General features: G+C 36.8%; 7 protein-coding genes and 1 long non-coding RNA gene across 28 annotated transcripts; 2 read left to right on the forward strand and 6 right to left on the reverse strand.

The window, feature by feature from the left end:
- Nucleotides 1-2,069: 2,069 nt before the first annotated feature.
- On the reverse strand, nt 2,070-52,123 carry LOC106166918 (NEDD4 family-interacting protein 1). 2 transcript variants are annotated; one of them, XM_087007487.1, is made up of 8 exons: nt 51,967-52,123; nt 51,110-51,230; nt 50,671-50,795; nt 50,292-50,361; nt 49,784-49,908; nt 42,027-42,099; nt 41,507-41,611; nt 2,070-2,462 (listed from the first exon to the last, which is right to left on the reverse strand). In XM_087007487.1, exons 1-7 carry the CDS (start codon nt 51,991-51,993, stop codon nt 41,508-41,510), a joined length of 645 nt encoding a protein of 214 aa, XP_086863613.1. In that variant the 5' UTR covers nt 51,994-52,123; the 3' UTR covers nt 2,070-2,462; nt 41,507. The 2 variants fall into 2 exon arrangements, with proteins under 2 accessions (XP_086863613.1, XP_086863612.1); XM_087007486.1 differs by lacking the exon at nt 2,070-2,462 and adding an exon at nt 34,466-35,560.
- An 81-nt stretch (nt 52,124-52,204) lies between these two features.
- LOC106166919 (nucleoside diphosphate-linked moiety X motif 6) lies at nt 52,205-61,389 on the forward strand. 2 transcript variants are annotated; one of them, XM_013545580.2, is made up of 7 exons: nt 52,205-52,340; nt 52,862-53,125; nt 53,313-53,519; nt 54,259-54,317; nt 54,955-55,006; nt 59,516-59,563; nt 60,064-61,389. In XM_013545580.2, the coding sequence occupies exons 2-7, from the start codon at nt 52,885-52,887 to the stop codon at nt 60,393-60,395; spliced, it is 939 nt and encodes a 312-aa protein (XP_013401034.2). In that variant the 5' UTR covers nt 52,205-52,340; nt 52,862-52,884; the 3' UTR covers nt 60,396-61,389. The 2 variants fall into 2 exon arrangements, with proteins under 2 accessions (XP_013401034.2, XP_013401035.2); XM_013545581.2 differs by having other exon boundaries at nt 52,267-52,402.
- LOC106175377 (uncharacterized) lies at nt 55,153-60,253 on the reverse strand. Of its 6 annotated transcripts, XM_087007485.1 has the most exons (3): nt 58,292-58,399; nt 57,071-57,112; nt 55,153-56,826 (listed from the first exon to the last, which is right to left on the reverse strand). In XM_087007485.1, exon 3 carries the CDS (start codon nt 56,800-56,802, stop codon nt 56,161-56,163), a length of 642 nt encoding a protein of 213 aa, XP_086863611.1. In that variant the 5' UTR covers nt 56,803-56,826; nt 57,071-57,112; nt 58,292-58,399; the 3' UTR covers nt 55,153-56,160. The 6 variants fall into 6 exon arrangements, with proteins under 6 accessions (XP_086863611.1, XP_086863610.1, XP_013412789.2 ...); XM_087007484.1 differs by lacking the exons at nt 57,071-57,112; nt 58,292-58,399 and adding an exon at nt 60,083-60,253; XM_013557335.3 differs by lacking the exons at nt 57,071-57,112; nt 58,292-58,399 and adding an exon at nt 58,550-58,932.
- Nucleotides 61,390-65,473: 4,084 nt separating the features above from the next.
- On the reverse strand, nt 65,474-82,991 carry LOC106175371 (uncharacterized). The gene is made up of 2 exons (XR_001239671.2): nt 82,560-82,991; nt 65,474-81,798 (listed from the first exon to the last, which is right to left on the reverse strand). It is a non-coding gene; the product is annotated as an uncharacterized LOC106175371 (long non-coding RNA).
- Nucleotides 82,992-88,776: 5,785 nt separating this feature from the next.
- LOC106175379 (uncharacterized) lies at nt 88,777-111,504 on the reverse strand. Its single transcript, XM_013557341.2, has 3 exons — nt 109,793-111,504; nt 95,945-96,093; nt 88,777-91,305 (listed from the first exon to the last, which is right to left on the reverse strand). The coding sequence occupies exons 1-3, from the start codon at nt 110,172-110,174 to the stop codon at nt 90,514-90,516; spliced, it is 1,323 nt and encodes a 440-aa protein (XP_013412795.2). The 5' UTR covers nt 110,175-111,504; the 3' UTR covers nt 88,777-90,513.
- A 487-nt stretch (nt 111,505-111,991) lies between these two features.
- On the forward strand, nt 111,992-181,748 carry LOC106175372 (calcium uptake protein 3, mitochondrial). 13 transcript variants are annotated; one of them, XM_087009688.1, is made up of 14 exons: nt 111,992-112,248; nt 119,929-119,967; nt 132,403-132,547; nt 150,368-150,478; nt 159,030-159,077; nt 161,562-161,644; nt 163,531-163,698; nt 165,846-165,914; nt 168,329-168,349; nt 172,374-172,486; nt 172,655-172,832; nt 174,881-174,989; nt 179,573-179,730; nt 180,123-181,748. In XM_087009688.1, exons 1-14 carry the CDS (start codon nt 112,024-112,026, stop codon nt 180,192-180,194), a joined length of 1,539 nt encoding a protein of 512 aa, XP_086865814.1. In that variant the 5' UTR covers nt 111,992-112,023; the 3' UTR covers nt 180,195-181,748. The 13 variants fall into 13 exon arrangements, with proteins under 13 accessions (XP_086865814.1, XP_086865813.1, XP_086865816.1 ...); XM_087009687.1 differs by lacking the exon at nt 168,329-168,349 and adding an exon at nt 169,130-169,183; XM_087009690.1 differs by lacking the exon at nt 168,329-168,349.
- Nucleotides 181,749-181,753: 5 nt separating this feature from the next.
- LOC106175366 (COMM domain-containing protein 6) lies at nt 181,754-187,400 on the reverse strand. 2 transcript variants are annotated; one of them, XM_013557309.3, is made up of 9 exons: nt 186,045-187,400; nt 185,374-185,432; nt 185,081-185,146; nt 184,847-184,923; nt 184,499-184,610; nt 184,080-184,133; nt 183,831-183,857; nt 182,882-183,034; nt 181,754-182,444 (listed from the first exon to the last, which is right to left on the reverse strand). In XM_013557309.3, exons 1-9 carry the CDS (start codon nt 186,211-186,213, stop codon nt 182,394-182,396), a joined length of 768 nt encoding a protein of 255 aa, XP_013412763.2. In that variant the 5' UTR covers nt 186,214-187,400; the 3' UTR covers nt 181,754-182,393. The 2 variants fall into 2 exon arrangements, with proteins under 2 accessions (XP_013412763.2, XP_013412764.2); XM_013557310.3 differs by lacking the exon at nt 183,831-183,857 and having other exon boundaries at nt 186,045-187,161.
- Nucleotides 187,401-187,565: 165 nt separating this feature from the next.
- LOC106175367 (serum amyloid A-3 protein) lies at nt 187,566-189,970 on the reverse strand. Its single transcript, XM_013557311.2, has 3 exons — nt 189,814-189,970; nt 188,587-188,888; nt 187,566-188,221 (listed from the first exon to the last, which is right to left on the reverse strand). Exons 2-3 carry the CDS (start codon nt 188,712-188,714, stop codon nt 188,056-188,058), a joined length of 294 nt encoding a protein of 97 aa, XP_013412765.2. The 5' UTR covers nt 188,715-188,888; nt 189,814-189,970; the 3' UTR covers nt 187,566-188,055.
- Between the last annotated feature and the right edge of the window lie 82,280 nt (nt 189,971-272,250).

Genomic DNA, 272,250 nt, shown 5'->3' on the forward strand with positions numbered 1-272,250 from the left:
AGCAATGTCATACAAAGTGCATGTGAAGTTATAAAGTAACATTGATTAATTACATAGTTCTAAATATAGAGCTCAAAGCTTGCAAGGTCCTTGACTGTTTTAAGTCACAATGAGTGCTTGCAAAACTCTTAGGTCACAATCAGTGCTTGTGAAGTTTTTAAATGAATCCAAATGCTGGTTAAGTCTGTAAGACTTATAAAGTCTAAAATGATATTACAGCAGCATTAAAAATAATATTCTGTATGCCCATCAATTTATTGGGATGCATATGCACAAATACACCCATGTCCACAAGCGCACACATACACACATATGCACAGCAGATCCATGCTGGCACCAATAAACAAAATGCACAATCACAGGACATTTGTTTTCCATAAACTATTGACCAAAGGTGACATATCTATAGATTGCATAATTTAATGACCATTTTTACAGGGGAATGGTCATGCTCATGGCCAGTTAATTTACAATCATGAATGGTCACCTCTGCTTAAAGACCAGTGGGTGTGGTGCCTAATGACCTCTAAGGTGTGCAGAATACATTAACAGACTGCCATTGCTTCTCATTATAATTTTTATGAATGAAAAGAGGGCAGTGTTTTGATGGAGGGGGGGGGGGGGGAGGGAGGGTTTTATGTAAGCTAAGCTGATAAAGGGCATTTTAGTTTTGTTTGCCACAGAGGTTATTTTTTCTAAAAAAAACTTCGTCAACCTGTTGCATGCTGCTTCAAAACGGACAATTATAACCATTTTTACACCTATCTTCATCAATCACGCAAGTATTTTCTAGAAACAAATTATATACTGGTATGATATGCACTGTGCGGTTAGAAAACATTAATACTGGTAGCTCAAGAGAATAACTACTGAATTGTGTAGAGAGTGCCAGTGCACCATACAAATCTTGGCAAGCATGAAATGACGCGAGGCAAGAGGGTGGATGATAAGTGAATGTTTTGAACCTTCGTTACTTTTTTCTCTTTCATTACAATAACATTTATCAAAAGCCACAAGATTCTTAAAATAGAGACTGCATCTGACTGGGTACTAAATATCAATACTCCCTATTTAGATTCAGACAAAGAAGGGAGATTTTATATAATCCATGACGCTGCTGATCACTCCCCCCATAAAAACCATGTATGTTTTTTTCAAATATATAAGTGAATGTTTCCTGAGCCTTGAAGCATTACATCTGAAATGCATTTCTCCAAAAACTGCAATGAAAATTGGGTAAAAGTTTAAATGTGCCTAAAAACTAACACATTACCCAGATTAGACATACAATATGTCAGCGATATGTTATCCTCAGTTACTTTGTTTTCATTTATTCAACTAGAGGATCAGAGAGGTGATACTGCCTCTGGGTATTGTACCACCACTGGAGTAAGGGCATTTGTATGGAAAAGCAAAAAAAGGGACACCACCTTCAGTGTTGTGCTTGACAAGCTCTATAAAATGCAGTAAACAAAAGTTCTCAATAATTTTGTTGAAAATTACCATTTAAAACAAAATCATAGGTAAAAATAGTTTTATTCCAAATTTGTGAAGTGTAGTTCATGGCGAAAAGTAGGTCAAAGGTCAATGTAGTTTCTGAAAATTGGCAAAAATAAATTTTTCTTGCAAAAAATTCTCATTTTTAGAAAAATTTTGCCTGTTTGACCTTGAAATAAAGGTCAAATCCAAGGGCATATTTTAAATCTCCACATGATTTTCGGTAAGCCATCTGTAGAAATTTTCCCATAATTCCTTCAGTTTGGGAGATATTTAGCAATTAATTTTGCAAATTTTGGACAGGGGTGCATTGCAACAAGTGCCACGCCTAGACCCCAGCACTGACAAAGCCCAAAATTTACGTGGATCAAGTTGAGATTATATGTGATGTAAATCCAAGAGATGAAAAGAGAGCAGTAACCAAAAGATATATATGTGCATTCAGTAGAATTATTTTGCTAAAAGTCAATGTAAAGATACTTGCCATTCTGAAGACATTTCCAAATTAATTTCACATTTTTTTAGTTATTTAACAAATATTAAGCATAAAAACAAGAATGAAAAAGCTCATGTGAAGAATAACAAAAATTCTGTATTTATTATAACAAAAGAAGGTCTGTGATAAATAAAAACTAGAAATTTATGCAATAATTGCCACTGGTAAAAATCAACACAAAATATAAAATGTCAACTTTCTTAACAGCCTCATGCCCATATTCTTTATATTTATCACCATATTCATTATAATTAATAACAAGCATCAAGTGAAAGACATCAGTGAAGACATGAACTTATGTATGTTACCATGCTTTATGTACTATCAGAGGTGCTTTGAATTTTTTTTTTAATGTGAGAAATGTTTTGTCATTCAGTTCATGATGCATCTTCAGCCATTCAGGTTGGGCCCCCATTGTTTTTCTTTTCTTTTCTTCTTTTATTTTCTGAAGTCCACATCAACCATATGCCTAAAAAGTAACGAAACAAAACTTTTTCATTGATTTTACCTTTCCAATAACTTAGCTTATGGATTTGCATTACTGGGATCTTATCTGGAAAAAATGGACTACTTTAAATGCTTTCATGGACAACTTGTCTTTGGCACCATTTATGCAGTAACATGTACCAAAACACTAATATGATGTTTAGGTCACAACATCCTGAAAAAGTCATTGAAAAAATGTTCACTTATGATGATGATTCCATACTGATAACATTCTTTGTCATACCAAATAACACTCAGGAGGCTAGCCGCTATGCCAGTCATTTTAAAATCTTTTTTCTTTCACTATCTTGCATGCATTAGCATGGTTATCGTGGACCTTGTCTGCTCCTGCAAAGTAAATCTTGACTGACATAGCATCAAATAATAAAACATGAAATGTCATGTTAAGTTTTTTTTTTCATTTTATCAGAAGCTGAGTTTTTAGGCATCTAATGTTAACAAAGGGCTTATTCCCATTGCAACTATCAGTCTACATAGATCGATCAAACTCCATTGGGACTCTCGCTGAATGCCATCACTCAGATAATCATAACAGATTAAAATGCCTCCTCTTGTTTCCAAGGTACTCATTTAATCACCAGGTATTCTGTATTCTACTGAAAGCCAGGAGGAAGCATGTTAATCTGTTAGACTAAGGACATTCAGTCCCCTCGGAGTTGGATCGATCTATATAGAGTGAAAGTGTCAATGGGAATGAGACCTAAAACACTTGACCATGGCCATGTCTGTTTAGTAAAAGTGTGTATGCTTCACTGACAAAATGGGGAAAATTAAGTAAATGAATACAGAATAATGAAAAAGAAGCGCAGCATTACAATGACTAAAATTTATTTTAATAAATATTGAAATAGTTAAAGGAATTTGCAGTGTTACCTCACTACTGTAATAAAATATGAATTTAAGGCAAAAAGCACCTAATTAGTTTGTGATATGTTATATAGTATTTTTTATAGCTTTTATTGAAAATATCACACTGAAGTTGAGGAGTTAGGGGACTCACACATGACAAAAGTAATAATCAGCATAAAAAATATATAGACATACACAACTACAACAGAGAGAGCCTGACAGTCTGACACTTAAGAAGAGGAAGAAAAAATAAATTTAAATTGTATCTCTCAAAGTCAGTTCCTCTGATCATTATCATTCACCAAATTTAATCTAAAATCATATAATGTCAGAGATATGTCACATCAGAGTAAAACCAAACTCCAATCCACAAGAGAGAAACAATTGCATGCTGCCACTGCTTTAACTCCGTGGCATCAATCCTGAAAAGAATGCTGCTGTCATCCAAAAAGCCAAGCTTAATACAACTCTGTTTTTGATTCAATGAGTAAGGTCAGGGCTAGGAGGCGTAAACAGTATATATGGAGAGATTTAATAACCAGCAACACAGAAACATGACAGAACTGGTTTCCCTCGCTAATGTACTTATAAGGAGGATGTCCATACTTCTTTCTTTGACACTTAAGTTCAAGCTGATAGTAAACTTTGACATGCAATCTATGCATAAACTGATATAAGCAAACTTACTGATTTATCAGGATAAAAAGGGAATGCAGTTGTATCTCATATTGTGTAAATTAAAAGTAATGTCAGAACAAGAGGAAAATGTAAAGGTTATTTAAGACAGTGCATTTCCACAATAACTAAATTCATATTAAAACAAAAAGATGAAAAAAAAGAAAAATCTACAATATATTGTCAAAAGTCCCCCATAGATCAGTTGTGTTGAATATAATCGATATGAAGGTAATTGTTTTAAACAAATTACTTCAATGCAACATATTGTACCTTTGAAACTATTCCTTGATGCCCATTGCCATAATTTAATTTTTACTGTTTCCAAATACAATTTCCGTTTTGAATTTTAGGTGGTGTCAACCAAAATCTGTAGCCAACTCTTCCCATCAAACACCACTATGTGCCATCTTGAATTTATTTCAATGTTTCTTTTTTTAACAAATGCAGTTTTAACTTTTTAAACACATATTGAAGTTATATAATGCTAATCAATAGCAAAACTTTGCTGCGCTTGATACAAAACAACTGCCTATTTTGCCTTTGTGAAATGTAGGAAGCAGTCATCTACCTCCCCCTCCAACAATGGGAAAATTAGCAGTGGATCTATATTCTGTACACCTCATTCTTATGCATAGGCACAATTTCTACAGTAACTGAGGACCTATAGCAATTTGACTTCACTGGATTGAATTTCCCCCATTAACTGACCACCCTAGCAGATAAATGCACAGGGCATATAGGTACATGCATAAATCTAAAACTTCCACAGAGACCACACAGTCAACTAGTTTGATGTTCATGTTTACAATTCAATGAAAACATCTAAATTCTAGTCTAGTTCTGAGAGAGAGAGAGAGAGAGAGAATGAGAGAGAGAGAGAGAGAGAGAGAGAGAGGTGTGTGTGGGGGGGGGGGAGGGGGGGGACTGAGTGCACTTCACTATCAAGTGTAATTTCCATGCATTGATGTATTATTAACAAGACAGACACTGAGAACAGTTCCTTGCATCAAATTTCCATTGCAATATATCATGACTGAAAAACATAGTGGCATCTATTTTGATCTCTGCACTGCTTCTTGTTTTTTAAGTCATGAGTGTTTTGAAAAATGAAAAAAACATGAAAATTAGAGCAGAGATGATTCGAGGTCTATGTCACTGTCTTTTATAAAATATCCTTGCTATATTTCCATATTTCTTTGCACAAAAATAAATTATTTTAAATAAAATGAAAGTTCCATTTAAGATAGCTATAAAACTTTGACATTTGAAATATTTCAATAATATATATTATGGGTAAATAATTTTTTTTCTGCACAACCTTTTATTAAATTCTATTTTAAAGGCTTTTATGAATAATCTTCAACAGTCAATAACATCCAATTTTACATTTTAATTTCTTCTGTCCCAGTGAAAACTAAAAGTTATGGCTTTAGTTAAAAAAAAACATAGGTGGGATTGAAAATACGCCTAGGATAGGCTCTCTTTTTATTTCTTTCCAATGATATAAAATCTTTGAAATAAAAGCAATGAGAACCACAAAATGTACGGCTACCTTTCCAGGTTACCTTATACAATAATTAACAATATAACCCCAAATAGTTCAAACACAAATGTCTCTGCACTAAGAGTATATTGGGAAAAAAAGTCCTGTTCGATCTTCCCACCATTTTTCCAAATACCCCCATGTGTCCTTCCTCACTGCTCATTATCGAGGACTGTGATCCATCACTCTGTGTTTTCACTGCATACTGGAAACACTAGACATCATTTGTATACAATTTCATTACGTGAAAAAAGTACATGTGTTTTGCATGAAGACAGATCATTTCCTGCACTCCAAAACACAAAAGTAAACTTCCCATTTTTCACAGCCAAAACATTGCATGGTCACATGACCTTTTTTTCATCCCTTCTTGATAATGATAAGTCGAGCCCATACGTGAGGTTAAAACGTTATTAGTTGTTTCTTTAGAAGTGCATTAGAGTGCCATCCACCTCTTGTACGAGGGCCAATGTGTAAAAAAATACATTTGTTTTATATCTAATTACATTAATCTTAAATTAACTTTTTCGAACCTCTTTTAAACAAAAATGTCTGCTGCAGTTCAAAAGATGTGATTTTTTTAAAAGAAGTTATATGCAATTAAATAACCTTTACAAAATGAGTTGTTTTTTAATACTTAATACTTAAATACTTAAAGTTTTGTATGGTAAAAATGATGCAAATATTTTCCTTAATACCAAAATTTTAAAGTATGTTAATAAATGCTTCACATACAATTTATTCTTAAATATATAATTGTAGATTACTATAAGAAATCCCAGGTAATTTGGGAGAGGACGAAATTGCATACTATCCCTATAAGATCTGCATGACTTTCTTTTACGGATGAATACTGTCCTTCTTTATTTCTGATGTCATGACACAAAGTGACACAATTTTCATAGTTTTAAAGGTAAACACTTAGTGCCATACACACACTTAGACTATTGCAGCCATATCAGATTTACCTACTTCTTCACTTTTTCTCACAGTGTTGCAGGATCTTAGAATGATTTTGGTGATTAAGGCCCCCAAACGTCAAATTATTCCTTTCTGCAGCATATGTGTTGGAAGCTGGTCTGCTTTATGTGCTAATCTTGCACATGTGAGATGGGAAGGCTGAAACAACATACATGTACAGTATGCAGAACTCCTGAAAGAGGGAGGGGAGAGAGAGGGAAGAGCGCAGAGAGAAAGGGAGAGAGAGATAAAGACAAAAGGTGCAGGCCCGTAGCCAGCAATTTCAAAAGGGGGGTTCTTTTTCTGAAAAAGTGGACCTTTTCCCATAAAAACTTCATGTACCTAGATCAAATTTTACCCAGAGTGGACCTTTTTCCAGCAAAAGGGGCGGTTCTTTCGAACCCCCCGAACCCCCCCTGGCTACGGGCCTGAGGTGGATAATGCTTATGTTTCACAAGTTAGAATGAAGAGAGAGAGAGAGAGAGGGGAAATAAGGGAGAAAAAGAGGGCAGAGAGAGAGGGAAAGAAGGAGAGAGAGAAAGAGGACAGAAAGAGGGTGCAGAGAGAGAGAGAGAGAGAGAGAATAGGGTAGACAGAGAGAGAGAGAGAGAGAGAGAGAGAGAGAGAGATTTAAGGTGGTGTAAGGAAAATTCTAAACAAATGTTTTTGAGTGACTGCTCAAAAATGCAGCAACAGGTGCTGGATTAAATGCATTTATAGGGCTTAAGAACAGTTTCACAAGTAATCATATGCATTTTCTATCATTTAATCAGTGAAAAACAGGCCTAAATGCATAATTAAAATTTGCCTCCAAAATATCAACTCATGTCACAGAGACATACAGAAATGATCTTATACTGTATTTTGTCATACTGTTCTTTTTTGACAACTGCAATAGTGTCTCTAACCTATATTCTCGACACACTGCACCAATTCTTTTTGAAGGGACGGAAATGTCATAGTAAATCCAACCTGATGCCTATCTTCTGCAATCAGGACTTATCTGTCAGTTTCGTATATTTCTTTCTGCTGACAAAGACATAATTACTTCACTTTTCCTGAGTTTTATGGCAGCCCGTTTCCCCTTAGAATATCGACTGTGCACAGGTCACGCATTACCATATCCAGATTTCATGGCACATGTATTAAACAAAACCTCCACAAAACATGGATGAGTATATTAAGTGGGTGTATTGTAAGTCAATATTTACAGCTTTACATAAAAGTAAAATTCTGAGAAAAATCAATAAAAATACAAATAAATACATTATATATCTATTTGATTTCAATTTCTTAAAATATATTTTTATTTATTAAGGCAATTTCTTTTAGCATGGAATCAAGTCCACGACACAATACTGTACAAATGTTAGCATATGTCACCCCTAGTCCAAGGGCCCACCCTCTGTGTACTTCAAATTTCTAGATGACACAGCTGATCATGTGACATCCGCTATAATTATGTCTGTGGTACACCACTCACCGGAACAGTGTGGTTATAAATTATCATAACTGATCTTTTTATTCATGTTCTCCTTACAAACCTAAAACACAAATCTAAAATGGCCTAGGTGATGTAAGTAGTGCTAAATTTAGCTCATTATCAACCTAAAAACAAATCTAAAGTGAACTAAGTGATGTAAATAGTGTCAAATTTAGATGGCCTTGTTATGGGTCTTCCAAAGGCGGTTGCCTTGAAAAATTAATAAAAGGGAAAAATGAACAATCTAAACAATTTCACAATATTAGCCTTGGATGATAAAAAAAAAAAAAAAAGAAAAAAAGAAAAAAAAGGCCAACATATTTTTACAATATTGGCCAAGGGTAAATATCAGCCTGGATGTAATACTGTTATTTAAGGCTGTAAGATATCCTCTGTACAATTCTGATACAATACTTTTAATTTAACCTGAATACGTATAATAAAGTAATAAACTGGGATCTGTTTTAAAAATGAATTTTTAACTCAGTAAGTATAAACTCTTAGACTAAAGTTTTAGTCTACTTTGACCGGGCCAAGATAAATCATTAGTAGTATAATTAAATGAAATATGGTGCTACGTAAAATGCAAAGGTAATGCTTCAGGCCAACACTTTTTTCATTTATGTTGGCCATGCAATGAACAAATCGGGCAGAGTTTTTGGATCGAAACGTTTGATCAATTTTCAGTTTTAAGATAACTTATGTGACAATAACATGACTCCAAATGATAACATGAAATCAGACAAAATTTTTAATTGAAAAGTTTGATCAATTTTCAGTTTTAAGATAACATGTGTAACAATAACATATGACTCCAAGAGCACTGTGAGCACATATTTAGACAATTTTCTCTGTCTGAGCCAAAATGTGAAAACAAAATGTGAAAACAAAATGTGAAAACTTGCTCTTGTTAATTTGCAGAGTAATGATGTAAGTTTGGTTTGGTGCATGTCACCATAATAGAATTCAAGGAAAAACACCTCAGTCACATCCTGTGTGATTAAATTCATAATCTTAATAATGTGGGTAGTGATAATCAAAGCATCCTTTTTAAAACTGGAAACAGGTGCATCTAATAATGCTATTGTACTTGTTGCTAATATTTTCCATTGAAGTCAATTGTACTCCTAACAGTGGCAATAAGGTGACAAATACGTGGGCAGTAGTTGTTGAGGAAAGCAGTCTTTTACGCAGTTAACGTGAAAAAATATATCATATTGAAATTTTGCTGTAAAGTGTTGAGGACGTCATTTTAAACAAATTGGTCTTTCAGTGCATGGTAAATAAAAGTGAAAAATTCTACAATATTGGATTCTCATTTCAGACATCTATACAATAAACTTATTTGCCACAAATGTACAATTAAACTAAAACATACTAAGTTGTTTGGTACAGTGATGGAATATAAATAGCTTCACTCAGTCAACCTTTCATTATTTCTTTCTTTTATTCTTTTTATTTATTTACTTATAATTTTTTTTTTTTGGGGGGGGTGGGGGGTGAAACTTCTGAAGCTGGTAGGAGGAGGGAACAAGTATCTTGCACTCCTCACCCCCCAGTTCTGCCACTGTAAACAGTGGTGACAGTCTCACATCATAACTACACACCACGGTGACACAGATACCATGTCAATCTCATCCTCTCTAAACTGACTTGCTAGGCAAAGTTTTTGAACAAAAAGTTTAATCAATTTTCAGGTTTAAGTTAACTTGTGTGACAATAACATGACTCCAAGAGCACTGCGAGTACATATTTGGACAATTTTCTCTGTCTGAGTCAAAATGTGAAAACTTGCTCTAGTTCATTCGCAGAGTAATGATGTAAGTTTGGTTTGGTGGATGCACCATAACCTTCTCTTCTATAGAATTCAAGGAAAAACACCTCAGACATATCCTTTCTTCATGATTAAATCCATAATCATAATATTGTGGGTAGTGATAATCAAAGCATCCTTTTTAAAACTGGAAACAGACGCATCTAATAACGCCATTGTACTTGCTGCTAATATTTTCAATTAAAGTCAATTGTACTCCTAACAGTGGCAGTAAGGTGACAAATACGTGGGCAGTAGTCATTGAGGAAAGCAGTCTTTGATGCAGTTAACGTGAAAAAATAAATCATATTGAAATTTTGCTGTCATGTGTTGAGGACATGATTTTAAACAAATTGGTCTTTTAGTACATGGTAAATAAAAATGAAAAATTCTACAATATTGGATCCTCATTTCAGACATCTAAACAATAAACTTATTTGCCACATATGTACAATTGAACTAAAGAAATATATATATATATATATATATGTAATTGGGGCCTAAAGGTTTTGCTGGGGTGGGTGATTGGCAGAGTGGTGGGGGAAGGGAGAGAGGAAGAAGGACAGAAAAAAATATATTTGCTTTGCTTCACTTGGGATCACTGTGCATTTTAACCTAAAACATACTAAGTTGTTTGGCACAGTCATGGAATAACAATAGCTTCACTCAGTCAACCTTTCATTCCTTCTCTCTTTTATTTTTTTAATTCATTTACTTATATTTTTTTTTTTGGGGGGGTGGGGGAGGGGACAAAACTTCTGAAGCTGGTAGGAGGGAGGAACAAGTGTCCATGCACTCCTCACCCCCACCCCCAAGATGATGATCTGCCACTGTAAACAGTGCTGACAGTCTCTCATCATAACTGTCTCACACACCATGATGACACAGATACTATGTCAACCTCATCCTCTCTAAACTGATTTGCAAGGCAAAGTTTTTGAACAAAAAGTTTGATCAATTTTCAGTTTTAATTTAACTTGTGTGACAATAACATGACTCCAAGAGCACTGTGAGCACTTGTTTTGACAATTTTCTCTGTTTGAGCCAAAATGTGAAAACTTGCTCTTCTTCATTCACAGAGTAATGATGTAAGTTTGGTTTGGTGCATGTCACCATAACCTTCTCTTCTATAGAATTCAAGGAAAAACACCTCAGTCACATCCTGTGTGATTAAATCCATAATCATAATAATGTGGGTAGTGATAATCAAAGCATCCTTTTTATAACTGGAAACAGACGCATCTAATAACGCCATTGTACTTGCTGCTAATATTTTCAATTAAAGTCAATTGTACTCCTAACAGTGGCAGTAAGGTGACAAATACGTGGGCAGTAGTTGTTGAGGAAAGCAGTCTTTTACGCAGTTAACGTGAAAGAAATAAATCATATTGAAATTTTGCTGTCATGTGTTGTGGATATGATTTTAAACAAATTGGTCTTTCAGTACATGGTAAATAAAAATAAAAAATTCTACAATATTGGATACTCATTTCAGACTTCTATACAATAAACTTATTTGCCACATATGTACAATTAAGCTAAAGAAATATATATATGTAATTGGGGCCTAAAGGTTTTGCTGGGTGGTTGGTTGGTGGGTGGTTGGCAGAGGGGGGGAGGGGGGGAGGGAGAGAGGAAGAAGGACAGAAAAAAATATTTGCTTTGCTTCACTTGGGATCACTGTGCATTTTAACCTAAAACATACTAAGTTGTTTGGCACAGTGATGGAATAATAATAGCTTCACTCAGTCAACCTTTCATTATTTCTTTCTTTTATTCTTTTTATCTATTTACTTCTATCTCACACACCTAAAAAAAAAAAAAAAAAGCATATTGAAAATGTGTTTCCATGTGTTGAGGATGTGATTTTTTTTTTAAATTCGTCTTTGGGTGCATGGTTATTGAAAAATTATACAATGCTGGATCCTCATTTGGGAACCCTATACATAAAAATGTATATGATACATATGTTCAACAATTAAAAAATATATGGAAGTGGGAAGAGCACACAAATCAAAAATTTCTGCCTGACTTCATTGTGGTTATTGCATATTTAAAATAGATTAAATTTGTATGGCACATTTATGAAAAACTAATAGCTTCATTCAGTAAACCTTCCTTTTTTTTTGGGGGGGGGGGGGGGGAGTGGTGGTGGTGAGGGGGAGGTGAAAGTTCTGAACCTGGGAGGAGGGGGGAACAAGTGTCCATGCACTCTTCACCCCTCCCCACCCCCAGATCTGCCATTGTAAACCAAGACAGTGCTGACTTAACTGTCTCAAACACCACAGTGACACAGATACCGTGTCAACCTCATCCTCTCTTAACTGATTTGCAAGGCAAAGTTAACAGCTTAATGATAGCCACTTGAATCCAAAAAATATTGATGTTAATTTGTAAACAATGGACTGTTTCCTGTTCTTAGGAAGTCTGTGGAATGAATCTCAAACAGTGTTCTTTATTTCTCTCAAAATGCTATGCTGCAGATTAGAGGCTTAATGGCATATTAAAAGTACACAAGGCATGGAAATCACAAAACAAATACACTTAAAAATGACATTATAGGATAAGAGATAAAATAAAAAAAATTGAAATGACAATTTCCATGTCGATTTATTAACATAGAGCCTATTCATATATTTTTATCGATTGATTGTATGGAAAAAATTACCAAAATAATTTTAAATAAAGCCAAAAATTTAAAATCAAATACACTGTGCTTTATGTATTAGGCCACAGCTCAACTTGGTTGTGAACATTGGGCCCAAGTACTGATGCACTGACACTGACAAGTAGACTGACACATATGTTTTTGCTTATATCGCTCCATGATATTCTTAAAACCTTCAACCTCTGATGAACTGATTCAGTAAAACTTTGGAGATCATCTTTCTGATGATCTATACTAAATCAGCCTTATCATCAGCATCATCTGAACATCTCCTAACATACTGTAATATTAATCAGTGAGCAGGACGGGATTCCACTTAGCATAACACTATCAGATATAGTCCTTAATATTATGTAAGGTGTGAAGAATCCTTACAGCATCAGTGAATCTATCTTCTTTGATGTTACTAATGAGGAAGGTTAAGCCTATTTAGGTTATGTATTCTTCCAATAGCAACCAGAAAGAAGCTGTTACATGTATTAGTATTTGGCTTCTCTGATATATCAAACAGAAAGAGGATTTCTGTCTATCATTTTATCCATCACTTTCTTTTAGGAACACCTTAGATCCACCATGTATCATAGGGTCCAAGTCATCACACATAAGTAAAATTTATTGATTGTGTCTAAAGTATCTAACAAGATTGAGGTACAGTCTATCTTATCATGGCTTCTTTTAATCATCAAACAGCTAAAGTGATTTTAATTCTATTATGAACATATTTACTGATGGTTATCTTCAAAGTGAACAGGAATTACTATTAAATCTTTAATTGTGGTACCATGTTTGGTCAACACCAAAAAACCTGCTCAATTCGTATAAACTTATTTACTGATGCTATCCTCTTCAGATACCAGTAACAGGATTAATTTAAACACAAAACACTTCAAAGGGATATATATGATTAAATCTGTGATAATTTTTAACACAGTGCATTAGAGTTCTTTGAGGATTCAGAGTTGAGTTTCATTTTATTACTTCATAATCTGATGCTATCAGAAAATATAATGTTCCCCTGTTTAATGTATGTGATAATTGTATGCAATACATAAATAATAAATAAAATCCAATGCAATTTACAAACTAATTTAAACAATATTTTCTTTACCTTACATATATATATATATATATATATATATATATATATATATATATATATATATATATATATATATATATATATATATATATATATATATATATATACACACACACACACACACACACACACACACACACACACACACACACACACACATACATACACACTGAGTAAATATTGTTAATAAAAAATTTGTTATACCATGTATAATAAGTCCAGGATTTTACTAAGAAACAAATACTGGAAAGGTAAAAATTATAGGTAAAGAACTGAGATTTTTAGAAAAATAACTATATTTTCAATAATCATACTTTATCGCTCCTTATTAATGACAAAAAACTTAACAAACCAATAACAACAAAACTGACAGACTATAAATACAGTATCCCCATACTGCGAGACATCAAGACTCATTCCTTATATAGAAACCTGAAGGTTTCGTCTGAAAAGGTCAGCTAAAGCCACCCACCACAACCACTGAAATATTCATGTACACCAATGGGGCTGAACAGGCCCTTTGATCTGTAATTCAATTAAATAGTCTCATTAGGCTGATTTACAATGAATAAGAAGATGCTATTTGATCTGTAGCCACAGCTGTGATATTTGGGGGGGGGGGGGGGGCGCACTGGACTTAAAACTCTGACAATTTTGTTTTTGCATGGAGCATTCACGTTGCATCTCTATTTTTTGTCATTAAGGTAAAAAAATGTATGGTACCCTACAAACATTCTGTTCCTATATTTTATTTCTATGCAACTGAGCTGCATCAAGGGACAAAGATATAGCTGAGGATGTCATATTGTTATGTACTACTATCTAAAATGTAGATATACCAAATATACTAAAATTAAAATCTTTTTTAGATACAAATGCTGATCCAAAAATCAAATAAATTACATTTTAACATGAGTTTACACATTTTCTAAATTCAGACAAAATAATTTCGAAACTTCAAAGATGCCAATTATTTCTTTCACTTCAGGGTGCTGCAGTTAGCTGCGTGATCAAAACACTCCATTATTTTAAACCCTTTGAGCTTCACTTGGGGTGTACCTATATTTTGACAGGGTAGGACCCAAACATGAAGTCCCAGTGCTTGTGTAATGCTATCCTAGATGTCATTAATGGAAATGTAGCACAATTTCAATTCAGTATTTATTACAATATTTTAGTAGGGCTGTGAATATTGAACATCCCACTGACCTTGCTTGCGAAATGTGAAATATCACATTTGTTACTTCACAAATCATTCTGTTGTGGGTATGTTGGAAGAACTTTCAATCACATCAAATATTAAGTTTATACATACACATGACACTATATTTCATTTTTATTGATCATCACAGACTAATTTATTTTATTCTCTTTTTAAAGCAGGTGTCTGCTGAGAAAAAAAAGCCTGGCAGAATCAATACCTGCCTGAGAATGGCCATCAGCTAAACTTGACTTAAACAGCCTCACTCTTATTCTCTATTCCATAATTATTTTCATGCTTAATAAATGTCAATTTTTATGGTTCTAAACGGTAAAGGTAATGATGCTGCCTAGGGATTAAATGCATCAAATTGTAAGAAAAACACTGAATTACACCAAAGCATTGTCATCCAAGCAGTAATAACTGTCTGCAAGATTTGGGCATAGAGCAAAGAGGAGCGCACACTCATCTATCAATGACAGCCTAAGACAATGCTTAAACAACTTTGAAATTTGCTTCAGTCCCAAATCCATGCCAAGTTTCTATGTTGAAAATAACAATTAGTTTGTCGTTCATCTTTATGTGTTTCTATTGATAGATACTGGTGCCAGAAATTTTGTCAACTGTCAAAATACCTGCCTTCCCCACAGGTCAAGGTGGTGTAGGTCAACTTAAAAAAAGTATCCATTGGTCATTTATGAAATGAAAACTTTAAAGTATACATAATGTTATTAAATATCATAATAAAAAAGATTCGCCAAAGATATTGTAAAGGTGTGTAATTGTGTTAGTGTGCAGTGTGATGTTTTCTCATTGTTATAAACATCTAGACAAACTGTGATCATCTTTTGTTGTTATTTTCCATTTGTCACCCTCTTTGCTTCATAAACTCGCTCCACTTTTGACAATGGACGTCTCTAACTAGAGCTTTTCATAAAAACTGACTAAAGATGTCATTTCAGGGATTCTTTTTATTCCTAAACAATTAAACAAAAACATAAGATGTTTTTATAGATCTACTAATATTATAAGAAACTACCTGAATAGAATGCTGCTGTTACAAACAATTCATCTAGGCAGTCAGCCTACTTGGTTCCTATGATTTGTAAGATTTCAAATTTCATAAACTAATTAAAAAACTAAGTATTGTCAGTCAGTTTCAAATTTATTTATTCAAAGGCTAATTAATGATGGAAATGTCAATGAGGACATATGCCACATTCAGTCCGAACTATTAAAACAAAACTCCGCACTGTGTCAATTCAGTGAGGTTTTCAAACAAAACTCAGCACTATGTTACCAGGGTCAATGTGGTCAAGCTGTACCCTAACAGTGGACTGGTCAGTGACAGCAGGAAATGGACATAAGTGCAAGGTGTCTTCTGTTTTCCATGATTTGGCAGCAGGCTTCAGTCAACAACTGTCAGTGTTGTGCATGTCTTCTGATATAATTATTGGTGACGGGTGGGGACATCTTGACAACTGACATCTGCTGGCTGCTGTTTGATTCTCACAGAAACTGATAAAGATGTACATGTACATTTTGTTTTATTCCTTTAAAAGCAGTTGTCTGCAGTCTTTAGAGTGTGTGACCCCCAAAAGAAAAATGATGAAAAGCAGATATATGAGTACATTCAAAGGAGAAAGATACAGTTGTGTGTATGACAACTAATGCTTGAAGATTGATAGAAAGTGAATACTAATGGTTCCAAGAAAAATAGTTCAACAAAAACCAAATTGTGCACAAGAAAAAAAATGCATGTCAACGATCATACAGAATATAATTGTGATGCATCTCTTTATAAATTTTATTAGGAAGCAAAATGCACTGTTAAAACTGACCTTGATGTGTCATTTTGCCTAGAGAAAGTAGGATAACATTCAAAACAAGTGAAAGGGTAAGTCTCTAATTCTATTATTCAATGACCATTTCTTTCATCTCTCCCTCTCTCTATCTCTTAATTTTTTTAATTGCCAGGCCAGTTTCAGTGAGACTGCAGATTTTCAGAAGTGAACAGGACAGGGAGATGAGAATGTCTACTGGGCAGTATGTCAACTGACCAGTCTGGCAACATAGGCATTTGGTCAACATTACTACCTTGGGCAGTGACCAGTTAACAAGACAAAGATGAATTACCCCATCTGTTCATACACATGTTCAAACAAACAGAATGTCACCTCTAATTGTGAAGACTAGAACAATATCCAGTACTTGAGCTTGTACCATTACTAAGACTGTCACCCCTCTTGTCCCACCTTGACATATCCTTTCTGTGTACATGTATGGGGTGATTAAATACAGTTTATTGCACTGGGAAATGAATTTATGCCTACGCCAGGCATTTATGCCCAGTTTGGTAAATGATGGGTGGTTAAATCAGAGACCTGTTGCTGTAAAATCCATCCTGTCAAACAAATTTGTTTCACCATTCCACTTGTTTTCAACTCGGACTTTATGAATGAATTGCTATTATTGTGACCCATCATGTTGTGGATGACAATGATTTGGCAATCACTTATTTTATGAAAAAAAAATATAAAGTATACTTTCCAATATAATGTTGTTGTAGTAAAACTGAAGCACCTACATTTTTTAAAAATAAAATGCATTTATGAACAAGTTTGATTTTTGTTAAAGATAATGTTTTTGAGACAAACTGAATGTTGCTAAGAAGTTTGATATTTGAAAAATGTGAGAAAACACCATGATATATAGAGTTATCAAAAGACGTATCTGTCATCCTTGATACAAATATCATGGATGGAAAATAGATAATCAATAACTTGCTGTATTTTCAGGTGTAAATATGTAAATAACTTGAGAAACATCAGACATATTTACATCTAGCATTTTTGAGTACTATGAATTTTGGCAACTCCACACGGCTCATAATCTAACCACACACAAACCAGATCATCACCTAATCGCCCGATTGGAGTTTGCTTTTTGATTCAGCTAACAATATGTGAAACAAGTTCAAAAAGGTCTGGAAATGACATTCTGACAGAGCCTACACTGTATACCCAAGGATTTCACGCAATCTTGCTTTTGCTTGGCACATCAAATCTTTCCATCTTTCCTATATATTCAAACTGAAGTTTACTTTGGGTCAACCTTGGTCCTTGGTTCATCACAGCTATAGAAATAAATGCAGGGAATCGTAAGTACAAAGAAAGGCAATTTTGATGTGTGACTGGTACAAGAAAAAAGTTAAGAAACAACAAACAGAGATCAATTTCATACCTGCTGAGCTATTTCATTGTACAATTTTAAGAACCAATTCTGTCAAAACATGAAATCATTGATATTTTTGATTACCCTTTTCAGTATGTTTGACTGTTCATCAGTGAGCATCAGAACCACGCCTGTTAATGTAAAGTTTATCATCAAAAGATTATTCTACCAGTATTTCCATTTATCCAGTCTTAAAAAATGCATGGTAAGTTTAAAAGAATAAGGAAAAAATCTGTCCCGTTTCCTTCAATTTCTGTTTTTCACTCAATTTTCTTGCTACGTGGGTGTTTATTAATAAATCTGGCACATTTCAGAAGTGAGAGCCTTGGTTGGCTGTGTGGGTTATTCCCCACCTCTCCCAAGGATTAAGTGGAAAAACACTTACACAAGAGAGATAAAGGTGTAAATTTTGCAGACCAGTTTCCTTCAAGTATTGGGGTATCATTTCCAGGACAATTCTACTGCCAGAGAATGATTAACATTATTTAGTGCATATTAATACCTACTGATTGTGTGGGCCTTAGCTTTCATATTAGGTAATTAAGTAATTAAGAATTCAGGCAACTACAAAATATTTTGAATGAATAGATACAAAAGTTCTGATTCTGTGGCATTTGGGAGACCAAATTTGAGAGAAGAAAGCAATTTTATGGATAACTTTTTAATTAAAGTGGTTATTTATACAAGTTAAGGTTCATGTAATATAGATAATCATAATTTAGAAAATATTTCTACCAGTTTCAGAATTACCTTTACACACCAAGACAAAATGGGTTAAGAAAGATGCTGTATTTTTATTTATTTGTGAGTGAATGGAATAAATGTATGTCCTGCATGGCCAAGACTTACAGAAATATATAGAACCTAAAAATTACAAACATTTCTAATCCTTCCTCCCAAAATCTTCAAAAATTAAAGCAATACACCATGCCTATCAGAACCTGGTTTTCCAGCTGTTTACAATAGTCCAGGTAACCCTCCATTTTACTGGTATTTCATTTTTAATAGATGGCATGTGTGAAACAGAAAAGTCCTTGTGGTCAGTAGTGTTTTCTTACTGAGATTCAATAGCCCAGGGTCAGTTGACAAGTGCCAAGCAAATTACCAGACAGGAAAAGCACTGCCAGTCATTCACCATCATATGTCAAAAACACTTGGGTACTTTTCTAGAATCGTGTTACCACATACTCTCAGACAGATTTGGCAATTCTGATTAAGAAATAGCCTCTGGTAATTTTTACAGAATCAGTTATTACTTACTTCAAAAAAGCTTTTTTTTTTTTGTTCGTTATATCAATTTTTCTTTATTATATATTCCCATCAGGAACAATAAAAAACCTAATTGATATAAGCATACAAGGAACTCTGCTAAAGATTTTTACACAATAGCTTGTTGTTCTTTCTTTTCACTTGTAATAAATGAATTATTTTTAAGAAAATGCCACTTACAGTGAGTAACTTCATGTTGTATATAAGATCACTGTCCTTACTGATATTGAGTTTTTTGTGAATTGGTTTATTCATAGCTTAAAAAATTCAACGAAAAAAATATATACATGTACTACATTACACGAAAAGAGAAAAAAAGATGGGGTTAAAAAACTAATAATATTTTATTATTATCAGCAAATCAGAGCAGATTGGGTGAGAAGTGAAAGAGAAAATGAGAAGGTAAACATGTCTGCCACAATATCAGTATCAGCAGCAGACGTCTGCATCAGTAACTCAGAGTCCATGTCCTCTGCATATCCTGCAGCTGCACTGGCAGGAGGGCAGCCATTACACGTCGCTTATCAAGATGTCAAACTGATCATATCTGATAGAAATGACAAATGTGTTATTGGTCAACTGGATGCCAGGTTGATTTAATAGACTGGAAATGGTTCTTATTGGAAAAGGCTTTTAACCAGTGGGGCTTTTTATTCAGCAAATTTGTTCATTTTGCTAGTTTTTGGACAAAAAGGTAAATGGAGGGTGAATATATGCTATTACTCAAAATGGATAAAACACTGACCAATATTTTTGGTGTTTCAGCAATTTGTGTTTGACTGTTGCATTCCTGATCATTTGAGCTGAATGATTTTATAATGTTATTATTGTTTAATACTATCCTTAAGTATTGTTTTAATTATGATTTCAAATCCATATTTTAGCTCCTTTTTATAATTGCTTTATCATGGCCTGGACACCTAGCTGATATCTACAGTCACCAGTAGACTTTTCCACTGATCTGTGACATTAACTAATAAGGTGCAATCAGACAGGAACACACCTAAACTGATTTTGGTCTAAAACATGTCACAAGTTTACCACATGATTTTACTACTTTAATTCCCTTAAGCAATGAGGGATAGATACCCAAATGACAACCAAATACACCTCTAGCTTTTTTGTAATCTATAAAATAATTTTGTTTTAAAGTGCATTCTTAACTGATTATATATATATATATATATATATACCCATAATCTTCCTCTCTTTTCCTGGAGGAAAACTGAAAAAAAATGTGAACACTTATTTACCTTGGACACATACACTTTTTTATAACATTTTCCAATTTTGGAACATTCCAAAAAATTAACTTGGAAGGAGCCTTAGTAAAACACAACATGCACATTATGTGTTATGGTTACAACATAAACACATGGAACATTTTAACTGTGAACCACTTCCTGCAAACAATTTGATTACGAAACCCACAGTCATAACCAATTAGTTGAAAGTTGTAGGCCTAAGGCTGCCAAACTTTCCATGTCAATTCTTTTATTTTGACCCAAATTGATGTGTACCCTGTATCTCAAAACTTTTGGAAAATTAAATCAAGAGTCTGAAGGTTTAGTTGAGAGAAGGACCAGATGGTTGTAGTCAAGTTACTCCATTATTTTTTAGCCCTCGGTTATCAATGCAAAAAACAGGTCAATTTAAGACAATTATTATATTTGAATGTCCCTAATGAATTCATTTGATTGTCCATCATACCAAAACTGGTTTTATTTAGGACAAGTCTGAATGCAGCCAAACAGGTTCTTGCAAATGCTCTGAACAGTCCTGAAACTCAGGGGTGACCATATATTTTTAGGAGTGTAATGAAACTTCCGACACTGTCTTCAACTTCTTTTGGGATTTCACAGGGATAAATTGGGTACCACCTGCTGACATCAGCCCTTAAGACTGCAGGACTACCAGTGTAGGGGCAAACCTTCAAAGCCATTGCCACTTTCTTGCTGTAAATGTAAAATGATTCTTCCTGCAGCAAGGATACATAGTTCAACAGCCACTTTTCTGAAGTCATAAATGTTGGGGAGAAATCTCCTGCTTTTGTGTTTTGCAAGACAGTTTATATTTTAAGAAAAGGTAGAGACTTTTTTATATTTTGATAAGTTTGAAGTTTTTCTTAACATGATATTTCACTCAATGCTTTTTTTCATCTAGGTTGATTTGAATAGAACATATTTTTTCATTATGTAAGTTATTGTTTAACGAATGACATTGAAGTGAGGGTATAAAGGGAATAATTATTTATAATAATTCATAATAATAATTTTGAAACTCACTTTACCTATACTTAAAAGTAGGAAAAAAGTTACAGTTTTCAACTTGTCAATTCAAAATTATTTTTCCATATGACCTTTAAAAAAATGTTTTAGAGTTTGTCTATTAATGCAATTTAAGTACAAATTTTTTTTCAGTTGCAAATGGTTTGAAATTAACTACAATGAATGTGCAGGATTGCTTCAGCTTTAGAGCATTTACCTAAATATATACTTTTTTTGCATGAATTAAATGTTCATATTGCCTCAAAACTTTTTCTTGTATCCCATTAAGATGTGTTCATGTTCCCACAAACACATTTTCTTTATATTTTACATTTTCTATTTCAGTCCAGAATTTTGAGCCATAAGTAAATTTCTAAACCAAGGATATTTTTTGTTTGTATTTTTTTTTCTTTTTGAACAAGCTTGTCTTATATATTTACAAACCTAATGTCTGTTTATTACTGGCGGGTGATTGCAGGTGTAAATCAAAACAATCTCACCTGGTGAATTCCTATTGATATCAGTCGTTATCAAAATTAAATATTTCTATTAAAGCCAAGGCCAACAATACATATTGCAATGCAGCCAGTTTTATCAAAGTGTTGTTTGCATTGTTTTCTTTGTGACTACTTGGGCTGTACCAAGACTTCCCCTTGCACCAGCAGCACTGTTTGTTATAAAATTCACAGAAGAATGTTGCCTTTATAACTAAGTAGGTGATTAAATCAGAAATGGAAGAATACACAAATACGTGGTAAATGGAAAATGATTTGTTACTTATTAAACAAGTTAATGAAAAAGCAACTAAGATGAAAATATTTAACAAAACTGATGAAGCAGGTGATACCAAAGGCATGCATATCCCAGACATAAAAAGTATGAGTTTCATAATCCATATTGAGGGTGCAACTAGACTTTACTGTTTGAAGATTGAATACACAATTGTCACTTCCTCATCACTGGCATCTTGTTTATGGACATTTGTGGAGTTTATATATGATGGGGCTTCTTACCTAATCCAGACAAGAATGACCAAGACACCTAACAACAACAGGAACCATTTTTCACTTGGTGCCTGATAAGTCCACACTTACTGTACTTTGTTGGTATTGCAAATTCTTTACATATATGTATATTTCATACACTTTAGGTTATGTTTTCTCTATGTACATATGTTATTCTGTTTTAACAAAAAAAAAAAAAAACATTTAAATACAATTTTAATAATTAGTATGTTGGTAAGCATGCATTATTTCCCTTCAAAAAGTCTTAAAGTTATCCTTTTTCAAAATATTTTTTTATAGAAATAATAAAAGTACATTTTATTAGAAAGGGTTAATATATTTGTATGTTACTTGTCCAGGCAACTAGAGCATTGCTTGGTAAGAAGAAGTCTGGCATGTTCAGATATTCTCTATGTCTGCCAATGGAAATTTTAAAAAAAAGTTTCTACTGTTCAACTGAATACTCAAATTTTGAACTTGCCAATGATTGAGTCTTTGTCCAACTACATGTAAAACTGTTTATTGCTGTTTATGTCTCCCTACAGTATAGTATCATTTCATTGTCTTCTTTTTCAAATTAATTCAGACACATGGCTCAAATACATGTACATGTCTCATGAGGGTACACTGAGAGGATGGAGAGGAGGTTGCATTATAAGTATTAATATTGATCATGACTTCTGTTCATTTAACTGATTTCCTCCCCCCCCCCCCCCCCAACTCCAACCCCTCTGAATCTATTCCTGCTATTCACCTATCTACAGATCCATTTGTTCATGTCTTATACAACATGACAATTCTTTCCAGGCTGACCATTTGCTGTAGCTCTTGACATTTAATTTCTAGACTCCGTTACAAGTGCTTTCAGCAGATGACCCACTAAGACCAACGTATCACTCACGAAACTTTTATTTTGTTGCCAGGGTCTTGAGTCTCCATAACTGAATGTGCTGTCACCTCACCTAAGTTCTGCAGGTGTTCAATTAAAATCAAATTTAGTCGACAATCAGTTCTATAGACTAAGATATGTGGCAGTAATTGAACTTAAAATTCCTCCAGTGCAGCGTTCATAAAATCATTATCATTTTCCTTTATTTGCAAAAGAGGTGCAGATCGACAAACCCCCATCCTAGTGTACACCTTGCCGCATTTAGCAGATAAAAATAATGATACCCCTCGTAGATAAAACCTTCATAATGTTTTGGAGACTTTCATGTCATCAACTAGGACCATGTAATGACAAAAAGAACCACTGGTAAGATTCCATCTCATTTTCTTACCTTCAGCGTTTATTGAACTCCACAATTTTGTTCTGTACACCTGCATAATCATAAAGATAAAGTCTGGCTTCCAGTTACAACAGATTTTTCATTGTTGTTTAGAGTAATGTCTATGAGCAAAATTCTCCTGTAAATTCCATTTATCAATAAACTAGTCCAGCGATTATCAGAAACCACACATTTTTATCATCCGAACACATACTAGTTTGCTACGTGACAAACTTGCACTAAAAACACTAGCCTCAAAGTAGCATATTTTTACTAATGCTAGAAATATTTACTCAGGCTGAAGGAAATAGAAATATTTGATTACATCTGGCTAATTAATCACTGGTTAAGTGAAAAATCAGTTATTTGTCCAAAACGGAAAAATGCCGTCCAGTGAGTGCAAAAATGCCCTCCTCAGATCCTAGCTTTACTAACATTATTTTAAAAACAATTTGTAATTATCAAATCAATATTAATTTAATCAGCAAACTCCTGTTACTGCAAACAAGGCACTTTTGTATGAGCCTCCACATGTTTTGTTTGCCAACTCGAAGAAATGAGATGTCTAAACTAAAAAGCGCTACATTTGCTGTGTATCAACTCAGTGACAACTTTTGGACCCCATAGCGAGCCGTGTCAACACTGTAGTGTGTGCCTAGCTCATGCATACATGCTTGCCACGAGTGCACGTAGCCATGTTACAGTGGTCAGTTAATGCTGCACGACATGGGCTTAAACAAGTCTCGATACTTGAGGTGCTAACCCGGCCTGTGATAAGACAACATACTGTGGGATTAGAGAGAGGGGATGAGGCAAACATGGAGATTTTTCTCCTGGTTGTTTTAATTTTGTTTCAATGGTTGCATTATAAGAGGCAAAGTAAGAAATGTCACCACCTGTCAATCTTTCTCCACAAAAGAAAAAACTGAAAATTGCTAAAATTACATGTAGTTTCATTTTACACAACATGTCAATTGGCAAATAGGGCTCAGTTGGCCTAAACTGCAATTAGTAATTAAAACTGTACATTATCAACTGTTGTGAACTATTCTTTAATAAATAATTCTGACCTTTTATAATTTTGCTATAATAAAATTCCACCGTTGGAGTGATTCCAAAGACACCTGCATAAACTGCTTCTAGGATTAAGAGATTATCTTTGTGGATTATCATCAGGGATTATCTTGTGGTTTTTGATAGGTCTTTTAGATAAGGATTTCATTTAAATCAAATTTATTTTCCCGAATGTAAGTACCTACATACATAGCCATTGGGGTGTTGACAAAATTTTTAATTCAAAATACAGAGCCCTAATTCTGGTTAAAAAAAGGAAACTGTTACTTCATTACATGGCCTCCATGAAATAAAAGCAAAATGCAGAAGTGTTGCCAAAACAAAGGTTGCAATAATGCTAACAAAAAGCTGAAAATGTGCTTATCTTTATTTCAATGACTGAGACAAGAAAACAAATAAGCAACAGTGCAAGCCAGCAAAATACTGGCAATATCCCTTCATATTAGCAAAATAAACCACTCCAAACCCATTCAACCAGATGTCTAAAAGATAAGTAAATGTCTTTTTAATTCTTTTCCGTCCCATTTCAAGACCCCTTTGGCATTTCCATGGACAATGAAACCCATCCTATTTCCACTTACTAGATTGTTTCACAGTAAAAAAACCCCTAAAAATAAATAAATAAAATGAAATAAAAATGTGTGTGTGTGTCTGTATGTTCATACTGCATACGTGTTTGCATACATAACCAATGTAATTGAATGACATATAACATAGAAGAAGCTTTAGTCTGAAAATCAAGGTTGAGAGTTCAGTGTACCGTACAGATGGAAGTAAGTTACAAGGACATATTATATGCGAAAGACTGCTTAGTTATAGGTTAATATTCTTACCTAAATTTATGAGTGGATATGTACCTTTACTGTTACAAGGGTAGATAGAAAAAATAAATGTCAGGAAAGGGTAGTGATGAAGAAAAACCCAGCACCACACCTCCTTTAGAAAAAATAGAAATGCCTCATTGTCTAACACAATTAGACAGGAAGAGCAATCTGTATAGCTGACAAAAAGTTTATTCTGACCATTGTAACTGGAGAAACAGGTGGAAAGTGGAAACCTCAGTAAGAACAGAAGAGATTTGTTTGATGTGGTTCCCACATTACATCACCTGTCTGTGCCTCAATTGATTCATAATCTTGTGGTCCCTTCTGAGTCTAGACTAGACAGGCCAGATACTGGGACATTTTGTAGGAAGGGACTAATTATAAGATATCTCACTTATATAGTGACCAACAAGTGACACGTTGGTACTGGTTGATAGGAAGAACAGACAAGTTTTAGCTTAAAGTTAAGGATTCACTCACTTACTCTACTAATAACCTTACCACATTTGCCAAAGTGCAGTCTAGTTTGTAAAGAAGTGATGATTATATTGCAAAGTTTTGAGTTACAGAGATGGTTTATGGGAGATGGTAACTATGCATACTGTATAAGAATACCACCCCTCCGCCCAACACACACACACACACACACACACACACGCACACACGCATGAACACAAACTCACCACCTACAAAAAAAAAAAAAAAAAAGCTTTAGTGGACCGAAGAACTTCTTAATCATCATGGGCTGGAGGAGGGGGGGGGGAGGTCCATGGATGGGGTAAATTTTCTGCTAGGGTTGCTTTGATGAATAAAAGTGGTGATGAAACAACTCACTACTAGCACATGTGGATAACAACATAAATGAGGATTTGAGGTGTTGATTATTTATTGTCATCCATGAAGGAAATTGTGAAGTGGTACACACCTTTAATTTAGAAAGAAATGTGTCCATAAAACTGTTCTGAGAGAAAGTGAGATCAGCACATAGTTAACTTAAGGTGGATAGCAATTTAAAGTTATTTTATGGTTTATTAATAACTTTACTATTATCAGAAAACCACTTTAAGTCAACATATCATGCGGGCACATGGTATTCTGAAATCGTATGCTCTGTTGTACTGTGTCAGTGCGCAAGAAATTCAAACTTGTGGGAAAATATTCCATTTGTGCTTTATCTCTGTGACATGGTGTTCTGGGTGTGATATGAATCTCAATGTAGCAAGAATAGATGGGCAAACGTTTGATATTTTCTTGACGCAAACGGAGGCTAAATGTGAATCCCATGACCATGTAGCTGCCTCGCATGGTGTAAGAAAACATCCCATGTGCTAGCAGTTACACCACGTGGTGAGCATCTTTATAGAAAACAGTCATAAAATGATTAGGACCACTTTTTTAGACCTGGCAGGCGGTGCATAAGTACTACCCTGAGTTTCATGGTTGTTCATTCTCTATTTTCTGAGATGCCTAAATTAGATTGAATGAACTAGTTTACTGGTCAAAAGGTTTGTAGGCTTTGAGTTTCCAAAAGCACAGTAACAGTAACGCTACTGCATCTTCCTTGAAAGAAAAAAGTCATCTTATTTGTGACAAAATTCAACAAAATTCAACACTTAAGACTAGTTTGGTAAAGGAACAATTGGTGATACTTAAACAATATACTGTTTGGACATTCTCTCTGAAGGGATTCCAGATAATTCCTCTGTTGCAGATAGAATGTTCTAATAATGTACAATTTGATTTTAAGCAAAAGTAACATCTTAAAATTGTAGGAAGATTAATTGTGTGGAGCCAGTGTTTTGATCTGAATCCTTATGTAGGAAGAGGTGATGTTAATTTTGTATTTGAATTTCTGTTTTGACTGCCAGGTTTGAAACTCTTGAAAAAGTCTTTATTATGGACTCCTGCAGCAGGACTTTGAAAGGTTGTGTCTGCATATTATAATCAAATTATGTGAATAACATGCATTTTTTTTTGTTTTGTTTTGGGGCATTTCAAAATAATATCAGAAATATAATGATTGAGGCCCTCTTAATGCGCCTTGTAGCTATCGAAAAATGATTCCATTAAACATTAGCCTCCAAACTCAAAATCAGGCACCAAAAGCAGTCTCACATTTTTCCATGCATTGTACAAGGGTTTATAGAAACTTGAAAGCAGAGAAAGCTTAGGTCACTGTGAAATTCAGGGTAAAAAGTACAAACAAAAACCTAGAACAGCTTTGAAAATACACTAGAGAATTGCAGAGCTGGACTAAATCTGGCAGCACTTTTTCTTTACAATATTTTTCTACAAGACACAATGGTAAAAATATTGTTTGTGCTCAGATATCATGACAATTTGGCAGGCAAAAGAACCCAACAGAATTATGGATATCCAGAATAATATGTAATTAAAAATGTGTGTTTAACATAGTGATATCAAAATGGCCTATGCCATTTCAAAAAGTATTTTGTGGCAAACAGGGAATATTGATAAAATCATGGTCCACTGAATGTGGGCTGAAGATGCATGTACTTGTTGATGCTCTGCTGCTACTTGACTATCCCATAGTAAATAAGAACAAAAATGAAATAAAATTGAAATTTATTTGCAGACATAATAAATTTGCTTCAAAATACAACAGATTCAACAGGTACATATAAGACTACAAACGCCATCAAATTACAAATATTACAAATCACAAGTTTTCCAAGTCAATTTGTGGATACAATTCAATTAAGCATGATCAATAATACAAATAAGCATTAAATACCAAGCACCTTTCACTTCAACGTGCCACACTAGTCGTGATCTTTCATTTCAAGTTTGTTCTTCCAGTTGTTGGGCTTGGCATATTATATGTACATGTTTCAACTCTCTTATTCATCTAAGTAGTTTAAATTCAAACACATTTCTAACACCTGTATACCCAAACCTGCTCTGAAATGAGAACTAACTTTCTCCACAGTCACATTACAGACGGGGAAATGGGAAAGTCTCGATTGCAAGGCACCCTGCAATCTCTCCCTGCCATAAAAATATCAATTTCTAAATTTGATTCTATATAAATTGACTTATCAAAGTATACATGTTTTTGTATCCTCCTTGCTGTGCATGTACTCTAAGGTTTCATGTTTCCCATGCCCCTAGCCCAGTGTGTTACAAAACTGGAAATAACCCCTGCTTAATCTTGAATAAAAAAAACAACATCAGGCCTACACTTTGCAGTGCAACTTAACTTTTCTTATTCGGTTCTTAAAGGAAAAATTTCTAATGCCATTTTACAGAGAGTGACAGAGAAAGGGGGAAGGTTATACCACACTATGACAGTTAAAACACATGCCATTTGCATACATGCAAATTGCAATGGGCTTCAAGCAATGAATTATATCTATATGTTAAAAACTACTTGTATTCTTTAAGCTAAAAATGTTGATCAAAGTATATTTGCTGTCTTAGAGCACAGAAAGCCAATTTTAGTCCTCATTTTCTATTTTCTCCTTTTTTCATGAAAAGTGGGCCCAGATAGTAATCATTAAGTTCATCACAGCATTTTACCTGAATATCCTGTTTACGCAGCCCAGCCTGATTAATCAACCACCTTACTTTATTTTGCGTTCAATTTTTTTTTCGCTAGTAGATGTCAATCATTCCTGTAATGCTTACACCTGACACTAGGGCGCAGAACCAAGATATTGGTTTCTTGGCAAAGTATAAATAACTACCCCTTCATAAATCAAAAACTACACTTTTCAATGCTCCACCGAAATAACTATTTTTTAAATAACAAAGAGAATGACAGAAGTACTCAAAATCAATTAACTCAATTATTATTGATGCTTTCTTTCCAATTCACCAGAACCAAATTATTAATTAGTGAGCATTAGAACATCCACCATCTACTAAAAAGTCTGCCCCTATCGCAAGGTAAATATCACAATCAGAGCACTAACCTTAATGAAAGTTGGTAGCACTAACCTGTGTGATATCTATATTTGAAGTGCCCTCAGTCACTCACCTGAATTTCCTCTTGTCTGATAATATCATCAAGAAAATGTTGAGAAAACAGACAAAGATAACTCTGAAAAGGGCAGCCTGTTCAACTTCAGTGTATCCCATAATATTATTTCAAGTGTCAGCCGACATCCTGACAAGGCTGACGATTCCACATACCTTCACATATTTGAGGTACAAATTAAGTACTTGGGTGAAAGTTGACAAAACTGAAAATCCTGAAAATGTAGCTTGAAATTTCTCATCGCATTTAGACTATATGAAAAAAAAAAAATGATTAAAATGAAGACTGAAAAATTCTGAAATCGGGCATAATCCTGAAAACTTTCACCCATGTATTAGAAACTGATTACTGATTTTTCTGTTGTTTCTCTTTCATAAAATAACATTGAGAGTTTCCATGCAATCAACCTTTTCAAATTATGGAAATATCAAATTTATGCACCTTTTATTCAGTTGAGGGATAAGACGTATCTTTATTTTTGTTCTGACTCGATAAATTGATGTCTACAAAACTAAGACAAAAAACATTTGAAACTAATTCAAAATAATAAAAATCTTTAAAATGTCATAAACAATAAACCAGGTCAACTGAAACAGAAAAGAAACAGAAATAAAATAGAAAGATCAGATTACGAAGACATAAAATCCAGTGCTATGTTATTACATATGGACATGAAACCCAAGGCCATGCCAAAGATTTGCTGTAGACACTGGCTTTATTACTATTTCCTAAATTAACTTTCTTCAACAACATTTCCTGTTTACTCTGCAGATATTGACGGCACTCTGATAAGAAGGTAGATAACCAGGCTATCAAAGCGTGGGAGGACACCTGGAGCATTCAGCCTCAGTTAACCTTTCAGGAACAAATACTTAAAAGTAGAATAAGGCGCCTTTTTAAAATACTCATCTTGTCTCAGAAAATAATGGAATCGTCTTTGATCTAAGCAAGATTGTCCTCTGTAATTTTGATTTAAATTTCTTTTGTTATTTATGTATATTTTACAGACTAAAATTACAGGGGAAAAGGAGAAAAAAATAACAACAGGAAAAGTAAAAAAAATGTTAGGGACAGCCTGTCAGTTCAGACAAAGATAGAGAGTTACCACAGGTTATGCTGTGCAAAGTGCAAAGAAAAGCATGAAAACACCCTCTATTATGACATGAAAATAACTTAATTCAAAAGGGGGTCCTTTTGAACAACACCCCCCCCCCCTTGGGACATGTTACAGGGTTTTAGCAAAACCTCTGCCTATATCAGGCCTCAAATGATAATTGTGATCTCAAGCCAAGGGTTTGTACTGGCAAATGCCAAATTAAGACTAAACGTCTATTTTATTTATCAGACCTGTCTGTGGAAAGTCTGCAATTCATGGTCCTTCTGGTTATTTTATTTATTTGCTTCAATTCAGTTTCTCATTATATTTTTTTCTCTGACCATAGCTTCTATGAACAGGTACGTAATCTGAAATAAGACCACATCGTTGCACTAACATCTTTCCCAGCATCTGAGCTTTTGGCAAAGGAATTTTAGTGCATCTTATATCATAATTAGGAGTATCAATGATATTTTTTCATCTTTTTCCATTATTATGTCCTGCAATGCCATTTGTAACATCTGGTATCTCCATAGATAGTCCGGGGCAGTGTATGTCAGAGGCCACCTTTGTCTGGTGTAGAAATAGCTTCATCAGCCATGTACAAGACAAGAAAGTATTTTCATCAGGAAAAAGCCGTCAAGAGAGACCTTTCTTTACTGATAAGACTGTTACTTTTTTACCACATCCATATTCTTTTGGCATTCAGTTGTAAAGGTCTGTTGTCTTTGTATTTGCATGCACTGGGCATACATAGTCATCATCCACTGACAAATATTCAGATGTGCACACAAATTAACATCTTTTAATCATATAATTTGTGTGTGTGTGTGTGTGTGTGTTTCACAGAAATAATAAAACTTCTTTCATATTAAAGGTTATTCGAAAAACAAAATTTTCTTTAGTTTAAAGTAAATGCAGTTTCCCTTAATAGTTAACCAAAAGTATGTAAACTGGCAGATGCTTTGGTCTCCTAAATTTTACTTGAATGACATATCTGAGAAAGTGGACACCTTATTAACAAAATTCAAGGTCATTTCTACAGCGATTTTCTGTCATTTCAGTGATTTATGCCATTTAAGTTATCGAATGAAATATGAGACAGGTCTATTTGATGTTGAAGGAAAATAAAAACACTGGAAAAAACGGAAGTTCTAACTTGACTTTTGTGCTTGGGTAGTAGTGTGGGAAAAATACACACTGCTACAGCATGCAGCTGACATCCAGTTAAAAAATTTACTCTCATGTTACACAAAATTTTGATTGACGCTTTTGTAAGCTCCCTCTCCGATTTCAGGCTAACACCACATTTTTCAAAGACAAGTATCACACTTAGCTAAGTATAAAGTGTGAACCACCTAGACCACTTCATTGGTTAAAAACAAAGCCAATCAAAAGCAGCAGTTTCCAATAATTCTCTACCAAACACTCTCCTCAGTGCCAGGATGCAATCTTGAGATCTCCATTTGGATTGGCTCTTAAAGTCGGGGTAAGAGACCCAGCCTCACCCCAAATTACACCTTACAGCCGTTCTTTCCTACCTGCCAAGACTGGCCTGTCAACTTAAATCTGTGTTGTAGTTAAGTTTCATTGAGTTGACATTCCCTCCCACGAACATAGTGAAAGGGTTTTTACTTGATCCTTTTTTATCCTCTGTCCAACCTCCCCTAGGTGTGGGATTCATGTAGGTCAACAATACAGAGTAATACCAGCAATATATCTCCAAATCAATTTGCCGAAGACAAGACAATATTTCAAAATTAGAATGACATGTTACGGATCATGACAAGAATTTAATGCTTATTAAAAATATTGTAGATTATCAAATTATGAATTGGGCTTCTGTACTAATTTGTCTTTTTGTGCTGTTTTGATTGTAATGTAGAAACAAATTAATTGTAATTCCTTGAATATAAAACACAATACGAAAAGTATGTCATTCTCTTTTACATCTCGAATATTTCACGCATTGTATGAATGAATGTTTTTAAAATACAAAATACAGCTTCTCCTCCACGGCATTTCTCTTCTTGTATTATGTGTAGCATTGAAGCAAATAAGAAAAAAAACCCAAAATGTTCATTCACAATTTCATGTATTCAACTTTGAACTATAATGAGGTTATTTGTTATAATCTGACAAATTTAACAAGTCTATAGATAAGATTTTCAGACTTCACCAACTTCCTGGGTTATTAAAGCCAAAATTAATTGTAGGGGGACTTCTGGTCTGACCTATGATTTCAAGCAAAAGTCCTTTACCCCTTGAGCTTTCCCAACAGAAGTCGGCTTATCCATGAGCAAGTATCAATCAAATAAGATTAGATCTAAGACTTATTTCAGATGTCCCCCAAGGTGTAAGAAATCCCTTCCCTACACAGTATCAAATCTGCTTGACAAAATTCCCAATCAATTTTCAATTAAAACTGTTTGAGATGCCCATACTGGTGCACCAAATCCTCTCAGATGCCAAATTACAAAATCTGCTTTGATGCAGTATAACCCTAACTTCCGTTCCCGTCTGTGACATATGGACTCCCCTGTATATTGGCTGAGTCTACTCTTATATCAATAAAGGGGTCCACAGATCCTGTCACTTGAAGGCAACAATTAGCCAGCCTAGAACTCTTCTCTTCATGTTAAGTTGCACAAAACTATTGTTTTTCATCAAATCAAAGCTTTGTTCCTTTCCGCCTAATACAATATTAATACAATCATAATGTTTAAGAAGCAATTTGCACATGAAGTGATCTGTGGTTAAAATTTGTGTATTTGTTCAATGATAAGTCTGTGTGGCTTATAAGTAACATTAGCTTATAGATTTCAAATGAAATTGGGTTTTAGTGTTTGTCATTGACTAGGCTTTGAATGGCCCACTTCACCAACCAATCATACTCTGTGACATGGTACAAGTTAACGGTTGGAAATTTTCAAAAGTGTAAGCTGCTTCTTTATTAATACTTTCACCCACTCACCCCCATTCTAAACCTAGGATTGAAGATTGGGTCCTAGCCTAAACTAAAAACTTTCAAAAGGGTATTTAACAGATTTTGTATCAGTGTATGGAAACTTTCCTCCAAATATTATTGTTAAGCAGAACAAGTTAGGTCACAATATATTTAGTTTTACATCAACTTAACAACTAACCATCAAAGAGGCAATTTGTCATTGACATATTCCGTATTACACAAACGTATTCTTTTTATTTGAAACACACAGAAGAGGTTACAGATGGCGAAGAAGACTGGTTTCATACATATACAAAGCACTGGAAATTCTGATGCATTAGATTTTTGAAATGGGCTTAAAAATTCTTTGAGTATTAATTTCTCATGTAATATCTGGAGCAAATTTGGGGCATGTTTCCACACACACAAATGAACGTGACAAGTGTAATATGAAGTAGGAACGAAGTAGATCTCAAACTAATGTGCTAATCATTTTTATCACTTATAAATGAATAAATAAATAAAGTTGGAATTCTGCCATAATTTTGAAAAAAAAATCATGTCTGAGAGAGTCTATACAAGTTATACCAACTTTTCTAAAAATAAAAATAACAAAAAGCAACTAAAACAGCCTTCTTTCCATGGGTCAGTTGATAAATTACAGAATAACAAAAAATCAACAAGATCACATGTTCTATAGTATTTATTGATACAACAAAGCACTTCCCCTGGGTTTACAATTTGCCACTACAGGCTATATAGTCTTGTACAGTTCACGTATTGAATAGCACGACACAGTAAACTTAGGATTATATCTCCTTATAATACCTTTGCCAGATTTGATCTCCTACATTTTACTCTTGTCATGAAGAGCACAATAAGACCACCTGTTCCATCAAACTGCCTTCTGCAAAACAGGCAGATTTAAACCTCATTCTTTTCCATTTTCAGCTCCCTTATCAAAAGCAATATTTGTGACCAGATAACATCTTGTTTTTAGTGCTATTAAACATATTCTACCAGTAATATATCAAAACTGTTGCTGCTACTAACAACATATGTTATTTGGCAAGATTATATTATTTTTCATATTATTTAAATTATTCTTTTACCAACGTTCCACTGCCACCATCCCCCCCCCCCAAAAAAAAATAAAAATAAAAATAAAAAAAAAGAATGATATGTTATAGACCAATTTAGTGTCTGAATAAAATTCAAAATTGAAATGAAATAATAAGCTTATACTATGACAAAAGCCTACTATAAATTGTTGTTGCAATATAATACCATCATTAATTCAATAATTCAATTTATTTTCTAAAAACAATGTATTATCCAGAATATTTCAATGCAGAACCAATGACTAGAATTTTAACATAAACATTGCACTATCTCCATCTATGAAGTTTACAATTTAGTGATTGATTTTTCCTATCTGTATTTGTACGTGTTTATTTGGGATATAGCCTTCAGCAAAAGTTATACTAGTACCATTATAAAATATGAAAGAAGTTCACACAGACCCAGCACCAGGTTATTCACCACATAAATGCTCTGTACAGACAATGCAATATATTACTACATGCACTAGAGTACACGAGAAAAAAAATCTGTAATAACTGAAATTTTTAATATATTATCATAATTCTGGTAGCAACATTATCCATTTTATATTGTGATTACGTACATTAAAGAACCGTTGAGAAATATCTCCAATATGTTTTTGAAATAAGTCCTTTTTAATATTTCCACATTGCACCCATTCAGCTTAATCTTCAGAGCTCTGTAAAAGATCAATGGAAGAAATTTAGTCAAGTAAATACACATTAACATTTATTTGAACATCCACACCTCGCAAATATTGAATTATGAATGAATGGCTTCCTGTTGTCCATGCATCAAAACCATTCAATTTACATAGTAGCATTAAAACAGATGTGTATTTCATAAAATAATCATTACCAATTTATTTTTCATTAATATTTATCAATTTTAATATCTAGACAGATGAGGAGAGGCAGTGGTTGAGGTTAATCCTTTCCCTATTACAAGCCTCCAGCTAAACGTTACAAAACAAATACTGCTCCACACGACTACACTTACACCAATAAAAGCAACAGTTTTAAGCATTTTACATTCATTGCATGATATATGATATGCACTCTTTGCTCAGACCGCAAACCACAAACTTGATACAGCCTTGTTAAAAGCTGAAAAAGAAGTGTTGTTAGAACCAACTCCATTCAATGAATTATACAGACATCAAAAGTATGCAAGAATACAACACCTTCAGCACACATTACAAAGGTTCAAACAGAACAATAAAATAAAATGCAAGACAGACATTCACCGTAAGTATACCTCACCTAACAGACATTTTAAATGTGCAACAACTGTCAATCACCATCCCAAACTTCAAAATAGCATAATCGAACTATATGAATAATAAATGAAATAAATAATCAGAGAAAAACACGATTTCATTCAGGCTATGAAGTGATTCTTCTGAGATCAAATAATAACCAAGGTCATGATTGAGTGACTTGGTTCACCAGATCTGTATTACATAGGAAATGTGATTTTTTTTAAACAATTCCTTTAGTTCTTCTCTACCAGAGACCAATGCTATATATCAAGCCACTGCAAACTAACACAGAAATGATGGGTCCATCATCTTTATGCCAATGTAATTTCATATCAGTCAAATGCATTCTTTTATCTACTACCATATACTGTTGTATGAATGTCTTTTGCATACAGCACACTGTAGGCTGACAATTTCATCTAGACTGCTCAACTTGCTGATATTTATGAAAAAAGAAAAAAACATGCCATTCTTTAAATCTTGTACTTCTGCTCATAATTTGAATAAATAAAATATTGATCTATCTATTCTATAGTAAAGAGACCTTGCAAATGGAACATTAGGGCTGAATACATCACTATCAAAACTCAAGGACTGCTTAGATAATGTACACATAAATTTCATAGAATCACGTCTCACCCAGTCATGTCACAAGGTGAAAGCTGCGTTCATTAACAAGGAAACGGAAGTTGTTAAAGTTATTGAAAGACGTACCACAATTTTTCGCACTGAATTTACCACTGGCGCACCTTGCAATTGCATTCATCAATTATTCATAACCTGTGAAATATCAGAAACCACGTTCTAGTAAATGGACCAAACATCCTGGACTTTTTCTGAGATAATTTGTAAGGATAACTTTTTAATATATAAAACTGACTGAATAAGAATTCAAAAAGTTTGCATGTCAAATGAAGTACATATGCCTCTTAAAATGACATTTTCATACACTGCAAACATAACCTTATTTTCAATAATTGGCAAAAAGTAAGAAGCAGTCAATATCAACAGAATCTTGATATGAGGTGTTTTATTAATGATAACTAGCATTTTTTGTTTTATTTGTTTTTTTTTCGTTTTCTTTAAGGTAATGGTTCTTAAAAACAGATAAGACTCGCAGACTGACTGATTCTTAAAAGAAGACATAAACAAATAGATATTACCAGTGCCAAAGTGCATCTGCACTTTACAAGGGAAAAAAAACCCTCCAAAGCTATTTATATACAGATATAAGATAGAAGTGTTCTGGGCTTATCATTGCATTTTTTCTACATAGTAACTTGGTTGCCATTGTTAAAATCTCTCTCTCTCTCTCTCTCTCACACACACACACGCACACACTTGTGCACAAACACAAACTCTCACAAACTGCCCATAACAACACAATCTTAGTACGCAACAGATTATAAATATATTATGTTCACATTTACAGAATGTTGATTGTCACGACTCACAAGGATGAGAAATGGTGAAACATATCATCTACAAAATCATACAACCATTCACTTCACAACTTTCACTTTGCATTTCTTAGGTAAAGTAGCCAGCATCTATATTTGATAACTTTCGTAGAAAACAGTGAATCATGACAGTAAAAGCATGGTACATTAAATAAATGCTAATGAAGCTGTTCTATCTGGTAAGCTGAGCATACATCAAACCTGACAGGACTGCCAGATACATGTTGATAAAATCATACAGATAGATTTATCAGTGAAATATTTTAAGTTGGTTACCCAATTTCCTACCATGCTACCTGGATTGTATGTTATCAGGCCTTGATTAGGAGTTAATTAGGCACAGCACTCATATACCCGGAGAGAGAGAGAGAGAGAGAGAGAGAGAGAGAGAGAGAGAGAGAGGGGGTGAAGGAAGAAGGACAAGTGAGAACAAAAAGAGAAAGTGCGAGTTTGGGGTGGAGGATGAGAGCAATGGGAGAAAGGGGAAGGGGAAAGGAGGAAGAGAGGAGACAAAAAGAGAAAAGGGGAACAGTATGGAAGGGGATTACTTGTACATTGAATTTTCATGCCAAATGCAAGCCCATTTCAGAAGATGATACTATTTAACAACAATCATAAGCTAACAATCACTTACTAAAACTGGCTGCTATGCCACATTAAATTGAAATATTCAGGGATGTGTCCATTAGGCCTTGAGGTGGGGGATTATTAAAAATATCTCTTTGGGATAAAACAGTAATAATCATAATAATAAAAAAAGGAAGTACAAAAACCAAAAAAAAACATTATTAAGTATGAAATTTTGAAAAAATTTTTTTTAATTCACCCAAGGAAAAAATACATGGAAAAAAAAAACACAAATGACCCAAGACTGAAAATATATCAATTTCATTATTCAATCCTGCAACACACATTCTCCCCAAGACCTCTAACCACAACCATCCTCAGCGATTCCAAACATAATACAGTCCTATTTATTTTATCCTGTAACCCAACTAATCAACTTTGTTCGACCTAAACCATAGATTCCGCGCTCTACCGTTTCCCACACCTGGACCCATCCTAGCCCTGCCAATCTTTTCAAAGATAGCGCAGAGCTTTCTGCTCGAGTAAGCAATGTGGAGGCTGTCAGCTATGCGCAGCCCGAGCTATCGTCAGGGGTCAGAGGACGTCTTACACAGACAGGAAGTATGGTCGGGTTGGGGGCAGTCCCTATTGTGTTTGAGCTGTCAGACTCTCAGCTGACTGGACACGCACATCGGTGCACAGTAATAATACCATTGAGGGAACGGTTCATGAGATTTGATGAGATTTTGTGTTTGTTACAAACAAATGTCAGTGATAGAGCTCAGGTTCAGTATGTGCTGATCACAAGCAATATGCTGCAAAAACAGCACTTTCGTACTTGGAATCACTTTTATAACTTTGTGATGAAGTTGAATCAAATTCTACTTTTCCTGCATCTAATTACGATGCAGAAATAATATAAAAGCTTTTATTCCCCATTTCTTACTTTGTACACTAAAACATCTTTACTACTTAAACATTTGAATCCTGACTTTTCACAGCCATTTTCCCTTACACAAAATAGTGCATCAAAGTTTTACCCATTCAATGCAACATCAGAGACTTCCTACTACCTGTATACGTCTTACACTGTCACACAGAGTCCAGGGATAGTATTTCACAGTCTAACAATGTCATGAAATGACCCCTTGATAGATCTGAGGGCTTTTACAACTACCCAGTGAAGCATGCAACTGAAAACAAACCTCTCTAATCCCCCATCCTCTTACTTCCTGCGTGTGACCCTATGGCTCGGGAGTTTTTCCTTTGGGAAAGGTGCAGTTGTTTACCTGTTTGGCTAGAGATTGGCCATGCAAAATAAACAAAACTGAACACACCTGAGCACCATAATTGCTGGTTTGTGAATGAGAGGCCTCTGTTTAATATGACAGGTCAATGGAATGATGGGGAATGTTCAATTTGTTCCCATGTGTTATGTCAGACTTTCTTCCACTTCTTTGCTGTATCATCGGGATTGCCATCCATGAAATGTGTAGATTTTCTGTTAAACATGTTACAATTAAACAAACAACTTTTAATAAATCGTGGCTGATTAGATATCTGTCTGACAAAAACATGAAAATTCACTGATATGTGAGGAAATAGCAATCAAATGCATGATTATGTACAAGTATTTGGTTAGTGTCAATCATGTTGGAGTTTTATAATAATCTCTGTCATGGCAATTACTCATAAATTAGAAACATTTTACTTATTCTGATATATTTTCCCCCAATATTTTGAAATTAATTTCCTCACAAAAACTTTCCTTTTGACATTTAGCTAATTTATCTTAGGCTTTACTAAAAGAACACTGCTTTTAGAAATATGACTTTTTAAATATTTGGGAGGAATAAGGGTCCTAAATTTGGAACATTTTGTCAAAGACAAAGGGTTGTGAAACCAAAGTAAAACAGAGTTCACCTAACACTAGCTGAACACACAGAGTAAGAAATTGTAGATGACAGAAATGTGAAATACTTCACACCACTCAATGAAAAATCTTCTCATTTTTCTTTTAGTCACAACTTCTAACATAAATCTCAAAATGACAAGAGGCATTCAAAGCATAAGAAGTGTTCAGTGAGAGGCATTTCTGGAATACAAAGTACTTGCATACAGAAATACATGAGAAGCATTCTAATCTAATGGAAGACTGGAAATCCAGCTGAAGGTTAAACCCAATAACCACTGCACTTTGATAAAATGATATCAAGCACAAATTAGCCTAGTTACAGACACACTATGTGGCGACTGATTCATATCACAGAAATATTTTGACAGCTTGAGAACTCATATGAGTTGGAATGAGGAAGGAGCCAATGAGCCATTACCATATTTCAGTCACCATGCCATGGCAAGCGCAACCATGATGGTTTCAGTGGCGTTTGGCACAATCATCTGACACAACCGCATCTCATCTAACACATTTACCAGCACATTTATCTGTTTTCAAATTGCACCAAGGATACAGAAAGATTAACAGTGGAAAAAGGTTTTAACTACTCTATTTATAAGGCCATGACAAAAAAATGTAGCAGTTTTATTATTTCATTTTTATACAAAGAGAAAATGTTATATTCTATGCATCAAAAAGCTGGTACATCCAAACACATGTATCAAGCAATGTGTGACCACAAACACATTCTGCAAAAGCTGTTATTTCATTGTTACAAGCATGCATTATATATCCTATATGGCATTGCTGGTATTGACAGCAGAACAGACATAGGGAAACTTCTGGAGATACCAAAGGTCTGGAAGACCTGCACTACAAGTAGAAATCTACAGGTTTGTCAATTCTGTGATGGTCTGAACTAAGTACTTCCAGTAGTCTATGTTAACATGTAATTTATTATTATTATTATTATTATTATTATTATTATTATTATTATTATTATTATTATTATGTATTTTCACATAGACCTTGCCAGTCCAGTCAAATTTTAAGTGATTGTGACCTGTCAGGCAGGTAGTTTCCCCATGAATGCAACAGAAATGGGCATTTGTTAATATATGTGACCACAACCTAACTTATGACAGACGTTTCTGCTTGGTACATGTCAGCATATATAACATATGTCAATTGCTTGATGATATGTTACACTTTGATCCATGATAATAAAAGTGAATAACAAGTTATTTGGCTAAACAGAAAATGTATAAATAAAAAATAAACTTGAGATAAATGTTAGAGTGATTCTAAGGCTGTGCAACATGAATAACCACAGACATAAAAATACTTACTTCAGCTGGGGAAAAAAGTAAATAAGAAAATACCTGTAACTATTTAACACAGCATTTATAAACATTATGCAACTGATAGGGCAATGCTTACCTCACATGTAAAACATGAACTTGCTGCGAGACTGAGATGACAGTCTCTGCCACTTGTATTTCACACTCACATATCTCACACAGCCATGGAAAAATATCAGGAATCCTAAAATAAATCACAATTTGATGTTAGAATTGAGGATACCTTCACAAATTATGATAAAAAGTGTTGCCCCTCTTCATCAAACAGGCTAATACAGTCAGCAATGTTAACACTGGCCCCACGCTAAATGCCAATATAGAATTGAAGGCCAAGCTGTAAAATATTTGAAATTTCTTCAGTTTCTGGACACCTTTTCTACTTTTAAGTCTATTTAGACCAGTAAAGATTTTAGCAGAGATTGTTAGTCATCTTGTGCTTGAGATACTTAAACACAATTTTCAGGAGGGCACCAAAAATAATCGATGCAAAACCTCTCTGTGCCTCCCCCAAAAAAAGGGCACGCAAAACAAGAAAACATTAAACATTTTATAAATGATATTGACAATAAGATTTTTTTTTGTAGAAGTAAATTACTCACCTAAAAACATAAGCAACCACCAGAGCCAAGAGTCAGCATCTGCATATCCAGAACCACTGATCCAGTGACTATGCTACAAAGGAACATTCACCCATGTTAGAGTTATTATCAAACATATCTGAATAAAACTTAAGGACATTAAAAAAAAATACATATTGTAACGATTTTACATAGCCTTAAAATTCATGGTAAAATTGCCGCAGTAAGCTTTAGCCTTTTGTTTACATTCTTGTGTGTGTTGAACTTTGAACCTTAAGTTGGAATGGCTTGTAAGTGGTATCAGTTTACGAAAGAGGGGATTGTGGTGTCCAGTAGAGGGGTTGGCGGTCAACCATTCAAGGCCGTCCACTTTTACTCTGGCTGCCAGTCAAAGTAGCAGTGAACCATTCAAGGCCGTCCACTTTTGAAATGTATAAATACAGCTGCTCTTCGCAGTGTCGTTCAGTTAGAGTTCAGTTAGAGTTACTGTAGAGTATAGTGGCAGTACTCAGTGAGAGTATAGTGTCAGACTTAGTTTCACAACTTAGTTTGAGTCAGTTTCACAATATAGTTCCAGTTAGTTTATTGTAGCTGAGTTGCAGTTGTTTAAATTAGAAGTACAGCAGTACAGCAAGAATAGAGACAGTGTTTAGTAAAAGATACAGAAACATGTACATTTGTGTTGAGAGTTATTCGTAGAAATAAAGTTTACAAAACAGAGACCTTGTTTTGTTGGTGGCAGCGAAGTAAGAGAACCGTACACTGGTGGCAGAAAAGCGAAGACCTTTACACTGGTGGCAAGCGCTGGGATACAGACTTTAACACGCCAAGAGAAAAGCTCAAGAAATCAAGAAATTCAAAATGCCTCCTAAAAAGGACAACAGATCTGACCAGGAGGAAGTGAGAAACCTGGAGGAACAGATTGAAGAAGCCTGCAGAGCTCTTGAAGCTGAAAAAGAAAATTCTACTCACAGAATTCAAGTTGCTGTAGAAGAAGCAGAGGCAGAGAAAGAAAGATTAATTAGAAAAGCAAAAGAAAATGCTGACATCTTAGAGGCACGTGCTGAGGCTGCAGAACAGAGAGTCAGAGCCCTAGAGCGACAGAAAGAGACAGAAATAGAACACAGAGCCCAGAATGAACGCATATCAGAAACAATAACCCCTACACTTACCCCATTTCACAGAATTAACGGCCGTAGTAACTTTGAAATACCTTTGCCCAGACAGACTCTCTTTAGTGGAAAAGAATCCTGGGAGGGTTTCATTGAGCCATTCAAAGCACTAAGCCAGACTTGTGAATGGAGTGAGTCTGAGAAACTGTTTAGATTATGTAACAGTCTGCGTGGTGAGGCTGCTGATTTCGCCTTTGTGCAGTTGTCAGCAGAAGTGGTAAATTCCTACCCTCTGCTACAGAGGGCGTTGCAAAACCGATTTCAAGAAAAGCGCACTACAAGCTCCTATCTGTCAGAGCTAGAAAATAGAAAGCTTAGTTCAAGAGAGAAACTGCCAGAGTACATATCCGATATTAGAAAGTTAGTGTTAAAAGGTTACCCGACGGCTGACTGCACCACACGTGAGGCCATTGCATTGCGCCACTTCATAAAAGGGTTGCCAGACCATCAAGCCGCCGTGGCAGTGGGCATGAAAACGCCCAAAAATCTAGACGAAGCAAGGGAGGCCCTTGAAATGTATAACAGTCTAAGAGAAGAGGCAGTGAAAAGACCAAGTGTTAGGGCAGCAAATCCTGAGGCTGTTGTAACAGAAAGTCAGCTACACCAGCTTGAAAAGAAGTTTGACCAGAAGTTAGATGAAATTAAAGACTTGATAATGAAAGAGAAAGAAAAAGACAAGAAAAGTCCTCCACCACCCAAGTCAGAAAATTGGAAAAACAACGTAGAGTGTTTCAAGTGCCATAGATATGGGCATCTGGCAAGAGAATGCAAGGCACCTGTGAAAGAGGCTCAGCATGTAAACAACCAGGGAAACTGAGAAGGGGCATTCCAGCCGGCCAGAATGAACCCCTAAAAACACCTGTTGACCGTGACATTGAAACCGTCAGTTGTAGAAATGCTAGTGTTTCTTGGCCAGTGAAGATTCAGGGCCAAGAAGTGAACTTTATTGTAGACACTGGTGCGTCAAAAACAATTATATCTACCCACAGTTATGAACAAATTCCCCATGATTTTAGACCTGAACTGAAAAAGACTCATAGAAAATTGCAGTTGCAGGTTGCAGACAGTAGAAACATTGAAATTGAAGGCCATGTAGAAATAAAATTTCAGTCTGGTGAAGAAGTGTTTATTTGGGACATGCTTGTAGCAAAAATAAAGGATGATGGTTTGTTAGGAATGGACTTCCTGTGCCATCATGATTTTTCACTGGGTGTGAACGGACTGAAACTTAATGGGAAGAGAGTGCCCTGTTTGGTTGAGAGGGAACCAAAGCATGCCTTTAGAGTGACAGTGACTAATGACGTTATTATTCCTGCAAACAGTGAGTTGGTCATAGAAGGGACAGTTGATTCTAGCAAAATAAAATCAGGATTTGGACTGGTAGAGGCAATTCCAGAGAAGTCGAGTGATTTTCTGATCGGACATGTGCTAGTTGATCCTTTCACAAGAGACAATAAAATACCTGTGAGACTCCTTAACCCTTCTAATGAAGACATTTCACTTTTGAAAGACACCTGCGTTGCTCATTTACATGAAGTAGACCATGTGATTGGTGATAAACTTGAAGATAGCCTTTCTGTGCCCACCTTACGAGCAGACTTAACCCCTGGTAAACAAAAGTCAGACTTAACCCTTCATAGCCCAGAATTGCCTGAGTACCTGGCTGACCTCTATAAACAGTCAGGTGAGAATTTGACTGACTTTGAAAGATGTGAATTAAAGAAACTCCTGCAGAAGCACAGTGATGTTTTTGCCAAGTCTTCCAGTGACATGGGTCACACATCTGTCGTAAAGCATAAGATTGTCACTGGTGATGCAAGACCCATAAAACAGCAGCCCAGAAGACCCCCTAGAGCGTTTGCTGGGGAAGAAGAGAAAATAATTCAGGAACAGCTCCAAAATGGTGTTATTAGAGAGTCCACCTCACCTTGGTCATCTCCACTAGTTTATGTCAAGAAAAAGGATGGAACAACAAGACCCTGTGTTGACTATAGACGCTTAAATGATGTAACAGTGAAAGATGCTTACCCTCTTCCTCGAATAAATGACTGTTTAGACTCTCTTGGTGGCTCAATTTTCTTTTCAATAGCTGATTGCCAGAGCGGGTATTATCAAATCGAGGTAGCAGAAGAAGATAAGCCAAAGACTGCATTTGTGACCAGAAATGGTTTATATGAATATAATGTTATGCCTTTTGGTCTTTCTAATTCTCCTTCAACCTTCGAACGGTGTATGGAACTGATTTTACGTGGTTTGCAGTGGCAGACAGTGTTGATTTACCTTGATGACATCATCGTGTTTGGTAAATCGTTTGAAGAACACTATAAGAGACTTGACGAGGTTTTTAATCGTCTTGGGAAAGCAGGACTAAAACTGAAACCAAGCAAATGCAGGTTGTTCCAGACTGAAGTTCAGTTTTTGGGACATGTAGTGACACAAGATGGCGTTAAACCAGATCCTGAGAAGGTAGAGTGTATAAAGAAATGGCCAGTTCCCAGGAATCTGACTGACGTACGTAGTTTTCTAGGACTGTGCTCATATTATCGTAGATTTATAAAAGGATTTTCAACAAGAGCTGCTCCAATTAATCACCTGCTCCAGGCCGGCCAGGCGTTTACTTGGATGGACTCTTGTCAGACAGCATTTGAGGACCTCAAAAGTGCCCTTACAGGTAATGAGGTAATGGCGTATCCGAGAGACAAAGGGCTGTATATTCTCGACACTGATGCTTCAGCCACGGGCATTGGTGCCGTTTTATCTCAGTTACAGTGGTGTGAGAAGACCCAGAAAGAAATAGAGAAACCAGTCGCGTATGCAAGTAAGTCATTGACGAAAACTCAACGCCGTTACTGCGTGACTAGAAAAGAACTGCTTGCCGTTGTTACCTTTGTTCAACAATTCAGACACCATTTATTGGGTAGACAGTTTTTGGTACGAAGCGATCACAGTGCCCTCCGATGGGTTATGTCCTTTAAGGAGCCCAATGATCAGATGGCCAGATGGCTGGAAGTGCTATCACAGTATGATTTTAAAATAGAACACCGAGCAGGGGCCAGGCACGGTAACGCAGATGCAATATCGAGATTTCCATGCGACCCAGATGAGTGTCCATGCTATGATGGAGAGTCCATTTTAAGCAATTTGCCATGCGAGGGTTGCGTACAGTGTAAGAAGAAACATGAACAATGGTCCAGATATCTGGAAGAAGAAGTCGTCCCTTTAGTAACCAGACGAGTGACAGAAAACCGAAAGAAAGAACTAAAATCAGACAACGGAGTCTGTGGCAGTGGTCAAGCATTGGGAAACCGAGGAAAATGTCCAGTAAAACGTGTGTATACAGCAGCTTGTTCAGTTTTATTGACAGGCCTTTACATCCTACTGACATTGTTCTTTGCAATCCTGAGCTGGGTGACCATGAAATTCAGGTGTATCTTTAAGGAAGTTAGAGCACTTTCTCTTCGAAGGATGAGAGTTTCCAAGAAAAAGGAAGTGCTGCCTAGAGAAAACTTGACATTCAAGGATCAAGATTTTTCTCATGGTGATGAAGATACAGATCTCAGTGAATCTGAGAGTGACAGAGATAGACTTCCAGCCGAGTGGCTGGGCAGTTACACTGTGAATGAATTGTTTAATTTGCAGCGTGAAGACCCCGAGTTGAAGACTGTGCTGTACTGGAAGGAACAGTCATCACAGAGACCAGAAAGAGATAAAGTGGCCGCAGAAAGTCCTGCAGTGCGACAGTTATGGTTGCTTTGGGACCAACTCGTGCTGCAGGAGGGCATTTTATATAAAAGATGGGAAACTTTAGATAAGACAGGTTCCTTTTTACAGATATTGGTTCCGAGAGAGATGAGGAACGAGGTGATGAATGGCGTGCATGACAAAGTCACGTCAGGTCACCTTGGCGTCAAGAAAACAGTGAGCAAGTTGAAAAGACACTTCTACTGGTACAAGATGAAAGAAAGTGTAAGAGATTACATAAGAAGATGTGCTATTTGTGGTGGGAGAAAAAGGCCACGGTCAAGACCCAAGGCTCCTTTGCTAAGATATGCTGTAGGCGCTCCCATGGACAGAGTGGCAACAGACATCTTAGGACCTTTTCCAGTCAGTGAAAGAGGCAATAAATATATTCTTTTAGCAATGGACCAGTTTTCCAAATGGGTGGAGTGCTCTGCCATCCCTGACATATCAGCTAAAACTGTAGCACACAAGCTAGTGACAGAGTTTTTCTCTAGATTTGGCCTACCCCTTGATCTCCATTCAGACCAAGGTAGCAACTATGAGTCACAGTTATTCAAACAAGTATGTCAACTATTAGAAATAAATAAAACCCGAACATCCAGCTATCATCCCTCAGGAAATGGAATGGTGGAGAGATTCAATATTGTGTTATGTGACATGATATCAGCTTACGTGTCAGAAGACCAACGGGATTGGGACATTCATTTGCCTTTATTGACTGCAGCATACAGGTGCTGTAAACATGAAAGCACTGGTTATTCCCCTAATTTGCTTATGTTGGGCAGAGAAGTTCACACAGCTACAGAACTGATCTTTGGAAAACCACCAGAAGACCGATCTGTGACGTCTCCTTCAGAGTATGTCAAAATGTTGCAAGAGAAAATGACTAGAATTCATGAAATAGTGAGATTGCATTTGAAAAAGGACTTTCAAAGGCAGAAAAGAGACCATGACACCCGTATTTCGCAAAATAACTATAAAGTTGGTGACTTGGTGTACTTACTAGATAGCACTAGAACAGTGGGACTGAGCCCAAAGCTGAAACGTGATAAATGGCAAGGACCTTTTGTTGTTGTCAAAAAGCACAGTGATTTGTTGTTTGCAGTGAAAGGCAAGCCTAAGTGTAAAATGAAGATCGTGCACCATGACCGTCTTAAGCCATTTTTAAGTGACCAAGTTCCAGATTGGGTGTCCAGTTTGCAGAAATGTTTACATAAAGGTAATTATGTAGAAGGCAGTCCACTGAAACGTGAAGGAAGTGCCATCAAACACAGAATGAAGCAGAGTGGCCAATCTAAACAAGTGCAAGTACCCAAGAACCAACCTGACAGTAATTTGAGAAATGAGGGAAGACCGCAAAGGAAAAGAAGACCTCCCAAGAGATTTGCTGATTGACTGTGACAATGACCTTTTAAAGTGACCATTATTATTAATCAGACAATGAACTTTAAAGTGAACATTATTAATAATCAGACAGTGAACTTTGAAGAGAACACTATTATGAATCAGACTATGAACTTAAAATGATTATCATTGTTGAACTTTAGAGTAATTTTATTAATCAAAGTGACACTGAACTATTGAATGAACTTTATGAACTGACTGAATTTTTAACTGCTTAAATGTTTCAGAATATTTTTAGTTTTAACTGATTTAGTAGTTGGGCAGATCCCCGGTGGGATCAGACCTAGGGGGGGAGAGTGTAACGATTTTACATAGCCTTAAAATTCATGGTAAAATTGCCGCAGTAAGCTTTAGCCTTTTGTTTACATTCTTGTGTGTGTTGAACTTTGAACCTTAAGTTGGAATGGCTTGTAAGTGGTATCAGTTTACGAAAGAGGGGATTGTGGTGTCCAGTAGAGGGGTTGGCGGTCAACCATTCAAGGCCGTCCACTTTTACTCTGGCTGCCAGTCAAAGTAGCAGTGAACCATTCAAGGCCGTCCACTTTTGAAATGTATAAATACAGCTGCTCTTCGCAGTGTCGTTCAGTTAGAGTTCAGTTAGAGTTACTGTAGAGTATAGTGGCAGTACTCAGTGAGAGTATAGTGTCAGACTTAGTTTCACAACTTAGTTTGAGTCAGTTTCACAATATAGTTCCAGTTAGTTTATTGTAGCTGAGTTGCAGTTGTTTAAATTAGAAGTACAGCAGTACAGCAAGAATAGAGACAGTGTTTAGTAAAAGATACAGAAACATGTACATTTGTGTTGAGAGTTATTCGTAGAAATAAAGTTTACAAAACAGAGACCTTGTTTTGTTGGTGGCAGCGAAGTAAGAGAACCGTACACTGGTGGCAGAAAAGCGAAGACCTTTACAATATCACTTGGCTAAACTTCATTAAAGATTAAAAAGGAAAATTATTGGAAAAATATACTGTTGAAATTACTCTCACATCCAATGCACATGACTGGAACCTACAAGGAAAAGGGCAGAGGGGTAAGCCATATAACACATGGTGCCATGACATAAAGGCAGATACCAAGAAACTAGGCAGCTTGGAGACAGCTTGAGATGATATTGGACATATGAAGGGAACTTGAAGGTCACCCATGCCCCACAAGAGGTAATAAGCATATTGGATCCAAAGATGTCAACTATACTCACAAGCCATTTGATCAATGTTGTTTCAGATACCCCTCAAAACAGAACCGATTTGACAGATAGTCTTCTGACTGAAGTCGGACAACGGACGGGGAAGGGGAATATTCAAAGTCATACAGCTTAGTTTCCATTCAGTTATTTACTAGTCAACCAAACTGTTTGTCTAGTAGTCACACTCATATCCATAACAGCTTTAAGTGTCAAAGCCAAACTCCATTTGATTTTTTGCTTAATAGTGTAATATCATTTGAGCACTATTTCTTACCTGGACAATGGCCACCCACTTGACCATAGAGAGTCCAAAGCCAGCAAAGGCTCCAAATCTACCAGCTATAGTGGTGGATGCACACATGGCAAACAACAGGCCAAACCAGTTGAACAGGAATGCAACTGAAGCAATACAAGATATAACTGACTAGACAGACAAAATACTGACATTTGCCAAATATTAATTTGTCAATATGAAAGTTATAATTTGAGTTTACTATCATTTTGATAACTTACAGTCATGGTTTGTTCATATTATGATTCCTTATAATCTAAAATGTGTCCTGATTTTGGATTCAAGAAGAGGGAAACAAGTTTATTCCCACGATACAATATTCTCATTTTTAAGCTTATTACGAAGCTTATTTTCATATATCTCAATCACAGAAAAATCGGTGTTCACTTATCTGTTAATGAATTAATTTATGCATTCTTACTCTTTCTAGCCCCAAGTATCTACTATAAGATTCTTTCACTTATATTGTACTTTGTTAGAGGCAACCTACTTAAAAATGTGCACATGAATATCCCATCTGTCCCAAGGGTCAGTTCATCAAACTGTTCACTTGAAACTTGCTGCAAACAGATGATAAAATATTATAAATATTCAAACATTCTTCACTTGGTTAAACCATCTTTTGAAAAGTCAGTCTAATATGATAATGTTACAGCTATAACTACATCTCCTTAACAGGAAACTAGATCAGACACATTCACATTTTAATTCAAATATCATTAGAAGAAACAGTAATTCAATCAATAGGTAAGTATCAATATGCAGTATCAATCCTCTTTAAATATTTTAAAGTGTTGTGGTACAAATAAGAAACTAAGTAGAAATGGATTGATTTTTTTTTACAAATAATTTTATCAAAATTCTCTCACATCAAAGTAAGAATTGCTTTCTTCATCATGTTTCATTTGTTGCTTCGATATCTCTGCTTCTTCATAACTTGGCAGTTTAGTGGCCACATCATATGGTGGTGGGATAAAATCAGACTCCTTGTACGCTGAAAGGAAAAGTCCCATCATTTTAGCTATATGAAAACTGTTATGTCATCACCCCAATGCATTTTTGAAGTGACAGGATTATCTCATAACATGACCATGTTTATATCTGCATTATCTAAGTGGATAAGGAAATAGATCCTTAAATATCAATCCACTTTAAACTGAAAATGTCACTATCTTAAACCTGTGTTTGCCATCTTAGGTTCAAATCTGATTATTATCTGAATGGACTAAAATAAAAACTTTTTTTACTATTCTAGTCCAACAAATCTACAACTGATTTAAAAAGTGCTTATTCAGCTTTTAGACTCACCTGGTGGTGGGGTTGTGTGAACTTCACTGTGTTCCATAACTGAGGGTTGTGGAACAGGCGCTACCACCATGGCCAAAGGGACTGCCTGGGCTGGTACGGAAGACTCCTCCTCCTCTTGGAGCTATAATATACAGGGGCGTAACCAGACCATTTAAAATTGTACGCACAAATTTTGAAAATTCCCAGGTACGATTATATTCCGTGAAAAATACACTGAATTTAAGGAGAGTAATATCATGGTTGGCTCAAAAAATTGTACGCACAGTGCATTCATGCGTATGCCTGGTTACGCCCCTGATATACACACACCAAGCACATATATTCACTTAGTGGCACAACACAAAAAAAAGCATAATTTTACTTATGATATTATGGAAGGTTTGTAATTATATTCGCTTGTGATAAAAGATGCTTTCCATCAAATGACACTGTAACAATATATTCATATTTCTTAATTGATATACACCTTCACAAATAAGGCACAATCATGAGCATAGACTACTATCTACACAGTTTCACAAATAAATATGACTAAAAAGTTAAATGAAATTAAAAGACGTGGCAAAATATCATAATACCACCTATTACATATAAAAACAATAACCAAGAATTATTTTCTAATTACCAAAAATAATAAATCCGTTGATAAACGAACCATACACACAATAACGCTACATTCATTATCAAGCCATTCATGGTCAATTTTCTAGCATCATTTATGATCTATCATATGTAAACATGATGAGAAGGGAGAATATAATTTGGTCATGATAATCCAGATTGTATTTGGATGAGCGAAGTCAAAATATTTCAATCACACAATCAAGAAGATGATAGTATTATCAAAGCTCACTTACGACTTGATATCTAGCACCACTTTCCATTCTCCATGCACTGTTTATCTTTTTTAGGTGCGAGGTTTTCCCTGTAACTTTCGGCCGTAAAATATAAACTGTCACGGACAAAGAGAAAAGCAAACGGGAGTCTCTGATTGGACATTATATTAATTTATCTTTTAATAAAATTTATTTCTACATTTTATTAACTTTGGGCATATTTTTTCAGTATAAGTCATTTTCCGAAGATGGATAAGTCTGTTCACTTTTTTCTTCCAGAGATAAAACCAGTTTCACAACATTTCGTGCGGGATGACAAAATTGCTTGATTTCCGGTTGAACAGCAGACGGCAAGGTTGACCTGCCTGGCAATAATTTGCGAATAAAACACTTTTGTAAGTGCTTAGATATTTGAATAAATACAGACTGTTGCATTTCATTTGCGTGGATTCAACTGGTATGTTTTTTTTGTGTGTATGTTATGATAGGATAAAAGAAAAATGTAGGTTTCCCTTGGGTTGTACAGTAGTGTTTCATAATAAAATGTCAACTAGTTTCATAATTCCATTCTTGGCTGTTACGTTGATCTGTAAATTAATCTAAAAACCACTTAAAAAGACTGAAGGGTACCACCCTAGTGAGTGTAATGCCACAAATAACGACCAATATCGGTTTAGTATTTTAAAACGAATTTTAAGCCGACATTTATACGCATGCCATACCAGTACTAGTAGTTTAAAAAATGCACACCTACAGTTTGTGTCTCTTTAGTTAATGTACAGACTGTTGACTTGTTCAGAGCAGCAGTACTCAGTGTCTAATACCCACAAACATTCTCTTTCCCGTCACGTCAGTGCCAAGCAGGTCCTGCAACCATAACTTTTTCAGATTCAGTTGTTTTTTTACTCATTTCCAGGTAAAATTTAATTTTCATTTCTGATGATGAAAAGTTTAATAAGACTAATGACATGGCCACATCAACAGAAACTATTATCCAGGACACTCGGCTTGCAGAAGACAGCATCTTGTCGCCATTGTTCACAACAGCAGACCATTGAAGCTAGGCATTTGAAGCAGAATCCTCTCACCTTCACAGAAGACAAGTTTAATGGTGTCACTGTGGACTTGGCACAGATTCCTGTTGAAAAGTCTGAATATGATTTCCAAAATATTCTTGAAGGTATTAGTGACTGAAAAAGTGTCTTATTATCTTGATCATATTTTACTAAGTTTATAATTTTTAAAAATTGAACAGAAGATTCAACTTTTTGTAATAGCTTACTTTAGTTGTATGTTGCAATTTTCTCTGCAGCATGAAATAAAAGTGGGGCGTGATTTGTAACTGTTAAGATTTATATATGTTCCAGATGCACTGTTAGAATGGAAAAGCTTAGGCAAAAGAGCTGTGTGGTTGAAGGTACCCATCCAGCAAGGCAGGTTTATTCCAGTGGCTGCCAGGAAGGGCTTCACCTTCCACCATGCAGAGGGTGACAGTGCCATGTTAACTCTGTGGATGGATAACACTACAGAATCAAGACTGCCAAGATACGCCACACATCAAGTTGGGGTAGCAGGTACAGGTTAAGCTTAAGATCATTTCATCTGACTTAAGAAAATATGGAATTTATTTATGGTTGATTTAGTTAACATTTATTATTTTTCTTGTATTTAAATAAATGAAAATAGATAAAACCTCACAGTAAAAAACAGAGGCCCAACATGATAGTTTTTAAGAGAAAAGTAAACCCATTAAATATTTGTTATTCATGAGAGTAGCACCAGAAAACATGAAAGTTCATTGTTAAAGATCATAAGTGTGTGAGGAGTTCAGAAGAACTGACACAGACAGCATTTGAAAAAAATATAGTCTGTGCTTCAATGTGAAAACTGATTACCATTTTATATTTGGGTGAATGAATGTACTGGGTGGATGATTAAATAGCACTATCAACATGCAAATTAAAATATGTTTTTAAAGTACATGTAGGTGCTGCAATTTGGAAATTTGGCACTTTTCAGATGTGTGTTTTATTTGCCAGATGTTTTATTACAATTACATGCCCTATGCAGACTGAAACATTGAAAATAAAATTTGCTATGTAGACAGCAGAAAAAATAGTTCTTTGACCAAAGCTTAATTAAATTTACAACAAAATATAGTATTATATCATTATCTTTAGCTGCACTGAGTAGCCTATACTCTGTACCCATATAAGTAATATGGGTATATTGCAGTTAAAAATTGATACATTTATGTTTAATTTTCTTTGCATAGCTTCTTTTATAGCAGTATTTCTAAACTTTTTGTCTCAGGGTTTGTTTTGAATGAGAAAACAGGAGAAGTTGTGGTTGTAATGGACAAGCACAGAAAAGTGAGTCAATTTACAAAGATTCATAACATTTTGAATCTAAGACCCCATTCCCATAGACACTTTCAGTCTTCATGGATCTACTCAACTCTGTGGGGACACTCACAGAGTGCAGTCAGCTTAACTGAATGACACACCGCCTCTTGTTTCAAACATACTCGTATAATCACCAGCTTTTCTGTATTCTATTTAATGCCTGGAGGAGGTGTATCATTCAGTTGAGCTGATTGCAGTCAGCAAGAGTCCCTGCAGAGTTGGGCTGATCCACATAGACCTATCTGTGGGAATGGGGCCTAAAACTAAGACAAAATTTGCCAGAACAATACACATAACTATGTGGTCCCTTTAAGAAAAAACCTTTTGTTTGTTTGTTTTTTTGGGAGAGGGGTATTATTCTGATCTTGCTTGATACATTTTAAACTGGACTAACAAAACCAGAAATGTACTTTTTAAATCCGTTTTCTGACTCTCTGTTGCTGAACATGGACTTGTTTAGAATTCTTTGTTGAGGTCCCTACATAATCTGATCATCTGGATACTTCACTTGAATTTAGTTTATTACTGGGTTTGGAGGCAAACAAACCTTAAGAAACTGCTGTAAGCCTGACTGTAGTATAACATTGTTATCTCTGACTTTCAGCGTCCCTTGTGGAAGTTCCCTGGTGGATTATCAGACTTAGGGGAAGATATAGGTAAGACTTTTAATTGATGAATATTACAGTATAAAAGTATCTTAGAAAAATACTGTCACATTGAATTCTTTTTTATCAAATAATACATACAAGCTTATTTTGTATAAAAAATGATGACATAAAAGCACAGTGTATATTATGCTTACTCTTGTTCATATGATTTATTTAAAACATAGATCAAAGAGAAACCATTCATAAATACTTTGTTATAAATAATCCCCTGGTACAGTAGGTATCTACTTATTTGTACAAATGATAACTACCCACTTCTTGAAAATCTGGTCACCAAATAATAACATATGGAAATTGACTGACTGTTAAATATATATATAAATAAATTGGCCCTGCAAATGAAAATAATAAAAAGCGGGTGTTAAAAACCCTTATTAAATACCCACTTCAAAATAAAAAGGAATACTACTAGTACTTATACATAGTGATCTAGAGTTATGAACTGTTACCTTGTGAGAGGTCTTACATATATGTAAGTTGGTTAACAAGTGCAATACAAATATGCAGTAGAACACCTTGTTAATAGTAGTATAGAGGTATGTGTAGGTTTTTTAAGTAAATACATGAAAATCAGTGCTGTACAAATATTTTAAGTTAATAATCTTGGTCTTGTACTACCAACATAATTGTAGAGTCAAATTCAGCTTGATGCACAATTCAACTTCTGCACAATATTGTTCCTATCTTGATAGGTCATAACTTCAATAACTCACTCTACATTTGAAACAAATAGATTTATCTTTAAAAATTCATAGTATAGGATGGTAGATTTTAAAACATATTCAACAATTACTGTGAGAATAAGTCTAATTGTAGGAAATGCCAAACATATGGTACTAGTGCCAAGCTAATACATGTATCTTTATATGGCCTGAATGAGTACTTGTTACATCGGTTACAGCCCAGCTACATGTATGTACAATGCTACATGACAGTAAAAAAAAAACATATTAGGAGGTAAAAAGGATTTTAAATTATTTTAATAAATATTAAAACTATTTACACATATATTACTCATTGACAACTTCAAAACCTGAAGCCATAAAGAAGTGTTGTTAATAATTTTAACTATATGTACAAAGTTTGTGTCCTCTGTGGCAAAATTGGCATTCAGGTTTTTATTTTGCCCACAACTAAGATAGTCACGGAATAATGTCGTAAGTTTCAGCTTCCCAGTTTTCTTCAGTGTCACTGTTAATAGCACTATTATCTTCTTCATAATTGGCATCTGTATCGTTATCATCATTATCATCATCATTAGACCCATCCGTGTTACTCTCTTTCTTTACACTTGATTGTCCATTATTTTTGTTGCTGTGATGCAAATCTTCAATCAGCCAAACAAGGTTTTCAACCAAAGCCATCACTTGGCCTTGATTAATTATTATTTTATACAAATCCCTCTTGTCTATGAGCATAAAGTTTAAGGATAGAAACTCAGTACAAGACCTCAGCAGTGTTTGCATGTTGTATCTATGGCCCAAGATGAACCTTTCGCTTATGTTCTCTTTTGTGATGGTCTCACAAAGGGAGGCCTCACAGATGTCTCTAAGTGTGCCTCCAGGACTCTCGGACCATTCTGAGACAGCTCCTGGGAAATCTTTGTCATTTGGCTTGTCTCTGGGGGACTTCTTGTGCACTTGGTTAGCTGTGAAGTCTTGCATTGGGGGATAGTCATCTGGATGCTTCACACTTACTAAGATGTCTATCAAAGGCTCCATGTTAAATTCATAATCATCTTCTGAAGACTCCATTTTTTCTGAATGGTCTTCCAAAGACTCCATTTGAGTGAATGATTGGTTCTTTTCCTGAAATGGTTTTAAATATATAATATCAGTTACAGTGTAAGGAAAAAATTACCGACTATATCTTGAATGTGAAGTACATTGAATAATATTCAAATTAGCCCTTATAGTCAGATGAATCAGATAAATCTACCTATGATTAAGCATAAATATGCTATCTTCATTTGTTAAATGAAGAAGCTAAATGAAAAAAGATAAAGCAGTTGCAGTTGTTTGAAGCTTATTTGCCACATTCTATAATACAAACCTCCACCCCTCTGTGTTATATTGCTAAGTTAACAGGAGCTTACTGAAAGTGGAAATTATAGTTTCTATACTCAAAATGCACCATATGTACATGTATACGCCACCTCCTATGGTCTTGTCTTACTCACATCAATAATATATTGTATACATATATTGATTCAAACAACTTACGTATGAAGTGTTTACTTTGAACAACAGCAATCAATTTGATAATACTGCCCAACTGTGGTTATGTAATTTCTCTATACATTGATGTAATAACTGCATGAATGGGACAGAGAATGTGGAATTGTGTAAAATGCATTAATATATAAATTAATATTTTTTCCCAATTCACATTATAGATATGTGTGTTCATATGACATACATAAAGAGACATTGCCCAGCTTTTATCAGTAGATTTCAGAGTATTTTATTATAGTATAAAAGTCTATTCAGTGCACTTTTGACTACTTAGTTGTTCACAGCAACTTGACTCAATTTTACAATTTATCATGCATTGCAAAATTTTAAAGTGAAGTCCTTTCCAACATCCTTACAGTTTCTGAAGTGACGTACTGGTCGTCCCGGACATTTTGATCAACCTAATTGTGGACATTGTGGTCACTTTATATCCTTTAACCTTACCCTTTTGAATATATGGAGCTTTTGCATACAAGCATTTACCTTTCTGAAGGCTACAAATTCCTAGTTGTTTGACAGATGGATTGGTGTTTGAAGATGTTGATTATTTCATTATGTACACATTTCTTTTCATTTAAATTACTATATTGTGATTGAACCTGTAGTCCTTACTCTTGCCTAATAACCTAGTCTTATTAAATACTATGTTGTTAATGAGTGAATGCTTTTAATCATCTGGTATAATAGATCAGTCAGTTGCTAATGCCAAGTACAGTATCAGAGTTGGACACAATTTTCACTATGTTGTAATGTCCATATGTTGAATATATATGGATTATTGCCTGCAGTTTTGCTTCCAACTTTGCATCTCTAATGCTGGAACTTATATTTGTGGCTCACATGCTGTAGTATAGATATTGCTTACCTAATTTGCTATGAACTCAAATTTCTCTGCACATAGAATACTCTGCACCCAGACTCTGCTAAGTACTGAATGCTATATATAACAGATACCATATGATGGCCATCTCATTATTAACCATGGCCATGATGATATAACCTTTCAGATAGTATAGCTTTTAAGTCAAATGCAACTCACCTGTTTAAAATGAAAATGTTTCATGGGTAACTTAAATTAAGACTGCGTAAACTAGAAGCAGTGAAGTTAAGGTGTAGAATGTTAAAACATACACAACTTACAGATACCTGTTCCTGTGCTTAATACATGTCCAGGTATGAGAATAATTAAGTAGATATATTTGTATCATGGGCTAGTCATCAGCTTAGATGATATCTCCTGCATGTTTAAATTACATCAGTGATAGCCTTGGCATACCTCTTTTAGTGCTATACCTACCAGTGTCAGCGGTTAAGTCATATCCAGGTGTGAACACAAAATAGACATGATAGTCCATGGGATAGGTGCTTCCAAGTTAGATGATCACCTGGCCAGTAATTAAGGCCCTGCTTCCCCATGAATGGTCAGATTATATCTCAGCACAGGATATGGCATTATAATCACCATGGGGTAATGATGGTATATACAGGTAGTGCTGATCCTCCCTGCAGGACCATATGGACCAGTCAGAAACTTGAGATTTGTCTTTCCTGCCCACTTTTTCAAACTAAATGGTGCAAAATGATATGTTGAAAGATGGAGGTGTTCTTAAAGATGGAGACTCACTGGTAGTTTGGAAAAAAATTGATTGAAAAAATAACAAGGTTACAGCAAAATGCAAATATTACTACTGTTAAGGGAACTACAAATGTCCTTAATTAGCATGAAATGCTTGGAGCAAGTGTTAATGAAAAATATAACAAGTTATGATAATTACTGAAAGAAAACTCTTAACATTTTTTAATTGAGAATGATGCATTAGTTGTTTATATGCTTTTGGAAGACATTAACAACATTCCACATAACGGCAGTAGTTCTCAGTATTTTAAAAAGAGCAAGTGGAGGGCTTAATTACAATGTAAAGATAACATACCTGAAGACTGTAATCCTTGAGATGACTTTTGTCAGGTATTTACAATAGAGATGGAAGGCCATTGTTATCTTAATGCAGCAAATCATACTAAAGATAACTAGGTAGTCAGTCCATGTTGATTGCATTTAGAGTAAAGAAGTATTTGTATTAAATTACAATCAGTCGGTTTAATTTGCAGAGAGGGGAAAAGCATATTGCTCAGACACTTGACAACAATCAATTATATTACTAGTTGTTTCATATTAAAACACTAATTCTGCGATGGATTTTATTATGCTTTTTTCATGCAGTATGAAATGGTCATTAAGTTAACTTTTTTTTTCATTTACCAGAAAATACAGCAGAAAGAGAAGTTTTTGAAGAAACTGGAATAAGAGCAAGTATGTAAAATTTCACAAGAAAATAGAATTGGAATTTGCAGAATATTTTGCCTTTAAAAGGATACCTCATATTCAAATAGAGAAGCTCATTTTTAAAATGAAAAGAATGATATTATGAAATAAAGTATTGGTCTTAATTGATCAGTCCAACTCTGCGGGATTCTGGCTGAATGTAATCAGATTAACGTGCCCCCTCCTGGCATTAAGTAGAATACAGAAAAGCTAGTGATTATACGAGCATGTTGCAAACAGCAGGAGGCATGTTAATCTTACAAACTGATTGCATTCAGTAAGAATCCTTGCTGAGTTGGATTGATCTATGTAAAACTATAGTTTTATTGGGAATGTGCCCTAAAATAATATATTAAAAGCGTTCAAGAGTACCAAATTTATTTATGAACAACGGAGTGTCCTAGCTTACACTTTAATTTTATCATTTACAATTGAAGTATTCAATACTAACATGCTTTACGTTATCTTATTCCATGCTTAAATTTTAGAGTACCAGAGCATTCTTACCATGAGACAGCATCATGACCACCCTTCAGCCTTTGGGCGCTCTGACATCTACATCATCTGTCGCCTCTCGCCTGAGACATACGACCTTCACCCCTGCTCTACTGAGATCTCGGCCTGCCAGTGGATGCATGTGAAAGAACTTCTGTCACACGAGGATACCTCATCACTCACTAAAACTCTGTGTAAACTGGCTCTTTATGGACTTGAAGAAGGTTTTGATAAGGTGGACATTTCATCTGAGATACATGAGTCTATATACCAAGGTTACCAGTTTAAACTGTTTCATAGGCCACTGCCAAAGAAGTGGAGTTGATGTGGCCTTTCTAAATGAAGGCTAAAGATTTTAGATCATTTGTTTTTGCTTCTCATCAAGGCCAGGATACTTTTTTTGGCTCTGATGCCTTTTAATATTTTATAAAGATATAAAATTTTGTAAGTTAATTATATATATATACCAGTGTGTACATATATATTTTTTCCTTCACTTTGTAAAATATGAACTAGTCAGTTTGAAGTTTTAGTCTATGAAGGCATTTACTATTGAACGCTGATATAAACGATGCTTGAATGAAAGAACATCTCATTCAGTTGTGTATTAGAGCTCTTAAAATTACTGATTATGACAATAACTATGCGATATGCAAAGGGGGAATGGAAGTAGCATGAGTGGAAGGTGGGTCTCATGTCACAGGTTTTTTTTTTTTTTTTTTTTTTTGTAATGACAGTAAGTAATTACACTTTTTTGCTTTCTTCATTCCAAATTTGCCCATTAAATATGGCACAGGTGCTGAGCTATTAGATGCCCTAATTCTTAGGACTCTTAGTGAGCATTCCATTCCAACTCTTATTATAACTTGCTAGATCACTTCAAAAATGTATACATAGATAGATGTATGCTTTATCAAGAATTGTACATTCTTGGTATTATGAATACTTAATTTCAACACTTTCACAAATTCAGGATTGCATATGTTTGTTTCAGTATTTTTTTCAATGTGATGTAATGAGGGTGCATCTCCAAGGTGCATGGTTTCTGTAAGTTCAAGTTAATTATATACTTCCAAATATTTTGTTTGGGTGTGGTAACTTAAAAAAAATTGATTTCACTGATGAAATGGGAGTTTCTACAAATCATCTTGTGATATTTTCCTTTACGAAATATGTAATCAGGTAGCACAAGTTATGATCATGTATTAAGCATTACCATAAATGCATATCACAATAAAAAGTTAATGAATAAAGGAATGCCTTGTTGTGCCTGGATGTGGAAGCATATTGTACAGGATGTGGTGTGAGAGAGCTGTAATTTTTCAAATGCGGTTGTTGAGATATGAGCACATCAAGAGTACTGGTAGAGATTCTTTAAATCACATCTACTGCAATTTGCTGTGAATATAGTGAGCAGTTCTAACTTCCTTGCAATAACATTGATTACACATTTATCCAGAAGTACTGAGAAAACTGAATTTGAATTTTGACTTTTTTGTATCATTTCAGTTAAAAAACTTGCTGACAAGCTTTTTTTGATAGAGCAGCTAATTGATTTAATTTCATTATCATCTCAGAATTAAACTCAAGATGTATATGTAACTTTTATAAATTTGTATTCTAGTCTTGAAAATAATTCAAAATTTCAAATTAATTTTCAGGAAAGGACCACAAGGGTGTTTATGATAATATTCCAGTATGTTTGAATTTGCACATTGGTAATCTCTTCAGTAGTTTCCTGCAGATTGCCATCTCTTTTGCAGTACAGCTTTGCATTAATAATTAACACATTTGGTCTAAAGCAAATGGCATTCTAAATGAAGACAAAAACAAGGAAATACTTTTCAGATCAAAGCATTTATTTACAAGCTAATAGCACTAATAATTGCAAAGATGAACAAACAAATCCCGATTAATATTATAATACTATTAATATTTAAGCTACAAACAGAGACAAAGAGACGAATTTCACCAATTTACAGAAAATACATTACACATCCCACATGAAATACAAAGATGGTGTATCAGTTGCTATAGCAACCAATGTAAATAAGCACCTTCTGAACCAGTGACTTGATGGAAATTTCCCATATGGAACACGAACTAAATTTGCTTGATAATGGCACTAAACTGAGTGTAAAGTTGGTTTCTTGAGAAAAATCAGAAAATTAATAGAAGACGGTTGAAATGCAACTTTGTCCAAAGCTAATTATATGTCATGAATCTCTCAAGATAAGATAAACAATCTGATAGGAAAAGTTTGTTTTGTTACTTAAGCCTAAATACTGAAACAGGCAAGATGCACAAAATGTCAGCAGCAAGTTATCTCGGTCATCAATACTGATGATGTGAATACCACAGTTTGCCTCCATACAAACTAAGATGCAACCAATCTAAAATCCAACTTCTGTCACCTCAAACAAACCAAACATCACATGGTTTCACAAAATGTCATGATCCAAGTAAATTCTTACTGTACACTTTGTTGCAATGCTGTTTGGTAAAGAATTACCAATTTTGTCTATTACTCATGAATTTGACTCATAATTCTACATTTTACTCAAAGCAGATGAAAATACCCTATTAATACAATTCTAATGCAATTACTACCCTAGAATCTATTCTACCCTCAGTGTAAGTTGTGCAACCCAAGTTGTCTATCTTTGGCAAGAAATTAGCTGTATGTTACATTGGCTTCTGAATTGCAGGTGCCCTCCAAGTTCTGCAGCTGTCATTGTGATGGGTGAGACAAGCAATTACTGTTGTCATGCTAAGCACAATGTTACAATAACCATTGTGATAGCAGTTGTACAATTGCATCCAATGTGACTTGTTGTGTGAAGCAGAGTTGGGAGAGCAGCTAACATATTCAGCTAAAAGTTTAAAAACCAAAACCAAATTATTGAAGTAAAAGCTATCTATATGTATCTGAAATGTTTCTACATTTTCTAAACTACACACCTAACACTAGCTATTATGTACAGCTAATTGTCACCTGCAATTGTTGAAACACATCATTATAAACTTCCACTTCAAGTACATGTACAGTACATTAAGATTTCAATTCATTCTTTACATTTAATGATTTACAACAATCACATATAAATACCAATCATTTAACAAAGACAAATTAAATATGTATATGATGACTACTCTACTTAAGTATAACTTCCAAGCTAACAAAGCCTTGCATGCATAAAAAGAAGCTTTAAAATAAAAGCTGGTTTCATATGACGAAGAGAAATCACTGTGATCGTCATCAAAGGTCAGGTGACACTCTGCATGGCATCATGGGATTGACTGTACAAGAAGGTCATCTTGTGGAGTATGACGTACATCTTTTTTTTAAAGAGCACATGTCAAGTCAGTCAAATTCAGCCACTTATGCAAAGTGAGACTCCTTATATCCAATAAAAAAATTCTTTAATCAAAAGTTACTTTTTTATGAACTGCATCAGATCACAGGACATTCTTCTTCAAATCCAACCTGTTCTCTTTATTCAATCTTAACTATTTCAAATGATAACTGTACAGACAAAAACTGTAATAAGACGTTTTCAACAGCATTATATGTGCTGTCAAATTAACAACATGAAAGTAACAGCTAAAACGGGGGCTACACACTGTGAAGGTTTAGAAAAGCAGTTCTATATCCCACTCCTAGTGTTATATTACCACTGAGATCTTAGAAAACTGGCTGAGAAATCTTTTCAGATTTTCTCCAAAGGGCGCACTCAGAACCATAATTACTTAAACTGGAAATAGGCTTACTACTGACTTCAGATCATATACTAACCACTTGACTCGGATATTCAATTTCATGTTGACCAAGTCATCAGGTCATATGTAACTCTCTCTCCATTTTTTTTCTTGTTTAAGTAAACATGGTTTTTAAGGCCCCTTCAAGTACACTATGGCATCATGCGAGTGAATACCAAGGTCTAAGTTATAGTATGCACTTTTGAAGTGACAGGAATATTAAGCTACAATAGTGACAGCATTGAACACACTAATAGTTACAATATTTATGTATTTGGCCAGTGGCACAAATGTCGAGTTGTCACGAATGTAAAATTTATATGACAAGCTTACGATGGCATTATGAAACTTCACAACCAAAACAGTTCACTACACTGACAACAGAATAAAAAACAACACTTAACAGAACAATGTCATTACAAATAGTGTTACATCTAAAGATGGCAGCTTTAGGTTTCACCTTTTTAAACACCGCTAATATGAGAATATACTGTCCTCCTGCACAAGCTAATTAACACAACTAAAATTCAACACAGATACATTTAAGCTAAAATATATAATAATGTATTTACAGAAAGATGCAGCGTAAACTGTGCACAGCAAAGTTGCAAAATCTAAATAACAAATCCATAAAACAAACTGCTTAAATAAGGCTTCGTTCACATGCAATGTCTATTTTCTATTTTCTATTTTCGGTATGTCTTATGATCACGGTCTGTGCACTGAATATCCCGCCGCGTAATTACTGGCAGCGCGAGCCAGTTACTTATAGTAACTTATAGTAACTGGCTCGCGCTGCCAGTAATTACGCCGCGGGATATTCAGTGCACAGACCGTGATCATAAGACATACCGAAAATAGAAAATAGAAAATAGAAAATAGACATTGCATGTGAACGAAGCCTAACTATAAACTGAAGCATAACATTAAGGGTAACTATGCTTATATTCATAATCATACAAGATACAAATATACACATATATATATAGATCATACTAAAAACTGTCAAGTTAAAGATATTTTGCAGAAGCTACTCCAATTATTACAAATATTAACATACATTTTAAAGCTACACACCAAAGTTTGTTAGAAAAAACAAAATCCAGTATACGCCATAACATGTCTAATATCTTGACTAATATCTTGAATAGCAGTAATTTCTAATTACACTTATAAGGCACATTTCAATATGGAAAAAAAATACGCTGGAGCAAAAGTGTGCAGTGCAGATCATACATGTATATCATTTTAAACTTCACACCCATTTTTATCACTAAAGGCGATCAAGCTTTGGTGTTTGTGTTGTTTTAGGGAGAACTGTGGGTGTTTTATGTAATTTTTCCATTAGAGATTTTTTTAGTCAAAATCAATTTCTTAAGGGGTCTGGCTGGCAAAAGTCAGGTAACATTGCATTCCCCCTACTTGTGTACAAATTAAATAAAGGTAAAACAAGGCATTAGTATCTAGAAGATGGTGATATTGAGCTGGGCAGGTGTGCTACACAGTTACATCTACCTGAATGTCAGGTAATACCTGTGTATATGCATAGTTGAGCACTAGATCGAGACTATGATATGATATTGAGCAATTTTCAATATTCTTTTTTTTAAATCTATTTTTTTTTTCTAATTGGCAATCAAAATATAGATTTACTAGAAATGTGTATCTAATTTGTCTACAAATGACAGGCTATTCATTACGCATGTGAATGGGATGATTGAGATTCTTAATCCATATACCAATGTGAGCATTGACTACCTTGGACTGACTTTCAGGGGCAACCAGTGTCATAGTACTTAATCTGATGCATAGAAAGGACACCAATGTAAATGTGATGGCTGGAAGGGGAGATGAGAAAACAACTGTGTCATGTTTAAACAATACACAATAAAACAGTCCCCAGTTTTTTTCGGAATCAGCAGTTATATATACATTGAGTGATCTGGTGCTGACAGAATGGGTGACAGAAAATGATGCCAGTGACATTACAGTGAGAGTGTGCGTAACTGTACAGAGTGGAAGACATGGGTGTCGTTGAAGCTCATACTCTTGCTTGAAAAAGCATTTATCATGCAATGAGTAACGAAATACTTCACAAATTACAATACTATGAAATCTGGGCACTATACAGGTGTAAGTTTACGGCAAATCAAGTCTAAAGATGCAATACTTTCAGAGAAGCCCTTGACGAGGACTTGGAGATCAGAGAGGGGGAGACTTTAGCCTGAGGAAATGTTCTATGGAGAAAATATATTGCCTAAATTTAACCATCTTAATTTACAACTTCATCAACAATATGAAATTCCCCATAAAACACCAATGTACATTCTTGATGAATGTTTTAATCATAAAATGCACATTATTAAAGGTGAGTTGAAGAGTGTCAAGGAATACCAACCACTGCTGGATTATTTCCTACCAATCTCCTTGAAGCATTTGTTTCAAATCTAAAAACATTTCAAAAGAGGAAAGTGTCTTGTGTCAGCATATAGCTTTGGCCATGTCTTATTCTATGAAAAACTTAGACTTGAATACAGACAAAGTTCTCTTACAAAATGCAGTTATTTTTAATAAAAGGCACTACAATGCCATTCACAATTAAACATTTATTTGATTGAAAACAAAAAAAGCACCTTGAATGCCAACAAATATGCAGATAATAGCAGTACATCAAAAACTTTTTTCAAAAAAAAAAAATAATAATAATAATAAAATAAATAAATAAAAGAAATAAATAAATAAGAAAAATTATTAGCATGTTATGTATCTATGAGGTGCAACTTCTAATTTGTAAAATTTAGTGATATTACTTATCATTAGACATTAATACACACACACACAGATAAATGGGTATTTTTAAGAAACATTGTGCCCTTTAGTCATGTGGTAAAAAAAAAAAAAAAAAAAAAAAAAAGTTACATAAAGTCATCCATCTTATACTATCCTATAGAGTACACTTTTACATCCATTTTGATTTGGATGCTCTGCCAGACAATGAACAATTAACGAAACTACAAACCACAGAGCTGCCAGAGGAATAATTATTTCCTTAACAGCTACAATGTACAGGAGACAATTTAATACTAAATCAATATCAATTTGAAGGAGCACATGACATACATGCGTAATCTGTAGCTTTTAGCTAAAAAGCAAACTGAGGTGATGAATCACTAGGAACAATTCACTTCCGTTAAAAGGTCCAGGACTTGCGTGACTTGATTGTTCAAAGTTCAGTGAATTCAGGCAGTGACAGAAGCAAATTAAAACCACACAAAGGAGAAAAAACTCCTTTTGTTCTTTTCAAAGAAGTAGGACATTTACTCATCATTTAATTGGTGATGCTGGTTCAGTAATATAATACATAACCTTTAAATGGCACACATATGTTCTCCTCTAGTTACACATGGAGTGCAGTGGCAGACAAATCATTAGCTGGAAAATCGGATTCTTGCCCTGATATGTATAGATTATTGGTGGTGGGATTAAGCAGCAAGATTATCCAAGAACAGATATCGTGCACTTACCACATTTTTAGTTGTCTAGAGTGAATTAGTGAATTACACAACAACCCCAAGTTAATGGTGAATAATTTGATCTGTGCAGGGAAATGATGGTCGTTGGGTTGAGCAGTCGGTCTAAAGAAAACTTTAGGATGAGGTGGAGTGTGTTAGTTGTGACATTCTGCTTTGTGCAATAAGAAAAATTCTATCCCTAACTTCTTCACTACGAACAGCACACACATACACATACACATTAATCTCTTTGGTAATTTCACCATTGTAGACAAATATATCTTTTTCTTACCCAATATTTTTAGCTCCTGTACTAGCACAGGTGGTGAGATTGTCAGCAAATTTAAGTGCGTGTGACAAGAAATTGCATTTGTATATAAGCACAACTTTGGTGTTCAAGGCACTAACGTGAAATGTCAAAGAATGACCACACAGACAGGCAAACATACACACAAATAGCACCAAATCTATAATACCATTTAATTCAAAAGCTATTTCGATGATAGCATGAGGTTATAGCTCATTATCTAAAAAGTCATCTAATCTGGAAAAGTGTAGGCTGATGACCCATGGTAAGACTACTTAGGACAAAGGAAGCAGGCTACATATGCTCCAACCACAAGCTGATGAGTAAACTGAAGATTTCAATAACCTGGGGTGGTGGTTAGTCCCCACAAACCCCACAGCCATCTGCCAGAAGAAAAAATCATTTCAGTATAATATTTGACAAAATGTACAATGAATTATTTCATCAATATTTCAATCAAACTGTGCTGACTATAAACTACTGGTATGAGGGTGCTCCTGTGTTCCTTATTCTTGACAGAAGCAAGAAAAAAATTGTAGAGAAGAAATAAATTTTGGAGAAAATACTTCAGTTCAAATCCAACGGAAATAGTTTCTTTGTTTCTTAAAAATGCTCTCCTACATCCACAAGGACAGACGGAAAAGTGGTGACTTCAGAACCCACAAGACAGTGCTACAATTACTGACAGGAAATTATCAAAAGCCACAAATTACAATTAAAATTTAGTTCCCAGAGAATTCTGAATGTAGATTGTCCATCCTACAGATGAGATTTCGAAAGCCGTGGTTTTTGCCACATCTGTTGTGGTCAAGAGACGGAGGGGGTTTTAAGGGATTTTTAATCCTTATCTTTTTTATTATAATCCCCTTATATAGTATTCAACAGCTAGGAAGATATGTCTACTCTCTGCAGATACTTATGCTTAGTATATTTCCTTGTGAATAGTTTTTGTGCAGAAAAGATGATTATAATATGATAAATATGTGCTCTACTGTATATATGCTGCATATTAACTGTACATTTGCACATCAGTCAGATAGCTACCACTGGATCTTGATTAATAATATTGCTAGACTAAATAGTATAATGTAATTGTTAGTAAGACACTCGAGTGAATATGTAAGAAAATTGAGCATTTCAGTTCAGTTGATAGACCTAACTACTTTTTCCTCCATGTTTGGATTTCAGATGATTATTATCAAAACTGACAGTTACCACCCTACTGGCCAATGGCAAGCAGTTAGTTGTAATTCATTTTCAGATCTCTTCTTCACAGCACCATTCAAAATATTTTAGTAATGATTTTACAGTGTAATACTTATATATATAAATGCAGTGTTTGAAGCAGAATTTCACAATGCTACACGTAAGACCTAACTATATTTTGGACCTTGGATATATGCTTGTAGGACCATTAAATTTACGTAATCATCACTGGTATTGTGACTGATATGTTTCCTCCATTTATGTAGATAATATCATTTCATAAATTTCCATCTTTGATTTTTTCATGATTTCAACTATGTTAATGGAACATATGTCATAACAGACAAGTAATGGTCATGTAATATCTGTTCTTTAATAGCACCACTGAAATGTTTATTTGAAATGGACAAAGGAACCTACCATGTCATACCGTTATTCCCTCCCTGCTTTTTCTTGTTACAGAGCATCAAAAGTTTTAACCCATCCAACAATGTCACAACCTATAATATATACTGCAGCTTTAACACGATGGTAACATATCTCCACACTACTTAGCTATTAGTACTTAGCACCACATAAAACCAGTTACTTTCACCACTTTAGGTTGGCACCATTAAAATTTACTGGAATTTACTAACTGAATTTTATTAGGTATAACACACCACTACACTGGCTCATTGGATTATATTTTAGTATACAGCACCATCATAAGTTAACTGGCATTTGCTAAAGGAATGTTAGAGCATGCACCATCACTAATTTTACTTTGTGCTTTATCTCATAGCATATAGCACCAATAAAATCACTGGCATTTACTAATTAGATTTTACCTCAGCAAATAGCACTTCTGAAATTACTTGCACTTATTATCTGGATTACCTCTCGGGATATAGCACCATTAAAATTACTGGCATTTGCTAAGTGGATTATCTTTTAGCATACAGCACCACTTAATTTATCTCATTTACTAATTGGATTATCTTCAGGCATGTTGCACCATTAAATTTGGAGTACTGACCAATAAGTTTGCTGGCATTCACTAACTGGATTATCATAACACATATAGCACCACCAAATATAAGCACCATAAAATTAACACCAATTTTCCAATTGCTCTACTTTAAGCATTAAGTACCACTAATGGGTATCTGCAGCTGTTATATATGCTCTAGTCTAAGTATTTCAGTCAAGCACCACTAAATGTCAGCACCTTAATAATGACATGATAAAATTTTACATGCCTAATTTCCGGGAATGAACTATATCCACTTTTCAGCATGGAATATGATGCAGTAAAAACATCAAAATCATGTAATTTTTTTTTACCAAGTGCATAATGTGTACCAAAATTATGCAAATTTTCACCCAAAAAATTACTACAAATTGTAAATTTGAGAATATATTTTTGATACTTCTGATGCTAATCACATGCAGATGTTTGCTGCTCTTTTTTTCCCCCAGACTACCAACTGTCATGACTAAAAAACACAAGAAAAGCACCTGTTTTGAAATAATTAGACCGTATGATGCACACAAGCTCCCAGCATGCTAAAAAGTTCACATGTTTTAATGTTGTCAAGTCATTTTGTTAATTGAAAGATGTCATTTATAATGAGTTCTCCCTGCCATTGAACAAGGCCCTATACCAATGACTAAGACACCTGCACTGCTGAGAATAATGGTGCCATTAGAATTATTAATTTCTCATACAACGGATACAATATAATCATCATTTCCATCATGCAATTATACATTCAGAACAAATTCACATTTTGAAACAAAGGAAATATGGGTAGTATTACCTTGCCTGTTCATACATAATTCCAAAGTAAAATATATATGCAGAACAAGATGTGGACAGAAAAGCCAGCATCATTTGAATTTAACAGAACTCAAATACAATAGGCAGGTTTAAACAATAGCAGCAGGGGTTGAATAATGAAAAGCGATTCTTTTATAAAAAAACTTCAATAAAATTTTATTTAGCATAGGTAGAACTGTTAGATATATTTCTATTTGTTAGATCATACTCATGAATGAATGAGAATGGCTTACAAAAATTATAACAGAACATGACTGAGATGGAGTATTTTTCAGATCTATTGATTAGCTTGGTTCAACTTGTTAGTTTCAATAAAAAAATGAAGAAAAGTGTGGAAAACCATCTCAAAATAACTGTGCCACCTAGAATCAGGGACATATCTACTTTTGCAAAAGCTAAAATCCATCACCAATACATCAAGTAAGATTTAATGACTTTGTTAAAATGCTTTTAAGAACACAAGAGGTTATTACACTAATGTCCTAGCTCAAGAGAGGTGCATCAAACAGTATTAAGATCACTAGAATATGTGCAATCACATGCTTATATTTTAAGAATATTTTGTCTTTGGTTGAACACTATTTTACATCTTCAATACATGAAGTGTATGATAATTTGGAAGAATTGAACTTAAACATGCATTGAGAGGACTCACAGACAAAAAAAGATAACCAGAAGCTTTTTTATCTTGTTTCTAACAATGAGATCAGAAGGAATTGTGCTATCACTGTGACAGATTTGTACTGCATGTTATCAGTACTTGTAATGTTGAGATTTCTTGGAATTATTCTTGAAATACTGTTGAACTTAAAAGAACTTTAACAAAAAATGAGATCAGTAGGAACTACATACATGTATGCACAGCTTTTGGAAAATTAGCATGAAAATCTGTTAAAGAATGAAATTCATTAGAACAAAAAAAAAAAAAAAACATGCTGTGATTGTAATGCATCTTTTGTGTGTTTTGGACTGAGATCAGGAGCACGCTACAGCCAAGATGTTTTGTACTTGTGCTCTAAGTAATAGATATACAGTACCCCAAGGCACAGACTTTGTTAGACTGACATGCAGTTTTAGTTTTGAGATCATAAAGGTGTGCTTTTTGACAACATCATATTTAAATATTATACAGATTCATATCATAATCAAAATGTGCATGGCTACTTGCCTACTGGTACATACAAATTTACATCAACCAACCACAGTAGAAATACTATCATTAAAAACATCCATATAACTAAGCCTATACAAAAAGGGCTAAGAAAAAGCACAGAAAAAAAACAAGAGCTATAAGAGTGAATACATCCTACATATTAGTAAATAATAATAATAATAATAATAATAATTACAATGGAGTTCTATGCTACAGTGGTTTTGACGCATGCACCGGTGCACTGTTAAATGTAAAAAAAAAAAAAAATGCAAATATCAAGTATTGCACCCAGCCATTGTTAACATTTATGAGGATTGTGTGTGTATAGTTATATTGAAAACCATCACCAGGGTCAAGACAATGTAATTTAGTAAAGCCAACATTAATTTTTTTAACCAAAATATCCATACTTTGGGTTTCCTGAAAGATTTTTTTTCAGAAACAGAATTATAAGTATTAACTTACAATAAAGTTGGGAACGTTCATCATATATGGACAGTCATTAACTACATGCATTTCTATGTGTTAAAAGACTACTGTCAGAAAAACAATTCTCTGATTATACTTGTAAATAAAAAACCAAACCCAAGTTATAAGCAAAGTAAGCAACTGGCGCCATGTTACTTATGTTGGAGACATACTGTAGACATAAATGAATACAGTAACTACAGCTCACATAAAATCTATTATTCTGCATGGATACAGATACAAATCCATAGCATTGGGACCCCACACCCAGGATTCTACACTAAATTCTTATTGGTGTACAACAAAGAAATATAAAATAATGCAGATCTTTCATGCTCATGCGACATCATTTCCTTAAGCCAGAGATGGCTCTTTACACTGGGCAATAACACTTCCTTTAAAGCCCCTTCCACTAATGAAATGTCCATTTTTACATTAAGTTAAGTGCAGTCAAGGAGAATGAGCAATTACCATTAGTTAATTAAAAAGCAGCTGACCACTGTCTGCCCATGCACTTAATCAACTCTTGGACACTAGAGTGACCCTTAAAGGTGGACAATACTGACCACAGCATCTCAACTTATTGCACGCTGTCTTTGGCTTTGATCTTTTTGTCATGCACATGCTCGATCAAAGAACTAACAGAACACAGAGCAGAACAATAGGTACATCTCACACAGTAAGGAAATCCTTCCATTCTTTGCCTTGATGCTTTTTAAAGCAGAATACATCAAACACGATAACATTTTACACAAATATGCAAGACATGATATGTCATATATTTGGACACATATACCCTGAGATTGCTGCTTTGTTATTATTCATTCAAAAGCATATTACACTTGGAAACAGTTTACAAGCAAAGCTTTTTCCTATTTACCACTCCGACTTTCAGAGATTACTGGAAATTCGCCTTTATTACTGAGAGGTAATTTTTTTAGTAATTTCAAAAATACAGGGTGATATCTACATGCATTGGAAAAACAAAGCATAAAATGAAAAAAAAACACACCTTTCGAGACATGCAAGTGACATTCTTTTGTGAAAAGTCATAAAAGATTTAATTTCATTTGTTGATGTTAATGTATATTGAAAATACAAACACATTGCACTGAATGGCATGCAACTGTGGTATTATCCATGGACAAGCTGGTAACTACTATATATTTTGAGAAATATGTTTTTCACAGTTTCTATTGTACAGAAAATAAAAAAGTGTAGTCCTATTTTGTCTCATTATTTTAAGTAATGGCCTGGGTTAGCATCGTCAAAGGTGTGTTTCCGGCATTTTATTTCATAAAATTTCTCCAACGCAGACATTGTTGGAACAAAACAAAGTAAAATAATGAATATTTGGCTGTTGTAGTTGTTGTTTCACTTCGATTGCTGCATGGTGGGTTTTTAGCGTCTCAAAGCTGAAAACAGAGCAATTACAAGTAAATGCAACACACCTCTTTGACATCAATCCTCCCCCACCACCCACATACTACATGTACTACACAAAATCTGGTTGGAAGACAGAATCTTTTGTCAATTAATTTCCTTATTTGTACAAAGAACATGAAGCACACATCCACCCACATATACAATGTCGCAGACACAACAAACAAAAATCTGTGAAGTGTGCTTAATTATATTCAAACTACAAGAAGCATTAAGGTGCAATTGCATTTTAATATGAGTAAATCCTTTCAAGTGTAGGTGTTATACACAATTCCATAGAAAAACATGGACCATCAACTTCACTGAAATGTGAACATCAGTCTGGCACACTGCAGACAAACTAAGCATTACTGGATAAAAACAAAGTCATTAAATTTACTACTCCCTCACAACTCCCTCCACCTAGCCAAAGTGATTTTAGTATACTAGCTGCAGACATGCACAGAAAAATTTATTTTACATAAATGTGCAAGAAAACCTATCTAAGAGATGAAGACGTATTAACAAATTGATCTACCGTAGCCTCAGAAGTTGCCTGAAAAAGTTTAAATATACTATTTTTTCTACAAGTGGGTTATTAATCAGAAGGCACTTGGGAATATCATGAGACAAATAAAAGTATGACAAATTAAATAAAATGAAAGTTTTTCTCTGAAAATCTCACTAGTGTCTGCATGATTAGTTTATCCACACCAACACCAGGAATCGTTACTCAGACAATAAAAATTACCATCAGAATTTTAAAAAAATAGCAGTGAGGCTGGGAAATGATATCTAATGCACCCAATACACCTGAAAGCACCTACTCATTCACTGGAGTAAAACTCAACCAACCATGCACATTGGATTGTTCTCAACACTTCTATATTTAATATCTAATCATCCCATGCAGCTGAAGCAATAATGAAAAAAAAAAAAAAGATATTCAACACGTGCACCTTATTCAACCAAGTTAACTTTAGTGCCATTTGTTTATTTATTTGATTTATAAGATTTCAAAGATGGGAGAAAATAAGGCCATGTAAACAAAGGTGGCAACCCGCAGCAATGTACTGTAGATAAACAACACAAGTGCTGTTTATTTCTTTCACAGTGTTAGCAGGCAAGCTGATTTATCTGATGCGCAATACACCAACTCTCTGGCTTCATTGAAGGTCAATGGCCTACTTTTAATTCCTGAAAAGTACTTTTACCAAAACATGCCAAACACTGTGCAATTTCAGTTCACTTTGAATAACAAAGAAAAAAGGTTACAATAGTTGTTAGTAGGTGAATTTACGGAGGCCTCTAAAAATAGAGTTCTACTAAAATAAACTTTAAGAAAAAAAAGGTCAAGTTAGCCCAAGTACATGACACTAAAAATCATAATCCAAAAGTCAACATAAATCTGCATAATATTTAGAGTGCACCTATATCCTTCCCTTTTAGAATGACTCATATTAATTTCCATGCACAAACAAACATGAAAGGTGCGACAATCCAGTAAGAAGTTCAAGGTCCAGGCAATCAATAGGTACATATCCACCTATAATAAACTGCATGACCCACACTATTAGTAATATGGGGACCTGGGAGTGGAAATAATGCCAGCACCAGAGATAAAAGCATCCAGATCAGAAAGACCAGATCTAGGGACAGGTACACAAGGGACATACAACTATTGACACAACAGCTTACTCATCTCGGGGAGTATTGATCAATTTTCGGACACAAGAAGGCTGTAGAACAGTTATGTCGATAACTCCAGGTTTTCTCCCACCATTCTGTCTCTCTCCCCCCCCAAATCCGACACCAGTTCCCCTCACCTCGGCACACCTAGGTGCCCAACCCCTCACCAATTGATGAGGAAAATGAAAAAGAATATATTTTACTATGCAATAATGCACTCCTTGCTCTTGCTGGCCCAATTAAGGTTGGGTTCAATGACAAAAGTTAACAGTAAAATATCCTAACCACAAGTACACATGAACATAACCATCATGACATAAATCTAAAAGTTGCTTAGTTGCTATAGTTCTTTAAGGAATCAGCTCACTGTTCATAAAAAGGGGAGTACTGAATAACCTCATTTGTGACGTTATAAAAAGTCAGAAAAAAAGAACAATGGCAAGTAAAAAGTCTTGTGAGCAGTCTTGGTCGAATGAACTGCACCAAGATACACAGACACTGCCTTGGACGACTGTCCCATTGTGTTGTGTAACATACCAAGATCAATGGTCACATATGACTAAACTCACAAGCTGTCCTTAATAAACCCCGCAGCCACCAAATCACATACCTTAAGGATTTCAGACTAATTAAGGATTCCAATATCATGATGGATTTTTTTTTGTCCTGGTAAGTGGCATGAAAGGTCCATACATCTTGGCATTGGGTAATGGAGTTTTGATCATAATCATGAGTGGTTTAATTAAGTAGAGAAGTAGCACCAGGCAGGAGCAGACCACTGCACTCTGTTGTCAAAGCCAGGGTTTACGTCAGTGAAAACAATTTCCATGTCATTTTGAGTGTGCGGTTAATATGCCAGCTGGTGCTTAATGGATACAAAATATACATTGTTTAAATTAAAAGCATCAGATTTGCGTCAGAGGCATGGCTGTGGTGTCAAGATGTATTTTCAGTAAAAAGAGTGTGGTTTGAATGAATATACATGTGCATAAAATAGATGTCCTTCACTGAAAAGTACCCGGTTAATTTTGCCTCCTCCCCCTCTCCCTCTCTCCTGCCCACTGCCACACTGCTCCAATTAAAACGTAACAGTTAACAACGGATCTAACAAATTGCAATCAATTAAACTTACATGAACTTGCACAAATGTATACAAATTACATTAACTAATGCATAGTTGTATGACATTGTCTGTAGGCATGATGGGAGGATACAGAGTACACAACGAATACATTACAATTTGGCTTTGATATTTCATTCTAAAAGAGACAAAGTCCAAGTTAACTTATTTCAATGCCATATCATTCCATGTTCCTATGGTTGATCAAACATGTCATTGTGCTTTTCCCAATGACTTCACAGACAGTGTCATACACAAAAGACAAGGACACATATGAGGACACAACATCAGAACTTTACCAATTCCAAACTCCATCAGCACATATGAGAGCACATAAACTAAAACATTTACAATAACATTTTCATACTGGAACACAATCTGATACAGGCTGCATTTATCATCAATAAGGAAAAGTGCCGATTAATTTTTTTTCGAAGTCATTACTACAGGCCATGTCTGAACACCAATGGTTAAGAGGCCCTTTCAGTTGTTAAGGACACTAAAATAATGCCTTTTTTCATCTCAACTTGTTGCATTCAAGTGGTATTTCAGGACAGGCAGGTTCTTCACCGCAAGAGGCATTTCACAGGATTTTGTACATGATCCTTAACAAGGCAAAGATCAATGAACTGCCTATTTACTGGATTTCTACTGAGACTGCCATTACTTGATCATGACCCTGTAGGGACATGATCTAAACAGACACCTTTCATCACTACTGCCAATTCCAATGGATTATACTGCTTCTTGGCATTAATACTATGATGGAGTTTTTCCATGAGCCTCAACCCACATGACCTGCCATTATTGATTTATACAGTGTCCTGGCTCCACATTTTACAGTAGGGGCACTGTATTGTGGATATAACCAACCTGTCCTGACTTTACCTCAGTTTACTGAACTGATAACATCACTTTCTCCTGGCAGTAGCTGCTATAAAAAGGCACTATAGCCTTAGATGACTCTACTGCACTGTCAATAGTAAATGCTGAAATTCAACATCTAATGCAACAAGCCAAGTGGAAAAGGATGTCCTTAAGAAATGGGGTTTGTTCTTAACACTAATTGGAGTGTAACCCTTCAAGAGCCATGTCTTAGCCTTATGGTCTTATTGTAAGGTTTTCATAATTTTATTTATCATATCTCATAAAATGCAGATGGAATTTGTAAATGGTGACATTTCAATTTCAACACATTTCTTTTAATTCTTAACTACTTAAAGAATACTTTCAGAATTTTTTCATAAAATAAAAAATAACATCAATACTGGCCAAAACATATTCATCTAAACATTTGTTACAAACTAATCCTTCCTCTAAATACTCTACAGCATATCCATTTCATCCTCATCATCTTAACTAATGAAAGCGAGGGACAACTCTCTTACCTAAAAACCTCTTCTTTCTCAGTTTACAATTTTTCTTTGCAACTTGCAGCAAGGACAAAGTATTGGTAACAGTCCAATTTGGCAGCAGAGTCGTCTTTCTCTTATCATCACTGTCTCTTCTGGTTCAAGTTGTACTTGGATTAATTGTTTCTGTTGAGAAAGGTCAACGCCACAGCCTTATTGCCCATCAGTTAATCTTTTGGCAAGGCAATGTCCTTGAGTATTACAGGTACAATTCTGTCTGGGATGAAAATTGAGGAATAGCTGAAAACTGTCTGGAAGTAGAGAAAGTCCACCACTTTCCTCGACTCATGCTGGTTCTCTCTCTTTTTTTTTCAATTTGGCAATATTGCACACTCTTCTTCATACTTTTTTCTTTGACATGTCTTTGTCATTATTGCACAATCTACAAGTTACTTCAGCTATTATTACCCACTGTTCAATTCATCTTTCTGTTTTTCTTCTTTTTTTTGTTCCATATTTCGTTTATTATGCTTAATTCTAATTGATCGATTGTTCCCACTTCATTATGACATTATTCTTTTCTGGTCTATCAAAGAACAGGAGTACACTGCTATTTCACTAGATTTCTAACTGTAAATTCTCTTAACTACTCATAATATTCAATATTTTCTTGAAAGAATCATAAGATTCAATATTTTCTTGAAATGAATAAGATCTTTGGAATAATACTGTCTTTGGTAAATGCTGGATTGGAGTCAGTACTAATACAAACTTCGTCTAAGATGACTCTTACAATATAGTCATCAAACCTTAATTTCTACTGCATTCATGATCTTTCCAGTAACAAATGTTGACAAGATTAAAGAGAATGATTGCTCACTGACCCAACAAGAATTGGCAAATGCAGATACTTTCAGTGTCAGTAACTGAGGATACATCAGAATCATTACTAACTGTGAGATCATTACTGAAGAAAAGAAACCAACAAAGCCAAACAGAAGCTTGAGCGAGTGATTGATGGAGCGTAGTATGATTAACTAGGCAGTCTGAGTCAATCCTCTTAGTAAAGTTCTAATGGGCTCTGGGAAATGACTGGTTCACTGAATGTTGACCATAAGTCCATTGTTGGCACAGGTCCAACTACCTCTGAGGTGAAACATGGAAAGCTGCGATTATCATGCCCAAAGAAGGTGAAACGCATTTGACAAAGTCATCTTCTGTAAGAGAGAAACCCCTCTCTTAATACTGCAGTCCTCTATGGATTCACATCAATTGTCCCATTTCTGTGAAAAATTTATGGTTATCTTCACTTTTTGTGTCAATACAGAGTCAATGACCCTCAAATGTTATCTATAACACTTGTCCTTGGATTTGTTGTTTTTGTGCCAAAGTTATTAATTTAAGCAGAGTACAGATAAGGTATCCTTTGTTTATAGGTAGTGTAATACTGCTATACAGTCCTACTGGCCTCTATCCCTGTAGAGTATCTAAATCATCTGATAAATGTAGTGTCTCCTTTCTCTGTTTCTGAAGGCTTTCATAATCGTCATGCTTTTTAACTACTCGACTTATATTTTCACTGTCATTAAAAAAGAAAGGGGGATGTCTTGTCATGTCTTGTTGACATTTACGATCCTGTTAACATTGCCTTATGTGATAACTGAGATAACGGCATATATTTGATGTCTCTACTTCTTGTTCTTTTGTCTTGATTTCCCATGGTGAAATTGACACTCGATATACTCCAAATTGACAGTTTTTTTTTTTTGGGTTTTTTTTCTGTTTCTATCATGAGAAAAAAGATAGTGCCTCTCTCAGCATCTCACATTACTTAACCTTCCTTACTGAATCGAATGACTGACATATTCTACTCTACTTCTACTTTTCTTAAACATCAAGGAACATGACAAAGATGCAAATACAGTTTGTCTACAAACATCAAAATACTAATACTGAATGATATTACAGAATAGTAAAACAAAGAAAAATAACAGAAGATCTTCAAACTGAAAACATTAATGAGTTTCTTTTGTTTGTAAATTGTCTTTGTTTCTCCTACTTATGACCTGGTTGCCATGCAGAAATGATGGATCACCTTTGTTAGTTGCTTATTTCATAAATAATGCATCAACTACAGACCAAAAAGGTATGCATTAATAGTACCAGAAATAAATGTTAATGGCATGATCACATTTGCAATACATGGAATGCTGGTATATCAGTGAGAAAGAGCATTTGTTGTGATAACAATGGTTTTCTCATAAATTATATCATTTCTTCCTTTTTTCTTCTTTTTTTCTCTTTTTTTCTTTTGATTAAAATAAATGCAGCTAGGATTTATGCTGAGATCGGAAGCATGTTGTAAATTCTTTCTTTGTTGTTAATGTCCTTGTCGTTAGGTGACAAATCAGGACTTTTTTCATTTTTCTTTATTTCTTCAATGTTTATTTCAGTCTTTTTTTTTTCTTTCTTTGTTCTTTTCGACTTAATTTTTTCTTCTTCAAATCCTGTAATAAAGTTTTGTTTTGACCACTTTTTTGAAGGTCACATCTTTCGTTGGTTTAGATCTTTGGATAGTTTAGGTTGCTGGTTGATGTAGGTCTTTGGTTTGCGTTAGTCTTTGGTTGGTTTAGGTCTTGTCCTATGCACCACTTTGGTAATTAGCCATTAAAGCAGCTACCTTGAAGACTGTATTGCTATACAGAATACTCTAACTGCAGGTGAGTAATACCGCGCTTGAGTGATCACCGCTATGGTGATTACTTGAGTATTGATTAATAAATGTCTCATCCTTACTTCATAATTAAGAACCGCAAAAGCTGTTCACGGAGGTCTAGACTTTGATTACCATATTATGCAATGTTTCTATTCCCAGGAGTATGAGATGGAGGAGATTGGATGCAGTGGGTGGGTTTCGTGGTCAGGAACAGCTTTCGTTCTGGTAGACCAATAATGAAGTGGAGAGCTGACTAGCTGAGATTCATAGTAGTAAATACGTGATTCATCCTTAGTGAGCACCTTGTGATTGTAAGTTTCTTTGTTTACAGCTCCCCTGAGCTAAGAGTGATTAAAATGCACCGAGTGACCCCCGGCATCTTCATACGTCTCTCTGGAAAGACTAGTCCCAGGAGACCGCCTATTGTTCAACTTCCCAATCACCCTCGTTCCGAGCTTGGAGAATGAGATCAGAAGGCAGAGGTTAGAGCAGTTATCATGAGGCATTAAAAGTTAATGGCAGTGGCCTTCTTTCTGTGCAAAAGTTATTTCGTTGGAAGACATTACACATAGTCAACATCAGCGGCTCTTCCACTGGTCAACAGTAACATGTATGATGGAAGCAACTGACTATTTATTGTATCATACTAGAATCTGTAATAAAGGGGAAGAGCTACAGAAACATATGACACCCTCTTCAGGCTCATCCTTCCGTACCCTGCTGTTGTCTGTTACCCTGAGTTCCTCTGAGACTCTTCACCGGACATTTCCACCAGACGCTTGGGTGTCTGGGGCCTGCACTAAGAACGTGCATTCCTTACAATCTTCTGTGAGATGCGGGGTGATGACGCTTTAGCTGACAACGATGAACCTTTTCCCTGAGACTTTAGCTTTGACTAGATGGAAGCCCATGTTGGACTGGCAATTGGCACTTGACATTCGGATTTCACATCCATCTTGATTGTGACGTCACATCACCCCATTACATCAAACAGAACTACATGAAATCATCATACCTTTAAAAACGCATCCCTATATCTGTTTCATGGCACAGTGATGAGAAGGTTGCTGGTACCGACATCATGGAATCCCCTCTTGGCAGTGATATGGTGTGCATGATGAGGTAGCAACTCTAGAAATATAGAGGGGAGACCACTGGGGCTCTTGTGCAGCTATATTTGGGAGGCGGCCAGGTGTCGGTACCTGCAGAAGAAGGTGGTAGTTATTTTTTTTTTAGATCAAGTACAAAACCACGGCATCTCAGTTTTAGTTTTAAAAAATGTTATTTCAAATTAAAATTAAACTAAGAGTGTTCTCTATGCCCCTGTTCACTATCTTATGGCTAAATGAGTATAAATGTGTACATTCTGTTTGTTAAAAAAAAATAAATAAAACGGTCAATATGCCAAAATAAATGTATTAACTACAGGCATGATCAGGCACATAACACATTCTAATATCACGATTCTGGGTAAGGCTTGTGTACTAGAGTGAACAAAATACTATAAGAACTGGTACTTTTAAGTGCAAATTGACGTATTCTTTTATTTATTTTATGGATATAAATACTAGAACACACCTTTCAGCTTGATCAAAATATATATCCGGTTTGAGATTTGAAAACACACGTGCTGTCCCAGGAAGTACTACACTTCCTTTTTTAAAAAAAAAAACTTGGTGTGAAAAAGTTTGTTTTCATTATCGTTCAAAACATTAAGCTGAGAAATATTTGAACTCTAGCCAAATTTTGTTCCTACAGAGCATCAGCTGATTTCAGTTGATTTGGGTCGTTGCCAACAATGTCACTGACTTTAAAACCAGCCTTTTTTATAAAAGCCGTAAAAATTAATACACTTAATTGCCAAAAACTTGAACCTTTCATTCTTTCCAAAAAAATATAAACACAGAGGACGGGCGGGACAGGTGTCTCCAAACTACGCAGTGAACGTGAAGCTGCTACTCACCAGCATAATCGTACGATCATCCACCGTCATGTGTACGCGGCATTCCATCGACAGCACTCTGTGCTCCACGTACTCGGCCGCCTCTGAGATGACACGGTTTTACGATCCCTTTTATACGGCGCACGTCACACGTTTCCTGAATTTGAGGTCTTTGTTGAGCGTGGATCCGTGTCAGTGATGTAATTCATTCACGAATCTCGTTGTCGAGGAGGGAATCCCATGTGATGTTGGTCACGTGACCGGAATACCCCTTTCCTTTTATAGAAAAGCAAGTTTCTCGAAGGATTATAGGATTATCTCCAATAACGGATAACACGCACCTTTTAACCGAGTAGTGTGACAAAGCAGGTATCTTGCTTTGTTCGAATGTAATAATTTTACTCATCTATAAGTAAAGGAAATGTGTGGAATAAATATATTTATATGTAACAGGAAACGCTTTGTGGAACGAGAGATCAAACAAAGAAGCAACCAAACAAAGAAGCATTTTTAGTAAACGTGACTTAAATTGAGGTCACGTAACGGGCACGGGTTAAATCAGGTTAGATATATGTGGGATTGTTTGTGTACTGGTACTTTTAGTTATTTAATGACTTGATGTTCGTGATAACATTTAAAACAGTTCACTGCAAAACTTGTTTTAATAAAGCGTTTTATTCGTCCAAGTTAATATTTAGCAGATTGGGGGCGTGTGCGTTGTTCATTATTTTATAATATTTTAAATGTTATTTCTTTTTATTACACCAATTACCGTGAAATCTGTGACGTAGACCTATTTCCCACATGTGGGTACATTTTAAACACATTGTACACAAGATGAATTATTTATTTAATCGGGTTATTACACCGAGTAATTTTCAGTTTTGTTGCATTGGTCTTTTTATGGGGACAACAAAAACAAAAACATTTCATTCAATTTTGGTTTTAAGATTTAAAAAAATTGCCCGAGCAAGGACCCGATAAGGAGGTCAATATTTCAATTACCCACTCAAGCAAGACGGGGACATCGATTATTCACTTGTTTTCGTAAAAACTCTTTTGTGTCGTCAGTTGAAGTGTATTTTCACAGGTAATACGGGGCCACGTGGCGCCGCTAATGTGGTAACTTAAAACCAAGACCCAGTAAGTATATATTGGTTCCCAGTAACCATATAAAATATCAGCAGCTCTTTCGTTCAATTAACAGGTATATTTTGTCGTGTCCTCACAAAACCAGTTAAGAATGGGAGAATGGAAAATAACTGTGTTTCATACCATTTTTAAAACCATCATCATCATCATGATATTTATTTAATTGATTTTCTATCATTAATGTATTAATCATTAAATATGTTAAGAAATGATCACGGGTAAACTTCTCTCTCAAAAGAAATTAGAAAGTTGTTTTAAGCCCCCAATTATGTCGAGGAAATTTCATTAACCTCTGACCCACAGCTGTCATGGCGACTGTACGCTACAGAAATGAGCACGGGCAACATGTTAAAGCGAAAATCAGAGAGTATCGGACAGAGTCAACAAGAAAACGATCGATCGAAAATCACGATCGCATTGAAATGGAAAACAAAAAGTGACGTGAATTATGGTTATTATAAAAACACCTTTCACTGAACTCTCTGTTGTTATTGCCTTCATTTGGGTCATTCTGCGAAATTTGACCTCGGCTTATGTGAAAAAAGTACAGTAGATAAGATTATGAAAGAAATGCATAGCAAGGAAATTGATCCAAGATCACGGCAAAGGTCAGGGATAATAAATCGCGAAAGGTGTTTTCGATTTTTAAATGCATCCTACTTTATATTTCAGGTTATTTAAAACACCATATCTAACACCAGTGGATAACTGTTAGCGTGTTATTTTCAAAGTAAAAATGTTCGCATAACGTATAAAGAACTTTTTTTTTTATCAAGAATAGTGTGTAAACATTTTGTATTGTTAAATTTTATAAACGCATTTGCATTCTTTGATGTTTGGACCTTCAGTACTGAAGAAAGGTACTTGTGGTGAGCACTGCACTTAAATGTGTGTTTGTTTTCAAATTAATTTTTAAGACTTTTTCGGTCAAAAAAAAAAAAAAAAAAGGAAAAAGAAAAAGAATGACGTCTGTCCATATTCCAAGTCTCGCTTTCACAAGCAGCTCAGTTTTTTAAATGTGGCATGTAATTCTAATTGATAACAAATAAACTTGAGAATCAGGACCAAAATCGGCTATCTGTACTCTAATATAACACAAAAACATACTTTCATAAATACATACTTGGACTACGTCACGCTGGTAGGTGGGTCCTAGATATAGAAGATCGCCTCTCATGCCTGTAAGCTCGCTCGTGGAAAATACTTGTCCAGAACCTTTAGTAATCTGAATAATTTTGCAACTTGACTTGAAGATAAAATCTAGATAAAAGGAAAAAAGATTGTTAAACAGAGTATTCTGAAATCGATATAACGTACATGAAAATCAAATTAAGCTATCATGTTTCTTTATTTTATTTAACCTTTTAAGTCGGACAAGATTAACGGGGATTAGTTTGATAAAAAATTCTACAATCGAAAAAAGTTACGTGTTGGGCCTCATTGACGTAATTGAAAGTTATTGCCTGATCGTCAACGAAACAGCAGTTTACTCCAAAGGCTTTGTGCTTATTCGCGCAAAACATTTCCACTTAAAAACCAAGAAAGAAACTGGAGACTGGTGATTAAAAAAAGCGAGGAATGCGCAAAAATAGAATTAGCAATATCCTGTACTGCACACCGTGAGGCATGTCGTGATCTGTTATCTTTTTGTTCTTTTCTGGTAGTTTGTTACACGTTACAAGAATTTTTTTTTTCTGAAGTTGATAGACACGTTTTACGTCAAAGGTACAGCGAAAGAGAAGGTGTTTTCTTACGTGATGTGTCTTAAAGGGAATAAAAGATGAATTCAAGCTTCATATATAAGATACATGTGCGCGTTTGTCATGTACAAAATATTGTTATTTATGAGCTCTACCCATTACACAAATACACCCACTTGGTTCTAATGTTCTGGATTGTTTCATGATATACCAGTACAATCTGCATCTTGACTCTATAAGGCACTAGTCAACTGTCGATCTCTCCTTTTTTTTCTTCAAAAAAGTGGCTGATGTGTCAAATTTTGTTGGATACAAGGAGTTGAGAATGAAATATTCTAGTTATGACAGCTCATCATGTGATAAAAAAGAGAAGGTTTGAAACTTCGACAATATGCATGGGCGATAAATCAATGTTTTTAAAATAACCATCTCCTTCTCTTCTTACGGCCTCTTGACGCATTAGACGACAGCTACGATGTAGATCAAAATAGCGCTTTTATATTTTCAGCATCATTTGTAGGTGGTAATTGGGCTATTATAAGAATGGTTTAAAAGTCACGTTAAAGTGTGGTAGGGAAAACACCCTAGATGAATACATGCGTGGTCGCTTTTTTTTTCGGAATTTTGCGAAAAAATTAACGGAACTTCCTCCTTTTTTATTTAAGCGTGAAATATTCGAATTATTTGATGTTATATCGATTCGCGAACAAGTCACTCATAATGTAGATAAAGAGAAGAAATGGGTTGTTCAAAAATTTTGTGAAGAAGCTATTTTCGTCTTTGCCAATAGAACGCTATTTGAAATGGTCAGAATCGTTAAGAACTGAAGATATACTGTATTACATCTCGAATAATCTTGGTTATTGTTTATGTATGCCACCTTTATGTCTCATAAGAATATGGTGAAAAGCAGCAACGAGGTGTCCTCCTTGTAATGCAAGCCAGGGCATAGATATGAAGACCCTCAATCCCCCTATCGGCCTTTCACGACATCTTCCTGAAACAGTACCGGCACATCCGACAATGATGAGGCCGCAGCTTTTGTCTTCTGTTGGTTCACTGCTGTTTCAGGCCCTCACAAGGAAGTGAGTGCTCACAAAACCAGGGACGCAATTCCCTAGGCCAGAAAAATGTACCCTGCTACAGAAGAAAATAGAAGTGCAGGAAAGATGCTCAGTTTTAGACCCATTTATCTCCCACGTTTTAAATCAGTTACAGTTATGTGGATGCTTTAGAATGCTTACTAAATTTATTTTGCAACAGTCATTACTCTAATTAAACACCACCCACTGTATACCATAGCGCCAGTCCCTTTAGGAATCACTTGGTCTCAGGTGAGTTAGAGGATATCATTTTTATCTAGGCAACGCGCAACTAACACATTTTAAACAGTTCCTTATTTGCTGTGAGTGTTTTTCGAGAATCTTATGTATTTCTATGCAAAATCTGACCAACCATATCAAAACTATTTTTTCTTTTATCTTTTCAATGATCTACACTAAATTTAAGTAGACAATGTGTGTTGGATGTGTAACTCTTTCCAAAAATGGTTTGTTGATGTTTTTTTCTGATGATTATCTTGTAATCCTTTATCTTCCATTTTTTAAACCATGGTATACAAACACATTCCCCCTCTTTAGGTGTTACATTAATCTTTTTCCAAACGGTCAACATAAAATAATGTGTCTGTTTTCTGTATTTTAATATGGTCTCCCTGCGAGATTTGGTATTTCGATATTTTCAACCCTCACCAATTTAAATGCTTGAAACAATAACAGGATACATGCTATTCATACAATTGCAAAACCCGTGTTAAGTTCAGAGAGAGAGAGAGAGAGAGAGAGAGAGAGAGAAGAAGAAGAAGAAGAAAAAGAATAATAATAAGAAGAAAGTATAAAAGGTATCTAAGCTATGACACGAGGCAGACGCAGTACTTCATCTACCCATAAGACCATCTTTTGGCCCGGATGATGATCAGTAACACCGAGGTCTAGAAAATATATGCACTTTTTACGTGATTTAAATCTAAATAAGTAATTCCAAATTTTAAAAGAAATTCTAGCCAGACTTTGTCTAATCATCTCTGATTATTTAAAATCTATTTCATCTTTTTAGTTGTTCTTTCTCTAAGTTCTATCGTAAAGGTTAAAAGAAAACCATTGCAAGAACTCAGATGAAAATAATTTTCTGATGTGTTATGTACATTATTTGTAATAATATTTATTCAAATAAGACCTTTATTGTAATATTTGGGAAAGGATATGCTATGACCTTTCATTTAGTACGAATTCTGAACAAAAAAAGGGGGCTTGCAGAAAAAATACTCCCCTCAAGAAGTAATTTATTTGATTTCTTAGCTCAAAAAGAAGGTTAACGCAATAAATTTCAAGTATCTTGGGTTAAAGAAGAAAGTCTTTTGGTTAAATACTGCTTTTTTATTTCATTTACCCATTCTGTTGTTTTGTACGTTGGACAGAAGTTACATATTAATCCAACAGCCATAAGGCTAACAGATTTACTATCGAATGATGCTTGAACTTTTTGTTTTGTCCCCCCGGCGCCTACTTTATTCCCGAGAACTAATAGCTTGTATTAAGCATCCTGTGTAGCTGAGGTTTCTGCACTTCGAGGGCCAAATAGTTTAAATGGTGATCTGAATTCAATATATTAACAACTATTACCAGATTGGTATAACGTTTTAAGTAATATGCTCCCGGCAAAATCATGGTTTAGACTTGTCTACGCTTCTCGCAGTCTGCCCCGGCTGGCACGAAAATTGCATTAGTTGAGACAGAAACATTACTCAGCTCGTTTAGCGCAATAGATTGTGGATTTGAAACGTCATTTCCATTCAACACCACAGACTACTCTGCTTGAAGAGACGGGCGGAATTTAATTTTAAAAACTTTGCAAGCTCAGGATATCTTCCCCCCTTTTCAGTATACATGTACCTTACCATCTCCTACAGTCCCTGTCCATATGTTGTTTTGTATGTGGTATTGGTATTTAAGTAAAGAACAATAGGCCCTACAGCTTTTTTGAAAGCCAGCATTTAATTTTTTATTTAAGAAAATCATATGATTTTATTTACCTTCTTAATTTTTTTCTTATTTTATGGATAAACCAATAATTCCAAATGGAATATGTTAGATCTATACTGATCATGTCCTAGCCATTTCTTCACAGTTACATTGGAAGTACCAGTGCAGTTTTCTTTGACGCCATCAGTTGATTTCATTTTATTAGATAACATTTTCTCAAACGATTGGGTGTTGTGGTAATCAAAATGGTTTTCCCCCCTGTCAACATTATTAATTTCACAATCTAACCTATCTACTTGTTATTCTTCTTTCATGTTTGATCTTTAAAACAAAAAATAACAACCCTCAAGTTCTTCTCAACATTTATTTTCGTTATGATATAAAAATAGACTTCTTATTTCTTTGACATTTACATCTGTGTGCATGCTGAGCTCTACGCAGGGAACTATGTTCATTACTTTGCTCGAAGGATCGTTCATTTACCACGCGTGCTGTCGCCACGTGCATGACGTAACGTGGCAACTAGCCGCATGCACGTGATACCTAACATTGTGCACCTATGTCATTGTGCAACTGTAAAGTGCGTCTCCCACAACAGCTACGTCAAATGTGAAGATTTGAAAGCGACTGTTTTATTTCAAACAACAAAAGCAAAGTTCAACGATGAAGACGCAAGAAACTTTACCAACCAGACAACGGGACACTACAATATTTTGTTCCAAATACCACGCACACGTTACATACAAAACCGTTTTCGTTCTTAATTCGTTCAGATAAAAAATACCAATTGAAAAACAACATTATATTTTTAAAACGTCTCTATAGCTTAGATCACTCATGTGTCTAGTCTGTCGTCAAACATATTTGGCAGTTTCATTTCAGTTCTTCGACATGATAGCAGTGTCAGTCGAATAGCACCAGCAATATGAACTGAAGAAATCTGTTTCAAAGCACTGAAACCTAACAATCTTACCTTGGCTCGCTATATAATTTTGTGATCCAATAATTTTTCATAGACAAGTTGTCCCTTTTATACATAGTTTTATATAGAAACAGGTGTAAAAGCACGATTAAGACGGTTTCTTATTGGCTACATATTAGTCTGATTTTGACATTCAGAATCTATATTTCTTAATGGATGACCGTTTTGCTTATTAACCAACGCAAAAACACGAAGTGCATACAGAATACACAAGAACACGCATTTAAACGCACGTGCCTGTCGCCAGTTGCACCATCTGTTTTTCCTTTACAATTGTCTGAATACAACATGCCTCTTATTCCCAATGAATAAATTAATAAATATAACAATAAATATACTCAATAACTTAATAAATAAAAAGTCAATTACATCATTACTGTAGATTGAGTAAGCTATTGCCAATCTTCGCCTTTGGTTAACATTGCCATTCGGAGAGTCGATATTCCCTTTGATTCAAATCAGAGGGGGGCGGCGGGGTCGACATGGGAGGGTGGAATAACATAAATAATTGACGCAGTTTGACAGAGGTTGGGCGGTGCAATCATCGTAATTAACTGTAACTCGAATTTTGAATTATTTCCATCCCATTAAAACACAAAGCCGTTTCAAAGCCGTGACTTTGTTCCTTTCTACCCATAAACTCTTGTTTGTTATCGATCATGGTATTTCTACCACGTTGTCGGGATTAAGGAGATCGTGGTGTTGGTCTTCTATGTCATGTGCAGTTTAACTGTGGCAGTGACTTATGAGACAACATGAAGAAAAAAGAAATGCGTAATGAAAAGAATCATAGAACCCCCTGCCTGAACCGCTCTTTAAGTTTAAAGAGACCATATCTGATCAAAGGCTCAGCCTAATACAGACATACGCTACTTGCGTACTTAACTCTTTATCCTGTATGTTTTTTATATACAGTGAGCATTTATACACAGTTTTGATTCACAACTTTTGGCTAATCTGCGTCTTATCACATAACAACTACATCATTTCTTCTTAGCGAATGCGGGGGCGCGCAGGGCCCTACTTCGATGATGTCAAACCTTGAGAATCATAAATATTTTACATATGTACACTATAGCATTATTTCTAGTGGTGAAATGTCATCCACTGATAGTCCTGTCTCTGTTTCTATTCTTCCTATGCCTTTTTCCTTTCCTCTTTCGTCGTTTTCTGTGTTTCTTTTTCCTCCTCCGCGTGGATCGAGACTTTGACGTGTCCCCTCCCCCTCCTCCACATGGGATCTCGGAAGGGTTTGTGGGACGAACCGCCTGAAGAGCCGTTCTAGACGCCGCATTTTCACCGACATGCTCTGAAATTGTTTCAGTCTTTTGGTTTTGGCTTTGCAATTTCTCGTTTTGCTTCGCAAGAGACTTGTCATTGCCAGACAGTTCCACAATAAGACTTTCTACGTCTTTTTTGCTATCTTCACTGACAGCCCTAAGGTCTGTTTTCTTTTGACTCTCTTTTTCAGCGCGGTCCCTATTATTTTTATTATCATTATTATTTTTGTCTTTATTATGCTTCTTATTCCTCTTTCTACTTCGCCCACACCCTCGCCGCTTGCGTCTGTTGCACCTTTTGTTGTGTTTACTATGTCTAATATGAGGGGTTTCGGTTGTCACAGTAGCCATCGTACTCCCTACGTAGCCAAACACCCTCTCGTCACCTCCCTTTGGTGCAAAAACATCGTCTAGGGGTTTTTTAATCCACTGGGCGCGGTCTTGTTGACTCAAAGTTTTCCGTCCCGATCTCGGCCTTCCGTTTTTGTTCATAGCAATATACCATCTCTTCCTTCCGCTTGTAGAGTTTGTATAATACTTTTTACTGTAAAACACTTCGTAATGGTGAGGAAGGTACTTGCTATAAAATAAACACTCGTCCGTTCGGTTGATCTGAAAAAAAAAAAAGAAAATAAATTAAATTTCTGCTATATGACATTGTTTATGATTGCACAAAAATATATGTTTGTAAAAAAAAATAGATATCAACAATTATGTTGCGCAGAAGGAAAACTTACATATTAAGTAAGGATCAGAATTTATTTTCGTTTCTTTCAGATGTGGTGAGGCAGTATATGTTATATTGTTTTCTTTATCTCTATCAAGACCACATATAAATCTGCAACTTATTTGCAGTCTGTAAATATGAAATGAATTAAGACAGGAGAGGTCGTTTTTGAAGTTTGCAGCTCCAGACGCGTCGTGGGCCATAATTCATTACGATCAGAAAGCACATCTCTCTGACCTCCAGTTGTAACACACGTAATAATAAACTCGACTTTTGTATCGGAAATAAAGCGAAAACCAAACACCTATCAACATCTAATAAATGGAAGTATTGCTTATTGCATTTCACTCATGTTTTGCTTTTATTCCGGTCACGTTTTATAGGAGATTGGACAATAAAAAGGTCAGATTGCCTACCGATTATGGCTGAAAAAAATACAAAGGTCAATACACTATCTAAAGGCGACATAAAACAGACCGACTTTTTGTTCTTATGGCCTTTTTTTTCGTCAAAAACATTTTCTTTAATAGTCTGGCTAATCTTATTTTTTCGGCCATTTTGAACGTGTCTATAAACAAGTGAATTGATGGGTCTACGAAATTTTAATATTTTAAAATCTGTGACAGCATATTAAAATTCTAAAATTTCACTTTATTGGTTTATGGCACACCATCCAACAAATGACCAAATACGGACGCTGTTCATCCTGATTTTCGGCGGTGGGGGTGGCGGTAGAGGTGGCGAGGGAGAAAAGGGAGGGGGGGGCTATATGGTTCTATTAAGCACTTTCTTTTTCAGCCTTATAGGTCATCTAACTTGACATGGGTTACTGATCCCTTATTTTTTTCTAGCTCGGTTGCATTATGATGATCCGTTTGAAATGTGCGACTTTTATTGTCTAATTACGTCTGATATAGATTTTATACAGTTCTTAACTAGATTAATTATTCTACAATCACTGGAGACTCAATGCTGAATAATGGGCAAAGTTGATTAAATCACTTATGTGCATTCTTTCCTGGTCTGCTGAGACTGGTTAAAGGCGTGTATGAGTTATTAACGGAACAGAAAAGGTTGGCTTTATCTTGGCCCTGAAAACAATGGGATATACAGCAAGTGTTTGATTGAACGTGTATCGAATCAATAGATAACAACAATGTGAGAAGTATTAAATTTTGCTGGGAAATAGACCACTAGTCATCGCCGTGCGCCCACGTCCTTCCTGTTTTAATATCTTGTCCACTTAACAGAAATATTATCACGCTGTTGATAAATCAGCTATTTCGAGTGTCGCCTGGTTAGACCCACAATTCACATTTCTCACTCTCGGCCTACCAGAACAAGAGTTAGGAATTTTCGGCTAACTAGTAAATCTAGATTATTGAAGTGATGCAAATTTTGATCCAAATATATCCTTTTAATAATGTTTCTTTTTATGTTTAGTTTGCCAGTCTATACCCTTTAATTATCTTAGCTCAGAAAGATCCTTTTATGCTACACCAAACACGTGTTTAATACACTAAAAGCCAGCCGGCCCCTGGTCGAACTGGCCTCAGCAATGCCTCTAAAGCTGGCCACAACTTATTATAACTTATTATTTTCACCTGTTTTCTGACTACACACGGTTGTTTATGGAATTATGCGCGCACGTTTATCCCGTGTTCTCACGACGGGGGCTCCCCGTGCACAAGAGGCTGGGGAATACTCAGTGCAAAAGTCAGATCGAAGCATGTAGACGGCCGATAATCCTTAAGTCATGCCTTCGGCACTGCACTGGGCACAAGACTAGCCCCTTCAACAGGCCGATAACTGTAATCAAATATTACCTTTAATAAAACATTTATGTCTTAGCTTGGTCTGGATTTTTTTTTTGTATTTTGCTCCATTTTCTTCTGTAACTTCCCATGAAATAAATTACAAAATAAATAAGTGTGCAACTGCTCCTTTTTTGCATGAGATTGCACTGTCTTTGTGGGAGCCGATTTTAGATAAAATGCTCTGTGAAATTATTGATGGAAGTAACAGTTCAAGTAAAGACAAAAGTTTCCACCTTACCAAGGACAAGCTCATTAAGTCCATAAACAGATCCGGGAAACCGACTAAACGAAAAAAACATCAAAAGTTTCGATTGATTTGTCATGCGTAAGGCAAGGCAAGACTATCACTGTTTCGATATCAAATAATCTTGTAGGCTCCCCCCCTCCCCGGTCCCCCTGATGTTAACATACACCAGGACAGAGGTAAAAAGCTGCGTTTCCTCCTAACTCCCTTTGCCACAATTATATCGTCTGCAGGCAGATTTCCGAACTAATCAGCAATGTTTGTGCAATTTATTTCACTTCAAAGGTTGTTGAAAGATTTACCTTTCCCAAACTGACGTAAAAAGCCTGCGTCTATCTACACAGTCGATTACTTGCATCAAATCCCAATATTTGCTTTACAATTGTTAGACACAACACGTAGATTGGAGGTGTTGGCGATCACGTTGGTGGGACCACAGAAACACTCGTTCTAACTTAATACCACCAGTTCCAGGATTTGTGTAATGAAATTGTTGCTCAATGTCACCGATATGTGATACCTCAAAAATATGGTTTGTTGGATGAATTAATAAAGAACATTTTAGTTCTCTTTACATTTATTAAATTCAGATACTGTAGTCTTTGAAATGAAAAATAAAGGGATGTAAAGTCACGACTTTAAATACAAACTTCTTTAATCTTTGGTGTATTACAAAAGATTTTGTTACTATTGTGACTTGCCAAGAATTCGTAAAAAAAACAAGAAAGCGAAATAACGTTGGAAAATGAAAAAAGGCAAAGGTAAAGGAATTTGCCTAACGGCGGGATATATCACGCATGTTTTCAGATCTTTTAAACAGGAGACAACAAATTGAATCAGAGTTTTCCAGCAAAGCGCCAAAATAGATATCAATCCAGCAAATTATCTTTAAAGCAAGCACCAAACGCGAGCACGGCCTGTTGCCGTCTTTACGCGCGTTGTTGACATGATAGATTAATCTAATTGTTCCTGGCGATATGTTGACGTATCTGGGTGTATTGGTGGACTATCTTTAATCGGCGATCTGTTACGTGACGGAGCTTACCCAACTTTAATGATTCGATCAAATGAAAATTATGTTTCACGTCTTTATCGGTTTCCCATTAACTCTACCTCTACCCTTACGCAATTTTGCCCCCCTTTATTCATCAATAAACACAACACAAACTCAAGGCAGACTTGGCTTATATATTGTGAAATTTTACGAGGTCCTCCATATCTATCGGTGGACGATGGAGGCAACCTGGCTAACCTCCTTATCGCCCTTATCTTGAAGTATCGATATAGGAGTATTGAGACGCCCGCTGAAGACAATGGCCTATCAATACGCAGGCACCAGTGTGATTGGGGCATTCGGTGCAAACTGCTTCAGATAAAGAAGGGATATAATATGTAAAAGCAAACAGCTCGGATGGAGCTTGTGATCTAGTAAGTCAGCTGACGCCAAGGTAACCGCATAGTCCGGATACCTATAAGGTGTGAAATTCATGCCATTGAGAGGGGGAAGGGTGGGGGGAGGGGTGTTCCGCTAGGACATAGTTCATTAGTTATACAACCACATAACAGAACCACACAAACAATACATTGGTGGCAGAGCGCGCCGTTATTGTGGCTTCGTGATGCTATTTAAAGACGAATTATTATGTGACACTACAGTGTGGTAACGAGTACAATTCTTAAGTGGTCGTCCGTGAGTCTGAGCCAGCGGTTCAACCACACCAGTGAGCAACCACAAATAACGATGTCGCACTGGTGAAAAGTTAACCATTTGTTTACAGCGACTCAGCAAGCAGGACACGCCATGACGGCAGGGCGCACGACAACTTGACTGATCACCACCAGGGCAACGTTTAGAGCAGCGTTCCCACCCCTTACCCTTAACAAAACCTCCCTAATCCGAAACGGCGCCTCCAAGTTATACTTTTTCTTCACTAACAGCGCCACGGTGAACTTTTTCCGCTATACATTTGACTTAAATCCGCGATCGCGTTAACTTTCATCTGTGAAAGATCAGATAGCCAACCCCCTGGTCGCAATAACGGAATTTTCTTTCCATTAAGAGAGAAAAAAAAGAGTGACCTTTCAGCGTTCCAGCAGTAAATTAACAGGACAGTTTGATTCTCGTCTCTCTTGTGGGAAGCGAAGTGCAAGGGGTAATCGGGATACCCTCCAAATATCTCAAGGTCATGAGGTTAACTTTATTAACCTGAAAATTCCCAGTGAGTTAAGTATTATGAAGATGTGCCTCTACTGGGACATGTTTTCGATATTGTCACCGCTCAGTGTGACCTGATGCCGCAACACACAATAATTGCACTTCTTTGCCAAAACAATCCAATATGGAGAAGTCGCTCATGTACACGAGAAATTGTTTCTTCAGAGATGTATTTCTAAACCCAATCTTTAAAAAATTCATAAAAGTATAAATAAAGGAAAATTCAAGATAATTCAATCAATACATACCCCTCCGTACAGACGTCCTCTGTTATCCATGCACAGATATCGCGAACTTTTAATCCCCTGTATGCTTAGCACTGTCTGTGCAGGTTTTTTCTTATCGGCTGGCCATTTATATGCCATAGAAGTCAATACTGTGATAAGATTCAATATACCTGAAAAATAACAGAAAAGAAACGTAAGCATGTGTGCATCAGTATGTATCTTTAAAGCGACATTTTTTTTTTTGGAAAAACACTCATGGAGAGACTGCAGTACAAAAAATATATAACTAATATGTTTTTTTAAATAAAGACGTTTGATTTACAATTAAAAGAAAATATTAATACTAAAAAGTGAGACTAATAAATATAAATGAACTCCTTGTTTCATTTAAGCTCATCGTTACTGATGTTAACCCCGACAAGCTGATTAAATGAAGATGATGATGGCAACCAATTTTTCAATACGTTATATTATCTAATCCTCTGAAATACATAGATCAAGACAAGCCAAACGGTAGCTCATTAGGTAGTGATAATGGGTAAAAGAGTGCGAATGAGCGAGCTCAATGCATCCTAGCGAGGGCATGGCACGCGACGAGCACGTTTCCTCGAAAGGCGGTAAAGATCAAAGGTTTCTCATGACCAGGATTAAGTGCTGAACACCCAGGTAAGAACAGGTGGATGTCAGATTGTGTTAACTACTCAGCCACGAGACGCCGTGTGTATTACAACTCTACTGTGGTCAATTTCACTTGTATATTTCACATGACAGATGTGACAGGTGATCAGGGCCAGCGTTGCTTAAAGAGCGATTACGAGCAGATTAAGTCCTTTCCCGTACACACGCTCATTAGAATGACTTAGAGTATATACCCAACACGTTAAACAGTCACGAATGACAGACACATGCAGATTTAATGACTTTGATTTCAGGTATCGTACTTTAAACATCATTGTGTTTTGGAAAAAAAAACTACACAAACAATTAATACATAAAACAGAATAAAGATGGATAAACAGTTCCTTTACACCGCTCCAATCGACATATTAAAACCCAGGCAAAATGTTGCGTGTCACGGTTGTGGCTGTGATGACACAGTTTATTGCAAGGATTAAAGTCCAGCTGAACGCTAGTGGTGACTTTATTGGTGTGAATTATCCTTCAGCATCAGGTGTTCACCCACGTCTACCACGCCATTGAGGACGTTGTGTCATGGCGTTATCTATGCAGGAGGCAAAGTGCGAAATAACTAGCGGTTGTGTAAGGTTTAAAATATACGCCTCCACACCTTGAAATTAACCCGTATCATCAACTGATATTGAAACTATGTTTCTCTTGTTATGGGCAGGTGTCATATTAATATGGCAACTTAATAAGTTAGAGAGGTGGCAGTAGGCATCATTTCAGATGATTGTAAGTGAACTGCTAATTCATCACTTAATCAATAGGACAATAAATTAATACAATCAATCAATTGGTCGATCACTTAATTGATTCTATCTCTGATAAATATTATTCTTTGGCGTAAATTAGCTTTTCCGAAATGAAGCTTTTTTTTCAATGTGGTAATTGACCGTGGAGAGGGCCATCAAAAAGATGTTCTTGCGAAATCCAACAAGCTTTTATCTTCCTAAAATCACCATTTTAGTAACCCAAGATCTCTTCGCTGCTTTTGATTGCTAAATGTTGTTTATTAACAAGCGCGCACCTGCCATATAAGCCGGCAGTTCTCAACTTCTCCTGGATTCCACTTCAATACAGTCCTGCTTTGTATACCTAAAGCCTGCACCAGCGAACTAGGCACGCGCGCGTTCGCCCTTGACTTTATGTAAAAGATTACACAAAACTTGTAAGAGTGCGGAAATAACCGTTAAAACAACATACAAAACTGCTTAGCTAACATCGAGGTGCCTTGGACACTTTAGTAAACGGTCAAGGGTGGTCAAGTTTAGGCCGAACGCTGGTCAGAGGGTATAACGCTGGTCTAGACTGGTAGTGCCTCTTGACCATTTGCACACAGGCAGGTAATTTTTTTTAAACAGAAGGTACCATATTGGTTGCTGCAGACTGCGGTGTGAAGAACATTAAATCGGTCAGTGGTGAACTTGGGTGCACTGAATTAGTAACCGTACTTGAATAAAGCTCACAAACAAGTATTTTTTTTTCTCAAAAATCAAAACAGCAAGACAAATCATGTCTGTTTACGTATTACCAGTTACAATTATTTTTTCCCTCTTCTCCAGACATTTACCCAAATGCACTTTCATTTGTTTAACATACATAACTTGAACTTTTTTCTCGGGTCGTCCTGTCACCGACGGCTTATGATATTAATACTCGCATACAGCATGAAATTCCCAAAACCGAGGTCTGACATGTTGACCGATACTCCCTTCCCGCCGGGGTTTTTGACAGAAGACGAAGAAATAAGTAGATTGAGATCTTCCGAATACTCCGTCATTAGTCATATTTATCACATACCCTGGTGTCCCGAAGGCAAAATATGTTCTAAAATTTAAAGCACACCGACGTATAGATTAGAATATGGTTTCATTTATGTGTGTGTATGTGAGAGAAACAGAGAGAGAGAGAGTATGAACAAGGGAATATCTGTGAGGGCAAAAGACAAAATAAAAATGTAACACCAAGCTGAAATAGATTCCAGACCAGAATAAGAACTTTTTGGAAACCTGAGATAGCCCATAATATGCGATAAGTCTGCACTAGCTCCCACCTCTTCACTTTCCACGCGTGCTTGTGACCGATCACACAACAAAGCTGAAAAGTGATGCCTTTTCTTACTCAAAATGTTTGGCACCTTACAAGCGCTAGGTAATTTGATAAGATGGTAAGATTAACAGCATTTCTTAGGCATGTTTTAAGTTTTGTTAAAGCTTCAAATCGTGTGCAAATGAAATTACTTTTTTGTCTAGAAAATGCCAAAAATCTGGTCTCTTTCGCAGTCCAGCTCGTTGGCGCGTGCGTGCGATATCATAGGTCACTCGGTGCGTCATCCAAAAGTGCAAATTGCTAATCACGCGTTATTGATTCAAGGAAATGTCCAGGTGAAAACGTCAACAATAGGCAAACGACTTAAAAAGTTCTCTAATTTACAACACACAAAGACAACTGAAACTTCAGACTTAAAAAATTAGTCTTAAAAAAAGCAAACGAAAACTGCAACAAGCCACATTTTTTTCAAAACATGTTCCAAAAAGCGAAGAACCCATTTTTCATTTGTTTCACCGCGTCGGTTGCTTTTCTACCTCATTCCCTGAAGGCTGAAGCATTTAAAAACCCATTCCGCTGTGGTTGGTTGGCCCTACAAGATGGAGGGGCGGCCCAGGTCGCTGCAAATATGTTGCTGCTTCCGTTAAGATCTGTCATCAGGTTTCTCACCCAACGGTTTTCTCTAATGTTTCTACATAAATTGTCACTGAAACTGATCCTCGTACATCGCCTGCCGAGTATGCGATATCACAGAGGTCGGGAAACCACTTGACTAAGTAGAGGAATCACGCTTTCACCGAGAAACTTTCTGAAATGCAGCCAAGACTATAGAAATAATGTTTTAATCTCCTAATGCACGTAGTAAGGGCTCATTCCGAATGAAATTATCGTTGCAAATCCTCGGGGACTCTTGCCGAATGCAATCAAATTAACAGATTAACAAGCCTCCTCTTGTTTGCAACGTACTCGTATAATCATAAGCTTTTTTGTATTGTACTCAACGCCAAGAAGAGGCCTGTTATTCTGCTTATCTAATTGCATTCAGCAAGAGTCCCCACGGAGTTGGATCGATCTACGTAGAACGATAATTTCATTGGGAACGGGCCCTAAGGCTCGCAAGGCGTTGCACAAAAATCACCTTGTCTGATCTCCCTTGAAAGGGTTTGGGTTATGTCTAGAAATTTGAAAACTTTTTCTTAAATAATATATCGATCCAAGCTCACCACACGAACAAATTAGACATATCATTTGCTACGCTTTCCAGGCTGTTTGCGACTGTCGAAAATGGGGCACACTAGACCCTAACATACAGCTGACGGGCAAGGCGGGGCAGTCGGCCGGGTGACAGGACTCCAAAAATCAGGAACCTTTTCACTCCAGGCACTTTTTCCAGCCGCTCTAATAACTTATCTTCATCTCTAGACTCCTGCCACAGTAAATTAAAATTCTGACACGTTTTATCATTTTCTGAAATCGTTTCTCAGTTTCTTCTTTTTTCATTCGAAGGTTATGTGTCGAAACAGGAAGTAATCCAAACAAGCCAGTTGAAACAAAAGTTTAGAAAATTAAATAGGAGAAGAAAACATTTCTTTCTTACCTCAGAATTTTTTGAGGTTGGTCTTCAAATAAATGAAACCAGTTCTTTAGAAAATATATTGGGAAAATAATTAAAGATAAATGGCAAAAATTAAACTACTATAGGATAAAAGCGAATGTCCAGCACATTAAAGTGTCATATAAGTCCGAATCACTGGTATTGTAACTCTAATTTAATGTTATGAAAATGATATCACAATTATTCAACTTAACACAAATTTACTGTTTATACTGTATTACACATAAATCTCACAAACTATAGACCAACCATCGCTTCTTAGCATGATTAGATAATTTATGAGAGGCACGATACAATACGCCTAAATGGAGCGCAGAGAAATCTTCAATGGTGTGCACTGACTTGGACTTGCTGGATAGCGAGTATTGCATGGGCAAGAGAGCGCAGTCCTATTGGGCATTTGTAGGGACCTTGTACGCAAGATTCCAGTCTGCATGGTTTGTGCCATCTCTTTACGCATCAATATTGAACAGTCAACTTAATCAATTTTTGAGCAATTCACATTTCCTTGACAGATAAAGGAATTCCTTTCCTGAATCCATTTACAATTTTATTTTCTGTTTAACCAAATATAATTAGTTATATGTAAAAAAGAGATGTCCCTTCCATCGATAAAATTCACTACGCAAATTTTAAAAGCCACTTGTTGAAAAATTACAAATTTGTCATACAGTGAACGGTATTCCTCGCTTTGGAACCCAACCAAAACTTGGTACTTAAATGGGATTACACGTTATTCCGTGTATCTAACTTCTTGGTGTATGCTTCACTAGGCCCTGGTATCTCATACAATACTTATATCTTTAGTAAGACTTTAGACAAAGTTATGACAAGCATATCTTGGGGAGTATACACTTTAATCTGGCTCTGAACAAGCTTCTTAGTGCTCTTATCGTGTTGAATAAACTCTCATATGAAGTTCTTGCAAAATGGATCCGCATAAACCGATCGATGAAAAGACCTGTAAAGTAGGGGTCGTCTTTCTTTCACTGGATATGGTGTTTTCTTCCATTCACAAGTTTCCCTGTCTAGATTTTCCTTGTTAAATATTGCAACGAAATTTGAGCAAAATGTGTACCAAGATGTTTGATATTAATGCCATCTGTGTTTTAACGTTCATGAACTGGATGTCAGATTAAGGGTTGTCAAAGGGAAGTATTGGAATTCATCTTTCCCCAGCGTCAATCACAAGGATGCAATAAATACAAAGACGGGTCAAATTTCTGAGTCGTATACCCAACAGCTTCAAATACAATATTCTAAAATGCACAGACTTTCCCCACTTATGTTTAAACGAAAACGTGGATTGCACGACTATTTCTAATAATATTGCCAACCCAATAGAAACCTCTCCAACACATACACGCACAATTAGTAGTTACAACTATCGTCTTTCTCTTACGAACCTGATTTTACTAAAGAGCTTGAGACCCCACACGTTCAAATAGTTGCACGTGTGTGACGCCACGGCACGCAGCCGCTTGTTGGTCTAACATTCGATTGCCGCTTTGAACATTTTGAAACATCAGTTACGGAATTACAACTGTTGTGTCTGCTAAAGTGCAATACCGTTAAGGGGTTAACATAATATCAGTCAGGGCCGTTTTTTATTAAGCGGGTGCGTTAATAGTTCACGGCATCAAGACGCTTGCGAAATAATATAGTTGCAGTTATAAGAAAGTGAACGCGGGGTAAAAATAAAAGCCGGCGATGGTTAATTGACCACAGGTTCAAAACAACTTTGTCAAGAAAGCCGCTTCAAAAAGAAACACTTTAAAAACTTTGCGAATGTGTACTAAAATAATCTTCCGAAAACAAAACTCCACAAAAGATTTCAAAGCCGCCAAAGCGCATTAAAAGCGAACAGCCCTGATTATTTTCCTATTAAGTTTTTGAAGTGACTGGGCTCGCCCTCTGTCATCGTCGAATCAAAAGTTGTACGGCCTTCAATTACCAATGTGTTGGTTGTCAGAATAGCACTTTTTATGGTTATTTTGACACCCTCTTATCAATAATTTGGACTTTATCTCAATTGAGACGCATGATAATTGGCCAAATTAACACTCGAGGAGAGCCAGCTAGACGTCGCTAGTACTTTGACAATGGAGCTCTCCCCCAGACTATAGCAACGCCTTAGTAAATTGATGTCAGGAACGAAGAGTTCGTAGGCAAGGAGAACAAGGTGAACACAGTGCTAATTCATATTACTTGGTCAGGTTGATGATCGTAATTACACCAAGAAGATTTATCTCTGCTTTGATATTCTGTAATAAATCAACCCATGGTTAGAAAAAATACAATTTCTTTTTTTTTACTTAAACATTTTTTCATATCTTTTGACAAGTGCCTTCAGATTGTTAACAATTTTCAGTTGAATGTTTTGTCTGTCTGTCTGTCTGTCTGCACACAATCGAACACAGCGTAGTAGGACTAATGTTGTAGGAGGATTCAGAACATAAAAGTGGATATTGTCGGTTACATTACATCAGCACGGGGTGCAAAAGGCAACTCCATTATTATCATATTATCAGACTCTTGCAAAGCGTTCCAGACGATTAAGGGAAGCGGCGAGTATCATGTGTTACTCTGCCACTATCCTATCTTCATAATCGATTTTTTCAACTGTCGGAAGCCTCTCCGCTTTCAACTAGGAAGTGTCTACTGGGGATTGAACGCACATGGGTTTCCCTCGCATGAGGCAAAACCCTCAGACTATGTTTTCATTACATGTTCGTCACGCTACATTAAAACATAGATCCGTGACGCAGAAGACAACTTTGTTAAGTCAAAACGTGACACACGATCCGGCTTCAAATGCCTGAAGTGAAATAAGGTCGTCAAATCCGCCATAGAAAATCCACTTCATAAATTCTAGGAGTCGAAGTGCATGTCCTTATCTCATTTAAGTGTCTTCAGAATCCATAAATGCATGCGCGTCAAATTATTCAACAAGGTTAATTAGTTTATGTGAACAAATATCAATTTCTTTCTCTAATTTACATAAAATCAAGCACTGCCAAGGACACATCGTGAGTCGGTTATAAGGATGCGCATAATGATACAGACGTGGTTTGCATATGTATATCTATATTATCCTACTGCTTTACTGTCAGAATCGATTATTTTCAAATTTGATATAGAGAGACACGACAACGGACTATCACGCCGGTTCTTTACTATATAGTCCGCTCTCTAGACCTCTTACATTGATTCATGGTTCTGATTTGGATGTAGATACCATTCGTTTTTCTGCAACAATATCTAATTCTAAAAGCTGCCAGTGCTGTTCGTGTGCTACATGTACTTCCTATCTAAATTAATGGGCGGATGCAAAAATGCTTGCAAAGTGCACTGCTTGTGAGATGTTATATAACACGTTCTTATTGAATATTCACCGGGGCTATATTTTTTCACGGAAAAATTTAATTGAATTTTCACCTGTGCCACACATCTATTAGTCGTGTAATATCTAACGTGTCATTTCCGACAGCATTTGTATTATGACAGCGTACCATCACTGGCTACGTGTGTGAACTATGTCATTATAGAGGGTGAATGTACACAATGTATGGAATTAGAGGTTTGCAGGTGAGAGTTACGAGTTGGCCTGGCCAGCCCATTAGTTCCCACCTATTTGGAAGTGATTTATCTTCCCGGGGTTAATCTTCATACCTCACCACAGGGAAGTAACGCTAAATCACGCTGTCTGAGTAATTGACGATGTTCCTTGGAATGATATAACGAGACTAGAACAAGAAGCAGCTAATGAAGATGCACCTACTCACTCCCCAGAGCAGCCCTCTCCTCTCTCTCTCTCTCTCTCTCATCATGCGCGCAGTATAAAACATGAAATTCATTTTTACATCCAGTTTGAAATTTTAGTCATCTGCATACTCTACAATCACTTCACATCTTTAAAATATTGTTTCATTTATTTTACTTCTTTCATTATTATACCTTCAGTTTATATATATATATATATATATATATATATATATATATATATATATATATCCTGAAATATGCAAAGTCTACACAGTTTCCCAAAGGCAAGGAAATAACTCTCTCCCAGCCCATACTTCCCCGCAAGACTTACCCGCTTGCAAGACAAAAGACATCTCCAACACAAATGGTGATGTACAGCACTTTACCCCACGCCCATCTTTTGATGGTTTATTTCAACAGAGATGAGAGATACCGTCCACAGATGTTATCACAACGATGAAACTACTGTCTTAATTTCAGGTAGAGTGTACGTACGACCCCCCTCCCCATTCATTACTATCATCATCAACAGAGCCCTAATCACCTCTGGTCAGTTGTTATTAACTCCTAGTTCGGACATCATTGGTGCAGTTCAATGTGTATCTGTTGGTGTGGACAATTTGAAGTATTCACACAATAAAGTACGGGTTGGAAGTCTGTTATACTTTCAGCTTTATAAGTGTAAATGACATTTACATATATATTAACAGGAACCCGAATTAATTACCGCGCTAATTTAATAGTCCACTTCAACAAGCGTCTTTTATTGAAAATTGGTTTCGAAATTAATTAGAGGGAGTTTCCGAGGCTGACAATGAGCCTTATTATAGGGTGGGACCCTGTCATCCCTGGGCTACATCTACATTGTCCTATTGAAAGTCACAAATAAACCACAGGTATTCGTTTCCTTTTGAAAATGTTCTTGGTGACGAAAAATTAAATTCGTGATTTTAAAATTATTTTTCACCTTATAATGGTATGTTATGTTAGTCATCCAGTCGTTTCATTTCACACTACATTACACGTATGTTGTTAATAAAATATATCTACTGCTGTAATAAGTGCACTGAAATATGTTTAAATATTAATTTTCGTATATTCCAGGTTATATGTATAATCTTACAATAAAAAAATCCAGTAATATAAAGATATTACAACGGAATCTCATTCTAGTTATTGATTGCGTCCGGGTGTAAATTAAGTTTGATTTTTATCAGAGCCAAACCAAGTACTTTGCATTATTTAAACAGCAAAGAGGAGCGTTTTACGGCTTCCAAACAAAGTTAATGTTGTGAAAGGTGACAATTGTTTGTAATTACAATTAGCCTTCGAGAGATAAAGGAAGCGTTATTTGATGTTATCTCAGGTAATGACACGGTACAGTTCGACCCATTCTTTGCGCATACCGTGATTGCAATTATGCCGCAATTTACACGGGCCCACCTATTTTTTCTGGTATTTTGGTTATGTTTGAAGACAGGAAGATGTGCCTGGTCCAAGACGAAGCCCCAGGCAGGACGACAGACCCCGGTCATGTGACAGATGGGGGGTTGCGTGACGGGAGAACTGGCCCGTGTCGGTAACATGCGGTGATAACCTGCCGTCACGCACTTGTTCACCGGCACTCACATTTCCCTTCTTTTTTTCTTTTTTTCTCTATTCCACCTACAGCCTCCCCCAGTGTACCCACGTACTGTATAAAAAGTAACTTTTCTTGTTCTGCTTGTGCATAAAAGAAAAGACAATGTTTATAAAAAACAAACAAAAATTCTGTCACATATTTTTGCTATCTGTATTTTGGCCCATTAAATCACTTTTTAGTCCCTATCCTCCTGTACCCACTTTTTCATTCAGTTTGATTCAAAATTAACTTCATTTGACGTTCCCTAAATGTTTGCGCCTGATATTTTTATTAAGTTTTCAAAATGAAAAACGAATGCTGTACCCGTGCTTTTGGACTGATGCAACATAATTCTACATAACTCATAGAACATTTCTTAGCTTCGTGTCTATTTCAACAAGTGTTGAGGGGGGGCACTTTCACTCATCCTTAGAGAAAATTAATGAAAGATATAGTTGCAATGGAATACAAATGCAAAACATTATCAAAGTGTCTCCCAAGGTCTTTCTCCATCACTTCCCCGCAGTAGTGTCACCTGGGTGATAACAGTTTTAACAGACACATCCATCAAAGCGTTCCTCCCAACAGCCTTAAGTTTTTTCCTTTTATCTGTTGGACACTTCACATTGCCTCATCTTTTAAGCCTGGGCGTGAAGTCTGCGGTGCCCCCAGGGCATTTAAATATAAACCTACGACTTAAATAGTACTTCCTTAAAATGTATCAATTTCACTCTTCACGTGGATCATTCCTTCTCCAATTCGACAGTAATTACAACAAAAAGTAGTAATAACAAACAAATAAGTTAATAATGTCATCATGTCAATGAAAAAAACTGCAGCACGTATTCAAATATGACTAACGTTTACAAGATCTAACCAACCCATTGCGTCCTATGACGTTTAGTAATCAAATTGCTGCTATCGGTAATAGAGAGATATTTCTAACAAGTATGATAAGGAGATATATATCGTTATTGTGCAGTATCATTCAGCAACGTCTCGAGATCTCGTGTTCCTATGGCCAACTACAATAGATCGATGACACATGCTCTTACTTCATTGATACTAATTCTAGCATACAATACATATTATTAGTAATTATGTTGCTGTTGATAATACAAACTCGTGATTTTTTTTTCACTTTTGCACCCCACTTTGTCGGCCCCCTTTAATATTGCCACCTAAATTAGACAAGTTTATTTAAACCGTTCGACTTAACGAACTCGCACCCAAGCCCTTCCCCTCTGTCTTTATATAGCTATTGCATTTCAAACTCTCCCCCTCTTCCGTGTCGTGTTATTTCTGTGGTTCTCACTGATAGACGGATTGATTGATTCATGAGGCTATGAAATGGCTATCAAAGTAAAAGAAACACACACAATAATTACTACTAATAGTTGTGTGTTATTGTAATGTCAATGCGAGAGCCCAAGTGCAAACTATGAAAGGAAGGGCGGTCGCAATAGCCCCATCTGCAGATCAATATTTTTAGGGGCTCAATTTTTATGACCACTTTGGAACCTCTTAAACGTTCTGCGACAGAGTTGGGTAGTTATATGTTCTACTGACCGTGTTTAAATTTACTCGGCGGCTTTTTAGCATTGAACTGACTGCAAAACTTCACCAAGCGCACGAGACATGTAAAAGGGGGTAGATATTACAAGGGACATTGGAGCTGTGTGTTAATTTGTCACTGATCGGGGCGTTTGATCCTTGTTATTATATTTGTTTCTCCAGTGATAACAATAATGATTAGGTCTATACCAGATCCCCCGAGTGACCACTTAAATAAAGCAGTACTTAAATATTGTTTAAACATATAAATAAGAGCGAGTTGACACGGGACCTTTCGCTCTTTGCAAATTACAGGTAAATGCCTGTAAAATCAACACTAGGTTATTTGTCAGTCCTTGGGTAAATGTCTCGATAATTGTATCGAGATCTAAAGAACTGGCAGCGAATTCTACACCAATTCCTCCAAGCTCAACACATAAAAGAGGACTAAGACACCCCTTGAAAAGCACCCCTGAACCGCCGGGAGTGTTAAGTCAGCGCTCTCGGGGATTTCGTGGCCGGGGACTTCCCTGTTCTAGAGTGCGTATATATATATATTTCATGTATAAGCACCGCTGTGTTATCGCGTTACCGTTACCTTGTGTCAAATATAGGCGTCCCCATGACCCAAGTATGTACACAAATACCGCCAGTTCAGGCTGCGACCTGCTCGTGATGATAAATCTCAATTAAAGATTTTACGCTGTTCGGTTAAACTACCCGTTCAACAAAGTTATAAATGACTAATCATTTTTATTAATTAGGATTTATTCGCGACAGGCGATTTGGACCAAATGTTTCCGACATGTACATGCAGCCATTGCCTTTTGTCCTAAGCTGCAGTTAAGACTCACTGCATGCCATAGCACAAAGTTACATGCTGTAGATCGACGTTCACTGCTTATATTGTCACTATTTTTGTCACTGTGGATTTCGTGTGGTTGTCAAGTAGCTGAGGGAAGACGTTCACAGCCCGTCGATCTCACGTTTTGCCGTTACCGACGGTTATCTTTTCTTGCAGCTCCTTAGCTCATTGCCTAGACGCACGCTTCAGGAACAGTGCTAACGTGGCGTGAAATCAACAATAATGTCAGTTTCACATGCAACAGTCGATTACACCGAGTTTTCACTGATATCAGACTTATCTGTATTGCATACTGCACCAGTGAACGATGATGTGCAAGGTGGTTTTACCACGCGAGTTCACTGATACAATAAACCCGCGTGCACAGTGGATACAGCATCGTGATAAAAGCATACTTTGGCTACAGATCCAATCCTTACAACTCATTAAGGAAATTTACCTCTTCAGACAGTCGCTCACACGGAAGAAAATCTTTAAATCTAGTCTTCATTTTAAAAATTCATATACTTCATTATGTCGCTGCATAAGCAACTTCTGAATGGGAGCATTGATCTACAATTGGCTGTAATGATCCCATAGTCTTGTTATTATACAAAAGATAAAACTTGCCTTCTTTGCAGATTATCGAAAAGTTGTCGTAATGATATGGCAAATTAAGTTACTATTTGTCAACCTGTTGTTTTAACGATGAACCCACGTTGTCGATAGGATCGATTGGACACATTCAGAACTGTTTTGTCGTAACTTATATCGGCTGAAACACCGACTCTAACAGCTCTCCCGCATCCCTCGCGTTAAAAATGCTACAACCATGCTGCTTTTACATACTCATTCAGAACAGGACGGCCCAGTACTAAACACGTTTTCGTAATGTAGTCAAGATGCTCGTGGTGTACCACGAATGCTCGGTCAAAATACTGGAACGTGCCACCTTCGATGAATTACAGATATAACCCCATTTTTTCAAACAAAAATAGAAAAATTGCGGAGAGCGTTTACGTCAATCTGTCTCGCCTTCTTCACGTTACACTAAACAAGTTTTCCCACCATTTGTGTTAGGAATTATCATTTCTATGCGATCTACAATTCTTCTTCACAAAAAAATTGTGGAAGACATCCCCTACGTTATAACGTTGGTAGACATGATAGCCCATGTAGCCGTCAGAGTCATTTAGCTCTGACAAGGCTATTGAGCATACTACACAGCGGGCTAGCATACTGAAGATGACACGCTGGCCCCGTGTGCGGCGGTCTGGCAGGTGAGAAATAAATAGATCGAAAATTAAAACTGAAAGTGCTGACAGCAGAACGAGCCATCAGCACCTTGTAACACGGGCCATGTTTCATGCAACACATCCTCACAGACGGAAACCGTGATGATCGAAATCTACCCTTAGACTAATGGGAGGGGGGAAATAACCCAAAGGAGGTTATATTCCCATAACCTCCCCTATATAACTTGCTGATGTATCTTTGATAGTGATAGAATCTGAAACGTCCATGCCCCATGTATTGACGTGTTTGTAATCTCGCGGGTGTTTTAAGGTGACTTAAAGTTACGTTTAATGTCTACAGTGTCTTTATCGAGGGTTCGAAGTCGACCTAGAGAGAACAGTACTATCTGCGATGGGGGTGTGACTTCGACCTATTCAAGCAGTGTTGACAATAAAAACAGTATAAGATAAAAACTGAATGAGCTATAGAATAAAATCCACCTACCGTATGGCGAGTTCTCTGCTGTGTTCGTACCGTTCACGGTACCGTCAGGCCAGATTTGTAAAATCCTTTCTGTTTTGCTAAAAAACTTTACTTTTCTTTTCACATGTCCTTGAAATAAACTCCTCTCTTCTCGCCGAGACTGTCTGAGTAATTTTTTCCGATGCTCTCGTCTTCGCTTCTTATAATCCGATGTCCTAGTATAATATCTTGCGTTCGGCTCATCATTTAAATCCCACTTCAAACCCGCTGCCATTTCGGCGTTCAAGCGGGGGTTCAGCGTTTCTTTACTCACCGCCGCTGCCGCCGCCACGGATGTAAAGGTAGGGAGAACGGTACTGGTGACGATGCTGTTAGCGGCAGCCGGTAGCAGCGCCCCGTTCATGACGTGACCCTGTAGACGGAATGGTGAAGGCTGAAAAGTCCACAAGTCCTATAGGATTGTGTTGAGACTTCGATAAATCTCTACTTGGCTCAGGTTCAAATTTTACATGGGACCCCAGACAACTAGCCCGTACAGTTGACCGTAGTTAAGAGAAATATACGTACACTGTGCTGATAGCATTCAAATCTAAAACAACCAATATCCATTCTATCGTCTTAGGCTGGAAGTTACTTGAAAAAGGCCCGTCTGCTGGCTGTGACTGTTCAACTATTGTGCTAAACCGGCCGTGATTGCATGGTTAAAGCCTAGAGCACATTTGACAGTTGTGTCTCCACGCGCTGTCCGACTCGGAACACCCCCTTCCGATTCCAGTGTGGTGGGTGAGAGCGGCACAGCAGCTATTAAGGCCACGTTAAACCGCAATTATGTCTTTGTAGTAGTATAATCCTCTGGAAGTCCCTCCTTGCCGCAGTCTCCCAGAGTACAAAACTGAAGGTAAAAGGTGCCAATCAGGCAACTTGTAGGGCTCGGGAGTAATAAACCATCCTCCTCAACCAAATTATGTTACTGCAGCGTATGTTTCCACATGATCACATTGTACTTTAATAATAGTGTAGGGAGATAACAGATAATAGCCACAAAGGGGCCGCCCCGCAATATCGGCGTATTTTGCACAAGCATTTAACTAATATATCTCCGTTGAATTTCGTCGAAATAAATGACAGATCAATTACCTGTGGTCGGAATAGCGACGTTTAGTTTCTACGTTAAAGCGAGCGTATCTCTCTCGGCGGCGTTTCACTAGTGACTGACAATCGAAATCCCCAGATTCTATTTTAGGTTGTTAATACCTGTCCGTATCTGACGTCACCCCAAGTCATGCGCTCTCCCTTTTAGTCCAGCTAGCGCCACACATTAAGTAGATTTACCTCTGTGTACATCAGGAGGGGAGTAAGCAGCCCGTGTTAACTCTATGCAGTCGTGTAGACGAATAGTACGGTGCACTGGGTAGTCGGCTCATATGGTTTTCATCACGGGAGCGACTGCGAGGCCAGGTCGCTGCGAAAATGACCTTCTGTAAGGAATAAAGTAAAAATATTATTTTTGATTCGCGTAATGAAAGGCGCACCGCCTCTCTTCCAACAACACTATAGTACACGTCTTCGGCGGCAATCGTTCTTGATATTACTAGCACTATAATTGGTCCGCGCCCTCTAAGATCGATATATAAATAATCCCCATGATTTGATAGTGACTGTATAAACTTGCTAATTGTCTAAAATGATTCGCCGAGCACAATCAATGAGTTCTGCACTAAATTATCCTCTCCTCTCTGAGAAAACAAGCCCACACTATGTCTTTATGTTCACCAGACTGACCGCCTTATGATTATAGGTCTTTAACATTAGCGGCACTCTAACCGGCTTTAAAAAACTTAAAGGGTGGTCTACCTTCAGTGAGAAGCTGTTGTTCAATGCAATGTGATTTCAACGTGCACTGTCTTAAAGTGAGATATAAATAACTCAGATATGCTCAGACTTGCCAAATCCTCAGCGGTATTACTTAGATATCAAAGAAGTGACATCATCAAAATTTTGTTTACTTATTTGAATCATGTAGTTAGGATTAAAATATTTCAAGAATTTTTCATATAACAAAAGAGCGGCACTTCAATGAATTTTATTCCATTGCTGTAATTTTTTCTATTTTAATTCATAATAATGCCTGTACAAGTGAACATTTTCCCCTGTTCGGCCCACGCAGAGATTGAAACAATCACCTGTAAACACCTATTGCGCATTTTATGGGAAATACACTTTTACATTGAGCATGCGCAAAGGTTACCAAAATGGCGGCCGCCTGCAGAAGACGAATTCTTCGACTTTTAAGGCAATTTGAAGGCGATAGCAATAATTTTATGAAGAATGCACCCCTAAATAAAACACGAACAATTGCAGCATTGACTCTAGCGGTATCAGGCGGAGCGACGTTTTGTTATTTATGTCGACAACGGCAGAAGTTCACTTTTAATGTCATCCCCACAGCTTACGCCCAGACGCAGCCTCAGGAGCAGGTAATATTCACCAATAATTACGCTCCAAATCGGTCTTTAATCATCTTGCCATCAGGTTTTTAATGACTAATGTTAACATGTTAGACGTGGTAATATTATTTATGTAGGTGAGGTGGGAGCATTGCTTGTAATGTGGGGTGCTGTAAATGTGGTGTTCTTTTGAATGGTATCTCTGACTTTGGGGGGGGGGGTATTTTACTGGATAATGTTATGGTTGTATATTTATCACAATGTTTAAACACTATGAAACTAGGCAGATTTCAGTTTAAGCAGATGGCAGTCAAGACAATAGAGCAGTTTTTTTGTTTACATGAAGCCTGTTGTGGGAAAGAAGTTATCAATTTTCTCATGGATGTCTTTTTAAATGACCTTCTTGAAGTATTTTCTTTAACTCTATTACTGTATTGATATGTCACTTTGTGTTTTAGTTTTGTATTAGTTGAACAGTGATTCTTACTCTGGTTTTCTCTGTATGTTAGTTTGTAGATTGACAAAAGCATGTTATTTGACATGATAATCATAAAATAACCACTATAATAAGTTCTCTATACAGTTCTAAACACTACACAGCAGAAGGACTAAATAGTATGTTGGTTGTTAAAGGAGATGTTGTCAAGTAGGGTCAAGTAGGGTGAAGATAAAGCACTTGCCAACTGGTAAAGACAAATCCATTTCTGCTTTGGTAAGTGTTTTGAGAGGCCCACTTACCAAATGCATTGTTTCCTTTATTAACAAATATTTGTGAGAACTTTCTGTCTTTGTCAAACTGGTTAAATGGCAAACTAATCTGTACCCTACAAAGACTTTTTTAATATTAACTGGTTTAAAATAGTCTTGCATCTTTTTACAAAGGTCAGTCTCAGTTTGTTTCACATTTCATCCTCTGCAATTTTTTTACACAGCCTATGCTATATTTAGGTTCAGACCTAGACTGTTCAAGTTTAAAAACCACTTATATGGTATTGAAGTGCCAAGTTATAGGAGAACCCTTACATGCCTGAGCAATCTGGTTACTACATAGTGTTTAGACTTATAGTGTTTTTTTGGTCTGAAATGTTTACTCAATAGTAGTCTAAAGTAAAATTTAAAAAATCACTTAATTGCTCAAAGAAGTGTGCCTGTTATTGCTTGATATTGAGGAATTTATCTTAATCATCTTTATAAAAGGTCTGTCAGTGTTTTCAGTGTCCTGCATGCTAGGTTGATAGTCTTTTATTCAGGCCACCTATTTTCCAAATTCATTTAACAGTTAAAATACAAATCTTTCATTATACAACAATATTTTAGCAATTCTCCAGTAGATCTGAAAGACTGCCTCAATCTACCCCTACAGGGGCTAGATATTGGAGGGGGGGGGGAGAAAAAGGGCCCTTCTGCAATGAACTTTTTTGTCTGTGGATCATTCCACAGTACTTCTAATTTTTAGAAAAATTCAGGCCTGATAAAAAAATTGCAATTGTTAAATTCTCCTGAATTGTCAGAAAAAGAGAAAACAAACGAGCACTATGTTATATGTAGGAGATGTAAGATGGAGAAAAAATATTGTTGAATAGGTCCTGTTGCAGCATAACAGGAACAATTTCAAGGTCATCACAGAAAGGGCAAAACCGAGAATTAACAAAACTCTTAAGTGTTTTTTTTTCTTCTTGTAAAAGTGCCTTAACATTAAGTGTTTTCATTACCACAGCTAAGTTTGAAACAGTGTTGGAATTGTCTGAAATGATAAATTAGAACAGTTTCAGATAATATTGGCATTTTGTCTCAAAGGTGAAGGCATTTAGTCAACATGTTTCTTTACCCTCTGAGAGCAGTTACACCAAGCTAGATGTGGTCTCTGTGCAGAGATATAAACATGTATTACTTCACCGGTCACTGCATGTGACCAGTGTTTTTTGTAAGATAAATTTAGAAAATAGAAAAGAAAAAAGCTCAGGTTGTGACCCTTATTTGGTTTGCTTTGACCTCTGCTAACACCGGATTATTTACTTTTCATTATTTTGTTCAGTAGTCTGCAATATAACAGATTTTTTTATTCTCCCATTCTGATGGGATCAGACATGAAGATTGATCAGACAAAATTTTGCAAATCTTGTAGATTTTGTAGTGGGGCTTGATGTTTAATGATAAAATATGATATTTTGCAATTCAAGAATTAGATAAAAAAGCACTGACCTAAGGCAACCTGTGGATGATTTGTAGTTTTTTTATTTTTCGGGATGAGTGATTATGGCCTTGTGATTTCTTTTTATTTTCAACTCCAGCGGCTACCCCAAGTCCTTTTCCATGTCTAACAAAATGACAACTTTTGAAGGTCCCCTGGGGGGCAATTTTCATGTTGCCAGACATTAATATAAAGATCTACAGCAGTGATCAGTAATAATTTTGACAGGACTTGTCCTGAATGTTCCCTGGTGATTTTTGATATTCATGTCTTTTATACTTGATTTAGAATTACTGGGCCAGGAAAGAGGATGGTGCGTTCCATGTAGAGCATCTCCCGAAGCAGACACAGGAAACATGCTGTGAGTTGCAGCATCACCCGAGAACTAAGTCTTTGTGAAAGGGGGGAAAAAAAGAAAGAAAAGGAAGAAATATGTGAGAGAACATTTGGACAATATCTCCCAGCTTGAAAGTAAATTGAAGAAAAGTCCTTTTTTTTGTCTGACCCCTTGATGTGCTCAGAAGACCCTTCCTCACATTACAAAGTTGCCGCTTCTGCATTAGAAGACCTTGTTTTGATTTTTCAATACTAACCCAGCCATAATGACAGAGAATTAAATTCAATAACTTTATTACTAAGTTGATAAAGATAAGTAAATCTTTAGCAGAGTAAAGGAGAAAATGGATCGGATATTGTGATGTCATATATTGGTGTTAATTTCTTTTTGCTTGCAATTATACCATGGTGTGTTCTGTAAGCAATTTACTATTGTGATATTTGATATCATGCAAACAAAAGCACATTAAACCAGGAGGGTCCATTGTACAATAAACCTATAGTGAGCAATAATACACCTGATGATGATTTGTGCAATTGAGGGTAACAATGGCGTAATGGACGCACTTTAAGCCGCTTTGTCAGGTGGCGGAAGCAGGGAATTCTTTGAAGTTATTCTGATTTGTGCGGCTAAACCACAGGGCTAACAGTAAATGGTACAGGGGGTGGATTTTCTGGCAAAGATTTTAAAAAATGTCGAGTGTTTATTTACTGTAGTATCAATAAAGTTCCACCTTTGATGACTTTCATAGCAACTTTGAGTGTAGTTTGTATAAGATATTTTATCATAGCCCGTGTTGATAATCAGGTTTGTCAGGTCAGTTTATGAGGCAAGTATGTGTGCCGTGTGAAGGGGGTGGGTAATGCCTGGCTCGATCAAAAAAAAAAAAAAAACCTTTGGACCAACAAAGAATTGGTTGAATGAAGAAACATTTAAGCCAAATACGACTTATATTTCTTATTTCTTTGTTATTTCTTTCTGCCAAAACAAAATAATTCTAGACTTTGGGGAAATGATTTTAATTATAACAATATTCTATACAAGTGAAGATGCAGGAAGTGAAAACAATGATGTTAATCATAGGAAGTAGTAGGAGTTTGAAAATTGTGTAGGCTGGTGACAATCAACTCTCGGACCAGCCTTACATAATGACTGGCTTCAGCCAGAAAGACGGAATTAGTTTCTACAAGTGCCGACATGCCTTTTATGTTCCATGTTTTTTTTATAGAAGTCCTATGGCATATACTTGTATGTTGGTAACTCAGTTAAAAACACCAAACCCACACGAAAGTCCTCCTGACATCCAGTTTGGCTGGTTGCTTTGGTTTGTGAATGTCAATTTACGTAGATTTTTAATGAGTTTATCCGAAGTATGTTTTACTGGACTCGTTACTCTTTGAAAGCAAGCAAGGGGATAAGCTCACTTTATCTAAACATTAATAAATATTTGAAAACCTATAAGCTCTTTTAGGTCTCTTCTTGAATAAATTGTTTGGCAAGTTGTCTGCTTTTTAATTAAGTGTAGATGAAAAAATGTGTTATATGATTTAAAAAAGTTGAGTCTGATTAAGGGTGTACTTAGTATATAACATTTTATTTTCAAAATGTTGTCTTAGGTCAGACCTGTGATGTGTAGAATGTGACTGCCTTACAAATAGTGAACATATGCTTTAATTTGAACACATTTTAGAGCAAATTTAAAACTTAACCTCTGCTTATTTCTTACTGCTGAAGGAAGGAAGATAATTAAATTTCTTTTCTTTTTTACTATTTTTAGCAAATTGCTCTTACTATATTGAGGCAGTTAAACATATTTTTAGAGCAAATATTAAACCATTACTCATGAATGTTTAAAACAAGGAAGCTCATTGAATCTTGTATTCTTTTATTCTATTTTTGGTGAATTGTCCCCACCATATTACGTCTATGTTTAGACTTCGGTGCTAAGAAAATAATTTTAGTCATTAGGACATCTCACTAATTGAATACAGCTTTATAGAAAGATCAGACCATATTTTTGGACCCCCATACTGTTCTTTGTGGTATTTTTTGTGTATTTCTCATATATTTCAGAATAACTTGTAGAATAAAGCATTGTGCCTCTTCTCCTTTCATCCCTTACAATACAATCCTCCAGTGTTCAGTATCTAAACAAGGAATTGCTGAAAAAGTGATTAGAGAAAATTAGGAGCAACTGTACAAATTATGTGATGACTGGCCCTATTAAGAAGTATTCATAATTCAGTATATGGTAGGGTGGGGTGGTCCAGATTGCAGTAATTCACATTCATTTGGTAGTTCACTCACTTGTTGTATTTGGAACCTAATTAGGGGCATGAGTAACAGAGAATACCACTAAAAGGGGAAAAAGGATATATTTGTAACTTAAATGTACATTATTGTAGATTAAACCATCTCTCCTTGTCATGAAGTGTCAGCTTGGGTTTCCCCGTCTGATTGCAAGTGAATAATACAAAATGGGTCTTGGATGGCTTTTTGATCTGTGTGTGGATGTACTTCTACATTTTATTTGAGGAATTGGGTGTTGATGGGTTTTTAATTCTCAGTGTGACATTCAGTCTTCCTCTTCAACATTTCGTTAATAAGATCATTTTTCTCTGGGGATAAGGAAATGTTTTAAAGCATGTTTAAGAGAAAAAAAATCATCCTAATATCTCAAGTGCATTACCTTGAAAGTGACAAAGCTGAATTCAAGCATATTCTTTCATGGTTAATAAATTTGATTATATCCAATATTCTGAATTTTAATAAGAATAAGATTGTGTTGTTGTTTGACTAGACTTACTGTCAAGCTATTCACAAAAGAACTTGCACAGTCAATTCAAAATTCCAATTAAAATAGATAAAGAATACTGTCTCCACGCCAGAGGTGTTAAAATGCGTGATTACCTCCCGGACTCCTGAGATTCATAAGTATGAAAACCATTGATCTGGGAGTTAAGAGAATTCATTTTGTTGGTGGGCCCTTAATTACTGCAGGACTGCCTTTATTATTGGGCGTTAAAAGTGGAATTATCCAATCCCCTAGTCTGTTCTATTGTGTGGATGTTTGTCTTGGGTCTACTTTTGATGTGCCGCTATCTTCTAATGAGCTACGTTACGTTCTTGCGTGGATTAGCAGATTCAAGTATAGGCCCCTTGTAGTTAAGCCCCAGTAAATATTTGTACGCTCCTTTCTCTTCTTTCTATTCAGACAGAGCCGATTTTGGGGGTTAACTTTCAAACAGTGCGGAGATGTGTCAAGCAACATCCACCTCCTATTTTGTCGGTCATTCTTCACCTTTGATTCCTAAACTTGGGACTTATCCATTGCAAATATAGGAGCATGGGCATTATAGAGGAGAGGGCATACAAAGCTGCACAGTCTTCCTGGGCTACACCAGTCTGCACTAGGAGGCTTATCTGTGGCTTGGCACCTTGGTACAATTTCTCTGGGTGTATCTATATGGGAAACCCAAATATTAGCTCAGTATTTGTTAAGCAGACGGGATAATAGGTTGTTGGCACAATTGTAATGATCATGTAGTTTTTGTGCCCAGTTTATAACCTTACAACTCTCCACTTGTGTGCCATTACTAAATGAGTCTGGGGGTTAAGTGCTGAGACAAAGATGTGAGAGCAACAGTGGGATAATTTGGTCTGGATTTATCCATGACCTTTGGGTGGGAGTCAGGTGGAGAACTTATTCTGGCCATTGTTCTCTCAAGTGCACCCTTCTAGAAATGATTGAAGATTTTGTTGGGAAACCTGGTCTCTAACCTTCTGAATTGACTAATACCTTCCTAAAGCTAGACTGTATTTCACACATCGAGGCAGAAATGAATTGCACAGATCATTCCTGCTGAGCGCACAACGGGGAGTTGGCGCAAAGGTACCTTGCTTGCTTTGGCGGATGGCGGACAGTGTCTCATGTTACCTGTGGTGTTGTTTTGCTGCAATTTTCTCAGCTGATTGGGGACAATAAAACTTGTTATAAACCTGTCTTCTCGCTGAAGACTTGTTGTAGGCTTCTATTGAGATGTGTTCAACCATCTAATCTGGCACAATTAGTGACATCTGAGCAAGAGCTGAGCTGTCGGCACAGAGCGCTTTGTGAAGGATTAGTGGTGCCAATTACCTCTCGGTTACACAGTATACTTCTGGGAGGTCGGGGAGGGGAGGGAAAGTATAACCCGCTATTATTATCTGGGGTACGGAAAGAACCCTGGGCCCCAGTATGTGCTGTTGCACTGGCAATCACATATCAGACAACACCAACCCGACTTCACCTATTCCACCTCTAACTGACAACTCAATTTCTCCCAGCTGAGCTGAAGGGACTCACAATGATACTTGTTTGGGAATTTGAGATCAAAGGGAGGCGTGCAGTACGTTTGTATTGGTGTCATTGTGCCCACGCCATTGTGTGGAACCTAGTTCTACACTGCAGTAACAGAGTTAGCAAACTCTGGGTAAACACACCACTTCCAAAAAGGTCCAAAAGTAAATAAATAGTCGAACTTTCCACTGATGCATAGTTGTGGTTAAACTTTCCCATGATATTCACACAACAGAATTTTACAGTTTGATTACCAATATGTCAAGCCAGCAAGGTAATTAAAGAAATATTTCAGAAATTCAAACCTTTAACCTGTCTTTCTACCTGTGTTTTAATTCTGATTGTCAGGACAAAGCCTTGTGACTCAGAGGCATTTATTTACCATTTTTACTGTTTAAAAATCTAATTATGGCATTCGGTTGACAAATTAGTACAAATATGTGAGAAATGGCAGGAATCCGTCGGAAAAATAAGTCGTAAGGCACTTTTGAAGCCTTTAAGTCAAGTCCTAACTTTGTGGCTTAGCCAGTCACGTATTGTTTCCCTGAATGCTCTAAGCTGATTGGATGAGATGAGGCATGCATAATCTCATCAGGACTCGCTAGGCATCTAATTATTTGGACAATTAGTGAGGATTTAGCAGATTTTGCAAAAGGTTGTGATGTTTGATATTGAGATATTCAACTTCTCTGTCAATAGTGTAGCACCAAAATAATTATTGAGAGTGATCTGGATTTCAGGAGAAATGAACCAAGGGGAATCGGTTACGTTTATATGATTATGTCATATTTATGTATAATTATATTAATTGATTTTTCACTCTTCTTTTTTATTTTGATGCAGATTGTGAAAAACTGGTTTTTATGGAAGCTGTTACAGGAGGTAAGAGGTTGGTGACCCTCTTTTCACCTGCCCTATTACAATATCCTGATTTTGAACACAGTTTGAACTAGATCCTGTCACCGTCCACACATTTTCCCACAGTCCCTTGTGCATGACATCAACCTCTATTTAATTAGAACAATTATATTGCCAAAAGTCTGTTGGTTCTGAATGATTTGATTTGTTCATCATATTAAATATGGTAGACATAATTGTTCCAAGCCCCCATATTTGTTACAGCCAATTTGTCATTTTTGTTTGCCGAGGCTGCTTGTGAAAAGGTAACATGGCTCCAAGTGATACTGTTAAGTCTCTTGTTGCAAGGACAGTTTACTCCACTGTATTGTCATAATACATTCGGGTTATGAATTCTATCAAGGCTTTATTTGTGTGGCTTACAAACAGCCCTGGGTCATGATGGATAATGAAAAGTAAGTTAATACAACTTAACTTACCAATAGGGCAAGACTGACAAGTGCTTGTGTTGGAGAAATGATGTGATTTGGGCATTTGCACATGCCACTGCATGGTCATTGTATTGCAGTGCACGTGTTGTTGATTCCTTAGACATGTAATATGATGCGAAAATGACAATACTTAACTTTGCGCACCTGAGCTTGTGGTTTGGAGGCAACAACAGTTTAGAAGTTAGCCCTCCCTATGTTGCATTTTCACCACCTTTTAATGCTTTTGAGCAGCCCATGTATTGATTGTTGGGAAACATAAATACAGCTGGTCCGTAGCATTCCATGAGAAAATGTGGGTCTTGTTTCTGCTGGTCTGAAGAGCTAATTGACCTTTGATACCTGAAAGTAACTTTGCGTCATTGCCACTACATTGAAACACCTGAGCTCTCTTTGAAGTGGGGCTCTGGGAGGAACCAGCAACCAAACCACCTTGGAACACCTGTAAGAGGTTCAGACATACCTTACAAATGAGGGAGAAAGAGAGCACCTTTTGTATGTGAGAAAGTGAGACCAAAGGCTTTGGTAACTTCACATACTTGCAATCAATTTGATTTCGTGTCAATATCAAACAAACAAAACAAATGAACACCTGTAATACCAAATTGAAGCATACTCCATGTCATGCAGTACCTTGGACAAGACACAAGCTATAATGCAGTTGAAAGTTGCAGTATTTCCCTTACAGATATTCTATATTGTTGTACATTTCCTGTGTCACATTACTCTTATAACATGTCTGTTATTACAGAGACATAAAGCAACATTTTCACCTGTACAACACAACAGGTGAATTTAGCCTTTGACCCTCAAGTGAAATGAAGATGAATTGTCCAAAATCCATTTTGAACTCTAATAGATTTGATGTTCATGATTTTCAGTTCCCTCTAAGGTGACCATTTGATATAATTCAATACCGAAATTAGATGATTAAATCTTTGTGTCAGTGCTTTTATGCAGAATAACCCAAAAGGAAATTGAAAATGGGAATATACTCCACTAAGCAGTTTTTTTGTAAGATAAAAAACACTGCATTTTCTTAATGCCCTCAATATTTTCTTGCACTCACTGACCATCATTTGTAAGAGTTTCAAATTAAAAGAAAGTCTTATTATTTATTAGTATTTTCACAAAAATAGTATTTTTAAGACCAGTTATTTCTGTTCTTGGCAGGTGACCTGTGATGTGGATTTCTTGCAATTTGCCTTCTTTTAAAAGAGTAATTATTGAACAAGAGCAAGAATTCCATTACTTACAAAGGATACAGTGTGCTTTTGGGCTATGTCACAGGCCAGCTTAAAAGAAAATTGGAATATATAAGACAATGACAGTTCCATGAATGAGCTTATCCCCTAAAGCTTCCAAGGATAATAGCACATGAAGTGTAAATTCTTAGAAAATCAAATTCTTTGTAGAAACAGCATTTGTGGTTTTAAGAACAGTTGTTCCCTCATCCAATAAAGAAAATACCATTTTCCTTAGCAAATGATTGTTGTTTTGTCCTTTCTTCAAAAACGTGTTATTCCTGTAAAAAGTGGGCGTGGCTGAAAATAATTAATCCTCTGTTACAACATATGTCTCTTTTTTTTTCTCTGCAATTATGTTTTATAATATTATTATAGTTGTGATGTAAAAAATAACACATTTTGACTTTGAAATGGGTACAGGTATTTTCAATTTTAAAACTAATAGAAAGATATTGAGAGAGGATACTATTAGAGAGAAAAAACATTTCCAACCTTCCAATTTGGTTGAACATTGTTTTTAAATAAAAGAAAGTTTGATGGCAATATTTTATATGTTATTTTCAAATTTTCTCCAAATGATACACCTGCATTCTCTATAATATAACATTGCCTTTTCAGGCTTTTAGTTTTCCATAGTGTTTTCCCTGTTTTACAATCCCCCTCCCCCATTAGATATGTTAACGACCCTCAAATAACATAATGTTGATGATATGCAAGTTGGTGTGCATGAATATGCATTTTCACATAAAAAGAGACCATGTTTGCATGAACCAAAACATCCTATTGTATAGTTCTACTTCAAATAACTTTTCAAAGAGGTGACATGTTTTAAAGATATAATGTAAGTGTACTTTGCCCTGATTTATATCTGACTTCTGAAGTTGCGGAATGTGTGTTGTTATTTCCTGATTTTCCCCACACTCACTATGTTGTGTCATACAATATGTGTTGTAGTGAAGAATCGGTGTTCACTTGGCACAGCTAGGGGCAATGAAGCAGTGGAGCAGAGAGTACAAGTGGTCAAATACTTAACACCAAGTCAGCCATGCAGCAGTGCTACATGGCAAGAAACTCTGTGCTTGTTCTTTGGAAAAAAAAAGAAGAAAATGAACATTAAGAAAAGTTTAAATGCTGGAGGTTCTTTAGGAGGAGAGAACTTTTTTTATGTCAGCAGCAAGTAGGACTGCTCTGTGGCAGAAAACTTGGTCTCTGTTGTAAGAGCATGTTGGGGGTGGGGTTGGGGGTGGGGCTATTTCAAGAAAATCTAATAAAGGAATATTCTTAGCCACAGTAAATTATCTTTATCAATTAGTAGTAATTACCATGCTACTCTTAAGTGTGAGCCTGTACACTGGTAGCTAAGGAATATTTGTATATTTCTACCTGTTTGCCTGTGCAGTAGTAATAATAATGATGCAGTGTTAGAGCATTCTTACCAGTACAGTGCATTCATTGGTGGTATTAGATGAACCTATAGATGCATTTTCTCCCAATTTGGTTGCATTCAGATTAGATGATTCTCGGATGGTCTCCCTGCCTCCACATAGATTAAATTTTGGCTTTGAGGTTTGATTGCTTGGCTCCTGCAGGGAAGGTGTGTGTGGAGGCGGGGAGCCCATTAAGAGATTAGGTGGTCTTGCTTTCATATAGGGTATGCCATGTTTGATCCTCGGACCAGTAGATCCAAGGATAATCTGTTGTGAATGCGACATAAGTCACACTTGTGTGTAGACTACAGATGTTAGGCCCCATTCCCATAGACACCATTGGTCTACATAGATTGATCCAACTCTGTAGGGATTCTCACTGAGTGCAATTAGGTGACTGAATGACACACGGCCTCCTAGCTTTACGTAGAATTCAGTAAAGCTGATGGTACTCAACAAGTCCCTGCAGAGTTTGATCAATCTTTGTAGACAGATGGAGTCTATGAGAAAGAGGTCTTATTGGTTTCATGATCTTGTATTAGAACAGTATATAAAATAACAGGGATGGCTTGATAGAATATATATCTTGTACATAAGGTTCAGTGTATTATATGGATTCCACTTACTTTTGCTTTGAACCAACCTTTCTTCTTGTAGAGAAAGTCAAGTATTGAGATCAGTTGATTTTAAGAATACTAGTATTGTCTGGTATAGAACTGCAAATAGTATTTTTTCAATTTAACCGGATTTGTGGCTAACTGATTCTTGTGTTAATCTTTTTTTTAACCTGCTTGTATCATGTTCTGACGTGGTTCTGAATGGATTTTTTAAACTTTTCATGCTGTCTCACGAATCACTTGGCATATTCAAATGTAGTTTGTCATGTGTGGTTCACAATTCAGACATAAAAGTTTAAGATGTAAGGGGAAAAAATATCAAAGCCGCCTATTAGGCCATATGTATTTTCCTAAACCTAGTTTTAACCAAAGTTTTAATTCAAAAGGTTTTGGAATTATTTTTTGAAGTCAACATGGTGATATGTAGTTTAAACATAAATTGTGTCAGTTACATTGTGCACAGGGTCTAGCAGGCTGAGGGGGGTGGGGGGTGGGGAATGTCAAACAATAACGAGCTGGATGCAGGACTGATAATAAATGTAGACACCACACATTGCTTTGCCCTTAGAAGATGCTGTGTCACTGACCTAAGACAGCTTTGCAGGAGGGAAGACCTGCATCACTTCACATGTATTTCATCCATATGAGAAAACTGTTCACAACCTTGTTTAATTGGAATGGAAGCAGACTAATTTGTGTCCTCAGACGCCTATATATATATTCCACTCCCTGTGTATAATTGGTTCACTAGGTGAGGTCAATCAGTCTATTTCAGTCTGTTTCAAAATTGTGCTTGTGAACATGCCCACATGATGTGACAAACCGGGTAATCAAGATTTTTTTTTGGTAATTTTCCCTCTCCTATTTTCATTGATATTTGAAGCTGAATGATGGTTGTTGGTGTCAAACATCACCTCAGTAGACCTACAGCCATGTTGAAGTTAGAGTTTCAGGAACATAACTATGATCTCTTCACTGACAGCATGGAGTTAGGTTTAATAAGTGTAATAGTATACTTGTATTATCTTGTGCTATTTGATATTGAGACCAGTTTTTGTATTATTTTTTTTGGTTACCTTTTCTGCATTAAGCATTAGATTTGTCCCTCTTTGGCTTTATTATGAGTTCCTTGCATGTTTTAGTCAGATCTAAGGTGGCCCAGATCATGACTTTTATGAATGAAGAACTGTGTTGTCAAAATATGAGTATCATTTACACTTTTGCATTAGGCTGTGCACGAGACAAAACAGACACATGCAAAACATCCTTTTGCTTGTAATAAGTTAAGTTCTAAAAAAATAACAATAGGCCATGTGTCTGTTTTTTTTGTACTTTTTTGAAATTATTTCTAGTTTTGAAATATACTACATCTGTTACTGCCTTTTTTGTTGCAGTATCTGAAGTAAATAAAGAGGTAAATTCCAACACAAAATAAAAGCGTTAGAAGAAAGTAATTTCAATTTTTAAGAGAGTGTTATCCAGTGGCATGAAAAGTTACTTAATGACCTACATGAATGTGATGTTGCTGACTTACAGGAATGCATCAAAGCAATCCTCCCTGTAGTCAAACCATAAAACCCAAAACTTGGAAAAGACCCGAACCTGTTATAGCTTTGGGGGGCTTTTGAAAAGACTAGGCCACTTGGTCAGTTAGCACTTATTTTCAACACAATATCTAACATTTGTTAAGACATATTGCAATCCCTTTACTTGTACCATTATGAAAAAGCAGCAGAAAAGGCGTGGTTTTGTTATAAATCACTTTTCTTCCAGACCTCCTTACTTTTGACACTTCTCAACCATTCAGGTAATTTAGTGTTGAGGTATTCCTTATTTTACCCAGAAACACTGAGACATGACTTTGATATGGTGGTTTTAATAAGACTGACCCCTCAGATGACCTTAAAGTGCCTTACTCTTTGTTTTTTCAATGATGCTTACAGCTAGAACTGGCTTCTGCTGCTTCATTCTAGGACACATTGTAAGACTGGGTTCCCATGCCTAGATCGATCCATCTGTATCGACATTACTCCCTGTGGGTTCACGCTAAATTGCTATCAGCTTAAGAGACTTAATAGTCTGGTATGCCTACCGAATCAGCTAATGGGTGTACTTAACTTTCTTGCACGCTGCTTGGCCTTGCCGATAGCAGATAGCAATTTAGTGAGACTCCCTGTGGAGATAGATTGATTCAAATATTTGTGGGAATCGTCCCTAAGATTGCTAGTGGACCAATTTTTATTGGATTTTATGCAGAGTTGATTAAATCATTTTCTTGATGCTTTCATGGCTGTCATTGAAATTGGGATTATTGTCCATTTAAACAGAAAAACTACTGTATAAACCCAAGTTTGAAAATGATACATGCTCTCAAAGCATTTCTTCCAAACAAGATTAAAATTATAAAGATGAAAGAACATGAATATTGCCTTTGGATTACAGTTTCAAATAGCCATTGGGGTTCCTGCACACCAGGAGAGAGGGGGCAACCTTCTGTCTGTTGCCAATAAAAAACCAAGAACAACTGTGGCCTTTGATGTCATTTCAATTTGATTATGATCTTGATGAAAGCAGCCTCAGTAATGATCCTTCCACCTGTGTATTGTTTCTGCCTATTAGTAGACAATGAGCAGGCCAGCTGCCTCCAACCTCAGACCGCTTGCACTGCTCACAGGCAGGAAATATTTGGTGATATAGTTCACCTTGAATGTTTTGCAGAACACTTCTTTGCTGATTGTTTTTAGTGGTGGTAGATTGGGAAGGGGGGGGCTGGGGGCTGGGAGGGGTATGGCTATGCTGGACACACACAGTTGTGATGGAAGCTTCCAAAAATTATTTATATGTAATATATTCTAGAATAACAAAAGTCAATGTCTTACATGATATATTATACCTGCACTGCTGTATCCCCTTTTTATATCAAAGCAAAACAACTGTTATATTCTGAAATCAGATAAATTACTGGGCATCATCTGTGTTAGTCATTTTCCTAGAAACGCTGTACTCTGTCCTATGTATGACTTGGAAGAGGAATTGCAAGACTTTCAACTACTAACAATCAGGCAGATTATTATTATTGCTAACATCTAAAATTTGGTAATTTGGTATAGGCACATTTTTTAAAAGGGCCATGTGTGAAATGAAGGGGTAGCTGAAATATTCAAAGATGTTGGTGAAGTATAAACAGTTAGTCTGTTCAAGCCTAAATTTGGGCCAATATCCCTTAGCATTGCCCAAAGAAGTGGGAGGTTTGATTATGATAAGTTCATCATAACAAGCAAACCTAAGCCCACTCTTTTCCAACCTTCCCTTTTGTTATTAAGGTAATCTATTTGCAGTTTATTTTATTTTATTTTTCTTTTTTGTCATTTTTGTGAAATGACATATGGTAATGTGTCCTTGCCTCCTAAATTTAGACATTTTCTTCAATGGAGTTGTACATGAATTGCAGTAGTCATTATTTGTGGCCAAACATGTTAAGTGAATAGCTGGATTTTAACAATTGGGATGTATTGAAAAACTGCATACCACAGCCAGATATAGTTGCCAATAGTATGTGTTGATGATAATAGCAATTAATGACTTGGAATGCTGTATTGGTTACTACAAATCCTCTGTCACACCAGGTAGGGGGTAGTTGTAGGTGGAATCAGTGATGCGATCCTGTTTGCTTACTTGTCTTCTCAGGACTTGTGATTATGCAGCTTACATGGTTTTAGGGTCCAAATATAGCACAGAACAATCAGGAAAATTGATTGTCATCAAAACACATTTTGAAATGGATATTAACTGTGGGAAAATAGAATTTGTGACTGACATTAAAATGATCAATTTTCTGGACTGGCGTTACAAAGCCTTTTGCCAGAGCCATGTATAATACATGTGAAGATATGGTTGAACACGTTCTAGGTAATAGTATGAAGCGTGTAGATGCCCTGAGCTATCCCGGAACACAATAATGAGGCGTTGGTTTCTAGGAGATTAGGATTAGGTTGTGGGCAGTACTTTGATTAACTCTGTGGTTTGTGTATGTGGGGGTGGTAGTGGCGGCTGTCTGTGTGTGCAAACCACTTTGATCAGACACTCTAATTGATCTGCATCTGATTGCCCTTAGAGATCTATGCGTAGTAATGACTTGGATAAGAATTTGTCATTAGTGAACCCCTTGTCAGGAGGCAAATTGTCTGGTTGGGTGCTTATAACAGGTTGTTTTTGCAAAGCAGATTGGGAAATTAGTTTGCTATACATGTGAAACTATTAAAAAGTTGGCAGAACATCTGAGAGGGTTCTTGGTAACATGTTATTGTCCTGTGCCCCCACATTTTCTTATTTTGGGACACCATCTGTTTGAACTGGGTTAATAATCGTGTAATGCAAAGAATCAATTTCACCAAACACTTTACCAACCAGATTGATTAGTGTGTGCAGACTACTCCTAAACTTCAGTTCAGAATTGCTTTCAGGAAACGTGTTATCTTCTGTTTTGCTGTGTCTGGGTGATTAGCAATTGAATTACGTGTTCAATTAGGGTGAATAATAGCAGTAGCAAATGTCACCACTCATGGAACAAGTAGCATATTTTGATGGATGCGTGGGCTTGAGGCATGGATATTGTCAACCACTGCATCATTGAAGAACATGCATTCTAGAAATAAGCCAAAAACAACAGGTCAATTTTAGTCTCTTTTTGCCTTTTTTTTTTGGCAAAGCAGCTGTATTAAGAAGTGCTTTGACTGTAATTTTGGACTTAGAATTTTGTTTTTGTTTCCTATGAAAAACCTCTCTTGTTTTATGTATGTGTGATATAAAAGCCCCATTGCCCTTCATATGCCCCTTTCCTGAACTTTTCCCTCTGCCACCAGCCGTCTGAGTGCAGTTCATTGACGAGCAAACAACTCAGAAATCATAAATGTCAGTAGGGTATGTTCTGGGTCCCCCATCTGAAACATCTTCACCACAGCTAAGGGTATTTTTGCAATCCATTATCAGCAACCAGACATCATTTAAAAATGGTATGTAGGGCTTTAACCTTGCTGAGTGCAGCTCGTGCTCTTGTTCTTGGAATCCATAAGGTTTTTAACTGGTGCCTTCACAAGTACAGTTATTTCATGTTTGTCACTGCCAGTGTATGTAAATAATCAGATAAATTGGTCTATCAGTGATGGAGGACATTTTCACTTCTTGACTATTAGTTTTAGATTTAGTTATGGCCTGAAAATAACCTGTTAGCTTAGTAGGAAGGTATGCCCATTTCATTAAAAAATACCACCCTTTACATGCAGTAGATTTACATGTAGTAGATTTGTTCCTATACTTTGTTGTATCTTGACCTCTGGGTTAATAGGAGGGCACTGTGAAGTGGCATCAAAGTCAATCTTGTTACATGATCCTCTCATTTACCTCCTCTGCTGTCATATGTCATTATTGAACCAGCCTTAATATCTTAGTTAGATTTGATAGAGTAGAACAAATTGGACAAGAATGCTTTTTTTTTCTTTTTTTTTTGCTGAATTGTTCATTAAATGCCAAAGCCTGGTATTGTCTTTTTAAAGCATTGTCTGGAAGAAACCTGGTCCCCACTCATGGCTGTTCTTAGGGTGCTTTGTAAATTGGAGGGATGACAAACAATGGCAGGCCTAGACAGACAGATCAGAAGGGTCATCTGCAGGTTTTTTCATTTCTTCTTTTTGGGTGTTTCTGAACTGATTGTTGGCCTTCAAAGATAGTCTGGACATTTTCAAAGGCATTTACAAAAATAAAATAAGTCTCATTTCTTTCATCTCCCTCAGACAAAAGAGAAAGAACTTTCACATGTTTATGAACCCCAAAGATACTATTCTTTTGCAGTTTTATAGCCGAGGTTATGTCATCATTTCAATATCTAAAACCTTCAAAGTGTCCAGTCCTATTAAATGTAAAGAGTTATTTCCACCTGCCACCCTCCTAGACAAAAACGGTTAGTACAGACTTTCACATCTCATAAGAATTCCCACTGAATGTATCCCCCATGGGTTAAAGCTGTCTAAATTAATTGAGTTCATGTAGAGATGCTTAATTATTGTCCCTCCCCTTTTCCTCCACTTGGTCACTTGTGGTCACTATTCTCAGCTGGACTCTGGGCACCTGTTGGTAGAATAGGAAGCAGTCTTCTGTCCGGAGCTTTATCAAATAGTTCTTAAATAGACAGCATGCTGGCTGCTAGTCTGTTCTACTATTTCGGGGTCACACACTTGGGCCAGGGTGTTACTGTGATGTATGCTAAATTGTGAATGTGATATATACCCACCTGAAGAGAGGCTTTGATTTTAGTGTGGTATTGATTAGGTGAATGATATATCAATTCCCATTGAAAGGAAAGGGACATTCATTCCTGAGGAGACTTTGTTTGAAAAAAAAAATGCATTTTTTGTTTTAGTTTTATAAACCAGCAAGAGGGAGTTTGTTTGATTGAATTAGGTGTTTATAAGAAAGCGACTAAGGGGATGTTTGGCAATACTGTGCAGTTGCTTCATGAGGAATTCTTAAGAATTGAAAACCGTATTCAACGCGCAAAATGAACATAGGCATACATGTTCCAAAAATAAATAAATAATAGTAATGATAAGATGTCCATATCAGCATTCATTATGATTGTTTGCATAAAGCTGCAACAAGAGTTTCAGAACATAGCTGTAGCTGTGGTAGGCTCTAATTTGTTGATGCCAATGACCTAAATAACCTTGTTTTTTTGTATTTAGAAGTTTTCACCCAAGAATGTGAGCCCCAGTATAGGCAGCAGCTGTAAAATGACCACAAACGTTACCACAACAATGTAAAACACCAGATACCAGTATAATATAGCACCTGTTAAGAGATATTATATATATATAGTATAAGTACTGCCATTAGATAAAAGTACATAAATATAGGAAAATAAGATCTTTGTCATACTTACAAGGTTGGTATGGAAAGCTAATGGTTAGTTAGCAAGATTGCCTTCTCTTCTCATCCAAAACTAATTTGTGCTGTTCTGACTTTTGGTCAGCAACTGGTCATTTTTGACTTGACCAGTCCCTTCAGTTTCTAGTTTTGGCCTGGTTCATTGAATAATGCAGCCCCAGTATGTTACAGGCTGGTCAGTAGTCTTGGTCAGTCTTTTCAGTTATCTATAGAATTTGCCTGGTCAGATGTTTCAATTTCTGCAGGGTTTTGTCTGGACAGTAAAACTTCTCCTGGTCATTTTCTTCAACTATCTCGCCTGGTCAGTTGTCATAGCTATCCTGAATTAACGACAAAGATGAAATTAAGAAAAAATTAATTAAAAGCCCGTGGCAAGGATAAAAAGTGGACACACGGTCCAGCAGTGGGCAGTTGCTGCAGGAAGTGATAGGATAGGTTGGGGTGACTATGCTCCTGCCAGTGTCAGACAAGTGTGACAGGGGGCTCACAGGGTGGAGCTCACTACAGGGCACATGTTCCAGAGGGACCAGCTCAAAATGGATTTTTCTGGGGAACTTGATACTATTGTGTATTGAGTAAGATTTATGGAGGAGCATCATTTATAGAATTATTGTATTCAAATAGACTTTGGTCACTGAAAAAAGCCATTCTGTGGCAGAAAAAAACTTTGAACAGTTTCTTTGATAATTGTGTTTGAGGTGTGAGTTATAAAATTTGTCTTCACAGATGAGACATTCATTTTATAAACATAAGTAAAAATCTGAAAAAACTTTCCTCAGTGTATCAAATATTGATTATAATGCTGTTGGAACTGGTTTGGGACCTTCAGAAATCCTGCAATGAAATACTGTCAGGATTTTATTGGTCTGGAAAGTAATAACATTGAGATAAAAAGATTTGTTAGTTTTGAAAAGTTCCCAAGTCCAAGTTAACAGGAAGCACCCTACATCCAATTTGTTTTTCGCCTATTGTTTTACACATGATCTATCGTATTTAATCTGATGGAATTGTTTTACCAGCAATTTTCATTGACCTTTTGCAACTATATATCACTCGAGGTCTGTAGTTTATGGTGGGCTGTGATTAGTTTGGAGCCTTTTGCCACAGCAACACCACAACTTCATCTGTGCCGTAAAAGTTGACAGAGTAAGATTTCATATATCACATCTGAAAGGGTGGCAAAAATAGCACTCTAATTAATAGGGTGGTTATGACTAAGCTTTCAAAGAGTTCTTAAACAATTTAGGTGCTTGCTGGCTCCCACACAAATCGCTGGCTGTTGTTGAAAAGAAGGAAAATTGAGGCTCTTCCTAGCATGCACACAATTCACCAAATACTGAAACTAGTGTACTTTGGCTAGAGAAAATGGAGAAAAAGTGTAATATTTTTTCCTCTATTTCTCATTAACTTAGCGAAAAACTAGTTATTTGGCTGCAGCTAAAATTTTGCTAGCATGACTTCCGCAAGTTACATACCTACCACATAACACCACCTGCGTAGTTTTTAACTATTATTGCCTTAGTCTCTCTCTATGACATGAAATAAAATTCAGGGTAAGAGTTGAAATTAGTTCCCACCTCCTCTCCAGAACCCCAAAACCCCTCAGCTTGAATAGTGATAAACTGAAACTGTTTTATCACCTGTGCCAAACACGCCCACTGACAGAGCACATGGCGATATACCAGTTGTGAAGATTTTTTAAACTCAAAATCAATTGTCTTATATGTTTGTCTTCTTCCAGGATCAGCAGGACCTGGACGGGGCCCAGCAACCCATGAGCTACAGAGAAGAACGCTTCCTTTCATTTGCCTCGCTGGAGTATGCTGGCAAGATCTACATGACTCCCCAAGACTTCCTGGAGTCCGTGATACAGGAAGAACCTAGAGGTCAGAGACACGCAGAGCACTAGGGCTAGAAGATTGATTTAAAATATTAGAGTACAACTTTAGTTGGCATTGTATTCTTTGGAAATGTCACCTTATGCATATCTGTATTTTTGCAAGTGTGTTTGTCTTTCTTTCTGTCTGTCCATCTGTCTATCTCTGACAATAAGTGTGTCTGCTTGCATGTCTTTGCTATAAGTAAAAGGTTACAAAAAAAAAAAAAAAAAAAAATGGCCAGTACACCATGCACAATGAAAGTGTTGATTTTTTATTTCTCTGAATGCTGAATGTAAAATGATTCTTTTCTAAGACTTGAAACAAAGTTGTACGTGTGTATTCTCATGCCTGCTGCATATATGAGTAAAGGTACGTATATATTTTTGTTTGTTTGTTTGTTTTGTCCCCAAATAGTTGAAGTCTGGGGGATAGTTGTATAAGTCGAGTACTTTTACCACGTGGGACAGCTTAAAATGTCTGAGGAAATAACATTAGAAAAAGACTCTTTGTGACTGTAGGCAATTTTTTTTTATAGTTGAGCACATGTGCCTTAATTGAAAGAGGTGTGTTTTCTGGTTTGGTAAATAAAAGACTGTGAAAATCATTTATCTTAGCTAAATAACAGAATTACTTTTTCCAACGTTTAGCACCTGGGTGGCTTGAAGGATTTGCCACCGTGTTGTTTCAACTTAACATTTGTAGCCTTCTCAAAGATGTGAACATTTTGACATTAGGAGCTATTTATTAGGCAAATCTGTTTTTTGTAATTTAGAGAAGAAGTATCCTAAAATAGTGCTTGGTTGTTCGAATTGAAGTTGTTTAGATATACAAAACACTTATGAACTCCATGTTCTTGGGTGAACTTGGGTCAAAAATGACAACAAACAGTGGGATGGGTATAATTATTAAAAAGGAACATCAATTGGAACAGCATTAACATAAAACGGTGCTGAAAAATGAACAAATGTGAAAAATATGTGAATCACACCTCTCACTTTACCCAATATTCTTTCTCACTTATGATGGTATGGAGAAAACAAGATGCTCTTCTCCTAAATGTCATTGCTTTAGGAAAAGATGCATACACATTGCAAATGTACACGCATGCTCATGCAAACAAAGCCAAGTATGCATGAGCATACACACACACGAGAACATTTGCGTTCATTTGACAGGTGCATGTTTGGTAAACAGGTTCTTTATAGGAACACACTTTTATCTGCAAACGCGAAAACATGTGCATGCTCTGGAGCATGTTGCATATACACATGCACTCACACAAGTTACTCTAGCTACAGTGGCAATGTAAAAAGAAATAATAATAATACCAAACATTCTTATAATCATGGGTGGGCAGATAGCACTCTGTGTAGATGCTGACATAGGGGCAATGAACCAGAGGAATGACGGAGCATTCGTCTGTTTCTGAAAATGAGAACATTTTTCATCATTTCCTAGTGCAAATCCCACAGGTATATGATCTTACTTATCATTGTGTGCCTCAATGCCCTAAAGTACTGAAACAGCTCAGACCTATTCCGCCACAATAATGGGTGTCTCGACAGGCTACTTTGGAAGTTAATGTGAAAATCAAAGCAAAAAGGTCAGAGTCTATAAACTCGGGTCTCTATAAAGTGGTTTCATGGGTATAAGGATGTACCAAAGTCTGGAGAACACTAGGAACACCATTTCTTCACATGATCACATGGCTTAGTTTTACTGTCCCTGGTGTGCAAGATCAGTTCTGATGACTTTTTGTATCACTCTTCTACTTTGAAATGTTTCTGTCATGTAACTTTGACCCATGGTCTGCAGGTATTTCACCCAACTATAAACCATACTGGGTTGTTCTCGTAGTGCAGGTTTTATTTTAGATTAACAAGTGAAATAAGGCCGTTTTTATTGTAAAGTACAATGGTGTTTAAAACTGCTATCACCTTGTTATCTATAGGGATGCCCATTGAGATGTAATTGCAAGATGGTTACACATAAGGTACCGATGGTATCTATAGTTATCATAGTACCACAGGGGGAAAAACAACTTTTGAAACAATGGCCAATTGGTTGTATTAAAGTGAAGATCGGGGTCTAGATAAAATGGTCGAAGCATATGATCTGGGGATTTTCATGTAGTTTATTATGTACTTGTGTGCTGTGAGGCTGGTGTGGCCCTACTCAGAGCGCATTCAGAACAGTGAATGAATGGACCCACAGATCAAATATGGAGACCCACTAAAAACCTTGCCACTTAATTCCGGATTAGACATTGAATAGATTTTCTGCGGGGATTACGCATCAAGCAGCCAAGTGGGTCGGCCACATTTGATCTGCGGATCTGTAAGTCCGCTGTTCTGAATGCGTTCTCAGAGGTCTTGCTGTATTGTGTTGAGTGGTAGGTTACATCTGTCGCATGCTGGTTACCAAGTACAAGACAGGACACCATGTTGTGGAGGGCATGATCTCGAGATTAACAGATTGTTACATCAGCCAAGTCTTGATTCAATACAGTACATGTTATTGAGGAAATTGGCCAAAAAATTTAGCTGGAAACACCCAAATTTATTCCCTAATAATTTAAGAAAAACAGTTAGTGTTTTAAAACTGTGTGGATATTTATAGAGTACTTCTGGAAACTGGAGGTTTACATCCAGGTACACAGACAAAGTGTATACTGTGTCATTAAGGCAATGCTTCTGAACTGTTAAAATGTAAAATGCATAAGGTTCAGTTAGAAAACAATGTAGTAAATCTTGGGAAAGTTACAATCATTTACTGTAAAATTACAGTGTAAAAGCATTCTTTAATGAATTTATTATTTTTTCAATACTTTATTCTTTCAACAAGAAACACATCCTTTAATTCTATCAGTGCATAAGTAATTGTATTGATAACCAGTTATAGCTTTATTTCAGTGATATTTTTTATAAATTATAAAACTGTTGGAAATTCCCAAATACCTGTTGAGTGGCAATTTGAGTGCTTGGAAAGTTTACTCCGTTTTTATCATAGTACCTGCATGAACTTTTGATTCATAAACATGATTTGGGCTTATTTCCAGAAACCCGGGCACAGTATTTTATGCTTTGGATTAGACTGGAAAGTGATAAATTATTACAGCATATTGCAATCTGGTTTTATTTATGGACCTGTCTGTTTTGTAAGTTGGTAAACTATTACATTGCAGTAACAATTCTGAAAAATTGCTTTCTCAGTTAATTGTTTTTCACAAACCTTCTTCTGGTTAAAGATGGGATTCATTCGATAACTCTCTCTCGTTTCAAACGTAGTCAACTTTAGGAATTACTTTGATAGTCATTTCATGGCCAATGGATCTTAAAGTTATCAAAGTACATCCAAGTTAAAGATATGTAGAGAAACATGATTTAGAGATTTGAAAAGTGAATTTGGAAATAAAATTAAAGAAGGTATTTGTGATATAAAGGGAAAAATTGTGCAACAGAACTTCAGGAACTGAAACCTAAAAATATATAATTGTTTCCAGAGGCTTTATATCTCCAGTCATAATGCAGCTGAAACTTGTGAAGGTGTGTGTGTGTATGTGCATGTGTGCACATGCATGGGGTTTCTTGGGAGGTTAAACTTTTTGTCTGTTTTTGGTTGAAATAATTGTTAAAATATTGTGCAGTATGGCAACTCCTGCAAGGTAGGCTGATGTGGTTATTAATTCAATAGTGGTAAAGAGGGAAGGGAGTGAGAGGGATTGCCAGGTTTCAGCAGTCAATAAAATAGAATAGAATACAGATGTCTTTGATGAGTTACAGATCCCATTGGTTACAGTATGGAGGGAAATCAAGGTGAGCTTTTGTTCCATCCCTGGATGCGGCCTAGGATGGAAAAATACTATTTACAATAATAAAATGCAATTTCAGTGTTTTAATGTCTGTCATGCTGGTCAGATGATGTTTTCATTTAAAAAAAGGTGGCTTGTTATAAATGAACATCAAGGCCCAGACTGACAGACATGACAAGGGGGAAATAAATTAGGTTTGAACATAGCACGGTGATAAAGGGGCTGGTCTCATGCAACAAGGGAGGGAGATGTTAAGAGAACTTAATGGTTTTTGATTTATAACTGGTGGTGAATATCTACTGTAAAATGCCACTGCTTAAGCAGGCCCAGGGCATGTCTTAGGTGCCCCAGACTGCACTGCAGGGGTGGAAACTGACTGATAACATACAGGTCACTTCTCAGTCTATTTTATCAATATCAATACCAAGATGTAATATTATTAAGAGACACTGTTTCTGCTGCCAAAGTGACACACAGCAAATAGTAGCGAGTTTCCGGTGCAGTTGGGATACGACGGCTAGATGTGCAAATGTATCCAGTAACGCGCTACTCTTTTCACGTTCCGGTAAAGTCCCGGAATGCTGGCGCTTCCCGCCATAATCACAATATACGGTCGTAGCCATCTATTTCCAAGGGAGATATTCTTTTTTATGAAAAAGGAGACAAATATTACCCAAAAGTGCAATTTTTCCCGAAAAAAAGAACCCCACGATCAACCCCTGACTACGTGCCTGATAAACCAAAACTAGCGACTCCTCTCTCTTAAAAAGTCGGAATTTGCATGAACATACATTTGAACTATTGTAAAAAAGTATAAAAGGCAAAATTAGCAAAAATTACATTTAATAACTATTTTCAATAATCCTCCGCACTGGCTAGATAGGAGCACTTGTATTCTGGAAACTAGATAGGACGACGGTATATGAACACGGTGAATGTCACAAGTGCGCACAAACCGATGACGTATTAATCTAGCCGGCGTATCTCACCGGCAACGGAAACTCTAGTGTAAATGGGAGCTGGATACTCTTCTTGATCACATACACACACACTGTGACTGTGAGTTAAAGCACATGGTGCAATATGGTTAACTTGATCACAATAGGGGGTTTGTCGTGTGGCATCCAGGTCTACAAAATAAAGATATGAAATAATTTGCTGTGGTGGCAAAAAAGATAATGTGTGATAAAGATTCTGATAAATGGACTATCAAAGGGAAAAAGGCCAGATCAAATCTAGAGAAGGCCATGATCTCTTAATGATGAGGAGAGAAAAAAACAACAAGAGATGGAGAGATCTGATGCTCGGTGCAGGTGTCCAAATGAAATAGGGGCTTTGTGTTGGGGGATAGCGTGTGTAGAGGAGTAAATGAACAGTTGTCATGATGGGCCCAGGAACAATTGATCCACAGGAAAGAAATAGATCTGGTGCTTGATTTAAACATTCTTATTTCTTGTTGAATTGAAGAGATGATGCATTTGTGGCTTATCTTCTTTTGAAATGCTTCATTTATATTTTACATTGTTGATAATGTACCAAGGAAGAGAATACTAAGTAGTTGTTTATGGATTTTTGCTGTCTGTAATGGATCATGTGTGACTAAGTATGAGAACCCTGTTGTACTGACTGTTTTAGTTCATGGAGATATTTATGTCTATGCCTTATGGGATTTTCATTAACCCCCCCCCCCCCAATCTGAAAAAGAAATATTATTTAAAGGTGCAAAAATAACAGCAATACTCAATTCTATTTAAATAAGTTAATTACCGTAGCTGATCTTGTCCAAAATATAAGAGCTCAAGTAAATCTAAATACATTTTCTTGAAATAGACATATCTGCAAGGGGTTATCAGAGTACTTACAAATTTTATAGATGCAGAGTTCTTTTAAAAGGTTTTATTTTTGTAGCATGCATTTGTGACAATATCATTTTAGTGCCCGTCCAGTATCTGGACATATTTATTTCTATTTATACACAATGACCATATTTTGGTCAAGGAAGTTTTCTAAATATACTGTGAAAATAGTGTACAGGAATACCAAATTTGACTAAAAATAAGTTAATTTGCCCATTACTACTAAAATAAAGAGTAATGCTTAATGTGTACAAATATCAAGTACTAAAAATACCTACAAATTACCTATTTGATGGATTTGGACATCACTCAAATTTTATCATCACTGGCTTTTTTTTTTTTTTACTTGAAATGATGTGATGATGTTGCTTTTTCTGGTATCAGCATATTATTTCTTTAATTAGATACCATTACTGTGTTTTAGACAAGGAAGTTGTAAAAGTCTGAAAACTTTATCAATTATATGGGGGAAAAGTCAGTTCGTTCATGCTTTACCAGGAAAAACTTAATATATTTGTCATGTTTGTTACTTCCTGGAACTTATATTTTTTTTACGTTCTGAAACTTACATTATACTTGATGAACTTTCAGAACTTGCTATATTCAAGTTGTCTGATACCAAATTGGTTAATACCCTAAGTTTGTACCTAATACTACGGGTTGTTTGGTATGGTAGCAATCCCCTGGCACTGTAAACATTCCCTTCACAATTTGAGGAACAATTTGATTCCCCGTTCCTTTAGATCATCCCAGTTTTCCTCTGTAGAAAGATGAGAGCAAGGTGTTGCAATAAAACTTTGTATATCCTAGTGGTTTCCCTGTTAGAGATGTGTGGCCCTGATTACTAGAGGTGTGTTTTTGTGTTTCGGTTGGTTCAGACAATTCTTACTTTGAACAGAAAATTAGTCAAAAATGCACTGCTGGGTGGTCAGATTTATTCAGAGATTTTGGTGGATGGAGCATAGTGAAGGGTTTCTCTATCAACCATCTTCAACACAGAGAGAACTGATTGTGCCTGATTTTCCAAGTCTTAGTGAAAATTGTTTGATAGATTGGCGGGGTATTTTACCCATATGCCCTAGTCTTATTCTAAATCATGTCTGAACGTGGCTTCTTTGACCACTGCAGACTGTTGGACAAACAAAAATCTGGCCTCAGAATGAAAGGGAGCATGGAAAACAGCAGATCAATGAAAGGCAGATGGACTAGACTGTGAAAAGCTTGCTGGATACAAATTACATGTCTGCCACTAAAGGTGCCTGGGTACAAGTTATAAATACTCAGAAAGTTCCTGATGCATTAATACTTTAAATCTGCATATATCTGGTCATAGAGTTTGAAGGACAAAGAAACGGGTCAAAAGTGTAATCTCTTAGAGAGTCTTAATTGATAAAATCCTTACCAGTGGGTGCACATCTATGTTCCAAAGGTTCGATATTCAGAAGTTTTGCTATTCTGAAATATATGTACAGGTACAGATAGAGCACAAAGATATCAAACAAAGTAAGGTAATTGCCAGTGGGTATTAATGTCATTAAAGGCAAAGGGTTACTTGCAAAAAGGAACAGTTGATTTTTTCATTGTGCTTTAAGCATAATTACAACAAAGCATAGGAGGGTCAGTTACACATTATATTGTGTTGTTAAGTTGTACCCTTAGTTGTCATCGCAACAAATTACTCATCCCCGAAATCTGTGCAGATTGCCCCCCCCCCCAAAAAAAAAAAAAAAAAAAAAAAAAAAAAAAAAAAAAAAAAAAAAAAAAAAAAACAGCAAATATGAAAGATTCTTTTAAAAATGTGTCTGTCTGTGCTTGCCCTGACTGTGCAACTAATGCAGATACCACATCAATAAACTTTTTTTGAATACCGAACATTTGGAATAGCAATTTTTCTTCGGAAAAGCAAACCTTTGGAATAGCAGTCAGTTTGAGATTAGTCTCCATTAGTTTTTGGAATAGCAAGCCTTCGATAGAGAACTTTGGAAACATACAGCTCACTAGCAGAAGTCTTGAAATTTCTATTTTTATTTAAGGTAGCTAAATTGGTTCAAAAGATGCTTATATTCTGATTGATGTATAAGGTAATATCATGCACCCTGATGGAAACAGTTACTTCAAAAATAATTGAAATGAAACGCACTTAATATACTTTTTATAATTCTAAAACATTTACCCACCTAACATTGCTGGCCCAAAACCTGTCTTGACCACTAATAAGAAAAAGAATGCTGTTTCCAGAGCTACAAGGGAACTAAAACTGTTGGAGGCTAGAGTTCTAGAAACCCCCAAAACTCACAATGGGTCAGGCACCTATTGGAATACAGATTCAGGGGTGTCTTAAAACTGGTGTGCAGAGAAAAATGGTTCTTTACTTTAAATTTTACCATTTGACACCTTCCAGGCCCTTTCCAGATGCTCTTGCCCCTAAACATATTGTAATTTTATTGATTTGTAGGCTCTATCTCAATGGACTGAACCCTCAGTCTTTTTTTTTTTTTTTAAGTTGTAAGATTTTTTTTTTGCTTTGAGGATTTTGCTTTGTGTTTGAGGAGGGTTATACCTATACACAGTAGTTTTGTTGTAGGTTTTGAGAAAAGGCACATGGTTCCATCAAAACCATTGGTTATCCTCAATAAAAATTCCTGTTTTTGAAGAGTGGCCTTGGTGAGAGGATCATTCTTAAAACTGAATCACCACACACAGCACTGGTTGAATGAAGAAGTGTTAAATTGAAATGAACTAAGTAAGTTAACTGATTATATCTTAGACAATGACAATTTTAGAAAGTCAGTGTAAGTTCACACACAGACAATCACATGCACACACGCACATACAAACACACACACACATGGGAGATATGAGAGTTTGCCCTGTTCTTTTTACTAGTCACGTAGTTGAATTAAAAAGAAAAAGATTTATCTGCCAGTCTCCAGTAAAGATTGAAATCCATAACCCTTGTCCCTTATCCCTTCTCTCTATGGATTTTTTCAAGTGAGGTAGAAACAATTCTTGGAGATGGTGAAATAGTCATAAAACATTTTGTCTATTTGTCCTTAGGGAAGGGAAAAGAATTCCATCTACTTGAAATATGCATGTCAGTCCAAGAATGTCACCATATGTTCTTGTATTTTCACATCGAATTTTTTCTCAGTCTGTACAATAGCACATTTCATGATTGCTCTTTATCAAGAATAAAGCCATGAATATATGATGATGTTGTGACTGGAAACAAGTTGTTGAGTGTTAAGTTTTTGATTTGAGAAAGCAAAAGGATCAATGCTTTCCTATCTCGCCTCTTGGTACCAGTGATAAGGCCATTAGTTCCCCAACAGCGTGCATTTGCTCTTAATGAATTAAATTGATATTTATGATAACAACATCTGTTTTAGACAATTAACAGACCAATGGTAGAAAAGTGGATATTTTCTTAGTAAAGCATTTCTGGTTATTTGGTAACAATTGGAGAATTGTCCAAAGCGCGGGTGGCAGTGGCCGCAAGAAATACAACACATGTTCTCGTGAATTGAACAGCTATATTTCATTTTGTCCCATTTCTGAGGTGAAGTCTTGGTGCTTGAAGCGCTGCAAGGCAGATTAGTTCTGCACGTTGCCGCCGCTTCTTTTACTGCACGCCAACCATCGTGTGATAACTAGGCCTGAAAAACAGTAGCAGAACACCAGTTTTTCCCTGAACTGTTTCACAACAGCCTTGGGCAATGGTTTCCAGATTTTTCTGATGTTACATCTCAGGATGGATTTAACCTCCCCCCCCCCTCCCCTTCACTCTCTCTGTACTTAGGTGTAGAAATTTGTCAAGCCTTAAAACATTTGACAACCAAAATTTTTACAATGTGTCCGACCCTACCTTACAGAACTATGTATACATCCTCATAGGGGTGGGGGGAAAGTAAGATATTCTGTCTGTAAAATATTCTTCAAGTATCCAGTAGCCATGATGGTATGCCTAAGTCCTGGTTGGTATTATTCTTAAGAAAACACAAACCAATTGCTTCCAGTTGTGAGTAGTTACGGTCCCATTGTTTTAATACAGTCTTTGGCTGTTGAAGCCTCAAGCCTTTTTTAGCGCCATGTAAATTCAAAAAAGTAAACTTTGCTACTTGGAGCTATGCTACACTAATAGGTTTAAAAGTATTAGATTATCTGGAAGCTGGGAACTTTTTACCTACAAAAAAACCTTTCAGTCAGATTGCTTCTTTCTTTCCTTTTTTTTGCCATTTGTTATGCAAGATGACCATAAAAATACCTAATAATCTTGTAATTGATTTTTTTAGAACTCTCTGTATGCAGTGTTTGGCATGGTTATCAGTTATCAGTTTCATTCAGTGATTGCATGAAAGAAAGTCCAATGTCTGCCCCCCTCCCCCCAATACAAAAAGAATGAAATGTCAGCCAAGTTCACATGCTAATATTTAATCACAAGATAAAGAGAGATAGGCGGAGTTCTTTGATTTTTTAATTTACATAACCTCATTGTCCATTTTCCAGGTCCATTAACCACATTGTGTAATTAAGCTGTCTGTAAATAGAGTTTGAACATACAGATATACCAGAAACTATAACCACTGATATTTCATCTAAAAAACCAAACCAGCAATGTTGGATGAGGCCCCAATCACTATGAGGTCAAAGGTGTTGTATGTTTTTGTTAGGGTGTGGATGGGGCGTATTCATTCCCACACAGGGATATTTTGCCATGAAAGGTGATAGTAAGATAAAAGGTAGACCAAGGTCAAGGGTAGGCCCTCCCCTCCACAAGCCCATGAACTTCAATGGCCTGATACTGGGGTAAATTGTACACCAGGGTCCTTTGGAACCAGTAAGCCTGGGAATATAGAGGAATGACCCAGTTACTGCCCCACCCTTTTTATTATCTTTTCTGAAGAACACAATTTCATGCAAATGAGTGCATGTGCAGATCTGCAGATTACAATCAGTCATGTACATTCTCAGAAAAATACATGGCAGGTTGAATCCCACATGCATAGCTGCACTTAGGTATGCATGAAGAATGTGCATGCATACTAGACTGATAGACACATGCATGTTTATACATGCTGGTGCATGCACACAGTGACACTCAAATATCTACCACATTTCCCTGATCATCACATATCTGGTGCAAGTGTGACAAGTGCCCTGTGGGAGAGCAGCAGTGATTATGTTGTAATAACCAGCCCACTCTGCTCTCCATGTGATAAATGCCTCCAATATGACCTCAATGATGGAATGATAATGTCAGTGTGTGTATTAATGAGACAGTAATGAGACAGTAGTGTCTTCGGTGATAAATGCACCTTCATAATCACTAGCCATGCCTTTGCGTGTGGTGGCATGCTCGCCACTTCTCTTCACCACATATTAATAATGAACTTTTTTTTTCCTGGTTCTGTTTCAAGTGTGTAGATCTTAGCTCAATCTAGGTCTGGTTATATTTTCCTTCAATTTTCAATTATCTAGTTAAATTTGAAACTGATTTTGGTATGTCATAAAATTCTTACAAATTGAGCAGGTTGTATCACACGTATGTCAGGTAGTTATTCTTGGAAAATGATCCACCTTAGAATGACGCATCAAGGAAGTACTTCTTTTCTGTACATTTACTAATTGACCAATGACAGATGTCTTAAATACCTGTTATCTCTAAGGTATCCAATTATTTCTGGGTGGGGATTTCAAATTATGGTTAAGTTTTGGGTAAATCAAAGTCAATGTATTTTAATATTTTTCTGTTATCATTCAATATCAAATTCAAAATAATTTTGAGGCGTTTATTGAAGTTATAACTCCAGGCTGAACAAAGAACAAATTATGTTTTCACTTGCTTACTTCCCAGGGTTAACTGATTTAATTGCTCTTTTAATGTAAATATTAAAATATGGGACCACAAGTTCCCATGCTATCTGACCAATGGACTGACCACTCATACCACTGATCATTAAACAAGTCAGCTCCTGACCTTTGCTTGGTAAGGGTAATGAGAGACTGCATGCAACTGTGGCTGCAGTCCTATTATCCTGTACAGGTAGGTACAGTTTGTATCCTGGGTCACCTTGGATAGACTTTGCTAGCCAGGAAGGGGGTTTGGTACCTAAATTATGCTTGCATTTCCTTTGTTCTGAGACCAGGAAAATGATTACAGAGCAATTTAATGGTTAGGATGGTTAGGGTAGTGAACTGTGGGTCTGGTTTGCTCTGGGGATATTGTTTTCCTGATTCCTAAAAGCTGATGTTGTTGGAAAGAATGATGTTCACCCAGACCCCCCCCCCCAGTACCCCAGTACCTCTACAAATACTTCTCAGCACCCCCCCCCCACCCCCACCCTCAGCAGTCTCTTCTTGGTTAACACACTGACAGGGAGTCTGCTTTTCTTTTTTTTTTACTGCATGGAATAAAAATTTGCCAAGAGCTGTTTCTTAATTTTTTGCAATACTTGATACTTTGAACATCTAAGATGATTATTCACACATATGGGGGAGATGTACCAGTGGATATGCTTCAGGTGATGTATAAGGTATGCAAGACTTGTTGCTGGAATTCTTTTTGATATACCATTGGGTGTTTCATTGGCATTTTGATAGATAATAAAAAACGAGAAAGAGCCAAATAGCATATTTTCCAATTTTTTTTTCTGTACTTCCACTATTTTTTATTCTCCAGTCATGATCGGAGAATCTTTGATACCTTGTCTTTGTAGTAATATATGTGGTTTTAGGAAACACTATTAATTATGTGAAGCTATGCAGGTTGGCTGCTTTTGTCTTATCTCCTTGCCCTCTTGTGTGTGGATTTGAAATTTTGGCAAGTAAATCAATAAATTTGACAAGGAATGTTTGTCAAGTTATCAATATAGTCAATAAATATGATTTTTTTTCCTCCCAATATTAACCCCAGAACTTGTATGGAGCATGGAATTGTATACTTGTCTTACCTGTGACCAGCTGTGTCAGGTGTTCCCACACTTTGTCTATATCATGTTTAACTATGGTGATGCATTGTCTGAAAGCACTTCCTATGTCTTATCCCCGATTGCTTACCCATCTGTGTGTCTGTGTGTGCACTTCTGTACCTGATCCATAGTCTTCTACTTGGGTCTTTAATATGTGTGCGTGTATCAGTGAGAATGTTGGGAGTATCAAAAAGGCAGTGCTAATAGGCTACCCTGTAACATTTGTCAGTGGTGATATGTCATGTTGGAGAAGTGGTTTCAGTGAGAAGACAGACCACTTAGGAATGGGGTTTTGCTGAGATTTGACAGCATATGTAACAATACACTGTGTCAGTGTCAAAGTCACTAAAAGCGACTGAATACAACTTGCTATTAAAATGCCGAAGACTTTTGTGGGTTGTTGTTTTTTCATTCTCTTTTTATTTTCTTTATCACAAAAGGTCCTGGGTAATTCAACTCACCACATCAAATGAAACCGATGCTGTCTAGGATCCCCCCTTAAATGAGTTATTAAGGTGATGATAATGATTTGTTTTACAATTTTGCCATTGTTGGGAACTGATGGCAAAGGCACTGATGCACCTGAGACATGATAATCAGTGATTAGAATGCTCCAGGTCTCTCTGCCCTACAGTGGCAACAATTGGTGATCGAGAGCATCCTATGATCATCATAAGTTTAACTTGATTGTTCCAATAAGATGGATACAAGACTGGAATGTCATTCAGGTAATCTGGTTAAAATTGTGACAGACATGCAAAAGGGGGTATTGTTTACTTTAGGTTAAAAAAAAAAGAAAAGAAAAAATTAATTTGACTGAAGTTTTATTGTAAATCTATTATTATCAAGTTCTAGTGTGTTGTTAGACCTTTTAGAGCAATTTGTGAATGTATGTTATATGGATATACACACACACTTTTACAAACATTTGCACAAACACAAGCACCACATGCCCACATACTAAATATTGAAAAAGAGTTCTTTCCTCTAAACCAATATAACATATCATGTCTTAACCATCAGTCACATTGGGTGTTCCTGGTGACAGACAGGCCTTGTTTTCTATGATGAAGTGGTAAAGCTTCTGTAGACATAACTGTGATACCATTTGTTTTTTGTTGAGTTTCAAGAAGCTATAGTGATGACACCATGCCATTACCGCCTACAGAACAAAGCTTTGATGTTGGGGATTTGACATTTTAGGTTTGATCACAGAGGGTTTGCTGTTGTTTCAGGTGTAGTGTCTATGTTTATGTTGGAAAAAATGAAAAAAAATGATGCAAAACAAGAAAAAGAGAAAAGAAAGAGGCACACTTTCAGTTTTTTTTCAAGCGAAGTTGCTTGTTGGACCTGCTGGTTTTCCTACAGTTTGCTTTATTTGACCTTAAAGAAGAAGAAGAAAAAAAAATGGATAGGAAATGACAGGTCAATAATGGCACTGATTATGCAGAACAGATCTCTTTCAGAACAATGAAATGGTTGCAGCAAATTTTGTCTCAAGGAATTTGCAAGAAAAATTGTTGCTGCAGATTTTCTGCAAATTTTTTAGAGCATCTGAAGTTTGCAGCAAGCTGACAAGACAACTGACAACTCTTCATATTCTTTCAAATTTGCAGCATACCTCATTTGGATGGTAAAATTCCTTCTGGCACATTTGCAGCAAATTTGTGAGAAGACTTCGCTTCAGGCCTGATATTTTGTTAATGAGAGAGAGAAAAAATCTTTCTCTTTGAGATGTAGTTACATTTTCAATCTGTCATTGTGTTGTAATTGCTGCTGGAATTACAGGCAAGATTCCAGTATCCTAAGCTCTCTCATCAGTGTCCAGAACACTTCCAGGCAGACAAGATAGGTTGTCTCTTGTAAAAATACCCTATTACTCATCACCATGATCTTTACATTTACAAGTAGCATCATCTCTACTAATGAGGCATCGTTATGGGGGTTAACTGATCTTTTAAGATTACTCCACACGCCCTTTGATGTTTGTCATTTCTATATTCATATTTCACCGGACATAATTGAAAGAGTAATTGGTTTATTACAGGTTGATTAAATCCAGTCCTTAGTGTTTCAAGTGGTATCTGTCACAGTGGCTTGACAAAAGGAGGGAGAAGTTTAATTTAAATGTTGTTAAGGATGTTCCTCAGATGACGGTATTGCTTCCTATTCAGTCATGACTGGCAGGCTGAACAGATTAACCTGGAATTCTCTTTTATCTGTGGCTTTGGAAAATCATTTCAAAAATTGAAAAAATTTCCATAAAATAAATCTGTGACCTGCATTATTTGGCCTCAGGTATTTAATGGAAATTGTAATTAAACAAAAGGCAAAATAAAAATTTTATGGACGTGTCATATATATATATATTTTTCTATAGGCTTCTTCACAATGAAACTACTGTTTCACGAAGATAGATCCATTTCCGTGGGGACTTTCACTGAATCCAAGAAGTTTAAGGCTTCGTTCACATGCAATGTCTATTTTCTAAATTCTATTTTCTATTTGCGGTATGTCTTATGATCACGGTCTGTGGCCTGAATATCCCGCGGCGTAATTACTGGCAGCGCGAGCCAGTTACTATAAGTTACTATAAGTAACTGGCTCGCGCTGCCAGTAATTACGCAGCGGGATATTCAGGACACAGACCGTGATCATAAGATAGCGCAAATAGAAAATAGAAATTAGAAAATAGACATTGCATGTGAACGAAGCCTAACATATTAATATGCCTCCTCTTGTTTCCAACATACTTACATAATCACCAACTTTTTTGTTTTCTACTCAACACCAGCAGGAGGTGTGTTAATCTGATTGCATTCAGTGAGAGTCCCCGAGGAATTGGATCGATCTAGGTAAAGGACCCTAACTAAGTCATCACATTATTCAAACTGGTGTTTCATTTTAGGTTGAATGACAGTCTCCATGCAAGTCTAAACAAAAAGTACTTATTCCAACAACAACAAACAAAAGAATAATATTGTAGGATCATTTGAAATGAGTTGCACCCTAAAACGTGGTATCATGTAGATGGATTATGTCCTGATAATACCGAAGTGTTTCCCTTACATCTTCATGGTTAACATGCAGGTCTTCAACTGCAACCACAACCAACTAGAACTTGTTCCAAAGATGAGATGGTTCAGTGGAGGGTGTGGATGGGGATGAAGATGTGATTTGAGCAATTAAAAAAACTGACAAATTATATTGTTTTTTATATAGATACATAAAGAATATACCAGACTTGAGCTTTTTTCTGTGGATAAATGGAATTCCGTTTTTTAATTCAATTCTGATGGTTCCTGAGATTTGCCAAGGTTAGGTGTTGGGCCCCATGATAAATGTTCAGAGGTTTTTCTTAAACCTAGGCTCATGTCTGATATACACAGACTTTTTCTGCAGAAACATGGAATTCCACGTTTTTTAATTCAATTCTGATGGTTCCCGAGATTCCCCGGCCTGTTAGGTGTTGGGTCCCATGATAAATGTTCAGAGGGTTTTTTTTTTTTTTAAACCTAGACTCATGTCTGTATACAGGTGTAGGGTCCACAGCCACAACCCTGCTATCAGTCCCCTTTTCCTGAAGTAGATATTACAGAAATTGAAATGAAGTTAACTTCCGAGTGAGCCTTCAGGCCTGTTCCCATCAGAGATGGGCCAACCTGACAGACAGGCAGGACCTATGATTGCGATTATCTCACCAGAGGGAGCAAATCTAATCACCCTTCTGTCCAAAAAGCTCCATTGAAATTTTAATGTCATGTATTGCTTGATTATTGTCTCCATAGTTGGCTAAAATTGTTATCGGTTGATTTACCGAAATAGGTCTTACTTAGTAAGGTTTGGCTTTCCCCCGTTGGAAGCGTGTCTTAAGATGAAGAAAAAAAAAATCTACAGGATTCAATTAGGAGGAGCTGTAAACATGAATAGACAGACATCTATCAACTTGACTAGAAAGGAGTAGCATTACAACTGGAGAAAAATATCTTATCTGTTTTCAGTGACATTAAATTAAGGTTTTGGCTCCCTAGTGTACCACGTTTACTTTGATGAGAGCTGAGACTTGACCACCATTTGAGTAGGTAGAAGGAGGATATTCATATCAGAAAATTACATTTTTTTAGTGGGCGAATAGGGCTTGTTTGTAATTTATAAATGTGGACATAAAGCTTCTAGTTAATTAGGTTCCATCATCAAGATTTAAAAGCATGACCATATTTCGATCTCTTATTTAGTGCCAGACAGATAGTAATTAAGTAAGCAACCTCAGAGCAGACACAACACACTTCAGAGATTGAGAAAAGGGTTGTAAGATAGTATCTTTAAATAGTCCTATATAGCATGTTAGACAAAACAAAAAGTTGGAAATAAAGTGCAAACTTGACATTACAGCTTTTAGTACAGGTGTGTCAGAAGCTATTTTTGTTGATTTGCTGAACAAGGGCTACTAACTTAGAAGGGAAAAAAGTTTTATATGCTTGTATGTCATAAACGATAATTACTGTTTGTGATCACGTAGGAGCAATTTGACCAACTTTCAAGTGTGTCTCTTGCTGGTTACATGTAATTTCTTTTCATCAACTCCGAACTATTTTCAATAGGGGAATAATACTTTCTTGACAATCTCTGGCACAAATGGAATGTACCCAGCAATTAGGTAAGGAGATTAACAAATTGCGATTTTTATCACAGTTCTCACAACCACTATTGTAACCTTTGCGTAACTAAATCTTTGTTTGATTCCTTAATTCTGCATTTGCAATCACAAACCTGAGGCTCAAAAACATGAACAGCTATTTCGTTAGTAAGATCTGTATGTGTGTAGATGACTGTGTGTACATGTCTGTTGTTATATATATATATGTCTGTTGTTATATATAGGTTGTGTCATCTGTGTGCATGTATGTTTTTCAATATGTTCCTAGTTTATCCGTTATTATATTATTGAATTTTAACTTGTGTTATTTCTACAGTGCATCCATTGTCATAAATTTCAAATCAAGACTGAATGAAAATAAAGATGTTCAGACAAAAAGGAAATTTATGCTTTATCTTCAGATTGAAAATATTGTGAACTAGCTGTTAAAATGCTGTAATAACATTAATATATGAATATTTGCAGACTGGTTTATAAAATTATTTCCTTAATCTCACTCAAAACTTTTTCAAATTCAAATCATTTATGTTACAGATCGTGTAAGAAGACGCTATCTGCGAGATATAGAAGTAAAAAAATGGCTAACAGACACACCAACACGACACAAAGGCTCCATAGAACTGTTTCGAGCTATACATGATAAAGGTAAGTCATAAAAAAGATTTCACCCACATAAAAAAGTTTCTTCAGACGTATTTGTCGGCGATTAATATACAAATGTCACACATGAAAAATAAAAGAACTCGAAAATATTGACTATATCACATTCATTGCTCACCTCATTGGTTCATCCAAGTGGCACTCCCTTGATGTTTTTCTCATCAATAAAGATGGAGAAATAGTCATAGGTTCCCACCAACGTCAATGTGAAATATCAGTAAAACATCTTTTGTTTGTTGGTGTGGGAAAAATGTGCACCATTTTCCCCTGCAGGTCTTAGGCCGTATGACTTGCCTGAACCTGCGTTTCATAACACATAAGGCCCCACACTATGACAGGACATAAAAGTCATGATATTTTGAACGCATTAACTAAACACTTAAATCTTAAATTGTCCAAATATTCAGTAGACATCCCTTCTCACAACTTCTGTGTCGTGCTTTGTCTTCGATATAAGAATTGCAGGTTATTTTGCGGAATCCCATATTTTTACATTGATTGCTAAAATGGAAATAGTTTAATGTGATAATGGTATTTGTATGCTTTTTAGTTGAATATATCTTTTCATGATATGTAAATTAAAACATTCAAAAGGTATTTTTGTATAAAATGAAAATAAAATTAAAGCAATAAGTGAATTTTTGAAAAGGATATGATAATACTGAAAAGAATGTCTGACTTCAAATTACAATATCAGGTAATAGATACAAAACAAAATTATTGCCTTTGCCACCCTTAGATAACAGTTATTTGGGCATTAAGTGAGTTGGAAACTGTCTTACAGTTCAGAAAAAACTACCCAGAAGTTTTAAATATGAATAACCTCCCCCTGTTGCCTAACACTATGCCTCAGGCAAACCATTAAGTAACTGGTGTAAGTCATTACACAGGATGGATTGAATGTATTAGATTCTTGTCATTGTAGAGCTTTTTTTGACCTATACTTAAAAGCACGTGGAAATGGCAACTTTTCCCTGTGTTTGATGTAATTTCTATGTTGCAATGTGGCTGGTGATAAAACAGGTGCGGGATGCACACTTGGTAGCACTCGATAGTTAACTTCATTGTGGAAACCTGTTTTCCAATTCTTTTTTATACACCATTTTGCCTTTGCTGTTTCCAACTGCATACCAAAACCTTTGAAATCGTGACAATGAAAATTGGTTATATGATTCTGGTATGGTAATTTGAAAAATAGAAAGAAAGAAAAGAAAAGGAAAAGCTGAAGGTGCAGAAGAACCAAATTTTTCTACGATATTAGCAAGATATTAGATCCCACTCATGTCGGTGTCAACTGAGTCCAACTTCAGCTTGCGATAACTTATATTTGTGTAGATAGACTTAACACCTTTGAAAAAGAAGACGCTGTGGCATCCTTAAGAAAGGGGTGAAGAGGTGTCAGTGAGGGTAGTGATGTTATATCTTTGTGTGAACAATACTGTCCTAGATACTGGATATCTGGTATTTGGATGATGGTTAATTTTAAAACTGGTTAATCCTCATCATGTAAGAATTGACGACTTTAAAGTGGATCAAGGAAAAAATGAGGTTGGAATTTGACTGTTGAAAAGATAATCGATTCATTAAATAGGCAGATGGCATTGTGTTTTTAGGAAGGCCAAGGCAGCTTTATCAAATTATTTATTTGTTATGGCAATGCCCCATTTTGTATCTTAAACAATATTTGAAAATATTAATAATTTGATTAATATAAAACTTCTAGTAGACAATTTATGGAATACTCAATTGATAAAGAGGAGATAATTTAAGTTTTGTAGTTTTATTTTAGGCAGAACTATTTTGATCCAAGGGTGTTCAAGAATATATATATAGCTGTCAACAGGGACTTCGTGATTCCTTCTAATGTGGGTGTTATGTGGCAATGAATTTTATAACTGTCAGGGACTGTCACTTTCCTGTCAGCTGCCAAATGATATAGTTCTTAATGTTATAAACAAACACCTGTGGTTAAATTATCCTATAATTGGGGAAACAATAAAAAATGTCTGCAGGTGTTAAAAAAGTCGCGTTTCAGGTTGGTCTCCTGATGCCGTGACACCTCAGGTATGCAGCTCATCGCTGACCTTTACCACGTCAGCTGCATTAACTATCCCTAATTATAGCAGCTCCTCTATTTTATCTTTTCCTATCTACAGTTGTGATGAATGGGACACTTTTTTTTCAAAAGATAAGAATTTTAGATTTTACGATATCCTTGTACGTTTAGGGGTATTTCAACGCCATCTGATAAAAATCTTGCCTTGTATTTTCCACAGGTTGGGTAGACATTGAAGCCTAAGTTGGTAAGCTAGGATGGGGCTGTTCTTTGACACTGTCCAAAAACTTTACCTTGGACAATAGAATGCTTTTTTTTTCCAGAGGCAAACTTTGTGCATCAAAAATAGTTTTGTCTGAAGATAGTTTTTTCTGTACAAGAGAGTGTTGGTATGGTTTTTCAGCAGTTTTAAATTAGCCCTAACATTACAATAAGCTCGCTCCACTTGTCACCATAAGTTTTATTTGGTTTTATTATCATTATTTTTTCTATCCTTGTATTGATGAAAAAGATAAGATAATGAACACATGGCCAAAATGGTCAACAATGAGTAAGCATAAATGGTGATAGTTTGTTTTTTTGGACAGAGATATCTAAGTATTATAACTGGATGTGTGAAGTGGCTGAGCCAGCACTTATAGTTTAAATCAACAAATCATCATTTTTTTTTACAAAGGAGAAAGATGAGGGATACAAGCCACAAATACGTCACTGCCTTAATTACGGTACAAAATCCAAGATAAAAATCTTCTGGTTGTTATTTGAAGTATTTGTTCTGGGGAAGAATAATAGTGATAACAGCCACTGTGTAAAACCTCATAATACTGACAATGCATTCCACAGTATGCAGTGTTATCTCCTCTTTGTAGGTTAGGTATTATACTACCACATTTTTTTGCTGTTATCTAAAGGAATCTAGAATATAAGAGAAGCCCACTTCATCTATTTTTATGTAGATCTGTCAGAGGTATTGGTGGGTATGTGTGTGGATTTAAAGTAAAATGTGTTAGTTGAGATTAGATGTTGTGATAGCCCAACACGCTCAGTGAATCATCTCCCTGTGGTCTAGTCACACCTGATTGTTTTCCAGTTTTGGAGATCATAATGCAGTATCTGTTTGTTGACACTGCCCTCAAAGTGCTGTCACGGGGAGGATAACGGACTAGAAATAATCTCCCTAATGGAGAACGATCAATGCTTTGATGCCCAAGCCTTTGAATTTAGCCAGAATGATTCACCCGTGTTCACAATCATGATTGCAATCTAAATTGGAAGTGGTTTGTGCAAGTTTGCTATTTTTTGAAAAACAGTTGACTCACCGTGGATTATCAAGAGATGTGTAATTGTGCATGTTGGGGGTTGATGAGGGGGGGGTGTTCAGTAATTCTGGCTTTTTTATGCCCTTTGCAGTACTCACTGCACCAATAGAGTCTTGATTAAAAAATAAGTCCAATTTTTATTACCTGGTCTGCAGAAACACTTATTATTATTACATAAATGTGTCCTTCTAGATAACCTTGTATTCACTGGAGAAAATTTATGTTAAGTGCTGGTGGTATACCCAGGAACCTATACATCTTTGTGCCCTCGGACCCTTGTCTCTGTAGAGTTGAGGCTATTGCAGTAACTGCAAGAAAAACTTTTCCTTTTCTTCACCTTATCAAGTAAAAACTATTAAAAGTAAGTGGCAATGACAGACCTAGAAATAACTTATCACTGGTACTTGGAATTGACAAGTTTTGATGAAGAGGTGCTCTTTCTCCTCCCCTCCTCCAGCACCCCTCTCTCTCTCTCTCTCTTTTTTGGGGGGATGGGGGTGGGGGGTGGGGGATGAAGGAGGTTTTCAGGGTATGAAATATGGCTTTTTTTGTGTTTTAAGACATGACAGATATCTAGTGCAGTCAAGTATCACTGGGTATGTTAACACTCAGTCAAACATGGGTCCACTTACTACCCATCAGGGTTTTGGCAGTGTGGAGTGTAAACTTCCTCTCTAAGTCATCACCTTAGCCTAGAGCCCAGTTGGAAAGTCTCATCAGTTGTAGTGGAAATGTGGATCTATTAGGACAAGATAAGATAAAATGTCTTTCTACAACTTTTATACTAGTGTTTGTCTGTGAAGGTGCCAGTAATGGTAGAAAAGAAGCCCTCACTTGCTTGAGCACTCACATGCACTGGGTTGCAAAATCTACACATTAATGCATACTTCTAGTAACGTGTTAATTGGTGTCTGGTTCTTTTCCATGTAAGCTTTTTCCCATAATTTGGAGAACCATAAAGTTTGTAAAATTGCAGCAATTTTTTTAATGAATAAGCTTTTAAAGTTGCATTTCTTTCTGTGATTTTTTTATTTGAACAATTGTAGTCTGTAATTTATTAAAAAAATAAGCACTTGCAACTTCCCCTTTCCTACCCCATCGGGAGGGGAGGAGAGATGGGCAGAAACAAAACTTCACAGCTATGAAAAATGTGCAACCCATTCCTTTTCGTCCTGGCCTTCTGCCCCTGTTTGAAAACCCTGCAGCTATTTTGTTTATTTTTTTCTACTCTGAAGTTTCCTATATTCTTTATTTCTATAGTAATTCAGTCGCGGTAATTGAAAGAATGTCTCCATCTGACAGCAAGCCTAGTTAGTTCCAGCCAGCTTGAGCAACCTGGTGAACCACAGCAGCCCTCCCTTGAAACAACATGACACTATCACACAGAAAGTGCAGCTAATTTGGTATTATATTACAATGGAGTTATGTAAAATATTCCAAAGCCAACACAAAAATATATATATATCGAGCCATTTCAAACGGAAACCCGAGACATATTACCGATTATAACCTTATGATTTAAATGACGTTTTGGTTAAATTTGTTGTACTTTTGAAACTATTTTTGTAATTTTCCTGGTCCAAAATAAATAGAAACCGTTGCTGTGAGAAGGGGAAACACAAAAAAGTGGTGATAATAATAGCAACAGGAGCTATTGCAAGATTGCAGCAGGTGCACAGAAGGCAGTGCCATTGATTGGACTAGACAGTAACAGTGCACAGTTGTTGCTCTAATGAATCTAAGTAATTGATCCAATTGGTGTTTGGAGGAACAATGGCATTCCAATGACACTTGTAGCAAGTGTGTATGGCTAGGTTACATTTTGCCAGTTATACAGTGCCTTGATGATTGCACTGTGCCCTGTGACAGCAGTTGTAATGATGCTTATATGAACAGTTTTTGGTGACAGTGACAAGAATGAAAATATCACAAGCAATGTTGCTATCCATTATGTGCACAGGCACCATTATCTAGGCCCTGTATATTTTGTAACTATGGATGCCAATGCACATTCACAAAGACAAAGTTTTCAAGACTACTTTTAAATTAAACATGTAATCTGAATGCTAATTCAGTGGCAGTTCTTACAGTAGTCAATAGATTGCATAACTACACTAATAAACATTTTTAGAGTTGCAGAATGTGTATAACTTATGATATTTCTTGAGAATTAAAAGCTAATTACAACAAGAATGAAACCAATATTTCCAATAATAATTGCAGCCAAATACAGTGGCAGCATTACAGTACTCACGTGGCATGTAGCAGTAGTCGTGAGTGAACAGCATACGGCAGTCTGAAGGTGTGACTTGCATGTGCCTGGATTCACCAAGCCTTTCCCACAAATACCCGTCAAATCCCTTGGAGACCTCCTTCAGAGACCTGAGCCAATCCAAACAAATCAAAGTTTTCCAGTTTTTACTGGACCATACTACTGTAACTGCTGCAGTTGTTCCTATCATTCTTGAAAATAGATGCAATTGGGGCTGTCCCAAGGACCATGATTTAAGTGTAAGATTGACATTATCTGGGCCTGTTTTTGAATAAAAAGATGTGGTAGTCTCTGTTTTTCATAATTGGATTCTGTTCTCATAAAAGAAGAAATTGCATTTCAATATTTACTGTTTATTACGTAAGAATTAAGAAAATTTGTACCATTGCCAACCAGTCTCAGATTCAATATTGGCATTTTGCATTGATTGTCACATTTTTTGTGTATGTGTGTGTTCTGCCAATTTATCAAAGACTAGATGACCTTGGAATAACCTGTGACCCTTGCAATGACTGGCCAGTTGACCTTCTGAGTTCACTTACTGATTGTTTAGTCACAAGGTATGTCTGCCTTCAAAGAAATGTAAGGATTATGTATAAGAGGTGCCAATGAGACTTTGGACAAAATGCCTTATAAGAGGTTTAAAATCAGTCCTGGCTAACTATGTACTACTTTGAAGAATTACCACCAAATTGTTTGAATGAGGCCATAAGGATATACACATGCAGCAAAATAGTTTTTGAAAAATTTACCGCGTTAGATTTGAAGTTAGTTACTGACAGCTTTGTCATGTAGGGAGTATACAAATGGTAGAACATTTTCTGTGTAACTGTCCCTTCACAGTGGGCTTCAGAGAGAAATTTATTAACATGTTTTTCAGATTAGTTACAGCCTTTTGGGCAAACAAATATACCAGCAATATATATATGTAAATATGTTTTTCTCTCCATTTTTATTTTGACTGCTTAACATGCTGATATTGTGAAAAAGAAAAAAAAATGTTTTCATTAATTCTTGTTCTCCCACTTACAATTCAGAATAAATTTAATGTAAGTCTAGAAGACTAACAGTGAAAATTGAACCTTTTTGAAAAAAGCAGATGTATTGATTTAAGATATCTTAGGCCCCATCCTAACACCAATGCATCACTGTGATTTTTATTGCTGGGAAACCACAGATAAGTTACCAAAAATGCTACGTGACATTATCTTTGTTGAAAAGAAAAAAAAAATAACTAAAAAGTAGAAAAAAAAGACACAAATTTATGTTTCACAAAAAGAAAAAGAGAGAGAAAGAGGGACGATTGCATTCTTGAAAAAGGAAAGAAAAAAGATGGAACTACAGGTAAGAATGCTAAATTACACTAGTACTAGTAAGATGATGAGAAATGAGGATCATGATAATATTCCCTCTGAAACTGTTTCTTTTCAATGGCACAAAAGGTATGTAGTTTGGAGAACCATGGGGTGACGGTAGTGAGTTGTACCAAAATATACAGCTACTTGACATTTTTGGGTTTACACACAGAGAACTAAAACCATGAAGAATGTTGTTTTTGGCACAGTGAGTCTATTGTATTATGTCATGCCTTAGGGGAGATGCCTGCCAATTGGGAACTGCAGTTATAGAACTGCAGATAGTTTCTGTTGATTGCACACTTCTATGATTAAGCTGTGACTCAGAAAAAAAAAATACATATTGGAATCTTTGTATTATGTCATGCACTTCAGGGAGTTGCACAACACATAGAAATCCCATCTACACCAAACGTTTTTTGTTAATTGCACAGTTCTGTGATGAAGTTGCAAAAAAAGAAAGAAAGAAATAGAATTTTTGTATTATGCTATGTACTTGAGGGAATTGCACACCACTTTGAAATTGTATCACACCAGACAGTTTCCGTTGATTGCACGCTTACTTCATCAAGTTGTGACACAGGAAAAAAATTTTTTTTTTGGAATGATCACGCCATGTAGCTTTGAAAGTGCATTTATACTAGACAGTTTATGTTCTAAAGCAAGCTATTAAAGATACATGTGAAATGAGAGTAAATGCCCTGTTATAAATAAGTTATCCATGCCAGTTTCTTACATGACAAAAATAAAATCCACATGCCAAAAAATCCAAAATTAATTTTCTTGGGTAGCAGAAAAGGGCTTTATAACTACACCTTCTTCAAATGACCTACTTATTGTCTTGCCAGTCTGTAAAGCTCAGATGGTAAGCAGAAAGTATCTGTGCTAATATGGTTTTTCCTGAAATAATGTTACTGAACTCTGTGGACCAAGGTATTTCTGTAAGTTATTTGAAACTTCACAGTGGGTTTAAATTGGGTTAAACAGCAATAATTTGACATTCCTTCTGACTCTTTAAATGCATGTTTAAGGTAGCAAAATCCTCATATATAGCATTTAAGCAAAATGAAAACACTTAACAAAATTTGTGATACTTGGTGCTTTATCGAGGGTTGCCTGCCACTCTGGAACTGCTTCTACAGCAACTGGTTACCTGCCACTCTGGAACTATATCTACAGCAATTGGTTTTAACTCCCCATATTGCTGATTGGCTTGTAATTAAAAGAGTTTTTTAATATGTTTTTGTGCAGTTTTAGGCTTCTCGCGTGGGTGGCAGTTGATGATAAATTTTGTACCATTTTGTATAATATTAAAATATTTCTGTTATTCACTACTTCTTAAATTCCTAATGGATATCCCTGCTGGTTTCAAACTGAAGTTGTATACTGCATTACATCTTGCAGTGACAAGTTAGAAAACATTGAAATCTCATTGTTTCTGGTTTCTCAAAGTGCTCTGACCAATGACCTCAAGTGCATTTATTTTAGACTCATTAAAAATTGTTTGAGGTAATTTTAAATATTTTTTTTCCAGGTTTAATCTCTTACACAGAGTACCTGTTTCTGCTGTGTGTGCTGACAAGTAAGTAGAAATTTTCATAGTTTAATATATAAAAATTCATGTGATGAAATGGTTTAATTTCTTGGTTACTAGGGCAATTTTTATGAAAAGGGTTCTCTATTTCGAGTTTGCTGGCCAGAAAAAGTGATTCATATAAATATTATTCTCTCTCTCTTAAGGGGGATGGGTATTCCAATAATTTTTGATCCTCTGTGTAAATGAAAATCTTGGAATGTGTTCATGCACATGGAACTTTTTTGTTGATTTGGTGCCTTTCCCGACCAATGCATTTAAAGAATTAAGGCTGCAAGTTGACTGTCCATCTGTTCTTCTTAAAAACTTGTGAACGCAATTGCTTGTAAAAGTTGTGAGCTAGGATCACCTGTTATTGGCCACACCTTTCATGAGGCTCATGGATGACAGGTGAATGGTTTTCCTTGACCTACTTTTTAAGGACATCTAAAAAAAACTTGTAAGCCAGATAACAAATGAAAAGGTTGAGCTAGAATCTATTTTCACTTGATCGCTGTAAAGTAGGGGATGTAACAGACATTTTGGATGTAACAATACAGGAGTTGTCTTGGAAATCCTATCTCAAACATGTTTTCCTTTTTTTTTTTTATTGTAAGCAGTGTGAAGTTTCTCTCTCTCTCTCTCTCTCTCTCTCTCTCTCTCTCTCTCTCTCTCTCTCTCTCTCTCTCTCTCTCTCTCTCTGTTTTTTTTTTTTTTTTTTTTTGAGGGGGGTGGTGGCATTAATCTTTTTCAGTGATAAGACCTGTTTACTACCTGGTCCTGATATTCGCTGCTTTCCCATAGATTTTCTCATAATTTGAAGCAACTACCCAAAACTTGGATGGAATTTCTGCCATAATTGGATGAATTTTCATTCAAAATTGGGCAAAATCTGCAGCAGTTGTTATTGAGAATAGCCTTCCTCGCTGTGTTGAGGAGCACCGTTAACCTGGTTTGGATTCATTTCCCCTCAGAGCGTGATGTCACATAATCTTAGCTTCTTGTTACCTAACTTAGTTAAACAGGTTCCAAATGAATTAGGAATTACCAGATTACCATCACTGGATATTTTAAGGAAGTGTGTGTTATTTTACAGCAGCCAGAAGTGCTGCGTGCACCAGTCCATATATTTAAGGGACTGAACTGCGAAAAATGTTCTGTAAAAAAAAAGACATCATTTGGTCTCATTATATCAAATCCCAGTGGGGAAACAGCTGAGAAATGCACTTTCCCTTTATTAGAACCACAATACTGTATATATGAGATTATAGTAAAATCATTGGAGCAGCATGTTTGGTGATAACTCAGCTTGTTAAGACCAGAAACAGGCATGAAATAATACCTCGAGGCTCAAGGAGGCCATATGTATGAATGGGAAATTTTGTTTTAAAATGTTGTCATTGGCAAGAAGTTCTTGGGAACTGTTGCTTACTGAGATCTTTCTATTTTCTAAATTTTTTTTCAAAAGATGGCTGGCTGTTGATGGAACTTTGAATGGAGAACCACATCAAAGCCAAGGGAGATAGCACAACTATCTTCCCCAGCTGTCTAAAGTTTTTAAAAGATTACAAGATGACCCTGTACTACAGAAGACTGCACAGTGTTTATACTGGTGCAGTTATTGTGTTGTTTTTCCCCATTACACTGCCCACACAGGTTGTTTTCTCTGCTTCCAGACTTGTCACAGTCCTTTGGTCTCTTGTTTTCAGAATCATTGAATAATCTAACATTTTTTGGATTGCTATGTGCCTCAAGGGTAGGTGGGTGGACATCGTTCATACTTCTATGGAAGTTTCAGAATATCTCTCCTGTTTCTTCCTGGTTGAAAGGAACACTTTGGTCATGGATTACTATAGGCTGTAATGATTTTGATATCTATAGAATGACTGCACTTCTTTTCCTCCCAAGACTTGAAAACATATCTAGAAACATTTTGCAATTTTTATTATTATGAAATTTTTGTTTCACTCTTTTCACTTCGATGGCATATCATTTATCTCAAGTTATCTGTAGTGGTTAACTAGCCATCATTGATTTTTCTTTTGGGTGTTTTTTTTTTTTTTTGGGGGGGGGGGGGGGGTCAGTCCCTAGATGTTGATATATCAAGTGGGATCTGTGTTAAATGATATGTCAGTGTCTTCACGGATTTAATATATTGCTGTGTTGGACCACAGACAATCTGAAAGGGCAACCAAATAACTTGAATTATACCAGGTTGGTGTAGGAATGGCTGGGTGAGCATTGTGGTAGGTGAGATAGAGACCTGTGTTCTGGAGGATCTGTTTGGGAGGTTATTGTGCTGGTTGTAACATAGAGTTGTGATTTTACTGAGCTTTTACAGAGGCGGTGTTGGTCGGTTAAAACTACATGTTTTGCATTATAGCTTTCATCAAACGCAGCACCATTTGCATCAAGATATTTAGTGCCATTTTTTTGCCTAAAATTTTGAATCAAAGTAAGTAGCCTGTTTTCTTCTTCTTATTTTTTTTTCAGAGCCCAAGTCTGGCTTTCACATAGCCTTTAACATGTTTGATACAGATGGCAACCAGCAGGTGGACAAGCAAGAATTCCTTGTGGTAAGGTTTATGTATCTATTTTATTGTGGAATTTATATGATTTATAAATGTTAAGGATAGAGCATTGGTTATCGGTAGATTGAATCAAAGCCACCTGTTTTAATTGTTATGCTTACTTGGGAAACAGTTAAGTTTGATAAAGCTATCAGAATTGTTTGTTTTAGCCAAAAATCTGTGAATATTAAATTTTGTGGCTGTTAAAATTAATTGTATATTTAATTCTCACTTCTTTGATTAGTAAAATGTATACATGTATATTGTAATAAATGTAATGACATATTTTAAATGTATATTTCATTTATCATGAAATTATTTTCATTATGATTTTAATATTTCATGTTTTAGTGCAATGGTAGAGAGAACAACCACCATCATTTAACATGTAACATTCCTATATATAAAAAGAAAACAACATTTGCGTGATAAATTATTGATTTATTACTACTTTTAAACTATAGAATTTATTCATCCAATCCTTTTTGCTAAATCTCAGTATATATACTGTACAATTTGGAGACAACAATGACGTTTATTTTTCTCTGAAATTGTATGTGTATATATTTGAAGATTGCTGGTGCCATTAATGTTGATAATGATGGTGGATATATGTGATAACTATAGCCTCTTGTTTCAGCACACAGAATGATTTCACAGTTGCCCAAAATACATGCATATCCTGAGACAAAATTGATTGTTACACCCAGCACTGAAACACATTGAATATCTGTTTCCAAAATGGCTCTTAAATTTGAGGGTCTGTTTCCACTGTATAGATTAAACTTCGTATTTGCTCCTTGGGGCTCTGTTCTTGTGAAGTTTTGAGGTAAACTTTGGTGCACAATTTAACAAATTTGAAATATAAATAAATAGATAAAAATCACCAGCCTGGGAGATCTTCTTTTTATCTTGGCACCCAACTTCATTAAATAGTATGCTTTTAAACCTGGTTTTCAACAGATTGGCTTTGCTTCACTAAGATTCTGGCTAAAAACATTGCCTAAGATTTATGGTTGGCTTTTTTGATGGTAGGGGAAATTTTCACCTGCCCTTCAGCTTGTTTTTCCTGTGAGTTTCACACTTTAAATGCTTTTACACTAATTTTGAGGCCTTTATCTTTTACATATCTTATTGAAAATCTGATTTTCTTTTATTTTGGTTGTTTAAAACATTTATGAAGTATTTAAAATAAACAGATTATGTGCAAAATTTAAAAACTTTTTAAAGATTGTTGAAGGTCATTCTTTAACACATGAAATGATAATCCACTTTTTTTGGAAGAACAGTGCAACTAGTTATTTGTTTAATTTCTAGTATTACCCCTTACCCCTCCATGGGGTGGAGTCGGGAAGGAGGAGGGCAGTCTTATTACAGAAAATTAAGCTCAGTTTTAAGTCAAATTCAGCATTATCAAATTTTGTTAACACATTACGCACCGGACAGGGTGTGTGTGGTTGTATGTAATTTCAGGGTGGACATCATGGAGCATGTTTATGTATATAACGGTGAGGCCTGTCACATGCTTACATGAATGTATTATATCTGGCGTTTGAATGATTTACTCAAAAGGTATTTCGTACAGAATGTCTGATGTTGAACAATTTTTGCATTTTTTCCACGCCAAATATCTTTTTTATTTCTTTGATTGATAGCCTGAAAAAAATTCAAAAATTAGAAAAAAAGGAATGCAAGTGCCCCAGCAGCATCATTTGCATATGTATTTCCTATACACCCCGGTGCATGCACCATGTGATATATATTTAGTCATTCAGTAATGCATGACATGGCTTGCAAAGAACCTCTCGGCCAATTGCTACTTGGTGTGGTGTTGATGAAATGCTAGTACTGATTCAAAAATTCTATCTTCTTCTCATGTCGACTCCTTTCAGTTGGCCAATGTTTTTGCGTCCCCATCACACGTGGATTCTGTTGAGCACAGCCAACGCCCGTTTGCAGTTATTAAAGGAGAAAACACAGCCGGCTCCATGGAGGTTCCCTATGATGACTTAGAAACTGATCCTCGACCAAAGAGAAAGCCTATGAATATTTGGCAGCTTGTATGTTACACTGTCCATAACTCTGTGCACTAGACAGCTCCTATGTTCCTTTAAAAAGCGCATGATAGCACTTAAGTTTATTTATTTATTTATAATTTGATTTTAATTTTGATAAGCTGTATAATGTGTACTGCCATGTTGCTTAAAATAAATCAAGTCCTATATATGCCTGCACCTTCCTCTCCTTCCTCACTGTCTTCATACTGCTATTGATATGCCTTTAACTCTCTGGCACTCAGCCTCTGGGTCCTGCAACTTCTGAGATAATGGAATTTTTCTCTTTACGTCTTCCCTCCTTTTTTTAACATTTGTTGTACATAAACTGTACACAGCTTTCCCATTGGTCAAAAGAATGACAGGTTCTGATTGGCTGTGTTTGATACATTGTGACACAGAGAGAGGGATTAGAAAAAAGTGAATTATTTCCAAGTATTGTATTATGGAGACTGACACGTATTTACCATGATGATATCATAAAAACAAGGACAGCACTGCTTTTGGTGTTAAACTTTTAGGGTTTAAAACTGGGCATTGGTTTAAGATTGGCTGCAGCTTTTTGGGATCTGTGGCAAGGCAATCCGCTTTAGTGCTGTTTATTACTACATACAACCACACACACTAATGGTATGTAAATGATATGTTAAATATTATATGAAATATAACGCAATATAATTAAAACCAATAGACCCGTACTGAGATTCTGCTGTCTGCTTGTATGCTGCCAGCTTATAAGCCTTCATTATTTTGGGTTTCTGTTCAGTACTCAGGACCAATGCATGGAATAATACAAGAGGACACGGCTGCTGCACTAAGTCACCATCTTATTAATAAGTCTCTTTTAGTAACCATTTTATTTCCAGTACCCCTACCCCCTTCCCTACTTGTACAGTTAATAAACATCCCTGACTGAATAATGACTTTGATATTCCAGTCCAAAGTTATGAAGAAGAGGTTCCTTTGATCACAGTTGCTTTATGTATATCTATATATAACTTTCTATATATGTTTAAATATATATTAAATTAATATGACACTATTGCAGTGCATGTTTGAATGCCCACTTGTTCATATTTAGGTGTTTTTTAAGTTGCCCAAATCCTTATTTTTGCATTTTGAAGCATACCTATACTATAATTATGGATATTGTACCAAGTGGATTTCTGTGATTTCCATCAGTCAGACACCTGGCTTTTTTTTTTTTTTTTTTTTTAAGAGAACCATTTTGTACCAGTAATCACTAAGTTCAGGCCCCTGTTTCCAAAAAAAAAAAAAAAAAAGTTTCCTGACTAAGGTCTTTGTTACGTCACATGGTCACATGCACACATCTTACCCTATCAGGAACCATGTTAAAGCAGTCTTGTGGACATATGCACCCATCCTAGTCAACAACGGATTGAAGATTCTTTGTGAAATGGGGCCATACTTTGTTTTATATACCAATATACGTCTTTTACCAAATTTCATTGACCTGAACCCATATATTGCAATGGGATATTTTGATGTAGTTTTTTAATAAGGATATAGAAACTGCCACTTGTTATAAAAATGTTGAAATGCATTGATGTATATATGTATATATCTTCAGATTTCACTGAATATTTTCTTAAATATTTGTTATTTTCTTCTCTGAAAAGTTGTTTTTTACTGCTTTAAAACAGTTGTTGGAAATCATAGAATATTCACTTGGTCTCCTGTGGTATTGCCAAGTTCACAGCACTTATGAATTGGAACAATTCCATATATATTAAAATACAGGATTGGTTAATATATTCACAAAAAAATCTGTTGTCAGAGTGTGGACATATTTTTGGCCTATGGTATGGGTATTGCTGCAATGTCAATGGAGGTCCAGCAGTAGATGTTGACACAGAGGGAAACCAGTTGTGGCATTATTGTTCCTCTTCAACCTTGTGCTCTTAGTACCTGGTTGTTTTCTATGAGATGTGCTTTGAGCTTACCACATATAGTCAGTATGTTTGTACAAGTTATATAGGTCCTGCTCATGTTAGGATTGACTTAAACCTTTTAGGGTTTAAGTTAAACTCAATGTGAACATGCCTGATTTGTAGGTGTATGTTATGGTACTATTATAATGGATATGTGATACTCTTGCTCAGCTAGCTTTTTTTGCTACCGTCTGATTCCAGCTTCAGCGAGTCCTGGATAAAACCAATGCTTCATTTCAAACCAAAGGCCCAGAACAAGCTGATAGTGATGTATGTGCTGAAATTGTTATGAAAATTATTTATTTAGTTTGATGGGAAAAGATGCAAGGGGCAGGGATACCAGTTTAGCTACCAGTTCAGTACATGGTACAGAGCAAAGCACCATGCTAGCATGTGAAATGTTCACTAGAGGCTAAACACAGCATTAATGCCACTTGAAAAAAAATTAAAATATTTGATTGTTTTTGGTAACTTTGTTGTTGCTTAGTTGAAAAGTATTTATTTTTTCTGAAACAGATGATAAAATGTTTTGTTTTGCTGTAAAAACTGTAAAAAAAAGTTGGACTACCTTTGGTGAGAGCTTAAGGTTAAACACAACTGCGACCATTTTTCGAGATTTCTCTCAGATCTCATTTTAACCATGGCAGCCTGTGATAGCCAAGGAACTGAATTTTTGTAGCCTTTTTCTTTATTATTTAAGTTTGACTTGACAAGTTGAATATTGATCAGCTGACTAAATGCTGTGGTTTCAGAATAATACTGTGCTGAGTACACCCAGTTCTGGCTGTGTTAACATGGTGGCTCAGAAATTGACACAATGAGAAGAAAAAAAAGAAAGTTTTGTAAATTATCTCATGACAAATCTTTCTTATTTCACTGCTTCAGTGTGTCTGATTTTATCTTTAATAAAAATCGAAGGCATTGATAGACTGGTATAATATTTAGTATTGGTATCCCTGCCTGTGTCTTGATGATCTAGCTTATAAAAGCCTGCCAAACCTGCTCCTGTACTTGTTGACCCAAGATGGTCAGCCATTTTGATAACATTGGTTATTAAGAATCTAGATAACATTGAAAAAAAAGTCAAAATTATAGAAAACATTTAAAGTTAAAACTCATTACTCACAGTGAACAGTCATATGGATCTATACATAGCAAGACACCAAACTTGTATTTTCTAATGTAAATCTCTGAAGGAAAAGAAAGTTCCTTTGTACTAGTAATTTGCAGAAATTATCTTTCCAAGATTTAAAGGCATATGCACAGACATTTTGACAGGCTTTTTACTGAATGTTTCTACTAACTACATACTGCAGGTTGTTTGTTTTGAAAATTCAGCTTGTTGGAGGCTTTTCTTCCACAATGATTTGCTGTCTAATATATACCTTGACGTGATGATTGCCATGAGTGAACAGATTGTTATTAACTTATCAGAGTACACAGGGGTAAAGTTATGATATGTACCAGTATCACAAAGATTCCAGTAAGATCAGTTTTATTCAGGCAGTTTAGATGTATTATGCAAATATTGACTTATAAACTGGGCCATTATTGATGGGTGATTTGAAATCAATTTTTGGTGATAAGTTTTTTTTTAATCAAGGAGACATATTCTAACTTTATACCAGTGTGCTGGGTGTGGCTGCTTACTAATTGTCTGCTAGCATTATAATCATTATGGTTATTAAAATTCAGCAGAGGAATGTATTTTTATTTCACTTTAAGAAGCTTGATTTGGCTTCCAGTTGCTAAGCAGTTTGCTTTATTTGGGTTGTGGCATTAAACATTTGCTGTGCTTTCTATTTGAGTGATATGTAGCTTTACTTTCTTCTGCAGAAATATACTTGATAAAATAAAAAAGATCATAATTATGTTATATCCATATAATAATCTCAAGAAAACGTATGGCCGTAACTACCCTAATAAGGAATTCTTCTATATAGCTTTTTGTATATATACTGCATATGCTGTTATTCAACACTTTAAACAGACACCTAAATATACCAGTACTAAATGACTGGGTTTCCACTTATTATGCTTTATATCAATCAATATGGAGCCAGGTATTTTCTTGGCTGCAGCAGCTCATGTATGCACAGGTCTTATTGCAGTTTATTTTCCTGTTGCTATTTGATATAACACATATCTTCCGCAATTCATAACCTTACTGCTTCAGGAATCTGTGCTAAATTTGAATAATCTTCTTTTTCTTTGGGACTAATCTTCTATTTACTCTGTGATATAGCTTTGTTGAAATAACAGATGATGATTTGTATTTGTTAATTCCGTTGAAGTTATCTTTAGCCTAATTGAACCTCAGGTGTAACTCTCCCTTCACATAAGTAATATAGAACTTTCATTTTTTTTTTTTTTTACTACCTACTTCTTTGTACTCATCAAACCATTGCTTATACTAAAACAATGACAGCATTCTGCACAGTAGATAATGAAATAGCAATACTGGAAACTGTTTTAAATGATACAAGGTTAATATTTGCACCAGTGAACATTGATTTAGTGTACATTGTCAATATAATACATAGACACTATTGCATCAGGATGTTTGCAAAATTAATCATTTTAAATTTGTTTATTACAATGAAAATTATTGTTGGATATCATATTCGTCACATTTCTATGTAGAACACATTCAGTAAGGTAATTGTTGCTGTTTATTACCACAGGTTTTTTTAGCCATGATACTTGTATGTATGTTTTTGCTCTTGCCGGGGATTGGGTGCCTTAGCAATTGCAGCGCTCTTGTATTACATGTGCCTGTTTGCTTTGTGTTCCCAGTTTTGTGCGTTTTATGTTCACATGCACGCTTTTCCTTGTTGACACAATGTACGAACACATGCTAAAACCAATCAGCTCCATTCTGCAGGGTTTTCACATACAGATGAGATTCTGATGCTTTGTGTGCCAGGGAGTTCATCTTCATCCTCCTCGCTATTACTGGCTCTCTGACTCTACTTTTTCTTCTATTTCACATCTGTCTCTTGACTGCACTGCAAACTGCCATGTTATCAAATGCAGATATAAATGAAGGGGTGAGCCAGGTTTCAATTAATAACCTCACGAAGATCTTTCTGTGCCCTTACATACTTGGTTTTCATACCATTGTATGCCTATTGAAGATCTGACACTAGAAGGTTTGCATGTCCCTGTTGATATTCAAGATGGAGGCCACATACCCCCCCTGCCAAACCTTCCCCAATGTGACCATGATCATTACCTCTGTTTTTCAGTGATTGGCCCCTGCTGTTCAAACAAGACTTCACTTTTTGCAAAAATCTTGGTGTTTCTTTTTTAAATTAAAGCAAAATTAGTTCTTTTTAAAAAGAAAAAAAAATTTTTCCCCTTTCTGTTAAGTGTTTTTCAAATTTTCTTCCAGGACACTAATATTTTGTGCAAAACGTGAAGCCACTCAACCAAAGGTGTTATGTCTTGTTGTCTATGTTATATGTTTCTTTGTTTCTGCTTAGATTGAAGACCTTCTGGCAGGGGATTTAACAGGAAAGGCCAAGACTAACAGCACTGTAATTGGCAATATGAGTTGCTGTAGATAATCATGACAAACTACCCTGTCAGGATGAGTACAAGGAATATGAAGGCTGTGAATTATGTGAAAAAAGAAAAATGAAAGTAATTACAAAGACAAGGCATAGATTTTTGGGACTTATTTATAATATCTGATTCCTAAAACCATGAGACTGAAGTATTTAGGAAGTTTCAGTTGAAAATCATCTGAATACTAGATGTCGCTTAACATATGTATTTTGACCACTTGATGTCAGCACATGCCTGAGTTCCTTGTGAGAAGACTGACTGGGATATAGATTGTAGTGGCATAATCACAGTATATGGTGACACAATGCTTGAGAGTTGGTGTGTGAGGAGTTTTATTTTATTTTCTTGTTATTTAATTTTTTTCTTTCTGAAAAACTTCCAATAATTACTTTTAACAGTACTTACATAAGTATTTGCTCCACAGTTTTTGTTCAAATGAATGTGGCAGTAAAGAACTTGATTTTCAATTTTCTTTTATCTTTAATTCATTGTTGAAATGATTTTTTTTTATATTTTGGAGGGTGATGTCGGTTGATTTATGGTACATATGTAGTTCCTTTATGTGTGTGTATCTGTGCGTGCATGTGCCATTGTGCGTATGCTCAGGTTGCGTTCTTACAGCAAATGTGTCATCATGCATGGTTTGTCATGTGATCATTAGGGGTGAAAGGTTTTTCATTTTTTTATTGCACTATCGTGATTTCATCTAACGGCAGAAAAGTTAGCAATGCCACTTTAACGGAACACAATAAGTCCTTGCAGGAGGAAAAAAACAAGATTTGCATTGATTAAAAAAATAATTTTTTGTCTCATTGATCACTTGACCTACCCTCATACTGCATGCTTTCACTTCCAGTAACAAGATAATACTCTTTTTAAGTAATAGAAAGTAGCACAGTAACCTTAGTATCTATATCCTAATCCATTCTAGCTACAAAGAGTGGTGAATGCACGGACAAAAGCTAGCAAGTTAAATCATTCTGGTGGCGCTCGCAATAATGTAGCATATGTGGTAATGGGATGTAGGCCCTCTTTCATCTTCATGTTGCTTCCATTTTTGACACTTAGATGGTGGCATTTCTGTGTTTCAAATAGCAGTTCACACTTCATGTTTGTTTTTTTTTTGGTGTTAATTGATGCAAAATTTGATGGTTATGTTCTTCGTAATATGGCAACAAGTTCTCACTGTTATGGATATGTTTTCTGTTTTACGATTCCGGCATCATGGTTGTATTCTGTGATAAATGGTGGCAGTTCGCAATTCATGATTGTGTTCTTGTTGGATGGTAACAGTTGGCACTCTCATGGGTTTTATCTTCTATGGAACATATTACAATTTACAGCTGTATTAGTTAGTGAGATGTGTATAGTTTTGGGGTCTTTTTTGATCAGTAATCCATAGTTTTTTTCATACCAAGTTTTTATTTCAAAAGAAGTAAAATTTTGTGAGCTTCTGATAAAACTTCACAATTTTTCATGATTATATGACTTATTGAGCACTTCATGTTTCGAAGTTCTGTTTCCATAGAATTGTTCACACCTTCATGGGAGTGTTCAACTGTTAACTTAAAGACATTTCTTGCTCTGGTGCATTTCTACAGTTTATATCTGTTTTGTTTGAATTTCAATTTGTTACATGTAGCTGAATAAGGCAGTCTGTGCTCTTTTCAGAGTTGGTTTTTCTATTCCTTTGAATTTTTGCAAAATTGCATGCATCTTTGTTCAGTCAGTGCGATTTCAGTTTGTTTAATCTCATAACATTGATGCAAATGTACAAGAAGTGAAATAACTTCAGTTAGATTGATATATGGAACATTGGCATAACAGTTACACATATAAACTTATACTGCCACAGTAACCTTTATATATGCATGCTGTCACACAAGCTTTAAGTATAGAGAAATACAGCAATGCTGTCATGACTATTTTCAGTACTTATATAGTATATCCCTCACTTTTATTTGCGTCTCTGTTATTTGTTTTTGTTGTTGTCTGTTCTTGTTTCTAAAAGTGTCTTGTCTTGTTCATTATATAAAAAAAATTAACTATGAAAAATCAAACTATTGTATGGAATTAAAAAGAAACTTGAAACTCCAGAGACAAGTTTTTCTTCCATTCCTAGAAAAAGAACTGCACTATCTGAAATCTGCATGTTATAGAATTGATTGAATATTCTGATCAGCTTGCATCCTGTTGATCAAGGCTGACTGCAACTGCATGTTAAATTTTCCAAAATCAGCTTCTTTGTTGGATTAATTTGGTAGCTTTGAAAAACAAATTTGATTTAAATAATTGTTTCAATGTACAGATAATTCCACAAAACCATCTGTGTGTCTCCTCTTGACAGTCCCCCAGTGTCGCCCCCTACATCCATGTACCCTATCTACAACGCTTTTCCATATGTCTGCAATGTGCTTAAAGTATTGTTTTTGTCAAGTTAAAGGTTCTCTTCTGGTGTTTGTATACAACAAGAACCAAATCTAATGCTAATAAACTAGTATGTGACATCCAACAAGCCAGGATGCATTTATATTAAAAAGAAGCATTTATAAAATAATTATTTTGCTGGTAGTGTTTGTTGTATTCCCACATCCGAAGAGAGCCTTTGGTTATTACTATACCATATATTTATAACATACTTTTCTATTATAATGGATATTATAAAGATTAGCTTTTAGACTTTTTCCTGTGACAGGTGACTACTTCTCAATTTCAATGAATTGTTAGTTTAAAAAGATTTCTTATTGAGTGCTCTTGTAGTTAAACTGCAGTGATGCACTTGTCTTAAGTGTTATCAGGTTGTCACATTTTGCAGTTGTGTGATTAACTCTTAGTGGTTTCTGTGATAAATGACTTGATTAATATTGCCTTAATTTTTATGTTTTTATTCAAAATAATAACTTAGGTTTTTATGTAATTGGAAAATATTGAAAACCTTGCAGTTTTAGAAGTACTTTAAAATAAGATATGTTAAAACTATATCTTACAGCATACAGCTATAAGTTAATTGCTGCTCAATTAAAGGATGAAATTATAATAAACAGTTAATAAAGATGTAATGCCTGTAATGATACATAGAATTTGTCTTCATTACTCTCTCAATGAGAACTGAAGACTTGTCAAGTGAGAGAATAATTGAATGTTGTAATGACTTTGTAGAAAGGAGACAGAGAGGGTGTTGAGGATATAGCATCGTATGCTGACACAACTTTACTGGTACACTTCTTTGGACAGAAAGGAAAAGAAAACCTGAGTTTTCAGGATTTTGCTAGGTAAGGAAAAAATAGGTTATGCATTCAAACAGTAAATATACATCATTGTAACTTTCTTGCTTGGCACGAGCAAGGTTTGGCAAATTATATGATTTAGACAAAGGGTTGTTATTATTATAAATGTGCAGTAGCCTTCATTTCCCAACAAGTTCTGCTGTCAACTTTCAGATTCATGGAGAACTTGCAGACGGAGGTCCTGGAGCTGGAGTTTGAGGAGTATGCCCGGGGCATGCCAACCATCTCTGAGGAGGACTTTGCCAGAGTGCTGCTCCACTACACACAACTAAACCAGGCTGACTGTGAGGAATATATTGAGAGGTTGAAAGAGAGAAGACCCGAGGAGAAGGTGGGTATGGAAGCGCATGTTTTTGCAGTAGGAATGTATGGAAACACATTCTTGTGTATGTGTACATATGCCTGCACGTGCACACACACGCACAAATACATCCTGCTACCACTGTCTCTCTGTGCCATATGAATCTTTAAAAAGCTGGCTGTATATGTACCATTCACTTCATATATTTATTTGTTAACACAGGTATTACAATTACAACAGGACATTTTTGTGTACCAAAGTGTGTTTTCATTTAATGTTATTTACGAGCACTCATTGGAAATGAAGTCACAATTTTAAGAGTTTAGTGGAAAATATATATGGTGTTTTAGTATTCTTTTAAGTGATATCTCTTAGATATCACTGATCTTTTGCTGTATTTAAATGCCAATTTTAAGTGGTATCCCTTCTTTTCTCTTGTCATGTCTTATATTTGAGATGAGCTATAAAGATGTTTTGGAATTTTCAAATAGAGCATGTTTATCTCATGCTTAACAGTACTTTCTCACATTTTAAGGCAGAACTTTGAGCATTTTTTTTCCCCCTCAAATTATCCAATTTCCTCTTTTTATATCATGTTATGTTTGTCCCGGTGACTCTTTAACTTGCCCGTCTCACTCTTTCTTATTGTAGGCAAACCAGAAGGGTTGTAACCAGGTAGTACATATGCATCCTTATAACAATATATATACTGTAAAATATATCATATGTCATTATTTGTATATATACCACGGTTACCTGTGCACATGATTTGTCGAATGTTTCTATGGAACAAGATTGTGAAGATGGGTACTTTTTGCATTGAAAAAAATATTGATTACCACATAAAGTTGCATTTTTATGAAATATGTTTATGAAATATCTGAGTGTGATATTGTTCTTGTGATAAAGCTGTGGTTGTTCAGACAGCTTTTATTTATGATGTTGACTCATAAATGTGATTGTAATATATAAAAGCTTTAGTTAGTTTTGTATAGTGTAAGTGATGTAAAGTGAAGAAGATGTGATTGTACCAATAGCCATTTGCTTCTTGATTGTCAGAAAATGTCAATGAAGTGTTTCTGATTACAGAATTTTTCTCCAAAATAACATATTTGCTGTATTTAAGCATTTGTGTTAACAGATTATTTAAACTCATACCTGTTTTGTTACTAAGATTATAATTAATTGTTAATAGTACTATATTTTATAATTAAGATAGCATGATTAATGATAATTGCAGAAATAATTTAAGAATCTATCAAAAATAGTGAATGATTGAGCGCCACACTTTGCATTTCAGTTTCTTTAACTCAATTGTGTTATGTATTTTTTATAAAAAAAAAAAAAAAGACATTCTTAAAATAATGATTTAACATGGCAAGTTTAGTTATTAGGAAACAGACTTATGGACAGTGTCTTGTTTTTAGAAAAATCATGATGTGAAAAATGTCTCATAATTTACTGGAATCCTAGTTTTTTTGTGCTATAGTTTTGGTTGTAGTATCTATACCTGCACGATACTCCCTTAACTGTCACACACGTCTGCATGGTAGAGAAAACTATTTTCTACAGAGAAAGCTATGTTTTTTTTTTTTTTTTTTTTTGCTTGAGATAAAATGTCACATACTCCTGCATGAGAATTGTTTTGATCTTCAGTAAAAGATAATCAGGATAATATTATGGGAATACATACATACACAAACACGCATGCACGCACGCACGTACAATTGAAAGAGACATGCAGAGAGAAATTAATACACAAAATAATTGTAAAAAGACCCAACTGTATTCACTTATGTAGATATTCAGTTGCTAGGAGCTTATTGTCTTTACATTTATGATGTCCATTTATGATGTCATACAGCACAGTGCTTGTTCTTCCTTTTGTAGATACAGTCATTGATAATCAATGATGTTACACAAGGTGTCTTGGTCATTCAAGCCTTGCAGATATCCAGAGAATTGTGAAGTAGTACATTGGTTCTGACACTTCTGCTTCTCTTTTGTGACATACTCATGAAATTAGGCTTTGTCACACAAACTGTAGGCTGATCCAAATAATACTTTTTTTATTTCAGGGCATAGTCTTCAAAGACTTCCGTGACTTTTTCCAATTTTTAAACCACTTGGACGATTTCTCCATGGCAATGAAGCTTTACACTGTAGCCAACCAGCCAGTCTCTCAAGGTATTTGGTTGTGAATTTTTTCTTGACTTAAGGGACATAATTATTAACACATATTTCTATTAATTCTGAATTAGGTTGTACAAAGATATCAATATACCTTTTTGATTGAATAATTGTTCAAACTTAATTTTTAATTGGTGGCCCATTTAGTAGCTGTAGTTTGTTTTGATGAATATATTGACTCTGTAAATTGTATTGTATTGACAACAGTGACATTGGCTGCTCTGAGGTATATTCTGTATGATAAATTCTGAATAAATATGAAAAAAAAATGCCAGATGTGTGTACGTGATTGCATGCATGTCTGGGTATACATCATACAAGATACATGAATACTGTAGTGTAGATAACATATCTACATGTAGATATTGTAAATTTTCATCAGTGGTCTGTATATAGTGCTATTATTCCTTAATATAATATGTATTCAAAATAATGTGTTTTATAAGGGCATGGGGAGAGGGTTCATAGTGGATGTAACCTATTTTTGAATAAGAGAGTATAACAATTTGCTACCCTATGTGTTAATTATGTTTTCTATAGTTTCAAGTTATTTATAGTTACTGTGGGATGAGCCATGTGCACCTTTCTGAAAGATAATTTAATTGATGTAAAATGGTTTCATGAATGGTAATAAAATTTTAGTCTTAAAAATTAAACACTGATATCCAAAGTAAAATTTATTAAAAATATGAATGATTAAATAGTGACATAAAAAAAGAAAAACACAAAAATAAATAAGCAAATGCCTAAATAAAAAGATAAATAAATAATGATGACAAAGGCAGAGGATAGGTAGTTGTTGGTGGCAGATGTTGGCATGGTTGTACCTCACTCTGTGTCAGCTGTGTACTGGCTTTATTATTTATACTTGGAACTGAAAATTATTATCTATTGTGTTTTATATATATGCTCATGTCATCCATATTTTGCTCAGTATTCTGGAATTAAAAAAAGCTTTTCATAAGTTACAAGGTCATCTTAAGGTCATCTTATCCATATCTTCTCAACATATAGATGACCTAGGATAAAAAAATACCACTCAGTCATGTGATATGAAAAAGTTCAAGTGAAGGACAACAGTTTCTTCATCATTAATACATGTCTCACTAGTCGCTTACCTCAAGTTAAAAACTATGAACTGTCTGTATACAAGGGTTGTGTAACATTAGTCATGTACACAGCATTACCTGCCTTCAGCTAACCTAGAAATTAGATATGATAACAGCTGGTTGTTGTCATATCACAACAAGTAACAGGTGTGATACAGTATTATTTTTTCTGTTTACTTTGATAAAGTGAGGCTAATGCAAAACAGGTGGTCATTACTCATGAGGATGAGTCGACTTTGAGAATATCCTCACAATGAAAGAAACAGGTGCCAAGGGAAGAGATTTCATGATTTATGATGATCTATAAATCTTGTCGATTTATTATGGTTTGATTTATGATCTTATGGTATAAACACAAGAAAAGAAACATTGCTAATGTTTAAATTATTTACGTATTGCAGGCAAAATGTCCTGTGATGATGTTACTGATGTTTCCATTAAACTGTATGGACTGTTAGTGTGGAATATATATATTCTGATTCCTTGGCTTTGTCCCAATTATTATCACAGCCATAATAGATAAGTGCCAAAAATGATAAAGGCCAGTTTACAATAAAAACCTAAAATTGTCACTATTTTCTGGTATTCACTACTTTGATACAGCAATTATTAGATTATGTAATTTTAGATTAGATATACCAAGTCCCCCTGTGTTATGACATGTTTGTTTACATATTATATACATGCTTCATTCTTGATACACCTGTTCAGTGAGTTGTGCCACATGGCAATGTCAGCGCTGTTCATATCTTGGGTCAGGTGCACCAAAATAAACAGGTAGCCTTCCCAGGCATTGGATCATAACATGCAAGGAGATTGAGGTCTTCTAAGCCAGATCAGGCCACTTTGCCTTAGCTCAAGTACCACCCAACAACACATACAGGGAAACTAGACTTCTAGGTGCCTTTTAGATAAGCATTTTTTTTTTTATCACGTTAGAAGGGTAAAATTGAAACTGGGTTGCAGCTCTTTATCAGAGGGCAATACCTGGGACCTGATATCCTACATGGAACTCTATTAATGTTGCTGCTATATGGAGAAGTGCATCACTGGTGCTGCAGTTTGGTGAAATCCCAGGTGTGCCTCCATATATCAGGCAGACTTTGTAACGATAGCATTGAGAACTGACTCACTTTTAACAGGAACTGATATGGACTATCATTTCATTGAAGTGGGACACAGGTTTAACAAGAAACACTCATTAAAATTATTTTTTAAGAACTTTATCGTTTGAATTGGATAATAACGTACTGCAATCAGTATGCCTCAAGAGACTTTATATAATACGGATGGAATCAGTCAATGCTCTGAATTCACAGTGATTATGCAGTGTGGAAATCAAGTCGGCAATATTCAGCCTGATTTTATGGACAAGCCCAAGTTACTGTCATCATTTAATACCAGCTTGAAAGAGGAGGAAGATGAACAGCCAAGTCAGCCCACTGGACTAGCCACTGACCATCTTGGCAGTATTTACATAGTGGACAGTCAGCATCAAACTCTGAAGAAGTTCGCCACAGATGGACGTCCCTTGTCGTCAATCAAATTGCAGAATCCGTGGGGTGTGACTGTCCTTAAGAACGGCAGCATATGTGTCACAGATCTTGATGCTCAGTGTGTGAAAGTGATACGTCCACAAGGTCAACACATGACTACAATTGGACAGGGTTATCTAGGGGAACCTAGGGGAGTTGCAGAGAATGAAAGTGGAGAACTACTGGTGTCTGATACCAAACCCCAGCGCATTCTGGTTTTCAAGCCTCACACTGTGGACTGTTTTGGTATGAATACTAGTAATGCCACCTGCACATACAGCCTAAGGAAATTCCTCCCAGTGAGAAGCTGTCCATGGGGCATAGCAGTGAATCCCATAAACAACAACATTGTAGTATCGAATAACAGTGGACATTGTGTACATGTACTGTCACCTAAGGGAGAGGAATTTTTTCAGCATGGCACCACAGGACAGAACAGTAGTGACCCTGGTCAGTGTACCAGCAGCCATCCGAGTGGAGTTTGCGTGGACAGATTTGGCCATATCTTCATGACTGACTGTGAAAAAGATGCTGTGGTCATCTTATGTCCAGATGGACAGTCCACACTGGGTTATGTATCAGTGAAGTGTCCAGTTGCTGTGACAGTCAGCCACGTTGGTCACTTGCTTGTAGCGAGACAGAATGGTTGGATTGATATTTACCAGTACTTAAAATGATCATTAATGTGATAAAAGAGATCGATATAGATAACTTTTTTCTTTCTTGCTTAATGATATGATCAGCATCTTGTAATTTTTGTAAATCATAGCCATTTCTTTTAGATTTATTTTTTCAAATAACTTCTTACCATTGAAATTGATAATGGTAGAATTATTGTTGGAATTATTACAACAAGGTTTATATACTATACCAAAAGCAGGATATCTGCATTTATCATTTTGTCGTTGGATTATCTTTCAAAATGAATACAGTGCTTTTTAAAAATGAAAAAGAACTTTGAAGTTAAAATCAGATGGCATCAAAACTGAGATTTTGTAAAACTTGAATTAATTGTGATCAACTTTTGTGTTCTTTATTTTGTTTACTGCTTAAATAAAGACTTTCATTAATGTAAGTGAAGTGGTTATTTGAATTATTAAATGTCATCCTGTCTGTTAAGTTTCTGAAATACAAACATCCACAAGAAAACGGTATTTTTCAGTCCTTGGGATAGTGTATGCTATTTGTATGTGGACTGAAAAAATACTGTGAACATTGAAATAATTAATTAAGGCATTATTGTTTCCTGCCAAACCTTCAACCATTTATCGCGCACTGTTTAAGAAAAAAATTTATAGGGCTATAGCTGAGCACACTTATCATCTGACACCCAAAAAAATTATCAGTGCACACACCAATAAATTAAATATTTACACATTTGGCAATCGGCCATGGATTGTGTAGATTTTCAAATCCAAAGGGTTGCTTCATTTCTCCCCAACCTCCTTAAGATACTCTTCAGGGCTCTTGCAACATCTTGCTGTTTTTTTGGTCAATTTTTTATTAGCTGATGCCTCTCCTGTATAAAAGTCTCAGACCAATAAAAAAAATAATGTAAGTCTGCTTTGCAAGAGAGCTGTGTTATATGCTTACCATGTAGGTAGGAATTATCAACTGGGTTTTGTCACCCAAATGTTTGCTATTTGCTACATGCAAAAGTTTCAATTGATCGCCGCTTGCAATTGCAATGTCTACCCCCTACCTTCTTAAAGCCTCTGAAATCCCACATTGGCCATGTGTACAATCATTGTTTTCAGGTCTATTTTTTGTGAAGGTTGTACCAGGGTATAATCGGGAAAGATAAAGGAATGTTTCTGCCCCATTTTCCCAGAATTGCTTCACCTTGCTGTGTATGTTTGTGTATGCATGAGACCAAAACCACCCCTCTCCCTTGTCATATCCCAGCATCTCAACTGAGTCATCTGATATTTTCCAGAGTTGTTCCACAGGGCAGTGACGGTGTGCACAGGACTCAAACTAAACCCCCATGTAATAGACACAGTGTTTCAGCTGTTTGATATAGATGGTGATGGCCAACTAAGTCATCAGGAATTCATCTCTATCATGAAGAGTAGACTACACCGTGGATTCAGGGTAAGAGTTCTAGCCAAAGGGTTTTTCTTTCAAAAAAAAAAAAAAAAAAAAAAGGATGTTTTGGAGAAAAAAGAAACTGTTGTAGTTATCTTATGCACTGCTGTTAGTCTTTTATTGATTCATGAGGGTTTATATATATCAGTTGTTTTATGAAACTTATATGAAAAAAAACATTTCATAGAAGTGTATTTGCTATCATTTATTTTCATATTTAACTGATTTTTACTTGTTTTAACTTGAAAAAGAACCCTTGTCACCATCGCCCCTCAGATGTAAAACCCGTGATTACCACTTTGCTGATTACTATGATGTTTACTGTTATAGCTTATTTATGTGACCATAGCTACATTCTTTTGGGAACTATGATTTATGTATCATGTTGGTTATTTCAGTCACACCTGGTGAAGATGAACAGATGGGATTCCTTTAAGGCCTGTCTCAAGGAGGAAATGAAAACAAAATAGTCCAAGGACTGGAATGTCATCTCTAGATTTGTCATGATTTAAGCTTATTTTATCATTAAAAATACATTAAAAGACCTGCAATTGGCTGATGCCAGGACCTAGGAGAAAGGGGGGGGGGGGCACTTATATATTCATTATCCATAAAAGCAGCCTTTATACTTCTTGACCCAGTTGGTCCTTTTTTTCTGCCGAGTTTAATAATGATTTACATGTGCAATTATTGTACAGTGTTACGGGTTGACTTAGTAGGTTAGATTAGTGTATGTACAGAAAATACTGGTAAAATACCTGTATTTGTAGTTGCAGTGGACTTGAGTCAAATGTAATGTTATTTTAATAATGCAGTTAAAGACAATTTTTGTTTACGAAACTCATCCATGGTTAACAAGGGGAAGAATTTTCATTACTGTTTACAAGTCCAGTCATTATTCATCCACCCTGCCAATGTTGCAGTTCACAAAGTGTAGATCTGTCCTCTGTGATGAGAATAGTTTAAGGGTATGATGGAAATACTGAAAGGAATGTGTAACTTAATCAAAAATATTTCTCTTATAACTACAGATCTGCTTCTGGAAAGCAATGGAGTTGATTGTTGAAGGAATAAGAGGCTTACATAGAGTTGCCAATCCAAAGCTATACCAATTTGTTTGTTATTGTTGTTATTATGTAAATAGACATGATTAGTCAGGCAATGTACATTATGTGTGATTTATAATTCAGTGTTGGTTGTTGTACGCAGTATATATGAACATGTTCACATGGATAGACTGCGGGTTACTTGACTTAGTGCATAACAGTCTTTCTTCATTTGCGAACACTTGCTCCGCTTCTCAACATGAATAAGCAGTTTTTCTGTAGGTTTTCAGTGGTGAATACTAAAAATGGTGTAAACAATTGAAGTTGGTAGTTTACATACCTGTATACCAGTATCTATGATTGGTGTCAAAGTTTTAATGTTTATAGGTATAATTGAAGAATAATGTTATGTGCTGTGCATGTCAAGTAAGTTAAATTATTGATATTATGCATCGTATGTTTGTGGTAGGGATCTTTTTTTGCCTGCTATAAGGACATACTGGGGATCCCTCTGTAACTCAACCTTTATTATTTTATTTACTTTTGTAATGTGTGCGAATTCACAGTTATTTCCCATTAAGCATGTGTTTCTCATTGATCTAGTGCTGTATACTACAACTGGTATTATCCATTTAATTCGTTTGTGCTTAAATGCTTCTTTTTGGCCTGAATGTCCATGATAGACAATTAAAACATCTATTTTTTTTTTTTCAGTTAAGAAACTGATATTGAAAGAGCATTAAAATCCATTACTTAACCATCTTTGAAGTTTGTATTTGCAAACATTTTATTGAGTATATATATTTTGTCAGACTTGGGAAGTAATGGTTTTGAAGAATTTGCTGTCTAGTTATAGGAAAGACACAAGCACATCAAAAGTGTAATTATATTTATTGTTGCCAGATCACATATGTAAGCTTATGGCTTCAAATGAATTCAGAATGTTTTTCAGAATAAATTTAAATGAATAACGGGAGACCAGAAATGTTTGTTTCACTTTATTACCTCTGCATAATCAATTATACAGGATTTGTGCATATATTATTAAAGAAAACTCATGGAAATGATAAACAGCAAGAGACTGCTTGATTTTATAGGTATCATTTAGACTGCATGCTCTTTCAAAATTGGTACGATTGCCCCCTTCACACCGAAATAAATATCCAAAATAAATAATATTTGACCATGCTATAAGAAAATACAAATAACTATGTGTTTGTTGAGAAAGACTTGATTCGATAATGTATCCTGAATGTTTGATTTTTAAAAATTACCTCTGTGTCAACAACATTTTTGATCTCAAAATCCATTTGCCCCACTTCTGCTTCAAGGCAATTTGAAGTGAATTAACAATGACCACTATGGGAAGTATAGGTTCCCTGGCCTCTGCAAGAGGCAATGCAGTTCACTTTGATTCACTATTCAGATCACATTACACCAATGTCCCCAATGGGTCTACATTGAAAAGATTTAAGAAATGAAACCAAGCTTACAACTCAATCCTGATGGCATGTCTTCTTGTCCTGCGTGAACAAATCCTTCCCATTTTGCAGACTTGCAGAATCTACATCCACATTTTTCCTGAGAGAAGTCCAGAGATGTCACTGTGTATCGTTTTCTTTTTCAAACACTTTCTAGCACTGCAGCCATTTCTTTGATTTGTTTAGAAAAATTCTGAACAAGAAAAATGGTTAATCATTAAATTGGATCTAAAATCTGACAAAAAAGTATTAAAATCAAAATCCTAGAAACTGTGAAATTCCATTGTTAGGTACATAATAATAAAAGCATTTTATTGTTGGCCCCCTTATATGACTCAAATATGCCATGTTTGAAACATTCTACCTTAAAAAAAAAAAAAAAAAAAAAAAAAAAACTCAGCAGGCACTGGAAGTTAAAATTAAAAAAATATCAATACAACAGGTTTGAAACCAATGTTTTGAATGAATGAATAATAAAGGTGAACTTGACTTCGTGCATGAATGAAATGTATGGAAAGCAAGATCAGATTTTGTTACAAGTATTTCACATCAATCGTTAACCCCCTGAAGAATCTAAAGCAGGGCACTGTACACAACTTGTGGTAAATATTACTTTTTAAAAATGCTTACCTGAAATTGTATAACGGTCATTTCAAATGAGCGTGTAGTCACATTACCAGATGGGTCAGCTACTTTAAGTAGGACAGTTACAAATGGCGTGTTCAAGTTCCTACAGCCATCTGAACTCATGGCAACTCCTAGCTTCCATTGAAAATCTATTAACTAAAACAAGAACAACAGAAAAGGTTGTACTGCTAGTAACCTGTTTGACAAAATTTAACAATTTATAAATTTTACTGTAAAGGATATTTTCTATAAATCCTTTTTTTTCTTCAAATAGTTTTGTATATAAAAAAGCACTGATATAGCTATACATTTTTACATATTTAATTTGAATGCTTTTCATCTATTTATTAATTTTTTTTTTTTTTTTTTGCAATATCATTTTTAAAAAAATTTAACACCATTTACAGGATATACGGCGGATATACCATCTTTTAAAAATATCTCAACTTTGCACATGGATTTGTTTGTAATCATCTGTGGCAATGACATTATGAAAACATTTTCCTACAATTGGACAATAAAAAATTAATATGCCTATGACCTTTGTTAAAAATTTACTGAAGATCCAAAGCAGTAATTTGTCAAACTAGAAAAATTACTTAATTTGATTTGTCTAATCAAAATATTCAACAGTTCTTTTAAATTTTGTAAGTAATTCAGCTCATAAGATAAAAAGATAATTAAGCAATCACATACAAAAAGATCATCAAACACAATAATGTAAAGGTGTTCACCAGATGTACTCTGATCAATTTATAAATGAGAATTTTAGATGAAATTTCAGCAGTGATTAAAGGAGAATTATTAAGCCTTGGAGTAACATGTTTTACACCACATTCAAAGGTATCATTCTTCTCTCTTATTGTTGCGATGGGTACATGTGCATGCAATGAAGGTGTAAATAAATAATCCAAATATAAAATTAAAAAGAAGTCTTTGTTCATCCACCCACCTCTGAATATGAGACAGCTTTACTCAACTGAAATGCATAACTTTGATGAACGACTTTCACCTTTTTGGAAGACATGATCAAACACACACACTTTCAATACAATATTTTACAAAAGCATCTGCTAAATGCATCCTTTTTTTTCTTTTAAAATGACAGTTTCAACAAACTAACAGTAAAAAGACTTGGCAAACACTGTAAATATTGAACATTTGTATCAATGTCATGTACAAATAGCTTGGAATTACATACCTGTCCAACATTTATTAGCTGGTTAGCTTGGTCCACAGCAAACAGCAGTTTACCCTGAAGTTGAGGATAAAAAAGTCCATAGAAAAGGTTCATGTGTCTGTTACAGATTCTTGATATGTAAAGATGCACATATTTTGTGATGAGGCAATGGATATGAATGGCATACACACTTAGTGAGGAAATACCTGTACATGTAAACTCTGATAGAGACAAAGATAAAAATATTCTATTCATTGTTGAGATAGATCCTGAGTTGATACAGTTAACAGGAATGTAGCGATGAACACTGACATAATTCGTTTAAGAAAAAAAAAAGCGTATCATAAATATACAAAACAGAAATACTAAAATATCACAAAGTGTGTGTGTGTGTGTCCCAAACCTTCCTAGTGTGTAGCAGATAGAATTAAAATTTTAACCTGCTGGTTCCATATATGTTTTAACGTTGCCTGTGCACTCTCACTGAAGGCCGAGCTGCTTTGTAGCTGTGATGTTAACTCTGCTGTACTGTACTTCAATCTGGCAGCAGTTCTTCATGTAAGAGAAAAGAGATAATTTAAAATTGCGTTTGGTGATCTCAACAACAGCAATTGTATTGTAAGTTCCTCAATTCAACAAAGAGATAAAGCAAGAATATATAGTACTACGTAACAATAGGCATGATTTAGTAAGAAATTTAGCCTTGTATTGGTATCCATAGTTACTAAAGTAAAACAAAACAGAAAGATTCTCATTGAAATATACTGTATTTTCTAGCAATCATTTACCTAAATAAATAGGTAAGTGCATTCACGGAACTTTGTATGGCTTTTTCAGTGAGTGCTTCATTTTCAACCAATGACTTCTGAAAAAAACAAACCAAAATGTTATTCACCAGCTTTACATGACAAGAGGCCTTGAGAGAAATTTTAAATGCTGTATCAAAGTCATAGAAGTTTTTTTTTTCAGCTTGATTTATGCCATAAAAGCAGTAATAACTTTAAAAAAGTAAACATACTTACATTGTGTAGTGCTTTTACATTAATACTGCCAATTTTATACTGTAAGAACTGCATGACTTCATGGCACTAAATAAAAAGTTACAGGTCAAATTTCAGGAATTTCAACATTTCAAAAATATGATTTTAGAACACAAAAATTCACTGAAATGTTACTTCAACTTTTAAGTATAGTACTTTGTCTTTCGATATCTTATAAGTGAAAGTTCGCCTTGTGACTGTCTAACTTTACCCAAAATAGTTTTTTTCTTAAATATTGAGTTTTTAAAAAGATCTATATAATTGTTGACACTTACCATTTCTGCCAGTACATCTTGTGGCAGTTTATTGATTATTTCCACTGCTCCATAGAAGCCTTAACAGGAATTAAAAGAATGCAATATTAGAATCACATGAGGCAAATATTGTTATAGTAGGGTTTGATACTTAATTGGGGCATATATGGTCTTACTATTAATTTAATGCACTGTCTGATAAAAATTAACGTAAATTAATGTTTGTTTGTTTTTTCGTAACAAAATTAATGAATGGAATATTTTCGTTACTGGTGATACTGTAAAGGTACATTTATATGTTATGATGGTGTGACTTGTTAACTTAGCTCATGAGTCAATTAAATGAAAATAACGTCTCAGTAATTGTATTCTACCAAGATATCAATAAAATGAACCTGCGCGGTGTATCCGGTATTGTTGATGGGAGAAGCTGTTATTGTAACTTGTGTCTTACCACTACTGTTAGTGGTGTCCGCGTATATATTAAATACCAATACAAGTTATAGTACTAGTACAGTACTACTACTGGACCGGTAGTAGGCGCGGGTACATGCGAATTCTGCCTTAAATAGGAAAAAATACCCTCCTCGACGTCATAACCAACTAGGAAACATTCTAATAAAACCCAAAACTAATGTGTTTAGACAGTGCTTGATCCTGAACAGCATAGGCTAATCGTTGCACATTATTACCTTGAGGAGCCTGGTGAAGTATTGAGGCCGACATTTTGTAGCACTGAAAGTCATGTGACGGTGTAAAACAAGTCACGTGACAATACCAAGGTGGCACGCGCACTGACATGAAGAAACAGCAAGGAACAGCAGTCCTACACGTAAATGAGGTAGCGTTCGTGATGTACATAACCACGGGTTGAAAAAAAAACTTATTTAATTAGCCAGTAAATTTCCAAGCTAATTTTTGTGAAGAGACACTTGTAAATCAAAGATACCACATTATTAGTTTTGTAAAAACATTGAAGAGTTGACTTCTTTATAAATATAACGGTGATGTTTTACTTTTAAAAGCTATCAACGAAGGTGCAAATTAGAAAACCAAATCAAGCTTAGAATAAATAAATAAATTTAAAAAATAACACCTCAGGGCTAATCAGGCGAGCACGGTACAGTGGCAGGTAAAGAAAACGCTTAAATAACTGCATGGTCTTTACACTGCTGTCAGCCCCTTGTCATATCATTAAGTGAAGAAGTTTTGGGAGACCGGGGTTTAGTTGGACCCAGGGGTAATTGGCTCCTCGTCAATTTATGAAAAAGTTCCCACGAAGTAAAAAGTTTAATCACATAATCTTGTAAATTGACTATATCCGACAATGCCACGAAAACGTCAGTTATAAAAAATTACTTCATCGGTGAGTCCGAAAAAAGTTTTCTGAAATTAACTTTGTTGGCGAAATTTCAAAATCTATTTAGTTGAAGCTATTAACATCAGGCTGCATGGGCCAAAGCTCAATAAAAATGATGGGACTGAGTTACCCAACCTCTGTCTTCCACTATTTAGGGAGGGGTGGGGCACCTGACTAGACAGCACACTTGAGGGGTGGCAGGTTATAATACCTATCACAGCCCTTATTTCCCTGATGAAGTCTGTCTGTCAGCAGACGAAATATTGGCTGGTAAATTTCATTGAATTTTCAATAGCTATTCACAAAAGGCACTCTACTGGTCATAACTTTTTCTCTGTTATTTGCATTCTTTTACAGACCAGAGTGACACTTTGTCTTCCCCTCGTTTTTTTTCTCCATCCCCAAATATCCCGCATTTGATGTTTTTTTTTTTTCAATGTACATATCAGAAATAAGAATTAAATAATGGTTGCATCAAAAACAGATATGATGGCTTCAATGAGAAAGAAAATATTATTGTTTAACAACAAAAAATGTATATACAACAAATAAGCGTATACGACCCGAAGCTTATAATAGTCCGGATTGGATGTAAGTTGTCAGAGGTAAGGGCGGTTAATTTCTGTTCTTCGCAAATAATGCTCCATGCCAGCAATTTGGAATTCCTGGACATGTAATGCCATTTGGTTCACTTTGTGATTTTTTCTGTGGACTTTTGTTTAACCTTTCTTTGGAGTCCTAAATCTGCGATTTTGTTTTATGTGATTGAAAAAGATGGGACTATATCTGGCATCGCATTTACAGCACAATACCCATAACCTGCCTCTTGAAACCAATTACAAGAAACAACAAGTTGAAGAGAAAACAGTATTTTATTGATATAGCTTGTCCGCAAAGCTCAGCAAAAATGCAATTCAATCTCTATACAAAAGAATCGAAGCTGAATGATAGTTTATATGAGTACACTATCTCTTGCAAAATTGGTCAAGACAATTGTTTCATAACTGCGTGATCATGCATCTGTGTTTTTTTTTTTTTTTTTTTTTTTTTTTTTTTTGCAGTATGTTGGTGTGAAGAAACTGAGGGTCCATGTAACAGAGAGTCCACCCTCCATTTAATTATATAACAGTTAGGGTTAGCCTGACGCGAGTGGGTCAAAATCTAGGGCGAGGCTTGCCTGTGCAAATTAATGGGGACCGGACTCTCTGTCATGGGGACTCTCTGTCACGTCACACCGGTGTGGAACGAATTGGAGTCCTAAGAATGGAAGTCCAGGGTCCCATATGATTAGCACAGGTTAAAGGCTTAGACGTGGTATTGGGGTTACAGTCTGCGGATTTTTTTTACCACAAACGTCGTGGAAGACTGCACTCCTGACGCGTATTTCTAGTACCAAGAATATATCTCTGAACGCAGTTTCCCCCTGCTCTGCCGTAGTCGTTTGCCACCCTATCCTCGGCACTATCTGAGCCGTGAGATCCACCACTCTGCGCCCATTCCCTGGCCTCACTGAGTAGGATTGAAAAAAAAAATACGACTGTTATGACAAAACACGATTATGGTTGTATGCTGTAGAAATCACACAACTGAATTCTTAGATAAACCCATTTCAATATACAATAACAATTTATACCTATATATCAAAACAAAGCAACGCTATTTTCCTTCAGAATGATTGCAATATGATAGCAGTAGTTTTTTAAAAAACGTTTTAAACAGACCAATATGGATTTCATTTACAATATCTAGATGAAAAATATCAAAGGTTTTAAGTAGAGGCAAGGAGTTATAACTCCTTGGTAGAGGTAATTATTTCCGGCTTTGGAAGTTTTCATATCTGTGCAAGAGACAGAAATATGGAACTGCAACCTTACCTGATAGCCTTTGCCGTAAGTTTACCACAATAACCTAAACGTCCAGCCTCATAGTTGCCTCTGCAGTGGAAATATTTGTCGCAGTTTTGCCAGTTTGCTCGCCTCATGTCATAGTAAGCCCTTAGCATCCGACCCGCAGCTGCCCCAGCAGTGGCGGCACAATACGCTGGCACAGCTTAGATTGCACGGTTTATCCATCGTGGTAAACCCCGCTTCACTCTGGACGCAGCGACATCGCTGTCAACCGCAGTGCTGAGGTGGAACAATACGGCGAGGAATATCCCAAAAACGAAGACTGTTGTCTGAAATAAACATCATAGACCATGCTCATTCATCGATGTATGGTAGTTTGTAATGCATTTCGCTTTAAGTTAGAAAAGAGGGAGCACACCTAATGTTTTTTAAGATACTGAGATAAAATTAATTTATGATAAAATTGAATTAGAGAAGTGTAAAATGTGTGTTTGTGTGTGTGCGTGTGTGTGTGTGAGAGGGGGGGGGGTGAAATAACATTGCAACACATGTACTGCTTACAATCACCTTTATCATTTATAATTTGTTGCATAATAACGGGGTTAAACGAATGATTGAATGTTTTTTGTCATCCGGTTTAATTAGAACCTAGAATCTAGGACCATAAATATCTTGCATCCCAGCTAAAATACAGCTCTTTTCAATACCACTTAAGTTACAGCATTGACATAGAATATTGAAACTGTATTGAACAGTTTCATGGTCATGTTTACACTCCCCTCCATCTGGGCCCCGTAACTCGAAAGCATCGCGCATTGCGACCGAGCGCAAGCGTCTCGATTCCATAACTCGCCCATACTCGCCCCATATAATAATACATTGTAGCCTCTATTTGATGCTTTCGAGTTACGGAGCCCTGAAGTGTTATTTTAATGGATAATAGGCTAAACGAGGATCCATTACATGATTCTCGATCAAAACGTGCAAAATCAAATTTTAAAAAGCTCTCTAAAAACGACTTATAAATTAGGATCAGCATTTCGCTATTGATACACAAGATATCTTGAAGGTTTCATTTCCCTGGTAAACGCTTCTTTCCATAAATGGACACTACCCATTTTAGACAACCGCTCAAACCCCAACTTTGCGACTTCGCTATGCGGTGCAACGAAGCAAAATGAAAAACATGGATTTCATGGGTTGTAGTCATTTTGGTTGAACATTCGCGGATTTGGACTATAGTATGTACAATACCTTTTTCATCTTCCAACACCTAGCTTCTATATATGCAGTCACTCTGAAGGTCGAAGTGGACTGGCTTCACTGGTGCAGGACCTGTAAGCGAAAACCAAGTTAACAAAGGCTTATAGATATCCCCTTATATACATTTTTCTGAAAGGGATCGGTCGTCCTAGATTAGGATATGATAACAACAAAAAAAAAATGGTCCAGGATCTAATGATGTAGCGAGACATCTGTAACAACCTATGCGTCATTTTTTTTCTGCAGCCTCACTGGAGGAGAAAACATCTTATAATTTTACAGTGTAACGACAGATAAAAAGTGTCGTTGTCATTATATTATAGATATGATTTGAAGAAAATTAAAGCTAGAGGACATTTTGTGGTTTCGAAGTATTGATAGTGTTCTGACAAATTAAGTTGGCATTAAAGAAATTATGCCTTGTGGAAAAAACAATTAAGTGAAATATGGTTCTTCTAAGAAAAACGTTTGTGGTTTCTGCTGAAATTAAAGTGACATTTATGAGGAAAGTCATTTCGCATGGGGTGGTTTGTTTATAGTCCTTGAAGTTATTACATTTCTGAAAAACATCCGCTTTCAGCAGAACTTTAAACTTTTAATAGTTTGTTCCTTGAAATTGGTATAGAACTGTCCTCGAAAACGGAGCCTTGAACTTTTACTTGCTTGTTGACTTCCTTGTTTGGAGCAGCTGTCATTTTGTCTAATTGCTAATTTAGAGTTGAATTATACATTGTTTGATCTGGAGTCCACTCTTCGAACCACATCAAATGCTTGAAATAGACCTGAGAAAGTAATACAGGCAGTTCAGATAAAGAGAAAAGAGTGCATGGAATTTTTTACTTAGTTAAAGTTTTTTTAGTGTAAAAATGCACTTTATTCTTAAGATGTTTTCTAATTTAGATAAATGCACTTCATTGTTAATATATGATATTTTCTATTTTAAATAAATTCCTTGCATTCTTAAAATATCATTTCTTTATAAAAGGATATGACTAATTGGCATCTCTCTCTCTCTCTCTCTCTCTCTCTCTCTCTCACACACACACACGCGCGCGCGCGCGCGCGCGCTTTCTCATTATGTATACAGTCACTGCATAGTAAGTGTGTGCACTTGGTACTAGATCTAGAAGTTAATATTGGCAGTAGGCTATAGTGCTATGCGTATGTTAACTGTAATAATAACTGGACTACCCCCTGTATCCACATTGACAGTTGATTGGAGAGATGGTCTCACATGACTGATGACAGGTGGGATGTGAGCGGAGCCTGGCACACTTGGGTCTGGAAATTTTCTAAATTGAAAAATCAGAAAATAAAGTTCCAACACTGAAAGTTATCTCTGATCAATAGCTTAGTGTACCATAATTCTTGCTATCATGTCGTACCTCCCACAACCTGTTTAAACAATTTCTGTGTGCCATTTTTTATTTGGTTTTAAACTATCCCTTCCCATTGACACACCCCTTGACACACCCCCTGTGGATGGCATCTGGTGCTGTTCATTTCGTTGTTTTGTAATCTTGTGTATTAGCCCCTCCCAATGTCACAACACTCCCTTAAATGCCATCTTCTAACTTCTGTCACTGCCTGACAAGATTAGTAGTCCTAGGGGTGTATTTCCAGAGATTTAGATCGATCCAGGGATTAAAATTTAGATCGACCTAACTCCCTGGGGGTTCACGCTAAATTGCAGTCAGACGAGCGCGCACCATAGTTAATTACCCCTTTGCAGCTTTTAGTAGGCGGGACAGACGCTTAAGCCGGCTAAGCTGACAGTAATCTAGTGAGATTTCCACAGGGATAGATCGATCTAAAGTCTATGGAAATGGGGTCCTATATACAGCAATGAAAGTCCACGGTCCCATGTGATAAGTGAAGGTAAGATTTGCTGGAAGCAAGTTCAGTATATCGGACAAATATCACCTGTTACAGGACAAGGCTGTAAGGTTCCCAGGAGATTCCCACTATCTTCTAATTGTATATAGGTTTCTTGATATCTAACCCCTCCCAATGCCACACCCTCTCTCTAGCCACACCCTACTCACCTGTCTGAGAGCCGTCTCCTGTTGCTTCTTGCTATAGTGTCCCTGGGTGCCACTTCCTGGCCCTGGCCTCCAGCACGTCCATAACTAACACTCTGGCCTGAGAGCTGAGACACTGGTCCTTCGCAGCCTGAGGTATTGTGTTGAATATCAGGTTGAGGGTAGCTGAAATGAAAGGTGTGGTCATCATCAACATGGACTGACTGTACAATTTCAGTGAGAACCAACTATATACTAAGGAAGGTGGATGTTTTAAAAATTTGCATTCAAATATGGTTCAATGACTGCTTTATCTTTAACGGAAAGGTGCTCAGATTACTAATCTAGGCAGCAATTAATTAATATTAAAACCGAGAATACAGGTGACAGAAAAAGAAGTATCTTATAATTAAAGAGAGTGAGAGTGACAACAATTACAAGTGACTTTTGGTCACTTGCTGTGAAGCGCCCCCCCCCCCCCACTTCCCTCTGGGAAATGCACAAACAGTCAGATGGCAGCCGTCACGAATAACGCCGTTTCGTGGCATTTGCGATGGCCAACGTGAAAAACCATATCTTGCGAATAAAGCTCTTTTAAAATCAAACTAGGTCACTCTGTGCAGTCATTTTATAAAGGCATGTAGAAAAACACGCAATCTTACTCGAAGTATCAGAGAATTACGTTAATGAGCATTAATTATGAATGAAAAACGGACACTATTTTAGAACTTCGGAAAAAAATGGAGCAAAAATTGTATCTCGCAATAGTGCGAGAAAAAAGTTGCCAGCCTGACTTGTTTTCATTTTTAGATATGAGTTACAATATTATCTTAGGTTTAAAATTTCAAAGTTTGAAGAATGCTATGTGAGATCTTCTCAGTCTTGCATCATTAATTTAATTATACATTTATAATATATTGATTTAATGCTAAATTACAATCGCTTTGTGGCAATGTTGCAGGCTTGGGCCTATTTTCACCCCAAAAAGATGACAAATTACACGAGTCATTAATATTTAAATAAATTCCCCGTATGTTTCAGTTTTAATAAATATACATCAAAATTATATTTTATACAAATAGGCCTATAGCAACACACTGTGCTCACAGAAAAAAATGAAACTTAGAATAAGACATTTTTCATAAAAAAACAAAACAATTAGTAAATAGAATATTATAGCATTTGTTTATGTCACAGCTCTGTTTAGATAACTATTTTCTATTATTATTTAAAAGCAGTTAGATCCTATATATTAACAAAGATAAAGAGCAAATCTATTTTACATGTAACTGGGTGGTCCTGACCCCTCCCCCTTCGGTTTCTGAAAAATATATCACACCAATATTCCCCTCTTGAAAAAATTTTTGACTAGCTGAATCATAGTTCTTAACCGTACCAAAGAGCACTGTTTGCCCTCAAAAACATCAAAAATTTTTCGGGGCCCTTGAGCAGGCAACGAACCCCACGCCTAGGGGGGGTGATGGTCGGCTTCGAGGTCTGTCGTTCCGGACCCCCATTCTAATAATCCTGGATCGGCCCATGAAACCCATCAATTTAGGAAAATTATCTTTAATAAGAATATAAATATGTATCGTCTAAAATGTTTGTGTTCATAGTTTTTTGTCTATTGAGGGTAAGGGGGTAGAAGAAGGGGAATGATCAGACCTTCAATTACCCATTTTTCGCAATCCCCCGTTATTTGCCATAGATTGACATCATTAAATAGGCTTCATATTAAAGTAGCAAAATCACCTATTCTACGCACATCGCACCATTGAAATCGAAAAGTAATTAACGGTACATGTCCAATAGGGCCTACTTAATTTCTCGGATCATTGGCCTTACCTCCATTTTCAAGATGGCGCCGTCCTATGGCGACATGATCTGTCGCGTTGTAGTATTACTTGTTATTTTACTTTCAGTTTTTAACCTTACTATTGGATACATAACTTATTCAAGAGAGGAGCTGCTAAGGGTCAGAAATACTTACATTGAGGGGAGCTATGACACGTTTGGAGCACTAAATCGGGTTGACTTTATACCAGTACCGAGTATGAAGATTCAAATACGCGGCTGAAGGGGCGAAAGCGAGGTAAACGAGGTTGATTGAGAGTGTACTAACACAATCTTTCACCGTCTGGCATGGTAGTGCTATAGCAGAGGACAAGAATCGCCTCAATCGAGTAGTAAAAACTGCCAGGCGCATTGTAGGTACTGTAGGGACTTGCCGTCAATCGAATGTTTGTATTCGAGACAAGTGCTCAAGAAAGTGAAGTCAATCATGGGTGACCCTGGTCACCCAGCAAATAGCCTACTCATGCATATGTCATCACGCCGACTACGGTCATTAAAAGCAACCTCCACGCGCAATAAAAATAGTTTTTATCCATCAGCAGTACGTATTTTAAATGAACAAAATGTATTTTAATAAAACCATTGTATTACATTTTATCGACAGATCATACCAATTTTCATTTTATACTAGTATAAATATGACAATAAATTATTATTAGTATTATTTCAGAGGGGGCACCACCTGTAACTCTCTGTCGTCTGTCCATGGTCTGGCCACCATATCCCACGATGTCCCCGCTTTGTTTTCTTGCTGCATATCTCTAACAGGTATTGAACAGGTAGTCTAAATATCGCTTACATTAAATTCCATGCTGTAAAAATGAAAACTCCACGCCAGTCAGAAAAATATGCTTCGTATAAGCTGTGTAATTTCATGTTAAGTTTATTTCATCATTTTGGCTTTCTACTTTTTTACTTCTCACCCCTAACCCTGAACCCGTTGAGGCAGATTGTTTAACTCCATCTTCAGCTAAAGGTATACTTTTTCATTTTAGTTATTAGAGACTCAGTCTGATAATATCCTCTTCATTATATGGTTGTATGCTTTTTGTTAATCTTTTTTTTAAATAAAAGACCATTTGGGTAATTGTAGTAGATGTAGATTATCAAAACGTGACGGTTTTTCCCCCTATAAGTTGACCTTTTACCATAAAACCTCCGTGTACGTAGGTCATGTTGCCCTGAGCAAAAAACCTTCTTCTGGGGTTCGCCCCCTCCTTTCCGTCTACAGACCTGTAAATTTGGGTAATTAAACAACATAAAAGATCACAGGAGCTGAGGGAGGTAACTCCCTACCTCCCCCCCCCCCACACACACAAGAAAGTTTTTTTAAACCATGTCAGTGGTTTAAACAGTGAAAAGGAACTATGGAGCCCTGCATGCCATCTTCTTTCAAAGAAATATAGGAAGAAGTTAAAATATTTAAGCAAATGAAAAAAGTAACTGTAAAACATTAAATCAGACCAAGTACATAATCCTTTCGTTATCCTTTCGCCTTTGAAAATTAATGCTACCAAAAAACTGGACAACTCCACATAAATATTAATAGCAAAAATGGATTATCACTTTATCTTTATTTCTGTGAAACAAGAAATAAAATGAAAGAGTTAGGATAGTAAATTTCATTTTTGGGGGTGGTGGGATGGGTAAATTGATAAAATCTAATCTTGTTTTTCTTTTCTTTTTACAGGATGAAGAAGATGATGAGGGACCCCACCCAGACATGGACTTCACCCTTGGATCCAAGTTAAGGTTAGTAAATTTCATTTTTTTTGGGGGTGGTGGGGTTGGTAAATTGAAGAAATCTAATCTTGTTTTTCATTTCTTTTTACAGGACGAAGAAGATGAAGTGAGACCCCAACTGGACATGGACTTCACCCTTGGATCCAAACTAAGGTAAGTAAATTTCTTTTTTTTGGGGTGGCGGGAATGGTAAATTGAAGAAATCTAATCCTGTTTTTCGTTTCTTGTTACAGGACAAAGAAGATGATGAGCGCCCCCAACCGGACATGGACTTCACCCTTGGATTCAAGCTAAGGTTAGTAAATTTCATTTTTTGGGGGTGGGGGGATTAGTAAATTGAAGAAATCTAATCCTGTTTTTCGTTTCTTTTTACAGGACAAAGAAGATGATGAGCGCCCCTTCCCAGACATGGACTTCACACTTGGATCCAAGCTAAGGTTAGTAAATTTTATTTTATCGGGGTGGTGGGATGGGTAAATTAAATAAATCTTATCTTGTTTTTCATTTCTTTTTATAGGACGAAGAAGATGAAGTGAGACCCCAACCGGACATGGACTTCACCCGTGGATCCAAGCTAAGGTAAGTAAATTTCATTTTTTTGGGGTGGCGGGAATGGTAAATTGAAGAAATCTAATCCTGTTTTTCTTTTCTTTTTACAGGATGAAGAAGATGATGAGGGACCCCACCCAGACATGGACTTCACTCTTGGATCAAAGTTAAGGTTAGTAAATTTCGATTTTTTGGGGTGGTGGGATGGGTAAATTGAAGAAATCTAATCTTGTTTTTCTTTTCTTTTTATAGGACGAAGAAGATGATGAGGGACCCCACCCAGACATGGACTTCACACTTGGATCCAAGCTAAGGTTAGTAAATTTCATTTTTTTAGGGTGGTGGGATGGGTAAATTAAATAAATCTAATCTTCTTTTTCATTTCTTTTTACAGGACGAAGAAGATGAAGTGAGACCCCAACCGGACATGGACTTCACCCTTGGATCCAAGCTAAGGTAAGTAAATTTCATTTTTTGGGGGTGGCGGGAATGGTAAATTGAAGAAATCTAATCCTGTTTTTCGTTTCTTTTTACAGGACAAAGAAGATGATGAGCGCCCCCAACCGGACATGGACTTCACCCTTGGATTCAAGCTAAGGTTAGTAAATTTTATTTTTTCGGGGTGGTGGGATGGGTAAATTGAAGAAATCTAATCTTGTTTTTCGTTTCTTTTTATAGGATGAAGAAGATGATGAGGGACCCCACCCGGACATGGACTTCACACTTGGATCCAAGCTAAGGTTAGTAAATTTCATTTTTTTGGGGTGGTGGGATGGGTAAATTGAAGAAATCTAATCTTGTTTTTCTTTTCTTTTTACCGGACGAAGAAGATGAAGTGAGACCCCAACCGGACATGGACTTCACCCTTGGATCCAAGCTAAGGTAAGTAAATTTAATTTTTTTGGGGTGGCGGGAATGGTAAATTGAAGTAATCTAATCCTGTTTTTCGTTTCTTTTTACAGGACAAAGAACATGATGAGTGCCCCCAACCGGACATGGACTTCACCCTTGGATTCAAGCTAAGGTTAGTAAATTTCATTTTTTTGGGGTGGTGGGATTGGTAAATTGAAGAAATCTAATCTTGTTTTTCTTTTCTTTTTACAGGATGAAGAAGATGATGAGGGACCCCACCCAGACATGGACTTCACTCTTGGATCAAAGTTAAGGTTAGTAAATTTCATTTTTTTGGGGTGGTGGGATGGGTAAATTGAAGAAATCTAATCTTGTTTTTCATTTCTTTTTACAGGACGAAGAAGATGAAGTGAGACCCCAACCGGACATGGACTTCACCCTTGGATCCAAGCTAAGGTAAGTAAATTTCATTTTTTTGGGGTGGCGGGAATGGTAAATTGAAGAAATCTAATCTTGTTTTTCGTTTCTTTTTATAGGACGAAGAAGATGATGAGGGACCCCACCCGGACATGGATTTCACACTTGGATCCAAGCTAGGGTTAGTAAATTTCATTTTTTTGGGGTGGTGGGATGGGTAAATTGAAGAAATCTAATCTTGTTTTTCTTTTCTTTTTACAGGATGAAGAAGATGATGAGGGACCCCACCCAGACATGGACTTCACACTTGGATCCAAGCTAAGGTTAGTAAATTTCATTTTTTTAGGGTGGTGGGATGGGTAAATTAAATAAATCTAATCTTCTTTTTCATTTCTTTTTACAGGACGAAGAAGATGAAGTGAGACCCCAACCGGACATGGACTTCACCCTTGGATCCAAGCTAAGGTAAGTAAATTTCATTTTTTGGGGGTGGCGGGAATGGTAAATTGAAGAAATCTAATCCTGTTTTTCGTTTCTTTTTACAGGACAAAGAAGATGATGAGCGCCCCCAACCGGACATGGACTTCACCCTTGGATTCAAGCTAAGGTTAGTAAATTTCATTTTTTGGGGGTGGGGGGATTAGTAAATTGAAGAAATCTAATCCTGTTTGTCGTTTCTTTTTACAGGACAAAGAAGATGATGAGCGCCCCTACCCAGACATGGACTTCACACTTGGATCCAAGCTAGGGTTAGTAAATTTCATTTCTTTGGGGTGGTGGGGTTGGTAAATTGAAGAAATCTAATCTTGTATTTCATTTCTTTTTACAGGACGAAGAAGATGAAGTGAGACCCAAACCGGACATGGACTTCACACTTGGATCCAAGCTAAGGTTAGTAAATTTCATTTTTTTGGGGTGGTGGGATGGGTAAATTGAAGAAATCTAATCTTGTTTTTCTTTTCTTTTTACCGGACGAAGAAGATGAAGTGAGACCCCAACCGGACATGGACTTCACCCTTGGATCCAAGCTAAGGTAAGTAAATTTAATTTTTTTGGGGTGGCGGGAATGGTAAATTGAAGAAATCTAATCCTGTTTTTTGTTTCTTTTTACAGGACAAAGAACATGATGAGTGCCCCCAACCGGACATGGACTTCACCCTTGGATTCAAGCTAAGGTTAGTAAATTTCATTTTTTTGGGGTGGTGGGATTGGTAAATTGAAGAAATCTAATCTTGTTTTTCTTTTCTTTTTACAGGATGAAGAAGATGATGAGGGACCCCACCCAGACATGGACTTCACTCTTGGATCAAAGTTAAGGTTAGTAAATTTCATTTTTTTGGGGTGGTGGGATGGGTAAATTGAAGAAATCTAATCTTGTTTTTCATTTCTTTTTACAGGACGAAGAAGATGAAGTGAGACCCCAACCGGACATGGACTTCACCCTTGGATCCAAGCTAAGGTAAGTAAATTTCATTTTTTTGGGGTGGCGGGAATGGTAAATTGAAGAAATCTAATCTTGTTTTTCGTTTCTTTTTATAGGACGAAGAAGATGATGAGGGACCCCACCCGGACATGGATTTCACACTTGGATCCAAGCTAGGGTTAGTAAATTTCATTTTTTTGGGGTGGTGGGATGGGTAAATTGAAGAAATCTAATCTTGTTTTTCTTTTCTTTTTACAGGATGAAGAAGATGATGAGGGACCCCACCCAGACATGGACTTCACCCTTGGATCCAAGTTAAGGTTAGTAAATTTCATTTTTTTTTGGGGTGGTGGGGATGGTAAATTGAAGAAATCTAATTTTGATTTTCATTTCTTTTTACAGGACGAAGAAGATGAAGTGAGACCCCAACCGGACATGGACTTCACCCTTGGATCCAAACTAAGGTAAGTAAATTTCTTTTTTTTGGGGTGGCGGGAATGGTAAATTGAAGAAATCTAATCCTGTTTTTCGTTTCTTGTTACAGGACAAAGAAGATGATGAGCGCCCCCAACCTGACATGGACTTCACCCTTGGATTCAAGCTAAGGTTAGTAAATTTCATTTTTTTGGGGTGGTGGGATGGGTAAATTGAAGAAATCTAATCTTGTTTTTCTTTTATTTTTACAGGATGAAGAAGATGATGAGGGACCCCACCCGGACATGGACTTCACACTTGTATCCAAGCTAAGGTTAGTAAATTTCATTTTTTTGGGGTGGTGGGATGGGTAAATTGAAGAAATCTAATCTTGTTTTTCTTTTATTTTTACAGGATGAAGAAGATGATGAGGGACCCCACCCAGACATGGACTTCACTCTTGGATCAAAGTTAAGGTTAGTAAATTTCATTTTTTTGGGGTGGTGGGATGGGTAAATTGAAGAAATCTAATCTTGTTTTTCATTTCTTTTTACAGGACGAAGAAGATGAAGTGAGACCCCAACCGGACATGGACTTCACCCTTGGATCCAAGCTAAGGTAAGTAAATTTCATTTTTTTGGGGTGGCGGGAATGGTAAATTGAAGAAATCTAATCTTGTTTTTCGTTTCTTTTTATAGGACGAAGAAGATGATGAGGGACCCCACCCGGACATGGATTTCACACTTGGATCCAAGCTAGGGTTAGTAAATTTCATTTTTTTGGGGTGGTGGGATGGGTAAATTGAAGAAATCTAATCTTGTTTTTCTTTTCTTTTTACAGGATGAAGAAGATGATGAGGGACCCCACCCAGACATGGACTTCACCCTTGGATCCAAGTTAAGGTTAGTAAATTTCATTTTTTTTTGGGGTGGTGGGGTTGGTAAATTGAAGAAATCTAATTTTGATTTTCATTTCTTTTTACAGGAAGAAGAAGATGAAGTGAGACCCCAACCGGACATGGACTTCACCCTTGGATCCAAGCTAAGGTAAGTAAATTTCATTTTTTTGGGGTGGCGGGAATGGTAAATTGAAGAAATCTAATCCTGTTTTTCGTTTCTTTTTACAGGACAAAGAAGATGATGAGCGCCCCCAACCGGACATGGACTTCACCCTTGGATTCAAGCTAAGGTTAGTAAATTTCATTTTTTGGGGGTGGGGGGATTAGTAAATTGAAGAAATCTTATCCTGTTTGTCGTTTCTTTTTACAGGACAAAGAAGATGATGAGCGCCCCTACCCAGACATGGACTTCACACTTGGATCCAAGCTAAGGTTAGTAAATTTTATTTTTTCGGGGTGGTGGGATGGGTAAATTGAAGAAATCTAATCTTGTTTTTTGTTTCTTTTTATAGGACGAAGAAGATGATAAGGGACCCCACCCGGACATGGACTTCACACTTGGATCCAAGCTAAGGTTAGTAAATTTCATTTTTTTGGGGTGGTGGGATGGGTAAATTGAAGAAATCTAATCTTGTTTTTCTTTTCTTTTTACCGGACGAAGAAGATGAAGTGAGACCCCAACCGGACATGGACTTCACCCTTGGATCCAAGCTAAGGTAAGTAAATTTCATTTTTTTGGGGTGGCGGGAATGGTAAATTGAAGAAATCTAATCCTGTTTTTCGTTTCTTTTTACAGGACAAAGAAGATGATGAGCGCCCCCAACCGGACATGGACTTCACCCTTGGATTCAAGCTAAGGTTAGTAAATTTCATTTTTTGGGGGTGGGGGGATTAGTAAATTGAAGAAATCTAATCCTGTTTTTCGTTTCTTTTTACAGGACAAAGAAGATGATGAGCGCCCCTTCCCAGACATGGACTTCACACTTGGATCCAAGCTAAGGTTAGTAAATTTTATTTTATCGGGGTGGTGGGATGGGTAAATTAAATAAATCTAATCTTGTTTTTCATTTCTTTTTACAGGACGAAGAAGATGAAGTGAGACCCCAACCGGACATGGACTTCACCCGTGGATCCAAGCTAAGGTAAGTAAATTTCATTTTTTTGGGGTGGCGGGAATGGTAAATTGAAGAAATCTAATCCTGTTTTTCTTTTCTTTTTACAGGATGAAGAAGATGATGAGGGACCCCACCCAGACATGGACTTCACTCTTGGATCAAAGTTAAGGTTAGTAAATTTCATTTTTTTGGGGTGGTGGGATGGGTAAATTGAAGAAATCTAATCTTGTTTTTCTTTTCTTTTTATAGGACGAAGAAGATGATGAGGGACCCCACCCAGACATGGACTTCACACTTGGATCCAAGCTAAGGTTAGTAAATTTCATTTTTTTAGGGTGGTGGGATGGGTAAATTAAATAAATCTAATCTTCTTTTTCATTTCTTTTTACAGGACGAAGAAGATGAAGTGAGACCCCAACCGGACATGGACTTCACCCTTGGATCCAAGCTAAGGTAAGTAAATTTCATTTTTTGGGGGTGGCGGGAATGGTAAATTGAAGAAATCTAATCCTGTTTTTCGTTTCTTTTTACAGGACAAAGAAGATGATGAGCGCCCCCAACCGGACATGGACTTCACCCTTGGATTCAAGCTAAGGTTAGTAAATTTCATTTTTTGGGGGTGGGGGGATTAGTAAATTGAAGAAATCTAATCCTGTTTGTCGTTTCTTTTTACAGGACAAAGAAGATGATGAGCGCCCCTACCCAGACATGGACTTCACACTTGGATCCAAGCTAAGGTTAGTAAATTTAATTTTTTCGGGGTGGTGGGATGGGTAAATTGAAGAAATCTAATCTTGTTTTTCGTTTCTTTTTATAGGATGAAGAAGATGATGAGGGACCCCACCCGGACATGGACTTCACACTTGGATCCAAGCTAAGGTTAGTAAATTTCATTTTTTTGATGGTGGCGGGATGGGTAAATTGAAGAAATCTAATCTTGTTTTTCTTTTCTTTTTACCGGATGAAGAAGATGAAGTGAGACCCCAACCGGACATGGACTTCACCCTTGGATCCAAGCTAAGGTAAGTAAATTTCATTTTTTGGGGGTGGCGGGAATGGTAAATTGAAGAAATCTAATCCTGTTTTTCGTTTCTTTTTACAGGACAAAGAACATGATGAGTGCCCCCAACCGGACATGGACTTCACCCTTGGATTCAAGCTAAGGTTAGTAAATTTCATTTTTTTGGGGTGGTGGGATTGGTAAATTGAAGAAATCTAATCTTGTTTTTCTTTTCTTTTTACAGGATGAAGAAGATGATGAGGGACCCCACCCAGACATGGACTTCACCCTTGGATCCAAGTTAAGGTTAGTAAATTTCATTTTTTTGGGGTGGTGGGATGGGTAAATTGAAGAAATCTAATCTTGTTTTTCTTTTCTTTTTACCGGATGAAGAAGATGAAGTGAGACCCCAACCGGACATGGACTTCACCCTTGGATCCAAGCTAAGGTAAGTAAATTTCATTTTTTTGGGGTGGCGGGAATGGTAAATTGAAGAAATCTAATCTTGTTTTTCGTTTCTTTTTATAGGACGAAGAAGATGATGAGGGACCCCACCCGGACATGGATTTCACACTTGGATCCAAGCTAGGGTTAGTAAATTTCATTTTTTTGGGGTGGTGGGATGGGTAAATTGAAGAAATCTAATCTTGTTTTTCTTTTCTTTTTACAGGATGAAGAAGATGATGAGGGACCCCACCCAGACATGGACTTCACCCTTGGATCCAAGTTAAGGTTAGTAAATTTCATTTTTTTTTGGGGTGGTGGGGTTGGTAAATTGAAGAAATCTAATTTTGATTTTCATTTCTTTTTACAGGACGAAGAAGATGAAGTGAGACCCCAACCGGACATGGACTTCACCCTTGGATCCAAACTAAGGTAAGTAAATTTCTTTTTTTTGGGGTGGCGGGAATGGTAAATTGAAGAAATTTAATCCTGTTTTTCGTTTCTTGTTACAGGACAAAGAAGATGATGAGCGCCCCCAACCTGACATGGACTTCACCCTTGGATTCAAGCTAAGGTTAGTAAATTTCATTTTTTTGGGGTGGTGGGATGGGTAAATTGAAGAAATCTAATCTTGTTTTTCTTTTATTTTTACAGGATGAAGAAGATGATGAGGGACCCCACCCGGACATGGACTTCACACTTGGATCCAAGCTAAGGTTAGTAAATTTCATTTTTTTGGGGTGGTGGGATGGGTAAATTGAAGAAATCTAATCTTGTTTTTCTTTTATTTTTACAGGATGAAGAAGATGATGAGGGACCCCACCCAGACATGGACTTCACTCTTGGATCCAAGTTAAGGTTAGTAAATTTCATTTTTTTGGGGTGGTGGGGTTGATAAATTGAAGAAATCTAATCTTGTTTTTCATTTCTTTTTACAGGACGAAGAAGATGAAGTGAGACCCCAACCGGACATGGACTTCACCCTTGGATCCAAGCTAAGGTAAGTAAATTTCATTTTTTTGGGGTGGCGGGAATGGTAAATTGAAGAAATCTAATCCTGTTTTTCGTTTCTTTTTACAGGACAAAGAAGATGATGAGCGCCCCCAACCGGACATGGACTTCACCCTTGGATTCAAGCTAAGGTTAGTAAATTTCATTTTTTGGGGGTGGGGGGATTAGTAAATTGAAGAAATCTAATCCTGTTTGTCGTTTCTTTTTACAGGACAAAGAAGATGATGAGCGCCCCTACCCAGACATGGACTTCACACTTGGTTCCAAGCTAAGGTTAGTAAATTTTATTTTTTCGGGGTGGTGGGATGGGTAAATTGAAGAAATCTAATCTTGTTTTTTGTTTCTTTTTATAGGACGAAGAAGATGATGAGGGACCCCACCCGGAGATGGACTTCACACTTGGATCCAAGCTAAGGTTAGTAAATTTCATTTTTTTGGGGTGGTGGGATGGGTAAATTGAAGAAATCTAATCTTGTTTTTCTTTTCTTTTTACCGGACGAAGAAGATGAAGTGAGACCCCAACCGGACATGGACTTCACCCTTGGATCCAAGCTAAGGTAAGTAAATTTCATTTTTTTGGGGTGGCGGGAATGGTAAATTGAAGAAATCTAATCTTGTTTTTCATTTCTTTTTACAGGATGAAGAAGATGAAGTGAGACCCCAACCGGACATGGACTTCACCCTTGGATCCAAGCTAAGGTAAGTAAATTTCATTTTTTTGGGGTGGCGGGAATGGTAAATTGAAGAAATCTAATCCTGTTTTTCGTTTCTTTTTACAGGACAAAGAAGATGATGAGCGCCCCCAACCGGACATGGACTTCACCCTTGGATTCAAGCTAAGGTTAGTAAATTTCATTTTTTGGGGGTGGGGGGATTAGTAAATTGAAGAAATCTAATCCTGTTTTTCGTTTCTTTTTACAGGACAAAGAAGATGATGAGCGCCCCTTCCCAGACATGGACTTCACACTTGGATGCAAGCTAAGGTTAGTAAATTTTATTTTATCGGGGTGGTGGGATGGGTAAATTGAATAAATCTAATCTTGTTTTTCATTTCTTTTTACAGGACGAAGAAGATGAAGTGAGACCCCAACCGGACATGGACTTCACCCGTGGATCCAAGCTAAGGTAAGTAAATTTCATTTTTTTGGGGTGGCGGGAATGGTAAATTGAAGAAATCTAATCCTGTTTTTCTTTTCTTTTTACAGGATGAAGAAGATGATGAGGGACCCCACCCAGACATGGACTTCACTCTTGGATCAAAGTTAAGGTTAGTAAATTTCATTTTTTTTGGGGTGGTGGGATGGGTAAATTAAATAAATCTAATCTTCTTTTTCATTTCTTTTTACAGGACGAAGAAGATGAAGTGAGACCCCAACCGGACATGGACTTCACCCTTGGATCCAAGCTAAGGTAAGTAAATTTCATTTTTTGGGGGTGGCGGGAATGGTAAATTGAAGAAATCTAATCCTGTTTTTCGTTTCTTTTTACAGGACAAAGAAGATGATGAGCGCCCCCAACCGGACATGGACTTCACCCTTGGATTCAAGCTAAGGTTAGTAAATTTCATTTTTTGGGGGTGGGGGGATTAGTAAATTGAAGAAATCTAATCCTGTTTGTCGTTTCTTTTTACAGGACAAAGAAGATGATGAGCGCCCCTACCCAGACATGGACTTCACACTTGGATCCAAGCTAAGGTTAGTAAATTTTATTTTTTTCGGGGTGGTGGGATGGGTAAATTGAAGAAATCTAATCTTGTTTTTCGTTTCTTTTTATAGGACGAAGAAGATGATGAGGAACCCCACCCGGACATGGACTTCACACTTGGATCCAAGCTAAGGTTAGTAAATTTCATTTTTTTGGGGTGGTGGGATGGGTAAATTGAAGAAATCTAATCTTGTTTTTCTTTTCTTTTTACCGGACGAAGAAGATGAAGTGAGACCCCAACCGGACATGGACTTCACCCTTGGATCCAAGCTAAGGTAAGTAAATTTCATTTTTTTGGGGTGGCGGGAATGGTAAATTGAAGAAATCTAATCCTGTTTTTCATTTCTTTTTACAGGACAAAGAACATGATGAGTGCCCCCAACCGGACATGGACTTCACCCTTGGATTCAAGCTAAGGTTAGTAAATTTCATTTTTTTGGGGTGGTGGGATTGGTAAATTGAAGAAATCTAATCTTGTTTTTCTTTTCTTTTTACAGGATGAAGAAGATGATGAGGGACCCCACCCAGACATGGACTTCACTCTTGGATCAAAGTTAAGGTTAGTAAATTTCATTTTTTTGGGGTGGTGGGATGGGTAAATTGAAGAAATCTAATCTTGTTTTTCATTTCTTTTTACAGGACGAAGAAGATGAAGTGAGACCCCAACCGGACATGGACTTCACCCTTGGATCCAAGCTAAGGTAAGTAAATTTCATTTTTTTGGGGTGGTGGGAATGGTAAATTGAAGAAATCTAATCCTGTTTTTCGTTTCTTTTTACAGGACAAAGAAGATGTTGAGCGCCCCCAATCGGACATAGACTTCACCCTTGGATTCAAGCTAAGGTTAGTAAATTTCATTTTTTGGGGGTGGGGGGATTAGTAAATTGAAGAAATCTAATCCTGTTTTTCGTTTCTTTTTACAGGACAAAGAAGATGATGAGCGCCCCTACCCAGACATGGACTTCACACTTGGATCCAAGCTAAGGTTAGTAAATTTTATTTTTTCGGGGTGGTGGGATGGGTAAATTGAAGAAATCTAATCTTGTTTTTCGTTTCTTTTTATAGGACGAAGAAGATGATGAGGGACCCCACCCGGACATGGACTTCACATTTGGATCCAAGCTAAGGTTAGTAAATTTCATTTTTTTGGGGTGGTGGGATGGGTAAATTGAAGAAATCTAATGTTGTTTTTCTTTTCTTTTTACCGGACGAAGAAGATGAAGTGAGACCCCAACCGGACATGGACTTCACCCTTGGATCCAAGCTAAGGTAAGTAAATTTCATTTTTTGGGGTGGCGGGAATGGTAAATTGAAGAAATCTAATCCTGTTTTTCGTTTCTTTTTACAGGACAAAGTACATGATGAGTGCCCCCAACCGGACATGGACTTCACCCTTGGATTCAAGCTAAGGTTAGTAAATTTCATTTTTTTGGGGTGGTGGGATTGGTAAATTGAAGAAATCTAATCTTGTTTTTCTTTTCTTTTTACAGGATGAAGAAGATGATGAGGGACCCCACCCAGACATGGACTTCACTCTTGGATCAAAGTTAAGGTTAGTAAATTTCATTTTTTTGGGGTGGTGGGATGGGTAAATTGAAGAAATCTAATCTTGTTTTTCATTTCTTTTTACAGGACGAAGAAGATGAAGTGAGACCCCAACCGGACATGGACTTCACCCTTGGATCCAAGCTAAGGTAAGTAAATTTCATTTTTTTGGGGTGGTGGGAATGGTAAATTGAAGAAATCTAATCCTGTTTTTCGTTTCTTTTTACAGGACAAAGAAGATGTTGAGCGCCCCCAATCGGACATAGACTTCACCCTTGGATTCAAGCTAAGGTTAGTAAATTTCATTTTTTGGGGGTGGGGGGATTAGTAAATTGAAGAAATCTAATCCTGTTTTTCGTTTCTTTTTACAGGATGAAGAAGATGATGAGCTCTCCTACCCAGACATGGACTTCACACTTGGATCCAAGCTAAGGTTAGTAAATTTCATTTTTTTGGGGTGGTGGGATGGGTAAATTGAAGAAATCTAATCTTGTTTTTCGTTTCTTTTTATAGGACGAAGAAGATGATGAGGGACCCCACCCGGACATGGACTTCACACTTGGATCCAAGCTAAGGTTAGTAAATTTCATTTTTTTGGGGTGGTGGGATGGGTAAATTGAAGAAATCTAATCTTGTTTTTCTTTTCTTTTTACAGGATGAAGAAGATGATGAGGGACCCCACCCAGACATGGACTTCACTCTTGGATCCAAGTTAAGGTTAGTAAATTTCATTTTTTTGGGGTGGTGGGGTTGGTAAATTGAATAAATCTAATCTTGTTTTTCATTTCTTTTTACAGGATGAAGAAGATGAAGTGAGACCCCAACCGGACATGGACTTCACCCTTGGATCCAAGTTAAGGTAAGTAAATTTCATTTTTTTGGTGTGGCGGGAATGGTAAATTGAAGAAATCTAATCCTGTTTTTCGTTTCTTTTTACAGGACAAAGAAGATGATGAGCGCCCCCAACCGAACATGGACTTCACCCTTGGATTCAAGCTAAGGTTAGTAAATTTCATTTTTTGGGGGTGGGGGGATTAGTAAATTGAAGAAATCTAATCCTGTTTTTCGTTTCTTTTTACAGGACAAAGAAGATGATGAACGCCCCTACCCAGACATGGACTTCACACTTGGATCCAAGCTAAGGTTAGTAAATTTTATTTTATCGGGGTGGTGGGATGGGTAAATTGAAGAAATCTAATCTTGTTTTTCGTTTCTTTTTATAGGACGAAGAAGATGATGAGGGACCCCACCCGGACATGGATTTCACACTTGGATCCAAGCTAGGGTTAGTAAATTTCATTTTTTTGGGGTGGTGGGATGGGTAAATTGAAGAAATCTAATCTTGTTTTTCTTTTCTTTTTACAGGATGAAGAAGATGATGAGGGACCCCACCCAGACATGGACTTTACCCTTGGATCCAAGTTAAGGTTAGTAAATTTCATTTTTTTTGGGGTGGTGGGGTTGGTAAATTGAAGAAATCTAATCTTGTTTTTCATTTCTTTTTACATGACGAAGAAGATGAAGTGAGACCCCAACTGGACATGGACTTCACCCTTGGATCCAAACTAAGGTAAGTAAATTTCTTTTTTTTTTGGGGTGGCGGGAATGGTAAATTGAAGAAATCTAATCCTGTTTTTCGTTTCTTGTTACAGGACAAAGAAGATGATGAGCGCCCCTACCCAGACATGGACTTCACACTTGGATCCAAGCTAAGGTTAGTAAATTTTATTTTTTCGGGGTGGTGGGATGGGTAAATTGAAGAAATCTAATCTTGTTTTTTGTTTCTTTTTATAGGACGAAGAAGATGATGAGGGACCCCACCCGGACATGGACTTCACACTTGGATCCAAGCTAAGGTTAGTAAATTTCATTTTTTTGGGGTGGTGGGATGGGTAAATTGAAGAAATCTAATCTTGTTTTTCTTTTCTTTTTACCGGACGAAGAAGATGAAGTGAGACCCCAACCGGACATGGACTTCACCCTTAGATCCAAGCTAAGGTAAGTAAATTTCATTTTTTTGGGGTGGCGGGAATGGTAAATTGAAGAAATCTAATCTTGTTTTTCATTTCTTTTTACAGGATGAAGAAGATGAAGTGAGACCCCAACCGGACATGGACTTCACCCTTGGATCCAAGCTAAGGTAAGTAAATTTCATTTTTTTGGGGTGGCGGGAATGGTAAATTGAGGAAATCTAATCCTGTTTTTCGTTTCTTTTTACAGGACAAAGAAGATGATGAGCGCCCCCAACCGGACATGGACTTCACCCTTGGATTCAAGCTTAGGTTAGTAAATTTCATTTTTTGGGGTGGGGAGATTAGTAAATTGAAGAAATCTAATCCTGTTTTTCGTTTCTTTTTACAGGACAAAGAAGATGATGAGCGCCCCCACCCGGACATGGATTTCACACTTGGATCCAAGCTAGGGTTAGTAAATTTCATTTTTTTGGGGTGGTGGGATGGGTAAATTGAAGAAATCTAATCTTGTTTTTCTTTTCTTTTTACAGGATGAAGAAGATGATGAGGGACCCCACCCAGACATGGACTTCACCCTTGGATCCAAGTTAAGGTTAGTAAATTTCATTTTTTTTTGGGGTGGCGGGAATGGTAAATTGAAGAAATCTAATCCTGTTTTTCGTTTCTTGTTACAGGACAAAGAAGATGAAGTGAGACCCCAACTGGACATGGACTTCACACTTGGATCCAAGCTAAGGTAAGTAAATTTCTTTTTTTTTGGGGTGGCGGGAATGGTAAATTGAAGAAATCTAATCCTGTTTTTCGTTTCTTGTTACAGGACAAAGAAGATGATGAGCGCCCCTACCCAGACATGGACTTCACACTTGGATCCAAGCTAAGGTTAGTAAATTTTATTTTTTCGGGGTGGTGGGATGGGTAAATTGAAGAAATCTAATCTTGTTTTTTGTTTCTTTTTATAGGACGAAGAAGATGATGAGGGACCCCACCCGGACATGGACTTCACACTTGGATCCAAGCTAAGGTTAGTAAATTTCATTTTTTTGGGGTGGTGGGATGGGTAAATTGAAGAAATCTCATCTTGTTTTTCTTTTCTTTTTACCGGACGAAGAAGATGAAGTGAGACCCCAACCGGACATGGACTTCACCCTTGGATCCAAGCTAAGGTAAGTAAATTTCATTTTTTTGGGGTGGCGGGAATGGTAAATTGAAGAAATCTAATCTTGTTTTTCATTTCTTTTTACAGGATGAAGAAGATGAAGTGAGACCCCAACCGGACATGGACTTCACCCTTGGATCCAAGCTAAGGTAAGTAAATTTCATTTTTTTGGGGTGGCGGGAATGGTAAATTGAGGAAATCTAATCCTGTTTTTCGTTTCTTTTTACAGGACAAAGAAGATGATGAGCGCCCCCAACCGGACATGGACTTCACCCTTGGATTCAAGCTAAGGTTAGTAAATTTCATTTTTTGGGGGTGGGGGGATTAGTAAATTGAAGAAATCTAATCCTGTTTTTCGTTTCTTTTTACAGGAAAAAGAAGATGATGAGCGCCCCCACCCGGACATGGATTTCACACTTGGATCCAAGCTAGGGTTAGTAAATTTCATTTTTTTGGGGTGGTGGGATGGGTAAATTGAAGAAATCTAATCTTGTTTTTCTTTTCTTTTTACAGGATGAAGAAGATGATGAGGGACCCCACCCAGACATGGACTTCACCCTTGGATCCAAGTTAAGGTTAGTAAATTTCATTTTTTTTTGGGGTGGCGGGAATGGTAAATTGAAGAAATCTAATCCTGTTTTTCGTTTCTTGTTACAGGACAAAGAAGATGAAGTGAGACCCCAACTGGACATGGACTTCACACTTGGATCCAAGCTAAGGTAAGTAAATTTCTTTTTTTTTTGGGGTGGCGGGAATGGTAAATTGAAGAAATCTAATCCTGTTTTTCGTTTCTTGTTACAGGACAAAGAAGATGATGAGCGCCCCTACCCAGACATGGACTTCACACTTGGATCCAAGCTAAGGTTAGTAAATTTTATTTTTTCGGGGTGGTGGGATGGGTAAATTGAAGAAATCTAATCTTGTTTTTTGTTTCTTTTTATAGGACGAAGAAGATGATGAGGGACCCCACCCGGACATGGACTTCACACTTGGATCCAAGCTAAGGTTAGTAAATTTCATTTTTTTGGGGTGGTGGGATGGGTAAATTGAAGAAATCTCATCTTGTTTTTCTTTTCTTTTTACCGGACGAAGAAGATGAAGTGAGACCCCAACCGGACATGGACTTCACCCTTGGATCCAAGCTAAGGTAAGTAAATTTCATTTTTTTGGGGTGGCGGGAATGGTAAATTGAAGAAATCTAATCTTGTTTTTCATTTCTTTTTACAGGATGAAGAAGATGAAGTGAGACCCCAACCGGACATGGACTTCACCCTTGGATCCAAACTAAGGTAAGTAAATTTCATTTTTTTGGGGTGGCGGGAATGGTAAATTGAGGAAATCTAATCCTGTTTTTCGTTTCTTTTTACAGGACAAAGAAGATGATGAGCGCCCCCAACCGGACATGGACTTCACCCTTGGATTCAAGCTAAGGTTAGTAAATTTCATTTTTTGGGGGTGGGGGGATTAGTAAATTGAAGAAATCTAATCCTGTTTTTCGTTTCTTTTTACAGGAAAAAGAAGATGATGAGCGCCCCTTCCCAGACATGGACTTCACACTTGGATCCAAGCTAAGGTTAGTAAATTTTATTTTATCGGGGTGGTGGGATGGGTAAATTAAATAAAACTAATCTTGTTTTTCATTTCTTTTTACAGGACAAAGAAGATGAAGTGAGACCCCAACCGGACATGGACTTCACCCTTGGATCCAAGCTAAGGTAAGTAAATTTCATTTTTTTGGGGTGGCGGGAATGGTAAATTGAAGAAATCTAATCTTGTTTTTCATTTCTTTTTACAGGATGAAGAAGATGAAGTGAGACCCCAACCGGACATGGACTTCACCCTTGGATCCAAGCTAAGGTAAGTAAATTTCATTTTTTTGGGGTGGCGGGAATGGTAAATTGAGGAAATCTAATCCTGTTTTTCGTTTCTTTTTACAGGACAAAGAAGATGATGAGCGCCCCCAACCGGACATGGACTTCACCCTTGGATTCAAGCTAAGGTTAGTAAATTTCATTTTTTGGGGGTGGGGGGATTAGTAAATTGAAGAAATCTAATCCTGTTTTTCGTTTCTTTTTACAGGACAAAGAAGATGATGAGCGCCCCCAACCGGACATGGACTTCACCCTTGGATTCAAGCTAAGGTTAGTAAATTTCATTTTTTCGGGGTGGGGAGATTAGTAAATTGAAGAAATCTAATCCTGTTTTTCGTTTCTTTTTACAGGACAAAGAAGATGATGAGCGCCCCCAACCGGACATGGACTTCACCCTTGGATTCAAGCTAAGGTTAGTAAATTTCATTTTTTGGGGGTGGGGGGATTAGTAAATTGAAGAAATCTAATCCTGTTTTTCGTTTCTTTTTACAGGACAAAGAACATGATGAGTGCCCCCAACCGGACATGGACTTCACCCTTGGATTCAAGCTAAGGTTAGTAAATTTCATTTTTTTGGGGTGGTGGGATGGGTAAATTGAAGAAATCTAATCCTGTTTTTCGTTTCTTTTTACAGGACAAAGAAGATGTTGAGCGCCCCCAATCGGACTTAGACTTCACCCTTGGATTCAAGCTAAGGTTAGTAAATTTCATTTTTTGGGGGTGGGGGGATTAGTAAATTGAAGAAATCTAATCCTGTTTTTCGTTTCTTTTTACAGGATGAAGAAGATGATGAACGCCCCTACCCAGACATGGACTTCACACTTGGATCCAAGCTAAGGTTAGTAAATTTTATTTTATCGGGGTGGTGGGATGGGTAAATTGAAGAAATCTAATCTTGTTTTTCGTTTCTTTTTATAGGACGAAGAAGATGATGAGGGACCCCACCCGGACATGGATTTCACACTTGGATCCAAGCTAGGGTTAGTAAATTTCATTTTTTTTGGGGTGGTGGGATGGGTAAATTGAAGAAATCTAATCTTGTTTTTCTTTTCTTTTTACAGGATGAAGAAGATGATGAGGGACCCCACCCAGACATGGACTTCACCCTTGGATCCAAGTTAAGGTTAGTAAATTTCATTTTTTTGGGGTGGTGGGATGGGTAAATTGAAGAAATCTAATCTTGTTTTTCTTTTCTTTTTACCGGACGAAGAAGATGAAGTGAGACCCCAACCGGACATGGACTTCACCCTTGGATCCAAGCTAAGGTTAGTAAATTTCATTTTTTTGGTGTGGCGGGAATGGTAAATTGAAGAAATCTAATCTTGTTTTTCATTTCTTTTTACAGGATGAAGAAGATGAAGTGAGACCCCAACCGGACATGGACTTCACCCTTGGATCCAAGCTAAGGTAAGTAAATTTCATTTTTTTGGGTTGGCGGGAATGGTAAATTGAAGAAATCTAATCCTGTTTTTCGTTTCTTTTTACAGGACAAAGAAGATGATGAGCGCCCCCAACCGGACATGGACTTCACCCTTGGATTCAAGCTAAGGTTAGTAAATTTCATTTTTTGGGGGTGGGGGGATTAGTAAATTGAAGAAATCTAATCCTGTTTTTCGTTTCTTTTTACAGGACAAAGAAGATGATGAGCGCCCCTTCCCAGACATGGACTTCACACTTGGATCCAAGCTAAGGTTAGTAAATTTTATTTTATCGGGGTGGTGGGATGGGTAAATTAAATAAATCTAATCTTGTTTTTCATTTCTTTTTACAGGACAAAGAAGATGAAGTGAGACCCCAACCGGACATGGACTTCACCCATGGATCCAAGCTAAGGTAAGTAAATTTCATTTTTTTGGGGTGGCGGAAATGGTAAATTGAAGAAATCTAATCCTGTTTTTCGTTTCTTTTTACAGGACAAAGAAGATGATGAGCGCCCCCAACCGGACATGGACTTCACCCTTGGATTCAAGCTAAGGTTAGTAAATTTCATTTTTTGGGGTGGGGAGATTAGTAAATTGAAGAAATCTAATCCTGTTTTTCGTTTCTTTTTACAGGACAAAGAAGATGATGAGCGCCCCTACCCAGACATGGACTTCACACTTGGATCCAAGCTAAGGTTAGTAAATTTTATTTTTTCGGGGTGGTGGGATGGGTAAATTGAAGAAATCTAATCTTGTTTTTCGTTTCTTTTTATAGGACGAAGAAGATGATGAGGGACCCCACCCGGACATGGACTTCACACTTGGATCCAAGCTAAGGTTAGTAAATTTCATTTTTTTGGGGTGGTGGGATGGGTAAATTGAAGAAATCTAATCTTGTTTTTCTTTTCTTTTTACAGGATGAAGAAGATGATGAGGGACCCCACCCAGACATGGACTTCACTCTTGGATCCAAGTTAAGGTTAGTAAATTTCATTTTTTTGGGGTGGTGGGGTTGGTAAATTGAATAAATCTAATCTTGTTTTTCATTTCTTTTTACAGGATGAAAAAGATGAAGTGAGACCCCAACCGGACATGGACTTCACCCTTGGATTCAAGCTAAGGTTAGTAAATTTCATTTTTTGGGGGTGGGGGGATTAGTAAATTGAAGAAATCTAATCCTGTTTTTTGTTTCTTTTTACAGGACAAAGAAGATGATGAGCGCCCCTTCCCAGACATGGACTTCACACTTGGATCCAAGCTAAGGTTAGTAAATTTTATTTTAACGGGGTGGTGGGATGGGTAAATTAAATAAATCTAATTTTATTTTTTATTTCTTTTTACAGGACAAAGAAGATGATGAGCGCCCCCAACCGGACATGGACTTCACCCTTGGATCCAAGCTAAGGTAAGTAAATTTCATTTTTTGGGGGTGGCGGGAATGGTAAATTGAAGAAATCTAATCCTGTTTTACGTTTCTTTTTACAGGACAAAGAAGATGATGAGCGCCCCCAACCGGACATGGACTTCACCCTTGGATTCAAGCTAAGGTTAGTAAATTTCATTTTTTGGGGGTGGGGGGATTAGTAAATTGAAGAAATCTAATCCTGTTTGTCGTTTCTTTTTACAGGACAAAAAAGATGATGAACGCCCCTACCCAGACATGGACTTCACACTTGGATCCAAGCTAAGGTTAGTAAATTTTATTTTATCGGGGTGGTGGGATGGGTAAATTGAAGAAATCTAATCTTGTTTTTCGTTTCTTTTTATAGGACGAAGAAGATGATTAGGGACCCCACCCGGACATGGATTTCACACTTGGATCCAAGCTAAGGTTAGTAAATTTCATTTTTTTGGGGTGGTGGCATGGGTAAATTGAAGAAATCTAATCTTGTTTTTCTTTTCTTTTTACCGGACGAAGAAGATGAAGTGAGACCCCAACCGGACATGGACTTCACCCTTGGATCCAAGCTAAGGTAAGTAAATTTCATTTTTTTGGGGTGGCGGGAATGGTAAATTGAAGAAATCTAATCCTGTTTTTCGTTTCTTTTTACAGGACAAAGAACATGATGAGTGCCCCCAACCGGACATGGATTTCACCCTTGGATTCAAGCTAAGGTTAGTAAATTTCATTTTTTGGGGGTGGGGGGATTAGTAAATTGAAGAAATCTAATCCTGTTTTTTGTTTCTTTTTACAGGATGAAGAAGATGATGAGCTCTCCTACCCAGACATGGACTTCACACTTGGATCCAAGCTAAGGTTAGTAAATTTCATTTTTTTGGGGTGTTGGGATGGGTAAATTGAAGAAATCTAATCTTGTTTTTTGTTTCTTTTTATAGGACGAAGAAGATGATGAGGGACCCCACCCGGACATGGACTTCACACTTGGATCCAAGCTAAGGTTAGTAAATTTCATTTTTTTGGGGTGGTGGGATGGGTAAATTGAAGAAATCTAATCTTGTTTTTCTTTTCTTTTTACAGGATGAAGAAGATGATGAGGGACCCCACCCAGACATGGACTTCACTCTTGGATCCAAGTTAAGGTTAGTAAATTTCATTTTTTTGGGGTGGTGGGGTTGGTAAATTGAATAAATCTAATCTTGTTTTTCATTTCTTTTTACAGGATGAAGAAGATGAAGTGAGACCCCAACCGGACATGGACTTCACCCTTGGATCCAAGTTAAGGTAAGTAAATTTCATTTTTTTGGTGTGGCGGGAATGGTAAATTGAAGAAATCTAATCCTGTTTTTCGTTTCTTTTTACAAGACAAAGAAGATGATGAGCGCCCCCAACCGGACAAGGACTTCACCCTTGGATTCAAGCTAAGGTTAGTAAATTTCATTTTTTGGGGGTGGGGGGATTAGTAAATTGAAGAAATCTAATCCTGTTTTTCGTTTCTTTTTACAGGACAAAGAAGATGATGAGCGCCCCCAACCGGACATGGACTTCACCCTTGGATTCAAGCTAAGGTTAGTAAATTTCATTTTTTCGGGGTGGGGAGATTAGTAAATTGAAGAAATCTAATCCTGTTTTTCGTTTCTTTTTACAGGACAAAGAAGATGATGAGCGCCCCCAACCGGACATGGACTTCACCCTTGGATTCAAGCTAAGGTTAGTAAATTTCATTTTTTGGGGGTGGGGGGATTAGTAAATTGAAGAAATCTAATCCTGTTTTTCGTTTCTTTTTACAGGACAAAGAACATGATGAGTGCCCCCAACCGGACATGGACTTCACCCTTGGATTCAAGCTAAGGTTAGTAAATTTCATTTTTTTGGGGTGGTGGGATGGGTAAATTGAAGAAATCTAATCCTGTTTTTCGTTTCTTTTTACAGGACAAAGAAGATGTTGAGCGCCCCCAATCGGACTTAGACTTCACCCTTGGATTCAAGCTAAGGTTAGTAAATTTCATTTTTTGGGGGTGGGGGGATTAGTAAATTGAAGAAATCTAATCCTGTTTTTCGTTTCTTTTTACAGGATGAAGAAGATGATGAACGCCCCTACCCAGACATGGACTTCACACTTGGATCCAAGCTAAGGTTAGTAAATTTTATTTTATCGGGGTGGTGGGATGGGTAAATTGAAGAAATCTAATCTTGTTTTTCGTTTCTTTTTATAGGACGAAGAAGATGATGAGGGACCCCACCCGGACATGGACTTCACCCTTGGATCCAAGCTAAGGTTAGTAAATTTCATTTTTTTGGTGTGGCGGGAATGGTAAATTGAAGAAATCTAATCTTGTTTTTCATTTCTTTTTACAGGATGAAGAAGATGAAGTGAGACCCCAACCGGACATGGACTTCACCCTTGGATCCAAGCTAAGGTAAGTAAATTTCATTTTTTTGGGTTGGCGGGAATGGTAAATTGAAGAAATCTAATCCTGTTTTTCGTTTCTTTTTACAGGACAAAGAAGATGATGAGCGCCCCCAACCGGACATGGACTTCACCCTTGGATTCAAGCTAAGGTTAGTAAATTTCATTTTTTGGGGGTGGGGGGATTAGTAAATTGAAGAAATCTAATCCTGTTTTTCGTTTCTTTTTACAGGACAAAGAAGATGATGAGCGCCCCTTCCCAGACATGGACTTCACACTTGGATCCAAGCTAAGGTTAGTAAATTTTATTTTATCGGGGTGGTGGGATGGGTAAATTAAATAAATCTAATCTTGTTTTTCATTTCTTTTTACAGGACAAAGAAGATGAAGTGAGACCCCAACCGGACATGGACTTCACCCATGGATCCAAGCTAAGGTAAGTAAATTTCATTTTTTTGGGGTGGCGGAAATGGTAAATTGAAGAAATCTAATCCTGTTTTTCGTTTCTTTTTACAGGACAAAGAAGATGATGAGCGCCCCCAACCGGACATGGACTTCACCCTTGGATTCAAGCTAAGGTTAGTAAATTTCATTTTTTGGGGTGGGGAGATTAGTAAATTGAAGAAATCTAATCCTGTTTTTCGTTTCTTTTTACAGGACAAAGAAGATGATGAGCGCCCCTACCCAGACATGGACTTCACACTTGGATCCAAGCTAAGGTTAGTAAATTTTATTTTTTCGGGGTGGTGGGATGGGTAAATTGAAGAAATCTAATCTTGTTTTTCGTTTCTTTTTATAGGACGAAGAAGATGATGAGGGACCCCACCCGGACATGGACTTCACACTTGGATCCAAGCTAAGGTTAGTAAATTTCATTTTTTTGGGGTGGTGGGATGGGTAAATTGAAGAAATCTAATCTTGTTTTTCTTTTCTTTTTACAGGATGAAGAAGATGATGAGGGACCCCACCCAGACATGGACTTCACTCTTGGATCCAAGTTAAGGTTAGTAAATTTCATTTTTTTGGGGTGGTGGGGTTGGTAAATTGAATAAATCTAATCTTGTTTTTCATTTCTTTTTACAGGATGAAAAAGATGAAGTGAGACCCCAACCGGACATGGACTTCACCCTTGGATTCAAGCTAAGGTTAGTAAATTTCATTTTTTGGGGGTGGGGGGATTAGTAAATTGAAGAAATCTAATCCTGTTTTTTGTTTCTTTTTACAGGACAAAGAAGATGATGAGCGCCCCTTCCCAGACATGGACTTCACACTTGGATCCAAGCTAAGGTTAGTAAATTTTATTTTAACGGGGTGGTGGGATGGGTAAATTAAATAAATCTAATTTTATTTTTTATTTCTTTTTACAGGACAAAGAAGATGATGAGCGCCCCCAACCGGACATGGACTTCACCCTTGGATCCAAGCTAAGGTAAGTAAATTTCATTTTTTGGGGGTGGCGGGAATGGTAAATTGAAGAAATCTAATCCTGTTTTACGTTTCTTTTTACAGGACAAAGAAGATGATGAGCGCCCCCAACCGGACATGGACTTCACCCTTGGATTCAAGCTAAGGTTAGTAAATTTCATTTTTTGGGGGTGGGGGGATTAGTAAATTGAAGAAATCTAATCCTGTTTGTCGTTTCTTTTTACAGGACAAAAAAGATGATGAACGCCCCTACCCAGACATGGACTTCACACTTGGATCCAAGCTAAGGTTAGTAAATTTTATTTTATCGGGGTGGTGGGATGGGTAAATTGAAGAAATCTAATCTTGTTTTTCGTTTCTTTTTATAGGACGAAGAAGATGATTAGGGACCCCACCCGGACATGGATTTCACACTTGGATCCAAGCTAAGGTTAGTAAATTTCATTTTTTTGGGGTGGTGGCATGGGTAAATTGAAGAAATCTAATCTTGTTTTTCTTTTCTTTTTACCGGACGAAGAAGATGAAGTGAGACCCCAACCGGACATGGACTTCACCCTTGGATCCAAGCTAAGGTAAGTAAATTTCATTTTTTTGGGGTGGCGGGAATGGTAAATTGAAGAAATCTAATCCTGTTTTTCGTTTCTTTTTACAGGACAAAGAACATGATGAGTGCCCCCAACCGGACATGGATTTCACCCTTGGATTCAAGCTAAGGTTAGTAAATTTCATTTTTTGGGGGTGGGGGGATTAGTAAATTGAAGAAATCTAATCCTGTTTTTTGTTTCTTTTTACAGGATGAAGAAGATGATGAGCTCTCCTACCCAGACATGGACTTCACACTTGGATCCAAGCTAAGGTTAGTAAATTTCATTTTTTTGGGGTGTTGGGATGGGTAAATTGAAGAAATCTAATCTTGTTTTTTGTTTCTTTTTATAGGACGAAGAAGATGATGAGGGACCCCACCCGGACATGGACTTCACACTTGGATCCAAGCTAAGGTTAGTAAATTTCATTTTTTTGGGGTGGTGGGATGGGTAAATTGAAGAAATCTAATCTTGTTTTTCTTTTCTTTTTACAGGATGAAGAAGATGATGAGGGACCCCACCCAGACATGGACTTCACTCTTGGATCCAAGTTAAGGTTAGTAAATTTCATTTTTTTGGGGTGGTGGGGTTGGTAAATTGAATAAATCTAATCTTGTTTTTCATTTCTTTTTACAGGATGAAGAAGATGAAGTGAGACCCCAACCGGACATGGACTTCACCCTTGGATCCAAGTTAAGGTAAGTAAATTTCATTTTTTTGGTGTGGCGGGAATGGTAAATTGAAGAAATCTAATCCTGTTTTTCGTTTCTTTTTACAAGACAAAGAAGATGATGAGCGCCCCCAACCGGACAAGGACTTCACCCTTGGATTCAAGCTAAGGTTAGTAAATTTCATTTTTTGGGGGTGGGGGGATTAGTAAATTGAAGAAATCTAATCCTGTTTTTCGTTTCTTTTTACAGGACAAAAAAGATGATGAACGCCCCTACCCAGACATGGACTTCACACTTGGATCCAAGCTAAGGTTAGTAAATTTTATTTTATCGGGGTGGTGGGATGGGTAAATTGAAGAAATCTAATCTTGTTTTTCGTTTCTTTTTATAGGACGAAGAAGATGATTAGGGACCCCACCCGGACATGGATTTCACACTTGGATCCAAGCTAAGGTTAGTAAATTTCATTTTTTTGGGGTGGTGGCATGGGTAAATTGAAGAAATCTAATCTTGTTTTTCTTTTCTTTTTACCGGACGAAGAAGATGAAGTGAGACCCCAACCGGACATGGACTTCACCCTTGGATCCAAGCTAAGGTAAGTAAATTTCATTTTTTTGGGGTGGCGGGAATGGTAAATTGAAGAAATCTAATCCTGTTTTTCGTTTCTTTTTACAGGACAAAGAACATGATGAGTGCCCCCAACCGGACATGGATTTCACCCTTGGATTCAAGCTAAGGTTAGTAAATTTCATTTTTTGGGGGTGGGGGGATTAGTAAATTGAAGAAATCTAATCCTGTTTTTTGTTTCTTTTTACAGGATGAAGAAGATGATGAGCTCTCCTACCCAGACATGGACTTCACACTTGGATCCAAGCTAAGGTTAGTAAATTTCATTTTTTTGGGGTGTTGGGATGGGTAAATTGAAGAAATCTAATCTTGTTTTTCGTTTCTTTTTATAGGACGAAGAAGATGATGAGGGACCCCACCCGGACATGGACTTCACACTTGGATCCAAGCTAAGGTTAGTAAATTTCATTTTTTTTGGGGTGGTGGGATGGGTAAATTGAAGAAATCTAATCTTGTTTTTCTTTTCTTTTTACAGGATGAAGAAGATGATGAGGGACCCCACCCAGACATGGACTTCACTCTTGGATCCAAGTTAAGGTTAGTAAATTTCATTTTTTTGGGGTGGTGGGGTTGGTAAATTGAATAAATCTAATCTTGTTTTTCATTTCTTTTTACAGGATGAAGAAGATGAAGTGAGACCCCAACCGGACATGGACTTCACCCTTGGATCCAAGTTAAGGTAAGTAAATTTCATTTTTTTGGTGTGGCGGGAATGGTAAATTGAAGAAATCTAATCCTGTTTTTCGTTTCTTTTTACAGGACAAAGAAGATGATGAGCGCCCCCAACCGGACAAGGACTTCACCCTTGGATTCAAGCTAAGGTTAGTAAATTTCATTTTTTGGGGGTGGGGGGATTAGTAAATTGAAGAAATCTAATCCTGTTTTTCGTTTCTTTTTACAGGACAAAAAAGATGATGAACGCCCCTACCCAGACATGGACTTCACACTTGGATCCAAGCTAAGGTTAGTAAATTTTATTTTATCGGGGTGGTGGGATGGGTAAATTGAAGAAATCTAATCTTGTTTTTCTTTTCTTTTTACAGGATGAAGAAGATGATGAGGGACCCCACCCAGACATGGACTTCACCCTTGGATCCAAGTTAAGGTTAGTAAATTTCATTTTTTTTTGGGGTGGTGGGGTTGGTAAATTGAAGAAATCTAATCTTGTTTTTCATTTCTTTTTACAGGACGAAGAAGATGAAGTGAGACCCCAACCGGACATGGACTTCACCCTTGGATCCAAACTAAGGTAAGTAAATTTCTTTTTTTTTGGGGTGGCGGGAATGGTAAATTGAAGAAATCTAATCCTGTTTTTCGTTTCTTGTTACAGGACAAAGAAGATGATGAGCGCCCCCAACCGGACATTGACTTCACCCTTGGATTCAAGCTAAGGTTAGTAAATTTCATTTTTTTGGGGTGGTGGGATGGGTAAATTGAAGAAATCTAATCTTGTTTTTCTTTTATTTTTACAGGATGAAGAAGATGATGAGGGACCCCACCCGGACATGGACTTCACACTTGGATCCAAGCTAAGGTTAGTAAATTTCATTTTTTTGGGGTGGTGGGATGGGTAAATTGAAGAAATCTAATCTTGTTTTTCTTTTATTTTTACAGGACAAAGAAGATGATGAGCGCCCCTACCCAGACATGGACTTCACACTTGGATCCAAGCTAAGGTTAGTAAATTTTATTTTTTCGGGGTGGTGGGATGGGTAAATTGAAGAAATCTAATCTTGTTTTTCGTTTCTTTTTTTATAGGACGAAGAAGATGATTAGGGACCCCACCCGGACATGGATTTCACACTTGGATCCAAGCTAAGGTTAGTAAATTTCATTTTTTTTGGGTGGTGGCATGGGTAAATTGAAGAAATCTAATCTTGTTTTTCTTTTCTTTTTACCGGACGAAGAAGATGAAGTGAGACCCCAACCGGACATGGACTTCACCCTTGGATCCAAGCTAAGGTAAGTAAATTTCATTTTTTTGGGGTGGCGGGAATGGTAAATTGAAGAAATCTAATCCTGTTTTTCGTTTCTTTTTACAGGACAAAGAACATGATGAGTGCCCCCAACCGGACATGGATTTCACCCTTGGATTCAAGCTAAGGTTAGTAAATTTCATTTTTTGGGGGTGGGGGGATTAGTAAATTGAAGAAATCTAATCCTGTTTTTTGTTTCTTTTTACAGGATGAAGAAGATGATGAGCTCTCCTACCCAGACATGGACTTCACACTTGGATCCAAGCTAAGGTTAGTAAATTTCATTTTTTTGGGGTGTTGGGATGGGTAAATTGAAGAAATCTAATCTTGTTCTTCGTTTCTTTTTATAGGATGAAAAAGATGATGAGGGACCCCACCCGGACATGGACTTCACACTTGGATCCAAGCTAAGGTTAGTAAATTTCATTTTTTTGGGGTGGTGGGATGGGTAAATTGAAGAAATCTAATCTTGTTTTTCTTTTCTTTTTACAGGATGAAGAAGATGATGAGGGACCCCACCCAGACATGGACTTCACACTTGGATCCAAGTTAAGGTTAGTAAATTTCATTTTTTTGGGGTGGTGGGGTTGGTAAATTGAATAAATCTAATCTTGTTTTTCATTTCTTTTTACAGGATGAAGAAGATGAAGTGAGACCCCAACCGGACATGGACTTCACCCTTGGATCCAAGTTAAGGTAAGTAAATTTCATTTTTTTGGTGTGGCGGGAATGGTAAATTGAAGAAATCTAATCCTGTTTTTCGTTTCTTTTTACAGGACAAAGAAGATGATGAGCGCCCCCAACCGGACAAGGACTTCACCCTTGGATTCAAGCTAAGGTTAGTAAATTTCATTTTTTGGGGGTGGGGGGATTAGTAAATTGAAGAAATCTAATCCTGTTTTTCGTTTCTTTTTACAGGACAAAAAAGATGATGAACGCCCCTACCCAGACATGGACTTCACACTTGGATCCAAGCTAAGGTTAGTAAATTTTATTTTATCGGGGTGGTGGGATGGGTAAATTGAAGAAATATAATCTTGTTTTTCTTTTCTTTTTACAGGATGAAGAAGATGATGACCGACCCCACCCAGACATGGACTTCACCCTTGGATCCAAGTTAAGGTTAGTAAATTTCATTTTTTTTTGGGGTGGTGGGGTTGGTAAATTGAAGAAATCTAATCTTGTTTTTCATTTCTTTTTACAGGACGAAGAAGATGAAGTGAGACCCCAACCGGACATGGACTTCACCCTTGGATCCAAACTAAGGTAAGTAAATTTCTTTTTTTTTTTGGGGTGGCGGGAATGGTAAATTGAAGAAATCTAATCCTGTTTTTCGTTTCTTGTTACAGGACAAAGAAGATGATGAGCGCCCCCAACCGGACATTGACTTCACCCTTGGATTCAAGCTAAGGTTAGTAAATTTCATTTTTTTGGGGTGGTGGGATGGGTAAATTGAAGAAATCTAATCTTGTTTTTCTTTTATTTTTACAGGATGAAGAAGATGATGAGGGACCCCACCCGGACATGGACTTCACACTTGGATCCAAGCTAAGGTTAGTAAATTTCATTTTTTTGGGGTGGTGGGATGGGTAAATTGAAGAAATCTAATCTTGTTTTTCTTTTATTTTTACAGGATGAAGAAGATGATGAGGGACCCCACCCAGACATGGACTTCACTCTTGGATCCAAGTTAAGGTTAGTTAATTTCATTTTTTTGGGGTGGTGGGGTTGGTAAATTGAAGAAATCTAATCTTGTTTTTCATTTCTTTTTACAGGACGAAGAAGATGAAGTGAGACCCCAACCGGACATGGACTTCACCCTTGGATCCAAGCTAAGGTAAGTAAATTTCATTTTTTTTGGGGTGGCGGGAATGGTAAATTGAAGAAATCTAATCCTGTTTTTCGTTTCTTTTTACAGGACAAAGAAGATGATGAGCGCCCCCAACCGGACATGGACTTCACCCTTGGATTCAAGCTAAGGTTAGTAAATTTCATTTTTTGGGGAGGGGGGGATTAGTAAATTGAAGAAATCTAATCCTGTTTGTCGTTTCTTTTTACAGGACAAAGAAAATGATGAGCGCCCCTACCCAGACATGGACTTCACTCTTGGATCCAAGTTAAGGTTAGTAAATTTCATTTTTTTGGGGTGGTGGGGTTGGTAAATTGAATAAATCTAATCTTGTTTTTCGTTTCTTTTTACAGGATGAAGAAGATGATGAGCGCCCCCAACCGGACATGGACTTCACACTTGGATTCAAGCTAAGGTTAGTAAATTTCATTTTTTGGGGGTGGGGGGATTAGTAAATTGAAGAAATCTAATCCTGTTTTTCGTTTCTTTTTACAGGACAAAGAAAATGATGAACGCCCCTACCCAGACATGGACTTCACACTTGGATCCAAGCTAAGGTTAGTAAATTTTATTTTATCGGGGTGGTGGGATGGGTAAATTGAAGAAATCTAATCTTGTTTTTCGTTTCTTTTCATAGGACGAAGAAGATGATGAGGGACCCCACCCGGACATGGATTTCACACTTGGATCCAAGCTAGGGTTAGTAAATTTCATTTTTTTGGGGTGGTGGGATGGGTAAATTGAAGAAATCTAATCTTGTTTTTCTTTTCTTTTTACAGGATGAAGAAGATGATGAGGGACCCCACCCAGACATGGACTTCACCCTTGGATCCAAGTTAAGGTTAGTAAATTTCATTTTTTTTTGGGGTGGTGGGGTTGGTAAATTGAAGAAATCTAATCTTGTTTTTCATTTCTTTTTACAGGACGAAGAAGATGAAGTGAGACCCCAACTGGACATGGACTTCACCCTTGGATCCAAACTAAGGTAAGTAAATTTCTTTTTTTTTGGGGTGGCGGGAATGGTAAATTGTAGAAATCTAATCCTGTTTTTCGTTTCTTGTTACAGGACAAAGAAGATGATGAGCGCCCCCAACCGGACATGGACTTCACCCTTGGATTCAAGCTAAGGTTAGTAAATTTCATTTTTTTGGGATGGTGGGATGGGTAAATTGAAGAAATCTAATCTTGTTTTTCTTTTATTTTTACAGGATGAAGAAGATGATGAGGGACCCCACCCGGACATGGACTTCACACTTGGATCCAAGCTAAGGTTAGTAAATTTAATTTTTTTGGGGTGGTGGGATGGGTAAATTGAAGAAATCTAATCTTGTTTTTCTTTTATTTTTACAGGATGAAGAAGATGATGAGGGACCCCACCCAGACATGGACTTCACTCTTGGATCCAAGTTAAGGTTAGTAAATTTCATTTTTTTGGGGTGGTGGGGTTGGTAAATTGAAGAAATCTAATCTTGTTTTTCATTTCTTTTTACAGGACGAAGAAGATGAAGTGAGACCCCAACCGGACATGGACTTCACCCTTGGATCCAAGCTAAGGTAAATAAATTTCATTTTTTTGGGGTGGCGGGAATGGTAAATTGAAGAAATCTAATCCTGTTTTTCGTTTCTTTTTACAGGACAAAGAAGATGATGAGCGCCCCCAACCGGACATGGACTTCACCCTTGGATTCAAGCTAAGGTTAGTAAATTTCATTTTTTGGGGAGGGGGGGATTAGTAAATTTAAGAAATCTAATCCTGTTTGTCGTTTCTTTTTACAGGACAAAGAAGATGATGAGCGCCCCTACCCAGACATGGACTTCACACTTGGATCCAAGCTAAGGTTAGTAAATTTTATTTTTTCGGGGTGGTGGGATGGGTAAATTGAAGAAATCTAATCTTGTTTTTTGTTTCTTTTTATAGGACGAAGAAGATGATGAGGGACCCCACCCGGACATGGACTTCACACTTGGATCCAAGCTAAGGTTAGTAAATTTCATTTTTTTTGGGTGGTGGGATGGGTAAATTGAAGAAATCTTATCTTGTTTTTCTTTTCTTTTTACCGGACGAAGAAGATGAAGTGAGACCCCAACCCGACATGGACTTCACCCTTGGATCCAAGCTAAGGTTAGTAAATTTCATTTTTTTGGGGTGGTGGGATGGGTAAATTGAAGAAATCTAATCTTGTTTTTCTTTTCTTTTTACCGGACGAAGAAGATGAAGTGAGACCCCAACCGGACATGGACTTCACCCTTGGATCCAAGCTAAGGTAAGTAAATTTCATTTTTTTGGGGTGGCGGGAATGGTAAATTGAAGAAATCTAATCCTGTTTTTTGTTTCTTTTTACAGGACAAAGAAGATGATGAGCGCCCCTACCCAGACATGTACTTCACACTTGAATCCAAGCTAAGGTTAGTAAATTTTATTTTTTCGGGGTGGTGGGATGGGTAAATTGAAGAAATCTAATCTTGTTTTTTGTTTCTTTTTATAGGACGAAGAAGATGATGAGGGACCCCACCCGGACATGGACTTCACACTTGGATCCAAGCTAAGGTTAGTAAATTTCATTTTTTTGGGGTGGTGGGATGGGTAAATTGAAGAAATCTAATCTTGTTTTTCTTTTCTTTTTACAGGATGAAGAAGATGATGAGAGACCCCACCCAGACATGGACTTCACTCTTGGATCCAAGTTAAGGTTAGTAAATTTCATTTTTTTGGGGTGCTGGGGTTGGTAAATTGAATAAATCTAATCTTGTTTTTCATTTCTTTTTACAGGATGAAAAAGATGAAGTGAGACCCCAACCGGACATGGACTTCACCCTTGGATCCAAGCTAAGGTAAGTAAATTTCATTTTTTTGGGGTGGCGGGAATGGTAAATTGAAGAAATCTAATCCTGTTTTTCGTTTCTTTTTACAGGACAAAGAAGATGATGAGCGCCCCTTCCCAGACATGGACTTCACACTTGGATCCAAGCTAAGGTTAGTAAAATTTATTTTATCGGGGTGGTGGGATGGGTAAATTAAATAAATCTAATCTTGTTTTTCATTTCTTTTTACAGGACGAAGAAGATGAAGTGAGACCCCAACCGGACATGGACTTCACCCGTGGATCCAAGCTAAGGTAAGTAAATTTCATTTTTTTGGGGTGTTGGGAATGGTAAATTGAAGAAATCTAATCCTGTTTTTCTTTTCTTTTTACAGGATGAAGAAGATGATGAGGGACCCCACCCAGACATGGACTTCACTCTTGGATCAAAGTTAAGGTTAGTAAATTTCATTTTTTTGGGGTGGTGGGATGGGTAAATTGAAGAAATCTAATCTTGTTTTTCTTTTCTTTTTATAGGACGAAGAAGATGATGAGGGACCCCACCCAGACATGGACTTCACACTTGGATCCAAGCTAAGGTTAGTAAATTTCATTTTTTTAGGGTGGTGGGATGGGTAAATTAAATAAATCTAATCTTCTTTTTCATTTCTTTTTACAGGACGAAGAAGATGAAGTGAGACCCCAACCGGACATGGACTTCACCCTTGGATCCAAGCTAAGGTAAGTAAATTTTATTTTTTTGGGGTGGCGGGAATGGTAAATTGAAGAAATCTAATCCTGTTTTTCGTTTCTTTTTACAGGACAAAGAAGATGATGAGCGCCCCCAACCAGACATGGACTTCACCCTTGGATTCAAGCTAAGGTTAGTAAATTTCATTTTTTAGAGTGGGGAGATTAGTAAATTGAAGAAATCTAATCCTGTTTTTCGTTTCTTTTTACAGGACAAAGAAGATGATGAGCGCCCCCAACCGGACATGGACTTCACCCTTGGATTCAAGCTAAGGTTAGTAAATTTCATTTTTTGGGGGTGGGGGGATTAGTAAATTGAAGAAATCTAATCCTGTTTTTCGTTTCTTTTTACAGGACAAAGAAGATGATAAGCGCCCCTACCCAGACATGGACTTCACATTTGGATCCAAGCTAAGGTCAGTAAATTTTATTTTTTCGGGATGATGGGATGGGTAAATTGAAGAAATCTAATCTTGTTTTTCATTTCTTTTTACAGGATGAAGAAGATGATGAGGGACCCCACCCAGACATGGACTTCACTCTTGGATCAAAGTTAAGGTTAGTAAATTTCATTTTTTTGGGGTGGTGGGATGGGTAAATTGAAGAAATCTAATCCTGTTTTTCGTTTCTTTTTACAGGACAAAGAAGATGATGAGCGCCCCTTCCCAGACATGGACTTCACACTTGGATCCAAGCTAAGGTTAGTAAATTTTATTTTATCGGGGTGGTGGGATGGGTAAATTAAATAAATCTAATCTTGTTTTTCATTTCTTTTTACAGGATAAAGAAGATGAAGTGAGACCCCAACCGGACATGGACTTCACCCGTGGATCCAAGCTAAGGTAAGTAAATTTCATTTTTTTGGGGTGGCGGGAATGGTAAATTGAAGAAATCTAATCCTGTTTTTCTTTTCTTTTTACAGGATGAAGAAGATGATGAGGGACCCCACCCAGACATGGACTTCACTCTTGGATCAAAGTTAAGGTTAGTAAATTTCATTTTTTTGGGGTGGTGGGATGGGTAAATTGAAGAAATCTAATCTTGTTTTTCTTTTCTTTTTATAGGACGAAGAAGATGATGAGGGACCCCACCCAGACATGGACTTCACACTTGGATCCAAGCTAAGGTTAGTAAATTTCATTTTTTTAGGGTGGTGGGATGGGTAAATTAAATAAATCTAATCTTCTTTTTCATTTCTTTTTACAGGACGAAGAAGATGAAGTGAGACCCCAACCGGACATGGACTTCACCCTTGGATCCAAGCTAAGGTAAGTAAATTTTATTTTTTTGGGGTGGCGGGAATGGTAAATTGAAGAAATCTAATCCTGTTTTTCGTTTCTTTTTACAGGACAAAGAAGATGATGAGCGCCCCCAACCGGACATGGACTTCACCCTTGGATTCAAGCTAAGGTTAGTAAATTTCATTTTTTGGGGTGGGGAGATTAGTAAATTGAAGAAATCTAATCCTGTTTTTCGTTTCTTTTTACAGGACAAAGAAGATGATGAGCGCCCCTTCCCAGACATGGACTTCACACTTGGATCCAAGCTAAGGTTAGTAAATTTTATTTTTTCGGTGTGGTGGGATGGGTAAATTGAAGAAATCTAATCTTGTTTTTGTTTTCTTTTTACAGAATGAAGAAGATGATGAGGGACCCCACCCAGATATGGACTTCACACTTGGATCCAAGCTAAGGTTAGTAAATTTCATTTTTTTGGGGTGATGGGGTTGGTAAATTGAAGAAATCTAATCTTGTTTTTCATTTCTTTTTACAGGACGAAGAAGATGAAGTGAGACCCCAACCGGACATGGACTTCACCCTTGGATCCAAGCTAAGGTAAGTAAATTTCATTTTTTTGGGGTGGCGGGAATGGTAAATTGAAGAAATCTAATCCTGTTTTTCGTTTCTTTTTACAGGACAAAGAAGATGATGAGCGCCCCCAACCGGACATGGACTTCACCCTTGGATTCAAGCTAAGGTTAGTAAATTTCATTTTTTGGGGGTGGGGGGATTAGTAAATTGAAGAAATCTAATCCTGTTTTTCGTTTCTTTTTACAGGACAAAGAAGATGATGAGCGCCCCTACCCAGACATGGACTTCACACTTGGATCCAAGGTAAGGTTAGTAAATTTTATTTTTTCGGGGTGGTGGGATGGGTAAATTGAAGAAATCTAATCTTGTTTTTCGTTTCTTTTTATAGGACGAAGAAGATGATGAGGGACCCCACCCGGACATGGACTTCACACTTGGATCCAAGCTAAGGTTAGTAAATTTCATTTTTTTGGGGTGGTGGGATGGGTAAATTGAAGAAATCTAATCTTGTTTTTCTTTTTTTTTTTACAGGATGAAGAAGATGATGAGGGACCCCACCCAGACATGGACTTCACTCTTGGATCCAAGTTAAGGTTTGTAAATTTCATTTTTTTGGGGTGATGGGGTTGGTAAATTGAAGAAATCTAATCTTGTTTTTCATTTCTTTTTACAGGACGAAGAAGATGAAGTGAGACCCCAACCGGACATGGACTTCACCCTTGGATCCAAGCTAAGGTAAGTAAATTTCATTTTTTTGGGGTGGCGGGAATGGTAAATTGAAGAAATCTAATCCAGTTTTTCGTTTCTTTTTACAGGACAAAGAAGATGATGAGCGCCCCCAACCGGACATGGACTTCACCCTTGGATTCAAGCTAAGGTTAGTAAATTTCATTTTTTGGGGGTGGGGGGATTAGTAAATTGAAGAAATCTAATCCTGTTTTTCGTTTCTTTTTACAGGACAAAGAAGATGATGAGCGCCCCTACCCAGACATGGATTTCACACTTGGATCCAAGCTAAGGTTAGTAAATTTTATTTTTTCGGGGTGGTGGGATGGGTAAATTGAAAAAATCTAATCTTGTTTTTCGTTTCTTTTTATAGGACGAAGAAAATGATGAGGGACCCCACTCGGACATGGACTTCACACTTGGATCCAAGCTAAGGTTAGTAAATTTCATTTTTTTGGGGTGGTGGGATGGGTAAATTGAAGAAATCTAATCTTGTTTTTCTTTTATTTTTACAGGATGAAGAAGATGATGAGGGACCCCACCCAGACATGGACTTCACTCTTGGATCCAAGTTAAGGTTAGTAAATTTCATTTTTTTGGGGTGATGGGGTTGGTAAATTGAAGAAATCTAATCCTGTTTTTCGTTTCTTTTTACAGGACGAAGAAGATGAAGTGAGACCCCAACCGGACATGGACTTCACCCTTGGATCCAAGCTAAGGTAAGTAAATTTCATTTTTTTGGGGTGGCGGGAATGGTAAATTGAAGAAATCTAATCCTGTTTTTCGTTTCTTTTTACAGGACAAAGAAGATGATGAGCGCCCCCAACCGGACATGGACTTCACCCTTGGATTCAAGCTAAGGTTAGTAAATTTCATTTTTTGGGGGTGGGGGGATTAGTAAATTGAAGAAATCTAATCCTGTTTTTCGTTTCTTTTTACAGGACAAAGAAGATGATGAGCGCCCCTTCCCAGACATGGACTTCACACTTGGATCCAAGCTAAGGTTAGTAAAATTTATTTTATCGGGTTGGTGGGATGGGTAAATTAAATAAATCTAATCTTGTTTTTCATTTCTTTTTACAGGACGAAGAAGATGAAGTGAGACCCCAACCGGACATGGACTTCACCCGTGGATCCAAGCTAAGGTAAGTAAATTTCATTTTTTTGGGGTGGCGGGAATGGTAAATTGAAGAAATCTAATCCTGTTTTTCTTTTCTTTTTACAGGATGAAGAAGATGATGAGGGACCCCACCCAGACATGGACTTCACCCTTGGATTCAAGCTAAGGTTAGTAAATTTCATTTTTTAGGGGTGGGGGGATGGGTAAATTGAAGAAATCTAATCCTGTTTTTCTTTTCTTTTTACAGGACGAAGAAGATGATGAGGGACCCCACCCAGACATGGACTTCACACTTGGATCCAAGCTAAGGTTAGTAAATTTCATTTTTTTAGGGTGGTGGGATGGGTAAATTGAAGAAATCTAATCCTGTTTTTCGTTTCTTTTTACAGGACAAAGAAGATGATGAGCGCCCCCAACCGGACATGGACTTCACCCTTGGATTCAAGCTAAGGTTAGTAAATTTCATTTTTTGGGGGTGGGGGGATTAGTAATTTGAAGAAATCTAATCCTGTTTTTCGTTTCTTTTTACAGGACAAAGAAGATGATAAGCGCCCCTACCCAGACATGGACTTCACATTTGGATCCAAGCTAAGGTCAGTAAATTTTATTTTTTCGGGATGGTGGGATGGGTAAATTGAAGAAATCTAATCTTGTTTTTCGTTTCTTTTTATAGGACGAAGAAGATGATGAGGGACCCCACCCGGACATGGACTTCACACTTGGATCCAAGCTAAGGTTAGTAAATTTCATTTTTTTGGGGTGGTGGGATGGGTAAATTGAAGAAATCTAATCTTGTTTTTCTTTTCTTTTTACAGGATGAAGAAGATGATAAGGGACCCCACCCAGACATGGACTTCACTCTTGGATCCAAGTTAAGGTTAGTAAATTTCATTTTTTTGGGGTGGTGGGGTTGGTAAATTGAATAAATCTAATCTTGTTTTTCATTTCTTTTTACAGGATGAAGAAGATGAAGTGAGACCCCAACCGGACATGGACTTCACCCTTGGATCCAAGCTAAGGTAAGTAAATTTCATTTTTTTGGGGTGGCGGGAATGGTAAATTGAAGAAATCTAATCCTGTTTTTCGTTTCTTTTTACAGGACAAAGAAGATGATGAGCGCCCCTTCCCAGACATGGACTTCACACTTGGATCCAAGCTAAGGTTAGTAAATTTTATTTTATCGGGGTGGTGGGATGGGTAAATTAAATAAATCTAATCTTGTTTTTCATTTCTTTTTACAGGACGAAGAAGATGAAGTGAGACCCCAACCGGACATGGACTTCACCCGTGGATCCAAGCTAAGGTAAGTAAATTTCATTTTTTTGGGGTGGCGGGAATGGTAAATTGAAGAAATCTAATCCTGTTTTTCTTTTCTTTTTACAGGATGAAGAAGATGATGAGGGACCCCACCCAGACATGGACTTCACTTTTGGATCAAAGTTAAGGTTAGTAAATTTCATTTTTTTGGGGTGGTGGGATGGGTAAATTGAAGAAATCTAATCTTGTTTTTCTTTTCTTTTTATAGGACGAAGAAGATGATGAGGGACCCCACCCAGACATGGACTTCACACTTGGATCCAAGCTAAGGTTAGTAAATTTCATTTTTTTAGGGTGGTGGGATGGGTAAATTGAAGAAATCTAATCTTGTTTTTCATTTCTTTTTACAGGACGAAGAAGATGAAGTGAGACCCCAACCGGACATGGACTTCACCCTTGGATCCAAGCTAAGGTAAGTAAATTTCATTTTTTTGGGGTGGCGGGAATGGTAAATTGAAGAAATCTAATCCTGTTTTTCGTTTCTTTTTACAGGACAAAGAAGATGATGAGCGCCCCCAACCGGACATGGACTTCACCCTTGGATTCAAGCTAAGGTTAGTAAATTTCATTTTTTGGGGGTGGGGGGATTAGTAAATTGAAGAAATCTAATCCTGTTTTTCGTTTCTTTTTACAGGACAAAGAAGATGATGAGCGCCCCTACCCAGACATGGACTTCACACTTGGATCCAAGGTAAGGTTAGTAAATTTTATTTTTTCGGGGTGGTGGGATGGGTAAATTGAAGAAATCTAATCTTGTTTTTCGTTTCTTTTTATAGGACGAAGAAGATGATGAGGGACCCCACTCGGACATGGACTTCACACTTGGATCCAAGCTAAGGTTAGTAAATTTCATTTTTTTGGGGTGGTGGGATGGGTAAATTGAAGAAATCTAATCTTGTTTTTCTTTTATTTTTACAGGATGAAGAAGATGATGAGGGACCCCACCCAGACATGGACTTCACTCTTGGATCCAAGTTAAGGTTAGTAAATTTCATTTTTTTGGGGTGATGGGGTTGGTAAATTGAAGAAATCTAATCCTGTTTTTCGTTTCTTTTTACAGGACGAAGAAGATGAAGTGAGACCCCAACCGGACATGGACTTCACCCTTGGATCCAAGCTAAGGTAAGTAAATTTCATTTTTTTGGGGTGGGGGGATTAGTAAATTGAAGAAATCTAATCCTGTTTTTCGTTTCTTTTTACAGGACAAAGAAGATGATGAGCGCCCCTACCCAGACATGGACTTCACACTTGGATCTAAGCTAAGGTTAGTAAATTTCATTTTTTTGGGGTGATGGGATGGGTAAATTGAAGAAATCTAATCTTGTTTTTCTTTTATTTTTACAGGATGAAGAAGATGATGAGGGACCCCACTCGGACATGGACTTCACACTTGGATCCAAGCTAAGGTTAGTAAATTTCATTTTTTTGGGGTGGTGGGATGGGTAAATTGAAGAAATCTAATCTTGTTTTTCTTTTATTTTTACAGGATGAAGAAGATGATGAGGGACCCCACCCAGACATGGACTTCACTCTTGGATCCAAGTTAAGGTTAGTAAATTTCATTTTTTTGGGGTGATGGGGTTGGTAAATTGAAGAAATCTAATCTTGTTTTTCTTTTATTTTTACAGGATGAAGAAGATGATGAGGGACCCCACCCAGACATGGACTTCACTCTTCGATCCAAGTTAAGGTTAGTAAATTTCATTTTTTTGGGGTGATGGGGTTGGTAAATTGAAGAAATCTAATCTTGTTTTTCGTTTCTTTTTATAGGACGAAGAAGATGATGAGGGACCCCACTCGGACATGGACTTCACACTTGGATCCAAGCTAAGGTTAGTAAATTTCATTTTTTTGGGGTGGTGGGATGGGTAAATTGAAGAAATCTAATCTTGTTTTTCTTTTATTTTTACAGGATGAAGAAAATGATGAGGGACCCCACCCAGACATGGACTTCACTCTTGGATCCAAGTTAAGGTTAGTAAATTTCATTTTTTTGGGGTGATGGGGTTGGTAAATTGAAGAAATCTAATCCTGTTTTTCGTTTCTTTTTACAGGACGAAGAAGATGAAGTGAGACCCCAACCGGACATGGACTTCACCCTTGGATCCAAGCTAAGGTAAGTAAATTTCATTTTTTTGGGGTGGCGGGAATGGTAAATTGAAGAAATCTAATCCTGTTTTTCGTTTCTTTTTACAGGACAAAGAAGATGATGAGTGCCCCCAACCGGACATGGACTTCACCCTTAGATTCAAGCTAAGGTTAGTAAATTTCATTTTTGGGGGGTGGGGGGATTAGTAAATTGAAGAAATCTAATCCTGTTTTTCGTTTCTTTTTACAGGACAAAGAAGATGATGAGCGCCCCTACCCAGACATGGACTTCACACTTGGATCCAAGCTAAGGTTAGTAAATTTTATTTTTTCGGGGTGGTGGGATGGGTAAATTGAAGAAATCTAATCTTGTTTTTCCTTTCTTTTTATAGGACGAAGAAGATGATGAGGGACCCCACCCGGACATGGACTTCACACTTGGATCTAAGCTAAGGTTAGTAAATTTCATTTTTTTGGGGTGATGGGATGGGTAAATTGAAGAAATCTAATCTTGTTTTTCTTTTATTTTTACAGGATGAAGAAGATGAGGGACCCAACCCAGATATGGACTTTACTCTTGGATCCAAGTTAAGGTTTGTAAATTTCATTTTTTTAGGGGTGGTGGGGTTGGTAAATTGAAGAAATCTAATCTTGTTTTTCATTTCTTTTTACCGGACGAAGAAGATGAAGTGAGACCCCAACCGGACATGGACTTCACCCTTGGATCCAAGCTAAGGTAAGTAAATTTCATTTTTTTTGGGGTGGCGGGAATGGTAAATTGAAGAAATCTAATCCTGTTTTTCGTTTCTTTTTACAGGACAAAGAAGATGATGAGCGCCCCCAACCGGACATGGACTTCACCCTTGGATTCAAGCTAAGGTTAGTAAATTTCATTTTTTGGGGGTGGGGGGATTAGTAAATTGAAGAAATCTAATCCTGTTTTTCGTTTCTTTTTACAGGACAAAGAAGATGATGAACGCCCCTACCCAGACATGGACTTCACACTTGGATCCAAGCTAAGGTTAGTAAATTTCATTTTTTTGGGGTGGTGGGATGGGTAAATTGAAGAAATCTAATCTTGTTTTTCTTTTCTTTTTATAGGACGAAGAAGATGATGAGGGACCCCACCCAGACATGGACTTCACACTTGGATCCAAGCTAAGGTTAGTAAATTTCATTTTTTTAGGGTGGTGGGATGGGTAAATTAAATAAATCTAATCTTCTTTTTCATTTCTTTTTACAGGACGAAGAAGATGAAGTGAGACCCAAACCAATGGACTTCACCCTTGGATCCAAGCTAAGGTAAGTAAATTTTATTTTTTTGGGGTGGCGGGAATGGTAAATTGAAGAAATCTAATCCTGTTTTTCGTTTCTTTTTACAGGACAAAGAAGATGATGAGCGCCCCCAACCAGACATGGACTTCACCCTTGGATTCAAGCTAAGGTTAGTAAATTTCATTTTTTGGGGTGGGGAGATTAGTAAATTGAAGAAATCTAATCCTGTTTTTCGTTTCTTTTTACAGGACAAAGAAGATGATGAGCGCCCCCAACCAGACATGGACTTCACCCTTGGATTCAAGCTAAGGTTAGTAAATTTCATTTTTTGGGGTGGGGAGATTAGTAAATTGAAGAAATCTAATCCTGTTTTTCGTTTCTTTTTACAGGACAAAGAAGATGATGAGCGCCCCTACCCAGACATGGACTTCACACTTGGATCCAAGCTAAGGTTAGTAAATTTTATTTTTTCGGGGTGGTGGGATGGGTAAATTGAAGAAATCTAATCTTGTTTTTCGTTTCTTTTTATAGGACGAAGAAGATGATGAGGGACCCCACTCGGACATGGACTTCACACTTGGATCCAAGCTAAGGTTAGTAAATTTCATTTTTTTGGGGTGGTGGGATGGGTAAATTGAAGAAATCTAATCTTGTTTTTCTTTTATTTTTACAGGATGAAGAAGATGATGAGGGACCCCACCCAGACATGGACTTCACTCTTGAATCCAAGTTAAGGTTAGTAAATTTCATTTTTTTGGGGTGATGGGGTTGGTAAATTGAAGAAATCTAATCCTGTTTTTCGTTTCTTTTTACAGGACGAAGAAGATGAAGTGAGACCCCAACCGAACATGGACTTCACCCTTGGATCCAAGCTAAGGTAAGTAAATTTCATTTTTTTGGGGTGGCGGGAATGGTAAATTGAAGAAATCTAATCCTGTTTTTCGTTTCTTTTTACAGGACAAAGAAGATGATGAGCGCCCCCAACCGGACATGGACTTCACCCTTGGATTCAAGCTAAGGTTAGTAAATTTCATTTTTTGGGGGTGGGGGGATTAGTAAATTGAAGAAATCTAATCCTGTTTTTCGTTTCTTTTTACAGGACAAAGAAGATGATGAGCGCCCCTACCCAGACATGGACTTCAAACTTGGATCCAAGCTAAGGTTAGTAAATTTTATTTTTTCGGGGTGGTGGGATGGGTAAATTGAAGAAATCTAATCTTGTTTTTCGTTTCTTTTTATAGGACGAAGAAGATGATGAGGGACCCCACCCGGACATGGACTTCACACTTGGATCCAAGCTAAGGTTAGTAAATTTCATTTTTTTTGGTGATGGGATGGGTAAATTGAAGAAATCTAATCTTGTTTTTCTTTTATTTTTACAGGATGAAGAAGATGAGGGACCCAACCCAGATATGGACTTTACTCTTGGATCCAAGTTAAGGTTTGTAAATTTCATTTTTTTAGGGGTGGTGGGGTTGGTAAATTGAAGAAATCTAATCTTGTTTTTCATTTCTTTTTACCGGACGAAGAAGATGAAGTGAGACCCCAACCGGACATGGACTTCACCCTTGGATCCAAGCTAAGGTAAGTAAATTTCATTTTTTTGGGGTGGCGGGAATGGTAAATTGAAGAAATCTAATCCTGTTTTTCGTTTCTTTTTACAGGACAAAGAAGATGATGAGCGCCCCCAACCGGACATGGACTTCACCCTTGGATTCAAGCTAAGGTTAGTCAATTTCATTTTTTGGGGGTGGGGGGATTAGTAAATTGAAGAAATCTAATCCTGTTTTTCGTTTCTTTTTACAGGACAAAGAAGATGATGAACGCCCCTACCCAGGCATGGACTTCACACTTGGATCCAAGCTAAGGTTAGTAAATTTCATTTTTTTGAGGTGGTGGGATGGGTAAATTGAAGAAATCTAATCTTGTTTTTCGTTTCTTTTTATAGGACGAAGAAGATGATGAGGGACCCCACCCGAACATGGACTTCACACTTGGATCCAAGCTAAGGTTAGTAAATTTTATTTTATCGGGGTGGTGGGATGGGTAAATTAAATAAATCTAATCTTGTTTTTCATTTCTTTTTACAGGACGAAGAAGATGAAGTGAGACCCCAACCGGACATGGACTTCACCCGTGGATCCAAGCTATGGTAAGTAAATTTCATTTTTTAGGGGTGGCGGGAATGGTAAATTGAAGAAATCTAATCCTGTTTTTCTTTTCTTTTTACAGGATGAAGAAGATGATGAGGGACCCCACCCAGACATGGACTTCACTTTTGGATCAAAGTTAAGGTTAGTAAATTTCATTTTTTTAGGGTGGTGGGATGGGTAAATTAAATAAATCTAATCTTCTTTTTCATTTCTTTTTACAGGACGAAGAAGATGAAGTGAGACCCCAACCAGTGGACTTCACCCTTGGATCCAAGCTAAGGTAAGTAAATTTCATTTTTTTGGGGTGGCGGGAATGGTAAATTGAACAAATCTAATCCTGTTTTTCGTTTCTTTTTACAGGACAAAGAAGATGATGAGCGCCCCTTCCCAGACATGGACTTCACACTTGGATCCAAGCTAAGGTTAGTAAATTTCATTTTTTTGGGGTGGTGGGATGGGTAAATTAAATAAATCTAATCTTGTTTTTCATTTCTTTTTACAGGACGAAGAAGATGAAGTGAGACCCCAACCGGACATGGACTTCACCCGTGGATCCAAGCTAAGGTAAGTAAATTTCATTTTTTTGGGGTGGCGGGAATGGTAAATTGAAGAAATCTAATCCTGTTTTTCGTTTCTTTTTACAGGACAAAGAAGATGATGAGCGCCCCCAACCGGACATGGACTTCACCCTTGGATTCAAGCTGAGGTTAGTAAATTTCATTTTTTAGGGGTGGGGGGATTAGTAAATTGAAGAAATCTAATCCTGTTTTTCGTTTCTTTTTACAGGACAAAGAAGATGATGAGCGCCCCTACCCAGACATGGACTTCACACTTGGATCCAAGCTAAGGTTAGTAAATTTTATTTTTTCGGGGTGGTGGGATGGGTAAATTGAAGAAATCTAATCTTGTTTTTCGTTTCTTTTTATAGGACGAAGAAGATGATGAGGGACCCCACCCGGACATGGACTTCACACTTGGATCTAAGCTAAGGTTAGTAAATTTCATTTTTTTGGGGTGATGGGATGGGTAAATTGAAGAAATCTAATCTTGTTTTTCTTTTATTTTTACAGGATGAAGAAGATGATGAGGGACCCCACTCGGACATGGACTTCACACTTGGATCCAAGCTAAGGTTAGTAAATTTCATTTTTTTGGGGTGGTGGGATGGGTAAATTGAAGAAATCTAATCTTGTTTTTCTTTTATTTTTACAGGATGAAGAAGATGATGAGGGACCCCACCCAGACATGGACTTCACTCTTGGATCCAAGTTAAGGTTAGTAAATTTCATTTTTTTGGGGTGATGGGGTTGGTAAATTGAAGAAATCTAATCTTGTTTTTCTTTTATTTTTACAGGATGAAGAAGATGATGAGGGACCCCACCCAGACATGGACTTCACTCTTGGATCCAAGTTAAGGTTAGTAAATTTCATTTTTTTGGGGTGATGGGGTTGGTAAATTGAAGAAATCTAATCTTGTTTTTCGTTTCTTTTTATAGGACGAAGAAGATGATGAGGGACCCCACTCGGACATGGACTTCACACTTGGATCCAAGCTAAGGTTAGTAAATTTCATTTTTTTGGGGTGGTGGGATGGGTAAATTGAAGAAATCTAATCTTGTTTTTCTTTTATTTTTACAGGATGAAGAAGATGATGAGGGACCCCACCCAGACATGGACTTCACCCTTGGATTCAAGCTAAGGTTAGTAAATTTCATTTTTTGGGGTGGGGAGATTAGTAAATTGAAGAAATCTAATCCTGTTTTTCGTTTCTTTTTACAGGACAAAGAAGATGATGAGCGCCCCCAACCGGACATGGACTTCACCCTTGGATTCAAGCTAAGGTTAGTAAATTTCATTTTTTGGGGGTGGGGGGATTAGTAAATTGAAGAAATCTAATCCTGTTTTTCGTTTCTTTTTACAGGACAAAGAAGATGATGAACGCCCCTACCCAGACATGGACTTCACACTTGGATCCAAGCTAAGGTTAGTAAATTTCATTTTTTTGGGGTGGTGGGATGGGTAAATTGAAGAAATCTAATCTTGTTTTTCGTTTCTTTTTATAGGACGAAGAAGATGATGAGGGACCCCACCCGAACATGGACTTCACACTTGGATCCAAGCTAAGGTTAGTAAATTTTATTTTATCGGGGTGGTGGGATGGGTAAATTAAATAAATCTAATCTTGTTTTTCATTTCTTTTTACAGGACGAAGAAGATGAAGTGAGACCCCAACCGGACATGGACTTCACCCGTGGATCCAAGCTATGGTAAGTAAATTTCATTTTTTAGGGGTGGCGGGAATGGTAAATTGAAGAAATCTAATCCTGTTTTTCTTTTCTTTTTACAGGATGAAGAAGATGATGAGGGACCCCACCCAGACATGGACTTCACTTTTGGATCAAAGTTAAGGTTAGTAAATTTCATTTTTTTGGGGTGGTGGGATGGGTAAATTGAAGAAATCTAATCTTGTTTTTCTTTTCTTTTTATAGGACGAAGAAGATGATGAGGGACCCCACCCAGACATGGACTTCACACTTGGATCCAAGCTAAGGTTAGTAAATTTCATTTTTTGGGGTGGGGAGATTAGTAAATTGAAGAAATCTAATCCTGTTTTTCGTTTCTTTTTACAGGACAAAGAAGATGATGAGCGCCCCCAACCGGACATGGACTTCACCCTTGGATTCAAGCTAAGGTTAGTAAATTTCATTTTTTGGGGGTGGGGGGATTAGTAAATTGAAGAAATCTAATCCTGTTTTTCGTTTCTTTTTATAGGACAAAGAAGATGATGAGCGCCCCTACCCAGACATGGACTTCACACTTGGATCCAAGCTAAGGTTAGTAAATTTTATTTTTTCGGGATGGTGGGATGGGTAAATTGAAGAAATCTAATCTTGTTTTTCTTTTCTTTTTACAGGATGAAGAAGATGATAAGGGACCCCACCCAGACATGGACTTCACTCTTGGATCCAAGTTAAGGTTAGTAAATTTCATTTTTTTGGGGTGGTGGGGTTGGTAAATTGAATAAATCTAATCTTGTTTTTCATTTCTTTTTACAGGATGAAGAAGATGAAGTGAGACCCCAACCGGACATGGACTTCACCCTTGGATCCAAGCTAAGGTAAGTAAATTTCATTTTTTTGGGGTGGCGGGAATGGTAAATTGAAGAAATCTAATCCTGTTTTTCGTTTCTTTTTACAGGACAAAGAAGATGATGAGCGCCCCTTCCCAGACATGGACTTCACACTTGGATCCAAGCTAAGGTTAGTAAATTTCATTTTTTTGGGGTGGTGGGATGGGTAAATTAAATAAATCTAATCTTGTTTTTCATTTCTTTTTACAGGACGAAGAAGATGAAGTGAGACCCCAACCGGACATGGACTTCACCCGTGGATCCAAGCTAAGGTAAGTAAATTTCATTTTTTTGGGGTGGCGGGAATGGTAAATTGAAGAAATCTAATCCTGTTTTTCGTTTCTTTTTACAGGACAAAGAAGATGATGAGCGCCCCCAACCGGACATGGACTTCACCCTTGGATTCAAGCTAAGGTTAGTAAATTTCATTTTTTAGGGGTGGGGGGATTAGTAAATTGAAGAAATCTAATCCTGTTTTTCGTTTCTTTTTACAGGACAAAGAAGATGATGAGCGCCCCTACCCTGACATGGACTTCACACTTGGATCCAAGCTAAGGTTAGTAAATTTCATTTTTTTGGGGTGGTGGGATGGGTAAATTGAAGAAATCTAATCTTGTTTTTCTTTTCTTTTTACAGGATGAAGCAGATGATGAGGGACCCCACCCAGACATGGACTTCACACTTGGATCCAAGTTAAGGTTAGTAAATTTCATTTTTTTGGGGTGATGGGGTTGGTAAATTGAAGAAATCTAATCTTGTTTTTCATTTCTTTTTACAGGACGAAGAAGATGAAGTGAGACCCCAACCGGACATGGACTTCACCCTTGGATCCAAGCTAAGGTAAGTAAATTTCATTTTTTTGGGGTGGCGGGAATGGTAAATTGAAGAAATCTAATCCTGTTTTTCGTTTCTTTTTACAGGACAAAGAAGATGATGAGCGCCCCCAACCGGACATGGACTTCACCCTTGGATTCAAGCTAAGGTTAGTAAATTTCATTTTTTGGGGGTGGGGGGATTAGTAAATTGAAGAAATCTAATCCTGTTTTTCGTTTCTTTTTACAGGACAAAGAAGATGATGAACGCCCCTACCCAGACATGGACTTCACACTTGGATCCAAGCTAAGGTTAGTAAATTTCATTTTTTTGGGGTGGTGGGATGGGTAAATTGAAGAAATCTAATCTTGTTTTTCGTTTCTTTTTATAGGACGAAGAAGATGATGAGGGACCCCACCCGAACATGGACTTCACACTTGGATCCAAGCTAAGGTTAGTAAATTTTATTTTATCGGGGTGGTGGGATGGGTAAATTAAATAAATCTAATCTTGTTTTTCATTTCTTTTTACAGGACGAAGAAGATGAAGTGAGACCCCAACCGGACATGGACTTCACCCGTGGATCCAAGCTATGGTAAGTAAATTTCATTTTTTAGGGGTGGCGGGAATGGTAAATTGAAGAAATCTAATCCTGTTTTTCTTTTCTTTTTACAGGATGAAGAAGATGATGAGGGACCCCACCCAGACATGGACTTCACTTTTGGATCAAAGTTAAGGTTAGTAAATTTCATTTTTTTGGGGTGGTGGGATGGGTAAATTGAAGAAATCTAATCTTGTTTTTCTTTTCTTTTTATAGGACAAAGAAGATGATGAGGGACCCCACCCAGACATGGACTTCACACTTGGATCCAAGCTAAGGTTAGTAAATTTCATTTTTTTAGGGTGGTGGGATGGGTAAATTAAATAAATCTAATCTTCTTTTTCATTTCTTTTTACAGGACGAAGAAGATGAAGTGAGACCCCAACCAGTGGACTTCACCCTTGGATCCAAGCTAAGGTAAGTAAATTTTATTTTTTTGGGGTGGCGGGAATGGTAAATTGAAGAAATCTAATCCTGTTTTTCGTTTCTTTTTACAGGACAAAGAAGATGATGAGCGCCCCCAACCAGACATGGACTTCACCCTTGGATTCAAGCTAAGGTTAGTAAATTTCATTTTTTGGGGTGGGGAGATTAGTAAATTGAAGAAATCTAATCCTGTTTTTCGTTTCTTTTTACAGGACAAAGAAGATGATGAGCGCCCCCAACCGGACATGGACTTCACCCTTGGATTCAAGCTAAGGTTAGTAAATTTCATTTTTTGGGGGTGGGGGGATTAGTAAATTGAAGAAATCTAATCCTGTTTTTCGTTTCTTTTTACAGGACAAAGAAGATGATGAGCGCCCCTACCCAGACATGGACTTCACACTTGGATCCAAGCTAAGGTTAGTAAATTTTATTTTTTCGGGATGGTGGGATGGGTAAATTGAAGAAATCTAATCTTGTTTTTCTTTTCTTTTTACAGGATGAAGAAGATGATAAGGGACCCCACCCAGACATGGACTTCACTCTTGGATCCAAGTTAAGGTTAGTAAATTTCATTTTTTGGGGGTGGTGGGGTTGGTAAATTGAATAAATCTAATCTTGTTTTTCATTTCTTTTTACAGGATGAAGAAGATGAAGTGAGACCCCAACCGGACATGGACTTCACCCTTGGATCCAAGCTAAGGTAAGTAAATTTCATTTTTTTGGGGTGGCGGGAATGGTAAATTGAAGAAATCTAATCCTGTTTTTCGTTTCTTTTTACAGGACAAAGAAGATGATGAGCGCCCCCAACCGGACATGGACTTCACCCTTGGATTCAAGCTAAGGTTAGTAAATTTCATTTTTTGGGGGTGGGGGGATTAGTAAATTGAAGAAATCTAATCCTGTTTTTCGTTTCTTTTTACAGGACAAAGAAGATGATGAACGCCCCTACCCAGACATGGACTTCACACTTGGATCCAAGCTAAGGTTAGTAAATTTTATTTTATCGGGGTGGTGGGATGGGTAAATTAAATAAATCTAATCTTGTTTTTCATTTCTTTTTACAGGACGAAGAAGATGAAGTGAGACCCCAACCGGACATGGACTTCACCCGTGGATCCAAGCTATGGTAAGTAAATTTCATTTTTTAGGGGTGGCGGGAATGGTAAATTGAAGAAATCTAATCCTGTTTTTCTTTTCTTTTTACAGGATGAAGAAGATGATGAGGGACCCCACCCAGACATGGACTTCACTTTTGGATCAAAGTTAAGGTTAGTAAATTTCATTTTTTTGGGGTGGTGGGATGGGTAAATTGAAGAAATCTAATCTTGTTTTTCTTTTCTTTTTATAGGACGAAGAAGATGATGAGGGACCCCACCCAGACATGGACTTCACACTTGGATCCAAGCTAAGGTTAGTAAATTTCATTTTTTTAGGGTGGTGGGATGGGTAAATTAAATAAATCTAATCTTCTTTTTCATTTCTTTTTACAGGACGAAGAAGATGAAGTGAGACCCCAACCAGTGGACTTCACCCTTGGATCCAAGCTAAGGTAAGTAAATTTTATTTTTTTGGGGTGGCGGGAATGGTAAATTGAAGAAATCTAATCCTGTTTTTCGTTTCTTTTTACAGGACAAAGAAGATGATGAGCGCCCCCAACCAGACATGGACTTCACCCTTGGATTCAAGCTAAGGTTAGTAAATTTCATTTTTTGGGGTGGGGAGATTAGTAAATTGAAGAAATCTAATCCTGTTTTTCGTTTCTTTTTACAGGACAAAGAAGATGATGAGCGCCCCCAACCGGACATGGACTTCACCCTTGGATTCAAGCTAAGGTTAGTAAATTTCATTTTTTGGGGGTGGGGGGATTAGTAAATTGAAGAAATCTAATCCTGTTTTTCGTTTCTTTTTATAGGACAAAGAAGATGATGAGCGCCCCTACCCAGACATGGACTTCACACTTGGATCCAAGCTAAGGTTAGTAAATTTTATTTTTTCGGGATGGTGGGATGGGTAAATTGAAGAAATCTAATCTTGTTTTTCTTTTCTTTTTACAGGATGAAGAAGATGATAAGGGACCCCACCCAGACATGGACTTCACTCTTGGATCCAAGTTAAGGTTAGTAAATTTCATTTTTTTGGGGTGGTGGGGTTGGTAAATTGAATAAATCTAATCTTGTTTTTCATTTCTTTTTACAGGATGAAGAAGATGAAGTGAGACCCCAACCGGACATGGGCTTCACCCTTGGATCCAAGCTAAGGTAAGTAAATTTCATTTTTTTGGGGTGGCGGGAATGGTAAATTGAAGAAATCTAATCCTGTTTTTCGTTTCTTTTTACAGGACAAAGAAGATGATGAGCGCCCCTTCCCAGACATGGACTTCACACTTGGATCCAAGCTAAGGTTAGTAAATTTCATTTTTTTGGGGTGGTGGGATGGGTAAATTAAATAAATCTAATCTTGTTTTTCATTTCTTTTTACAGGACGAAGAAGATGAAGTGAGACCCCAACCGGACATGGACTTCACCCGTGGATCCAAGCTAAGGTAAGTAAATTTCATTTTTTTGGGGTGGCGGGAATGGTAAATTGAAGAAATCTAATCCTGTTTTTCGTTTCTTTTTACAGGACAAAGAAGATGATGAGCGCCCCCAACCGGACATGGACTTCACCCTTGGATTCAAGCTAAGGTTAGTAAATTTCATTTTTTAGGGGTGGGGGGATTAGTAAATTGAAGAAATCTAATCCTGTTTTTCGTTTCTTTTTACAGGACAAAGAAGATGATGAGCGCCCCTACCCAGACATGGACTTCACACTTGGATCCAAGCTAAGGTTAGTAAATTTCATTTTTTTGGGGTGGTGGGATGGGTAAATTGAAGAAATCTAATCTTGTTTTTCGTTTCTTTTTATAGGACGAAGAAGATGATGAGGGACCCCACCCGAACATGGACTTCACACTTGGATCCAAGCTAAGGTTAGTAAATTTTATTTTATCGGGGTGGTGGGATGGGTAAATTAAATAAATCTAATCTTGTTTTTCATTTCTTTTTACAGGACGAAGAAGATGAAGTGAGACCCCAACCGGACATGGACTTCACCCGTGGATCCAAGCTATGGTAAGTAAATTTCATTTTTTAGGGGTGGCGGGAATGGTAAATTGAAGAAATCTAATCCTGTTTTTCTTTTCTTTTTACAGGATGAAGAAGATGATGAGGGACCCCACCCAGACATGGACTTCACTTTTGGATCAAAGTTAAGGTTAGTAAATTTCATTTTTTTGGGGTGGTGGGATGGGTAAATTGAAGAAATCTAATCTTGTTTTTCTTTTCTTTTTATAGGACGAAGAAGATGATGAGGGACCCCACCCAGACATGGACTTCACACTTGGATCCAAGCTAAGGTTAGTAAATTTCATTTTTTTAGGGTGGTGGGATGGGTAAATTAAATAAATCTAATCTTCTTTTTCATTTCTTTTTACAGGACGAAGAAGATGAAGTGAGACCCCAACCAGTGGACTTCACCCTTGGATCCAAGCTAAGGTAAGTAAATTTTATTTTTTTGGGGTGGCGGGAATGGTAAATTGAAGAAATCTAATCCTGTTTTTCGTTTCTTTTTACAGGACAAAGAAGATGATGAGCGCCCCCAACCAGACATGGACTTCACCCTTGGATTCAAGCTAAGGTTAGTAAATTTCATTTTTTGGGGTGGGGAGATTAGTAAATTGAAGAAATCTAATCCTGTTTTTCGTTTCTTTTTACAGGACAAAGAAGATGATGAGCGCCCCCAACCGGACATGGACTTCACCCTTGGATTCAAGCTAAGGTTAGTAAATTTCATTTTTTGGGGGTGGGGGGATTAGTAAATTGAAGAAATCTAATCCTGTTTTTCGTTTCTTTTTATAGGACAAAGAAGATGATGAGCGCCCCTACCCAGACATGGACTTCACACTTGGATCCAAGCTAAGGTTAGTAAATTTTATTTTTTCGGGATGGTGGGATGGGTAAATTGAAGAAATCTAATCTTGTTTTTCTTTTCTTTTTACAGGATGAAGAAGATGATAAGGGACCCCACCCAGACATGGACTTCACTCTTGGATCCAAGTTAAGGTTAGTAAATTTCATTTTTTTGGGGTGGTGGGGTTGGTAAATTGAATAAATCTAATCTTGTTTTTCATTTCTTTTTACAGGATGAAGAAGATGAAGTGAGACCCCAACCGGACATGGACTTCACCCTTGGATCCAAGCTAAGGTAAGTAAATTTCATTTTTTTGGGGTGGCGGGAATGGTAAATTGAAGAAATCTAATCCTGTTTTTCGTTTCTTTTTACAGGACAAAGAAGATGATGAGCGCCCCTTCCCAGACATGGACTTCACACTTGGATCCAAGCTAAGGTTAGTAAATTTCATTTTTTTGGGGTGGTGGGATGGGTAAATTAAATAAATCTAATCTTGTTTTTCATTTCTTTTTACAGGACGAAGAAGATGAAGTGAGACCCCAACCGGACATGGACTTCACCCGTGGATCCAAGCTAAGGTAAGTAAATTTCATTTTTTTGGGGTGGCGGGAATGGTAAATTGAAGAAATCTAATCCTGTTTTTCGTTTCTTTTTACAGGACAAAGAAGATGATGAGCGCCCCCAACCGGACATGGACTTCACCCTTGGATTCAAGCTAAGGTTAGTAAATTTCATTTTTTAGGGGTGGGGGGATTAGTAAATTGAAGAAATCTAATCCTGTTTTTCGTTTCTTTTTACAGGACAAAGAAGATGATGAGCGCCCCTACCCAGACATGGACTTCACACTTGGATCCAAGCTAAGGTTAGTAAATTTCATTTTTTTGGGGTGGTGGGATGGGTAAATTGAAGAAATCTAATCTTGTTTTTCTTTTCTTTTTACAGGATGAAGCAGATGATGAGGGACCCCACCCAGACATGGACTTCACACTTGGATCCAAGTTAAGGTTAGTAAATTTCATTTTTTTGGGGTGATGGGGTTGGTAAATTGAAGAAATCTAATCTTGTTTTTCATTTCTTTTTACAGGACGAAGAAGATGAAGTGAGACCCCAACCGGACATGGACTTCACCCTTGGATCCAAGCTAAGGTAAGTAAATTTCATTTTTTTGGGGTGGCGGGAATGGTAAATTGAAGAAATCTAATCCTGTTTTTCGTTTCTTTTTACAGGACAAAGAAGATGATGAGCGCCCCCAACCGGACATGGACTTCACCCTTGGATTCAAGCTAAGGTTAGTAAATTTCATTTTTTGGGGGTGGGGGGATTAGTAAATTGAAGAAATCTAATCCTGTTTTTCGTTTCTTTTTACAGGACAAAGAAGATGATGAACGCCCCTACCCAGACATGGACTTCACACTTGGATCCAAGCTAAGGTTAGTAAATTTCATTTTTTTGGGGTGGTGGGATGGGTAAATTGAAGAAATCTAATCTTGTTTTTCGTTTCTTTTTATAGGACGAAGAAGATGATGAGGGACCCCACCCGAACATGGACTTCACACTTGGATCCAAGCTAAGGTTAGTAAATTTTATTTTATCGGGGTGGTGGGATGGGTAAATTAAATAAATCTAATCTTGTTTTTCATTTCTTTTTACAGGACGAAGAAGATGAAGTGAGACCCCAACCGGACATGGACTTCACCCGTGGATCCAAGCTATGGTAAGTAAATTTCATTTTTTAGGGGTGGCGGGAATGGTAAATTGAAGAAATCTAATCCTGTTTTTCTTTTCTTTTTACAGGATGAAGAAGATGATGAGGGACCCCACCCAGACATGGACTTCACTTTTGGATCAAAGTTAAGGTTAGTAAATTTCATTTTTTTGGGGTGGTGGGATGGGTAAATTGAAGAAATCTAATCTTGTTTTTCTTTTCTTTTTATAGGACGAAGAAGATGATGAGGGACCCCACCCAGACGTGGACTTCACACTTGGATCCAAGCTAAGGTTAGTAAATTTCATTTTTTTAGGGTGGTGGGATGGGTAAATTAAATAAATCTAATCTTCTTTTTCATTTCTTTTTACAGGACGAAGAAGATGAAGTGAGACCCCAACCAGTGGACTTCACCCTTGGATCCAAGCTAAGGTAAGTAAATTTTATTTTTTTGGGGTGGCGGGAATGGTAAATTGAAGAAATCTAATCCTGTTTTTCGTTTCTTTTTACAGGACAAAGAAGATGATGAGCGCCCCCAACCAGACATGGACTTCACCCTTGGATTCAAGCTAAGGTTAGTAAATTTCATTTTTTGGGGTGGGGAGATTAGTAAATTGAAGAAATCTAATCCTGTTTTTCGTTTCTTTTTACAGGACAAAGAAGATGATGAGCGCCCCCAACCGGACATGGACTTCACCCTTGGATTCAAGCTAAGGTTAGTAAATTTCATTTTTTGGGGGTGGGGGGATTAGTAAATTGAAGAAATCTAATCCTGTTTTTCATTTCTTTTTACAGGACAAAGAAGATGATGAGCGCCCCTACCCAGACATGGACTTCACACTTGGATCCAAGCTAAGGTTAGTAAATTTTATTTTTTCGGGATGGTGGGATGGGTAAATTGAAGAAATCTAATCTTGTTTTTCTTTTCTTTTTACAGGATGAAGAAGATGATAAGGGACCCCACCCAGACATGGACTTCACTCTTGGATCCAAGTTAAGGTTAGTAAATTTCATTTTTTTGGGGTGGTGGGGTTGGTAAATTGAATAAATCTAATCTTGTTTTTCATTTCTTTTTACAGGATGAAGAAGATGAAGTGAGACCCCAACCGGACATGGACTTCACCCTTGGATCCAAGCTAAGGTAAGTAAATTTCATTTTTTTGGGGTGGCGGGAATGGTAAATTGAAGAAATCTAATCCTGTTTTTCGTTTCTTTTTACAGGACAAAGAAGATGATGAGCGCCCCTTCCCAGACATGGACTTCACACTTGGATCCAAGTTAAGGTTAGTAAATTTCATTTTTTTGGGGTGATGGGGTTGGTAAATTGAAGAAATCTAATCTTGTTTTTCATTTCTTTTTACAGGACGAAGAAGATGAAGTGAGACCCCAACCGGACATGGACTTCACCCTTGGATCCAAGCTAAGGTAAGTAAATTTCATTTTTTTGGGGTGGCGGGAATGGTAAATTGAAGAAATCTAATCCTGTTTTTCGTTTCTTTTTACAGGACAAAGAAGATGATGAGCGCCCCCAACCGGACATGGACTTCACCCTTGGATTCAAGCTAAGGTTAGTAAATTTCATTTTTTGGGGGTGGGGGGATTAGTAAATTGAAGAAATCTAATCCTGTTTTTCGTTTCTTTTTACAGGACAAAGAAGATGATGAACGCCCCTACCCAGACATGGACTTCACACTTGGATCCAAGCTAAGGTTAGTAAATTTCATTTTTTTGGGGTGGTGGGATGGGTAAATTGAAGAAATCTAATCTTGTTTTTCGTTTCTTTTTATAGGACGAAGAAGATGATGAGGGACCCCACCCGAACATGGACTTCACACTTGGATCCAAGCTAAGGTTAGTAAATTTTATTTTATCGGGGTGGTGGGATGGGTAAATTAAATAAATCTAATCTTGTTTTTCATTTCTTTTTACAGGACGAAGAAGATGAAGTGAGACCCCAACCGGACATGGACTTCACCCGTGGATCCAAGCTATGGTAAGTAAATTTCATTTTTTAGGGGTGGCGGGAATGGTAAATTGAAGAAATCTAATCTTGTTTTTCTTTTCTTTTTATAGGACGAAGAAGATGATGAGGGACCCCACCCAGACATGGACTTCACACTTGGATCCAAGCTAAGGTTAGTAAATTTCATTTTTTTAGGGTGGTGGGATGGGTAAATTAAATAAATCTAATCTTCTTTTTCATTTCTTTTTACAGGACGAAGAAGATGAAGTGAGACCCCAACCAGTGGACTTCACCCTTGGATCCAAGCTAAGGTAAGTAAATTTTATTTTTTTGGGGTGGCGGGAATGGTAAATTGAAGAAATCTAATCCTGTTTTTCGTTTCTTTTTACAGGACAAAGAAGATGATGAGCGCCCCCAACCAGACATGGACTTCACCCTTGGATTCAAGCTAAGGTTAGTAAATTTCATTTTTTGGGGTGGGGAGATTAGTAAATTGAAGAAATCTAATCCTGTTTTTCGTTTCTTTTTACAGGACAAAGAAGATGATGAGCGCCCCCAACCGGACATGGACTTCACCCTTGGATTCAAGCTAAGGTTAGTAAATTTCATTTTTTGGGGGTGGGGGGATTAGTAAATTGAAGAAATCTAATCCTGTTTTTCGTTTCTTTTTACAGGACAAAGAAGATGATGAGCGCCCCTACCCAGACATGGACTTCACACTTGGATCCAAGCTAAGGTTAGTAAATTTTATTTTTTCGGGATGGTGGGATGGGTAAATTGAAGAAATCTAATCTTGTTTTTCTTTTCTTTTTACAGGATGAAGAAGATGATAATGGACCCCACCCAGACATGGACTTCACTCTTGGATCCAAGTTAAGGTTAGTAAATTTCATTTTTTTGGGGTGGTGGGGTTGGTAAATTGAATAAATCTAATCTTGTTTTTCATTTCTTTTTACAGGATGAAGAAGATGAAGTGAGACCCCAACCGGACATGGACTTCACCCTTGGATCCAAGCTAAGGTAAGTAAATTTCATTTTTTTGGGGTGGCGGGAATGGTAAATTGAAGAAATCTAATCCTGTTTTTCGTTTCTTTTTACAGGACAAAGAAGATGATGAGCGCCCCTTCCCAGACATGGACTTCACACTTGGATCCAAGCTAAGGTTAGTAAATTTCATTTTTTTGGGGTGGTGGGATGGGTAAATTAAATAAATCTAATCTTGTTTTTCATTTCTTTTTACAGGACGAAGAAGATGAAGTGAGACCCCAACCGGACATGGACTTCACCCGTGGATCCAAGCTAAGGTAAGTAAATTTCATTTTTTTGGGGTGGCGGGAATGGTAAATTGAAGAAATCTAATCCTGTTTTTCGTTTCTTTTTACAGGACAAAGAAGATGATGAGCGCCCCCAACCGGACATGGACTTCACCCTTGGATTCAAGCTAAGGTTAGTAAATTTCATTTTTTAGGGGTGGGGGGATTAGTAAATTGAAGAAATCTAATCCTGTTTTTCGTTTCTTTTTACAGGACAAAGAAGATGATGAGCGCCCCTACCCAGACATGGACTTCACACTTGGATCCAAGCTAAGGTTAGTAAATTTCATTTTTTTGGGGTGGTGGGATGGGTAAATTGAAGAAATCTAATCTTGTTTTTCTTTTCTTTTTACAGGATGAAGCAGATGATGAGGGACCCCACCCAGACATGGACTTCACACTTGGATCCAAGTTAAGGTTAGTAAATTTCATTTTTTTGGGGTGATGGGGTTGGTAAATTGAAGAAATCTAATCTTGTTTTTCATTTCTTTTTACAGGACGAAGAAGATGAAGTGAGACCCCAACCGGACATGGACTTCACCCTTGGATCCAAGCTAAGGTAAGTAAATTTCATTTTTTGGGGGTGGCGGGAATGGTAAATTGAAGAAATCTAATCCTGTTTTTCGTTTCTTTTTACAGGACAAAGAAGATGATGAGCGCCCCCAACCGGACATGGACTTCACCCTTGGATTCAAGCTAAGGTTAGTAAATTTCATTTTTTGGGGGTGGGGGGATTAGTAAATTGAAGAAATCTAATCCTGTTTTTCGTTTCTTTTTACAGGACAAAGAAGATGATGAACGCCCCTACCCAGACATGGACTTCACACTTGGATCCAAGCTAAGGTTAGTAAATTTCATTTTTTTGGGGTGGTGGGATGGGTAAATTGAAGAAATCTAATCTTGTTTTTCGTTTCTTTTTATAGGACGAAGAAGATGATGAGGGACCCCACCCGAACATGGACTTCACACTTGGATCCAAGCTAAGGTTAGTAAATTTTATTTTATCGGGGTGGTGGGATGGGTAAATTAAATAAATCTAATCTTGTTTTTCATTTCTTTTTACAGGACGAAGAAGATGAAGTGAGACCCCAACCGGACATGGACTTCACCCGTGGATCCAAGCTATTGTAAGTAAATTTCATTTTTTAGGGGTGGCGGGAATGGTAAATTGAAGAAATCTAATCCTGTTTTTCTTTTCTTTTTACAGGATGAAGAAGATGATGAGGGACCCCACCCAGACATGGACTTCACTTTTGGATCAAAGTTAAGGTTAGTAAATTTCATTTTTTTGGGGTGGTGGGATGGGTAAATTGAAGAAATCTAATCTTGTTTTTCTTTTCTTTTTATAGGACGAAGAAGATGATGAGGGACCCCACCCAGACATGGACTTCACACTTGGATCCAAGCTAAGGTTAGTAAATTTCATTTTTTTAGGGTGGTGGGATGGGTAAATTAAATAAATCTAATCTTCTTTTTCATTTCTTTTTACAGGACGAAGAAGATGAAGTGAGACCCCAACCAATGGACTTCACCCTTGGATCCAAGCTAAGGTAAGTAAATTTTATTTTTTTGGGGTGGCGGGAATGGTAAATTGAAGAAATCTAATCCTGTTTTTCGTTTCTTTTTACAGGACAAAGAAGATGATGAGCGCCCCCAACCAGACATGGACTTCACCCTTGGATTCAAGCTAAGGTTAGTAAATTTCATTTTTTGGGGTGGGGAGATTAGTAAATTGAAGAAATCTAATCCTGTTTTTCGTTTCTTTTTACAGGACAAAGAAGATGATGAGCGCCCCCAACCGGACATGGACTTCACCCTTGGATTCAAGCTAAGGTTAGTAAATTTCATTTTTTGGGGGTGGGGGGATTAGTAAATTGAAGAAATCTAATCCTGTTTTTCGTTTCTTTTTACAGGACAAAGAAGATGATGAGCGCCCCTACCCAGACATGGACTTCACACTTGGATCCAAGCTAAGGTTAGTAAATTTTATTTTTTCGGGATGGTGGGATGGGTAAATTGAAGAAATCTAATCTTGTTTTTCTTTTCTTTTTACAGGATGAAGAAGATGATAAGGGACCCCACCCAGACATGGACTTCACTCTTGGATCCAAGTTAAGGTTAGTAAATTTCATTTTTTTGGGGTGATGGGGTTGGTAAATTGAATAAATCTAATCTTGTTTTTCATTTCTTTTTACAGGATGAAGAAGATGAAGTGAGACCCCAACCGGACATGGACTTCACCCTTGGATCCAAGCTAAGGTAAGTAAATTTCATTTTTTTGGGGTGGCGGGAATGGTAAATTGAAGAAATCTAATCCTGTTTTTCGTTTCTTTTTACAGGACAAAGAAGATGATGAGCGCCCCTTCCCAGACATGGACTTCACACTTGGATCCAAGCTAAGGTTAGTAAATTTCATTTTTTTGGGGTGGTGGGATGGGTAAATTAAATAAATCTAATCTTGTTTTTCATTTCTTTTTACAGGACGAAGAAGATGAAGTGAGACCCCAACCGGACATGGACTTCACCCGTGGATCCAAGCTAAGGTAAGTAAATTTCATTTTTTTTGGGGTGGCGGGAATGGTAAATTGAAGAAATCTAATGCTGTTTTTCGTTTCTTTTTACAGGACAAAGAAGGTGATGAGCGCCCCCAACCGGACATGGACTTCACCCTTGGATTCAAGCTAAGGTTAGTAAATTTCATTTTTTAGGGGTGGGGGGATTAGTAAATTGAAGAAATCTAATCCTGTTTTTCGTTTCTTTTTACAGGACAAAGAAGATGATGAGCGCCCCTACCCAGACATGGAGTTCACACTTGGATCCAAGCTAAGGTTAGTAAATTTCATTTTTTTTGGGGTGGTGGGATGGGTAAATTGAAGAAATCTAATCTTGTTTTTCATTTCTTTTTACAGGATGAAGCAGATGATGAGGGACCCCACCCAGACATGGACTTCACACTTGGATCCAAGTTAAGGTTAGTAAATTTCATTTTTTTGGGGTGATGGGGTTGGTAAATTGAAGAAATCTAATCTTGTTTTTCATTTCTTTTTACAGGACGAAGAAGATGAAGTGAGACCCCAACCGGACATGGACTTCACCCTTGGATCCAAGCTAAGGTAAGTAAATTTCATTTTTTTGGGGTGGCGGGAATGGTAAATTGAAGAAATCTAATCCTGTTTTTCGTTTCTTTTTACAGGACAAAGAAGATGATGAGCGCCCCCAACCGGACATGGACTTCACCCTTGGATCCAAGCTAAGGTAAGTAAATTTCATTTTTTGGGGTGGCGGGAATGGTAAATTGAAGAAATCTAATCTTGTTTTTCTTTTTTTTTTACAGGATGAAGAAGATGATGAGGGACCCCACCCAGACATGGACTTCACTCTTGGATCCAAGTTAAGGTTAGTAAATTTCATTTTTTTGGGGTGATGGGGTTGGTAAATTGAAGAAATCTAATCTTGTTTTTCATTTCTTTTTACAGGACGAAGAAGATGAAGTGAGACCCCAACCGGACATGGACTTCACCCTTGGATCCAAGCTAAGGTAAGTAAATTTCATTTTTTTGGGGTGGCGGGAATGGTAAATTGAAGAAATCTAATCCTGTTTTTCGTTTCTTTTTACAGGACAAAGAAGATGATGAGCGCCCCCAACCGGACATGGACTTCACCCTTGGATTCAAGCTAAGGTTAGTAAATTTCATTTTTTGGGGGTGGGGGGATTAGTAAATTGAAGTAATCTAATCCTGTTTTTCGTTTCTTTTTACAGGACAAAGAAGATGATGAGCGCCCCTACCCAGACATGGACTTCACACTTGGATCCAAGCTAAGGTTAGTAAATTTCATTTTTTTGGGGTGATGGGGTTGGTAAATTGAAGAAATCTAATCCTGTTTTTCGTTTCTTTTTACAGGACGAAGAAGATGAAGTGAGACCCCAACCGGACATGGACTTCACCCTTGGATCCAAGCTAAGGTAAGTAAATTTCATTTTTTTGGGGTGGCGGGAATGGTAAATTGAAGAAATCTAATCCTGTTTTTCGTTTCTTTTTACAGGACAAAGAAGATGATGAGCGCCCCCAACCGGACATGGACTTCACCCTTGGATCCAAGCTAAGGTAAGTAAATTTCATTTTTTGGGGTGGCGGGAATGGTAAATTGAAGAAATCTAATCTTGTTTTTCTTTTTTTTTTACAGGATGAAGAAGATGATGAGGGACCCCACCCAGACATGGACTTCACTCTTGGATCCAAGTTAAGGTTAGTAAATTTCATTTTTTTGGGGTGATGGGGTTGGTAAATTGAAGAAATCTAATCTTGTTTTTCATTTCTTTTTACAGGACGAAGAAGATGAAGTGAGACCCCAACCGGACATGGACTTCACCCTTGGATCCAAGCTAAGGTAAGTAAATTTCATTTTTTTGGGGTGGCGGGAATGGTAAATTGAAGAAATCTAATCCTGTTTTTCGTTTCTTTTTACAGGACAAAGAAGATGATGAGCGCCCCCAACCGGACATGGACTTCACCCTTGGATTCAAGCTAAGGTTAGTAAATTTCATTTTTTGGGGGTGGGGGGATTAGTAAATTGAAGTAATCTAATCCTGTTTTTCGTTTCTTTTTACAGGACAAAGAAGATGATGAGCGCCCCTACCCAGACATGGACTTCACACTTGGATCCAAGCTAAGGTTAGTAAATTTCATTTTTTTGGGGTGATGGGGTTGGTAAATTGAAGAAATCTAATCCTGTTTTTCGTTTCTTTTTACAGGACGAAGAAGATGAAGTGAGACCCCAACCGGACATGGACTTCACCCTTGGATCTAAGCTAAGGTAAGTAAATTTCATTTTTTTGGGGTGGCGGGAATGGTAAATTGAAGAAATCTAATCTTGTTTTTCTTTTCTTTTTATAGGACGAAGAAGATGATGAGGGACCCCACCCAGACATGGACTTCACACTTGGATCCAAGCTAAGGTTAGTAAATTTCATTTTTTTAGGGTGGTGGGATGGGTAAATTAAATAAATCTAATCTTCTTTTTCATTTCTTTTTACAGGACGAAGAAGATGAAGTGAGACCCCAACCAATGGACTTCACCCTTGGATCCAAGCTAAGGTAAGTAAATTTTATTTTTTTGGGGTGGCGGGAATGGTAAATTGAAGAAATCTAATCCTGTTTTTCGTTTCTTTTTACAGGACAAAGAAGATGATGAGCGCCCCCAACCAGACATGGACTTCACCCTTGGATTCAAGCTAAGGTTAGTAAATTTCATTTTTTGGGGGTGGGGGGATTAGTAAATTGAAGAAATCTAATCCTGTTTTTCGTTTCTTTTTACAGGACAAAGAAGATGATGAGCGCCTCTACCCAGACATGGACTTCACACTTGGATCCAAGCTAAGGTTAGTAAATTTTATTTTTTCGGGATGGTGGGATGGGTAAATTGAAGAAATCTAATCTTGTTTTTCTTTTCTTTTTACAGGATGAAGAAGATGATAAGGGACCCCACCCAGACATGGACTTCACTCTTGGATCCAAGTTAAGGTTAGTAAATTTCATTTTTTTGGGGTGGCGGGAATGGTAAATTGAAGAAATCTAATCCTGTTTTTCGTTTCTTTTTACAGGACAAAGAAGATGATGAGCGCCCCTTCCCAGACATGGACTTCACACTTGGATCCAAGCTAAGGTTAGTAAATTTCATTTTTTTTGGGGTGGTGGGATGGGTAAATTAAATAAATCTAATCTTGTTTTTCATTTCTTTTTACAGGACGAAGAAGATGAAGTGAGACCCCAACCGGACATGGACTTCACCCGTGGATCCAAGCTAAGGTAAGTAAATTTCATTTTTTTGGGGTGGCGGGAATGGTAAATTGAAGAAATCTAATCCTGTTTTTCGTTTCTTTTTACAGGACAAAGAAGATGATGAGCGCCCCCAACCGGACATGGACTTCACCCTTGGATTCAAGCTAAGGTTAGTAAATTTCATTTTTTAGGGGTGGGGGGATTAGTAAATTGAAGAAATCTAATCCTGTTTTTCGTTTCTTTTTACAGGACAAAGAAGATGATGAGCGCCCCTACCCAGACATGGACTTCACACTTGGATCCAAGCTAAGGTTAGTAAATTTCATTTTTTTGGGGTGGTGGGATGGGTAAATTGAAGAAATCTAATCTTGTTTTTCTTTTCTTTTTACAGGATGAAGCAGATGATGAGGGACCCCACCCAGACATGGACTTCACACTTGGATCCAAGTTAAGGTTAGTAAATTTCATTTTTTTGGGGTGATGGGGTTGGTAAATTGAAGAAATCTAATCTTGTTTTTCATTTCTTTTTACAGGACGAAGAAGATGAAGTGAGACCCCAACCGGACATGGACTTCACCCTTGGATCCAAGCTAAGGTAAGTAAATTTCATTTTTTTGGGGTGGCGGGAATGGTAAATTGAAGAAATCTAATCCTGTTTTTCGTTTCTTTTTACAGGACAAAGAAGATGATGAGCGCCCCCAACCGGACATGGACTTCACCCTTGGATCCAAGCTAAGGTAAGTAAATTTCATTTTTTGGGGTGGCGGGAATGGTAAATTGAAGAAATCTAATCTTGTTTTTCTTTTTTTTTTACAGGATGAAGAAGATGATGAGGGACCCCACCCAGACATGGACTTCACTCTTGGATCCAAGTTAAGGTTAGTAAATTTCATTTTTTTGGGGTGATGGGGTTGGTAAATTGAAGAAATCTAATCTTGTTTTTCATTTCTTTTTACAGGACGAAGAAGATGAAGTGAGACCCCAACCGGACATGGACTTCACCCTTGGATCCAAGCTAAGGTAAGTAAATTTCATTTTTTTGGGGTGGCGGGAATGGTAAATTGAAGAAATCTAATTCTGTTTTTCGTTTCTTTTTACAGGACAAAGAAGATGATGAGCGCCCCCAACCGGACATGGACTTCACCCTTGGATTCAAGCTAAGGTTAGTAAATTTCATTTTTTGGGGGTGGGGGGATTAGTAAATTGAAGTAATCTAATCCTGTTTTTCGTTTCTTTTTACAGGACAAAGAAGATGATGAGCGCCCCTACCCAGACATGGACTTCACACTTGGATCCAAGCTAAGGTTAGTAAATTTCATTTTTTTGGGGTGATGGGGTTGGTAAATTGAAGAAATCTAATCCTGTTTTTCATTTCTTTTTACAGGACGAAGAAGATGAAGTGAGACCCCAACCGGACATGGACTTCACCCTTGGATCCAAGCTAAGGTAAGTAAATTTCATTTTTTTGGGGTGGCGGGAATGGTAAATTGAAGAAATCTAATCTTGTTTTTCTTTTCTTTTTATAGGACGAAGAAGATGATGAGGGACCCCACCCAGACATGGACTTCACACTTGGATCCAAGCTAAGGTTAGTAAATTTCATTTTTTTAGGGTGGTGGGATGGGTAAATTAAATAAATCTAATCTTCTTTTTCATTTCTTTTTACAGGACGAAGAAGATGAAGTGAGACCCCAACCAATGGACTTCACCCTTGGATCCAAGCTAAGGTAAGTAAATTTTATTTTTTTGGGGTGGCGGGAATGGTAAATTGAAGAAATCTAATCCTGTTTTTCGTTTCTTTTTACAGGACAAAGAAGATGATGAGCGCCCCCAACCAGACATGGACTTCACCCTTGGATTCAAGCTAAGGTTAGTAAATTTCATTTTTTTGGGTGGGGAGATTAGTAAATTGAAGAAATCTAATCCTGTTTTTCGTTTCTTTTTACAGGACAAAGAAGATGATGAGCGCCCCCAACCGGACATGGACTTCACCCTTGGATTCAAGCTAAGGTTAGTAAATTTCATTTTTTGGGGGTGGGGGGATTAGTAAATTGAAGAAATCTAATCCTGTTTTTCGTTTCTTTTTACAGGACAAAGAAGATGATGAGCGCCCCTACCCAGACATGGACTTCACACTTGGATCCAAGCTAAGGTTAGTAAATTTTATTTTTTCGGGGTGGTGGGATGGGTAAATTGAAGAAATCTAATCTTGTTTTTCGTTTCTTTTTATAGGACGAAGAAGATGATGAGGGACCCCACTCGGACATGGACTTCACACTTGGATCCAAGCTAAGGTTAGTAAATTTCATTTTTTTGGGGTGGTGGGATGGGTAAATTGAAGAAATCTAATCTTGTTTTTCTTTTATTTTTACAGGATGAAGAAGATGATGAGGGACCCCACCCAGACATGGAATTCACTCTTGGATCCAAGTTAAGGTTAGTAAATTTCATTATTTTGGGGTGATGGGGTTGGTAAATTGAAGAAATCTAATCCTGTTTTTCTTTTCTTTTTACCGGACGAAGAAGATGAAGTGAGACCCCAACCGGACATGGACTTCACCCTTGGATCCAAGCTAAGGTAAGTAAATTTCATTTTTTTGGGGTGGCGGGAATGGTAAATTGAAGAAATCTAATCCTGTTTTTCGTTTCTTTTTACAGGACAAAGAAGATGATGAGCGCCCCCAACCGGACATGGACTTCACCCTTGGATTCAAGCTAAGGTTAGTAAATTTCATTTTTTGGGGGTGGGGGGATTAGTAAATTGACGAAATCTAATCCTGTTTTTCGTTTCTTTTTACAGGACAAAGAAGATGATGAACGCCCCTACCCAGACATGGACTTCACACTTGGATCCAAGCTAAGGTTAGTAAATTTCATTTTTTTGGGGTGGTGGGATGGGTAAATTGAAGAAATCTAATCTTGTTTTTCGTTTCTTTTTATAGGACGAAGAAGATGATGAGGGACCCCACCCGGACATGGACTTCACACTTGGATCCAAGCTAAGGTTAGTAAATTTCATTTTTTTGGGGTGGTGGGATGGGTAAATTGAAGAAATCTAATCTTGTTTTTCTTTTCTTTTTACAGGATGAAGAAGATGATAAGGGACCCCACCCAGACATGGACTTCACTCTTGGATCCAAGTTAAGGTTAGTAAATTTCATTTTTTTGGGGTGGTGGGGTTGGTAAATTGAATAAATCTAATCTTGTTTTTCATTTCTTTTTACAGGATGAAGAAGATGAAGTGAGACCCCAACCGGACATGGACTTCACCCTAGGATCCAAGCTAAGGTAAGTAAATTTCATTTTTTTGGGGTGGCGGGAATGGTAAATTGAAGAAATCTAATCCTGTTTTTCGTTTCTTTTTACAGGACAAAGAAGATGATGAGCGCCCCTTTCCAGACATGGACTTCACACTTGGATCCAAGCTAAGGTTAGTAAATTTCATTTTTTTGGGGTGGTGGGATGGGTAAATTAAATAAATCTAATCTTGTTTTTCATTTCTTTTTACAGGACGAAGAAGATGAAGTGAGACCCCAACCGGACATGGACTTCACCCGTGGATCCAAGCTAAGGTAAGTAAATTTCATATTTTTGGGGTGGCGGGAATGGTAAATTGAAGAAATCTAATCCTGTTTTTCGTTTCTTTTTACAGGACAAAGAAGATGATGAGCGCCCCCAACCGGACATGGACTTCACCCTTGGATTCAAGCTAAGGTTAGTAAATTTCATTTTTTGGGGTGGGGAGATTAGTAAATTGAAGAAATCTAATCCTGTTTTTCGTTTCTTTTTACAGGACAAAGAAGATGATGAGCACCCCCAACCGGACATGGACTTCACCCTTGGATTCAAGCTAAGGTTAGTAAATTTCATTTTTTGGGGGTGGGGGGATTAGTAAATTGAAGAAATCTAATCCTGTTTTTCGTTTCTTTTTACAGGACAAAGAAGATGATGAGCGCCCCTACCCAGACATGGACTTCACACTTGGATCCAAGCTAAGGTTAGTAAATTTTATTTTTTCGGGATGGTGGGATGGGTAAATTGAAGAAATCTAATCTTGTTTTTCTTTTCTTTTTACAGGATGAAGAAGATGATAAGGGACCCCACCCAGACATGGACTTCACTCTTGGATCCAAGTTAAGGTTAGTAAATTTCATTTTTTTGGGGTGGTGGGGTTGGTAAATTGAATAAATCTAATCTTGTTTTTCATTTCTTTTTACAGGATGAAGAAGATGAAGTGAGACCCCAACCGGACATGGACTTCACCCTTGGATCCAAGCTAAGGTAAGTAAATTTCATTTTTTTGGGGTGGCGGGAATGGTAAATTGAAGAAATCTAATCCTGTTTTTCGTTTCTTTTTACAGGACAAAGAAGATGATGAGCGCCCCTTCCCAGACATGGACTTCACACTTGGATCCAAGCTAAGGTTAGTAAATTTCATTTTTTTGGGGTGGTGGGATGGGTAAATTAAATAAATCTAATCTTGTTTTTCATTTCTTTTTACAGGACGAAGAAGATGAAGTGGGACCCCAACCGGACATGGACTTCACCCGTGGATCCAAGCTAAGGTAAGTAAATTTCATTTTTTTGGGGTGGCGGGAATGGTAAATTGAAGAAATCGAATCCTGTTTTTCGTTTCTTTTTACAGGACAAAGAAGATGATGAGCGCCCCCAACCGGACATGGACTTCACCCTTGGATTCAAGCTAAGGTTAGTAAATTTCATTTTTTAGGGGTGGGGGGATTAGTAAATTGAAGAAATCTAATCCTGTTTTTCGTTTCTTTTTACAGGACAAAGAAGATGATGAGCGCCCCTACCCAGACATGGACTTCACACTTGGATCCAAGCTAAGGTTAGTAAATTTCATTTTTTTGGGGTGGTGGGATGGGTAAATTGAAGAAATCTAATCTTGTTTTTCTTTTCTTTTTACAGGATGAAGCAGATGATGAGGGACCCCACCCAGACATGGACTTCACACTTGGATCCAAGTTAAGGTTAGTAAATTTCATTTTTTTGGGGTGATGGGGTTGGTAAATTGAAGAAATCTAATCTTGTTTTTCATTTCTTTTTACAGGACGAAGAAGATGAAGTGAGACCCCAACCGGACATGGACTTCACCCTTGGATCCAAGCTAAGGTAAGTAAATTTCATTTTTTTGGGGTGGCGGGAATGGTAAATTGAAGAAATCTAATCCTGTTTTTCGTTTCTTTTTACAGGACAAAGAAGATGATGAGCGCCCCCAACCGGACATGGACTTCACCCTTGGATTCAAGCTAAGGTTAGTAAATTTCATTTTTTGGGGGTGGGGGGATTAGTAAATTGAAGAAATCTAATCCTGTTTTTCGTTTCTTTTTACAGGACAAAGAAGATGATGAACGCCCCTACCCAGACATGGACTTCACACTTGGATCCAAGCTAAGGTTAGTAAATTTCATTTTTTTGGGGTGGTGGGATGGGTAAATTGAAGAAATCTAATCTTGTTTTTCGTTTCTTTTTATAGGACGAAGAAGATGATGAGGGACCCCACCCGAACATGGACTTCACACTTGGATCCAAGCTAAGGTTAGTAAATTTTATTTTATCGGGGTGGTGGGATGGGTAAATTAAATAAATCTAATCTTGTTTTTCATTTCTTTTTACAGGACGAAGAAGATGAAGTGAGACCCCAACCGGACATGGACTTCACCCGTGGATCCAAGCTAAGGTAAGTAAATTTCATTTTTTGGGGGTGGCGGGAATGGTAAATTGAAGAAATCTAATCCTGTTTTTCTTTTTTTTTTACAGGATGAAGAAGATGATGAGGGACCCCACCCAGACATGGACTTCACTCTTGGATCAAAGTTAAGGTTAGTAAATTTCATTTTTTTGGGGTGGTGGGATGGGTAAATTGAAGAAATCTAATCTTGTTTTTCTTTTCTTTTTATAGGACGAAGAAGATGATGAGGGACCCCACCCAGACATGGACTTCACACTTGGATCCAAGCTAAGGTTAGTAAATTTCATTTTTTTGGGGTGGTGGGATGGGTAAATTGAAGAAATCTAATCTTGTTTTTCGTTTCTTTTTACAGGATGAAGCAGATGATGAGGGACCCCACCCAGACATGGACTTCACACTTGGATCCAAGTTAAGGTTAGTAAATTTCATTTTTTTGGGGTGATGGGGTTGGTAAATTGAAGAAATCTAATCTTGTTTTTCATTTCTTTTTACAGGACGAAGAAGATGAAGTGAGACCCCAACCGGACATGGACTTCACCCTTGGATCCAAGCTAAGGTAAGTAAATTTCATTTTTTTGGGGTGGCGGGAATGGTAAATTGAAGAAATCTAATCCTGTTTTTCGTTTCTTTTTACAGGACAAAGAAGATGATGAGCGCCCCCAACCGGACATGGTCTTCACCCTTGGATCCAAGCTAAGGTAAGTAAATTTCATTTTTTGGGGTGGCGGGAATGGTAAATTGAAGAAATCTAATCTTGTTTTTCTTTTTTTTTCACAGGATGAAGAAGATGATGAGGGACCCCACCCAGACATGGACTTCACTCTTGGATCCAAGTTAAGGTTAGTAAATTTCATTTTTTTGGGGTGATGGGGTTGGTAAATTGAAGAAATCTAATCTTGTTTTTCATTTCTTTTTACAGGACGAAGAAGATGAAGTGAGACCCCAACCGGACATGGACTTCACCCTTGGATCCAAGCTAAGGTAAGTAAATTTCATTTTTTTGGGGTGGCGGGAATGGTAAATTGAAGAAATCTAATCCTGTTTTTCGTTTCTTTTTACAGGACAAAGAAGATGATGAGCGCCCCCAACCGGACATGGTCTTCACCCTTGGATCCAAGCTAAGGTAAGTAAATTTCATTTTTTGGGGTGGCGGGAATGGTAAATTGAAAAAATCTAATCTTGTTTTTCTTTTTTTTTCACAGGATGAAGAAGATGATGAGGGACCCCACCCAGACATGGACTTCACTCTTGGATCCAAGTTAAGGTTAGTAAATTTCATTTTTTTGGGGTGATGGGGTTGGTAAATTGAAGAAATCTAATCTTGTTTTTCATTTCTTTTTACAGGACGAAGAAGATGAAGTGAGACCCCAACCGGACATGGACTTCACCCTTGGATCCAAGCTAAGGTAAGTAAATTTCATTTTTTTGGGGTGGCGGGAATGGTAAATTGAAGAAATCTAATCCTGTTTTTCGTTTCTTTTTACAGGACAAAGAAGATGATGAGCGCCCCCAACCGGACATGGACTTCACCCTTGGATTCAAGCTAAGGTTAGTAAATTTCATTTTTTGGGGTGGGGAGATTAGTAAATTGAAGAAATCTAATCCTGTTTTTCGTTTCTTTTTACAGGACAAAGAAGATGATGAGCGCCCCCAACCGGACATGGACTTCACCCTTGGATTCAAGCTAAGGTTAGTAAATTTCATTTTTTGGGGGTGGGGGGATTAGTAAATTGAAGAAATCTAATCCTGTTTTTCGTTTCTTTTTACAGGACAAAGAAGATGATGAGCGCCCCTACCCAGACATGGACTTCACACTTGGATCCAAGCTAAGGTTAGTAAATTTTATTTTTTCGGGATGGTGGGATGGGTAAATTGAAGAAATCTAATCTTGTTTTTCTTTTCTTTTTACAGGATGAAGAAGATGATAAGGGACCCCACCCAGACATGGACTTCACTCTTGGATCCAAGTTAAGGTTAGTAAATTTCATTTTTTTGGGGTGGTGGGGTTGGTAAATTGAATAAATCTAATCTTGTTTTTCATTTCTTTTTACAGGATGAAGAAGATGAAGTGAGACCCCAACCGGACATGGACTTCACCCTTGGATCCAAGCTAAGGTAAGTAAATTTCATTTTTTTGGGGTGGCGGGAATGGTAAATTGAAGAAATCTAATCCTGTTTTTCGTTTCTTTTTACAGGACAAAGAAGATGATGAGCGCCCCTTCCCAGACATGGACTTCACACTTGGATCCAAGCTAAGGTTAGTAAATTTTATTTTATCGGGTGGTGGGATGGGTAAATTAAATAAATCTAATCTTGTTTTTCGTTTCTTTTTATAGGACGAAGAAGATGATGAGGGACCCCACCCGAACATGGACTTCACACTTGGATCCAAGCTAAGGTTAATATATTTTTTTTTATCGGGGTGGTGGGATGGGTAAATTAAATAAATCTAATCTTGTTTTTCATTTCTTTTTACAGGACGAAGAAGATGAAGTGAGACCCCAACCGGACATGGACTTCACCCGTGGATCCAAGCTAAGGTAAGTAAATTTCATTTTTTTGGGGTGGCGGGAATGGTAAATTGAAGAAATCTAATCCTGTTTTTCTTTTCTTTTTACAGGATGAAGAAGATGATGAGGGACCCCACCCAGACATGGACTTCACTCTTGGATCAAAGTTAAGGTTAGTAAATTTCATTTCTTTGGCGTGGTGGGATGGGTAAATTGAAGAAATCTAATCTTGTTTTTCTTTTCTTTTTATAGGACGAAGAAGATGATGAGGGACCCCACCCAGACATGGACTTCACACTTGGATCCAAGCTAAGGTTAGTAAATTTCATTTTTTTAGGGTGGTGGGATGGGTAAATTAAATAAATCTAAGCTTCTTTTTCATTTCTTTTTACAGGACGAAGAAGATGAAGTGAGACCCCAACCGGACATGGACTTCACCCTTGGATCCAAGCTAAGGTAAGTAAATTTTATTTTTTTGGGGTGGCGGGAATGGTAAATTGAAGAAATCTAATCCTGTTTTTCGTTTCTTTTTACAGGACAAAGAAGATGATGAGCGCCCCCAACCGGACATGGACTTCACCCTTGGATTCAAGCTAAGGTTAGTAAATTTCATTTTTTGGGGTGGGGAGATTAGTAAATTGAAGAAATCTAATCCTGTTTTTCGTTTCTTTTTACAGGACAAAGAAGATGATGAGCGCCCCTTCCCAGACATGGACTTCACACTTGGATCCAAGCTAAGGTTAGTAAATTTTATTTTTTCGGTGTGGTGGGATGGGTAAATTGAAGAAATCTAATCTTGTTTTTGTTTTCTTTTTACAGAATGAAGAAGATGATGAGGGACCCCACCCAGATATGGACTTCACACTTGGATCCAAGCTAAGGTTAGTAAATTTCATTTTTTTGGGGTGGTGGGATGGGTAAATTAAATAAATCTAATCTTGTTTTTCATTTCTTTTTACAGGACGAAGAAGATGAAGTGAGACCCCAACCGGACATGGACTTCACCCGTGGATCCAAGCTAAGGTAAGTAAATTTCATTTTTTTGGGGTGGCGGGAATGGTAAATTGAAGAAATCTAATCCTGTTTTTCGTTTCTTTTTACAGGACAAAGAAGATGATGAGCGCCCCCAACCGGACATGGACTTCACCCTTGGATTCAAGCTAAGGTTAGTAAATTTCATTTTTTAGGGGTGGGGGGATTAGTAAATTGAAGAAATCTAATCCTGTTTTTCGTTTCTTTTTACAGGACAAAGAAGATGATGAGCGCCCCTACCCAGACATGGACTTCACACTTGGATCCAAGCTAAGGTTAGTAAATTTCATTTTTTTGGGGTGGTGGGATGGGTAAATTGAAGAAATCTAATCTTGTTTTTCTTTTCTTTTTACAGGACGAAGAAGATGAAGTGAGACCCCAACCGGACATGGACTTCACCCTTGGATCCAAGCTAAGGTAAGTAAATTTCATTTTTTTGGGGTGGCGGGAATGGTAAATTGAAGAAATCTAATCCTGTTTTTCGTTTCTTTTTACAGGACGAAGAAGATGAAGTGAGACCCCAACCGGACATGGACTTCACCCTTGGATCCAAGCTAAGGTAAGTAAATTTCATTTTTTTGGGGTGGCGGGAATGGTAAATTGAAGAAATCTAATCCTGTTTTTCGTTTCTTTTTACAGGACGAAGAAGATGAAGTGAGACCCCAACCGGACATGGACTTCACCCTTGGATCCAAGCTAAGGTTAGTAAATTTTATTTTTTCGGGGTGGTGGGATGGGTAAATTGAAGAAATCTAATCTTGTTTTTCGTTTCTTTTTATAGGACGAAGAAGATGAGGGACCCCACCCGGACATGGACTTCACACTTGGATCCAATCTAAGGTTAGTAAATTTCATTTTTTTGGGGTGGTGGGATGGGTAAATTGAAGAAATCTAATCTTGTTTTTCTTTTTTTTTTTACAGGATGAAGAAGATGATGAGGGACCCCACCCAGACATGGACTTCACTCTTGGATCCAAGTTAAGGTTAGTAAATTTCATTTTTTTGGGGTGATGGGGTTGGTAAATTGAAGAAATCTAATCTTGTTTTTCATTTCTTTTTACAGGACGAAGAAGATGAAGTGAGACCCCAACCGGACATGGACTTCACCCTTGGATCCAAGCTAAGGTAAGTAAATTTCATTTTTTTGGGGTGTGGGGATTAGTAAATTGAAGAAATCTAATCCTGTTTTTCGTTTCTTTTTAAAGGACAAAGAAGATGATGAGCGCCCCTACCCAGACATGGACTTCACCCTTGGATTCAAGCTAAGGTTAGTAAATTTTATTTTTTCGGGGTGGCGGGAATGGTAAATTGAAGAAATCTAATCCTGTTTTTCGTTTCTTTTTACAGGACAAAGAAGATGATGAGCGCCCCCAACCGGACATGGACTTCACCCTTGGATTCAAGCTAAGGTTAGTAAATTTCATTTTTTGGGGGTGGGGGGATTAGTAAATTGAAGAAATCTAATCCTGTTTTTCGTTTCTTTTTACAGGACAAAGAAGATGATGAGCGCCCCTACCCAGACATGGACTTCACACTTGGATCCAAGCTAAGGTTAGTAAATTTTATTTTTTCGGGGTGGTGGGATGGGTAAATTGAAGAAATCTAATCTTGTTTTTCGTTTCTTTTTATAGGACGAAGAAGATGATGAGGGACCCCACTCGGACATGGACTTCACACTTGGATCCAAGCTAAGGTTAGTAAATTTCATTTTTTTGGGGTGGTGGGATGGGTAAATTGAAGAAATCTAATCTTGTTTTTCTTTTATTTTTACAGGATGAAGAAGATGATGAGGGACCCCACCCAGACATGGACTTCATTCTTGGATCCAAGTTAAGGTTAGTAAATTTCATTTTTTTTGGGGTGATGGGGTTGGTAAATTGAAGAAATCTAATCCTGTTTTTCTTTTCTTTTTACAGGACGAAGAAGATGAAGTGAGACCCCAACCGGACATGGACTTCACCCTTGGATCCTAGCTAAGGTTAGTAAATTTCATTTTTTTGGGGTGGTGGGATGGGTAAATTGAAGAAATCTAATCTTGTTTTTCTTTTATTTTTACAGGATGAAGAAGATGATGAGGGACCCCACCCAGACATGGACTTCATTCTTGGATCCAAGCTAAGGTTAGTAAATTTCATTTTTTTGGGGTGGTGGGATGGGTAAATTGAAGAAATCTAATCTTGTTTTTCATTTCTTTTTACAGGACGAAGAAGATGAAGTGAGACCCCAACCGGACATGGACTTCACCCGTGGATCCAAGCTAAGGTAAGTAAATTTCATTTTTTTGGGGTGGCGGGAATGGTAAATTGAAGAAATCTAATCCTGTTTTTCTTTTCTTTTTACAGGATGAAGAAGATGATGAGGGACCCCACCCAGACATGGACTTCACTCTTGGATCAAAGTTAAGGTTAGTAAATTTCATTTCTTTGGCGTGGTGGGATGGGTAAATTGAAGAAATCTAATCTTGTTTTTCTTTTCTTTTTATAGGACGAAGAAGATGATGAGGGACCCCACCCAGACATGGACTTCACACTTGGATCCAAGCTAAGGTTAGTAAATTTCATTTTTTTAGGGTGGTGGGATGGGTAAATTAAATAAATCTAAGCTTCTTTTTCATTTCTTTTTACAGGACGAAGAAGATGAAGTGAGACCCTAACCGGACATGGACTTCACCCTTGGATCCAAGCTAAGGTAAGTAAATTTTATTTTTTTGGGGTGGCGGGAATGGTAAATTGAAGAAATCTAATCCTGTTTTTCGTTTCTTTTTACAGGACAAAGAAGATGATGAGCGCCCCCAACCGGACATGGACTTCACCCTTGGATTCAAGCTAAGGTTAGTAAATTTCATTTTTTGGGGTGGGGAGATTAGTAAATTGAAGAAATCTAATCCTGTTTTTCGTTTCTTTTTACAGGACAAAGAAGATGATGAGCGCCCCTTCCCAGACATGGACTTCACACTTGGATCCAAGCTAAGGTTAGTAAATTTTATTTTTTCGGTGTGGTGGGATGGGTAAATTGAAGAAATCTAATCTTGTTTTTGTTTTCTTTTTACAGAATGAAGAAGATGATGAGGGACCCCACCCAGATATGGACTTCACACTTGGATCCAAGCTAAGGTTAGTAAATTTCATTTTTTTTGGGGTGGTGGGATGGGTAAATTAAATAAATCTAATCTTGTTTTTCATTTCTTTTTACAGGACGAAGAAGATGAAGTGAGACCCCAACCGGACATGGACTTCACCCGTGGATCCAAGCTAAGGTAAGTAAATTTCATTTTTTTGGGGTGGCGGGAATGGTAAATTGAAGAAATCTAATCCTGTTTTTCGTTTCTTTTTACAGGACAAAGAAGATGATGAGCGCCCCCAACCGGACATGGACTTCACCCTTGGATTCAAGCTAAGGTTAGTAAATTTCATTTTTAAGGGGTGGGGGGATTAGTAAATTGAAGAAATCTAATCCTGTTTTTCGTTTCTTTTTACAGGACAAAGAAGATGATGAGCGCCCCTACCCAGACATGGACTTCACACTTGGATCCAAGCTAAGGTTAGTAAATTTCATTTTTTTGGGGTGGTGGGATGGGTAAATTGAAGAAATCTAATCTTGTTTTTCTTTTCTTTTTACAGGACGAAGAAGATGAAGTGAGACCCCAACCGGACATGGACTTCACCCTTGGATCCAAGCTAAGGTAAGTAAATTTCATTTTTTTGGGGTGGCGGGAATGGTAAATTGAAGAAATCTAATCCTGTTTTTCGTTTCTTTTTACAGGACGAAGAAGATGAAGTGAGACCCCAACCGGACATGGACTTCACCCTTGGATCCAAGCTAAGGTAAGTAAATTTCATTTTTTTGGGGTGGCGGGAATGGTAAATTGAAGAAATCTAATCCTGTTTTTCGTTTCTTTTTACAGGACGAAGAAGATGAAGTGAGACCCCAACCGGACATGGACTTCACCCTTGGATCCAAGCTAAGGTTAGTAAATTTTATTTTTTCGGGGTGGTGGGATGGGTAAATTGAAGAAATCTAATCTTGTTTTTCGTTTCTTTTTATAGGACGAAGAAGATGAGGGACCCCACCCGGACATGGACTTCACACTTGGATCCAATCTAAGGTTAGTAAATTTCATTTTTTTGGGGTGGTGGGATGGGTAAATTGAAGAAATCTAATCTTGTTTTTCTTTTTTTTTTTACAGGATGAAGAAGATGATGAGGGACCCCACCCAGACATGGACTTCACTCTTGGATCCAAGTTAAGGTTAGTAAATTTCATTTTTTTGGGGTGATGGGGTTGGTAAATTGAAGAAATCTAATCTTGTTTTTCATTTCTTTTTACAGGACGAAGAAGATGAAGTGAGACCCCAACCGGACATGGACTTCACCCTTGGATCCAAGCTAAGGTAAGTAAATTTCATTTTTTTGGGGTGTGGGGATTAGTAAATTGAAGAAATCTAATCCTGTTTTTCGTTTCTTTTTAAAGGACAAAGAAGATGATGAGCGCCCCTACCCAGACATGGACTTCACCCTTGGATTCAAGCTAAGGTTAGTAAATTTTATTTTTTCGGGGTGGCGGGAATGGTAAATTGAAGAAATCTAATCCTGTTTTTCGTTTCTTTTTACAGGACAAAGAAGATGATGAGCGCCCCCAACCGGACATGGACTTCACCCTTGGATTCAAGCTAAGGTTAGTAAATTTCATTTTTTGGGGGTGGGGGGATTAGTAAATTGAAGAAATCTAATCCTGTTTTTCGTTTCTTTTTACAGGACAAAGAAGATGATGAGCGCCCCTACCCAGACATGGACTTCACACTTGGATCCAAGCTAAGGTTAGTAAATTTTATTTTTTCGGGGTGGTGGGATGGGTAAATTGAAGAAATCTAATCTTGTTTTTCGTTTCTTTTTATAGGACGAAGAAGATGATGAGGGACCCCACTCGGACATGGACTTCACACTTGGATCCAAGCTAAGGTTAGTAAATTTCATTTTTTTGGGGTGGTGGGATGGGTAAATTGAAGAAATCTAATCTTGTTTTTCTTTTATTTTTACAGGATGAAGAAGATGATGAGGGACCCCACCCAGACATGGACTTCATTCTTGGATCCAAGTTAAGG

Source organism: Lingula anatina, chromosome 3, assembly GCF_051362555.1.
Source record: "Lingula anatina isolate TDL-2025a chromosome 3, LinAna3.0, whole genome shotgun sequence".
Classification (NCBI taxonomy): domain Eukaryota; kingdom Metazoa; phylum Brachiopoda; class Lingulata; order Lingulida; family Lingulidae; genus Lingula; species Lingula anatina.

Bases quoted from the DNA above. Each gene is read 5' to 3' on its own strand.
- LOC106166918 (XM_087007487.1), bottom strand. From the start codon at position 51,993: ATGGAAAGTGGTGCTAGATATCAAGTC. The intron at 50,362-50,670 runs GTGAGAGAATTT...ATCTGTTTGCAG, and splicing joins AAAGCAATTCTTACTTTGAT to CAAGTTTCAAGTGAACAGTT. The intron at 49,909-50,291 runs GTAGGTTGCCTC...GTATTGCTTCAG, and splicing joins ATTCATGTGCACATTTTTAA to TTGCATTCCTGTTCAACTGG.
- LOC106166919 (XM_013545580.2), top strand. From the start codon at position 52,885: ATGATGAAAAGTTTAATAAGACTAATGACATGGCCACATCAACAGAAA. The intron at 53,520-54,258 runs GTACAGGTTAAG...TTTTTGTCTCAG, and splicing joins ACATCAAGTTGGGGTAGCAG to GGTTTGTTTTGAATGAGAAA. The intron at 59,564-60,063 runs GTATGTAAAATT...CTTAAATTTTAG, and splicing joins AGAAACTGGAATAAGAGCAA to AGTACCAGAGCATTCTTACC.
- LOC106175377 (XM_013557333.2), bottom strand. From the start codon at position 58,315: ATGAAACATTTTCATTTTAAACAG. The intron at 56,827-58,291 runs GTGAGTTGCATT...AAACCATTTCAG, and splicing joins AACATTTTCATTTTAAACAG to GAAAAGAACCAATCATTCAC.
- LOC106175379 (XM_013557341.2), bottom strand. From the start codon at position 110,174: ATGAACGGGGCGCTGCTACCGGCTGCCGCTAACAGCATCGTCACCAGT. The intron at 96,094-109,792 runs GTAGGTGGATTT...GTTATTTTTCAG, and splicing joins AGCAGAGAACTCGCCATACG to GTATATTGAATCTTATCACA. The intron at 91,306-95,944 runs GTATGTATTGAT...TTTTTTTTTCAG, and splicing joins GAGGACGTCTGTACGGAGGG to ATCAACCGAACGGACGAGTG.
- LOC106175372 (XM_087009687.1), top strand. From the start codon at position 112,024: ATGGCGGCCGCCTGCAGAAGACGAATTCTTCGACTTTTAAGGCAATTT. The intron at 159,078-161,561 runs GTAAGTAGAAAT...TTTTTTTTTCAG, and splicing joins TCTGCTGTGTGTGCTGACAA to AGCCCAAGTCTGGCTTTCAC. The intron at 172,833-174,880 runs GTGGGTATGGAA...TTTTTATTTCAG, and splicing joins AGAGAAGACCCGAGGAGAAG to GGCATAGTCTTCAAAGACTT.
- LOC106175366 (XM_013557309.3), bottom strand. From the start codon at position 186,213: ATGTACATCACGAACGCTACCTCATTTACGTGTAGGACTGCTGTTCCT. The intron at 185,433-186,044 runs GTAATAATGTGC...ATTCCTGTTAAG, and splicing joins ACTTCACCAGGCTCCTCAAG to GCTTCTATGGAGCAGTGGAA. The intron at 183,035-183,830 runs GTGGGTGGATGA...TTCTTGTTTTAG, and splicing joins AAGCTGTCTCATATTCAGAG to TTAATAGATTTTCAATGGAA.
- LOC106175367 (XM_013557311.2), bottom strand. From the start codon at position 188,714: ATGCTAAGGGCTTACTATGACATGAGGCGAGCAAACTGGCAAAACTGC. The intron at 188,222-188,586 runs GTAAGGTTGCAG...AATCCTACTCAG, and splicing joins CTTACGGCAAAGGCTATCAG to TGAGGCCAGGGAATGGGCGC.